A 279,751-nucleotide genomic window follows, 5' to 3' on the forward strand; every position below is an offset into this window, starting at 1 on the left:
TTTTCATCTTATATTTCGAGACCCGAAGTCTTCGGGCTCGCCGTTCCCAAATGTCCTCGGGTGTTTATACCCGCATACAGATAGTCCCCCACTTTTCAGAAGTTTTACGCTAAAGGATCCGGGAAGTGAAAGAGTCCACACCTTTCCCAAGAAACGACCCTTTACGCGAATCGAAGCGTTATGTCTGGTCACCATACGGATTTTTAGGCAGTTACTTCATCGCATATAGTCAACTTCTCCAAACAACGGCTGTGCTTTAAAGGCACCAATTGACGTTTCACTGACAAGTTACGCCCCACCGACTTCTAAGGGCAATGATTATTAGCGAGGCTATATATAAGCGTCTCGATTGCCTTCCTTCATTCACTCTAGCTCTTTCAACTTTTTTGCAATAACCACTCATCTCTTTACTCTACAACCAATGTCTTTTTCTTTATCCTCAACCTCAGCCTCTTCGCGGGGCCTTAATTTGTCCAACATAGCGGCCGGTTAAGTTCCTCTAGTCTCCAGCCGTCCACAAGTATCTCGCAAGTCATTGATTTAGGATCTGCAGCATCTGACATCATCCCTCAGAATTTTAACTTTAAGAGGGACTTTTGTGTTAATACCCGTCTTGATTCAGTGGAGGATATACTCTCTTTGGTAGACGAGGCCGCCATTCCCCAAGTCCGTCGAGACTGTGGTTGGGGCTTGGATGTTGACGTTCGTCCCCCCTTCGGATACCAGCATTACTCAGCATGTCCCGGGGATGTCGTTAGTGTACACTTACCCTTTTACTATCAACTTTGGGCTACCTATTCATGGGGTTCTTGAGGCCTTTTGCAGGAGATATGGCATCTGATTTGGGCAACTGTCCCCTTAGGCATGGAGGATAATGCGTTGTCTCCATCACTTTGCTGACATTGCTCGTCTGCCTTTTACTGAGGATCATCCGGTTCACCTTTATTCTCCCCGAGTTCACCGTGAGGGAATATTCAACTTTGCTTTCAGGGGCTCCAGGGCCTTAATATCGTACGTGGAAGATGATCATGATCGAGGATGGTATGATCGGTATATGATAATTCCTACCGACCAACTACGAAGCCCTGGCTCTGGCCCCTTTCCCGAGCAGTGGAACAACTCTCGTAAGTGATCACCCTTCTTTGTTCGTTGCCCTTAATTATTTTCCTTCAGCTCAAGTTATCTTCTTTTTTCCACAGTGGTCCCGGTCATCCCTGACCTGTTGCCTGATATTTTTGCGTGGGTAATGAGTTTGTTAAGGGCATCTTGGGGTGCCGAGAGGACCTGGAGGCCCTTTTTTGCTAATAATTGGAGAGGAAAGAGTCACGGTGAGTTGCGCGTCATCAAGGCACCTTATTCATTTCCACTCCCATATTTCTTTTTATTGATTGTTCTCTCTTATTTTCCTGCAAGATCTTCCTGCGAGGCGAATCTCGCTGAGGAGGATACCTACTCTTGAGGAGGCCCAGGCCCGAATTGCGGATGCTGCTGTGGAGGCCAGATCCAATAGAAAGTGGGAGCTCCCGGGTGATGGCGAGGCGTCCACCTCAGGGATCGGCCAAAGGGTTAGCACACACCGCCGGCTGAGCGGTCCTAGCTGGGGAGATGCCTCCAAAGCAATCTTAGTAGAAGACGACGAGGGGGAAAAAGCTGCAACTGGGAATGCCGAATCCCTACCAGGAGATGATGTAGGTCGCCCTCTGAGTGCGAGTCGTGAGGATGTGGGAGCTGGTCCTTCCGTCCCCCCGGCACCCGTAGCGGACTCATATCATTACTTGGAAGGCTCTCTGTCGTACTTTTCGGACCTCTTTCTTTAGGTAGGCTTACATATTTCCTATAATTTCTCTTCTCATGCTTATGCGTTTTCATGCCCCTCGTCCTCTAGTCTGATTACACCCCTTTTTCGTGTTTTCAGGGCCATGCCGCAGTAACCTGTGCTTTTGTTTCCTTCCCGGACGTAGAAAGGTTGTCAGAGGAAGTGCTAGGGTTTAAGGTGTGGTGGTGGTGGTTACTAGGCTCACTGTGTGTGTATGTGAAAACCAAACCTCGTAATGTCAACCAGGTGGATAGAAATGAGTGAACACAAAGAATGCCTAAGTATTTAAATATCTTTAATTCTATTAGTTGAATTGGCCTTTGTATATCGGCTTTATTTAGTTGGACCTTTGGAATAGGATCACCAATCTCATTCTTGGGCTTTTTTCTATTTGGGTTTGGTGGAGTAGGAAATTGGGTGATATACAAAAATGGCATTAGAGGTGGGGGTCTAACCCCGTTTGCCTCATGGAAAAAACTGAAGAAATTGCGGGGCTTTCCTTTCAAATGGGTTTGTTTTAATTTTTGCCCTTCAAAGGAGTTGGTCTTTAATTTTTTAACTGTGATCGAACTTATGCCTAGCGGGGCATAACTTCTTTAATGGCGTGCGTGGTGCATAAGTTGTGAGATATTATGATGCGAAAATATAAATTTTTGTCCCACGAAAAAGTTTTTGCATTGAGGGATAAAAATTAAGACCAGCACAACATAGGGACAAAAGGGAAAATCTTGTGCTTTTTTCTCTTTGGGTTTGGTGGGAAGCTTTGGCCAATTTACACAAATGTCCGTTGTTTAGGTTACCATTTAGATTTTGTCCCAAATTTTAAAAGTTGTACAATATAGTCCTTAGAAAATTACCCTTTCAGATAACATTAGACTCGGGTTTAATATTTGCTCATATGTTTATCAATCTTATAGACAAAATTTAGAGTGTAGTCTAGTGAATAACTTACAAAATGTAGACCATGATCTAATATTTTCTCATACAATTTTAGTTTGTTCAGAAATCTTTAGACTGTAATCTAAAAGGTCCATAAACTGTAAGAAAATAAAAAGATGATTAAATACTAAACAAGTGTCCAAAAAGGAATAGTTGGTGAATTTTTTTCCAGAAATACTAGAGACATTAAATAAGGATTATGAAATCCAACAATTTTAGTAGATCACCTGGCTTCATTAGCATAACTAGATACTCACACAATCTTTGCCGAGAAATAAGAGTATTCGGATAAAATTATAAACTATATCTACTTTTTGGATAGATGTGTGGGACATAAGGCCGATCACAAAACTATTACGCCCAGGGCGGACCCACGTTGACCCGAGGGGTGTCAAGCGACACCCTATATATATAAAGAAAATGACACCCTTAACATTGAGACTCGCTTGGAGCGTTGGTTCGGCGCATGATTTTCTTGTCTGAGGTTGTAGAGTTGAACCTCAACTGAAGCGTATTTTTGGCAAATATGACCAATGTGGCTAAAAATTGTGGTTATGTAATATTGAATTCATGACCTCTTGTAGCTTAAAGCATAACTTAACCATTGGGTCAAGGCTATCTCTTAGTTATGTGCAGGGGCGGACCTAGTAAGAGCCCAGGGGTTCATCTGAACCCCCTTCGGTGAAAAATTGCACTGTATATACAAGGTGAAAATTATTTTTTATGTATATATAGTAGACGTTGAACCCCCTTAGCTTCTTCATCTATGGCTTCTTTATATTTTTGAACCCCTTGGCATAAATCCTGGCTCCGCCACTGGTTATGTGATATTCATATTTTTGTTGTATCTTCTATGAATACCGACATCGCTTACGAAAACATCTTACGTACGCTACTGATTACACCATCTTTCAAGCAACTTCTAGTATATAGATTTTCTATGAACTAATAAGAACTTGTCGAGCCATATTTTTTACTTTCTAATCAATCCATCGTAATAGGAGACACGTAAGGAAAAAAAATTGAAAGGATATATAGCTGAAATAAAACTTTGGACTTCCATGTTAGGCAAGAACAAAGTGAAGTTTCCATTAATTTAGACCTCGATTATAAGTCAGGCCAATCTACCACGTAACACGAGGTTTAAAGTAATTAAGGATATATATATATATGTGTATTAATTAATCTCTAAAACTTACCACTTAATTTCATTTAAACATTATAAAATTACCTGGTTAAATGTCTAAATGAAAATTGATGATAATATTTATTAGGGGTCGTCTATGTATTTGACCTTTACTTCTCTTTGTGTGTTATTATTTTAACTGGACTATTTAACATCATTCGCTTCCTTCAGCTCACAAGACACAAAAAATAGACAAGAATTAAATAAAAAGATTTAAAAAAATGAAATAACCAAGAATTAACTTAGATGAGTACACTTAGGTCCATCACAATGAACATAGATCTAAGATTTGAAGTTTATGATTTCTTATAGTAATCTCAAGTTGATATAAAATAATAATAAGGTTCATAAGTTAAGTATTTAGTGAAATTTTTAATACATATAGTATACAAAGACTGAACAAAAATTAGTTCACGTGTACTCATAACATACACCGTAGATCCTCGCTTTGCCAGTGACTTGTTAGTAACAATATAAATACCAGTACCTTGTGTCATCACGTTATATAATTAATGCTGGAATAAATATCCGAGGGTGTTTTAGGAACGGTGAGTCCAAGGATTTCGGGTCTCGGAACATTGGGAGTAAGCAGGCTCGGAGGACTCAGAGCGTAGGCGAGAAGTTTCCGCAATCGCAAGAGTCTCAAACGGATCTATACAGTTGCCTCCCACTCCCATCACATCAGCCATCATCGAGCAGAGTGCCACTGTGCACAGAGTCCACGTTGCGTCACTCATTGACGTCACCTAGGGCAGTAACATACCAAGGGTTTGTCTATATAAACGAAGCTTAGGAGAGAAGAAAAGATCACTTTTGTATCCAAGTCCTCACTTCTTGTATTATCATTTTTGGGCTAAGAAATATACTCAGTCTCGAAGATCTGATCATTATTGTGATTTATGTACTTTTCATTTACATTATTAATTTAGATAAATATTATAGCTTGTATCCCTCATAAGAAAAACAACCAAACCCCGAGCTCATTCGAGAGAGTCTCCGGATTGAATACGACCTACTTGTCTTTAAACCCGTAAAAACACATCTATAACTTCGTTTTTTGGTAGCTAACGATTTTACCGGAAAACACTTATATTAATGACTAATTCACAAACTAAACATCCTCTTGCTTTCATTTTCAGTGAAGATTAAATGCTGAATTGTCTCAAATTTGAGATTCAGAAGCCGCTGTCCACGTGCGTCCTCACGTGCTACTTCAACATCTATAGCTCAGCTTTGTCCTTGTGTCATCAAATCCGCTTACAATATTAGCTAATCAAGGCTTCATTTTGTCTAATCAAGTTCATGCCTAATGAGACATTAAATTACTTCTCAACAACACGCTAAATTTAATTTATGATCATCAAGAGTTAAAGTTACACTCCCTCCGTCTCAAATTACACGTCGTAGTTATCAAAAATAGTTGTCTCAAATTATTTGTCGTTTTAGAAGTTCAAAGCACCATTAATGATTTTTTTCTCCATTTTATCTTTTGTAGAATTTTGTAATTAATGGAGATGAAAAATAAATAGAGTGGCATTTAATGGAGATAGATTATAACTTAGACATAAATAAGGGTAAAGTTAGCCAAATATCCCTCCTAATTAATATTTTTTAAGAGTTGTGTAAAACAAAAAAAAGACAGATAATTTGAGATAGAGGGAATATACACTAAGGGTAGTTGGTGTATAGGATGAGCGATACCAGTTCGGGGATAAAACACGATTAGTTATACCACAATTGTGGTATTGTTTTTATACCATCTTCGGTGCGGGACAATATTCCCGAGATAAAATATCAAAATGACCAAGATGTCATTTCCCAAAGTTCTTTAAAAAATCTAAAGTTAAAATTGAAAATAAAAGTTTATCCCAGCTTAATGTAAAACCAACCACATGTTCCGCGTAATACCCCAGATATCCCATTTTTAGTACAACAATTGATGAACCAAACATCTAAAAAAAAGGTATATTCACTAAATAATTTGATCGTTATTTAATGCTCGTATATAATCCCGCCATTATAATTCCTGTCGGTATTATTAAGGCTCTTAATTAGTTATAAGTTACTACAATATCATGCTTGAGATGTAGAATTATGTATTTGTGTAAATCAACTTAATTAGACATATAAATAGTATGTAAAAACTATTTATATTATTAGCGTATAAAACATAAATTATTTATCAAACATCATGCATGTAACTCCGAACCAAAATGGAAATGCTTGTCTAGTGCTTCAACAACACAAACTGACAACTGTGAAAAACAGACAAAGCACCAGAAATTCCAACAAGGAAGCAACAAATGATGAATTTGATACAACTCATAAGTCATGTGATACGGTGTTGACGGTTTGTATTTTATTTTGGATCTTTTAACCATCTGTGAAATCTTATTGACAAGTATTTGTAGACTTGAGGCCTGAGAAGTATTTGAAAATTAATTATTTTTATGGTCACTATTAAAAGAATCTAATTAAGAAAGAAAATGAAGGACCAGAAATCTCAGATTTGAGATCTTGGGCATGAAATTGGTTTTGGTAGGAAGCGCTTTACCTCCCGATGTAGAATTTTCTGATGAAAATTTAAATTAACCGGGTTTCAAAAAGGATATCAGACACGGAATGAAAAAAAGAAGAAGAATGAAAATGAAGGTTATACTTGAGGCCAAGAATAAGTTTTTGCAAAAGAAAAGTCATGCTTCAAAGAGTGCTTATACTCGGTTAGGAGATATTTGATTCCAATTCTAAGGGTGTGTTGGTTTGCAGAAAAATATTTTCCATGGGAAAATAAGTGATAAATATTCTCGCAGATTCCCTAATATTTAATGAGTAAGCAAAAAATATTATTCAAAATATAACGTGACAAATGAATATAACTAATTTTTGGGGATGAGACAAGGGTAGGGTGGAGTAGCGTTAGGTGGTGGGAGGGGAGGGGGTGGGATGGCGGAAATAATCAATTGGAAGTGCAGTGGGAGAGTTTCAGAAAATGACTTCCCTCCTTTTACTTAAGGAAATTATTTTTCAGAATTAGAGAAAAATATGTTTTTGAAAATATGCTATTAAAAACATATTTTTCAATACCTTTAAATCAACTAAACATGAAAAAAAGTTTTAAAAAAATGTTTTTACCTCCATGTCAAACCCACCCTAAGTGGCAAGATAATTATTTGTTGTTTTTGGTTTGATGTTATTTGCAAATAGACTATTTTTTTTCTATAGATTGGTGATGATGATCAAGTTGAATCTTATTTTCTTATGTGTATGCATAGACATATTTAATTATGCATGTTTTGCACATTATTTGTCTACTTCATGATTATTCTACCGACGTAAGTTGACGTGTTAACAAAAAGTTGTACATATTTTAATTTATATTAAGTGTAAATTTCAAAAGATTTAATATATGCATGTTGTGTACTTTAGTTGTCACTTTTTGATAATTAAAATGTGAAGTTGACATATTCCATCATGGGTAGTAGTCATTTATGATTTAGAATTATTTGATGGTTCTTGTATTTTAGCAATTGGTCAGACAAAAAAGTTGGATACCATCTTCTTCTATATATAAATTATGATTTAAATATTTCAAGTATATTATCAATAATTATAAAAATATCTTTAAATTTGTCAAATAAATTCACTAAAAGAAATAATATGAACAAAAAATTTATATCTATCAAAACAAAACAAAACAAATTTCGAGTTCAATCAACTAAACAAAAAATGGGTGATGGACCTGTTGGTCCAAAAAGAAGTTTCTCATTTATAAATTCATTAAAAAAGTTACGGTATTTATTCAGTTTCCAAAAAATAAAAATATCTGGGGTCTGTTTGGCCATACAAGTTTTTGTTTTTCAAATTTCTTTTGAAATAACTGTTTAGTTTCATATTGTACTCCAACTTGAAGTTAAGTTTTTTAAGTTTGAGAACAAATTTTTCAAGTCAAAAATCTTTTTCCTTCACATGACTTCAATATCTTTTTTTTTTGTTTCTCACCCGGTGTTCGGTACCCGTTGGAGCCCGACCATATCCGAATTTAAAGAATTTTTCCATACAAGGGCTCAAACTCGAGACCTCTGGTTCAGAGAGGAGTAGCACCATCCGCTACATCACATCCTTTGGTGGTACATGGCTTCAATATCATTCAAATATTTGCATGTCCAACCACACCTTTAATTTTCAAGTACTATCATTTTTCGATTCAATTCAAAATACTACTATTTTTTTTCTTTCAAATAACACCAATTCGGGTTCAAACACTTGCTAATAGCCAACAAATAATTTTTGATATTGAAAGACGAGACACAAAATATTTAATAATCATAGAAAATTTTGAAGCAATTATTACCAACATTTTTTTTATTAGAACAGAACAATTTTTTAAAAATATCATCAAATTGCAACGCCGAAATTAGAGAAAAGGAGGGTTATTGGAATGTGACTCTCATCCTTCTCATCTGTAAGCTCTATCCTCAGTCTCATAATTATAGACCAATCACACACCTATACCCCCGCCCTTCCCTACGCGCTTCTTTCCTACTTGCCCATCATATTCCTTCTTCCCTTCATCTTAATTTGCTTTTTTTTTTTTTTTTCTCCACAATCGCAATCAATCCTCGTTTTGAAGTTCGACTAAGTTAAATTCGCGAGAAATCCCATATTGAGGGTAATTCTCTTCCTATTAAAGATGTTATTCCCGTAATAATTTGAACTGAAATTTCTGATAAAGAATGGAGAGGTAAGTGGCGAAATCAAAATTTTCACTAAAGAAATTCAAAATATATAAAGAAAACACAAGAAAAGCTAAAGCGATTCGACATCTATTATATATATATGAAAAATAATTTTAACTTTATATATATATATATATATATATATATATATAATGTAAATTTTCGATGAATGAAGTTTGAATGAACCTCCTTACCCTCCTTAGTTTCACCCCTGAAAGGAGTACTTGCTGCTCAAACTACAATTTTTGACGATCATAACTTTCATTTTTGTTTAGTAGCTTTACTAGTTTTTTTAAATTCTCTTATTGAATTATCCGACTCCTGGAACTAGGTGTGTGTGGATTACTATCCAATTAACTATTTAACCCTATGATTACTTAGAGTTTATAAATTAAAAGGAAGAAAATATAATACAGTAAGGGGTCGTTTGGTACGAAAGATAAACATAAATAGTCCTGGAATAAGAATTTAGCAATTTTTTATCCCTTGTTTGGTCAGTAATCATGAGATAAGTTATCTCATGGGTAAAAATAGTGCTGGGATAACTTATATCTGCCATAGGGTGTTATCCTGGGATAAGGAAGAAACCTCTTCTTTTTAGAAATTATCCAATGTATAATATTTTTTAGTCCAACATACCAAACAGTGAATAAAAAATAACTCCAGAATAACTAATCCCAACATAACTTATCTCAGTGTAATTAATCCTAACATAACTTATCCTAGCGTAATTTATTTTTGAACCAAACGACCCCTTAGTGTTAGAGTATATTAAATTATTAATGCACTAAGCTTCACGAAGCACATTCAAAATCTGCGTGCTTGGATCACAGTATTACACGGATATTTATTTTCTTATTTGATGGAGTAGGTGAGTACAATATAAGGTCGTACGAAGATTCACGAATCACATTCGAGATTATGTTACATTTTCTCTTATATTGATTATTGACGATGCTCTTAATGTTAAATGAGCTCGATGTATCCAAATTATTCTATTATAATGATCCAAATTTATCCCTCAACTTTTAATTAAAATTTGAAATTACTCTCAAATCAGTGTTTTTCAAAGTCAATGGTAAAAGGAGAGACCCTTTTGTTTATGGCTTAATACATCAACAGTCTCTCAAACTTGTCAGCAAATTTCATTTAAACGCTCGAACTGTGGTAAATTCCAATTGAGCACCCGAACACATGATAAAGTGTTACAATTAGACACTTTCGGTTCAAATTTTAATTTTTTTCGCGAGTATTCTCAAATGTCCATTACGTAGATAAGCTAACCACTTAAAATATATCACCTCATTTAATTAGATGAATTATTCTCAATAAGCCATAAAACTTCAGGCATGTTCCAATTAATCTATGTAATGAACATTTGAGATACGCAAAGTTTTTTCAAATTTAAACTGAAAATATCTAATAAAAATATTTTATCATGTGTTCAGAATATTCATTTGAAACGAACCGTAATTTAAGTGTCTAAATGAAATTTCTTTACAAGTTTGAGGGGCTATGATGTATTGAGAGGATGATGTTTGGATTGGCTTGTTTTAAGTGCTTATTGACTTTTCTTGTATACTTTTTTGTGGTGTTTGAAAAAGATAAAAAATGCTATTAAACACTTACTTTTAGACAAAAAAAAAAAAAAAACTAAAAACCATAAGTTACTTTTAAAATGTCAATCCAAATACCCTCTAAGACCTCATTTGTCTTCATTAAGATTAAGACGTCTGAATATTAATGCACATCTGAATGATTAAGATGTTGTCTCTAGATTTGAATATTGAATGATTAAGACTGTTTGTTTTTCAACATCTGAATGTGCATAAAGTATTTATTTAAACATAATAAATATAAAATTCAAATAAAAATTTAACTACATATTAGAATATAAATACAAATTTAATAAAATAAAAATATTATTTGATAAAAAAATAAATTTTTTATGTTTGATAGTAATGGTGGAGATGCTTTGTAGTGGTAATGGGTAGGGTTTTGGGGGTGGAGGTGGTGGTGGGAATGGTGGTGGGGTGGACGGTAGTGGTGCGATGGGTCGAGGGGTAGGGTGAGGGGGTGGTTTGGGGTAAGGTAGGTGGGGAGTAGGGTGGAGGTAGTGGGTGGGTCGTGGGTTGTGAGGTGGGGGTAGGTGGGTAGATGGGGTGGGGGTTAGGGTGGTGTTGGTGGTGGTAGGGGGAGGGCTGGGTGGTAAGTGGTGGAGGATTGGGATGGGTGGGAGTGGGGTGGAGCCGATGGTAAAAATTATCCATATAAAATATCCTTTAATGATAGTAAGACTTTGTTCAATGATATTAAGACTTTATTCAAGATCTTAATGATTAAGACTAGGGGTGTTCATGGTTCGGTTTGGGTCGGTTATTGATTAAAACCATAACCAAACCAATTTAGTCGGTTTTTAAATGTCTAAAACCATAACCAAACCAAATAAAATAATAACCACCGGTTTGATTATTGTCGGTTTGGTTCGGTTTGATTCGATTTTTTGGTTTATGACTAGCAGCCTTGAGACTTATCAGTAAAACGTTAAAAAGTTGAAAAATACATGTTTTTTTTTTGTTCAAACAATAACTTTTATTTATAGTTTAAGGTGGAACATACATCATAGAAATATTTTCACTATTAGTGATAGTGTAGTACTAAGTTACCCAAAGTTTCTAAACTATTACATATAGAGCTAAAAACTAACTTAGTAGTGGCTGCACCATTTTTGTCATCTTAATACACATACCTGGAAATAAAGTAGAGCATAGGAGCTTTTAGTTATTGTTACAAACATACATATTAATTAAACATAAAGACTACCTAAATTAAAATGAAAATGTATGAAATAAAAAAACTTTGTGTAATGATCCCAAACTTTGGGGCAGTACTTGCATTTTGCCCTCAATTCTCCCATTTTATTAAAAAAAACTTTGTGTAATGATCCCAAACTTCAGATGTTTTTCTATCATTGTCCCCAAGGCTAGGGTCTCGACTACAAAGAGTTGTTCTTTTCTGCTTTTTAGGAGGATTGCCCACGGAAGAAGTATTAGGGCATTGTCATGTGCTTAAGTTGCAGCAAATGCTGATGTTACTGAAGTATCTTCTATAAGAACCTCCAAATCTACAACCTCTGTCCTTTTCATATGAAAAATTATAGAAGTTTAGGACCCATTTAGACAAGAAAAAAGAAAGGTATAAATTCGAAAAAGAAAAAGAAACAACCTAAAATTAAATGGCTGACAAAGAAATGCAAAAAATTTAAGTTAAAGATATTAGACTCTAACGTAAGTTTCTGTTAGTAGGTTTACACTTAACACTTAAAAGAGTTAAAAGACTAAAGACATAGGCTTGGCCATATTCTTAAAACATGGACCTTAAACAATTATGTGAAATAAGTAGACCAAAAATCAAATTAATGATTAAAATGTATAAAATATTTATAATTATTCATGAAAAATTAATATTATAAATATAAGTAATTATAAAATTTATGTATATAATTTATCGGTTTGGTTCAGTTATTTATTCGGTTATTTTTTAATAGAATCATAACCAAGCCAAATATTATCGATTTTTAAAAACCAAACCAAACCAAACCAAATGTCGTGTTTTTTTATTCTGTTTGGTTAAATTTTCGGTTTGATTTTGGTTTTAACCAAAACCGTGAACAGCCCTAATTAAGGCCTATTCACATCAAATAAGTGCTTAGATCTTAATGTAAACAAATGAGCTTAATGACTCCATTAAGTGCTAACAAATAAGGCCTAAGCCTTTTTTTTTGAAGAGTAGGAGTAATATAAAATAAAAAACGAAAAGGGGCCTAAAATGACCTTGAACCATGGGATTTGGTACAAAAATTCCCTCCATTTACCTATGAGCTGTAAAATGCCCTGCCGTCAACCTATTGGGTCTAAATTGCCTTTATTTTTAAAGGCAGGGGCATTTTTGGCCCAGCAGATAGACGGAGGGAAATATTGTACCAAACCTGAATTATGGGATTTGGTACAATATTGCCCTCCGTCCATTTATTGGGCCAAAATGCCCATGCCGTTAAAAAATAAGGAGATTTAGGCCTAATAGGTTGATGACAGAGGCATTTTAGAGCCCAAAAGTAAACGGAGAATATTTTTATACCAAATTCCATAGGGAAAAGGACATATATGGCCGCTCAGCCATAAATAATCCCATCCTCTAGCACAATTTTTCCCAAACCCACAATGTAGCAATTAAACAAATCCCACCCATTAGCCAAAACTTAAATAAGACAATTTTCAAATAAAAACCCAAACACAAAAATGTTTGAGGCAATTTTTGTATATAATATATGTCATCTGTGTATAAAATATGTATCAATACGTATCTGTAATGTATAAAAACTGTATAAAATATGAATCACTAAGGTATGTATCATTTTTGTATATAATATGTATCATTTGTATATATAATGTGTATCAGCACAATGCAATTGCCCTGTATAGAATAGAAAATTGTATCATTTTTGTATATAATATGTATCATTTTTGTATAGAAAGTGTATATATAATTCCAGCATGTGTATATAAACTGTACCAGTCTTGTAGAGAAAGTGTATCATACGTATAAAAAATGTATTATAGAAACCGTATCATTGTGGTATATAATATGTATCACTATTGTATATGTAAAAAAATATATCATATCATTATTGTATAATATGTGTATAGTAAATGTATAATTAACGTATAATTTATGTATAATAAATGTGTGATTAATTCCAACATATGTATATAACTGTATCATTCTTGTATATAAAGTGTATATGTAATTTCAACATATGTATATATGCTGTAGCAGCCCTTTAGTGGCGACTTAGTCGCCTCAAAATTTTTTTTTTTTTAAGCGCCTTAGCTGATGGGCCGATCAGTCTTGACATTATTTTGGACCGGCCGATCATTTTTTTACATTAATTTAGATAGATCAGACTCCTAATAGGATTAAACCCAAATAATAATTAAATATAAAATTAGTTTAATTGAGTTAACACACAATGTTCATACTTTTAAGGCATTTGAGGCCTTTTTCCGAATGAAAAATCTAAGGGACCACAAAGCTCGCTCAATTGGGGCGAGTAGGCAAGTTAGCACTTACACGCGCAAGTGGGTGTGTTACAAAAGATACCAACACTTATCACACTTCCATCTTAATATAAAAACCTCTCTTCAAAACCATCAACGACCAAAAACTGTCTCAACAAAAAAAAAAAAAAAATTCCTCTCAACAATGGCTATGCCTGAAAATTTAACGAGAGAACAATGTCTCTATTTAGCAAAACTAGCCGAACAAGCCGAACGTTACGAAGAAATGGTTAAATTCATGGAAAAACTCGTTATCGGGTCGGGTCAATCTGAGCTAACCGTTGAAGAACGAAATCTCTTATCCGTTGCGTATAAGAACGTAATCGGGTCGCTCCGAGCTGCTTGGAGGATAGTTTCGTCAATTGAACAAAAAGAAGAAGGTACCATTCTTAAACTCTTATGAATCTCTTAAGAAAAATATTTTATTCATAAGTGACTACAACACACATCAACGTACCACTTTTACCGTAGATGTAAGAATTTTATATCTAAACTATCACCGACTAGTTAGCAAAACGCACCTCAACTATTAATTATTTACTTTTTTTTACCTCAACTGTCAGGTAAAAAAAGTGAACAACTTAATTGTTGGGTTGTGTTTTGCTAATTTACTGATGATAATAGTTCGTATCTCATCTCACACGTGATAGTTATTGGGAAACAAAAAAAAAAGTGATACCGGTGATAGTTTAGGCAGAAAAGTCTAATGCCTGATAGTTCAGGTAGGAAACGAAAAAATAAGTGATACCTTATGTGTGTTTTTGATCCCGTATCTCTAAATTTTATAAATCTCTGAATGCTTTCTACAATTATCTCTGGTTATGAAAATAGCTAACAGGATCCCTAATTTATCGTATGAAACCTATTTCGACTATAAATTGAAAAATCTAGGCATGAATTGAAATATCAAATCCTGACTAATTTTGGTTTCCTACAACTTTGAATTATTATTTTCAAACAGGTAGGAAGAACGATGAACATGTGGTATTAGTGAAGGATTATAGATCTAAAGTTGAATCTGAACTAAGTGATGTTTGTGCTGGGATTTTGAAGATTTTGGATCAGCATTTGATACCTTCAGCTAAAGCTGGTGAATCGAAAGTGTTTTATTTGAAGATGAAAGGAGATTATTATCGTTATTTAGCTGAGTTTAAAGTTGGTAAGGAACGTAAGGATGCTGCTGAGGATACTATGCTTTCTTACAAAGCTGCTCAGGTATATTTTGTTATTTATTGATCTTGATTCGAAGTTTAATCTATAATTGTTTAAATTATTTACTGTTGACTTTGTGTATTAGTGAATGAAAACACTAAAAAAAAAAAAAAACTAGAATTAGCTATGAACGAACTTAGTGCTAGTTCGTCGCTAAATTGCTGTTAGATAATTTTATGATAACCTTTAGTGACAAATTTTGTTGTTTAGCTGTGGAATTAGTCTGTTGCTAATTCCTGTTTTTTTTTTTTTTTTTTTTAGTGAAAATTGAAAGTAAATTGTAATTCCAACTTCTAGTATTTTTTGAATAGTGATGGAAAATTGAGTTTGCGAGTAGCTTGAAGATTTGAGCTTTAAGCAGTTTGATTTTGACTTTTTCCAATGTGGATTTGCATGTATTGGTAGTTTGTGCTATTTATGGGGCACCTTTTTGGATTTCGAGAGTCAAAGGACTTTTTCTTTGACCACAATTATTTCATATGCCTTTTAAATATTTTAAATTGTTAAGTATTGTGACTTATACTACTCTTTGCATAGTTTCCTAATATGTAAATTTTATTTCAAAAAACTTGAAGAATTTATGTCCGAATTTGTGGTCAATATTAAAAAGTTGGACTCTCTAAATTCGAACTGTGCACAGAGGGAGTATTATTTATTGCTTGAATTTTTCAAGCAAGAAGATATTGTCATAGTTCTACTGCCATTATGAGGAAAAAAAACAACGCCATTGTGGTACTATATTTCCTTTTTTTTTTTTTTTTTGGAGAGCTCAACCTCTACTGTTGGGTCTGTAAGCCAGTAAAAGGGGTAATTTTGCTTGGGTAAGGAGATCATGGGCTTATCATTTAAATATCGCTTTTCTTTGGTTGCTTTGATTCATACCTCTTCATGTGTGTGGCCCAACTTGTATTCTCTGAAATCTGAAGTGAACTTTTTCCAGCCTTCCTTCCTGTGCTGCTCTTTTTGTTGAACAGACATGGGTACACATGCATGGATCTTTATCTCCCACATTAATGAATTGATATTTGGAATTTTTTTGATTTGTGTTATTATCTCGTACCAGCTCTGTTTCTTTCACCTGCATAATGTGAAAGTTAGCCGACTGTTGTGTTATTTACTTATTCATTTACTGTGATTGCGCTACAGGACATTGCTGTTACGGAGCTTGCCCCAACACATCCGATACGACTTGGGCTAGCTCTCAATTTCTCAGTGTTCTACTATGAGATTCTGAATGCATCAGAAAAAGCATGCAACATGGCTAAACAGGTAGTTCATTTCTCTTTCTCCTATTGCGTGTTCACCCTCTTCTCCCTCCCACAGCTGAGCAAGTAATGACAGTTTGTCATACTGTCCTTCAGTTTTAGTGTTAGCCATGCCTTATACACCAGATTTTCCTGTGCATTGCACGCATGCTCTCATATGTTTACATTTGATATTTTGCTAATATTCATTTAGAATCTTGGCTACAGATGTCATTCCTGTTATGTTGGTATCAGTTAAAACACTGAAGCTGAAGATGTTAACTCTGATATGCTAAAGTATTCATATATTTTTGTTTTCCGTCTATTTTCTGGGTTGGGTCTGATACTAAAAGTATACAATGCAGAAGTCTTTTGTTGGAAAAGAAAGAAACTAAAGCGTTTTGCCAGCCAGGAGGTAAATAAACCTTATCGAGGGAGAAAATGGCTTATCTTGGTCTCGCCGAGTTGATGTTGTTTTCCCACTTGGTTAATAGACTAAGCAGCCCCTTGATCTAATATTCTAAATCATAATAAGGATTTGTTTGATGACATTTCGCATGGCTATTTTGCTCTTCATCTGTTAACTCTGGAAGTTTCGGGCTTTAACAAGAGGAGCAAAATAGCTGTGAGAAATATGGTTAACAAGAGGAAGAGCAAAGTATTATCTGGTGCTATTGTGTGCAGATGTATGCGTGTGTAGAGTTAATTGGATTATGGAGTACCATTTGATCATTGATGTTAGAGTCATTCGGGTGAAAGTGTAGCAAATGTATAATGATCCCAAATATGTTGGAAGTATATAGTGCATAGAGTAGTAGATGCTCCATTCTCTAATGCAATTGGGGTGGCGGTGAATTTTCATGATGAGAGTGAAAGGACTTCCCACGTTTGTGTGGAATTGTAATGAGACGTTTTCAATGTGGATTCAAGCTATTAGCATGTTAAATGATGAGAGGTTGTGCTTCCTAGTCCTACCTAGGTCTCTTGAGTGGATGTTTTGAGATCACGTAGTATTATCAGAAAACGGAAACATAATTTTAGCTGGCACTTGGAAATGAAAGGTTGATAAATCTATGCTCATTATAAGGTGTTCTAGTAGTAAGCTGAGAATAAAAAGGAATTCTGTCTTCCGATTAGAAAAGCGATTTCTTTAATGATCAAAAACAAAAAAGGCACTTTTTGCGAGGTGTTTGTTTAATAATTTGGAAAAAAAAAGAAAAAAAAGAGAGTAAATCTTGTAATATGTTCATGCACACATTTGTTGCAACTATTCAGGCTTTTAAATTATTGGGAATGTAATGTATAGATCTTTGGCCATGTGATTGTGGTAAAGGAGTACTACATCAACAGGGGCGGATCTATGTGGGTGGCAGGGTGTTCACCCGAACAACCTCAGCAAAATATTACAGTGTATATATAGTGTAGATTTTCTGTGTTTATGTACATATATTAGCTTTTGAACACCCTAAACAAATGCAAAAGGTTAGCTCAAGTTGTCCACGGTGTTCAAAATTGTCTTTAGTGTCCTAGGTTCGATCCCCATCGACAACATTATTTTTAATATTTAGCTTTTGTTGTTTTTTTCGAACCCCCTGAATGAAAATCCGGATCCGCCACTGTACATCAACAATGAGTGCCCCACATATTCATTATTTTGCCTAAAGCACTATAATAGGCTACGAATATGGGTAAACTCAACCCTTTTCTCCAGTCCTGTGATGGTAAAACCAACCATGTGTTTAGATGAATAGCTTCTTAGTCAAGTCTAACATTACGGGGAAATAGACTTTGGGTGTCATAAACCTTTTTATTGTTCCCGGCAACTGCTTAAATACAAAAATGTCGATTCTACATGAACAATTTCTTTTACAGTTTGGCAAGAGGTTTCACTTTATTTGCTTTTAGTTCTTTTGCATATACAATGACTACTAAATTTGATTGTAGGAGTAGTCTTGACTCTTTAGCTGACTTGTGATTCATCTTTTGCTTTGTTACAGGCATTTGAGGAAGCTATTGCTGAACTGGACACTTTGGGTGAGGAATCCTACAAGGATAGCACCCTTATCATGCAATTACTAAGGGACAATCTCACTCTCTGGACTTCTGATATGCAGGTACCTCATTTTTTAAAATTAGTAAAATTCATTGAATTATTGCATGGTATGTGATATTTTCTCCCCTTTTGGGCCTGTTGTGGACGAGGAGTGACCAAACCCGCGAGACAGTGGTTCATAGCCACATGCTCTAATCCTCTGAGCTGCAGGTTTCACCTTGTTTTACTGGATTTGTTCCCTGGAGTACCCCAAAAAAGGAACTTTTCCTCTCCCCGACCACACTTTTCCCATTTGTCCATAAGAGTCAGATCCCCATATTCCAGGACCATGCAAGCTCGTTACATGAAATGCACAAACAAAAGCAAGCCAACCCTGAGAAAATGAATGAATTCCGAAGATCTTTTGCAAATCCAAAGAAGGGTTTTCCTGTACTTTCATCACAAAATATTTCACGATCCCAATACACCCAATATAATGTTGCATAACTGAATCCAGCAAACAGACTCCCACAAAATTCTACTTGGACTGCAATTTCAAATATATAGCTGTTCCATCTATATCCAATCCCAATGAGAATAGTACCATTCACTTCCTCCTTGTTTGGTTGTCGTAGACTCATAGTCATTTCGCTTAATAGAGAACTAAAACATTATTATATTATGGTTAATGCAGGATCAGATGGACGAGGCTTGATACGAAACTGCTCCTCCAGGAGGTGGGCTCAAATGTCACTCAGCAGTCTGTAATCTACATATGTGACTGATAGCTTTTGTATTTGATATATCCTGCCTACTTCGATAATTTTCTTGTTCAAACTTTTGTTTGATACTTTTGATGATTTTAATTTTATTTCTCTAGCTTCCCTTTGGTTTTTTTTTTTTTTTTCTGGATCTTTTTTCTTCTTTTCTTCCCTGGGGTTTCACCTTTGAGAGATCCTCTTTCTTTTGCCCCATTAGAGAAATAGAAAATTGTCTTAAGAGTAATTGGAAGAGTCACATTTTTTTTTAACACGAAAATACCTTAGCTAATCATAAACTAATACTCCCTTTCAATTCACACGCCTTAATTTGACTATTTACATGTCTTAGCTTGATTGAACATAAAGTTTAGATTTTAAGAATGTAAAGAATTTATTTTAAAGCGTGTGATCTTAGAGGACTTCTCCAGGTAGGAGTAAGGTTTGCGTTTGCGTACACTCTATGCTCTCCAGACCCCACTTGTAAAATTAAAGTGGGTATGTTATTGTCGTTGTTGTGTGATCTTAGAGGTGCGTATAATACTATGTCATTTTTAGAACCTTGTTATTATCTTTATGAAGAATCAGTGTTCTAATATAGGCGTGGATTTGGTAGTTCTCTCTTCCACTAAAACAAGTGAATTGCGTATATGGGATTAACTTCTAGTGCATAATAAAAGATAAGTTTTTAGTCAATTCAGTTCTATCTGTCCGACGTGGTTTCTTGTAATCATATACAAGAGTGCCACGAAGGGACTTATCTTTGGGAAAGACGAAGCCTTAGTTTGTTCTATTCTAGATCAATAAAAATCAGGGTACAAGAACGGTAAAAAACTCATTTGCTTTGAATATTTACATCGAATAATGCCAACTCACTACGGTTAAGTAATTATGTATGACAATATGAGATAATAATACATACTATTAGTTAATTTGGTGTAAACAATCAATAACTATTACTGGAGCAAGTTGCTTATGCAATATTCACCTTTTTTTAATTTTAATATTATGGTGGTGGTATGTACCTCTTCATCTTGAATCAGAGTTTTCGAGTTCAAGCCTTGAAAATAAAATCGCATTTGATAGGGAACATTTACCCTCCAAAACTGGGACTGTCCGACACAAATTTGAATCACTGGAGCCTCAAAACGGATACCGAACACTGAACACCATACGGAAAAAACATCACAATGTGTAATAAAATGTATGAATTATTCCTCATCTGAATGCAGAAGTAACCCGAAAATTAAGAAGGATTCATGGCATCAACAAGGTAATGAGATGGAACATAATAAATCTTTCCTATTAGTGCTCTTTGCTATATCAATATTAGTTTGCAAGACTTCAAACCACAAAAAGGGAAGAAGAAAAAGAAATTAAAAAAAGTCCAAGGAAAAATTTCTTGACAATTTTTAGACGTCGAGATGACGGAAATAAAAGGCTAGAGTAAAATGGCAGATGAAACGAATTTAATAGAGCAATCAATAATGGTAGGTTTATAAACTATTTGTAGAAGTGCTAATGACTCTACAAAATTGGACAAAGCTAATGACTCTTAATCTGTGAATAAACTTTACTCCCAATGTTTATGCAAAATCAATAAATACAAGATGTATGTCTTTGCTTATACATTTGATCACTACAAGTGATATGTATCCGTAGTTTAGTCTGTAACTCTTAAATTAAATTATTTGATTGGTACAAACATTAAATTAAATTATTTAATTTGGTACAAACACTATGTGTAAGTAAATATTTTGGTTTAAAAACATTTTGCAAAGGTTTTCCAGGAAAACCCAAATATTTTTCAGAATGCTAAACAATCCAAAGGGAGATGCTAACAAAAACCAAAAATGAATGTTGTTTTGAACATGTTTCATCAAAACTAATCCAAATGCATATATATATATATATATTTTTAAAAGGATAATAATCATAAAAAAGTTTCAATTAGTTTTCCAAAAACTGAATGCCATATTCAAAATGCCACCATAATCACTTCTCTCTTCCATTCCTTTAAAAAAAAGAAAAAAGAAAAAAAAAGAGAATTGATATCGGAAATGGCAATCTTATAAGCATAATGTTGTATTGGTAATAAATGTATCGGGATGAAGATTCATTGATCGGGCACGTGGCAAGCATGGAGGGAATTCATAGTCAATCCTGTCAATTGGTGTCAACTTGGCCAAAGACTGAAGAACTCTTACCCGTTCGAGAAACTGGATCTTGAGTCTGCTTCGCTTATAATGGATATCAGGGTTTGGAATGATCCACCCGGAAAGTCCAAGATACACTGAAAACCGTCATCGATCCCAATGCCGGCCAACTGTGAGATAATCGGGATTCCGTCTTATCACTTGCAACAATCACGATCTTATCCTTGAAACGTGAGGGCGAGGTGCTAAGAGCAAGTTAGGGTTAAAATTATCTTATAAATATTTACCTCTTTCCACCATTGTAATACACATGGATATACAAAAACTCTCGCAAAATCACCGTTCATTTATTGTTCATTACTACCGTTTGATATCAATCAGCCTGGCTCAATTAATAAAAGTTACTTCTTTTCTCTTTTTATTATTTCTGCTCGATTATTTACTTTGTTGTTATTATTATTACTAAATTATTTCTATTATCTTTACATTATCAAGGACCAACAATTTACAAATTTAACTGCTTGACATAATAATCGAATTTTAAGTTAAACAAGCGGGGCACTGAAACTTGAGAACAGAGAATGAATGAAAGCAAGATTGGCCCAGTTGCATAAATGTTGGTTGGCAAATGACCCAATTTCCAAGAAGCCATAAATGGTTCTACTAAAACCCACAAAGAAAGAAATAATTGAAGCCAATGTGAGAAAGGCTTCTGTTCCTTCAAGAAAGTTAAAGCAAAGAGACTGAAAACAGTACTATGATATGCCCATTATTCTGTTCTATATTTATATGGTCCAAATAGTCCAACATTTCCCCTTTCACCCAATCATGCTTTGACCTTTTATTTTCCCTCTTCATTCTTCTCTCAAGTAATTTCCTTTGTTTTTTTTCTTTCGGTATCTGTTTTGGGGATCGATTAATTTGAATTGACATTGGTAAAATCCACGTGAGGGTAAAAGGCTTCTTACAAAAGCAACTTCATAACTAAGGTTCGAACTCGAAATATTTAATTAAAGATGAAAGAATAATTACCACTTCACCACAAAATTTTGATGATTCTTCCTTGGAAAAGTTGCTAGTTAGCTTTGACCATATTAAAGGCCAATATGGTCCTCTTTTGCAAATTAAAGTTCTTAGCTTGGATTCCCTTCTATCCATTTATTGTGTTTTTAGGTCCTTTTCATATATTCTTCTTTTTCTTTATCCACCCCCCGCCCCCGCCCACCACAAAACCCTTTTTTTTTACAAAAAAATAATAAAAAATAATAATAATAATTCATGACACGAGGGATCGGAGAAGGGAAAAAGTTGGATGTTGTATTTTTTGATTGGTACAATTTTTTTATAATAATTAATTGTTTAGTTATAAGAGATGCTTAATATTTAGTTTGCTTGTAATATTAAGTCTCTTAGTTGTAGTAAGAATCTAAGATTTTTGTTGTATGTTATTAAAGCTCTATAAATAAAGAAATTTTAGATCCAAATTTTCATCCATATTATCAATGTGGTTACTTGCATCTCTCTAAGAAAGGGGGTTAGTTAAGAATGAAATTCACACTAATGATATTTCAATTTCTGGAGATATATACAAATCTACTTATCAAACGGAGGGGACAACTTTCAACTATCTTCACATGCCACGTTCACCATAAATGGTCGTCTTATTCAAAATTTCAATTGTGCAATTTCTTTTCTCTCACTTAATCCTTCTAAATGCACCCTTCTTATAAAAATAAATGCACTTTCACATTTTTTTAAATTAAAAATGACTGGAAAAAAGGTTCCTTTTCTACTGTATTCTAGAGAACATATCCAGTAGATGGAAGTAATAACCTTTTTAAGATCATTTCGATATCATATATTTGGCATGTGGCTCAATAAGATCGGTGGCTTAAAGTCAATTTTAATGGGAGACCCTATTTTTTTTTTTAAAAAAAAATTAACTTATAAATCTATTATAAGTAAAGATTAGGTATCATCCTCCCTTAACTAAAAGTTTTGAGTTCGAGTCTCAGAATAAAAGAAAATCTTGCTAGGGATCCCTTCCCTCTTTAATAGGCCTTGTGTGTCTCGGAATCGAATTAATCAGAAAATTCAATATAGATACCAAACAACGGATGAGAAAACATGGGGGCAATTTGCACGACTGCCCTTATTCGCAAGTGGTCTTTAATTTTTGTCCTTCGCCTAAATACCCCGAGGTTCTGGGTTCGAATCTCGAGTCATTAAAAAAAAAAATTGCAAGGCAGAATTTTGTAGCAAAATTAGGCCTATTCGGGCAAAAGTTAGGCTTTCAGCAGAGTAAAAAAAAAAAAAATTGCCTTGCAAAATCTAATCTCTCGGGGCAAATTTTGCCTTTTTCGCAAAGTCGTGCCTGTGTGAAATTGTTTTTATTTTATTTTTATTTTTATTGAGCGGGGTTCCAACCCATAATCTCGAGATATTTTCGACCACTTTTTTAAGCGAAGAGAAAAAATTAAAGACCAGCACCTCTGAAGGATAATCCGTGCAAAAAAAAATAAAATGAAAACATGGGTCCCCCAAAATTTTGGGACCTAAAGCCCCCGCTTTAGTGGCTTGGACCTCTGGTCGGCCCTGACTCTGTTCTAACTGTTCTCAATCATATATATATATATATATTTTTTTTTTTTTTTGAGCGGAACCCTTCAAAGGCAATGAGCTTTAATTTTTGCCCCTCAAATTGTTGGTCTTTAATTTTTGTCCTTCGCCTAAAAATTCATGGATTCTGGGTTCGAATCCTCGCTCAGTCAAAATTTTTTAAAAAAATTGTAAGACAGAGCTTTGGATTCAAACTCTTCCAGTTTGAACCTTATGAGGCAGAGTTTGGACAAAAGTGTGTCTTAAGGCAAACCTCTGCCTTAAAGGCCTAACTTTTGCATGAATAAGCCTAATTTTGGTACAAACCTTTGCCTTGTGAAACTCTTTTTTTTTACTGAGCGAAGATTCAAATCCAAAACTTCGAGGTATTAGGCGAAAGACAAAAATTAAAGACCAACAATTTGATTGACAAAAATTAAAAACCGGTGCCTTTGAGGGCCAATCGTGCAAATGACCCGTTCTTAATTGATCGTTCAAGCAATTTCCTTATAGCTTTATGTAATTTAGATTTAAACGTTGAATTTGTAGAGTCCTTGTTTTTCTTCCTTATTCTTGAAAAAGTCTCTTCATTGCAGATTTGGAAAGAACAGCGATTTTTATGAGAAAGAGATGATAATTAAGGAAAAAACACAATTGAAAGAATCAACTAAAAAAAGCATGGAATTCCTTTTTCCCTTTTTTTCCTTTTTTGTTTTCCCAAGATGTCATAAAAGATGCTACTACTTCCGTCGAGTTCCACTTGTCCACTATATTAAAAATAAATATCTGTTTTTACATGTCGAAAAACTATAATTATTTCCTATTGCAAAGCATTGAATTTATTACTACATTCAAAGATGATCTACTTATCATTTTAAGGAACGCGTCAAATTAAACATGGGCAAGTAAAAATGAACGAAGAGAGTAATTTAGATGCTCTGCAAAGAACTTCACGAGCACTTATAAAAATTGATGATTGAAGCTTCACTAAATTTCATTTGTGTATGAATGAAAATGTAGGTTTCACTAAATTCAATGACTATAAAATTTGCTAATGGACCAGCCTTAGCCCAGAGCATTTAATGAGTTAGTACTATTTTTCCAGGCTACGTTCATAAAAAAAGAATCCATATTATTTGTATTTTAAAGTACTTATAGAACCATTAAAAAAGATATTGAAACAATTTTAATCATAAAGATGTTTATCTAAACTATTATTAAACGCCTCATTTAATTGATATATAACAAGGACCAAAATCAGAATTTACCAATAAATTAGGGACCAAAAATATTATCGTATTGCTCTATTATTTATTTTTTGACCAATTAAAATGTGTACTTTTGGTCCATTTATGTGGAAAACATGTCATATATAGATTTTTTAGAAGTATATTATCTTCAAATAATCTTACGAGCGGAACAAATACATTGCTAATTGAATTGTGGAACATTTGATACTTCTGGAACTTTGTGAATATTCACAAGTAAAGGAGTCAAAGTGCATATTTCAAGGTTAAATGTGCTTAGTTGGATATTAAAAGAACTAAATATAAAATCTACCAAATATAATATTAACTCTATACAAAAAACTTTATGTTTGTCAACACGACTAATATTTAGAACCAACCAAATCAATATAATATTAACCTATTTTCCTCCAGTAATAATGGTTTGCTTGAGCATTAAATGATATAGCAAATCTGCAATGTTAGCTTGGTCTTAAAAAATAAAAAAGTCAATGACTCCTGAGTCCTGCCAATAAAAAAAGTAGATTTTTTCTTAATTAGTCTCTTTAGAAAGGAAAAAAATGATTTACTGCAAATTTATGTGAGGTACGGAATCATACAACAGTATAGTCGTCTTTATTTACTGCCAATTTGACCTAACTGAATTTATACTTTACGAATTTATGTTTGTTTATCTCTTTCACGCATCATAATCTTAGATCAGATCGTATCAATTAAAGCATTCAATAGAGGGTCTTAAAAAATAACTTGAAAAATACTACTAGCATTTAGGATCACGAGCTTCATTTATATTTTCAACTATATTGACTGAATTAATAGTTTGAACTTAGTTTTATTTTGTCATTATTTCATCATTCAAACTAGCGTAAGCATGCTTATGTACTAAAAGCAATAGAAGAAGTCAAAATTAAATAGAGCGAGACCAATGTATGTATGGTCAGATGTGGATTTATGACGAGTTCTCTAAGTTTAATTAAATTCATTAATTTCGGCTCAAACTATATGAAAAAGGGGAAAACTATACGTAAATCAAGGGTGTTTTTGTTATGGAGGAAAATATATTTGGAACATATTTTTCAATTTTTATATGTTTGATTATATATATATGAAAAAGGGACAAACTATACGTAAATCAAGGGTGTTTTTGTTATGGAGGAAAATATATTTGGAACATATTTTTCAATTTTTATATGTTTGATTGGTCAAATATTTTGGAAAATATTTTCTTTTCTAGCAAAATAAGTTTGGAAAATGACTTTCCTGATGGACGTAGAGAACACAAGTTGCATTGCATGCTGATAAATGTCTCCTCTCCAGCCCCAAACACTCCACCCATGACCCCTCCACCGCACCCCAAAATCCAAACCCCACCCGGACTACCATCCTTTACTCCCACCATATAGTGTTTGCTAAAATTATATATAAATGCTTTTAAGATTTTTTTTTCTGCTTACTTGCAAATATAAAAAATAATAAGAAGAAAGTTGCTTATTTTTTAGAAAAATATTTTTCGTAGAAAATATTTTACTTCGTACCAAACATACCCTAAGATGTCGCTCATTATAAATTCATTTGTCTCTAGGCCTTGAAGTTACTTCTAAATGTGTAGCGTAGGTTGTGGTCATTATAAGACACAAAGAAAAGACTAATACGTAAACGCAATGGATATTTATAACGAATTATATTAACTTATGATCATAATTAAGTAGAAGCAGTATGAGCAAACATATATAAAACTTCTATTAATATGAGGTAAACACGAACCTCATCCCATTAATTCCTTCTGCAGCATTTTACGGACTTATGTTCAACTTGTATGGACAAGTATGGAGGAATAACATAACGTGATAGTAAAAACTAAAAAATAAATAAATAATAATGTACCTGACCGTGCACATAAACAAATAATACCCCCTTTGATTTGATTCCCTTTAACAAAATAACTGACAAATCTTCCTAATTTAAAGATTTTAAGCATTTTTAGAACTGCTAAACAACTTGATCTTAGCAAAACAAAATGGAATACAGAAAATAAGCCAATGTAGATTTGCCACAGCACTTCCCTAATTACTGCAACAAAATTAATTTATATAGTACTACATAAAAGACTATATATATAAAGACACATGAAAAAAATTCTAATTATACAAAGACTAAAATAAAACATACATAAAAGGAAGGAAAAAGAAAAACAGAATCAGCTCTTATGGTGGAGTAGCAACATTTTGACACCCAACTATGGTTCGCATTTAGGAAGTCAAAAGAGCTTCTGTCTTTAAATATATTATAGCTTTTAGAAAAAAAAAATACTTTTGAGTAATAGTACGTGGAAGTTGTACAACTAAAAAAAAGGACATTTTCGACCAAAAAATTTCGACCACATTTTTGGTCGGAAAAAAATCGACCACGCGCGGTCGAAAAATCAAGATTTTTTTTTTCAGTAGGATTTTGACCACACGGGGTCGATTTTTTAAAATGAAAATAAAATTTGAAAGAAGTAGCTAGCATTTCCCTATAAGCACATTTTGAAACTTGGTCAAGCACAAATTATAGTTCTACATTCGCAAAAGTGTTTCAAATCGATTGATTAGCCAAACACGAACTACGATTCTCCAAAGAACTTTTTTTTATTTAAAATAAAAATATTTCTGACAAAAAACACTTTTCAAAATAAGCAGATTCTGCAAGTTTGACCAAAGATTCTATTGATGTTTTGGGGTTATGTATTGTCGGGCCTACACTCATGCCGGCAATCACCCATTGTGTTATATCCAAACACAATGGGTGTTTGGTCAAGCACTTAGAAAAAAAAAACGTATTTTTAAGTAGTAGCAAAAACATTTTTTCAGAAGCTGAAAATAATAGATTTTCTCCACAGGCGCTATATTATTTTTGTATTGGAAAGTTGTAGTGACATACAAATGTATTAACTTAGCACCTAATCTCGGCTGGTAACAATTCTATATTAAAGGCTTTGAACTCCCACGATTTAAAAATCTTGGATCCTCCATAGTATATATGTACAAAAAACAAGTATCGATTGGGTTAAATATACATTTCAGAACTCGCACTCTCAACATAGAACTCATAACGTTTAAATTTTGAATCTATAATTATATCCTACGGTGTTAATTAAGTGAGGTGGTAGGGGGAACATCGCGCACGGGGTGTGAGGGGGGTTTTGGAAGGGGGGGGGGGGGGGGCGTTGGTTCATCCATCTCCCTCCAAAAGCTAGCTCGAATCTCAGTACTATAGAGAGCACTATTTGTATATCAAAAGTAAAAGCAGAACAGAAAGTTAGGACCACTATTTGGTTAAATCTTTGGTCATGCATGGCGAGTCATGTTGCAAGATTTAACCATTTCCTTTCACGACTTCAAGTTGTGTGTGTTGAACATTAAAAGTTCAAATATAGTAAGCACGTTAAGAAATGGATAGCTTTTGAGCAGAAAAATTATGTAAATTTTGAGTTTATCATGTCGCTACTTGAAATCAGTCAATTTCCGACGAACGTTTTCATAGAAAGTCTGTCGGAAAAGCACTTGTTAGAGATATTCCGACAAATTTCTCATCGAAAGTCTTGATATATAGTAGTATGTTTTAGTTAAAAACAAAGAGGCTACATATATATAACTACACTACATGGTGCTAACCTTTTACTTCCACAAACAAAAGTGAAAGGCTGCAAAATAAATTTGATTGATGCACCACTACACGTGACATGCTATATAGCTTTGATATATTCTTGTACCAAAAAGTTATGGGGGCTAAAAAGTTAGTTTTACCAAATACAAAATAGTAAAAATTGGAATAGAGAAAAAGGAAGATACTGCAGAGAGTATCTATGCTTGGAGAAGAAAAAAAGGGTTACATTTTTTGTGTTTGAATAAAGCCTATAGGTGAAAAGAAATAAGCATGCCTGCTATATCTTATTTACTTTATTAGATCTATTTTGATCTATACGTTTGCAATAAAGCTTTATTCGTGTTCGAAGTAGTACCTTCATTTGATTCCATTTCCATTAAAATTTTCTTTTGTCTTTTTGACCTAGAGACATGTTGAAAGTATTGAGAATAGCTAAGATGATTAAACTAGCTAGCATACCATTCACAGGCGAATCCAAGATTTCAAGAGGATGGGTTCATCATAAGCTATGGGATTTTTTGATTTCTTTTGCCTTTGGTTCGTTGCAGCTTAGCGCCTATGTTTTTTTTTTTTAAAAAAAAAAACTTTTGCCTTTTGGGACTTGGGGTAATTAGAAGTAAAAGGAAAAAAAAAAGTCATTAGATGTAATATATATAAAAAAAAAAAAATGCATGAGCTTGGATTTGATCCAAAGACCATGAGGAAATAAACATAATCCCTAACCAATGCTCCACTCAGTCTAGTTTGACCATGTGTTCATTCAGTTAATATTAGATATATTTTCAGAATTATACACATAATATATTAAATTTAATTGAGTGACCATGTGTTCACGTGACCCAAATTTTAGGCATAAATTCGCCTCTGATACCATCCCCCAAAATAGAATAGAAATGAAGAAAACGATATATATAAGGATTTAACGGGGTTCGAGTTATATCCTTATAAGAGCTAGGTATATTATGCGCTGTTGATGTGAGGTCTTGATCAACATGCAAAATCTCTATTGGAAGTCTAAGAACCTGTTTAGATTAACTGATTAATAATTAGCTAGCTGATAAGTATTAAGGAGATTTTATTTGGATATAAACTTCATTGAAAAAAAAAAACAATATGTAAAAATTGAATATTCGATAAAAATTCCTTTGAACTATGCTATCAAACCCAAAGGCGGAGCCAGTAAGGACCGAACCCCTTCGGCGAAAAATTACACCGTATATACAAGGTAAAAAATATGTTTTATGTATGTATAGTAGACGTTGAACTGCCTTGGCTTATTCGTTTCTCTACTTCTTTATATTTTTGAACCTACTTAGTTAAAATCCTGGCTCCGCCACTGATTTTCAAACCATTATTTCAATATTTCACTTGGACGTAAAATATTTGCTTGAAACCCAGACTCGAGCGTTCCTATTTGCAGATAATTATTTAAGTATTTGATACTAAGAAAAATATTTTATGTTCAGCCCTAATAACTACCAGTATATCCTATAACTGCAAGTTTTGAAATTCACTCATTCTCTTCACTTTTCCCCTAAGAGTTAATTACATAAATGCTCATTCAATTGACATATCTATTGTAATAAAATTGTTAATTAACTTTATTTTTTTCGCAATAAATTCACTTATTTCGCTCCAAATTATTTATAATATCATTTTTTGGCCGGAAATATAGCACCGACCCTCACCGGTTTTCCTATATTTTGTAAGCCACAACTTTAAAATATCATTAAAACCATTTTCTTTTTTTTACATAAAATCACATGCACTTAAGATTTATCCTCTTTTCAGAATATCAATAAGAATGTAGATGTACAAATTTCAAAATGTTTTTTTCCACGTGAAATCACACGCCCTACAATTTGTGCCGTTGCTATATTTTCAATAAGAAATGTAGATGTAGAGTCTGGTATGCTTTTTCCCTGCAGATGTTTATACATATATTTTTTTACCTAAAAGTTAAATGAATTTAACAAAAATATATTTTAAATACAAGCTAAGGTCAAAAGCTGATATATATAGATAATCTTACTTTTATCGTAGGAAAATAATGAGTTTTTGTTGAGAGAATTTCATTAAAAATCATAGCCATTCTTTTCATAACCATTTTATTCCTAAATTAATTTATTACCTGCTTAAGAATAAAAAATTCGACATCATGGAAAAGTTTATATAAACTAATAATTGAAAAAAAATTATACATACTTTATACATTTTCTAGGTATATCAGATTATAGTCACGGAGTGTTGTTGATCCAACAATTATTCAGATTTATCATTAAGTGATTGAATTTCATTAGGAAAAAGCTGAAAGCATCAATTAAAGTCAATAAATTACGCCGGTTGATTTAAAGTAGATTTAGTTGTATTCAGTTAGATACTTTTAATCGTTCTAAATTTAATGCATATTAAATTCATTGAAATCTAGTTACATTCATGTGTGTGGATCTAATTAATCATAGGAACAATTATGAGTAGACTAGTAATCTTGAGTAGTACTACCAAGTAGGGGCATAATTGTAATGTAAAGTCTTTATTGTATTTTCATTTTCAAAGAAAAAAAGTGAAAAAGGAAAGGGTAAGACAATTTTTTTTACCAAACTATAAATGCAAGCCACGTGTTTTGCGTATGAGATTTTATGACTTTTAAGGTTAATTAATTATTTTAACATAAACATTGGATGCTGATACGTATGTCTGGAAGAAAATGACATACTCTAGAGAAGTTTTCCAGTATATCACTTTTAAGTTTTGCCTCTAAATTATAGGATGTAGGATGATATCTTCACCTTGATCATTATTATAGTGGTTACACACAAATATATAAAGGGAGTTAATACTGTTACACTTTCTTGTTTCGTTTTTTCTGAGTTATAATATCGTCGAATAGACTAGTAATTTTGAATAGTAACAAGTAGGGGCGAATTCAAAGTCTTTATTGTAGTTTCATTTCAAAGAAAAAAGTGAAAAAGAGAAGGGCAAGACAAATTTTTTTCACTAAACTTATAAATGCAAATTAGTCACGTGCATTTTTGTGCATGAGTTTTTATGACTTTCAGGGTTAATTAATTGATTTAACATAAACATTAGATGCTGATAAGTATGTTTCGAAGAAGACGATGCACTCTAGAAGACGATACACTCTAGAAAAGTTTCAATTTATATAACTTGTAAGTTTTGTCTCTAAATTCTAGGATCTAGGATAATGTCTTAACCTAGGTCATTATTATAGTGATTACACACAAATATATATAAAGGAAGTTAATACTATTATATTTTATCGTTTCTTTTTTCTAAGTTATAATATCGTCGAATAGACTACTAATCTTGAGTAGTAAAAAATAGGGGCATAATTGGAATGTAAAGTCTTTATTGTATTTTTATTTTTCAAAGAAAAAAAGTGAAAAAGAAAAAGGCAAAATATTTTTTTTACCAAACCTACAAATGCAAGTCACGTGCATGTTTTGTGTATGAGTTTTTATGACATTCAAGGTTAATTAATCGATTTAATGTGTCTGGAGGAAAATGATACACTCTAGAGAAGTTCCAATATATCACTTATCCGGGACAATATCTTCACCTAGATAGATCATTATCATAGTGATTAAACACAAATATATAAAGGGAGTTAATACTATTACATTTTCTTGTTTTTTTTCTAAGTTATAATATCGTCGAGTAAACTAGTAACCTTGGGTAATAACAAGTAGGGGCATAATTGGAATGTAGAGCCTTTATTGTATTTTCATTTTCAAAGAAAACAAGTGCCAAACAAAAGGGTAAGACAATTTTTTTCTCACCAAACATATATATGTAAGTCATGTGCATGTTTTGTGTTTAAGTTTTTATAATTGATTAACATAGAAATTGGATGCTGATAAGTTTGTTGGAGGAAGACGATATACTCTGGAGAAGTTCCAGTATATCACTTTTAAATTTTGCCTCTAAATTCTAGGATCTATAATAATATCTTCACCTAGCTCATTATTATAGCAATTACACACAAATATAAAGGGAGTTAATACTATTACACTTTTTTTTTTCTAAGTTATAATAGTAATTTGTCACACCTATAAAATTTGGGAAACCACAACCTTAATTCTACAAACTGGTTATTTGTATATATAAGTGAATTTTCGTAAAAAATAGTGTGTACTGTTCACTAAAATAATCCTTGCTCAGAGTACATGAATTCATTTCTTGTTCGTTCCGCCATCTCAACAAAAATTGTTGCTTAGAATACATGAATTCATTTCTTGTTCGTTTCGCCATTCCGTATCTTTGGAAACTAACCGTTGCTCAGAATATTGTACATGAATTCATTTCTTGTTCGTTCCGCCATCCCATATCTTTGAAATTAACTCAAACCTTACACAACTTTTTTGCTCAACTTTAAGCTATTAATTAATGTCCTAACGTGCTTACTATTTTTGAATTTTTCATATTATACGCACACAAACATTTGAAGTTGTTAAAGAAAGTGATTTAATCTTGTAACATGACTTGCTAGTTGCTATGCATGGCTAAGTACTTAACAAATATAGTGGTCCTAAGTCCTAACTCTGTTCTTCTGCCTTTACTTTTGATATACATATATTGCTCTCTATAGTACTGGAGTTTCGACCTAGCTCTCGGAGGTAGAGGTGGATTTGGGATTCGTAGACCCAGTGGCGGGTCCAGGATTTTCAATCAGGGTGTTCGAAAAAACAAATGAACCAATTTTTGCATTTGTTCAGGGTGTTCAAAAGTCAATATATGTACATGAACACATAAAATTAACCCTAAATATACACTGTAATTTTTTGCCGAGGGTGTTCGGGTGAACACCCCGGGCCTTGACTGCATCCGCCCCTGCGTAGACTGCGGGACACCATTTTCTTAACATAAACACTAGCGAAACTTTCAATTGCGACTAAGGAATAATGATGTGTCTGACTAGTCACTAGTAGTGCGAACAATGACAAAAATACAAATATATAGATCACATATATATATAAAATTTTCTGAAGTTAAACGGGTGCATGTGCACCCCCACCCTTACACGTGGGTCCGCCTACTTGGAGGGACATTGATGAAGCATCTTCTTCCTCCCCACCCCTTACTTAATTAAAATGCCTTCACAGAAAGCAACAAAAAAAGGAAGACAACGATGAGATTTTTCTCGCTTTTGGCATAGCGGGCCCCTTGTGTGAGGCTCGTTCGACTGTCAATTAGCTCAGTGCATGGTAGAGTGTGTCCCGACAAATTTAGAATTTAAACGTTATGTCACGACCCAACCCCGTGGGCCGCGACTGGTACCCTAGCTCGGTACCCGTACACACCTATCTGACCGAATTTCGTATCGTACAGATTATTATTATTTTTTTTTCAAACGGATATTACAGAAGTAGGCCGATACAGATACGACACGCGCGCAAACATATATATATATATACCTGAACATGCAGACATTTACAGATAAGCCGATAAGGCTAACATACAGACGAAACCCGTAACCCACACATCTATCTACAGGCCTCTACAGACATACAGAATCATATGACGGGACAGGGCCCCGCCGTACCCAAAATTTCCATACATACAGAACATACGGAAAACAGAAGATATATACCAAAAGTGTATGCTCCGGATCAAAGGAGCTCTTCAAAACAGCTGAATAAGAACCCTACGCTGGCGGCGTATCACCTGGTGCGTCTGTACCTGCGGGCATGTAGCGCAGCCCCCGAAGAACCGGGGGTCAGTACAAAAATGTACCGAGTATGTAAAGCAGAAATATATCAAACATAATCATGATCTGGACCGGAAGCGCAGAAATATAATAAACAGGCTCATAAGCCGGACAGACAGAGTCATAGTCCCGACAGACGGACAGAATCATGGTCCAGACAGACAAAATCAGAATCCCTACGGACATACAGAATCGGAATCCATACGGACATACAGAATCATAACCAGTCGGACAGATAATCCGGACGGACAGACAGAATCATAACCAGTCGGACAGATAATCCGGACGGACAGACAGAATCATAACCAGTCGGACAGATAATCCGGACGGACAGACAGAATCGTAACCAGTCGGACAGATAATCCGGACGGACAGACAGAATCATAACCAGTCGGACAGATAATCCGGACGGACAGACAGAATCATAACCAGTCGGACAGATAATCCGGACGGACAGACAGAATCGTATATAGGGTACAGGAACGTGGTCGCCACTCCTGCCATTGGCACCACAACACAACATATATCAGAAATTCTTCTCCGATCTCCGTCATACATCATAACAAAACCACGGTACTCGGGGGCGGACAGATAACACGGCACCCCGAGCCCGGATACATCATACTTCATAATATATCCTCGGTAACCGGGGACGGACATATACCACAGTACCCCGGAACCGGACACATCATACTTCGAATTTCACATATGGGGCTCGGCGGCCCATCCGCTCGATATACATACCGGCCCGGGACCCGGTGAAAGGAATCATAACACATGCACGAACTGATTAATGAAAAACCACATACGTACAAATCGTCGTACAGATTCAACGGAACAGAAATAGGCCAACTGGCAGATCGATTCAAAGTATTCAGATAGTTTTCAAACTACGCGCCTACACGTCACTTGGGGAGGTACGACAGATCATAACCCGAACTAGATTTTCAGATATCAAAACCATATTGTGAGATTTATATAAAAACAGTCATATTATGTTCAAAATGATAGTTCAGATGTTGCCTGTGAAAAACGGACGGAAATGAGGTAATTTAGATCATTCACGGGGTATCGGGGCTCCGTGGGCCCACCTCGGACCAACTCGAGGCAAGATACATAAATTACTGATAAAAGACCTTATGAGGTCATCCATAATCATTCGGAAGTATTCCGACTCCGTTTAGGAAGGTTTCGTACAAAAGCACCCTTTAAAGATATTTTATAAGGACATGGCTCCAATCTTACTGAAGGAATTGGAGCAGATTTCCATATCGAATTCCGAGGAACGGAGTCGTATTTAAGGCTCGCGGCCGAGCCTATTATGTTCAGAACATGCCTAAGAATGAAGGGAAAGACTTTACATACCTTAGCTGCGTCTTACGCTTGTCCAAATTCAATTCCCGTTTCGCTCAAAATCTACAAATGGTCACATTTACCAATTGTCAATAGTAAGACTTTTAGCATTCTTTAATTCACTATTTGTCTACAGAAATTTGGGCAGCATCTCCCCTGCTTATATGCCTAGCCCGAATTTTTAATTCAGCAGTCAACAACACAACAACAATACCAACATCAATAATATCCTTTTTTTCATATCAACATATTCCATAAAACAGCCCACACGCTGTTTTCCAACTTTCATAACTAATTAACTCAGTATACAATTATTTAATCGCGTCTTCTTCGTAAATAAACTAGTATTAACACAAATAGGAAGAGATTCATACCTTTCTCCTTTTAATATTGTTGTATCTTCCCTTTTTCACCTTATTTTTATGCCACAACACACCGCCATACGATTCTGCAGTGAAAATTATACGCTATCCGGACTGAAATTGGGAAATTATACCTGGTTTGGGCTAAAATTTGGTGGTGGAAAGTTGGAGAGTTTTCTGGGATTTTTGGGGTGGTGTTCGTGGTTTTAGACTGAAAATGAGAGGGTCTCCCCCTCTTTATAATTGTTTTGGAAGCTGCCAGAAGCAGCTGGAAAAGTGTTCATCGCAATCGCGCTGCCTTCTGGCGCGATCGCGTAGAGTAAATCATTTCCTTCTGCGCGTTCGCGCCCCATCTGGGCGCGTTCGCGCAGGGTGAAAATTTCTGACTGGATGTTCGTTCAGTAAAACGGTCATAACTTTTGATCCCGATATCGTATGAGGGCCCACGACCTATAGATGGAAAGATAATTCAATTATCTACAACTTTTATTTCTGGGCGTTTTCCCAAATTCCAAACTTATAATACCGTTTTTGCCCCTAGAAGTCAGATCATCCGAAAATGCTTCCTTAAATTGTCCTTTTGGAGGGCTTCCACTTTGATTTGGCCCAAGGGTCCTTCTTGAGTTGTGTTTAACTTCACATATGTGAGTCATATAATTTGTCACATGTCCCAAAAAAAAATCTTGACGTGTGGGCCCCACCTCAGCTTACAAATAATTCGACGTTCGAAAATGCAGGATATAACACGTTATGAGTTTTAAGTTTGAGAGAATGAATTCTGAAATAGGGACCATTGGCATATATACCAGTGGCCAGTTATATAAGTTTAAGGCCAAACCCATCGGTAGACATCTGTGGTCGTCCACTTCTTTCACTTGAGCACCTAAAGTGGACCTTGTTTCATTTAGACACCTCAGGTGGGCAATATCTGTTCCAGTTAGACAATTTTTGCACCGTTGGCATGTCGCGTGTTATCAGTCAAAAAAACGCACGTGTAACTTTTTTTTTTAATCCTATGTGGCAACCAACGGTATTATTACTTCCCCTTTTATATATATCATCTTCTCCACTTCAAAATAAAATCCAATTTAGCCCTAATTTTAGCCCCTTTTCACGATCAATTTTTTCCCTCAAATTCAAGCTAATATTTTCTGCTTCATCTCGTTCGTTCTTCCATCGCTGTTACTATTATGTCGAGCTTATCCGACTCTTTCATGGAGTTTTTTGATGAACATGCCCGATATTGTAGATGTGGTAATGAAGCATTATTGAAGACTTCTTGGACCCAATTAAACCCAGGTCACAGATTTTTATGTTGTAAAATACCAAAGGTAAACTTATATCTTCATTCATTCATTATTTAATTATTTATTAGATGATTAATTGTTGGGTTGAAAATTGGTTTTGTAGAAAATGGGTGGTTGTGATTATTTCTTTTGGATTGAAGATAGGCACCCTGCACAAGCAAATAAGGTGATGTGGGGTTTGTTGAAGAAAGTGAAGGCTTTTGAGGAGAAAAGAATTCGAGCAAGAAATATGTCACGCCCCGAACCATGGCTTGGGCGTAACACGACACTCGGTGCCTGACTGCATGTGACCGAGTGAACCACATGGCTTGCTGAATCATCATGAGACATACATGAGCGGAAATATAACGTGAAGTGCATGGTGAGCTTTTATAAAACATAGTAAGTAATAATATTAAACATAAGTACTTGATTAAGTCATGAATGCCGACAATATCATAAATGAGCCAAACCGGCTAACCAACTCTGGAAGTCTAACATGACACTTGTCTTGTCTATGAAACCTCTAACATGAGTCTGAAACACATAACATACTTGCTGGGACAAGGCCCCTAGCATACCTTTAGATGCAAAACTAAATAAGAAAGATAATGCCTAAACCCCGAATGAGATGGGGCTCACCAATAAACTGGTACGTGCAGATCCTAATGAGCAGAGGCGTCGTCCTGTAAATTCGTACCTGCATCGTGAAATGCAGGCCCCCGGGCAATAAAAGGGGACGTCAGCACATTGAATGTACTGGTATGTAAAGCAACTGAAAGAATTAACATGGGACATAAAAATAACATAACAGAGACTGAGCTGAAACATGATCATGAACATGAGTACATATACATATATAACATATGTAAAGTATCGTGAGTAGGGAGAGCAGTAAATATAACCGACAACATGGTCTGGTACTTGCGTCCCACCAGCAGAACACTCATACCTTGTCAGGGACATGAGATTCAATAATATTATGAAAGGATCCAGTCATTATGAGAGATCGTCCTAAGCATGGGTGGAGCAATCCTCATCCTACGATGGCTACGTAGTTTCAGGCTGTTTGAAGCCTTCTCGGTAATTAATGTCACTCCCAAAAACATGAACATGTAAAATAAGTGGCACTTGCTGCCCATGGTTTTCATGAATATAACTTGCTTATACATGGATATCATGAAATAACTTGTAAACGTGGTTTCATGAAATAACTTGTATTTAGCATTTATGTATCTTGTATCATAGCATGAAAGTAATTATATAATATAGTTGCATGAAAACTTGTAGACATGTAGGATATTCATGAAATAATCATTTTAGCTAAAATATGCATGCAAGAACCCATGGAATACAAGATATGGGTTTTCATGGATTACAGATTGATTCTCAATAATCATATGGAGTTATTAAGAACACTGTTGACACCCAATTTTGTCCCTCCTTTATCTCAATTTATTGCTTTGAGCTTCTAAATTTACTGCCGAGCTAAATACTTTTTTTTTTCTATGCTATTTTTTTTTCACTACTATTACTTTCGCTACTTTTATTTTCAACATTACGAGCATTACTTTATCACAAATTTTTTATGTTTCGTCATCGTTTCATTTTAGGATTTTGTACTCGTTAAATTAATTATACTTTATCAAGTCCTTTATTTTCTACATATTAAATTAGGAGCCCAAAATTAATTAAATAGAGGAGGAAGGACCAACAATTTTCAGCCAAATTAATGGCTTAAAATACAAATACAATGTTATTCCCCTACCCAAATAATCAGCCCACATTTTAAATACCCAGCCCATACTTTCGGACCACATCAACCCATTTGTCCTACCCGGTCCAACCAAAAAACTACCCGACCCGGCCCATTTTTCTCCCCTAAAACCTAATCCCTTTCTCTTTCTCTTTCTTTTTTCTCCGCCTCTCTCTCTTTCTCCTTTCATCTCCACGCCGCTGCTCCCTCTTCCCTTTCCTCTCTCCTCACGCTCCCTCCACTCACTGCTGTCTCCCACACCTCTGTCTCCTCCACCCCATGCCTGTTCCCCGCTTCGTCTCTCTCCCACGCTCCTCTCTTTATTTTAATACAAACAAAACCCTATAAATGGGATCCAAAGTTGAATCGTTGGGGGGAGGAAGAAAGAAAAGGAATCCCTACTATTTTTTTTTGTATCATTCATCAAACACATGGATTAAAAAAAAAAACGCGAGTTATTATTTTTGTTTTTCACAAGAATCTTGAGTTTCTTTTTCAAAATCTGGTCCGAACCCTACTTACATTTGAAGTTCTGGAGACAAACAAAATTTTCCTCCTTTTTTTTTAACGAGTATATTGTTTCCGTCGATATCGAGACTTTCGATTCGAAAGGTTTGTCGAATTTGAGTTCGTCGTGTTTGAACGTAGATTCGAGACTCGTACCCCAATTCACTGCACCAACAAAAGGTAAACAATCCTTTTTTAAGTAGTTTAATAAGTGTCTGTGCGTCCCAATATGTTCGTTGTCTTAGTGGGTTTGATTTTTGTTTAATAACTGAACAACATTATGTGTGCCCCTGTTAATCAGTTTTCAGTTTGGTAGTTGATAACAATTACAGGTTCATGTATGAGTCGACTTTCACTTAGTCTTGTCTTATCTGATTCTGTAGTCATTTAGCTTAAGTGCACTTGGAAGATTAGTCATGTAGAGTTTAAATTCGTTTGTATTCTTGATTAAGTTATGAGTTAGCTTTAGGTCGGCAACCTGTTAGTTACACAGATTTGTATTATATCAGTGTTTTGAATTGTCTTGTCAAGTTGTGACCTTCTCTGGTTTGAAATGTGACTTAAGTGATTAAAACTAATTAGTCCTGAGTTTATCAAATCTAAAACTTTAATTCAGTTGTGTCCGGTAAGATTGCGATCAATGATGTGCAATAAAGTTCAGAGTCTGTTCAATCATATCCTGTTTGCCTTCATCATGTTTTGGTTCAGTTTGAGACACGATTGAATGCTCTTAAGTAATATGCTTTACTTTGTTGTTCACTTTGTCCGTTGTCGTATGATCGAATGAGAAATGCTTTACTTTGATAAATGCTCTACTTTGCTTTACTTTGCTATTTACAAACGAACAAATGAGCATATTTCCAAAACATTTTTTCTTTAATCTCTACTTTGCTGTTTATTTGAATCTTTCCAGCCTTCATTTTTTAGTTAAGAGACTGCGATATTTTCATTCGTCGTTTTCTCTTTACCCTTCTGTTCAAGGAAATAAATGATAGTTCGTGTGATCTTTTAAGGTCATTAGATGTTTCTTTTTTTTTTATATTTGTGATTGGTTAGTTTAGAATAGAGTCTGATCCTTTTTTTTCCTACTTTATAGCCTAAATGTATTCTCAGATACACTCTTGCTGTATTTCCAATGAATCAAGCCTTATGCTATTGAATAAGATCAAGCATATAGTTTCAAATGCCTCTAAACACATCTCCCCTCTGTAATCCCTGGACCATGTGTACTGCATCCTTTATCTTGAGTTGTTAGTAGCCAGTTTGCGTATACCAAAGCATGAAATTTGTAAGTTTTCACATTCTGGATTGCCTTTAGGAACCTTGTATTATGAATTATGCCCAGATTGCTATTCTGTTTGCCTTCTGTGGTGATTCCTTAATTTGGTAAAAGTTGTTAAGTCTTACATAGGCATGAGAATAGGTTGTGTTCCTCTAAAATCTGGTGGCTATTGCCCCCTGTATTCACGATTGCAAAGAATGACTTGTGTCATGCCTGTTGGCTTTTGTAAACAAGTAAACTGAAGTACTGGTTTAGGTACTATCGACAGCTACGAAAACTGGCAATTGCTTACTACATGAATAGGAAACATCATGTATATATTAGGATGTATGTATGAGAATATATCTGGTATATGCATGAATCATTTATGTTGGAAGCTGAAACTGCTCTATTTTTATTCGTTGCTTTTGATTGCTTGGATACGATTTTGGATCTGTGCTTATTTCCCTCTAACTGTTTGTTGGTATGGAGTCTTACTGCCCACTCTGTTTATCTCTATATGTCTCCAGTTCGGCAGTGAGCTTTGTTTTGGGATGCCATTATTTGCGAGATGTTTTCCTTATTCTTTCTTTTCATCTAAATGCTGCCCTTATATAATTTGAACCCATATTAACATTCCTTCTTTCTGTATGCCATGTAATCCTTATTGTTATTCTTGGACCATGGATTCTCACCAACTAGAATAAGACTGTTTTCTCATTATTGTCACTATCTGTTTTCATATTCTACACTTTTATGCAACTTATACTGTGCTTTGTTGGCTGCCTATAGCTTTATAAAGCATGTTATATATCTGCATTTATTCATCTTTATATGCTAGGTATACTTGCATCGATTATGTATATGTACGTGCATGACTGGTATACTTTAGCCTATACATCCTTATGAATGTGTATACATGAGATATATCTAAATATACACAGTATATACATAATCTACTGATTTGTTTTGAATGTATATTTTACGTGTTTAATCTTATTCATCGATTATATACTAATCCTTCTATTTTCATTTTTTATGCATGACATCCCGCATACGAGTCCAAGCGACTCGTCGTCTCCTTTCGCACTTGGCGTTGGGCTAAAGGCCCAACACAATTTCTCTCGAATCAGCCCCCATATAGTAGCAGCCAATCCGCAGCCAAACAGGGAAATAAGAATCTGGGCCGAAGCCCAATAGGCGTGACAGCAGCGACAACATACATAAATTGTTACTGGGCCAAAGCCCAGCTGCAAACAGATCACAGCAGTCCGAATGGGCCAAGCCCATTTACATTATATCTACCCTTCCATTTTTATTGTTGTGTGCATTTAATGTGCATTGTATGACTAACATTTGTGCTTGTTAATTAAGATAAACCTTAGTGACATTAAGGTTTTTAGTTTAATAATGGGTAGTTAATTCCACAAATTACATTCACTTCCATTTTTAAAACTATTTATAGTATCTAACATTTATTTGAGTAATTGATTTTCGAATAGTATACCTACATATCTTCGGGTTAAAGGAATCATTTTACATTCTCACTAGCTTAGGAATTTCAAAACGTCACTAACATACAAAAATAAGAATCCGATTAGACTTTATAAACATTTTCAAGATTTATTCAATTACACATTTTTTTTAGTTGAATATGGTTAAGTAAGAATTAATAAAAAGAGAAAGAAATTCACTCCTTTTATTTTACATCCCATTTACAAAAAAACAAGTCTAGATTTTTTACATCACACTACTCATACAATATCATTTGCGTTTGTTGAATCTCCTCTACAAGTATTATTTTAAACAACACTATTATACTTTCGTTTAAAGCTTTAATAACATTGTATAAGTCATACTTTTAAATAGTATCGGAAATACTCTTTTATATAAATTTATTACCTTCTACAAATCATGTTTTCAAACAATATTCCTATATATATCTGTAACTTTAGTTATATTTGTAAAACTATTTTCTTTTTATAATACTATATTTACACTTAGCCTAATCAATTGTAAGTCCGGTCGGTTAACCATTGTTAATGGGTCTTAAAGGATTCCTAATACCTCCCCTTTAGACTAATTAAACCCTTACCTAGAATCTTAAGTTTCGCAGACTTTTAAAACAGAGTTAACTTTAAAATAATTTTAATAAATTTAGGTGTCCTAATTCACCATAAATAATTAGGTGGCGACTCCTTAAAATAAACAAAAAACAGGAATCTCCAATATGTCGTACTTCTAATTTAACCCGGTTAAAATGGGGTATGACAAACACAATGATAGAATAATAACAATTCATACATAATATAATCATGGACATGGGCCTAGGGTTATCATGAGCATGGTATAGAAACCCTAGTTTTAGTAGAGAATCATAATTTATGGATTTTGAGGCGTGGGGAAGAACAATGATGTTCCCACACGTATATAGTAACTTTACATACCTGGTAATGCTCCAAACTTGAATTAAAGATTTTAACTTTGAAGAAGATTTCCAAAATCTTGAATTCTTGAACCTTGAGATGGGTTTTCTTGAAAACCCTAGTTTATGAACAATGATTTCTTGCTTAGATTAGAGTATATGTTAGAATTGAGTTGGAAGGGTTTGGATTGACTTAGCTTGATGTTTTGGATTGTTGCTAGGGCTTGGAATTGTGAATAATGAAATAAAAGAACTCAAGGCTTGAATTTATACAAATGTGAGGCGGAAGTTATATGGACATATTATACGGTTTGTATAAAGTTATACGGTCCGTATAATATGACCATATTTTATCATGGCTGAAAATAGAACGTCGATTTGAAGCTTCATGAAGTACGGACGAGTTATACGGTCCGTATAAAATTATATTGGTCATATAACAATTTCGTATGACATGATCAGTGAACGGACTGCACTGTAATCCTTCAGTAAAATGGTCATAACTTTTTGTATAGATGTCCCCTTGACCCCATAATATACTGTTGGAAAGGTATTTCAAAAGGCTAAAACTTTCATTTAGGAAGTTTTCCCAAATTCCTAATTAATAAAGGGGTTATGGTCGTTGGAAATAAGACCTTCTACAAACTCACTTGCAAACATGCCCCGTAGAGTGGCTTCCAACTTTGCTTTGCCCAAAGACATTTCTTATGACTTGATTAGTTTTCAAAACACTTCCTATAACCCTCATATTGGTTTCATTATATTATCATCTTATGAGTCAAAACTTCGCCCAGAGCTACGAGATGTTACAAAATATGCTCATTGTTGCTGGTTTTGTGATGCTCGGGATATGAAAAATCAAGCCAAATTGTTAGATGGAGAAGTATAATATGTGCTCCTTAAGTACTTGCCTTTTGCTAAGTTGTGTAGTTGTAATGTTGTTAGGATTCTTGGAATGTAAATTGGTTACTGCATTGTTGTGACAATTTTGTATTTTGGCATGGCTGAACTTTGGCCAACAGTCACTCATGTAAACCAGCATTTTGAATGAAATGAAATGAATGTTGTTTTGTCTATACTGTATTTGCCAACAATGCTCTGTTTTGAGCTCACACAGTTGCATAAAAACCTGGCCTGTTTCCAATAATTTTGTGCTACATATTATTGCCAACAACAGGTAGGCCAATGTTATTTAACACCAACAGCAGCTATAATTACATTAGCAGAACTGTTTAAACACCAACAACAGGTATATAATGGGCACAAAGTAACCCCAAATAGTAGCTAATATATTAACATGCTCAAGAATGAGCTCAAAGTTAGCATACAAGTAGCCAAAAGCAAACATTAAAATACTGCAAATTGTTTACTGCTACATACAAGTATCAGATTGCCAAAATAACCATCCAAAAAGAGAAATTGTTTGGTGCCATAATACATTGCCAATTAAGTACTACATCCTATCCTAATACTGCCAGTTCTTCTTCTTCTTCTTCTTCTTCTTGTTTGCCATCTGCTTCAATTGGGGGCCAGTGACAGCTTCCTTGTTTTTCCATCTCAATCCTCTAGCTTTATAATCAGGTTCTATGCATGTTGGACTTGCATCCTTGTAAGCTGAACCAGTTTCTAGAATCCTTTGGCTTGATGTTCCTGGCTGCATTTTAGCAGAAAAATGAAGCATATTCAGTTTTGTTACATGTAGTTGTGTTTTAGAGACCAAAGTTAGAATTGACTTACATTTAGTATTTGAGTTCCACTTGTACTTGTGTATATGACAAACCCAACATCGGCTGCCCTCTTGTGTCCCCTACTTGCAGGTTCCTCTCCAGTTGCAACATTGGCTCTCTTCTGTCCAGCAACTTGTCTTCTTCTAGGAGGTAGTTGACTTGTTATTCCTCTTGTAATAGGAATACTTGTATCTGTAGGTGGGGCTGGCTGGCTTGAGCTTCTAACTCTTTTTGATTGATTCACCCTCCTAACTCTAGTTGTATCATCATAAATTGCTGCTGAAGGTGTAGGCTGGCTTAAGCTTGTAGGTGCAGTTTGGCTAGGTGCTTCTGCAGGGTCTTGTAAACTTTGGCTAGGTGCTTCTGCACCTGGCACAACCTGCATATTTAAAGGCAGTAATCAACTTAAAAACCCAAAATACATGATAAACAAGTTAACCAACTCAAAGAAAACTATTTTACCTTGCAATATTTCTTGTTATGTCTTTTTTGATGACACTTTGAACAAGTTATTCCCCCCCCCCCCCCCCCACCCCCTTTTCTGGACACCTTTCCATACCTCATCTTTTTTGGTTCATCTTTGCCTTTTGTTCTTTTCTTCTTCGACCTGCTAAGCATTGGTTTAGTTGCAGGAGGCTCAATCTTTGGATTGTTTGTTTCAAGCCACATCTTCATATTTGGAATTGGTTGGATGAAATGACTATATGCCTTTAAGAATGTATCCTTCATATACCAATGCTCCACAAAATGTTCAGGCTCTAGTTCTATATGGTAGTATGCACAAACAGCATGCTGGCATGGAATTCCTCTCAGTTGCCAAGTTCTACAGCTACAACTCTTAGTATTCATGTTAACTGTATGTCTATACTCACCTTCTTGATAAGTTGGTATTTTACCAACTTATTTCTTCTTCAATCTTAGATTGTTGCTATGTTTTGATTAAAAAAATAGTGCATTTAATGTTGTTTACTTCCATTTTATAGGTTTATGTGATTTAGAAGTGATCGGAAGAAACCAAGCGAAAATAAAGTTAAAAAGAGGCCAAATTGGACAAAAACTGCACAGTTTTGCAAAACTGTCAAAAGTGGACAATTTTGCAAAAACGGGACAGATTTGCAAAAAACGGGCAGAACTGCAAAAACGAAAATCTGGGGCATATTTTGTCATTTTTTGGACTTGGAAAAATGGGGGAAACATAAAAGGAAGACTTGGGGGAAAACATTATGATCTTTGGCAGCTTTCACAAGTTGGAGGCTAGGGTTATACAAAAATGTTCTCTCTTGTATTTAATCCTTGTTGATGGAAATCTCTTGGTAACAATAAAGATTGACACTCTTGTTGTGCTTATTTATTCATTTGCATTGTTCTTAATCAAGTAAGTTTTTGCTATTTTAATTATTCTTGTTCATGAATGTTTTCAAGGGATTAGCTAACCTTTGAACTCGCCCATTTACTTTGTTTGAAACTCGGAAGAGGAAGAACGGAGTTGGGATAAAATAATTAACATGGATTTGGGGCGTTAACACTCATCTAATGGAAGTTGACCTAGGAATAGGCAATACCACTTGTAGCCATATTCGGGTGTTCTTAATGCTCCTAATTGCTTGAGGGATTTTCAATTGGGTAGTCTAGTTAATCTTCGGAAGAAGTTAATTTAGAGTCATTATCCGAGGCTAAATAACATAAACTTGCTATTATTTATAATTCGTGGAATAGATTGGATCGTTACTTGAGAAGTAGTTTCCTTTATTCCATTCTTGTTGCCATTGATCAATTTACTTGCTTTCTAGATTAGAATTTATATTTTCGTATTTTATCAAAACCTTATCAAAAACCATCATTGATGCGTTCGGACATAGCTATTGTTAGTGATAATTCCTAATCTGCTTAAATCGCCTACATATTGTTCTCTATGGGATTCGACCCCAACCTTGTTGGGTTACTATATTTGACAACGTCCGCGTTATACCATTAATAGATGTAATTTGAGCGTATCACCTCTCCAATCTCAAATCCAACATCAGCATTCCAAAGAACCTTGCAGCCCCTAGCCATTTCCTTGTTATCCTCTAAGGTAAGTCTAGCCATAAGTGAAATCTCAGATATCCAAGTATTAGCAAACTTAATCATATCACATTGTCTAGTCATTATGTTTCTCCTAATTTCCTCCAACATGGTTATAATTGATTTGTGTCTACAAGACAAGATCCATGAATTGAAGGTCTCACACATGTTATTCTCAACAACATCACACTTAGAATGCTCTTTAAAGTATGCCCTCACCCATGATTTTTCTGGATAATGCAATAAATCAGCACAAATTTCATTACCAAGTTTGCTCATTTGATCAAGCTCTGGCCTGAATTTCACTTCAAAACTGGCCTTAGAACATCTCCAACATTGTTTTCTTCTCTCTTCACCCTTACATTCTTGATGCCAATTGGACCAGATATGTCTTGCACATATCCTATGCTCAGCATCGGGTAACAATTCTTCTACAGCAGCATGAAAACCCTTCAAAGAAAAGAAATTATTAAATAAACACTCAACAATAAGAAATTAAACAAGTTACTATGTACATTACCTTTTGCATGTCTGTCATCACAGTAAGACCGTCTCCAGTACTCAACTGCAGATCCTCTTTTAAGTAATTAATGAAAAAACTCCAACTATGCTTAGTCTCTGAGTCAACAACTGCCCAGGCTATAGAAAACATTTGATTGTTTCCATTCTTGCCAACTGCTACTAGCAGTTCACCTTTACAAGCACCCTTTAGAAAACACCCATCAAAACCTATTATTCTCCTACAACCTTCCATCCACCCCTTCTTCAATGCATCCAAGCAGACATAGAAGTACACAACCAAATTCTTCCCTGGACAACTTTCTCTGTCCATCCTCACCCAAACGGAACTACCAGGATTTTTCTATTTTATCATATCAGCATAGTCAGACAATCTTGCAAACTCTAAATTCCAATCACCCATAGACTCTCTTAGTATCTGCATTTTTGCTCTGTAGCAAATTATCCTACCAACATAAAGTCCTAACTTATCCCTGCACATGTCTTGTATTTCCCATATTCTCAAAGATGGTTGCTTGATTATTTCATCCTTAAATCTAGCAGCAAGTCATTTGGTGTTGCACATTTTGTTTTTGTTAGAAGTTGTACACTTGTGTACAGGATGGTAGCTCTTAGAAGTTGCACTGTTTGTTACCCTTACACTGAGCCCTTACTTTACCAGGTTGATTAGGCCTTAACTTAAGACTAACTTTGTATTCTATTGCATAATCAGCCAATGCTTTCCTAAATACTTTTTCATTTTCAAAAACCGTACCAAGTTCAAAAATAGCAACTACACAAGCTGGATCATACCTGACCTTTGTGCTCTTCCTTCTTGCTGGTAGATCAACACCCCTTACAGCATCAACATCTAACTCATCATCACTGTCATCACTACCACAATCTGAACTGTTAATATAATCCTCATCTCCACCTAATCTTCCCACATACCTAGCAGACTTATTTCTACCAATATCTTTAAAGCCTTTATCAACACCAGCTTCACCTAATGGTATTTCCTCTGTGTTATTTTTTTTTCTTTCTAGGATTGGGGTTCTTTTTACTCCTCTTTTCAGCTCAATTCTTCATCAACATCTGAATCATCAAGATCTGAAAAATATGATTCAGAACTACTAGCAACATCTGATTGATCCCCATTTGTTGCAGCCCCATTTAGAATTGTTTCACTATCATTCAGATCTGTTTCAGCACCATTCAGATCTGTTTCACCGCCATTCAAATTTGTTTCACCCCCATTTGGATCTGTTTCACCCACATTTGGAATTGGAAATGTTTTAGCCTCATTTGGAAGTGTTTCAGCCTCCTTTGGAAATGTTTCAGCCCCATCTGAATCATTTACATTAGTATTTATACCCCTCCCACCCACATGTGTTGCCCTAGCTTCATTAGTGCCATATGGGTCATTAATACAGTCATCACCCTCTGGCCCTACCAACAAACCAATTGGCTGTGGCAACTCCTCCACCTCATCAATGTCATGGACCACAAACACATCAAACTCATCACCATGTTTTAAATCATTCACAAGCCCTAGTAATTGTCTATCAGAAGTAAGCTGAACAAAGGCACTATCATCAACCTTTTTGCAGTAGAATCCAAGGACATTTGTGTACCCAAGATCTTTAGTGTATGCTTCCAACTCAACAAGACTAAAATGGCCTTTATCGATAGAAGCACCAAAGACCTCTAATTCCCCTTTGTGCATGGGACCCACTACAAGGTCTTCCACAACTGTACCCCCATGGTGAAAACAAGTAAGAATATAGTCGTCCATTATATTCCCCAACACCCCACAACACACAAGCAACAAGGAAATACCCAAAAAAAACCTGAACTTTAACACTGAAATTCCCAAATAAACCCTAGTAAACAAATAAAGTGATGACAACCAGTTTCGTACCAAAACATCCTAATTTAAACACAATATAGCATACAAACACGAGAAAAGTTCAGTAGAACCTTAAATTTCTCCAATGTCGCAAATGAAGTTGAAGCGAACAAAGTCCAAAGGGTCGATTTCTAGACTAAAACCTGCAAATAAATGAAAATAATACCTTATGAGTGATTATTAACTAAGAATTAACTGAAAATGGAGAAGATATTGAGCGAAATCGACGAAAATTTTACCTCGATTTTCGTGGCAAATCGCCTGATCGTTTGCACCTGAAGTGTGTATATGGAAATGGGTAATTTTGAGAGAAAATTACATCATAGGTCACTATACAAGAATTAAGAACATAAATAGCACAACTTTTCATATTCTACAAAAAGAACACTATTTATAACATTTAAAAATAAATATGTGACAATGGGAATGTCCCCTAAATTAGGGAGTGATATCTTGTTTTCTTTATTTTCATTTATCCATCATTTTATAGAAAAATCATCATTTATCTCTCTGATTTAAGGATAAACATCTACCAACTTAACCAATATATCCTCCATCTCCTATTAATCATTCCTCCATTCTTTCATTTTATTTATAAAAAACATATTTGAAAAATAATTATTATATGAGGTATTACTGCATACAGTATTATTTAGTTCACACAAAAAATTATACATCCGAAAAATAATTATTATATGAGGTATTACTGCATACAATATTATTTAGTTCACACAAAAAATTATACGAGATATATAAAATAATTATACAAGGTATATAAAATAATTATACAAGGTATAGCAAAACTTTACGAATATTATTCTATGTATAATAATGTATATTATTAATTATACTAGTAATATTATTGATTATATCAATAATATAATCAATAATATTATGAGTATAATTATAATAATGTATATTATAATTATACCAGTAATATTTATGATTATAATAATCTATATTACTAATTATACCACTAATATTATGAGTATAATAATAATGATTGAAAAAAAGATGAATATATATTAAAGAGAGAGAAGAAAGAAGGTAAAATTACAATTGTAAATAAAAATAATCATTTCTGTACAAGATTCTTTAGAAGAGAGAGAAAGATAATTCCATTGTGCACAAAATCTGGGACAAACGAGGAAATTGGAGCCATTGCAATTTGTTTACAATAAAACTCTTATTTAATGTGTCATAGACTGTTAATTACATTTTCCTGCTAACAATATGTAAATATTATCATATTTTTGTCTACTTAAGTTTTTTTCCCTAATTTTGAGCCCTAATTTGGTCTTTAGTTGATTTGTCCGCGTGTGCAATGATGTGGCCAATTAAAATGAGTTGGCACATCATTAATTGAGTTGGCAAATGAGTTGGCACATTATTAATTGAGTTGACAAAATTTAAATGAGCTGGTACAATGTAATTGGTCACTTAATCCACTTAGGAGACAACTGATATACACGCGCTTGGGATTTAAAAAATCTGGTGCAAAAATTGTCTAACTGGAACAGGTATTGCCCACCTGAGGTGTCTAAATGAAACAAGGTCCACTTTAGGTGCTCAAGTGAAAGAAGTGAACGACCACAGATGTCTACCGATGGGTTTGGCCAAGTTTAATGCCTAGTAACTTAATTGAAATCTTTGTAGTTGCATTCATGTGTGTCGATTTAATTAATAATAGGAACAATTATGAGTAGACTAGTAATCTTGAGTACTAACGGGGCATAATTGCAATGTTCTTTATTGTATTTTCATTTTCAAAGAAAAAAGTGAAAAGGGAAAGGGTAAGACAGAATTTTTCACCGAACTATAAATGCAAGTAATATATTCTGTACATGGATCTTTATCACCAACTAAAGTTAAGTGCATGTTTAGAGGAAGAGAATTTACTCTAGAGAAATTCGATTATATCACTTTTAAGTTTTTCCTCTAAATTCTAGCATCTAGAATAATATCTTTACCTAGGTCATTATTACAGTGATTACACACAAATATATAAAGGGAGTTAATAATTTGACATTTTCTTATTTTCTTTTTCTAAGTTATAATATCGTCCATCTTGAACAAAAATGATTTTAATATGAATTTCCAGTAAATAAAACGTTGTTGTTGTTGAAATAACTCTCTAAATCTTGGAATGAAAATTCAATAACTTCACTAAGGAAGAGAAAAGAAGAAATTCCCAAGTAATTTTCATCTTTCCTAGTCAATCTTTGTTCTTTCCTTTTGTTTCATTCTAACCTGTAATTACAAGGAAAAAAAATAAAATTAATGTTGGTACAAACAGCAAAATTTCTTTGCAATTATGGACAGAAGGATATAAGGTGCAACATTTAATTTCCACATATAAAAAGTTAGAAAATAAGTCACTATAACTAGAGGTGGGCGTTCGGTTTTTCGGTTCGGTTTTATCAAACTTCGGTTTGGCTATTTCGGGTTCGGTTTTTTGAAGGTGGACACCGAACACCGAACCAAACTAGTTCGGTTCGGTTCTTTCAGTTCGGATTTTTAAAGTTTGGTTCGGTTTCAGTTTTTTCAATTCGGTTTTTTTATATAATATTAGAACCGATTCCATTGACACTAATTCATAATCTCAAAAGCAATAAAACATAAAACTGATAAATTGAAATCAAAATCAAACAAACAGGATAAAAAAAACAGAAAACTATAATCATGATATAGGATTAAAGTGTTATATACATACCGTAAGAATAATTAAGAAAACACATAAATGACATACATTAATCCTAAAGACACATCCTAGTTACCTTTCTTTGTTAAGGATATTTGATTTTATCAATTGAAGTGGAAAATTAGGGATACAAATGCAAAAGAGGACTTATTACAATTGAGTTTTTTTATGCTTTAAACTTAATGGGTCTGGACTATTTTTTTTTGGGTAATGTATTAAATTTTGGTGCGCGTTCGGTTTTTCGGTTCGGTTTTATCAAACTTCGGTTCGGCTATTTCGGTTTCGGTTTTTTGACGGTGGACACCAAACACCGAACCAAACTAGTTCGGTTCGGTTCGGTTTTTCGGTTTTCGATATTTATGCCCAGGCCTAACTATAACTATTAGTAACTTGTTCAATGTTAGTAGGGATCTAATAACTCAGTTAGTTGGCTACCTGAACTTTTACCTTGTTGGAGGGTTCGAATCCCCATGTTGTAATCCCCTCTCCCATTTCCCTTCCCCCTACCCCTATGAAATAAAAAATTGAAAAAAAAAAAAAAAACTCCTTCAATGTTATCAATATTTTGAGATTTTTGCACATCATTTAAAAAATATGTAATAGTTTTAGTCTCTAATCATATTATTATTTGTATAAACTACCATTTATCTCTTCTTAAAATCTCATTAACAAACATTCCACCAATTGAAATTGAAGAATAGATTAGAAAGAAAAAAAACAACGATGAAAGACTTATTCTTTTTAAATGTGAAATATTTTAAATCAAACATTTGGAATAGAAAAAAGGCATCTAGTGGAGTGCTGGGTGCATATAAATATTACTTTACCTTAAACTGAAACAAGAAAACAAATCCAAAAGGAAATAGATCTATTCCATGTACAATCATTTATTTTGTTCTCTCAAAATGTAGAATCATTTATTACATCATCACTAGCTCGTTAGCTCTAGTCAATCCCCTGTGAATCACCATTTTGACTGCCCCACAAAAAAGACGAGTCCAAACAAAAATAAATTATTACTTAGGATTTAGGAGAGCCCTTATCAATTCTCTCATTAGTTCCTTTTTCAAAAAAAAAAAAAAAAAAAAGAAGCAAAATAGTAATTTGTCACTCCTATAAAATTTGGGAAACACAACCTTAATTCTACTAACTTGTTATTTGGTTGTATATACAAGTGATTAATGCTCGCCGATCATGTTTTGGAAAATCCGTTATTATGAAATATCAAATTCCATAGTTGAAACACCACGAATATAACATTTTATTTGTAAATTTTGAAATTCTAAGAAAGTGACTATAGTTCAATTACAGTCACTGAAAATGACTGTATTTGTGAATTTTCCTTGATTTTATATACTCTCTCCGTGCATAATGTGACACTTATCGCTTATTGAGATTCAAATTATGTGAACTTTGACAACATTTTAAATGTCTTTGTTCATTATTCTACTAACTTGTATATGTTTATACAAGTGATTTTATGTTAAATAATAATAATAATAGCATTCGCTGATCACGTGTTTGAAAAATAATCGTTACTAATATCAAATTTCATAATTGAAACATCATGAATATAATGTTTTTCTTGTAAAATTTGAAATTCTAAGAAAGTGACTATATTTCAATTAGTCACTGAAAATGACTATTTGTGAATTTTTCCTCATTTTATATACTTTGTCCGTGCAAGTAATGCTACTTTTCATTTATTAAGATTTAATATATATGAACTTTGACTAACATTTTAAATGTATTTATCATCATTCTACTAACTTGTTATTTGTTTGTATGATTTTAGGTGAAAAATAGTGTCGTTGATCACGTTTTGGTCATGTCTTTGAAAAATAACCATTACTATGAAATATCAAATTCCATAATAGAAACACCACTTATAAATTTTGAAATTGTAAGAAAGTTACCATATTTCAATTAGTCTCCGAAAATGACTATTCGTGGATTTTTCCTAATTTTATATATTCCGTGCAAGTCATGTGACACTTTCGCTTATCAAATTCAGATTATGTGAACTTTGACCAACATTTTAAATGTATTTGGTCATTGTAGCGACATGCCAAAAGTTGCAACTTATACTCGTATAATTTTTTATATTTAAAATTTTATTTTAAGACATTGATAGTCAAATTGACTCTAAAAAAAAAAACATACCGAGACGGAATAATTTTTTATTTTTTTTAACTTTTTTCTTTTGTTGTTGCTTATGTTAATTAATGGTGTAGAATCCACAATTCCCTCCTTTACCCTAAAAACAAATGTCCATTTCCTACATAAAGCTTTCTCTTCTCTTCTTTGAACAGTCTCCAAACCTCACATTACTCTCTCTATATACTCTCCTTCTCTATCTATCCTTCCCCTTTTTTCTCTGTTTTTTCCAATGAAACAAAAATGCTAATGGTTACATGCAAAAATCTCTAGAAATCTTTTTTTTTTCTTGAAAATGGTTGATGGGATATGATACAATCTTGTAAAGATTGGATTTTTATTAAAGGGTTTTAATAGCAGAGTCTTTTTTTGCTATTTTCTTGAAAATGAGATTTTGATTAAAGGGTTTTAATATAAGAGTTTTTTTTTTCAATGGCTGAAAAAAGCAATGAATGTGTAGCTTCAAATTTACTTCTTTGTAGAGAAACCAAGAATCTTTGCTTTGATGATCTTGATGATTCTTTGGTCAATAATGATGACCAAAAAAATCAAGAAAATAGTAAAGTTTTGAGCTTTAATGACTATGGTGGCAGATCAATGGCATTGATTGAAGAAAGCTTTTGTTTTATGGTTGAAAAGGAAAAAGATTTTTTACCTAAAGATGATTATCTTAAGAGATTAAGAACTGGAGACTTGGATTTGAATCTTAGAAGAGAGGCTCTTAATTGGATTTGGAAGGTTAATTATATGTTCTTTTTTTGTTGTTGCAAATCTTCCTTTTCTTGAAAATGTTGGCATTTCTTTTTTCTGTTCCATTTTAATCAACTTATGTTTGCATTAATCTCAATCTTAATCTTATACCCTTTTAGGGAAATGTTGGTTTTCTCATTGAGTTTCTAGGAGTCTTCATTTTCGTTGTCGCACCCGTGACGGATTCTCCAAAAATGCATTATTTTGGAGTGTCCGCCTTCGATATTTTCGAGGAGTCCGAACAACCTAGGTTTCTAGTTCTTTCCGGATTTTTTTTTTTTTTTTTTTATCTCTGATGTCCTTTTCTAGGATTTTACTTGAAAAATGCACATTGATTAGTGGGACATAAATAGGCATCCATTGATTGTTTTGTAAAGCACAAAATAGTAAAATGAGAACTTTTTGATGTTTATTTAATTTTAGTTAAGTTGGAAATGCACTAATGAAAATTCTGCTTAGTCATTGTTTTTTTTTTCTGATTTGGTTTTTTGTGTTTTGTGCCTTGCAGGCTCATGTGCACTATGGGTTTGGAGAGCTGAGTTTTTGTTTGTCAATAAATTACCTTGATAGGTTTCTGTCTTTGTATGAATTGCCAGTAAGTCACACTTTAAATAATTTATCTTACACTTTGTTTCATTGTGTTTGAACTTTTCACTGTTAGTTGAATTATTCTGCATTCTGCTAAATTACTGTTTTCTTGTTTTTACAGAGAGGTAAAACTTGGACAATTCAATTGTTAGCTGTAGCCTGTTTATCCCTTGCAGTCAAAATGGAAGAAATTGATGTTCCCTTGACTGTTGATTTACAGGTAAATGAAAGTATACATTCAAGAACTTGTTTTGTTAACAGTTATCTGATTAAAAACTTTCTTGAATTAGAGTATTTGTAGTAAATGTTGAGTTCTTTTTTCTGGGCAAGTTACACATTTGGCCAGTCGACAAAAAATAATTACATTCTCAAGCTAATGATACAAAATATATACACTGCTTCGTATCAAAAATGTATAATTTATGTTTATATTTTTGGTGGGCAGCTATTTATGTCAAATTGCTTTTTTGGAACAGGTAGGGGAACCTAAGTTTTTATTTGAAGGTAAAACAATACAAAGAATGGAACTTTTGGTATTGAGCACATTGAGGTGGAGAATGCAAGCTTATACACCTTGCACATTCATAGATTATTTTATGAAAAAGATGAATCTTGATGAAATCCCATCAAGGCAATTGGTCCCTAGACCAATTCAACTAATATTAAGAACCATAAAAGGTTAATACTCTCACCACACTTTGAGTCTTTTTGGATTAAAAATCTATGTTGCTCGGACTCTCTGAAAATGATGCCGCACCTGGTGGTATTTTTGAAGAGTCCGAGCTACATAGGTTGGAATTGAATTCAAGTTGTACAATTACTTGGTACTAAAAAATCATAAGGTGTTTGATCCAGTGCTTTGGTTGGAAAAATTGAATGCAGGTATTGACTTCTTGGAATTCAGGCCTTCTGAAATTGCAGCAGCAGTGGCGATTTCTGTTTCAGGGGAAAGGTCACAAGCAATTGACATTGATAAGGCAATGCCTTGCTTCTCCATACAAGTAGAAAAGGTGAAAGATTTTGAGTGGTGCCCCACTCATATAAAACTCTTGATAGTTGCCCCACTAAACTTTCTTTTAGTGGAAAGAGTGCAACTATAATATGTGGATTAGGCGCACATCACGAGTTCAAACTCTACTAATATATAGAAGTACAGGAGAATTAAAAGGCAGATCGTTATCCACTGAGTTTCAAACTGTTCGCCACTGGCCTATATTCTTGATTCTTGATTATCACAAAACCGTGATGTGTGGATTAAGGTTCACATCACGAGTTCGAATGCCAGTAATATTTAAGTAGCGAAGAATAAACAGGCATGTTGTTACCACCGAGTTTTGAACCGTGCGCCACTAATCAGGATTCTTGATTATCCCTCTTGATTCTTGATGCATTAAAAAATTCCAACTTGATTATATTTATTAGTTTATTTATGTGTTTTTTTCTTCTTGTGATAATGCAGGACAGAGTGATGAAGTGCCTTGAACTGATTCAAGATTTGACATTGGTTAGTGGGACTAGTGCTGCCACTGCTGCATCAGAACCTCATAGTCCCAATGGGGTGTTGGAAGCTGCTTGTTTGAGCTATAAAAGTGGTGAAGGAACAATTGGCTCATGTCCAAATTCATCAAACATTAGTAGTCCAGATGCTAAAAGGAGGAAACTTGATACAACACCAATCTCTTGAGGGGAATTGAGGAAAAGAAAAGTGATGAACTCTTAATTATGTTAATCTTTTTTTAGTTTTTAGAGCTTCACAACCCCTAAGTCCAATCAGTTTTGGCTAAATGGAAGATTTATCGTGGCTTTAAAAGTCACAAAAGCATTTAGAAAAAGAGGAGGGAGTTGGGGGGTGGAGGTTTTGGGGGGGTGGGGGGATGGGGTGAGGGGTCCTTACTTTTAGCATGAAAAGAATTGTCACCAGCTGTTAATAATAATCCTGAGTTGTCGACAACCATAGTAATAGGAGGGTTGAGGTGAAGGATGGAGTTTTTTTAATTTTATTTTTGGGTTATTTTTTATTCAAATGAAAAATATATAGAGTGAAAGGGGATCTGTTTGGGGATGGGGGTGGGAGTGGGGGTGGGACAGAAAAAAAGAAGAATAGAGGATTAAAGTAATATAGCTTGTGGAGGCTATTAGATGGTGGTATTGTTTTACTAGTTCTATATTTTGTCGTGAAACTGAGATGTATTTTCATGGTACTATGGAATAAAACATCCAAAAAGGCCCTGTGCTCTTCATTTTTGTTAATAAAGGTGTATTGTGTTGTGAAAAAATGGACCTCTGTTCATTATATGGGATGCGGAAAAAGTATACATGTATTATTAATGCAGAGGTTAATTATTTAAAGATAAAAATACTCTTTTAGACTGAGTAGTTCTTGTATAACAAATTTTTATTGTCAATCGCTCTATAACAACAACATATACAGTATAATCTCATAAGTGAGGGATGGAGAGGGGTAGAGTGTATGTTGACCTTTCCTTATCTTGAGAGGTAGAGAGTTTCTTTTCGATAGACACTCGGCTCAAGAAAAGCAACTCAAAACAGGTCAGAAAAAGAAATAACGAGAGTGAAAAAGTCATGTCAAAGCATTTGAAAAAACGAATAGTAGCTACAAGAAGTACAAGAAACAACAGATAATAACAAACATCGACGGACAAGAAACTATATGACTAATACTATGACTACTAGTATGAGAGGATAAGCGAGACAACACTCTATTACCTACTAGCCTTCTTTCCTAATTCGTGTCCTCCACAACCTCCTCTCTAAGGTCATTTCCTCGGTAAGATGGAACTATGCCATGTCTTGTCTAATCACCTCTTCCAATACTTCTTCGGCCTACCTCTACCTCTTCTAAATCCATCCATAGACAATCTCTCACACCTCCACATTGGGGCATCCACGCACCTCTTCTTCACATGTCCGAACCATCTCATCCTCGCTTCCCGCATCTTGTCCTCCACCAAAGCAACTCCTACCTTGTCGCGGATATCTTTAGTTCTAATCTTATCTCTTCTACTATGGCCACACATCCAATGCAAGATCCTCATCTTCTGAACGTGAGCCTTCTTGACTAGCCAACACTCTGCTTCATACAACATAATAGGTCTAACCACAACTCTGTAAAACTTGCCTTTAAATTTTGGTGGCACCTTCTTATCACACAAGACTCCGGACGCAAGCCTCCATGTTATTCACCCAACACCAACACTATGTGTGACATCATGAATCTTCCCATCTCTTTAAATACTAGACCCAAGATACTTGAAGCTTCCTGTCTTTGGAATGGCTGGAGCATTAAGCCGCACTTCTACTCCAGCCTCATGTGCCGTGTCATTGAACTTACTTTTTAAGTATTCTGTCTTGATCCTCCTCAACCTGAACCCTTTAGACTCTATGGTCTGTCTACAAACCTTCAGCTTAGCGTTGACTGCACCACGAGTCTCGTCAATCAAATTTCATCATCATATTACAGCTTTTGTTGTAATCACAACATAAACAATTCGCACATTTCAAGTTTCGCAAAACTAAAAAAAAAAACATGTAAACCAAACGACCATTTAGTGTAGATGAACCTATTGTGGTGGTGGTTGTTTTGGGGGGGGGGGGGGGGGTTGGGTGGGAAGTGGGGTTTTTTTTTAATAATTCACTCGATATTAGATACTTACTAGTAGAGGTGTCAAAATGGCCCAGCCCAACCCTTAAGGGCCAAAAAATTAAATGGGCTAGGGCGGGCTAGCCCTTTTAACCGAGGGGCCGAAAAAAAGGTAGCCCAAACCAGCCCTAAGCGGGCCGCGGGCTAGGACGGGCCAACCTTTAAATTTTTTTCGTCTTCCGAAATAACATTTTTTAAGTGATTTTTGGTACAAGTTGAGCATGAAACTTTTGCAATATGAAATAGAATCTTCTACCAACCATTCTTGCACAAAACCATATCATAGAAGAAAAAAATTCAAGAGAAAAAATATAAATTATTATTTTTTATCACTAGTTCAGATCACATTCAAAAGAAATTAAACATGATATAAATTCTGAGACTAAAAAGTATTACTCCAGTTTCTAATTACTACTTAGTAATAAGTACATTCTTTTTTCTCATTACTTTTTATATTTTTGTTTAATTTCCTTATATTTTTTTAAAAATTAATTAATTTATTATTCTTTTCTGGCCCCAAGGGCTGGCCTCAGCCCAACCCTTGAGGCCGGCGGGCCAAGAGAGGCTGGGCTTTTGAGCCTCACTTCTATATGGGCCAAAGAAATCTTAGCCCAACCCTACTTAAATAAAGGGTTGGGTTGGGCTGGCCTCGCGGGCCAAGCCCATATTGACAGCTCTACTTACTAGCCTGATTAGGCCAATTTCACGTCTGGTAGGTTCAATAAAGAGGTAAAGCACAATTTACCAAGAAATTCGTCATTTCTAGAGCTCGAAATTAAGATTAAAGGATCTCAACTATCCTATTGAAAAGATTCATCTTCCTATTTTCCCTTCCTTCCAATATTTTGGATTTTAGCTTCCCTTATTCCTTTTATTGAGCATAATGATGCGAATCGGGCTTATTGTATTTAGTATACAGCGTCAAGCAGTTCCGCTTTCCCCTACCGATGATGTGCCGAAGGAAAAACCAACCAAAGGTCTTTCATAGTCTCCCCAAGTATCACGGGGGTGGAGCCTCTTCTATGAGTACCTCGTGAGGGGGTCCGGTGCTCTCATCCGCCCCTTCTTTTCTGCAGGAAACCTATTTCATTTCTTTCTACCACCGGGAAATTGAAGGCAGTACGAGGTAGTGATGAGTTTCACGCGCTCTAAGCGCGGCCCGCGCGCAGTTAGGAAGATTGGCCGCAGAGCGGTACCACCCACTTGGGGCAAAGCGCATAATTAGCTGCTTAGTACCATGATTTAATAGATATTTGAAATTTACGAATTACTTAAAGTTTGATCGCCTTGGGAATGTGAAGTTTCAAACTTCATATCTTTAGGTCTGAACTTTAAACTATCAGAGCCTACTCTAGATCTCAAGTCTTAAATTTGAAAGTAGTTTAATTCATACTTGAAGGTGGAAATTAGGATCTGACAGTTCAAAACTCCATACCCGAAGGCCTGAAACAGAAGAAGTAGAGCGTTCAAGCTTCAGATCTCAAGACGGAAGTTTAATTTGCTAGTTCAAATAATTCAAACTCAAATGTCTGAAGTTTGGCCAATCCGGGTAAATTCTAAATATATTATTAAAACATTATACTGTACTGTAGTTTAAATGGCTTCTTGATGCTATTTCTGTCTACTCTTTGGTTGGTAATAATTTATCATGCTATTTTACTATCGTTATTTTTCCTTTTTATCTTCGATTGTTGTTTTGATTACACTTCTTTGAGTTGAGGATCTATCGAAAATAATTTTTCTATCCCATAAAGGTAGGGATAAGTCTGTCTACATCCTACCGTTCTTAGATCTCACTCGTAAAATTACACTAAAATGTTTTTGTCGTTGTGTGATATAAAACACTTAAATTGAGACGGAGGGAGTAGCTAATAAGACTGTTATCGCATGAAGTGTGATATAAAAATAATACAATAATTGTGATATAAGGATTTTAAAATTAAGCATATCATAATTAACAATTTCAACCAAATATAAAACAAATTCATCCTATATAACCCTCCTACAAAAATGATCTATTCGAAAAAAGAGAAATGCGACGTCGTTTGGCTGTTTTCTGGTAATGATTGCCTTTCTTGTACTTTTTTGGGGATCTGAATTGGCAATATTGGCCTATGAGCTAAGGCTCGTGTCAGTTTCAGTTTGACCATATAGCTACGTGTCTCAATTTTAACTTATACGAATAATATATATTTTCTCTTCTTTTTTTTTCGCCAATTACTCTTCAGTATATAATTTTCTTTCCACTTCTCAGTTGCTATAAAGACGAGGCATTTTTCAAAAACATTTCTTATATCCCTTGAGTTTAAATAACAGCAAAAAAATTCACCAAAGATTTTACGTTGTGTCTCACGTGATGAACAAAATTTATGAGTGCAACTTTTATTTGACACTTAAATTAGTTGAAAACATGCTCACATTCAATTTTTGCATCAAATTATATTAAGTTGTCGCGATTATACGATAAATTAAGATAATAATATCTAATATAATAATATATAATAATTAATTATGATTTAGTGATAACAAATATGTGTAAATGCAGTGTACTACATTTACTTGTCTCCAAATTGAGGATATGGTCCTAATTCACATTTTATCAGGACATTGTTAATTTTTCCCTTTGTGAAAGCATGATAATCTTGAAAAAAATTATGCATAATAATTTATTTTGCTATTGGTTAAGAATTAACATTACTAAAAAACAGGAATTAGCTATTGATTTGTAACCAAAGAGCAAAGTTCATCCCTAATGCTATTTAGTCACTGATTAGCGAGTTAAATAGTAAAATTCATCACTAAAGATATTTAACAACGGATTAGCGATGAATTGTCACAAATTTTTTTTATTGGTTACGATCAATTTAGTAACAGATTATCGACAAAGTTTTTAACTATTCCAAAAATTTTATAGCTAACATCAAATATTGTGCTATTGATTCTTCAAAATTTTGTTTTTTCTAAATAATGGTCACCACTTGAACAGTATTGTTTCATCTGGCCCCTATATCCCTTGACATTACAACTGATATCAATGTATTGTATTTTTGGTTTAAGGTTTAGATTGTTGATTGTGTCATAAACTAATAAGGGATTGAATATTTAAAAAATCCTTTAAAGAATTTCATAATTGCTCACGTTATGTGTTCTATGCACCGATAATATAAAAAAATTTGCGAGCTTGATATAATGATTTGAGAAATAACATGTCATGAGTTAAATTGCGCTGCTTATTGTATATAATATAAATTTATTTCTTATTTATACACTATTCAAAGGCTTAAGATAAGGTTTTTTTTTTTTTTTTTTTTTTTTATAGTAGATTTTTTTTTTTTTTTTTTTTGAAAAATAAATGGAAGATGGTGAGTAAGACTGGTCAACATCTTGGTTTGCTCATTTACAACACTGACTCACTGAGTTTTTATAAAATAAAGAAAGGGATATCTGAAGCATAAGAAACCTTGGGAATGTGTAAATCTGAATATTTTTATTTTAGGTGTCTATCTATGGGCAAGTGGCATTATAATGCTTTTGGATTGTTCCTTTCTTTCTGTTCATAATCTCAGATGAATGTACTCATTACATGTGTTATAAGTATTTACACAAACATTGAATTTTTTCTTAGATATTTGGCTAAAAAATTTATGTTTCAAACCTAATCCTTACTTGATTTTGCAGCCTTTTACCTAGGCTAAACAAACATAAATAATTTGGAAAAGAAAAATGATCAAGAATTTGTTTAATTTCTTTGACCAAGTCTTGAGTCTTGGTTCTCTCGTTATAATTTTTTCAAGAGAATGATGATACAAGCTACAAACTAATAATTCGATCCAAATCTAACTTTTGAATCGTAATAATGCTACCTTAAACACTATCAGTTAGCTTAGCTATGTCGTTTCCCTAGTTAACTGAGTCTGAACGATGGGTACTTAATTACGGGAGTTATATGTACGAGTTAATCTATATATACGTGTTATATATTCATTGACTGGATTAATTCGAATTCGTGCTGCCTATGCATCACTAAACGGGAAAATGCTCCCTATCAAGAATTGATCCATTCATAAAGCTCGAACTTGAGACATTTGATTAAGGGTGACAGATTTCATCGATATGCCACCATATTATCCCTTGGTGTATAGCATCCGTTAGCCATAAAGAGATAAATTTAGAAAGAGTACTGTGGATTCGATTAGATCGATTATTTTATATTCAAATTACACATATTATATATATATATATATATATATACATATATACTTATAATAAATAAAAACTTATAATAAATAAGATTATACTCATTCCTGAACTCACGGACTTTAAATTCTAAAATAAGAAAGTAAAAATTTCTAGTTGTTTATGAAAGTGGGGCAAGATCAGATTATAATGAAGTTCTCGTAAACGTGAAAGATTGACGATGTGTCTATCTGAAATGATTTAACAAAGTAGTACTTTTTATGATGTCTCTTAAAAAGAAATTTAATGATTTTTATCATATAAGGCAATAAACGACTTCTTCTCTTTAAATGATCGAACTTAGAAATAAATTCAATTTGTCACCTAATATTTCTTCGTCACAGTTGTTCAGTTAACCATCCAACTCCCACTGTTTTTACTATAAGAAAATGGATTTTGTTGTAATATTAGTCTTATTTAATATGTAGTGACATGTTATCTATTTTAATTTGAAATTAAATTAATACTTATAGTTATCACGTGATAACATGTTGTCCACTATTTCTACCACCGTCAAAATGAAGTGTTACCATTACTCTAACAAATTTTGGGTAAAAATAAATCATTAGAATTCCTAATGTACTACCGAAAGCATCCTATTGTCAGATTGATCACAAAGACCACAGGTGATAATGTTTTCTATATTACTATTACAGTATATAAACAAAACATAGGAATGCCTTTGCATAGATAAAGACAAAGGATAGTAAAATTTAATGGTAAATTGATGCCCTTAATAGAGTTTTGACTGACCAAAAACAGCTAAGCACAGTCAAGACACAAGAGCCTCCAGATGATTTTTTTTTTAAAATAAACTTTTGGGCCTTCGTGGCCGGCGGAGCTATTATATGATGTACCGGGTGAATGAATCTAGTAGTTTTTTTATAAATTCAACATTTATATTTAGAGGTACGGGGTGAATGAATCCAATAGTTTTTTCATAAATTCTACATTTATATTAAGAAATGCATTAAATATATAAAAAGAATAATTAATCGCCAGTCTAGTAATTACTACAGCGGACGTAAATTTGATAGCAAGTTCACAACCCATAAAATTCAAATCTTAATTCCGCCTTCGATGACAAATATTACTTATTAGCTACCAATGCAACTCGACATAGCACATTGATATATGTAAATATACGATAAGCTCAATGCATAAAAAATTTCCATGCCAGAACTTTAAATGAAATTCGTCAAATTTAAATTCTAAATTCGTCTCTTTTAGTAATCATGATTACTATGGAATTCTTTAAACATTATTATATCAAGTACTCTAAATATTTAAATGGAGATGTATCAGTTCCAAGGAAGAACCCAATGACAAGTGCATTGAAATTGCAAATACTTCTTGAGAATTGAATTGAGAAAAATAATTCTTGTTGAATGGTCAGTTTGAATGTCAAACTAACTTCAATCTTGTTATGATTGCGCTACAAGCTTAGGATTCTTCAATAACTCTTTTTGTATTTCTTGGAATTGGATACATTTAAATGGATATCTATGTTCATTAATGAAAAAGAAAGAAAAAGTTAAGAATAAACTACAAGAAATGCCATGTCAACTTCATAGATTTGTAATGAAGTTTCATTAATAAGAAAAATATAACATTGAATCTCGTTCATTTATGGTGGAGTAAAAAATGTGAGTAGAGGTTTCTAATTTGAATCATTGATAACGGATTGACCTTGGAGTTATAATAGTTTTAGAGAAAACACTGAAGTAGGATAAAATCAAAGTTATTGTGAAAATATGACAGATGATGCAGAATTGCAGATATAATGCGAGGAAATATACGTAAATTTAATGATTTTGGACAACTAGTATTCTATCTCTTTAATTTTATATGATATTCTTTTCTTTTTAATCTACTAAAATCGAATGACACTTTCTAAAAAAAAAAATTAACTTTTATTATCTTAATGATATACTCTTATAGTATTGTCATTTTTCTGCTTTATTTGAGCCGAGAGTCTATCGAAAACAGTCTCTCTACCTATCAAGATACAGGTAAGGTTTGCATACACTCTACCCTTCCCAAACCTCACTTGTGAGATTGTTGACACCCAATTTTGTCCCGCATCTCCTCCGAAATACCTATTTATACTTCTGGTATTTCGAGAAATTAAAAATATGCATTTAAGTTTTACTATAATTATTAGTCTTTTATTAACACCCACATTTTATTTATTCTTCTGCAGTTTATTATTATCATTATTATTATTATTGTTATTATTATTATTATTATTCTTAAATTATCATTTTTTGTCGTTAATTATTATTTCTTGTTATTTCCATTATCATTATCATTATCATTATTATTATTATTATCATTATTATTTTATTATTATCCCATTATTGTTATTATTATTAATTTATTATCATTTTGTTATAATCAATAATTGTTATTTATCGTTATTATTTTTATTTATTAGTTTCTATCATCTTTATTATTATTATTAATTATTATCATTTTTTAATTATCAATGTTTGTTATTTACCATTATTATTATATCTATTATCACCATTATCATCAACATTATCATTATTACCATTATCATTGCTATTTAGCAGTATTACTACCGCTATTTATTTGCTACTATTATTTAGTATTATTGAAACTTGCATTTCTCAACGTTCTACCAACTTCCGCATACACATCGCATTTATTTCGCACATTTAAATGATAGCGTTTTTTATTGCGCGGTCATTGCAACATGATATAACTTTATTATCCGGGTCTTTTACAATTACACATTTTTCGTACCAGGTGATATTCTGGCACCCTTAGTACATCGTTAATCAAAATGTGTCTCTTATTCAAATTTAGAAGCCAAACTATTTCTTGCACTCAGTCCGTATTTTGACTTACCGGACCCCAAATCAAAGTTCGATTAATTCCTAATACTTTTGGACTACACCATATTTTTATCTCAATTTTTTAGATCAGTCCATGTTTAATTTACTAGTCCATTCTTTTAAACACCCAGTCTAAAATTTGACCCGGTTCACAAATGGACCGGGTCCAATTCATTTTCAGCAAAATAAGGGAAACCCTTTTAGGGTTTCCCCTTCATTTTCCCCTCATTCCTCCTCCGCCGCTCATCTCCCTCTCCCCTTCTCCTCCTTTCCCGCTCCCTCGCCGCCGCTCCCACTCACCCCCCTTTCCCTCCTTCTTCTCCGCTCCCCACTCGCCCTTGTCCCCCACTTTTCTCTCCCTTTTCTTTCTCTCCTCCTTCATTCTCTCGTCCTGTTCACCTCCTCAACGTGGCCGCTCCCCTTCCCTTTCCTCTCTCTGCTCACGTTCTCTCCCACTCACCATTGTCCCCCACGCCTCTGTCCCGTCTGTCCCCCACGCTCCTCTCTCTCCTACCTTCAACATTCGAGTCAACATATATGGCCAAAGTTTTTCTGAAATTTGGGGAAAAAGGGAAAACAACTGTAAAGATTCGGATTCGATTTCAAACGGTTCTTGTTTTGGAGCCAAGAACCGGGAGTCCGAGAAACCCTAGTTACTTAGCCTATAAATACCCACGTTTTAATCCCACAAGGGGGGGGGGGGGGGTCAGTCACCAAAATCCCATTTGAAATACTCATACTTTCAATCACTATACCGGGATACCCATTTGAAAATTAAGTCGTTTTACTCTTTCGGCTTGTTACTTTAAGATCGAGAGTAGATTCGAGGCCTCGACGCCCCATTTCACTGTACCAACAAAAGGTCAGTACATTTCTCTTTTATTTCGAATTAGAAGTTTCTGATGTGTGCATGTTCTATTATGTGTTTGGGGCTATTAGGATGGATTGATTAATTGCTAATTGAATTAAAATATATACTGTATTTTGGGTGCTTAGGTTGAATTGTCGGAGTTAGAACCTATTTAAAATCGAATATACATAAGATATACCGTGTGTTATCAAGGTAAGAAAGATATATACAGTCGATATACATCTGATATACACACCGCGGTGTGTATATCTTAGGTATATTGGGTATGTGATTAAAACAGATCGGCCCTGAATCATCTCCATGATTGTCTTTCATCTGTAAGTTTAAGTTTCCTGTTTGGCTGGCTTAATATGATGTCTAGTGCAATTTCATCAATTTCTGGAGATTAGTTTATTAATGGCCCCTTTTATATTTGTTTGATGTGTTTTTCTGCTTAATCCATAATTTAGTCAATTCATGAGTTTTATTTAAGTCAAATTTAATCAACATTAGTTTTTTTCTTTCTGTGGCTTAGTTTAGAAATCATGCATGCTATATTGTATCTATTAGTTGGTTTAGCCTGGTTTAGTCACTGCTCCAACCTAACCTGAGTTAAGATAAATTTACCTAATCATTGGCCTTCCTATAAATTCTGTTTAAAAAAATGGAAATTGTCCAATTATGTACTCATTAGAAGCTGTTTAGTCCCTAGCTTGTTTGAACATGAGCCATGTCTAGCTTGGTCAGTCACATACCTTATAAATCTGTGATCGACTCATATTTGTATTTTAACCCGTTGATTCAAAATAAGATATTTACTTGGCTACTTTGATTATCTCTAATATGTATTTAATTATGAGAAGGTTCATGTGCTAGTGGTTTTGTATATGTTATTATTTAGCTTTAGCCTATGTTGAAATCCTGTTTGGTTGTGTCAGTTGTAGGTGTCACTCTTATCTAATATAGATAAGTGAAATCCTGTTTGGTTGTGTTAGTTTGAACTGCTTTATACTTGTTTTGACTTTTCAGTAACTTACTTGAGATTAAACATCTGAGTCTTATGAGTTAAGTGTTTGCCCTGTTTTAAGTCAGAAAATTGTAGTTCAGTCTGAGTATTGTTTAATCATATGCTTACAGATGCTGTCCATGTGTTTACGGTTTTGAGTCTCGCTCAACTGTTTCCATTTGATGCAATATGTTAATAAAAAATGATTATATATGGCTTAAATATCCTTCGCTCTGAAACCAGTATGCTGGTGACCCCCTTAGTTTTTCTTCATTTCTAATCTTTGTTGTCATATTTTGGACTGAAACTGCTGCTACTGCTTGTCTTGGCCCCTTCAAAGGAGTATGGGTCTGATTGATTATTGCTGTTTGGCATATTGATAATGTTATTCCTTAATTAAGTATGCATATTTGAATTCAGTCCTATCCAGGTTTTGGTTTATTGGTTGAAAGGTCCAAATTTGTTCGCAAAAGATTCTATAGAGTCAATATATGATCATTATGGCCTAAAACAATGTGGTTTTTATAACCAAACTAATCTTATATGTTTGAGAATTAAGATTGAAGGAGAGTTGTGAGTCATCAGTCGCTGTTAACAATATATCTATATCTTATGCTCATAGTGTGATTATCTGGGCTATTTGAGTGCATGCTACCTCTCTGGTAACCTTATCACCCATCCATCCACCTGAAACACTTCTCTTGAAGCATGTCATGACTTTGTTGCTCCTTCAATTTGACTCATATGGGATCATGTATGTACACAGTAGCACTGGACTTAGGCTTATGTGTTAACTAGTGCCTGGAGAGGTTGTTTGGTTACCTAGATTCTGTACTTAAGACCATTCATTTCTGCCTTCTTCACGGTTCTAAACAAAAGGTTTATCATGAATTAAAATGTCGACCTTGCACTGCTCGTATTACACTGCCCCTTAGCTCTGAAATCTGGAAATCTGGTTCATTTTAAGCTATCTCTGCCTGTGACCAAACTGAAAACTGCTCCATTTATGTTGGGACTGCTTTATTCATTTCTCCGTTACTTGGATATATTATTCGATGCTGCATATTTTTAGTAAATGTTCACTACCTTTGTCTGGTTTAGTTCTGCTATTTGGGTACCTGTTTCGAAGAGGGATTGCTGCTTATCTGGCTGAATCACTGCCGTATATCACTTTGGCTAAACATTGTTGACTAATGCTATTTGTTACTTACTGTTATGGGTTCCTGTTCAGTCACTCGTATGGCTGTTGAAACGTCTTTTGTGGACATCTAATTCGAATATGGACCCATTGCATTTATTTAGCTTCTCCTCTTATTACTTATCTAATATATCAATCACAGGCTGTTTAGTTGAAATCTATTGACTTATTTCAGATTTGCATTACATATATTAAGTTTTACAGATTACATACTAATCATTTTCTTTTATTTTTATGCATGAACATCGCATACGAGTCCAAGTGACTCGTCATCTCTTCCCGCACTCGGCGTTGGGAGAGAAGGCCCAACATAATCTCTATCGAGTCAGCCCAATAGACAGGATCAGAATTCAGCAGCAACATACATAAATTGTTATGGGGCCGAAGCCCAGTTGCAAACAGATTGCAACAGTTCAAAATGGGTTGAGCCCATTCTCATTTATATCTACTCCTCTATTTTTATTTTTGTGTGCATTTAACATGTATTGTATGACTAACATTTGTGCTTGTTAATTAAGATTAGTAATATTAAGGGTTTTAGTTTAGTAATGGGTAGTTAATTTCACAAATTACATTCATTTCTATTCTTAAAACTATTTGTAGTATCTATAACATTTATTTGAGTAATTGATTTTCAACATAGCATGACTACATCTTTTGGCTTAGGGAATAATAATCTATGCTTACTATTTTAGAAACTTAAAACGTCACAAATTTCACACTAACGTTAGCTTATTTTTGGGAAATAAAAGGGCAAACTAAATTAACGAACAACCCTTTCGCTTTAGTTCTTTTCCAACACTTAGAAATACATATTTATCTAGAACAACTTTTAAAACTTTATTAAATAACTCTTTTAAATTTTAGTCATTTCCTCCACATATAAACATTATATGTCCCGCTTTCTTTTAGTTTTATTTTCAACTAAACTCTTTTATGCAATTGCTATTTTCTACAGGTATTATTTTAAACAACGTTATTATTACTTTCGTCTCAAAACCTTAACAACATTTATAAGTATTTTAAAATAGCATTAAAAGTACCCTTTTATACAAATCATTACTTTCTACAAGTTCTATTTTTAGTAGCATTTTTACATATCTATCTATAACTTTAAGCATACTTACAAAGCTACTTTCTTTTTCTTCTATAATACTATATTTACACTTAGCCTAATTAATTATAAGTCCGGTCGGTTAACCATTGTTAATGGGTCTTAAAGGATGCCTAATACCTTCCCTTTAGACTAATTGAACCCTTACCTAGAATCTTAAGTTTCGCGGATCTTAAACAGAGTTAACTTTAAACATAACTTTAATAAACTTTAGGTGTCCTAATTCACCATAAATAATTAGGTGGCGACTCCTTAATAAAACAACAAAAAACAGGAATCACCAATATGTCGTACCTCTAACTTTTAACTCTCCGGAGTTAAAAAGGGGTGTGACAGAGATTACAGTGGTATGTTGTTGTTTGCTTGTTTTGCTGATATACTCTTATAGTCTTAAAAATGTCATTGTATGTTTAAGATCACCAATTATACGTATCATGGCGATCAAGGTGATTTATAGTGATTGAGAGACGCTGGTCTTTCAGAGGAGGAAAAAGGGTGTAGGAAAAGTGGCAAAAGTAAAAATGTGAGAGAGATCATCTTAATACGGATTATTTATGAGCATAATATAAACTCTATAGAACAAATTGTCAATCAACGAGATATTTCCTAGCAAATAATTAAAAGAGATCAAGGTGATTTATAGTGATTGAGAGGCGCTGGTCTTTGAGAGGAGGTAAAATGTTGTAGGAAAAGTGGCAAAAAGTAAAAATGTGAGAGAGATCGCCTGAATACGGATGATTTATGAGCATAATTTAAACTCTATAGAACAAATTCTCAATCGACGAGATCTTGTCTAGCAAATAATTAAAAGAAGTGGAGTATTTTTTTTTTTTTGATTTCCCACCCGGTGTCCAGTACCACATTGGAGTCCTACTATATCCGGATTCGCGCCGCGTAGGGCCTCATTCCTGGGGAAGCACTCGCTATCAAAGATTTTTTTTTTTACCCAAGACTCGAACACGAGACCTCTTGTTAAGGGAGGAGCAGCTCCATCTGCTGCACCACATCCTTTGATAGCATTGGTCCCTCACCTCTCATTTATTTGGATCACAAATCTCAACAACAAACACTACAATTGCAAAATTTTGGCTGGGTTGTTGGGAAATTTAACACTATACATACATATATAGATTGGACATTGTCCCTTAGTCCTTTTCCCCTCTGTAGCAGCAGCGCAAGCCATCACCTCAATTTTGTACTGTCAATATGATTCTTGATGACAATTATCACATTTTTTTAACACATTATCCAAGAACAAAGGACATTTCTATGAGATGGGTTAAAGGTTTTGTTCAGAAATTCAGAAGCTCTTTTAGTATTATAAGTTGGATTCATCTGTGCATTCGTATGGATTTGAGGACAGAATCTTAAAACGTAACAAGAATATAACTGCACAAGAATTTTAATTTTTAGTTAGTGGGGAATATGGCAGGATTTTGTCACCATTGAGGTACTTAACTTGGGCTTCATACATGTCGTGATAAGATGGACATGATTCTATATTCTTAATCAGAAGTCTCCGATTAGAATCCTGAACGAAGAAAATATAAAAATCATACTAGATAATGCTTTCCTCTTTAATGAGTTATACACGATATAAATTTAAATTAATCAAAAATTCAAAGCAGGTATCGAATATTGAGTGAGTACCAGAAAAACCTTGGGCTTTCTATTATGGAAAAAGTTTTAAGCTCCTTGTTGTAAGAAAAGTACAAATGAATCTAACAAATATTAATCACTTGTCAGGGTAACATATGCTGTTGTTTGACCAGTCTTATGTTTTTTTCTTTTTCTTTTACCTTGGCTTCTAGATGGGGGCGGCTAAGGACCAGTACAAAGCAACATCTTGGGACTTGATATTTTCCCATCCTCCATGGTAACTAACAATAACTTCACTTTTTTCTGGCTTAGGATAGGACCAGTACAAAGTAACATCTTGAAACCTTTGCTGTTTTTGATTTGGAGCACGTTATCTATTTTGTAATCTCGATTAATTTGAATTCGCAGTGTGTCAGGCATATTAAAGGAAGAAATGCTTCCTCTTGCAATTTCATTACCAAAATTAAAACTCGAAGCTTCTGATAAGAGTGAAGAAAATTTATCCGTCTCATCATAACTCTCGGTAAAATCTTGAGACTTAAACGTCTATCTTAGTTGTATGAGGGCAATTTGCCCGATATCCCTTATTTCGGGGTGGGCTTTAATTTTTGCCCTTCGCCTAACATACCCCGAGGTTCTGGGTTCGAACCCGGCTCAGTAAAAAAATAAAATAAAATCACAAGACAGAGTTTCGTAGCAAAATTAGGCCTATTCGGGCTAACTTTTGTAGAATTTCAGCAGGGTAAGATTTTTTTTTTTTTGCCTTGCATAATTTCGCAAGGCAGAAATTTAAGGCAAACTCTGCCTTATAAAGCAGACTGTACGAGAAGCCTTGCTTTTTTTTTTTTATTTGACTGAGCCCGGGTTCGAATCCAAAACCTTGACGTATTTTCGACTACCTTTTTAAACGAAGGGTAAAAATTAACGACTAGCAATTTGAGGGACAAAAATTAAATACCAGCACCTTTGAAGGACAATCCGTGCAAAAAAGTGGTCGCATGAACTTATACTCGTCTCTTGTCCAAAACTCGTCGATTTTTGGGGCAGTGGGCCGATATCGTGTATTGACCAAGGGTTCAACCGAATCCAATCTTTTCATAGAACCAGTGTTTTAAAAGGCGTTTTCGAGGCGAGCTCCGGGGCGAGACTGTCACGACCCAACCCCATAGGCCGTGACTAGTGCCCGATCTGGGCACCCAAACACATCTATCAAATGTTATCTCAAATTTTTATCAAACGCATTCAAGTATATAGCAGAAGCCGACAAGGCTATATTTCAAATTTAGATAATTTCCAGAAAAATTTCGGCAGAGTTTCCTTTGTTTTACAGACTATCCAAATTAACCCTGCGCACAGATAATACCAACAATGACCACCCAGGGCCAACAAAGCAACATTTAAACATATGCGGACCGGCCGCCGCGGTGAATGGGATCGCCCAAACACAACATATACACGCATCCGTACAGAAAGACCCCAACCCACAAACATGTCTACAGACCTCTAAACAGACCGACAGAATCATATGACGGGACAGGGCCCCGCCGTACCCATGAACGAGAATATATAAATACAGTAGTGACAGACTGTACCAAAAGATGGGCTCTGAATAAAAGAGCGCTCCAAATGGCAGAAAAATATCCTAGACGGACGGATCAGCAAACCTGTCGTCGGTACCTGCGCGGCATGAAAACGCAGCCCCCGAAGAAAGGGGGTCAGTACGAAATATGTACTGAATATGTAAAGCCTGAATTACAGAAACAAAATCATAACTGGTACAGAACGTACAGAAAAAGTGAGTAGAAAATCCAAAGTATCAAATACATATTTTCAAAACATGCGGAGTGTGTACAGAAACATATGTCATATCAAATCCGACCCCTGCCAAGGGACTCGGCAGACAGAACGTGGCCACCCTCCCGACGCTGGTGCCACAACACAGAAGAATCAGAATAGGGGCATAACCCCGTAACATAGTATATCATATCAGATGGCCATGGCAAATCATATCAGAACATGTGTACATGGCACAGCATACTCCACAAACCCATGTACACGTATACCTGCCCCCTCACATCGAGGCACGGCGAACAATGCAGAGGATTACGCTTGACAACATATCCTGGCCCGGGCTCAGTGTGGGAAACATTGGGGCATCCACGAGTGGAGTAGTGAGAAACTAAATGCAGTTAAAATATCATAAATATTTTCAGAGACTCGATGAGGCATATCAATGACAAACCAATTCAATGAAGTCAGACGGGATCATAATAAGTGAGTTTCGGATGTCATAATGAATTACAGAAGCATAACCTTTCTGAAGTCGTTCCGAGTGCCAAAACAATTTATAAGACTTAATGAATTATTTAAAACAATTTTTTTTGTTTAGTAGTTAAAAGAGTAGTCAGAACATTTCTTTCCAAAAACTGCTCGAAAACGAGCCTTAAGTACAATAAGGGTAAAATCGGGACTAGTGGGCCCACCTTGGGACAAGCAAGGCGGTGGGCTCAAATTACGCATTTTAGGCTTATGGGGTCACCTACGAAGGTTCTACGGACATTTTATTACTTTTCATAAAGTTTGGGGAAGGTTTGCATAATTTTCAAGAAAGCATACAAAAAAAGGTTCAATTCTATTGAATGAAAGAGGGATATTTTCAAATGCGGATTCCGATGAGCAGAATATTTTCCGAGGCTCGAATCCGATCCTAGTACACCTAGGACATGCCAAAAGAAGAAAAGGGATAGCTTTACATACCTGTCGACGATTATCCGTGAATCCCTTTTGCCTCGTTGCTCTTTTCGCCTATTTATATAAAAGTGACGTTATCGTTAGTAACTATATTTCCTAGTTCGCCACTCTGTAGTTCATTCTTCTATAGGACCTACATTCCCGTCTATATATATGTTCTCACTTAAGTATTCTATTAACTAGCATTTTGGCGAAAATTCGGCAGCACTTCCCCTTATAGGTTCACCTATCCAAATTTCCAATTGTGTTCCTGTAGACACAGAAATACCAGCAACAATACATGGGCACACTTATACTTTCAATTCCTTCAATCCAATAAAAAAAAGCGACAATATGATCGTATCAACACAATTCCAACTTTAACTTTCCAATCTTTTCGCCATATAGTTCGGGACAACAACAACTATAATTCTACTGAAAATTAACTATCATGCTTGATCAAAAATAACTCCTGCTCACGGCCCAAAACAGCAACATAACATTACCATTTACAATTTCTTGTGATCAACACTTATCTATCAAGTTTACAAAAATCGCAATAACTTGCAATTGTCCAACTCCAACCAAACAACAATAACATGTTTAGCAACATTGTCTATATAACCGCAAGAGACTATATTAATAGCATACTAACTCCTACAACAGCCCATAACGACTTCAACTCCACTTTTTAACCATCTATGTCTTCATTCTTATTTTAGAACCCATGACAACAACAATCAACATTCAAACTAAATTAGCCCATCCATTTACATAAAACAGTCCACGGTTGGACTGTTTTTCCCACTTCCATATATATCATTTCTCTTACATCTTAACTCACATATTTAAAATGCAAACAATACACCACAATGTCCATAACAATCAACAACTAAAGTATCACATAAAACAGTCCATTAACTCCTTAAATCAACTCCTACACGGCTTCAACACAACTACATACAAAATTCCATAATTTTCATTCCTTTCAAACACACTACATCATTCAAACCATCCTTAATACATGTACAAGAAATTCAAACATTACTTCACATAAGCCCTTCACACGGCTAACTTTAAATTTCAACAACAACATTCAATACCAACATGCACCATTTTATACATATTCACAATGCATCCAACTCATTCTAAATGTAAAAGAAAATAACCAATTCTTACCTTGGATACTTGGCTCCAATTTGTGTCTTAAATCTTTATACTTGTTCTTGCTTCTCCACCTCTATCTCCTTGTCTTCTCCTTAGAATTTTTACTAAGCAACAAAACTGTTTTTTTTTTTTTTTTTTTTTTAAGCCCCAATCTAGCCGTGAGCAGCCATGGGCATTTGTTTTTCTTGCTCTTGAGCTTTGTGTACCAACAAATGACTTGAAAATGGTCATTTGCACTACATCCCATTAAATATATATATATCCCATATTGCTACACGTATTCCCCCTTTTGATGACTCACTTTTGCACCTTGTTTTGTTAATTTCCAGATTTTGATTCCTTTTTTTTTTTTTTCGGGTGGGGCCCACATGGCCCCTTAAGCTTAATTAATTAATGAAGTGATTTAAATTTTAATCCCACTTAATAATCTAATCATAGTTAATTTACCCCTAATCTCCAATAATATCTTTATACCAATAAAATTCATACACAATTTATGTTTTAATTAAAATTGAAAATTAACGATTTCTATTTCGTATCCGAAAATAATTCCGCCTTTAACTTGAGTCGATTTTCTTGCGGATAATTCGTCATATAAATGTACGGGGTATAACATCCTCCCCCCCTTTAGAACATTCGTCCTCGAATGTCAAATTAATCTTATAGGGTCTTGTAAGCATTTTGGGGAAAATATATCACAAAGTAGAGGCTAGACCTGTCAATACACTTATATTTCGAAAAAAGACATTAGTATACCTGTATCCGCGTTTGGTAGCGCCTCCGGGTCCTGTCGACTAGTCAAGGCATAGATGCGGTTCGAAGGACCGCTTGAACTGGGAGCTCCGCCACGACCTCTGCTGCGGCCTGCTGATGTCGACGTACCCTGCCCCGCAGGGCGTATGGCTATCGAAGGAGACGATGACCCAGCGACTGACCCGGTAGGCTGCGCTGCACCTCCCAAATTACCCTTATACGGGCACTCTCTCACAGTATGGCCCTGGCGGCCACAAGAATAACAAGCACCTGTAGCACGGTAGCACTCTCCAGGGTGGTATCTCCCACAGTAAGAACACTGAGGCCTGGGTGGCCTCGTCTGACCGGAACTCCTGTCTACCCGCGAACCTGAAACCCCGGAGCTCTGGTCTGCTCCTAAATACCCTGGGCTATCAAATCTCCTGCCTGAGAACTGCGGAGGTGTGCTCTGTGCCGGCTGGGAAGAATGCCAGCTAGACTGCTGCTGCGGCTGAGGCTGTCTGCCTCGGGAATCTCCAGAATATCCTGCAGACCTGGCCCTCTTGGGCGGCCTCCTGTCCCGATCTCTGCTGGAATAATCGTCCCTGTGTCGGTCCTCCATACCCAGAGCATAGGCCTGTAGTCGGGCGATATCCATATCTGTCTGCAATGCCACCGCCATACAGCCATCAATCAAATAACGGTCTAACCCCATCACGTATCTGTGCATCCGATCGGCCATGTCTGCTACTATGGCAGGTGCATACCGGGCCAGAGAATCAAACTCCAAATTATACTCACGAACGCTCCGACCCCTCTGCTGCAGATGCAAAAATCGATCAACCTGCGCCCGCCGTAACTCTGGGGGCAAAAAGTGGCGGGTAAACGCAGCCACGAACTCGTCCCAAGTAGCTGGGGAAGCACCCTCACCCCTGGATAGCTCCCAGGACTCATACCAGTGAGCAGCAACATCCCGTAGTCTGTGCGAGGCCAACTCAACAGACTCAGTCTCTGAAGCCCTGACCAAGTCTAGTGAGCGTCGCATCCCCCGAATAAAGTCATGGGGGTCCTCGTCGGGCTTAGACCCAAAAAACTCTGGGGGGCCACATAATAGGAACTCTCGAACCCTCAGGCTGTCACGCCTGTCATCATCATCATCATCCCTCCGCCAGCGTCTGCGAGCCTGCCCCGCTACCAGTTGAGTCAATAGCTGAACTGCCTCTCGCAGGGTACCATCATCTGCCCCTGGCTGGGGAACTGGAGGCGCGGCCGTTGGAGCCTCTGGAGCTAATGGTGTAGCCGTCCCCCGACCCCTAGTGGCAGCGACTGGTGCTCCAGACTCCTCTGATGATGAAGACGTAGTAGAGTCTGCTGGCTGGGACGCAATATCACGCATCATCTGAGCAAGGGTCCGAGTACCCTTCTGAGCCCGACTGGTCTCTCCTACCACGCCCTTTTTCTTCTGGGCGGCCGTCGCCTTTTTCGGAGGCATCACTGAAAGAAAAGCAACAACGGATCAGAATAGAATCATCCTAATAGCATAGCTCTATCGCACGATCTAAGATTCAAAGGAAGGAAACACCCTAAATGTCCTGCAGCCTCCTGTTTATAGATGTGGTGCACAACACACCGATAAACAAGACTCTACGAGACACGGTCTGTAGACATTCCGAGGACAAACCGCTCTGATACCACTTCTGTCACGACCCAACCCCATAGGCCGTGACTAGTGCCCGATCTGGGCACCCAAACACATCTATCAAATGTTATCTCAAATTTTTATCAAACGCATTCAAGTATATAGCAGAAGCCGACAAGGCTATATTTCAAATTTAGATAATTTCCAGAAAAATTTCGGCAGAGTTTCCTTTGTTTTACAGACTATCCAAATTAACCCTGCGCACAGATAATACCAACAATGACCACCCAGGGCCAACAAAGCAACATTTAAACATATGCGGACCGGCCGCCGCGGTGAATGGGATCGCCCAAACACAACATATACACGCATCCGTACAGAAAGACCCCAACCCACAAACATGTCTACAGACCTCTAAACAGACCGACAGAATCATATGACGGGACAGGGCCCCGCCGTACCCATGAACGAGAATATATAAATACAGTAGTGACAGACTGTACCAAAAGATGGGCTCTGAATAAAAGAGCGCTCCAAATGGCAGAAAAATATCCTAGACGGACGGATCAGCAAACCTGTCGTCGGTACCTGCGCGGCATGAAAACGCAGCCCCCGAAGAAAGGGGGTCAGTACGAAATATGTACTGAATATGTAAAGCCTGAATTACAGAAACAAAATCATAACTGGTACAGAACGTACAGAAAAAGTGAGTAGAAAATCCAAAGTATCAAATACATATTTTCAAAACATGCGGAGTGTGTACAGAAACATATGTCATATCAAATCCGACCCCTGCCAAGGGACTCGGCAGACAGAACGTGGCCACCCTCCCGACGCTGGTGCCACAACACAGAAGAATCAGAATAGGGGCATAACCCCGTAACATAGTATATCATATCAGATGGCCATGGCAAATCATATCAGAACATGTGTACATGGCACAGCATACTCCACAAACCCATGTACACGTATACCTGCCCCCTCACATCGAGGCACGGCGAACAATGCAGAGGATTACGCTTGACAACATATCCTGGCCCGGGCTCAGTGTGGGAAACATTGGGGCATCCACGAGTGGAGTAGTGAGAAACTAAATGCAGTTAAAATATCATAAATATTTTCAGAGACTCGATGAGGCATATCAATGACAAACCAATTCAATGAAGTCAGACGGGATCATAATAAGTGAGTTTCGGATGTCATAATGAATTACAGAAGCATAACCTTTCTGAAGTCGTTCCGAGTGCCAAAACAATTTATAAGACTTAATGAATTATTTAAAACAATTTTTTTTGTTTAGTAGTTAAAAGAGTAGTCAGAACATTTCTTTCCAAAAACTGCTCGAAAACGAGCCTTAAGTACAATAAGGGTAAAATCGGGACTAGTGGGCCCACCTTGGGACAAGCAAGGCGGTGGGCTCAAATTACGCATTTTAGGCTTATGGGGTCACCTACGAAGGTTCTACGGACATTTTATTACTTTTCATAAAGTTTGGGGAAGGTTTGCATAATTTTCAAGAAAGCATACAAAAAAAGGTTCAATTCTATTGAATGAAAGAGGGATATTTTCAAATGCGGATTCCGATGAGCAGAATATTTTCCGAGGCTCGAATCCGATCCTAGTACACCTAGGACATGCCAAAAGAAGAAAAGGGATAGCTTTACATACCTGTCGACGATTATCCGTGAATCCCTTTTGCCTCGTTGCTCTTTTCGCCTATTTATATAAAAGTGACGTTATCGTTAGTAACTATATTTCCTAGTTCGCCACTCTGTAGTTCATTCTTCTATAGGACCTACATTCCCGTCTATATATATGTTCTCACTTAAGTATTCTATTAACTAGCATTTTGGCGAAAATTCGGCAGCACTTCCCCTTATAGGTTCACCTATCCAAATTTCCAATTGTGTTCCTGTAGACACAGAAATACCAGCAACAATACATGGGCACACTTATACTTTCAATTCCTTCAATCCAATAAAAAAAAGCGACAATATGATCGTATCAACACAATTCCAACTTTAACTTTCCAATCTTTTCGCCATATAGTTCGGGACAACAACAACTATAATTCTACTGAAAATTAACTATCATGCTTGATCAAAAATAACTCCTGCTCACGGCCCAAAACAGCAACATAACATTACCATTTACAATTTCTTGTGATCAACACTTATCTATCAAGTTTACAAAAATCGCAATAACTTGCAATTGTCCAACTCCAACCAAACAACAATAACATGTTTAGCAACATTGTCTATATAACCGCAAGAGACTATATTAATAGCATACTAACTCCTACAACAGCCCATAACGACTTCAACTCCACTTTTTAACCATCTATGTCTTCATTCTTATTTTAGAACCCATGACAACAACAATCAACATTCAAACTAAATTAGCCCATCCATTTACATAAAACAGTCCACGGTTGGACTGTTTTTCCCACTTCCATATATATCATTTCTCTTACATCTTAACTCACATATTTAAAATGCAAACAATACACCACAATGTCCATAACAATCAACAACTAAAGTATCACATAAAACAGTCCATTAACTCCTTAAATCAACTCCTACACGGCTTCAACACAACTACATACAAAATTCCATAATTTTCATTCCTTTCAAACACACTACATCATTCAAACCATCCTTAATACATGTACAAGAAATTCAAACATTACTTCACATAAGCCCTTCACACGGCTAACTTTAAATTTCAACAACAACATTCAATACCAACATGCACCATTTTATACATATTCACAATGCATCCAACTCATTCTAAATGTAAAAGAAAATAACCAATTCTTACCTTGGATACTTGGCTCCAATTTGTGTCTTAAATCTTTATACTTGTTCTTGCTTCTCCACCTCTATCTCCTTGTCTTCTCCTTAGAATTTTTACTAAGCAACAAAACTGTTTTTTTTTTTTTTTTTTTTTTAAGCCCCAATCTAGCCGTGAGCAGCCATGGGCATTTGTTTTTCTTGCTCTTGAGCTTTGTGTACCAACAAATGACTTGAAAATGGTCATTTGCACTACATCCCATTAAATATATATATATCCCATATTGCTACACGTATTCCCCCTTTTGATGACTCACTTTTGCACCTTGTTTTGTTAATTTCCAGATTTTGATTCCTTTTTTTTTTTTTTCGGGTGGGGCCCACATGGCCCCTTAAGCTTAATTAATTAATGAAGTGATTTAAATTTTAATCCCACTTAATAATCTAATCATAGTTAATTTACCCCTAATCTCCAATAATATCTTTATACCAATAAAATTCATACACAATTTATGTTTTAATTAAAATTGAAAATTAACGATTTCTATTTCGTATCCGAAAATAATTCCGCCTTTAACTTGAGTCGATTTTCTTGCGGATAATTCGTCATATAAATGTACGGGGTATAACATCCTCCCCCCCTTTAGAACATTCGTCCTCGAATGTCAAATTAATCTTATAGGGTCTTGTAAGCATTTTGGGGAAAATATATCACAAAGTAGAGGCTAGACCTGTCAATACACTTATATTTCGAAAAAAGACATTAGTATACCTGTATCCGCGTTTGGTAGCGCCTCCGGGTCCTGTCGACTAGTCAAGGCATAGATGCGGTTCGAAGGACCGCTTGAACTGGGAGCTCCGCCACGACCTCTGCTGCGGCCTGCTGATGTCGACGTACCCTGCCCCGCAGGGCGTATGGCTATCGAAGGAGACGATGACCCAGCGACTGACCCGGTAGGCTGCGCTGCACCTCCCAAATTACCCTTATACGGGCACTCTCTCACAGTATGGCCCTGGCGGCCACAAGAATAACAAGCACCTGTAGCACGGTAGCACTCTCCAGGGTGGTATCTCCCACAGTAAGAACACTGAGGCCTGGGTGGCCTCGTCTGACCGGAACTCCTGTCTACCCGCGAACCTGAAACCCCGGAGCTCTGGTCTGCTCCTAAATACCCTGGGCTATCAAATCTCCTGCCTGAGAACTGCGGAGGTGTGCTCTGTGCCGGCTGGGAAGAATGCCAGCTAGACTGCTGCTGCGGCTGAGGCTGTCTGCCTCGGGAATCTCCAGAATATCCTGCAGACCTGGCCCTCTTGGGCGGCCTCCTGTCCCGATCTCTGCTGGAATAATCGTCCCTGTGTCGGTCCTCCATACCCAGAGCATAGGCCTGTAGTCGGGCGATATCCATATCTGTCTGCAATGCCACCGCCATACAGCCATCAATCAAATAACGGTCTAACCCCATCACGTATCTGTGCATCCGATCGGCCATGTCTGCTACTATGGCAGGTGCATACCGGGCCAGAGAATCAAACTCCAAATTATACTCACGAACGCTCCGACCCCTCTGCTGCAGATGCAAAAATCGATCAACCTGCGCCCGCCGTAACTCTGGGGGCAAAAAGTGGCGGGTAAACGCAGCCACGAACTCGTCCCAAGTAGCTGGGGAAGCACCCTCACCCCTGGATAGCTCCCAGGACTCATACCAGTGAGCAGCAACATCCCGTAGTCTGTGCGAGGCCAACTCAACAGACTCAGTCTCTGAAGCCCTGACCAAGTCTAGTGAGCGTCGCATCCCCCGAATAAAGTCATGGGGGTCCTCGTCGGGCTTAGACCCAAAAAACTCTGGGGGGCCACATAATAGGAACTCTCGAACCCTCAGGCTGTCACGCCTGTCATCATCATCATCATCCCTCCGCCAGCGTCTGCGAGCCTGCCCCGCTACCAGTTGAGTCAATAGCTGAACTGCCTCTCGCAGGGTACCATCATCTGCCCCTGGCTGGGGAACTGGAGGCGCGGCCGTTGGAGCCTCTGGAGCTAATGGTGTAGCCGTCCCCCGACCCCTAGTGGCAGCGACTGGTGCTCCAGACTCCTCTGATGATGAAGACGTAGTAGAGTCTGCTGGCTGGGACGCAATATCACGCATCATCTGAGCAAGGGTCCGAGTACCCTTCTGAGCCCGACTGGTCTCTCCTACCACGCCCTTTTTCTTCTGGGCGGCCGTCGCCTTTTTCGGAGGCATCACTGAAAGAAAAGCAACAACGGATCAGAATAGAATCATCCTAATAGCATAGCTCTATCGCACGATCTAAGATTCAAAGGAAGGAAACACCCTAAATGTCCTGCAGCCTCCTGTTTATAGATGTGGTGCACAACACACCGATAAACAAGACTCTACGAGACACGGTCTGTAGACATTCCGAGGACAAACCGCTCTGATACCACTTCTGTCACGACCCAACCCCATAGGCCGTGACTAGTGCCCGATCTGGGCACCCAAACACATCTATCAAATGTTATCTCAAATTTTTATCAAACGCATTCAAGTATATAGCAGAAGCCGACAAGGCTATATTTCAAATTTAGATAATTTCCAGAAAAATTTCGGCAGAGTTTCCTTTGTTTTACAGACTATCCAAATTAACCCTGCGCACAGATAATACCAACAATGACCACCCAGGGCCAACAAAGCAACATTTAAACATATGCGGACCGGCCGCCGCGGTGAATGGGATCGCCCAAACACAACATATACACGCATCCGTACAGAAAGACCCCAACCCACAAACATGTCTACAGACCTCTAAACAGACCGACAGAATCATATGACGGGACAGGGCCCCGCCGTACCCATGAACGAGAATATATAAATACAGTAGTGACAGACTGTACCAAAAGATGGGCTCTGAATAAAAGAGCGCTCCAAATGGCAGAAAAATATCCTAGACGGACGGATCAGCAAACCTGTCGTCGGTACCTGCGCGGCATGAAAACGCAGCCCCCGAAGAAAGGGGGTCAGTACGAAATATGTACTGAATATGTAAAGCCTGAATTACAGAAACAAAATCATAACTGGTACAGAACGTACAGAAAAAGTGAGTAGAAAATCCAAAGTATCAAATACATATTTTCAAAACATGCGGAGTGTGTACAGAAACATATGTCATATCAAATCCGACCCCTGCCAAGGGACTCGGCAGACAGAACGTGGCCACCCTCCCGACGCTGGTGCCACAACACAGAAGAATCAGAATAGGGGCATAACCCCGTAACATAGTATATCATATCAGATGGCCATGGCAAATCATATCAGAACATGTGTACATGGCACAGCATACTCCACAAACCCATGTACACGTATACCTGCCCCCTCACATCGAGGCACGGCGAACAATGCAGAGGATTACGCTTGACAACATATCCTGGCCCGGGCTCAGTGTGGGAAACATTGGGGCATCCACGAGTGGAGTAGTGAGAAACTAAATGCAGTTAAAATATCATAAATATTTTCAGAGACTCGATGAGGCATATCAATGACAAACCAATTCAATGAAGTCAGACGGGATCATAATAAGTGAGTTTCGGATGTCATAATGAATTACAGAAGCATAACCTTTCTGAAGTCGTTCCGAGTGCCAAAACAATTTATAAGACTTAATGAATTATTTAAAACAATTTTTTTTGTTTAGTAGTTAAAAGAGTAGTCAGAACATTTCTTTCCAAAAACTGCTCGAAAACGAGCCTTAAGTACAATAAGGGTAAAATCGGGACTAGTGGGCCCACCTTGGGACAAGCAAGGCGGTGGGCTCAAATTACGCATTTTAGGCTTATGGGGTCACCTACGAAGGTTCTACGGACATTTTATTACTTTTCATAAAGTTTGGGGAAGGTTTGCATAATTTTCAAGAAAGCATACAAAAAAAGGTTCAATTCTATTGAATGAAAGAGGGATATTTTCAAATGCGGATTCCGATGAGCAGAATATTTTCCGAGGCTCGAATCCGATCCTAGTACACCTAGGACATGCCAAAAGAAGAAAAGGGATAGCTTTACATACCTGTCGACGATTATCCGTGAATCCCTTTTGCCTCGTTGCTCTTTTCGCCTATTTATATAAAAGTGACGTTATCGTTAGTAACTATATTTCCTAGTTCGCCACTCTGTAGTTCATTCTTCTATAGGACCTACATTCCCGTCTATATATATGTTCTCACTTAAGTATTCTATTAACTAGCATTTTGGCGAAAATTCGGCAGCACTTCCCCTTATAGGTTCACCTATCCAAATTTCCAATTGTGTTCCTGTAGACACAGAAATACCAGCAACAATACATGGGCACACTTATACTTTCAATTCCTTCAATCCAATAAAAAAAAGCGACAATATGATCGTATCAACACAATTCCAACTTTAACTTTCCAATCTTTTCGCCATATAGTTCGGGACAACAACAACTATAATTCTACTGAAAATTAACTATCATGCTTGATCAAAAATAACTCCTGCTCACGGCCCAAAACAGCAACATAACATTACCATTTACAATTTCTTGTGATCAACACTTATCTATCAAGTTTACAAAAATCGCAATAACTTGCAATTGTCCAACTCCAACCAAACAACAATAACATGTTTAGCAACATTGTCTATATAACCGCAAGAGACTATATTAATAGCATACTAACTCCTACAACAGCCCATAACGACTTCAACTCCACTTTTTAACCATCTATGTCTTCATTCTTATTTTAGAACCCATGACAACAACAATCAACATTCAAACTAAATTAGCCCATCCATTTACATAAAACAGTCCACGGTTGGACTGTTTTTCCCACTTCCATATATATCATTTCTCTTACATCTTAACTCACATATTTAAAATGCAAACAATACACCACAATGTCCATAACAATCAACAACTAAAGTATCACATAAAACAGTCCATTAACTCCTTAAATCAACTCCTACACGGCTTCAACACAACTACATACAAAATTCCATAATTTTCATTCCTTTCAAACACACTACATCATTCAAACCATCCTTAATACATGTACAAGAAATTCAAACATTACTTCACATAAGCCCTTCACACGGCTAACTTTAAATTTCAACAACAACATTCAATACCAACATGCACCATTTTATACATATTCACAATGCATCCAACTCATTCTAAATGTAAAAGAAAATAACCAATTCTTACCTTGGATACTTGGCTCCAATTTGTGTCTTAAATCTTTATACTTGTTCTTGCTTCTCCACCTCTATCTCCTTGTCTTCTCCTTAGAATTTTTACTAAGCAACAAAACTGTTTTTTTTTTTTTTTTTTTTTAAGCCCCAATCTAGCCGTGAGCAGCCATGGGCATTTGTTTTTCTTGCTCTTGAGCTTTGTGTACCAACAAATGACTTGAAAATGGTCATTTGCACTACATCCCATTAAATATATATATATCCCATATTGCTACACGTATTCCCCCTTTTGATGACTCACTTTTGCACCTTGTTTTGTTAATTTCCAGATTTTGATTCCTTTTTTTTTTTTTTCGGGTGGGGCCCACATGGCCCCTTAAGCTTAATTAATTAATGAAGTGATTTAAATTTTAATCCCACTTAATAATCTAATCATAGTTAATTTACCCCTAATCTCCAATAATATCTTTATACCAATAAAATTCATACACAATTTATGTTTTAATTAAAATTGAAAATTAACGATTTCTATTTCGTATCCGAAAATAATTCCGCCTTTAACTTGAGTCGATTTTCTTGCGGATAATTCGTCATATAAATGTACGGGGTATAACATCCTCCCCCCCTTTAGAACATTCGTCCTCGAATGTCAAATTAATCTTATAGGGTCTTGTAAGCATTTTGGGGAAAATATATCACAAAGTAGAGGCTAGACCTGTCAATACACTTATATTTCGAAAAAAGACATTAGTATACCTGTATCCGCGTTTGGTAGCGCCTCCGGGTCCTGTCGACTAGTCAAGGCATAGATGCGGTTCGAAGGACCGCTTGAACTGGGAGCTCCGCCACGACCTCTGCTGCGGCCTGCTGATGTCGACGTACCCTGCCCCGCAGGGCGTATGGCTATCGAAGGAGACGATGACCCAGCGACTGACCCGGTAGGCTGCGCTGCACCTCCCAAATTACCCTTATACGGGCACTCTCTCACAGTATGGCCCTGGCGGCCACAAGAATAACAAGCACCTGTAGCACGGTAGCACTCTCCAGGGTGGTATCTCCCACAGTAAGAACACTGAGGCCTGGGTGGCCTCGTCTGACCGGAACTCCTGTCTACCCGCGAACCTGAAACCCCGGAGCTCTGGTCTGCTCCTAAATACCCTGGGCTATCAAATCTCCTGCCTGAGAACTGCGGAGGTGTGCTCTGTGCCGGCTGGGAAGAATGCCAGCTAGACTGCTGCTGCGGCTGAGGCTGTCTGCCTCGGGAATCTCCAGAATATCCTGCAGACCTGGCCCTCTTGGGCGGCCTCCTGTCCCGATCTCTGCTGGAATAATCGTCCCTGTGTCGGTCCTCCATACCCAGAGCATAGGCCTGTAGTCGGGCGATATCCATATCTGTCTGCAATGCCACCGCCATACAGCCATCAATCAAATAACGGTCTAACCCCATCACGTATCTGTGCATCCGATCGGCCATGTCTGCTACTATGGCAGGTGCATACCGGGCCAGAGAATCAAACTCCAAATTATACTCACGAACGCTCCGACCCCTCTGCTGCAGATGCAAAAATCGATCAACCTGCGCCCGCCGTAACTCTGGGGGCAAAAAGTGGCGGGTAAACGCAGCCACGAACTCGTCCCAAGTAGCTGGGGAAGCACCCTCACCCCTGGATAGCTCCCAGGACTCATACCAGTGAGCAGCAACATCCCGTAGTCTGTGCGAGGCCAACTCAACAGACTCAGTCTCTGAAGCCCTGACCAAGTCTAGTGAGCGTCGCATCCCCCGAATAAAGTCATGGGGGTCCTCGTCGGGCTTAGACCCAAAAAACTCTGGGGGGCCACATAATAGGAACTCTCGAACCCTCAGGCTGTCACGCCTGTCATCATCATCATCATCCCTCCGCCAGCGTCTGCGAGCCTGCCCCGCTACCAGTTGAGTCAATAGCTGAACTGCCTCTCGCAGGGTACCATCATCTGCCCCTGGCTGGGGAACTGGAGGCGCGGCCGTTGGAGCCTCTGGAGCTAATGGTGTAGCCGTCCCCCGACCCCTAGTGGCAGCGACTGGTGCTCCAGACTCCTCTGATGATGAAGACGTAGTAGAGTCTGCTGGCTGGGACGCAATATCACGCATCATCTGAGCAAGGGTCCGAGTACCCTTCTGAGCCCGACTGGTCTCTCCTACCACGCCCTTTTTCTTCTGGGCGGCCGTCGCCTTTTTCGGAGGCATCACTGAAAGAAAAGCAACAACGGATCAGAATAGAATCATCCTAATAGCATAGCTCTATCGCACGATCTAAGATTCAAAGGAAGGAAACACCCTAAATGTCCTGCAGCCTCCTGTTTATAGATGTGGTGCACAACACACCGATAAACAAGACTCTACGAGACACGGTCTGTAGACATTCCGAGGACAAACCGCTCTGATACCACTTCTGTCACGACCCAACCCCATAGGCCGTGACTAGTGCCCGATCTGGGCACCCAAACACATCTATCAAATGTTATCTCAAATTTTTATCAAACGCATTCAAGTATATAGCAGAAGCCGACAAGGCTATATTTCAAATTTAGATAATTTCCAGAAAAATTTCGGCAGAGTTTCCTTTGTTTTACAGACTATCCAAATTAACCCTGCGCACAGATAATACCAACAATGACCACCCAGGGCCAACAAAGCAACATTTAAACATATGCGGACCGGCCGCCGCGGTGAATGGGATCGCCCAAACACAACATATACACGCATCCGTACAGAAAGACCCCAACCCACAAACATGTCTACAGACCTCTAAACAGACCGACAGAATCATATGACGGGACAGGGCCCCGCCGTACCCATGAACGAGAATATATAAATACAGTAGTGACAGACTGTACCAAAAGATGGGCTCTGAATAAAAGAGCGCTCCAAATGGCAGAAAAATATCCTAGACGGACGGATCAGCAAACCTGTCGTCGGTACCTGCGCGGCATGAAAACGCAGCCCCCGAAGAAAGGGGGTCAGTACGAAATATGTACTGAATATGTAAAGCCTGAATTACAGAAACAAAATCATAACTGGTACAGAACGTACAGAAAAAGTGAGTAGAAAATCCAAAGTATCAAATACATATTTTCAAAACATGCGGAGTGTGTACAGAAACATATGTCATATCAAATCCGACCCCTGCCAAGGGACTCGGCAGACAGAACGTGGCCACCCTCCCGACGCTGGTGCCACAACACAGAAGAATCAGAATAGGGGCATAACCCCGTAACATAGTATATCATATCAGATGGCCATGGCAAATCATATCAGAACATGTGTACATGGCACAGCATACTCCACAAACCCATGTACACGTATACCTGCCCCCTCACATCGAGGCACGGCGAACAATGCAGAGGATTACGCTTGACAACATATCCTGGCCCGGGCTCAGTGTGGGAAACATTGGGGCATCCACGAGTGGAGTAGTGAGAAACTAAATGCAGTTAAAATATCATAAATATTTTCAGAGACTCGATGAGGCATATCAATGACAAACCAATTCAATGAAGTCAGACGGGATCATAATAAGTGAGTTTCGGATGTCATAATGAATTACAGAAGCATAACCTTTCTGAAGTCGTTCCGAGTGCCAAAACAATTTATAAGACTTAATGAATTATTTAAAACAATTTTTTTTGTTTAGTAGTTAAAAGAGTAGTCAGAACATTTCTTTCCAAAAACTGCTCGAAAACGAGCCTTAAGTACAATAAGGGTAAAATCGGGACTAGTGGGCCCACCTTGGGACAAGCAAGGCGGTGGGCTCAAATTACGCATTTTAGGCTTATGGGGTCACCTACGAAGGTTCTACGGACATTTTATTACTTTTCATAAAGTTTGGGGAAGGTTTGCATAATTTTCAAGAAAGCATACAAAAAAAGGTTCAATTCTATTGAATGAAAGAGGGATATTTTCAAATGCGGATTCCGATGAGCAGAATATTTTCCGAGGCTCGAATCCGATCCTAGTACACCTAGGACATGCCAAAAGAAGAAAAGGGATAGCTTTACATACCTGTCGACGATTATCCGTGAATCCCTTTTGCCTCGTTGCTCTTTTCGCCTATTTATATAAAAGTGACGTTATCGTTAGTAACTATATTTCCTAGTTCGCCACTCTGTAGTTCATTCTTCTATAGGACCTACATTCCCGTCTATATATATGTTCTCACTTAAGTATTCTATTAACTAGCATTTTGGCGAAAATTCGGCAGCACTTCCCCTTATAGGTTCACCTATCCAAATTTCCAATTGTGTTCCTGTAGACACAGAAATACCAGCAACAATACATGGGCACACTTATACTTTCAATTCCTTCAATCCAATAAAAAAAAGCGACAATATGATCGTATCAACACAATTCCAACTTTAACTTTCCAATCTTTTCGCCATATAGTTCGGGACAACAACAACTATAATTCTACTGAAAATTAACTATCATGCTTGATCAAAAATAACTCCTGCTCACGGCCCAAAACAGCAACATAACATTACCATTTACAATTTCTTGTGATCAACACTTATCTATCAAGTTTACAAAAATCGCAATAACTTGCAATTGTCCAACTCCAACCAAACAACAATAACATGTTTAGCAACATTGTCTATATAACCGCAAGAGACTATATTAATAGCATACTAACTCCTACAACAGCCCATAACGACTTCAACTCCACTTTTTAACCATCTATGTCTTCATTCTTATTTTAGAACCCATGACAACAACAATCAACATTCAAACTAAATTAGCCCATCCATTTACATAAAACAGTCCACGGTTGGACTGTTTTTCCCACTTCCATATATATCATTTCTCTTACATCTTAACTCACATATTTAAAATGCAAACAATACACCACAATGTCCATAACAATCAACAACTAAAGTATCACATAAAACAGTCCATTAACTCCTTAAATCAACTCCTACACGGCTTCAACACAACTACATACAAAATTCCATAATTTTCATTCCTTTCAAACACACTACATCATTCAAACCATCCTTAATACATGTACAAGAAATTCAAACATTACTTCACATAAGCCCTTCACACGGCTAACTTTAAATTTCAACAACAACATTCAATACCAACATGCACCATTTTATACATATTCACAATGCATCCAACTCATTCTAAATGTAAAAGAAAATAACCAATTCTTACCTTGGATACTTGGCTCCAATTTGTGTCTTAAATCTTTATACTTGTTCTTGCTTCTCCACCTCTATCTCCTTGTCTTCTCCTTAGAATTTTTACTAAGCAACAAAACTGTTTTTTTTTTTTTTTTTTTTAAGCCCCAATCTAGCCGTGAGCAGCCATGGGCATTTGTTTTTCTTGCTCTTGAGCTTTGTGTACCAACAAATGACTTGAAAATGGTCATTTGCACTACATCCCATTAAATATATATATATCCCATATTGCTACACGTATTCCCCCTTTTGATGACTCACTTTTGCACCTTGTTTTGTTAATTTCCAGATTTTGATTCCTTTTTTTTTTTTTTCGGGTGGGGCCCACATGGCCCCTTAAGCTTAATTAATTAATGAAGTGATTTAAATTTTAATCCCACTTAATAATCTAATCATAGTTAATTTACCCCTAATCTCCAATAATATCTTTATACCAATAAAATTCATACACAATTTATGTTTTAATTAAAATTGAAAATTAACGATTTCTATTTCGTATCCGAAAATAATTCCGCCTTTAACTTGAGTCGATTTTCTTGCGGATAATTCGTCATATAAATGTACGGGGTATAACAGAGACGTATCAAAAATGCCCCAGGGCGATGGTTCGAGGTGAAAGTCTCAAAAGGTGTACGCCTAGCAATTCGGGGCGTACATCTGGGTGTTTGGGGCGAGTTTTTTTTTTTTTTTTTAATTGGGGCATAAGCCCAGAAAACTTCTTCAAATTAAAACAAAATTTGTTAAATAAGTCCTCAATATAACGCCCAAATTCTCAAAAGTCAACTAGTAATTACTCAAATATTTTAAAAAGAAACCGAAACATTAAATTTATAAGTCACAACCTTTTTTTATTGCTAGAATACCTAATATATATTCTTTTCCAATTATTTATCTTGTCTTCTACTATCTCAAAAAAGTAACGAGCAGTCACTTGTGCTTGTAAGTAGCGTATAATAGATTGTTCTGATTAGTTTTTTGTGAGGATGGAGCATATATTTATAGTTTTCTTCAAATTTTTACGCTATTTTACCTATTTAAAAGTATTTATTATAATTATATCCTTTTATGAAATACTAAAAATTAAAGTCCCATGAGGCTTACGCCCCGTGCCTCGGGGCTTACGCCTCACTGAGGCAGACGTAAAACGCCTCGCCTTACGCCCCCGCCTTTTAAAACACTGCATAGAACAAATATATATGTAAAAAATTGCTAAAACTTCAACAAATATCAAATTGTAGATCCATAATTTAAAAAGTACCATGAGTTTAGTATTAAGAATCTTAAGATTGAATAACCCGCAAGGGTGGCTCAGTTGGTTGAGCATGAGACTTTCATAATGGAGGTTTCAAGTTCGAAACCCCCTGCCTACGACAGCAGGGGATTTGCCTTCTGGGTCGAGCTCGTCGCACGGGGCTTGCCTAGTGCGAGTTACCTCTCCTGTGTGGTTTGCGAACTATTGCACAGGAGCTGGATTTACCCTCTGCGCACCCGAAGGATAGCGGCTGCGGGTTCCAATGTCATAAAAAAAAAGAATCTTAAAATTAAATTCATCAAGTTTTAATCGTAGATCCGCCTCTGATTAGGGAGAGGAAAAAGATGACGCGGCTGTAAAAACCTAATCAGACTCATAGGATACATCAATTTGTGTAAAACCCTGGATAGTATACATAAGTAACTATAATTAAGTGATAAAACTACATGTGTGAAAGATATATGTCATACACTTATTGATACGAGTAAACCTTTTTTGAGGCAAAACACTTGGATAATCTCTCAATGAGAAGCAAAGATTTCCCAAATTCAAAAGTATTGTGGTAACACATTCATTCTTTCGGAATTATTTGATCAGTACATATATATTTTTTAATTAGACATAAATTAGGTAGGAGGAACAATAGCTAAGAGCTGGTTTTATTCTTTCAACATTTTCCTGTGTAACTGATATATATATATATATATGAATGCTACCAACATGCACAATTAAAACAGTGCTGGCTCTTTCACTTGCTCAAAGGGTCAATCAGTGCCCGGAAGGACCACAACAATCGCGGTCCTGCCTGTTGCTCAGTTGATAATAAACATAGAGCCGATTTTCACCTACAAGAATCTAAATTTTGAATCATCTGCAAACACTAGATACAATAATCTGCAAATGCTACAGATACTTGACAAAATGTAAGACAAACTCAGGCATGTTGCATTGCAGGATAACCTGCTACTTTTCTTAAATGTACCTCATACATACTTCAATCAAAGTGCAGATGCTGATAAATTATTATAATACACCGATGTAACACTCATAGTAATGAATTATTTATTTCTCCATCAAATGGTTCAGAAGGACGTTCTTCAATCAGAAGAATGGCTTATCGCAATGTGAGGAGCAAGTGAAAATGATAACTCTAGTCTCTATGAAAGCTTTATTCTACATCTATGTTGCCACGACTTCTCAAAAATACTGTCAGTAAGTCCGACAAGGGTGCAACAACATTTTTCTGGAGGATCCAAGCCACATAGTTCTACATACCCTAGTTCTACATACCCTTCTGAGCAGGTATTCTGAGATTGTATACCTTACCAAAAATTTGAGGAATCTGTAGTGTTGCATTATTCCTTTAACAGTTGGAAAAGGCAATGCCATGAATTTTCTCAATCTAGCTACCTGCTCCTCTATTGTACATTATATGTAATAGACGTTCAGGTTTCTTGCAAAAAAATTGAGCTGCGTACTTAATTCAAAGAAAGTCTGGTTGGCCTGTGGATGTCAAGCAACGATGCCACATGCGGCTGTTTGGGTCCACAACCTTGCGTTGAGCAATGACTTCTGGAATTGGAAAGTATACATATTGAGTATTGCATATACCCAGTGTGATCCCGCTATATCCAGCAAATGCACCATGAACCTATCAACAACCGAGCATTGGTTAAATTGTCAAATATCATCTCAACAACAGAAATCAATTTGTCCTTTGTAAACCGACAAATATCAGGAATATTTTTTAATAATCATTAAGTGAGGTTGAGAGACTGACAGCATTTTGACCTAGTACAGTGCAGAGAATTCCATCTGATGCATTTGCACGGCAAGCACGAATCATGTATGTAGGATCAATGTATTTTACATCAGTTGTAATCCCAATCTCCTTGAAGTACTTTTTGATCTATAAGAAAGCAGGCATACCATCGTGAATTTTCTTGATTAAAAAAAGAAAAGAAAAGAAAGTGCACATGGGAACTTCTAGCTGCCCCAGACTGTATATTTTTGTATAGAGATGAATTGATGTTCAGATAAAAAAAGTGATCAAGACCAACTGTTCTACACAAGAAGACAAGCGTTAAAAAGTGACTAAAATGTATAATGCTAGAAGTGTGGACATCAATCAGAGCGGTTTAACAATGGGCCAAATAGTGCTCACTAGTTGTCTTGAACTCAGCCTGCATCTAGTCAACTTACTATACAAAGGCAAATAATCATTATACCTGAGGGAAAATGACTAAAACGAACCAGTATCATTGGCTAAGGAAATTCATTTTACTGAGGAACAAAAATGAACAAAAATGCATGAAAATAACTTTCAAGGACTCTCTAGGTAACGTGAACAGCGCATTTATATTTGCTTTCCCTCAAAAGCCAGAGGAGAAAGCATAAAGATGGGCATGGAAGAAGCAAACAACAAAAACTCTGGTTTGGAACAAATAAGCGGATAGACTTGACGAAGTTTAGGAAAAATGCAACAGTAATAAAGTTTTGCCGTTTTGTCTTTCGCATGGAAGTCTGTCCGTCTTCATTCCAATCATCATAAGATGACTGTGTAACACTCATATTGGACAAAAATACAAGGCACCCGTTACAAGTGATTAAATTAAGTTGCTTTAACTTTTTTTCTTCTTGTTTGACAAATAAGTTGCTCCAACTTCTTAAATATGATGATGAACAAAAAAATATGGGAACGTCAAAAATCAACGGTATACAATAGTACATACATTCAAACTAGTCGAGGAATATCTGGAAACAGTCCTATAAATTTATAGCTAGTCATCCACAAACCTGTTGATGTATATGAACACCAATATCTCCAAGTACAGCATTTCCAGATGCATCCTTAGCATTGGTTTTCTCTAGGAAATCCTACAAGAAGGTTGAGTAATATAGCAGTAAAGATCCAGAAGTAATTCTTCTGTTTTCATTGCTCCAATCAACTATAAATGATAAGACAGTGACAAACTTGGAAACATTTAAATGATTGTTTAAGACTTTAAGTTCTATTATTTTGACAAAATAAAATCTAGAGAAGAGTAAAAATTAAACAAAAATTTGTATACAGTGATTCTTCAGTAGATAATATTTCAAATGCTGATAGTCTGTAATGTTCAATCTTCCAATTACCAAAATTAAGACTTCATTCTCAGTATTAATAATTTTTCAAGTCTTTTTGAACTGTTAATTTGTAGAAAGAATTTAAATATGTCCTAATGGTTGGATTATCGTTAGAATATATTTATACTAAACATCTAATCAATACAACTACAAGAATTACTATTCATTGTTTAAGGCTCAGCTACATGATCTCGATATCCACTCTGCACCATTTGTACCCCTTTCATTCAAGTACACTATAATTAATCTGTTAAGATAAACAAGAGGTTCTCTAACACTATATATTCTTTTGATTTTTACTGACATACAAATCTTTTACACAAATCTCTAAACAGATTAAAAGACTCAGGAAAACACCAGACATAATGTGAGTTCACCAACATGACTAACCCTTAATATCAATCAAGAGATATCTCCTATATAAATTTTGCTTTCACTATGTTCTATCCTTCTCTAAATCCACATAGATTCCAACAATTAGTAAGTTTGAGACAACTTCCTTCTCATGTGATTTTAGGTCTACCTCGTCTCGTTTTAAACCTACAATGATCATAGCGGCACCACCTATGGATCGATGCATTTTGAAGTCCATGTAGGACATGATTAAACTTTTTGTCATTATCCTCTATGGGCTTGTATCTCGGTGAGATGTGATCATTTCTGCATCCTATTAACAATTACAGTATTTCTTAAAGATGTTAGTCTGCTGATAAATTTTATAATCAATAACAGAAATGAGAAAGAATAGGACATAATGTTACAGACAAGACTGAAAAATTTCGTTTGTCAAATACACACAAGTCTAGATATATATCAAACATTACTTAATTTATGTCCAAATGCAACAGAGACAAGAAAATGCAATACGACTAACCTGCCCAGCCCCCTCTGCTACACAAACTACAGCTGATCCCTTTGTCTCAAGCAGATATTGTTGGTGCTGCAACACACCATGAGGTCCATGCAGATTGAAAGGCACCTGAGATCAAATAGATGTGATCTTATTGAGAAGGCGCTTAAAAATTATTGATTACATAACAACCTATAGAGATTAGACTAACCTCTGGAATCAAGCAAATGTCTATCTGTCCACTAGCTAGTGATGCGTGCATAGCTATAAACCCACTGCTACGACCCATCAACTTCACAATTCCAGTACCATGATATGCACTATGTGCCTACAAAGATTGAAAAGAAAAAGTAACGCTTTAAGATATAAATAGATTGCAGGGGAAGAGTTATGATGCATGACTGCTTCAGTTGAGGGTAAAGTAAACGAACAATCTTCTTCTACAGATTAATCCATACCATGAGATACCTCTTGAGGAGTAAACTTTGAAACATTCAAGGGGAAAAAACTGGATGTCAGAACCAACGACGGATAAAAAAAGACGAGTATTACAAGGAATTCCAAAGAACAAAATCAGAGGGATCTGACAAGAAGAAGCTAGCAAGTTTTGCAATAAATTATAACTAAATAATTGGTCTTGAACTTCTATAGAGGTTTGAGAATTTAACTGCACTTGAAAACATTGAAGTGCAGTAGTAGATGAGATAGATTTAAGTCAGGAAATCCAGCAGATCTGACTGGGAGAAAAGCTGGAAGGGTGGAAGCTTAGGTGTAATAGAAGGCTTACAAAGGCCGGATATTTATAAGAAGTGTAAGGATTTCGGCGTATTTTGGAACCTTCTTGACATTTAAAATTTCTTTTAGTTATAAAAAAAATGTAAGGTTCTTGTTTATAGAAGAGACAGAAACAAGGGTATGCAAAACTCAAAGAAGACTGTAAAGTAGTACCTCAATATAAGCAGAATTAATGGCTCTCTGTGCTTCTTCAACCGCAGTATCAAAACCAAATGTTTTGTCCATAAGCATAATATCATTGTCTATAGTTTTTGGCATACCAACAACAGCTACCTTTATACGTCTTCTACGGCACTGCACAAAAACCAATTATACTTGCTAAGTAACATCATTACTTCAAAAGTTATACCATTGGAGACCACTGGGTTTATATTTCTTCACGGAGGAGACAAAAAACGAACATGATATAATTATCTGTTATGATGTTTTTCCTCTTTGCTAACCAAAACAAAACTTTAAATTTGATGTGATTGTGACCACATAATAGTTATAGGCACAAGGGATATCCATTATTCGTCTCATGAGAGGACTAGAGAAAATCATGTATTCAAGAAAAAGTCAGTTCTTCACATAATTTTTTTACTACATGCATATCCTAATTAAGATTAACAGAATCCAAACTTAACAATATTAACACATATATCTGCCACGATTGACAACCTCATCATGAATTGCATTTGCACCAGCATGTGTACCATTTTCACCCAGCACAAAGAGCATGTTTATTCCTCTTTCTGGACATTAAATCAAGAAGTAAATCTTAGATAAAGTCAGCACAATAATTCTGGTGTAAGTAAGCTAGCTATAGAGAGTCAGTCAAGCACCTGAATGCTATCCACAATGTCAGAAACTTTAGGTCCTCCATGTGATACACCTAGCAAGCTTCCACCAGAAAGATGAATGTTTTGAACCACTTTCCGGGATAACTGGTAACAAAACATACTATGACTTATCACTCAAATATTTATTTCTTTAGAGGATTGTATTCTTCCTCAGAAATCGAGACTTTATCCAGAATAATCATGAAATATCGACGCTTCTGCCTTAACTCTAACCTACAGCAATAACCAACACGAGGAGCATGTGGGTAAGGAGGAACTTACTGGCATTTCAGCTAAATCTTTGTTTGAAAACCCATGCTATCCAAATGGAATCCCCAAAATTTGCTTGACACCGTATATCTCAAGGGTGATAACTAGCTGCATTCATTGGAAAGATAGGAAGGAGGAGAATAAAAAAATGTTGTACAATGAACTAACATGACTGAATTTAAACAAAAATAAGAATGAGCAAAGAACAAAGTATATGTTAAGACCTGTCGTATAAAGTCATTAAGACCTGGGCATAGTCCACCACAGGTTTACAATTGCTGCTTTCACCTCTTCTGGTTTGAAAGATATTTTCTCTCGAGGACCAGCACGTTGAACCCTAAACAAAATCAATTACATAGTTACAACCTATAAGGTCAACGGGCTGCCACTTTCAAACTAAATTTCTTCATTAAAGTTATTTCATCTCGGGCCAGAGTTGTAATTCTTGGTAAGACTGTCAAGCCTCTATTAGTTGATGTTCAATACTCTAAAAACACAACAATCACTTTCGACAGGTAAACAGACTTTTTTGTGTAAGGCTTATTTTATATAAATAGACATTAGAAACTTTCAGGAGACAGTTATAAAGCCTAATATATTCATTTTCCTGAAAGGATTCTTAGTTCCTTAGTTCTGATAAAAGAAAAAAGGATTATTAAATCCTTAGTATCAGTATGACTGTATCAGAACAGTTGAAGCACAGGTGGTAGTTATAGAAATAATCACGTGGCATTATACATGTAATTGCAACTTTTCTTCTGCTGAAGATTCATACGACATCAGGTAACACATATACCCAGTAATAGTTAGAAACACATTTCTCCAGTAATAATATTATTAGAGCACTTATTAAAACAATTAGTTATTAGAGGTGGAACATCAATTCAAGTAGCCCTTTTCCTTTCTTTTCGGATAAATAATATGTGTAACCCTTTTAGCATCTTCCACTATCTATTTCCACTTCTATCTAGTGCAGCTTAGCATTGAGGCTGTGTAGTATAGGCCACATTTACATAAACCCTTGCCATTACTTGTTGCTACAGAACCTATAAAGAAGCTTACCATTGCTCTACCCATGTACAATCAGGATCAATGCACTCAGCACCAGCAGAAGTTGGTGAGGAATAATTAATAGTCTGAAAAAAACAGAACTTTGCATGAATGGATTGGCAGGAAATAATTAGAAAGGCAACAAAAAGAAAACCACATGTTTGTTTCTTCATTTGTATACAACAAAAACAAGCACCTTACTTTCTTAACTATCATCTTCTTTGTTCTATTCTAACAGTTGACATGATCTTCAACAAATTAATGGGGAAGGAAGGGGTATGCACGGCCCCACTTTAAGTCTTCATGAAAGGATTATGAACTTATGCAAAAGGCTTCTGAGTTCAATAGCCCACTCCTCTTGCATCTTCTCTCTGTACTGCTAAGATAGTGAAACAATTAAAAAGTAAAGGACAATAAACAATTTATTTCCTGCCTTTCCATAGAGGTTGATGCTCTTATTTTCAACAAAAATAAGTTTATAGGTTATTTACTGTATTATGTTCTCTCTTTTATGATAAAGAGTCCTCATGTCATCATAAGGTGCATTGACTCTCAAAGACAAGTATACAAACAAATTGTTGTTTCTTTAGCTTTTGTTTCGCCCCGTGTATACTCATCAAGGAATGTACACTGAGCACCAAATGGAAGAGAAACATATAAAAAATTCTTGCAACTTCAAAATTGAACTTTTGAGATTTCTTGTTTCAATCAAAACCCGTCCAATTGAGACATGGAACTCCATTCTGCCATGAAAGTTTGAAATTGTCATCCAACAAAGCTCTGATTTTAACAACAACTACTACGCGTCAATCTCAAGTTAGTTGGGGATTCCTGCTCCAAAACAATGCCTGAGTTATTTATCTAACTCAATGAAAAAAAAAAAAAGGTCACAATCCTAGAATCAAATTTCTTCGATATATCCAAGTTAGATGCTACATAAAATCTTCAGTCAATAAGGGGGCAGAGCTTTTCCACATATCTGACAAGAATCAAGCATGCAATATGCTTTTTAACATTCCTGAACAAATCCTTTACCCCGTAAATCATGTTAGAGTGCAAACTCAAGCAAGAATCTCATTATGTTTCCAAAAGGAGAGAAGCTTACTTTAAGAAGTACTTTGTCATTGTTATTGACGTATCCATGCCATTCTTCATCTGAGGGATAACCTTTTGCAAAATCCTCAGTGTCTGGAGTTCCGTAACACAATCGTAGCACTAAAGTTAGTAATATTGCTTCTTCTTTTTTTTTTTATAAGGTAAAGTTAGTTATATTGCTGTCAAACAAGTATTCATTTTACAAATATTGAACATTATCGAAGGTATCTCTTGGCAAAATTTAACTACCAAAATCCCTTGGCGACTACATTCCAACAAGTTGTACATGAAAAATGTTGCCCTATTAAGATTTCTCAATAATGCCAGACATACCAATTTGAGAAAGGAAACAGTTATAAATCAAGCAGAAAGTTAGCTGATGATTTAAGAGAGTTGAATAACTAAACTTTGAGAGTCAAATTCCTTAATTTTGACGCTGAATTCAGACGCAAAATCTTTATGTTTTCAAAAATAAAATCTATATATTTAAACTATATTAAAAAAATACTATAAGTCACGATAATTAAGAATTTAAAATATTTAAAAACATATAAAAAAATTATGGTAAAAAAATACTTGTTTGACTTTCAAAATCTGATACGTGACCCATAAATTAGAAATCGGGGAGGTACAAACTTTTTACTTTTTTTATTTGCTGACAATTGAAGCCATTCCCATGCATATGCCTATTTTCTCAAAAAGCACAACAGAATAAACAGCAAAATCAAAAGAAGAAAAAAAACAGTAGCGAAAAAAAAGAAGAGAAAACTAAAATTCAAACAGAGTGTTATTTAGAATATACCTCATTTTGAGACAGAAAGTGGAAGGATACGAAATAGCTGTGGGAAAGATATGAGTTTGTTAGTAGCCTTTCGAAAGTGGCTTTGAGTGGAGTATTTCCATTTGGAGTGAAGTATCGACTGTCGAGATTGTTTTGTTTAAAATTAGGTAAATTCCGTTTTCGATTAGATAATTTCATGATTATAGTATAAAATATAATTCTGAGTTTACTTTACATGACATATTTAATTCCAATTTTTATTGCCTCCAATTTAACGATCCTTTAATTCACTCCGACTAAAGTTTCTTAACTTTTCAAAAATGTGTGCGTTACAAGTTACAACCTTCCAATTTGTTTTGGACGTACTAAATCGCCCATTGGGATAATATTTAATTGAAGTTGAAATATTACATTGGGGATGGAAAACGAGAGAGGAAGGGGATAATCAGAATCAAACCCATTTATTGTGCCGGAAACTCACAGTAAAACTATATAATGGACGTTGATGGTGATCTTTTTACATGTATATCTATGTTCCCTATTGAAATATGGGTTTCAATTAAACCCATAAAAGAGGTTACTCTCTCCATCTCATATTACTCATCTACTTTCCTTTTTTAAAAGTCAAACTATATAAACTTTAACCAATATTTTGAGATATATTTTTTCACCATATTGATATGAGAAAAATTACAACTTGTAATACTTTTCATATGGTTTTTTAATATCTAAATTATAATTTTAAAACATTAAATTGATCTAATTCAATTTAGCTTCGAAGATCGATCCACTTAACTCTCGAAAAGCGGACAATGTGGGACAGAGGGAGTACCATTTACCTCTATTTCTACGAGGAAGAAAAACTAATGTTATATGTAAGAGAAGTTACTCTTCTCAACGTGGAATAACCAGGCTTCACGTTGCAAAGCAACCTTAAAATTCTGAATTTCGAGTACAGAAGTACTCAACATTTTATCTGACAAACAAAATGACAGAATTAAAGAGCATATGGGGAAATCCTTCATGATTTATACCCTGCTTTGCTAATTAAATGATTACACAATATACTATGAAGGAAGATGCAAAATTCGCAATAGAAGTACTCTATGCCTCAGATTGTTTATGCATCTTTAAACTGGAAGTTGAGTTCATCGATGCAAAACAATACCACCAGAAAGATAATCCGCTAGTGCCAAGAAATCTGAGTTTGTATAAATAAAACGTCAGAATCATCAATAGCAACCAGATGTATGAAGGTGAACTTTTTGGTATCGTGAGCACGCCCTCTCATATAACACAAATTAGGAGCAATAAGAGACTCACACGACTTGCAATGTGTGTGCTTGTAGAGCCTCTTGCAGGCACTTTACTGCACCAGTGTAATTTAGAAATCCGATAAACCAAAAATCATGGTTATCAACAGATATAACTTGGATGTATTTTTCTGATGGATTGGTTCTGCTCAATGAAGGGTTAATTGCTTTAAGCTGATGCAACGGGATAATTACCTGTTCGAATGAATGGTAAACAGAGGGAAATGTGAGTAAAATAAGGTTTCCTCAAATGAGTAATTCTAAGTTCTATAAAAAAGCAATTAAAGCTTGAGCCCGATGTGTGTCAACCTCTAGTGGCATATAGTCTCGTAATGAATATAGCATGGCATATAATGAATGATGCATAAATATCCCAAAGGAATAAGAAATTAGATTTCCCAGCAAGTAAAGCCAGGTAGGAAGGTATTGCCAAGAGAGGAAGTGAAGCGGCTCAGAACTTCCTCCGCGTAGAGGTAAAAATGCAAATGAGCAGATTATAGGGAATGATTTACATTTGAAGCAAACAATTGAGGATGTTTAGGAAGCTAAAGTAAATAACACGGGATAAAATTATACAAGTTACCCTTGAATTGCCTCTTCAAAATACAAATCAAGAGAAGAAGTATTTTCCCACAAAATGTACCAGCATATGCAAGAACTAATATGCCACATATTTACATCTCAGCCACCTTGCATGTATTTTTTGAACCAAAGTTTCAGATTCCATTGTTGTTTACATCTCAACTAGGTCTTGGTGATCTGTACTATATATGATAAAGCAAACAACTTGGGCACTTACCAGGGCTACCTAAGTATTTTTTATTGTTTCCATAATTACTATCTTGTTACTTTTAAAAGATTTCACCACTGTGGTAAGAACACACAATTTGGGCACTTTATGAGGACTATCTAGATGTTTCCATAGGTATTATCTTGTTACTTGTTAAAGCATTTCACAACTCCATACAGAGGACCGCACATGGAGCACAGAGGGGAAAGCCATTCCCCTCCTCGTCAGGGACAACCACTCACGGCTCATACTTTACCAAGTTCGAAACATGTGGCAGAGGCAGCACTGGGAACCATTCGCACCAGAAGACCCTTCTTGAGGAGATTACAAGGAGTCCTAGCATAAGCCTTCTTTCTCTAGATTTCTTGTGATGAACATCTTTTACTATTATTTGGTGTCTTTAACTATTAACAGTATCTAGAGTCTTCAGATTCAAATAAATTTACATGAATAACTTTACTAGTAATTTAATATTTTCTTCATCTATTTTTCATACAAAATAAATCAAACTAACACCTTGAACACTTAAACTTAGTGCCCAATGAAATAGTCACATCAAAAGGATAAAGGAGACTGACAAAGAAACAGATGGAGTAATTAACAATGAAAAAAGATTTCTTAGTACTTCAAGTACTATTTGATGCTTAGAGATGTACCTTGTAATAGCTCCATTCAGTCTTGTCTTCGGTTTTGTAGGGAAGGGGGTTATCACTACAAAATGCAAGCTTTGCGGTAGAAAGATATAACACTCCCATTACTGGACCAGCTGATGTCGATAAATAACATGCAAATGAATTTTGAAGTTTCTCCTCAGGATCTGCCTCAAATGTTTGGCGGAATATCTTGTCATAACCACCTTCAGCCAGAACCTTTGTTCCCTGAGCAATTCTTCCTAAGGCAGCATCAGCAATACTAGGGCTCGTTTTCACTATACAAGTCAATAAAGAAATCAAAGTTATTGCACACATCGATTTCCTTAGTTTTTTAATAGTTCGTGGTGGGAGTTAGCATCTCTGATACTCCTATCTCTTGAATACAATGGCCATTTACCAAAATGAGAAACCTTTGAAAAGCTCAAATAAAGGAAGCCCTCACTCCTCACCCCCAAAATCTTGAACATACATAAGCTCCCATCCAGGCCTCACCCTCACTCCTCACCCCCAAAATAGAAAAGGAAGAAAGAAATAAAGCTATCGCAGGCCTCATAAGGAAGCACCTCCAAGAAAAGGGATATTGCTTGTTTTAAATAGCATATAAACTGCACAAATACTGATAAACATCCACCCTGTGGTCCTTTATTATGCACAACAAATGATTCACAAGAAAGTACTCTTATTATATCAACACAAGCCACCAAAAAAAAACTTACTCCAAATTGGAAGCATACAATGTTACGCATCAAAGTATCGACATCATCCAACATATGACCTAGAAAGACCTTTACCGCCCAAATGTGCATATTGTATTTTTGGTATATTAAGTGAAACACACATTCTTTGTAAGTGATAATTGAAGTTATAGTCACACTATCGGCAGTAAACAACAACTATTTCTCAATCCCAAGCAAGTTGGAGTCGACTACATGAATCCTCATGCCACCCATGAAAAAGAATAAGACTCTCACACGAGAGAATGTGTTAGAGAATGGTCACACACAACTCAAAATGTAATCTTCCTGCCAGTCTACTGGTTTAACATTCGTTTTTGGATTAGACGTTTCCCAAATAGAGCAGAATTGATATAGAAGATCCATATTGCCAACACATTTAGTCTGGAATTGAAGAGAAAGCGATCTACACACTTGCGGAAGATTCTAGAAGAATGTACAGAGGGTTTCTTATAAACTTGTGTGGGCTTGTTGACTAAGGGTGGCTTTTAAATAAAAAATTACTAGAAGCATTATTTTCAGCATTTCCAATAGTCATGAAATTATTCCATGAAGCTAAAGTCCGTAAAAGCATCTCAGCTCGGCTCAACTATTCACAGCCCTCGCTATATACAACATATAATCAAAGTATATCTCAAACCTTACAATCTCGTACCTATTTATATCATTATACAGCAGGGATTTTCTAATCCAACAGCGACTACAGAACTCTATGGTATGACTTTTAGTTTTAGAAATTTCAGCCAGTATACGTTTATTCAAATGGAAAGTGGACGCAGAGGAAGGAGGGTTAAAGAGGAGCAGGAATTATCTAAATTAACTGATGAGAATTGAGAAGAAACAAATAAAGAAGGAGATGCAACTCTCGGACTCAAGTTTGGAATATTTGTGGTAACTTTACTAGAAAAGAGGAAAACTAATATGAAAATAAGGATATTTCTCCCTAGAAAAAATCCACGCCCTTTTTGAAACAATTGTAACATTTGGTTTAGTTTAGATCCGCAAGGGAAAGAAATTCAATTAGTCTCCGTCTCCAGCATGATACTTAGTAAGTAATTCATTAACGTTTTCATCCGCTACTCATATTAGACAGTTCATCATTTACACACATAAAAATAGGACCTTTAGACCTTTATGTCATCTATAAGTTCCTCCGAAGAGGTTTCTGTCAGACAACAAACTAAACTTTTTTATCATTTATCAATACTATATAAGTTGAACTATAACTCAAAGTATTCACAGATGGCTACCGAATGAAAGAATAAGAAGACTTACAGTGTTGCCATGTATTGCCAGCAATATCCTCAGCCTTCTTTGTTGCTTCACCAACCCTCTTTGCCCATCTACCAAGTACATCTTTGACACTCTCCATTTTATCTGACAATATTCACAGTTAGTGGTGGATGCAGCATGCAGGCACCGAGTTCATCTTAACCCAATACTTTTAACATGCAACATACATTTTTGTATAAAAGTCACTACCCAAGGGTGTGGCCTAGCGGTCAATAATGGGTTGGGAACCATAACATCTCAGGTTCACAGACAAAAAACACTAGGTGATTTCTTCTCATATGTCCTAACTTTGGTGGACAGAATTACCTGATATATGTCGTTGGTGGGAGGTGACAAGTATCATGTGAAATATGTGGAATAGTATGTATGAACCATCATTATAAAAGTACAATGGGTTCAATATATGCTAAGAACCTTAATGTTTGAACTCATAGAATTTAAATCCTTGGCTTCTCTTCACAATAAATATGCATATTTCATGTATGTATATAATATATGTGTGTGTATGGTCGCGCATACGTATGTATATATAGGCATGTGTATGTATATACGTATATAAAGAGAGAATAATACTGACTTTTAATATTGAAGGAATTAGCGGAATTGTTGAGCGGAGCCGGAGAATGAGCTAAGTAAGGATTATTCGATCCGGTTTTTCTGTGCTCCGTCACCAATTCCTCGCTCCAATGCACCGATTTCTTCGATTTATTCCCCGATTTCATACTACTCTCATTCTCTTCATTATTATTACCATTTTGATTATTCTCATTTACAATAGTAATATTATTATTATTATTATTGTCCTTTTGCACATGTTTCGGATCCGGATTATTCATACCCGAATTGATCTTATGTTCCGTCGCCGCACCGCCGTCTGGATGTTCCATCATAAGGCGGCGCGTGGATAACTTTGGTTGAATTTGGAAATTTCCGATTTGGAAAGAGACGGGTGTTTTAACGCGGGAAGATAGTATAAATACGAGGGTCCGTATTTCGGACCTCTGGTTTGTCTACCGCCTAATTTTACTCTTTTATAGTATTTGTATTTTTTATAAATAAAATCAAAAATAATTTTTTAATTTTGGATAATATAATTTCATGATTAATTATCCTTCTTTTTGCTAGCACACAAAATTAAAAAAAAAAATGCTACTTCCTCCGTCCTAATTTACGTGGCACCTTTCAAATTTCGAGAGTCAATTTTTTTTTTCTTTGACTACAATTTTTTTGTATGCCTTATAAATATTTTGATTTATCGATTATACTGGCTTATAGTACTTTTTACATAGTTTTAAATATGTAAATTTTATTTCAAGAAATTGGAAGATTTCGTGTTCAAATTCATAGTCAAAATTGAAAAGTTTGACTCTTGAAATTCGGACTATGGTATATAAATTGGGATAGAAGGAGCACTAATAATATGAATATCCATATAGAATGAAGGAGTTAATAGTACGAAAATCACAATATCTAATTGTTTTCGTGTATATAAATTTGAATATAGCACTCAAAGATGTTGTGATGTTCACATGATTCCAGTAGGCAATTTCGTCATCTCAAAATCTCTATCGCTTTTACAACTGTCCTTTACCTTTTTTTTTTTTTTTCTTTACATGTATTTTGATGGTTATAAAGTGCGAATGTATTATTTAATTAGACTTGCTGGAATTTATATGTATGTATGCTGAACGTTGAAGGTGATAATAATATGTTTGCGGCCGAATTTAGACTATTTGGGATGGTGTGAATGTTTGAAACATGGTGGTAAGTGTGGCAGGTAACACTCCCTTACGAAGAACCAAAACGAAAATACAAAATATGCTTTGGGTAAAAAATAATATTGTGATTGCAACCATCGTGTCATTAGTAATTCTAAAGTGTTTGTAATCGCTGCAGAGTATGGTTGAGAGAAAGTAACCTCAGACTAAAGAATTACAACTGCACCAAGGGACTAGAGTTTGAACTTTTGAGTTATTTTGGACCATTTGACCTATCCAACCAATGCAACCACTAGATAAGAATGTGACAAGTAAATCAAGAATCACATTAGATTTCTTGAAATATGGGAGGATGGCCTATGACCAAGTCCCAAATTGAATTAGCCTTCTCAGACCTCAAATGTCATGGCTAAGTTATTGAACTGATGAACTCGTAGCTTCGATTACTTATATTATGATGGAGGTAAGTCGAGATCTAACCACCTAAAATAGTTTTTTTCACTAAAAGCATATCTTATAAGTGTTTGACAAATTGCATGAAATATTGTCCATATTTTAAATTTTGAATTAATGCTTGTTAGGGCAAACATGTGCAAAGCTTTCCATACCAAATGATGTTAATTTTGCTCATGTTTTATTATGTCAAAGCTCATGATCATGTCCAAAATAGTGACATGATTTTGAACTATAATTATGATTTATCAGCGGAATTTTATGTTTAAGCATCATTATTAGAATGCAATCTAAGTAGGATTGACAAGATATTCATGTATGATATATTGTTCTCCATATAAGTCGTATTTATGATGATGATGATGATGATGATATATGTTAGAATGAATCATTAGATAACTGAGAAAGAATTCATCTCCAAATAGTTAACATCGTTAATTACCTAAAGACCACATTTGATGGTATGAGATAATAAGTTGAACCATGTTAATGGAAACTGATCGTGTCGTAATTGGCCAGAGCATGATCGATATATATTTTTTTAATTGCTCGCATATCTTATTCTATTTGTATGATATTATGATATTACTGATAAGTATGAATTTAGTACGCATTTAAAAATAAATACCAAGTGACAAAATCAAGTTCATTCAAAACGTTCTACACAAATACTACAAGTCAAAGGTAATAAAATGGATAGAAATCATTATTTCCCCTTCTTTAACATTTGCCACCAATTGTCAAAATCTTATCTTGTATTTTTCAATATAATAAACTTAAATTATCGTGTTTACTTGTGAACAATTCCATCACAACAAGCAGAAAATCAACAAAGAAAAATCCGAAAACAAGAAAATAATTCATACTATCGAAAATTCTCTTGACGGGACCAACAATGAGAGCAAGAATATACTACTCCTCGTGTTATCTCAAAGTTGTTGAATTTTGTCAATAAACTCAAGCACTATTTCAAGGCTGCTATCATCTGCAAAGATAACATGTTTTAGTTGATATCTTTTAAATTATTAGTCAAGTAAGAATTACATTCATATTCTAACCGAGAAATACACCATAAAATTTTCCAAAACAACACTACTCACCTAGTTTAGGTATGGTATGTCCATTAGGATGATGAATCACTTGGGGGTGAACGAAACACTCCAGTAAAACTTCTCCGTCTTTCCTTTGAAAATCCGTTTCTCCTTAAGAATGAAAAATTAAATAAAACATTTAACACCAATTGAAATAGAATTAATCGAACTTCAAAATGAATATCTAATACCGACAACAAAAAAATAAATTAAAGAAGATAATGTGAAAGTACCTAAGAAATGAAGGGATGGGCAGTTGATTGGAGATGTAAATGCATTGGCAGCCAAAGGTGGTACCCCATAAGTAGGCCCTCCAAATTTAGCCCCTGATATTATTATCAGAAACTTTATTTTTGGAACTTTTGTTAGAGCCTCAGCCACTCCTTCCCTTTGCATGCCTGGTATTGCTGCACCTAAAACAGCTCCCTATTTTCACACACACACACTCAAACAAAACAAAAAAGCAGATAAACTGTCAGAAGAAGGTAAGGGAAATTGAGATCGGTTTTATGGTCCATGAAAAATGATTTTTTACTTATACGTCCATTTTTTAAGAAATGGTGAAAAAAAAGAAGGTAAGGGAAAAGGCTCAAATATGTCATCGAACTATAAAAAATGGTTCACTTATGTCATTCGTCAATAGCTTGGCTCATTTATGCCATCGGACCATCGAAAATGGCTCACTTATGCCACTTGTCAATAGTTTGGCTCATTTATGCCATCGAACTATCGAAAATGGCTCATTTATGCTAATTTTTCATTAACACCGATTTTACAATACCAGAAATGACACGTGGCCTCCAACTAGATTATGGTTGTGGGTGGGTCGGGTGTATGACTCAGATTTTTTTATTAATTTGGGATTTAAAATTTGGCTGGTTTAATATTAGAGGTCTACGTCATTTATTTAAATCAGCCCAATTTTAAATCCCAAAGTAATAAAAAAATCCGAGTCATACACCCGACACACGCACAACCATAATCTCGTTGGAGGCTACGTGTCATATCTGGTATTGTAAAACTGGCGTTAATGAAAAATTGGCATGGATGAGTCATTTTGATAACGGTGATGGCATAAATGAACCAAACTATTGATGAGTGGCATAAATGAGTCATTTTCGATAGTTCAATGACATAAATGAGCCAAACTATTGACAACTGGCATAAATGAGTCATTTCCGATAGTTTGATGACATATTTGAGCCTTTTCCGAAAAAGAAAAAAAAAAAAGAGGAGAGTAGCACTTTTGGCTAGGCCTGTGCACTAATCGGTTCAATCCGAATTTCCGAACCGATTCGAATCAATTTGGATAATTTAATTTGGATAATACAATTCGATTTCGATTTACAAATGCAATTGTAAAATATTATGGTTTAACGGTTCGGATACGGTTTGCTTCAATTATCAACCGAACCGATCCGAACAAACCGAATTTGTATGCCACTAGTGACTAATATGACTAATTTGGTATATGTAATGTGGTGTTGGCGGATTTGTATGCTTGCACAAGTTGTCAAGCTCTTGTTTTGCTATTTATATGATATTATGCTTGCAAGTTTATGGTTTTTTCTTGGTTAATGTCTTGTTATAAGGCTGCAAGTTTAGGATCTCATTATTTTTTGTTATGTTTACTCTAAAACTGAAATGAAATAGTTGCTTGTTTAAATTTCGAATAAACCGAACAAATCGATTTGTGTAACCGAACCGAAACAATAAAAACCGAATCAAATTTTACCTAGAATGGATCGAGTTTGGTTGAGAATTTTAGAAAGCCGAAATTTGAAATTTCAATTCGGTGATAGCCAAAACCGAACCGAACCGATTCGTGCACAGGCCTACTTTTGGCCCCTCAAAACATCAGGCCATACTGATTAAGCACGTTGAATATTCATAGTTGAAATGGTGCAATTTCATCCTTTTGCTTGCGGCTCTTTTCAAATTTATCAAATTATCAATTGTTACACTATTTAATTGATTATGTGTGAGTTTAAGTATGTATTGTTACTCAAACTTTGAAGGTGCATGATACAGTTCAAAAATAATTTGGATATGACATATTCCTATATAAAGGGACCAAAGTACATATTTTTGTTAATGGAAGGTTAAATGCTTAGTTAGATATCGTAACATAACAATTTACTTAATAACTGAGAGACCAAAAGTGCATATTATCCCTAAAAAATAGCATGACTAATCTTTATAAGGTCATTTTTTCTTATTAAAATTGTAACCAATCATAGAAGATTATCTTCTCGTTAGTACAACTGAAAAGAAAAACAAAGAAAATGGTATCTAATCAAGCTTACTTGTGAGAAACCAAGAACACCATCAAAAGGTCCATGCTTTGACATAAAACCTTCTATATACTCTAGGCATTCTTCAAAATTCTAAAACTCTGTGAAATCCTACACGAAAATATACAAAAACTGAATAATTATGACCAGAAATAGTAGTGAATATAGGATGGGATGAACTATAAAATAGTATGCCGAGAGAAATAGGATCTCTCCATCCTTAATCAAATGTCTTAAGTCCGAGGAAAATTTCATGTGAGGGAGTGTTTTTCCCTTTTTGGGCCTAAGCAGCGTGAATTCGAATTAGTTGTATAAGTGAGATTCGAACATACAATAGTTAGCACTTAGCTGGAAAAGAAAAAGGGATGAAGCAAATGTTGATACCTTATTTGATTGAAACCATTCAAAGTAAGGAGGATCAATAAAACCTTCAAGGGAAGATTTTCCCTGAGCTGGAAAAGGTGCATCCAAGAAAACCAAATCTAATTTCCCGGTGATGGATTCCGGCCACTGGAGAACCAATTTCTTGAGATAATCAGCATTGCCTCTAAAGCCATGGAGACACAGAATTCTTGGTTTCTTCTTATCACATTCTTTTTCTATGTTTGGTACCCTTTGTTTTTTATTTTCTTTTTGGGAAAAAGTAACACCACTTAGCATATGGCTATTACGTGGTCTCTTATGTACTACTCCATAATTCAGCCAAAATTGACCAACAACTACCAAAGAGTTTGTGGACTCTGTTTTTTTTTCCCAAGCATACAAATCAACTATTAGGCATTCGGATATGAATTGATTGATATATTTCTTAAAAGTAATATTTGAAGCTAAGTGAAAAAAGTTATTTAAAAGTTAAAGGTAGATATTGACGTGAAAATACCGTTGAAATTTTAAAAGTGAAAATTCAAAAAATTTCTAAAACATGCTATTCAAACTTCTAATTCTGTATATCAAACTAAAGTTGAAATAATAAGCTAATTTGAGAAACAAATCAACAGAATATGTCACGATAATGAAAAAAAGGAGATTCCGGCTAAGCGTCCTCTTTCACACAACAGTTTTTTTTTTTTTTTTTTAGCAATTTTCAAGAATTTGTTATGACATACACTTTTTTATTTTCCGACAAAAGTATTAACTGTGACTTAGCATAACATAGTGTCATTTCAAACCAACTATCTGTTGCAATTTTAGTAAAATTTATCATATAAATTCATACTACGCGTTGAGTTGAAAGTACTGTTTGAATGTTGTATCTGCCCCTATGGCAGCAATCAGCATAGTGTGTCTGATAGGTACACTTGTGAACAAAGTCAGATGTTCATTCGGAATACCACTCGGTATAGGTGTCTAAATGAAAAATTCAAACAAATTTAAAGAGCCGCAAGATATAATAGAACGTAAATTATCCTGTTTACGTGTGAACAATTCCATCACAAGATGCCCATAATCAACTAAACAAAATCCGTAAACAGAAAAATCAATTGAGAGTAATTCATACTATCGAAACTTCTCCTTTCAAAGTTCTTTAATCTTTTCAATAAATCCAAGCATTATTTCAAGGCTGCTATCATCTGCAAAGATAAAATCAAGTTTAGTTCTAGTAAATTATTACAAATTTCATGTAAATAAGTAGTAAGTCAAAGCCTAAGAGACAACCAAATGATTCTTCCTACATTTTACTCTACTATTTATACTGATATTATCCAGCCTAAAGAAGAAGAAGAAAAAAAAAAAAAAAAAGACAAAGGTTTGGCATGTTGCAGGGAAACCCTCTTATTCTTGAAATTCAATATTTGCAAATACACGTTTTTTCACTAGTATTGGCAAATACTGAAATGAATGCCGGTGAAATATTGAACAATTGTTTTCATGTGAAATTTATAACACAAAGCTTTTAAATACGCCATTTTTATCTCAATGACAGTAAAATCAAGTCTACAAATTAATAACCAAGAGCAACTTCAAGAAAAATGTTTTAGCTGATTTTCTTATATATTACAATAAAGTAAGAATTACATTCATATTCTAAACTAAACAATAGACCATAAAATTCCAAAACAACACTACTCACCTAGTCTTGGTATGGTATGTCCTTTAGGATGGTGCATCACTTGTGGGTCCACAAAAGACTCCAGTAGAACTTCACCGTCTTTTTTTTGGAAATCCGTCTCTCCTTATAAAAGAAAAATAAATACATTTATACTAATTGTATTGGAAAAAACAATTATTCATTTTCATTTAATAATAATAAGAAGGTAAGCATCCACCTCTTGCTTCAGAATTACTGGTTCAAGAATTAATTGAGCCCAGTAAGTCTGGGTAAGATGTTAACTTTGATAGGGAAGATGAACTACTCCTTTATTAGCTGTCATAGTGGCCTTATTTGCCATATTTCGAGGAAATGAGATCTCTAAGAAAATGGTCTTTTCAGATCTCTTATGTGTAAAAAAATGAAGATCTCTTGTAAAAAGATCATAAAACTAAAAAAAAAAAAATGTAAAGGGCTACAAACCATTTCTCCTGTTAAAATTTGTAAAAAATAAAGATTAATTTTTGTCCTGCGCTTCATTAAAATACTAACCAGATAAAAGAAATTATATTATGAAAGTACCTAAGAAGTGAAGGGATGGGCACTTGATAGGAGATGAAAATGCATTTGCAGCCAACTTTGGTACCCCAAATGAAGGCCCTCCAAATTTAGCCCCAGATATTATGATCACAAACTTTATTTCTGGTACTTTTGTTAGAGCCACTCCTTCCCTTTGCATGCCTGGTATTGCAGCACCTAAAACTGATCCCTGTTTCCCCAACAATCAAAAAAATAGAAAAACAGATAAAATGTCAGAGGAAGGTTAAGATTTTGGTCCTCGAGATATCTGAATGAACATATTGGACCTTCAATTAGTTAAAGTAGTGCACTTTTCATACTTCTGCTTGCGACTCTTTCTAAATTTACCGAATTATCAGCCGTTACACTATTAGTCGACTATGTGTAGTGTTTAGTATCTATTGTTACTCAATCTTGGAAGGTAATATACAGTAGTTCCAAAGATATTCTAAATATGATGTATTTCTAATATAAAGGGACCAAACCCACACATCTGTTTTAATTAAAGGTTAAAATGCTTAGTCTGATATCATAAGGATCAAACAAGAATTTATTAATAACTGAGAGACTAATGTCATTTTCTACTCAAATTGTAACTGGTCATAAGAGATTATTTTTTCGTTTCTGCAGGAACAGGAAAAAAAAAAACAAAGAAAATGGGAGTACTTAATAAAGCTTACTTGTGAGAAACCAAGAACTCCATCAAAAGGTCCATGCTTTGACATAAAATCTTCTATGTACTCGAGGCATTCTTCAAAGTTGTAGAACTCTGTGAAATCCTACAATCAAAATACACTTAATTTAATTCTTCAACTTTGATTCTTCCATGATGTTGTAAACAAAAACTGATAGGCTTAATGCATATGCAGCCCCTGAATTTGTTCTTTTTTTTTTCCATTTTGGCATGTTAACTAAGTGTTGTTCCAATTGAACTCCTGAACTTGTCCTCATGTGTGTCTATCAAACACAATCTGACTTACATAAGATTCTATCTTCAATGTAGCAACATGCTAATATATATTCTAATTTAATTATCCATCTTATAACTAAAATTAGCAGCAATTGAAGGGGGGGGAGTAAACTCTTAATTAAGCTGGCAGTGGAAGAGCAGAAACCGACACATCCATGACCTAAAGAATAGCTTACCACACGTATAAAATATTACTTCACCTTCATTACCACAATTTGATTTTTGCTTCTATTAAAAATCAAATTTAGAGAGTTTGATAGACACACTTGAGGACGAGTTCAGGGATTCAATAAGAACAACACTTAGTTAAGGTGCCAAAATGAAAAAAAATGACAAGTTTAGGGGATTGCATATGCATTAAACCAAACTGATAACAGGGGTAGTAAATTTCAATCTTGATTTATTCTTCATTGTCAGTTTGATTATGAAAATATTCAATAAATATGAGCAGAAATAAAGTAAGTGAAGGATTGGATTGGATGAATCATCCTAAGGGGTGTAATCTGACAGTTGGGATCTTTCCACTCGTTATCAGAGATTTCGAGTTCAAGTCGGCTAAATTAAGAACCGCTCCCAAGGGGTGTAACGGAATGGTTGAGATCTTTTCATCCTAAATCAAAGATTTCAGGTTCGAATCATGTAAAGTTAAATAGGACCAATCGATAAGTGAGGTTTGGATACCAAATGATTAAAAAAAAAAAAAAGGTGGGGTGGGGGGATGGGATGAACCAAATGTTACCTTATTAGATTGAAACCATTCAAAGTAGGGAGGATCAAAGAAACCTTCAAGTGCAGATTTTCCCTGAGCTGGAAAAGGTGCATCCAAGAAAACCAAATCTAATTTTCCAGTGACGGATTCGGGCCAACGGAGAACCAATTTCTTGAGGATTTCAGCACTGCCTCTAAAGCCATGGAGACATAGGATTCTTGGTTTCTTCTGCTCTGATTCTTTTGTTTCCATGTTTGGTAAACTTTGTTAGATTTTTTTTTTTTTTTTTTGAACTTTGGAAAATGTAAGACCATTTAGCATAAACGGCTATAGTTGTCACGTGGTCCCTTAAAGTACATTCAGCCAAAATTGACCAACAACTACCATAGTCCATACTGTTGGTGGGCTTGAATGTTTTTAAAAACATACAAATGAAATTATTGGACGTTCGGATATGAATTGATTGATATTTGAAGGGAAAAAAATAGTATTTGAAGTTAAGTTGACGTTGGGTTTGGATATGAAAATACAGCTGAAGTTTTATGAGTAAAAACCTGAAAAGCTCGTATTCAAATTTGAAGTTGAAATAATAGGCCAAAAATTATGAAGAGAAACATACTTGAAATATCTCAAAATACTTTTCAAATGAATCCCTTTTGATTCAACGCCTCTCCTTTTCCAATGTTTTCGCTCAGTTGTATAATATTAGTTTGAGATTAAATTTAGCAATATGGTTAGCGAGGTTTATATAGTCTATACAAACTTGCTTGAGATTGAGGCTAGTTATTATCTTTGTCCTTCGTATATGTCCACTAACGAGAAGAGATAGGGAAAACTTGAGTTCAATTTCTATGATAATGAATATGAACGCAATTAAAATTTCTAGAGAATTATACATCTCTGTATTGATAAGATTGTTTGCTTGTATGTTGGATTTATTTTGCTTTAGGATTTCAAAAGTGATACAATTAATTTTGATTCGCACCAGATATGCCTATTATTGGGTAAAACACTTATTACCAGAATATTCTCCTTTTTCAAAGTTTGAACACAGGACTTTACTTGTGGACAGAAGAATCCACGCCCTTTGGTGGTAATTACACAATTAATTAATTCATATATTTACTTTATAAAAATAAATTTATCGAGGTAAGTTGAATTGATTTGGTATAAACATCCCGTGAGAATAAGTATCAACCCCATCTTTGTCGGTTTAACTTCAAAAACATTGAAATGCTTATATATAATTGACACATAAAGGGTTTTATTATATAGTACATCACAAGAATTTACATGAGCCAAGACTAGATACAACCTAAATGAGGGCTCTTCTTTGAGGTGCAACTTTGCTACAATTGACAAGGTAAATTAAGGTACAAAAACAAACCATACATAACATGTTTTTTGACAAATTACTCCAATTATGTGACCATAGTAGTATAGTACCACCCACCATACATATTTTACAACAATCTTTTTTTCTTCTTCACACATGAGCATGTAAATACAAGTAAAAGCTAAGGTTTGTTCCTAAAATGGTTGAGTGCAAGTTGAGCATCACATTTAGCCCCAGCAGAAAATGCTTTAAAGAATTCTGGATAAGTAAAGGCTCTGAACACCGGTTCATTGTGAACCAAAGCAGTGGCCGGTTTTATTAAAGACTCGGGTGATGGACCGAGAAACACACCAATTGTGGTTCGAGCCTCTTTCGGGTGTGTGACCACGCGATGAACCGGAGTTATGAACCTGTCATTGCTTATTACCTGCACAAAAATTAATGGTAAAATCTCCCCACTTTTCTATATTTTATTTCTGTTATTCATCATTTTTTATGTGAAGAAATTTTAAACTTTTAATGCATTACAATAGCCTTAAGGTCATTTTAAACGGAAGAAGAATTTTTTAACATTCTTTTTTTACCTAACACATTGTAGACGACTTATTATTGTTTAAATATGTCTATCCAAATTTATAGCTATTTTAAAAAAAAAAAAAAAACATATTAAACAAGAACAATATACTCTGTATAATTCCACAAGTGAGATCTGAAGAGGATAGGAGGTAAGCAGACATTACCCGTATCTTTGTGGGTAGGGTAAGAAGTATTATTCAACCCTTCACACTTATCGAGGCTGAGTAGTCAAACAGGCTCTTAAGGTGCATTTGGTATGGAGGAAAATATTTTTCAGGGAATATTTTTAATTTTCCTTTATATATTTGGTTGGTCAAATAGTTTGGAACATATTTTTACTAGGAAACAATTTTCTAAAAATAAAGAAAATGAATTCTCCGATGGAAGGAGAGGAAACAAGTTGCATATGCGGTATTCTATGTTAAACCCACCACTCCCAACCCCTCATCCCCTCACCCCCCCTTTCCTTCCGAAATCCACTCCTGAAGTCACCCCCCCCCCCCCCCAGCCCCCCTCGCAAGCAACTCCTCACCTCCCACCCCCTCTCCCGCTCCTCATCCCAACCCGCCACTCCCAACCCCTCATCCCCTCACCCCCACCCACCCACCCCACCTTTAGTCCCATAGTATTCGTATTTGTCTAAATTATGTATAATTAATGTTTTTAGGACAATATTTTTGTTCACTTAGTGACCACCAGAAGATAAGTAAGAAACTTATTCATATTTTTTTAAAATCATATTACTTTATACCAAACACACCCTTATTCCTCTTATATTTGATCATTGACAAATGTAACTAACCTCTAAAAAGATCCAACCTTTTGAAACCCAACAAAACATCAAATTTCGTACAATTATCACAGGAAAGTACCTTCAATTGTAGACCAGGAATAACAATTATAGCATGAGGATCAGGGTGAACACCTATCCACTGACCATCCTGAAGTATCTGAAGTCCAGGGACATCACATTGGTGAAGCAATGTTATGAGATTTGGATCAGAATGTACTGGCATTCCAAGTGTTAAACTTGGATCAGGGCATGGGATATGATGATTAACAGATAGCAAATGAGTTTTACTCAATTCCCCTTCAAAGTACCCTGAATTTAGTCCTAATCCTTTACATATCATATCCAAAATCTTGTAAAGTAGCTTCCTTGTTGCTATTGAATACTCACCCACCACTTCTCTGCCAAAAAAAAAAGAAGAATATATGCTTTAAGTAAATGTAAATGTATGTACGTAACATTAGTTGTGATGTGTTTCTCTTCACGTATTTGCATTTTTTAATAGAAAAAAAATCATTTTTAATGCTTAAAATTTCAAATGTAACATTTTTTTTATCAATTAGACAAGTGCAAGCAATTTTATTTTTAGCATATAAAAAGTGTGTAGTAAGATTTAACAACTTATGCTACAAAAAGGCAGTTCTAGAACGTTATATAAAAATTTATCATTTAATTTAGTTATGTTAAAGGAAATAAGGGAGGTGAACGTAATATTCTAAATCTCAAAGGAGATTTGTGTGATAAATACATACCTGGAGGGAGGTTTCTGAAATTATCCCTTAATAATAATTGGTTAAAAAATTATTATACAAAAGAAATTAAAATAAGAGAGGTAAACATAGCCACAAAGAAGGTAAGTTAAATAAGATCAAACTTGAGGGGAGGTTTATGTAATTTTTCATTTAGCTTTTTGTCTATAATGATTTTGTTGATATATTACTCTAACTTAAGTGACTTTATTGATATGAAACAAACATAAGTAACTTTGATAGTGAATTTGCTAAAGTTGAATGACCTTTTAAGTTATTCACTCTCTGATAAATGCTATGATATTTGTGTGCTTGTAAAACTTTTGAAACTTATGACTTTAAACATGCCATGATATTTGTGTTATTATGAAAAATATTTAATAAAAGGTTAATTGGCAAGTGTAAAATTAATTGTTTTCAAATTTAGAAGTGGATAATTCTTTTTACAACGAACTAAAAAAAATGTTGTCACACGAACTCAAACGGATGAAGTATTCTATATATATATATATAAGTGATATTCTTTACTAAACAAATTAAAAAGAACACATAAATTAAAGCAGAGAGACATATATATTACCGATATTTGGTGGGCTTATCAGGCCATGACTGAATGTACTCCTCTAAAGGATGGCAACGATGAGTAAGATTATCTCTCCAGTAGTGTAAATCTTCAGTGTCATATGCTAAAGTGCTAGAATAAATCCTGCAGCTTTTGTGGATGTCATTTGAGTAAAATTTTGTCTTGTATTCACCTGGCAATTTGAAGAACTCCTTGTACATATTCATTGTATCATCCATTAGATTTTCACATACTCCATGGTTTAACACCTGCACATAATAAGCAAAATAATAGAATTACTTGTTCATCCTTAATTAAAAGTCTCTAATTCGAGTCCTAGATATGAAATTGTCTTTGATAGAGAGCGTTTTACTTCCAATATTGGACTTCCTATCCACTAGAGGAGGATTTTCCTTGCCATAATTAGCAGACAGCAGTGTCACGAGACATCGTTTCGTCGAACTTTTTTTTAAAAAAAAAATATGCATATGTAGATAATTAGCAAAATGAAAATATTGAAGATAATTAAAGGGTGCAAGACTGAACGGCCAACCCCCTACAATATTAGGAGCAATAAAACCAATTAAACTAGAAGTCGTTCTTAGGCAACTTGGTCTATATAAATGGAATAATTACAGTCAAATACCATTCAGCCATCTAGTTTACAGAATATGTACACAATGTATAAGTAGTGTACAGTTTATACATATAATATACATATTTATACATATAATATACGTACATATACATACCTATACACAACATATATAGCCGAAGTGTATAGGTAGTGTATACTTCAGCTGTGTTTGGTAAACTAGTTGGCCGACAGGTATATTTACGTAATTTTTCAATATATAGATATCCTTAACCCTAGTACGCGAAGTTTATTTCTTCGTGTATTGTGTGTTTTATCGACTTTAGGTGTGTTTTTCTATCGAAATGTCATAGTCATAGTCAAAGAAACTGCTTATTTGAAAGTTAAAAGCGTTCTGAAAGAGAATTATTGAAGCAACCTTAAAACTCTAGGTTTGAAAAACTACTCATTTGTTAACGAAAAATCATGCATACACCGCCGCAGTCACAATTCATAGACACAAACAATGCTTGACTGAAAAAAAAATTAAGTAGAAAAAAAGAAATTAAATTGTACCTGAAAGAATCCAAATTCTTGGCATGCTCTAATAACTTGCTGGATTGTATCATCTGGATGATTGTGGGCCAAGTCTATGAGTGGTGTGTCATTGAAAATAGGAAATTCAAGCTTCCCTGGTCTACTTTCGGGTGGGAAAATATATGTTTTAGGCACAGATTCAACATTTGACCAATTTGAAATCAAGATTTCCATTTTCTTTGTTTTCAATTTTCTCTTCAAAAAGATACTTCGAATTCTGTTGTGTGTTTGATCTATTTGTAATTAGATGATATGTATATATAACACGAGCACTCAATTGCTGTTTTTAATTAAGGGATAGTACTATATATATATATATATATATATATATATATATATATATATATATATATATATATATATATATATATATTGAACAAATGATTTTATTGTTTTTAATTAAGGAATAGTACTATATATACAAATTTGTACTTAGATGACATGTATAAATAAAACCAGCAGTTTAGATTATAGTGCATCTATGTGTATGTAGTTGTCTTTGAATACTGATTATATATATATATTATGTTCAAAACACGATTAATATAACATTGTAGTTTGTGCTCCGTATCTAAAATTTTATTATATTAATGTTTGCTACGAATACAAAATTGGCAAATTTATTAATATTTTTTAAAAGAGAAGACTTGTTTAAAAGAAAACTATTTTTTTCTCTTTGAGATAAAACAATAGCAATATTTAAGCATCAGTTGATACTTTCAATTTTAATTCGATTAATTTAAAGGTGTAAAATACTTATTATTTTTTATCAAATTTTGATTTGGATAATTCTAATTCCAATTATTAAATTAATTTTACATGTTTAAAACGAAACAAAGTAGAAATTGATTTTCTATTTAAACGAAGAAATACTATTTTTTAATTTTTGGTAAATATTCTCGGTTTAGCTCATTTTACTTGTCATGTTGTCTTTTGGATGGTTTTTTAAGAAAACGTCGATTAGAATTATAATTTGACTAATTTACCTTATTCATTATTTGATCTCCATTTTATATATTTTTTTACGACATTAATCTCTTTTCACATTTATTAGAGTAAGAATAAAAATAAAAAAGTAATTAAGTTCTATCTTATTTTAAAATATAAATATTTTAAGTATATTTATTTTAGTGAACATAACAAATAAATGACATGGCGGAATAGCAAATATAACAGTTTAATATCTAGATTAGATCTCAGGCTAATATAAAAAAAGAAAGAAAATTGTATGGTTTGACTACTTAACTTTTTGAACGAAAGTAATTTCATTTGCTCCCACTAATGGATTGATACGCATGTGGCAATGAATCTATCATTATTGACTTAATGAGATACTTTGGAAATTACATGAATATTGTTTGATTTTTTAATATGAAGCGCACTTTTTTTTTTTACATTATTAATTTGCATTATTTTTATGCATATATATATATATATATATATATATATATATATATATATATATATATATATATATATATATATATACATACTATTTTCAAAACACGATTAATATAACATTGTAGTTTGTACTCCGTATTTAAAACTTTAGTATATTAGTGATTACTACGAATACAAAGTCTGCACTTTTTTTTTACATTAGTTTTTTTTTTAATATGGGGTTCACTTTTTTTTTTTTTTTTTAATATTGCTTGATGTTGTTTAGTGTGAGGTCCACCCTTTATGTGGTGCAGTTTTTTTTTTTTTTGACATTATTAGTTTGTACTATTTTTATGCATATAATATATATACATATACTATGTTCAAAACACGATTAATATAGCATTGTAGTTTGTGCTCCGTATCTAAAACTTTATTATATATATATATATATATTTACTATGGGGTGCACTTTTGTTTTTGATATTATTAATTTGCACTATTTTTATGCATATATATATATATATATTAGAATTATGGGGCCCACATTTTTTTTTTGCACTTTTTTTTATATTGTTTGTTTTTTTTTAATATGGGATTCATTTATATATATATATATATTGCTTGATGTTGTCAATATGAGATACTCTGTTCAAAACACGATTAATATAACATTGTAGTTTGTGCTCCGTATTTAAAACTTTAGTATATTAGTGTTTACTACGAATACAAAGTCTGCATTTTTTTTTTACATTAGTTTTTTTTTTTAATATGGGGTTCACTTTTTTTTATATATATATTGCTTGATTTTGTCGGGGGTCCACTTTTTTTTTTACAGTGAGTTTGGAGATGGTGGATTCCACTTTTTTTTTTTTTTTGTCTTTTACTTGATGTTGTTTAGTATGAGGTCCACCCTTTATGGGGTGTCGTTTTTTTTTTTTTTTTGACATTATTAGTTTGTACTATTTTTATGCATATAATATATATACATATACTATGTTCAAAACACGATTAATATAACATTGTATTTGTGCTCCGTATCTAAAACTTTATTATATATATATATATATATATATATATATATTAGAATTATAGGGCCCACAATATTTTTTTTGCACTATTGTTTTTGACATTGTTTGTTTTTTTAATATGTGATTCACTTTCTTTTTTTATATATATATATTGCTTGATGTTGTCAATATGAGATACTATGTTCAAAACACGATTAATATAACATTGTAGTTTGTGCTCCATATTTAAAACTTTATTATATTTCTACTATTAAGAAGAGCCGGTTGGGCTAAAAAAAATTTATTTTTTATATATCGCTTGATTTTGTCAATATGGGATACTATGTTCAAAACACGATTAATATAAGTTCCTAGTTTGTGCTCCGTATTTAAAACTTTATTATATTAGTGTTTGCTACGAATACACACGTGGCAATGAATCCATAATTATTGACTTAATGAGATACTTTGAAAATTACATGAATATTGTTTGATTTTTTAATACGGGGTGCACTTTTTTTTGACATTATTAATTTGCACTATTTTTATGCATATATATACACACACACACACACACACACACACATATATATATATATATTAGAATTATGGGGCCCACAAATTTTTTTGCACTTTTTTTTTACATGGTTTGTTTTTTTAATATGGGATTCATTTTTTTTTTTATATATATATTGCTTGATTTGTCAATATGGGATATTATGTTCAAACACAATTAATATAACATTGTAGTTTGTGCTCCGTATAAAATTTTATTATATTTCTACTATTAAGAAGAGCCGGTTGGGCTCACTTTTTTTTTTTTTTTATATATATCGCTTGATTTTGTCAATATGGGATACTATGTTCAAAACACGATTAATATAACATTGTAGTTTGTGCGCCGTATTTAAAACTTTATTATATTAGTGTTTGCTACGAATACGCACGTGGCAATGAATCCATCATTATTGACTTAATGAGATACTTTGAAAATTACATGAATATTGTTTGATTTTTTAATATTGAGATACTATGTTCAAAACACGATTAATATAATATTGTAATTTGTGCGCTGTATTTAAAACTTTATTATATTAGTGTTTGCTACGAATACGCACGTGGCAATGAATCCATCATTATTGACTTAATGAGATACTTTGAAAATTACATGAATATTGTTTGATTTTTTAATATGGGGTGCACTTTTTTTTTGACATTATTAATTTGCACTATTTTTTTAATATTAGTTGTTGTTTAATATATATGGGGCCCACAATTTTTTAAAAAAAAAAATGGAACGGATATATATATATATACCATAGAATTGTGGGGCCCACAATTTTTTTTTTATATTAGTTGCTGTTTAAGATATATGGGTGGGATTTTTTTTATATTATTTGTTGTTTAAGATATATGGGTGGGGCCCACAATTTTTTTTTAATTAAATTGGACGACGATTGGAAACGGACGACGAAAAGTGAGTTGGAACTCACTCTTCTATATAGTACTAAACTATTTTTTTAATATTAGTTGTTGTTTAATATATATGGGGTCCACAATTTTTTTTCACAATTTTTTTTTTATATTGGTTGTTGTTTAAGATATATGGGTGGGAATTTTTTTAATATTATTTATTGTTTAAGATATATGAGTGGGGCCCATAATTTTTTTTTTAATTAAATTGGATGACGATCGGAAACGGACGACGAAAAGTGAGTTGGAACTCACACTTCTATATAGTACTAATGAGAACTCAAATTATTGCGATTATTTTTATTAAGAGATAGTACTATATGTACAAATTAACAAATGATTTTGTTGTTTTTAATTATGTAATAGTACTATATATACAAACAAAAGAGATATCAATTTCAAGATGTGAGGACAAGGGCAATGTTAGAGATATATCGAGCTTTTAGATTCCATGAGCCTTGTTTGGAACAAGTAGGGGAGTTGCATTATTAGTAGCAGTGTTTTAAGAGGCGGGGGCGAGGTGAGGGGTTTTGGGCAGCACAGGCTTGGCGTAAGTCCCGAGACACGGGGGTGTAAGTCCCATAGATCTACAGGGTGTATGTTTCATATATCTTCAATTTATAATTTTATTACTAAAAAATAAGTAAATGTAAAGTTTTCGTTAAAATTCTGCAAATAAATCACTAATAATATAAAAAGGTTTATTATAATTATTATTTGATAAAGATAACAACACAAAAAATTATAATAGCCTAGATAATCTTTGAAATGAAATCTTCATCACTTTATCATCAATCTCCAGATCTATTAGTCTTTCCCACCCTCAACTAATATTTGCACTGACTTTTATTTATATATTCAAAGAAGGAGAATGGCAAAAAGTGTAAGAGCAATGACAAAAAATGGATGAAGTTGCTTCAGGAATATAATGCTACAAAATCTCTATCATATAAATTTCAGACATAATTATCTAAAAAAATTATTAATGACAATGCTATTTTCTATGGGAGTTGCTTTCTTTTTTTTATGTATTTTAAGAAAAATCACTATAACATGATAACATAAAGTATAAATATCATTACACCAATAATAAAAATCATAATCTAAAATTACTTTTAAAACAATAAACATTAAATTTAACGCCCCGGACATACACCTTTACGCCCGGGGCTTACGCTTTTGCTCCCGAGACTTACACCCCAATTTATAGGGCGTACGCCCTATAGATCTACACTTTTCATTTACGCCTCGGAGCGTTTTTGGTACGCCCCGCCTCGGAACTGGCCCCGAAAACGCCTCTGAAAACACTGATTAGAAGAGTAAATTTCAATTTATTTTAACGGTGGGGAAACAATATCCTCTCCATCTTTTGAATGAGACCAATTGCTGGAAAACATTTGAGATGATAATGCTAAAGAAAAAACATTATATATACAAACAAAAGAGATGTCAATTTGAAGATGTGAGGACAAGGGCATTGTCAGAGATATATCGAGCTTTTAGATTCCTTGAGCATTGTTTGGAACAAGTAGGGGAGTTGCATTATTAGAAGAGTAAATTTCAATTTATTTTAATTGTTGGAAACCAATATCCTCTCCATCTTTCGAATGAGACCAATTGTTGGAAAATATTTGAGATGATAATGCTAAAGAAAAACACTTAATCAACAATCAAGATTCAAGACACAACTATTAGTAATAAAAGAAGAGACGAAGTTTTTAAAAAGTAACAGTTTGAACCATTGGAAACTAGATTTGTAGGACTATAATTTGAATATAAAATTCATGCCCATATATCCTGAGACTTATATCTTTGAGGTTAGCTCTTATTTCACTTTGGACATATTTTTCAATTAGCACTTCCAAATCACTTATCCCTACTTTCAAATACACCCCTAATACGTCTCACTTATATTTTCAAGTTCGAATAATTTCTTTAAAGCTATTAACTTTCGTTTACATGAAAAACAAAATATTTATAGCACACTTTAGCGTTCATTGAGAACTTGGGATTTAGGAGCTTGTAACTTTACAAAATATTTACAAAGCCACCAATTGTAAGAAATTCACCAAAAACGATATATGTATATCCGAGTTATCAAAGGTCACCGGCACATGCTTTATGATATCTCAACATCTCCATTCATCTTTGTAGTTGTTTCACCGAAGAAATTAAGCTGGTAGTAAGTTTTCACCATGTTATTTAAATTATACCTTGTTTTTCAAAATTGTTTGAATTGTAATCGCAATTCGAAAACTTCAGACAAAAGGTTGATGTTAATCTTACAAGTTGTTCCATGGAAAGGCAGTTTCCACCCTCTTATTTAAGTTATATTCCGTTTTTCAAATTATTAAATTATAGCCGATATTTGAAAACTTCAAACAAAAATATTGATGCTCCTCATCCTTATTCAATTCCAATCATATAAGTCTGAAGTTTTTAGAAAGCAAAACTTCAACCGCGTATGTCTGAAGTTCTGATGAAAATATTTGAAGTTTGGCACAAGCAATATGTCAAACTTCAGACATTTTATAACTTCAGACCCGTATATGTCTGAATTTTGTAACTTTAGACGTGTATATTTTCAACTTCAGATAAGTTGATATTAGTTTTAAAGTGGCTTAACTTACAAAAATTTATATACTTCGGCTATGGCTTAAATAGCCGTCCTCAAATAGGCTATATGTTCACTTGCCCCAATTCCATGGCCAAACCACTCAAATCTAACCCATTATTTTGGGTGACTATTTCTCAGTTTATGGGATCTTATTGGGCCAGAGAAATTTAGGCTTCATCCATCAAGTAATAAGTGGCACAGTTTGTTGTATCCAACCAAACAAGTAGAAGTAGGCCACTTCTGCTATCCATTTTGAAGGTTTCCTTTCCTTTTAAGGACGGTTGCCGATGATTATCACCTGATCACGTATAAATTATCAATGTATAGAAGTTAAGCTCGTAAATGATTGGTTCTTAGTGATTAGAAAATCAACAATGATTTCCTAGCAGCATGATTTGAATTCTCAAACTTATAGATTGGAAGTGAAATTGATTTCTTGTAATATGATTTATGTGCCATTCTGCTTTGATATTATTGTTTGCTTCCCGCTTATTTAAGGTATTTTGATTTGCATTTAAGTGAGTTAGAAATTTTTTATTATGTGTCACACAATTGACGCTAGTTGTGTGAGGTTTTTTTTTTTTTTTTTCTCCAAAGTTCATGGACCCAAATTTTACACATTTGAGTCCATTTTTATGCAAGTAATTATACGGTTTGTTCTTGAAATGGACTGGTCTTTAATTTTTGTCCTTCAAATGGGCTGGTCTTTAATTTTTGTCCTTCAAAATCAAACTTATGCCTAGGAGACATAAGTTCTTTAAGGGAGCTAGCATAACTTGTGAATATTATGATACGTAACTTATGCCCCTCTAGGCGTAAGTTCGATTTTGAAGGGCTAAAATTAAAGATCAGCCGATTAGAAGGACAAAAATTAAAGACCAACACAAAATAGGGACAAAAGTGCAAAAGACACATTTTTTATGTGAAATTTAAAAAAGTCTCACACAATTACTGTCAGTAATATAAATCACAAAGTAGAAAAATTCAGCAAATTAAAGGAGTTTCGTCAGTAGCTTCAGATCATGACTACTAAGTACTAACTGAAATATCAAAATCAGAGAGAGGCTGAGATCATATCTAATAATAGTCTGATGTATGATGTATTGTTACATAAGCACCTTAACAGCTACAGCTTTAGGAATTTCATTTTCCAGGTAATTCCGTGCTTAACATGCATACTATTTCAGGCTTTTTGTTCGTGTCCTAAAGAGACGTTGCATATTGAGTAACACCTTTTTTTTTAATGACGGTGGTATCCACGTCAATTTGTGTGTACACTTCAACTATTTAACCGACATTTGATACCTACCACAAATATAAAAGTATCGAATAACTCTATTCATAAAAAATTAGAGTGATGAAAATAAATCAACAATATTCAATTTAATTACTTGTATGAAAGAATTACTCCTTAATAATAGTGTGTTTGTAATATTAACTTTTATTATCATCCGTATAAATAAATACTCAATATAAAATAAATCGCAAGCATCACAAATTGGTCTCACAGCAATTGGTGATAAAATACTTGGAAAATTTTAGTCAATGTTTTACAAAATTCCTGAATGGTGCTTGACAACTCTTTGCCAGTTACTTCAATGTCTTTTGACACATCACCTAACATGTGTTCATGATTTCAGTAGCCACATACATAAATTGATTAAACACTTATTAAGCCATATGATTGGTCAACAATTAAAATAAATTCCTCAAACTTGGTGCATAGAGAACCTTCTGTGACCCATGTCAAGCTATATATCTTCTTATTAAGAATCTTTTTTATTATTTACTCTTACTTTTTTGGATAATAATATTTTAGTATTTAAATTTTGTTTTTAATCCTCGTGATATATGACTCATCATATTTAATTATTTATTAATTAAAATAGGTATTTTTGATATCTTCATGTAGATAATACATTATTACTTGACCATTTTTAGAATTATATTACTGTCAAATATGAAATAACAATATAAATTTAACATAACAATGATAAATAAGTAGTGGAACGATAAATAAATGTAATAAAATTTGTGAATATTCACAAGCAAAAAGATAAAAAAAAAAATGCACAATGCAATTAATTGAAAATTCAATTTGCTTAGTAAGATATTATAGGAGTCAAATTAAAATTTATCAAACTTTAAAATTATTCAGGTTCAGAGCACCGACAGCAAGACTTTGTGAAATTAAAATGCATGTAGGTCGTTTACTCGTTCATATAAACTTTTTTTTGATTAATTTATGGAGCATTATTGCTTTAGATTAATTTACTAATTACCATCTCCAATGATCTACTTGTTACGGCTATATTACAGCAAAGCAAAACCACACCTTTTTTTTTTTTTTTTTTTAGGTAAAGCTAACACACCCATGTTGGTTGGTAAGCAAAACCACACTGAAGGGGAAGATATAATATAAAATCATCCTATATGTCCCAAAGTTAATCTATCTCCATCATCATTGCTCCCACATTAAAAAAATAATGCAGACATTAATCAACAATAACAATATACCCAGTGAAATTTAATAAAGTAGGGTCTGAAAAGAATAGAGTGTACGCAGACCTTATTTTTATCTTGAAAAGATAGAGAGACTGTGTTCGGTAGACCCACGGCATAAGAACAAACAATTCAAAGAATGATGAAAAAGAAATAACGAATAAACCATGGAAATAAAGTAATACAATAGTTAAAGGACAAAAACCAACAAATATTAACAAAAACGAATTGAAGGGCAAGAAACTACAAGAGTAATACTTACGACTACAAGTATGGAAGGAAATGCAGACATGAATTAAATTTTAGTTTAATTTAAAATGATCAAATAATTACTTACCACGTATTCTAACACTAAGATTAAGCATTGGATCCCACGTTAAAGAAAATAATGCAGAACTTAATTAAGCCGCAGGATATAATTAGCATTAATTAATTAGAATCTAAATTATTTTGGATTGTGGTATCAGTGTTGGATCATAGATGATGAGAATAGAAATATGCCGACCACGCTAATGTTGGTTGAACTGTCCTGGTGCAGTGGTGTGATATCAACTCTTATTTTTTATAATCATTATGTATTTGAAATTTACTGATCTAACTAATTCAAATTTATTTCGTCTAGATCCTCAAAAGGAGCAAAACACTATATATCAAGGAATTCTTTCGTCAATACTTAAACCTGCGACATATAATTAAAAGTATCGGTAACTATCATTTCGATTTCTCATCAATAGTGTTTCAAATGTGGTACATTCAGATAATATAAAATTTAATGATGGTATTAAAATGCTCCCTTTAATTCGTAAATTGAAAATTTTCTTCTACTTTTTCCATGTGGTCCTTTTTTCCCCTTGCTTTCCATCCAGTGTGCAATAGTTTTTTGAGATTCGATTAATTGACGCGTAGTTTTACTCTAAGAGGTAAAGTATTTCATTACAAAAGCAACTCAAAAACTAATCGAATACACAAATTTTCCCGTTTACTTTCAAAAATTTCTCATCCAAATTTTAGTCAAAGTTTAACCAAAACTACAATCCGACTCCCACATATCCTACATATTAATTCTCACCATCAAGAATTGTAGCGGGATAGATAGGATCCTTAATCATTAATCAAAAGTCTCTGATCCGAGTTATGGGAATAGAAAAGACCTTGGTAAGGACCAGGGAGCGTTTTTCAATTTAATGGGTTTTACATGGCGCAAATCCGAATTGATCAGAGGCCTAAAGCGAGTACTAGATACTAGGAAAAAAAATTAAAAAAGCATATCGATTCCCACTTTTCTTTCTTCTGTTTGATTTTTCCTCTTTTAGACATATTATAAGCTATCGATCAATATCATCTGTTTCTATATTTCGTTTGTTATTTGCTAATTAAAATTTAGTTTGGAAAAGGAAAGGATCAGTTTGATTTTGAAAGCTTAACGCGGATGTATAGAATAAATAAATACAAAAATAAGTTGGGCAAATGATTGAGAAAATTATACATACAAGTAATAAATCACAACTAAGTAGATAATGACATTTTACTTAACATGAGAAAATGACCCCCATATTGTTTCGTTTTTCTTTGGTGGCTTTTAGGTACATCATCACGGAAGAAAAACGCAATGGTCCCTTGCCATATTTTTCAAGAAAGTATTTGGTTGTATCCGTCGGGTGTGAACAACGTACTATTATATAGGAAGTAGGTTAAAAAAATAAAAAAAATAAAAAAAGGGAAGTTGCTTATAAGGTATTCTATACTTTTAAGAGTGTGAGATTTTTTCAAATTTTTGTGCGATTTGATTAAAGGTGGACAGTATTATCCGTCGGGTGTGAACAACATACTATTATATAGGAAGTAGGTTTAAAAAAAAAAAAAAAAAAGGGAAGTTGCTTATAAGGTATTCTATACTTTTAAGAGTGTGAGATTTTTTCAAATTTTTGTGCGATTTGATTAAGGGTGGACAGTATTATACCATGTTAAAAGAAAGGTGATTTTAAAAACAACATTGACTTTTGATTATGAAGGTTTATCCATAAGTCTTTTTTGTTTTTGTTTTTCATCCGTTGTCTTGTACTGCATTGGACTATTCCGAGTTCGCTTCGTGTAGGACCCATTCAGGGGAGTGCTCCCTACTAAGGATTTTTTTCATACCTAGTATTTGAACTCAAGACCTCTGATTAAGGGAGAAACGGCTCCATCCGCTGCACCGCATCCTTGATGGTTATCAAGTTAGGGTTAAAAGTTTAAAATCACCTGTTTCCAGTGCATTGGATATAGGTTCATTTAAATATCTTTGGACTGTTCTACTCAACAATATATTTTAGTCAATTTTTCATTCCAACTTGAGGTTGAGGTTTTTTAAGTTTGAAAACAGGTTCTAATCACTTTTAAATAAAACTTTTTTTCCTCCACGAAATTTCAACATTTTAAAAAAATGAAATGCATGTCGAGACGCAACTTTACTTTTTTCCAACTTAATTCTATTTTTTTTTTCCTTTTCAAATAGCCTCAAATGTTTATGCAAATGCCTGCGATATACTCCATACTAGACAATGGCAAGCATGGGCCGGCACGAAAAATGGATTATTTTAGTAATAGAGATAATTATAATTGAGTTAATATAAATAGCATTTGTTAGTCCCATACTTTCAAGTACAAACAAAGTAGTTGAGCACTAGCATAATTAGTGAGTTTCCTGCCTTTTATAGATAAAATAAGGTTTCAAATTCCGCTAGTAGTTGTTTTCTCTTATTCCCTACCTCTCTCCAAATATAATAAAAAGAAAACTTTTAAAATTTACGAACTCAGTCATAATGTTAATGAACTTATTATCATAAAATCCTAAACTATTTATAATTATCTCTTATCTTCTGTATTGTTAGGGAATTGGTCTATCACAAAATAAAAGCAAGCAAGTTACTAAAAATTAATATGGTTTAAGTCCAATAGAATTTTTCTTATTTGTTTGTACAGTTTTTAAAAAAGTCACATAGTTTAAATACGGTGGTAATTCACTAGACTCTTCATTTTAAAATATTTGTCATGTTTCACTTCTCAATATTTTATTAACTAAATCAAATTATATTAATTTAATATTTTAAAGTTAAAATTTAGATATTCAAACTACACAAAAAGTATTATAAGTCGCAACTCTTCCCATATCACTTCAATGATCCATCTTAAAATGTTAGTTAAAATTCCTTTTTAAATGTTTTAAACTATCAATTATTGTGACTTATAGTATCTATTACGTAGTTTTCATATATATGAATTTTATTTAGAAAAGAATTAAATATTTTATGTTCAAATATTTTAAAAATTTAACTCTTGAAATTCAAATTGTGCTACATAAATTTAAAGGGAGGCAGTATATATCCAGTATATAAAGACTTGTTTGTCAAAAAAGAGCCTAAATTTATTGGCACATAGTGGGAAGAATAAGAAAATTGAAGAAAGTAGAATAATGCGGTGAAGTCAGCAAAAAGAAACATTGGCATATGCTTGGAGGCCAGAACAACACGTGTAGACTGACTTAGGGAGTAAAAAGGTGACTGGTAAACCCAACGTATAAAACAATTTACAGCTGATCCAAATTACTAGAATGCCCTCAATCATAATGTAAATGAACTTAAGCAGTCATGTCGATCCAGCATCAAAACCCGCTATTCTATTTAGTAGAAAAATTTCACTTATGGATATATATATGTAACTTTACGTCTATTCGATCTTTAAAGAATATCAGAAGCACCATATTCCCCTGACAATCACATTTGCCATAAATATGCTAAGAGCCCGTTTGGATTGGCTTATAAGTAGCTTATAAGCTCTTTTCAGCTTTTTTGAGTATTTGACTGGCCAGCTTAAAGTCATTTTGTGCTTAAAATAAGCTCAAAAATATAATTGAGCCTATTTGACTTAGCTTATCTAGAGCCTGTTTGGATGAGCTTATGCCTATAAGCTGTTTGCAGCTTATAAGCTAAAAAAATAAGTTGGGGTAGTCTAACTTATTTTTTTTGGCTTATAAGCTGTTTTCAACTTATAAGCTGCTTTAGATAAGCTAAGTCAAATGGGCCCAATTATTTTTTTGAGCTTATACTTTAAGCTGGCCAGTCAAACACTCAAAAAGCTAAAAACAGCTTATAAGCAACTTATAAGCCAATCCAAACGGGCTCCTAAAGCAGCTTATAAGCTGAAAACAGCTTATAAGCTAAAAAAAAAAAAAGTTAGATTACCCAACTTATTTTTTTTAGCTTATAAACTATTTACAGCTTATAGGCATAAGCACATCCAAACAGGCTCTAAATCCTTTGTTGGGTTTTAATAAAAGTTTGTTAGAACAAGTTTCTGGAAAAGTGTTCTGGATACTGGAATTAGAAAGGTTAAGTATTAGATAGTTGTTAAGTTTTGTTCGGTTCTCAAAAATATCTTATTTCTAATTTTTAAATGAAAATGATTCAATTGTATTTTCAAAGACAGAATCTTTATTAAGTTTTGTTTTAAAATATCCACACAAACAGAGAGGTAGCTTTGTATAAAAGCTTACTAACTTTATAGAAAAACTAACGCATGTTCCGCCTATAACGCTTGGTTAAATTTTGATATCTTTAAAGAAAGATATTAACCAATATTTTAAGATATATACCCAGATATAGTATAGTGATTTTTCAGTACATTATCAATGTACTTTTAACATCCATGAATCCATAAACGAGTACTATTTTTGTTAGGTATTTTGTCACGAAAGTTTTCCTTTAATTGCTTATAAATAATCTAATTATATAAATATTTTTGCAATATTAGTAATATAAAATTTAAATTAACAAAAATGTTAACTCTAAGACCGCCCAGTAGAGTTGATAACAGCCATAGCGGAGCTAGAGTGTTAGCTACGTATCCGAATTTCGAACCCCACCTCAATAACTTTAGTTCACACAATATTTGTCTTAAAAAATTATTGAATATATACAAATTATCAATTTAAAACTCAATAACTTAAGACATAAGAATTCATAACTTATAACTTTCAAATTATGAATCCGCCTCTAATTAACAACACAACCAACTCATAAATTATGAAACTTTTTTTTTTCTACTCAATGCTCAATATTTTGTATTGGGACACTAAATTAATTTGAATTCACAATATGTAAAACTTAATAACTGGAAGCATATTCTATCAAACCGTTTTTTTTTAATTCCTAAAACTCGAAGAGACTTCTGACAGTGAATTATGAGTCATTTTTAGCTGTTCATGCACACCAATGCATGCATTATAGATTTAGGATTCGTTTGGTGTGAAGGATAAGTGAAAATAATTTCAAGATAAAATTTTAATGCCTTTTTATTTTATATTTGGTTGAAATAAAAATTTAAAATAACTAATTCTAAAATTATAATCTTATTTTATTCTATCTTAAGGGTGGAATAACTAAGCCCTTATATTGTATCAACAGACATTACACCCATAGTACATCTGTATTCATAATAAACAATAGATTATTAAATAATCACATTATTATACTAATACGAATTTCCTTGTAGGAACCTTCCTTTTCTCTTCTCCTCACTTATATATATGTATTTCCTCTTCAGTCTCTCTTCTATTCACTTTTTAGAGCCCAAAAAGAAAATCTCTCTTCTTCACAAAAAGAAAGAAAGAAAAAACAAAATGGCTTCTTATATCAGAGTTATGCTTTTCTTAGCCTTTTTTGTTGCTACATCCATAGCTCAATCTCCAGCTCCATCACCAAAGATCTCTCCAGCAGCAACACCAACTCCACCTCCGGCAGTATCCCCACCAACAGCAACTCCAACTCCAACTCCGGCACCATCTGCTTCTGCCACGTCGCCATCTCCGTCACCATCTGGTTCTGCCACGTCACCATCTCCATCACCAGCTACTTCTGCGACGTCACCTTCTCCGGCAGGTGGAGTTTCTACTCCGGCCGGATCTCCTGCCGGGGGACCAGGCTCTTCACCGACGGAACAGCCAGCTGACAACAGCCCTAACGCTGCCAACAGGGCGGTGATTGGCGGTGCTGCCGCATTTGCTGGCGTCATCATTGCTGCTGCTTTCATGTAGAGATGACACGTGTCCTTACACGTGTGTTTGTACTTTTGAGTAGTACTTATCCTAATCTTTTTTTTTTTTGGTTTATTTTTGTCAATTATTTGTTGGGTACATTATGTTGTGGTGTTTTTTTGTTTAGAGTGAATCATTCATATTTTGGGTGGTTGATGACTTATGTTTTTAACAGGTTTATTTGTTTGTGTGGAGTCGTCAACTCATCATCCTATGTACATTCAAGTAAAATAAATATATGAGTTTATATTCTTTTTTGTGATGTATGTGGTTGATGACTTATGTTTTACAACAGGTTTATTTTTGTTATAAGAGATTACCAAACGACCTTTTTAAAATTCACAACATTAGTAAAATTGTTCATGGTTAATTCAAGAAACGAAAATTCAATTTCTTACTCCCTCGAGCTTTTATTTACTAATAAAAAAACATGCTATATATTAATACTATGGAAGAGGGTTAAATATACCGTGTACTATTGGAAAAATTTAAATATACGTCTAGTTATATTTTGAGTTTAAATATATCTCTATCATTATATTTTGGGTATCAATATATTCTTTCACCGTTAAAGTTGATCTAGATGAACATTTAATCCTAACACGAACAGTTGATAAGGTATAAGGTAGATGTCATATCTAATCCTAACACGAATAGTTGATAAGATAGATGTCACGTGGCATGCCATCTCATCACCCTTAATCCATTTTATTCCTTTTTTTTTCACCACTAAAATTTTCTTTTCTCCACTACCATTGTCCCATTACCGCTACTAATGCTGGCGTTTTGTGAAAGAATAGGCTTGAAAGATCGGCGGACAAATTGAGGCTAAACTGTAATTTGTCCCATTTTGACCGTTTGATGAATCAACTTTGCCAAAACTGTAATGTGTCCCATTTTAACCGTTTGATGAATCAATTAAGGCAAAGTTGGACAAACCCGAAAGGATTTTACATCTAATGCTACACTGACAGCAAAAATAATTGAATAAAATCAACACACTACACCTACCCTTTGAATAAAGAATAACAGAAAAGCTTTATCTTTAGCGCGGCACAACCAATGTTGCAAATAATAAAAGACTGATTTTTTTCCATACCATTTTAGCAGCTGATGAACCAAATAAGGTAAAATTGGATAAGCCCAAGAAAGATTTAACACTACAATGTTATACAGACAAGAAAAAGAGTTGAATAAATGAACAAATTACTCTTCTCCTTTGAGAAAAAATTCAGAATCGCAGTAATTGAAGCAAGAACGTTTTTTTTAAGCAAACAAATTAAACCCATTGATTACAACAAGAATTATTCCTTTTAATATTTCTCAATTTTTCTCCGTGATTTAAGAATACTCTGTTATTTTCCTTTAATGCACAGCACGCCAACATTAGTGGCGGTAATGGTGACAATGGTGGTGGAGAGGAGGAAAATTTTAATGGTGGAAGAGGGGAGAAGTAAAATGAGTTAGGGATATATTTGTGCCCAAAGTATAACAATAGGATATATTTGGACCCAAAATATAACGAGGAATATATTTGACCCCTTTCCAACAGTACAGGGGTATATTTGGCCATGTTCCATTAATATTAAGTACTTAATCATGATTACTTCCTCTGTCCCAATTTGTTTGAAGGTTGATCAGTTTGGGGAGTCAAACAGTTCTTTCTTTAACTAGAATTTTCTCCAACTCTTTTCACATATTGTGAATTATTAATTACTTATAATACTTTTTATGTAGTTTTCAATTATGTAAAATTTATTATAAAATACTCGAAGAATCTATTTTTAAAATTAAATCAAAGAAAAAGTTGTTTGACTCTCTAAACTTGTCAACCTTCAAATAAATTGAGACGGAGAGAGTATTCTAATTTGACAATAACATTGATAAAGCTGAATCTCGTAATTTTAAAGTACAAAAGTTTGTTCAGTAAAAAAAAAAAAAAAATCGCTAAATGCTTAATCCGTCGTTAAAACAAACCGTATATAAATGTAAAAGATTATTCCGTGGATAAATTTACTTAAAGTCGCTAAATATACCCAAATCGCCTAGTCCCAAATAAGTTTGTATTTATTTAATTACTTAATTAGTGCGTAATTAGGATTAGGTGTAGCCTTGGTTGGTGGATGTCAGATGTCAGATGTCAGAAACCCTTGCACATGAATTGCCGATGATTGGTAAATAAATTAATGCAATTTGATGTTTTTAGTGGGATGACAATTGCAAAAGATAATTAAAAAAAGATATTATCGTGAATCTCAGAAGTCTATTTCTATTGATTTAGTAAATTATGAAAACAGAGTACTCGTTTTGCTTCGTTGTTTGTTTCCTTTTAAACAAAAAGTTAGTTACATTGAATTATCATACTGAAAGAAAAAAGGATACTACTTAGCTACCCAAAAACGTTTCCACGGAGACGTAATTAACCAGGCAAACAGCTTTGCTATATCGATAAAGATAGGTAAGTTCATGGAAAGTGTCAAGAAAATGAATATCGACCTAACTCGACCTGAAAAGGCCAACTCATAAAATGAGAATTGATCAATCCGCGCTCCGTCCATTTTTTACTTGTCACGTTTTATTTTTCGAGAGTTAAACTGCATAAATTATGACCAATATTTTAAAATGTATTTTTTCATCATATTAATATGAGAAGCAACTTATAGTATCTTTCGTATAATTTCCGAATATTTAAATTTTATTTTTAAAATATTGAATTAACTTAATTTAATTTAGCTTCGAAAATTAGTCAAATTGACTATCGAAAAGCGAAAAGTGACAAGTAAAAATGAACAGAGGAAGCATTGTATAATTAAATTTATTCTCAAAACCAGTGTGAGATATTTAATTAATACCTTTTTCCCTTCGTATATTTAGGATTGAACATCAAGTGCATAATAACTAATACTCCTATAACATTGAGGCTTAATGTTGCATAAATCAAGAATTCCGATGAGTTTGACTCTAATAGATTATTGATATGGTGTTCAGGAATACAAATATAACTCCACTTTGTTTGTAATGTAACAATTATGTCATTTGAATCTTGTAATGTTAAACATGAGATATAGAATGTTGGAATTAAAGAGTTACCTAACATAGAAAAAAACATTATTGCTCGTAACAGAACAAAATGTAAAGTAAGGCAATCAAATTAAAATGGACAGAATACATTATTTCTTCAACTAGTGTAAGGCATTGAATGGAGAGGGAAATAGACCAAGGGAAATGATGGCGAATCAAGAGTGCACTAAGAAATTCATTAAATATTTATAAACATTTAGTTACAAATCCAATTATTATTAATATATTAACTTAAAATTATTATAGAAACGAAATTCTCAATCTGCTTTTAATTCTGGATTCACCCATGTGAGGAACTTTATCTAGGCAACGAAATTAAACTGAACCAATCAGCAGAGAACAGGATGATTTCCTCACTGGATAAACACTGAGCAATATTGATTAAACAGAATAAGAATCTTTTAATGCTCGAACCACAATGCATGCATGTGTCTTTAAATTGCTATCTGTCTTCCATCTTGCCACCTAAGGAACCAAAGAACATGCCATCTTTTAAAATGTTGAAAGTGCTTCTAAATGTTATTGTTTGTAAAATTGTCATCCAAACGAGGCTACATCTACTAGAAAAAAAAAAATCACACGTTTTTTACATGAAGATTCTTAGGGGTTTTAAATTGTGGAAGTATGAAAAAATAAAAGTGGCAGAAACAATAGAATCTCAAAACACGGAAAATTTTCTGTATTGGAGTTCAAAATTTTTACACGTGAAATTCTAGCACACTATATAAGAGTTTGACAATTCTTTCTATGTGAACTTTCAGCACTGTGATAGATTTCCAAACAATATCCTGTACTGTATAGGAAACTCTAGTAAAGTGTCAGGGAGTTCAAATCTCTCCCTATATATATATATATATATATGAAAACTCGAGCACAATGAGCTGAAATTCCAACTTTTACCACTGAAATTCCAGTCTATTGTGTTGAAATTCTGCTATTAAAACCCAATGGAAAGAAATAGGGAAATAAAGGGGAAAGAAATTATCCCACGTAGCAATTAAGACAGTATCACTCTGGCATTGAAGAAATTGATTTTCCATTTTTGTAGCCTGTAGGCCTGTAGCAAGGATATGGTCCTGTTTGGACTGGAAATGGTACGAGGGAGGCGCATAGAGCACTGTATTTTTAGTTAGGGATGTTTTTTCCGAAAATTATTTTTGTGAAAACAACCTCTCTACCTTCCAAGGTTGGGGTAAGGTCTGTGTTCTTCGCAGACCGCATTTTGTAGGATTTCAATGGATATGTTATTGTTGAATTATCTTTGCATTTAATGGTTAGAATTTGATTAGTTTTAAAACGATAGCTAAATTTAATTAGTGATATAAAAGTGGCTATTTGTCAAAGTTTTCTCAGGATGTCCGTCACGTGAATGTGATTTCTTATGGAAAACGTAGCGGGCAATTGGCAGGATAGCCTTTCGCTGGGGGTTGTCTTTAATTTTTGTCCCTCAAAATAGTGGTCTTTAACTTTTATCCTTCAGGCAGAATTCTTGCCATGCAAATTCTGTCTTAAGGTCCAAATTCTGCCTTGTGATATATTTTTTTTTTTTTACTGAGCTGAGGTTCGAACCCACAATTTCGAGCTGTTAAGCGAAGGGCAAAACTTAAAGACCACTAATTTGAAGGACAAAAATTAAAGACCACCCCAAATGAAAGACTATCCGCGCAAAAAAAAAAAAAAAAAAAAAGAGAGACGTAGCTACTTGTGAAATGTGAGCCCGTTATTTCAAATTTGGCGTCTTGGAGAATAAGTGTTTAAGTTATAGCCATTTGTGCCAAAATGTCATTATTAGTTGAGTGGCCCAATTGACACTCAAGAGTTTGGGCCGATTGGGTTACATCGGTACTGGACCCAGCTCAACCCATACATTAACAATTGTTTATGGTCCATAATATTCGACGTCTTGGAGTATAGTTTGGCCTGGAGTCGTAGACATTTCTGCCGGGAGAAGTGCATGGGCATATAATTTTGACGTCGTCATTTAATTTGTACTTGTTTTTAATATTTTTTTTTCTTCATGTGTACGCCCACTGCGGACACCATGACAAAGTCTTACTTCAGACATAACATCTGAGATTTTATATGGCTAACATTCATCTATTTTTGTCTGAATTTCAAGCAGAAATATACAAACTTCACTCATATATAACTTTAGGCATTAATTTTGTCAAATTTAACTTCAAATACTGCAGGTCCGAAGTGAATATGTCAAAAACTCTTAAAAAGTAGTAACGGGTTAAATGACAATATCAAAACAGTAAGTCCTGTGAAATTTCTAAATTTTTGCCCATTACTGTTTAGTGGTTGAACAACCCATTGAGACTAAACTATTATTGGATTAAATTTCTTCTGGCCCGTATATTGTGCGGAAAAATACGGGTAATAAAGGGGAAATTTACGCGGAATGCAAGATTTAAAGAGTAACTTAAAAGTTAAAAGAATGACAATTATTTTCAAAAGAATTCATCAGGTACAAATTACTACTACAACTTTTTAAACGTTTACTATATACCACTGTCAATATATCTTAGATGTGTTATTTAAGATCGTGAAAATCAGAGGTGGATTCAGGATTTAAATTTTATGGGTTCAATCTTAAGATTTTTAGCATTGACCCCATTATATTTTCAAAGTTAGGGTTCATATACACTAATTATTGTAATTTTAATAATTGTTTACACTTAAATTTAGATTCGATGTTGAAAACTTGGGGTTCACCCCTACCTTGTAGGCTAGATACGCCTCCGGTGAAAACAGAGAGCTGGGTGGTGAGCTGCTGTATTTGGGCATGTGTGGCACTCTCTCTCACCTATTCATGTTGTGACGGTTTGCAATGCTTGGACTTGGTTTTTGAATTGACACAAGCCTTTCTCCTTCTCCCAACTAGGATGGACACGTTACGGTATTTGAAATTTCGGTATGGTAATTTCTGTTTTCGATTTTAAAAAAAATATTATATCATTACCATACCAAATTAGTTCAGTATAGTTTGGTATTTTTGAATTCGGTTTCGGCATTTTGCGGTACAGTAAATCGGTAACTATAGTTTATTCGACTTCAACTTACATATACTAATTTAATAGAGAATTATGTCTTCGGCAATTCAAGAAACGTCTCAATTATATCATACTAACACCTTACACGTGTAAAAATATTCAAAAGAAAGTATAAGCAATCCCCTCCGTAAAAGAATTACACAAAAAGTCCATTTCAATCAAAATAGATTAGTCAAAATTTCCACGTCTAAACAATTAGTTTTATACCAATGCTAGTTTATGTATTTATTAGTATTAAAATACAAATATATGAATTCTATATGTAACTTATATATTTTGGTATGATATTCGGTATTTCAGTATTTTCTTTATAAATATCGAATAACGTACGAAATATCAAACTTTTCCAAAGTGCATACCAAATAAAGTATCAAATACCATAATACCGAAACCGCGGTATAAAAAAATTCAATATCGATATGGCAATCGATATATACCCTACCATGCCCACCCCTACTCCCACTTGCTTTTCTTGGTGCGAATGTACACTCTTGTCTATGATGACTTCAATACTTGCATATGTCTGTGATTATTATAATAAGGATGGAACAGGCCCTCAAATTTGTCCGTGAAATCCATTTAGACCCCCCAATTGAGACTCCTACCATTTGAATCCTTCAAAACCACTTTTACTGTGCCACTTGGACACAATTGTTGAGCTGACAAAGTGTGTACATTACATTGCTCCAAAAGGGCGTGACATGCTAATTTTTTCCTTTAATTTTCTTCTACTCTCTTGTTCACAAGACCCTTTCTTCTCCTGCGAGCTCACCGGAGCTCCGACGGCCACCAATATTGATAAACAAACCCAAAAATCAGAAAACGGTGAAAATATTTCTAAAGAAGAGAATATAAAGAGATATTCACATTTTGAGAAGAGAAATTTTGAGTTGAAAGCTTTGGATAAAAATTGAATATTTTTTCTTTTTCCTTGAATGGTCAAGGAAGAAGAAAGGGTGGGGTTGGGTGGGATGCAATTGAGGTGGTGGATGTCAGGCCGGTGGCGATTATGTTAGGAAAAATCACCGCCGGCCATTGAAATGGTGGTGGCCTAGTGGGTCTAGGTGAAGTTGCCATTGGAAAAGAAGCTTGTTGACGAGTGAATTGAGGAGAGTTTTGGCTTTTCCGGTGAGAAGGTTTCAGCTGGCCATCCTTGGCCGGTGGGATGGGGTTGGGAGTGGGGGTGTAAAATAGGTTTTCACTTTTTTTTTTGACCTTTTCTGAAATAATCTTTCTATTAGTTAGATTAGTTTTATATTAGTTTTCTTTTTCTTAATTCAAAATTTATTAATTATTTCAGGCCCACATACCAAATGTCATTGTTCCATTCATCCTTCTGCCACATCATTCGTGTGTCACCTTCTTTTCAAATCAAAGAAAGAAGAGCCCTTCGATTCGGGCCCTTTCCCACCTCCAACGTATGACTTTTTTGATCCTTTTTCTTTGTTGCGTACTTAACCTGGTAAGAGTTTCAGTTGAGGTGTCTAAATGAATTTCACAAACAAATTCAAGGGTGATTTCAGCTTTATCACAAACATCGTTATGACACTCTCAACTAAAGTTTTCCGTATATTCATCATAAGGCTTGAGAAGACTAGTATAGAAATACCTTTAGACTTTACTTTCCTTACCCTCTTTATTGAGGGGAAAAAATGGAATCTGAGGGTTGGGCATTGACTATTTCAAAAACTTTGAAGTATGAAAAATTTCAATTTTTTTTAATATAACATAGGAAGCGTTTTGTTATATTTCTAAAGCATAATCTTGCACAGAGTTGCACTAATGACTAATGAGATTTGCATACACATGCATCACATTCAGTCAGACCCGAGTTAAGTGGATCGAGTCATGTTAGGTAAAACATTTAAACACGTCTCTTAAACAATAATATATTAGTTTTATCGTACAAGCCATTTTTCTTCACAAATACTTTAAGACACAGATTTCTTTGTGTAAATAACAGATCACAGATGTACATCTTTATGAAATGATATTCACTTCTTATGGACAATTAATGCAAAGGGACCACATGACTAGTCCAAGAATTTAAGCCCACATGTTACTTCTACATGCTACCTATCGAAAAAAGATGATTTGTTTTTTAGCCTTTAGGTCTCCCTCCACAAATATATTAACCTCATGTCTTCTAGCGTGGAACATGCAGAAAATCGATGACCTTACCTAATAAAGAGAAAAGATCCAAACAGAAAAATACTTTTCTCTTTGTATGTATCTATTTATTTATTTATTTATTTTGTGTCAATAAACGGATCTAGCATGTAACATACGTGTTCACGTAAATCTAATAATTTTTACCAATGCCTTGTATATGCATTAGTCTACTGAATATCTACAAGTCTTTGATTGTGAACTCAATTATTATTATATAGATTATTAACTTGAAGTTGTTACTACATAAATTTTAAAAAATTAAATTATGAATTAGCTTATGTATATCGCATTTGGCTTAGATATTTTTTGAAGAAGACAACAATGCTTGCGAATTTGCTTACGTGCGTGAGCCTATTTGAAGCCAAATAAATTCTTGGCCCCAAAGAAAGCTAAATTAAAATGATACTTTTAGGGGTTCACTTAAGTTGACTTGAATAGATTGATGTCTTCTCCAAGTAAATGTACACATACATTTTATCTGTTCAATGGGGTCCCTTTAAGTACTGGAAAAATAGTGCTTGATCAAATTGTTGACTATTATTTTTGAAAAATAATTACCATTATTGAGTTGTCATTTTGCGAAACAGAATTGGGTTAGTCAACTACTGAGGCTAATAAATAATTGGACCCCCCCCCAAAAAAAGGTAATAAATAATTGAACCAAGAAAAAAAGGGTAATAAATAAGTGGACCTAAAAATGAAGAAGATGCTAATAAATAATTGGACCAAAAAAGAAAGAAGCTAATATATAATTGGACCAAAAAGAAAAGAGACTAATAAAAAATTAATCTGCATATTACACAATTTACACATTAATATTGAAAAAGTTACTGTTTGGTATAGTTTGGCCAACTCCCTTGGGAAACAAGGAAATTTGTCGCCCCTTGGTCAATAATATGCAATTTGGAAAACAATTATGTAGTTCGGCAACTATTGAAGATATATATGATTGGAAAATTAATTACCTATTAGTATGTCGTCAACTAGGTTTTATTTTATGAGTTTAACTTTTATACACTATAAATCTGAAAAATATTATTGATGTTTAACATCAAGCTGGTAAAGAAGCCTGCCAGACATATCAATTCAGTAAAGGCAAAAAATATTTAGTGATTTATTCATCATCTCTTAAATATTGATAAATATAACAATTTGATACATATATGGGTGAGAGATAACAAATATTTAATGAAATAGTTTAGGTGCACAAGTTAGTTCGCACATTTAAATCCAATCATTAGATAACCAGGCTTATAGCTTACGATGATGATGACATCGTTCAATACAATGCGAGAACAATGAACCTCTATTGTTGTGAACCGTTTTGAACAATTAAGTTTTTTGGAAAAATTGGAGAAAAAAGTTTGTACAAATTACAGAAATTGTTTGAAGTACTTGTTGGTTTTTGCAGAATTACATTACCTTCAAATAGGCGAAATACATAGACAACCTCTTAAATTTGTCCTAATTTTTTATTTAGACACCTGAATTAAAGTTGTTACACTCTCCGTCCCATAATAAGTGTCATCTTAACTAAAAATACACATATTAAGAAAATAATAACACAATGTGAAGTTTACCAAATTGCTCTTATATAATAAAATAAATCACTTTTACCTTTTGATTAGAGCATGCACAAGAAATAAATCTTTTGACATTGAGAATCTAACAATACCAAATTACTATATGACTTTTTCAATCATCATTTAGATGTTACTTTATTGTTTAAAAGTAAAATTGAAAAAAACTGACCAATTTATGTTTTGATTTTCTAAAATTACACTTATTATGGAAGAAAATAATTTGACAAAGATAACCTTTATTATATCACCAAGGGGCAGGGGCGGACCTAGTAAGAAGCTAGGGGGTTCGTCCCGAACCCCTTCGGCGAAAAATTGCACTGTATATATAAGATGAAAATTATTTTTTATGTATATATAATAGACGTTGAACCCCCTTAGCTTCTTCATTTATGACTTCTTTATATTTTTGAACCCCCTTGACATAAATCCTGGCTCCGCCACTGCCCAATGGGAGTTCATATTAGACACTCAAAGTAGATGCGAAGTGTGTCTTGTCTATTGAACGCTTCGTTACCAACTAGCAAAATAAATGAAGTGCGTGAGATCTACTTTCTATGATGTGGCAATTATATCCAATAAAAAGAAGGCACGTGGTCTTTTCAGTCCAACTAACAAAAAAAGTTTTTTGAGCCTGAAAGAAAGAAACCCACCCACCCCCAATCTAATCATCTTCTTCACTGGAACTGGAACTCCTCTATTGTTATTGGAAGAAGCAAGAAGTAGAGGAAAGTAATGGACTTGAGAGTTGAGAGAAGAACTTGCCGGAAATCTTTCGCCGATTAAGTAAAAATAGTGCTGAATATGTACTCACGCGCTAAAAGAATGCGTCAAACATAATTTGTGCCATGTCATCATAACGTGTTTAAATAGACACACTTCACACGTATTTGTGCCATGTCAGCATAACGTGTTTAAATAGACACACTTCACACGTGCTTTCAGTATTTGTTATCTGTATTGGAGCTTGAATAAATTCATATTTACACCGATTTTTTTTTAATCTTGGTAGATGAAACACTCCCTAACAAATGCAGTTCTGTACTCAAGATGACTTAGAATCCGATATCTTTGGTTAAGCGTGGAGGAGCAGTAATAGATCAAAAGTGCTATTATTAACCACAAAACAAAACAAAACAAGCAAAACCTCGTAAGCAATTACATCATCAACGTGGGCCCCACTACATATGATAGGTCCATCTGAATTGGCAATGATTTGTCTTCTTGAACCAAGGAGATTGTAGCTTTTATGATTTATCCCTGCAAACTTATTCTTTCCAGTGGCTAAAAACTTTTTAAGTGATTCAGATGTGGGAACCGATTTAGCGGATTTTAGTAGCTTTGATTCAAATTCGAATTTATATTAAATACTATATTTAGTATGTATAAATAATTTCTCTAAAATCTCGTAAGAATTGTGATCCAAAATCGATAAATTTGATAAACAGCCTTTGAATTTCTTAAAAGGTATGGTTATGGTCAAATTTGAAGTGTTTAGGTGAGAATAGATGTCAGCTTTTAAGTTTGTCTCAAGGACATCGACTTTTTTATATAAAAAAATAAAATTGAAGAGTTAGGGCGTAAATAGTTGTAATATGCTACTTTGTGTCCTATCTTTAAAAAATAGACTGTTGTCATGGAATTTTCAATTTCACAAGTGAGATTTTATGACAATGTCTTAAAATTTCACCAATAGAATATGAAACTCCATGACATTTCAGGTATTTCTCATTCATCTTATTGTGTTTTGTTAATTTCTATTTTTAAAGAAGCAAGATGGGATGATTTATGTTGATGTTGATTTTTTTTTTTTTTGCCCGAATATGTACCACTAGACAGAATGTCTAGTGGCGTTTTATTGATAATAAAATATATAAAGAACCTCAATAAGAAAAAATATCAGCAAGGGAGCTAAACCTTATCTTACCAATCCTAGTGAGAAAACAAATGTGGGTGGTGATAATATGTATGGTGACAATGTTGGTTACCTTGGACGGTGACGGAAGAAGAAGGGTTAACTGTTGTGAGTTTTTATATTCAATGTAACTAATAAAATGGATGATGTTAATGGATGAAGGGCCAATTTGAGCAACTATGGCATCGAGGCCACATATGAATTGATAACATTACGAATGATATTATAAACCTTTTCCAATAATAGCGGGGCAAATATGACCATTTTCCCATTTTAAAAAGTTTTTGAAATATTAAAAGTACTTTATAACCTTTCTAGTTATTGAAAAAGAATATTTCTCCCTTCATACATAATTCCCTAGTTTATCTTCCTACTATTTTAAGGTAGAGTTCGATCCTTTTGGTCTTCTGTCGTGTGTCTTTCTAAAATCTGCTGAAAGACGTGGATAGGAAGAAACATCATCTAGTGAACTCACCACAAACGAAAATACCAAAAAAATTATAACCAAATGAATAAATTAAAAAAAAAAAAAAAAAGGGCTGAGCCGTACTCCACTTGTCAAATTTAGTATACTATCCTTCAAGAATCTGTGGACAACTTTCTTTGTTGATCCCAATCATGAACTCCACACTTACGTATAGCTTATGTCGACCTATGAAGCTGAATTCATTTAAATTTGATAAATTTAATATTTAAATTTTTTAATACTGAACTTATTGTACTTTTAAAATAGTGAGTCAAAATGTATATTTATGCTTTGTAATAGATCGTTATGAACAGTGACGGATCTAGAGCACAACTTATTAGTTAACGAGAATTCGATAATTTTGCCTATATATATATATAATATACTAAATAGTCATAAATATTTTCAATAAACAAAAATATTATTAGATTTTAATTTGAAGTCACTATGAAAACTTCATGAATCTGCATCGGAGTGGGGTACTCCATTGTGATATACTAGCAGGAAAAAAGAGGAAAAGGAACAAATGATTACTCCAAGAGTAGGTAATTAAGTAGAACATTCCAATTTTATTTTCTAATAAGTTGCTTTCTCTTTTGAGTTCTTCTACTGACTATAGACTACTATATATAAGCTTTATCAACACAAATGAATTCCTCTTGCTATCATTTCATCTCCTTATTATAAGGCTTCTCTCTCTCTCTCTCTCTTCTTTAGTTGAGCATAAAGATAGAGAAAGCCTTATAGGTAAGGAAAAATGTCTAGGAATGGGAAACTGGAGGAACATAAAGTGCCCTTATTAGATTATGTCTCCTCTAATAATATCCAAAGTAGTTATTTAGAACAAAATGATCAAAGTCTTGCAAGAAGATTTTGTATAGAATCAAAGAAGCTATGGCATATAGTTGGGCCAGCCATCTTTAGTAGAATTGCTTCCTACTCCATGTTTGTCATCACTCAAGCTTTTGCTGGCCATCTTGGTGATCTTGAACTTGCTGCTATGGCCATTGCTAGTAATGTTATTCTTGGCTTCGATTTTGGACTCATGGTACGCAATTTCCCTTTTTATAAATCGTTTTTACTGAGTCAATCAATCAACTACGTTTCAATGTCATATTTGAAACTAAAAACTATGGTGTATGAATTCTCCTTATGCATTTCTCTTCTTAATGAGTCTTTCCACCGTGATGGACTTAAATGGAATGGCGTATATTGTGAAAATTCGTATAATTGATGGAGTCAGGAATTCTAACAAGGAGATTTGAAAAAAGCATCATTTTCACCTTTCTGGGAATTGAACCTGCAACCTAAAACTGATTTATGAACCCCTTTTATACATTACACTCGAAGCTTTCCTTATATAAAGGAAATCCCAATATTTTGTATATTATGCTACACAAAAAATATTTGCGTTACAATATAACTTTCCAATGAATGATTCAAGTGAACCCCTTTCATTACTTACAGTTCCGTCCCTGGCTGACACTAATCTGCTTAGGATTGAAGAGCATTTATTATTGTTTGTTGCTACATAAGCTATATACTATTCTTTCAAGAATCATACTTACGAGGGATTCAATTGAACTCCTTTCATAATTACATGCATCTTGGCCCCCGGCAGAGGATCTAATTTGCTTAGGATTGAGACGTAGTTATTATTGTTCGTTGTTACACAGGAATTGTACTAACTTATAATGGTGAAAATTGTGCAGCTAGGAATGGCAAGTGCATTGGAAACACTATGTGGACAAGCATTTGGTGCCAAGAAATACTACATGTTAGGGGTATATTTGCAACGCTCTTGGATAGTACTCTTCTTGTGTAGCATTCTAATGATGCCAATATTTTTCCTTGCAACACCAATCTTGAAATTATTGGGGCAACCAGAGGATGTGGCAGAGCTCTCTGGGGTTGTGGTTTTGGCCTTTATCCCATTGCACTTTTGCTTTGCATTCCAATTCCCATTGCAAAGGTTCTTGCAAAGCCAATTGAAGAACAATGTGATTGCTTGGGCTAATTTTGTGGCTTTCATTATCCATGTGTTGATAAGTTGGCTAATTGTGAGCAAGTTTAATTTGGGCATTATTGGGACAACACTTACTTTGAATTTCTCTTGGTGGCTGGTATTTTCTGTGCTATTTTGTTATACTACTTGTGGTGGCTGTCCACTTTCTTGGACCGGTTTTAGCATGGAGGCTTTTTCTGGGCTTTGGGACTTCTTCAAGCTTTCTTTTTCTTCTGGAATCATGCTATGGTATAAACTCTAAACTTGTATTAGAGTTAAATTCGCGTAAAATTCACAAATAGTCACCTTTTAGCCTCCGTAATCGAAAAATAGTTACTATCATGGAGTTTCAAATTCCATGTGTGAGCACATGACATTGTCATGGAATTTCTCTTCTAAAGTTTGAAATTCTATAACAGTGGCTATTTTTTAAAGACGGGGTTATAAAGTGGCAAGTGCACTCTATTTCTATGTTGAACTTCTTCTGTACATAAACGGTTTAAGCGCATTTTCACATTATGAAGTTACCTACCAAAAAAATTTAATTATATGTCATCATTAGTAAAAATGAGATTAGTAAGCTGAAAAATGTACCATAAGTTAAATTGTTATTTTTTGTTTGGTTTGAAATGAGAACAGCTTTTTACTTGCTGAAATAAAATGTACTGCTTTTTCATCATCTTTTTATATGTATTCTAATTCTAGAAAACACCTAAGTGGCAGGAAACCAAAATTTGTCTATCTTGTCATGGTTTATCTATTTTTATATTTAATCATTTGAGAGTCGAAACCTATTGATTTAGTTAATTCAGATTTGGGTTGCATAAGGTCTATTAAGGGAAAAATTCTCTCTACTAAAAAAATTTCTATTTCCAAGCCTCAAATCCGAGACTTCAGAGAATTATCTATTTGCTTATGTACTTAATTCATTGATATATTTGCAATTGCTTAATGGTTTAATTTTCTTTTCTTATCTTTCATTTTGGTGCAAATGGAACAGCTTGGAGAACTGGTACTACAAGGTGCTAATTGTGATGACTGGTAATTTGGAGAATGCTAAAATTGCTTTGGATGCATTATCCATCTGGTAAGTAAACTTTTCTTCTTGATCACACGTTTAAAAAAATATAGACAAGTAGACCAACAAATTACGGCACTAATGATAATGATAATTATACTACGTCATTAATTAGCTGCATGATTAATTCGACCATTCCGTCTTTTACTTGTTCTTTAACACTTTAACTTGTTAATGACAACACAAACAAATTTAAATTAACAAGTTAAATGAGCCAAAAAAAGATTAACTTTTGTTAATGTTGTCATTGTCATTGTCATTATCATTACCACTGCCTTTGCCAATACTCTTGAATATTAAGACAAACTCATAATGTTGTCTCAGTGAAATTTAGTGACCAAGTACTTTCAACTTGCCAATACGACAAATAAGTTACGGCAAAGAAGACAATACTAAGTTATTTTTTAATTTGTCCAACACAAATATAACACTAAATTTAGGTTATTTTCTTATTTTTATTTTATTTAATTCTTGTAGCATGAATATCAATAGCTGGGAATTGATGATTCCTCTTGGATTCTTTGCTGGAACTGGGTATGTTCATTGTTTCTCCATTTACATAATTTAAACTTTTATAGTATTATAGGAGTACATTATTTTGAAAATAAGTGGCTGGTGTTGGTTCGATCTTACATTTGATACACTGAAAGACAACTAGGGTTTTTGTTTTTTTCTTCTTTTGTCACATAATTTTTGTTGTTGTTGTTTCTATATACAACAACTAGTGATAGGAACAAAAAATGCTACCTCTTATAATATACTGTCCAGAAATTGTTTGGAATTGGGAAATTTGTCTAAATACACTTTTTCCTGAAAATTATCTTAATAATATCCATTTACCGGAATCAAAATATTAAACGTTATTAATTTGGAGTTCTCTTAACGTTTATGAGCTTTTGGATATGTAATCATATGATGTCTCTTAGAGAATGAGGATAATTTAGTCATGACCTAATTCTTGAAACTTACATTCCATTATTAAAAAAATGGTCATAAACCTAGGACTTGCGTAATAAAATAAATGTAAATGGGTGTGAATTTGTTTGGGGCTAAAACTCATACCACCAATTGAAATGGATAAGATCGCTCCATCTCTAATCTCAGAAATCTCAAATTCAAGTTATGACATTGAAAAAAGCCTCATACAAAACCTTTTTTCTTTTAAGGAATCTTACATGGCGCCAATTAGTCAGGCCACCAAAACGGGTGCCTAATGTCGGGTAAGAAAACCCCAAGAAAAGTTCCATGAAAAAAATCCTATATATTCAAAGTACTCAAAATAGTCGACTGAAAATGACAAAACAAAGGGGTGTGATGAGATAAGTAAGATTGCTCCACCTTAATCACAGGTCTCAGTTCGAGTTCAAGAAATAAAAAAAATCTGCTAGAAAAACTTTTGCCTTTGATAGAGCCTACGAGACGTAAAATTCGATTTAGTAAGGCCATCAAAATGGATATCGAATAGCGAATTAAGAACCCAAACGAGATCCGTCACAAATTTTATACATTGAAAGTACTCAAAATAGTCGATTGAAAATGACAAAAGAAAAAAGTGTAAAAATATTATTCATTTTCCTTAAAGAGTTGCTGATAGGGTCAATCCTCGCCTGTTAGGCAATGGACGTACAGAGTCCAAAAAATAGTATGAATCCAAAAAGCTACCAGAAATTTGCCATCTGACAGATTCTCAGGGGTCGTTTGGTTGGATATAAGTTATCCCATGTAGATGAGATTGGGTGGAATAAGATGGGATTACTAATCTCACTCTTTATGTGGGATTACTAATCCCACCTTATCCCACCTTTTATCCCATCTACATGGGATTGGATGAGATATCAAAAATGTTGTCCCACCAACCAAACATAGGATTAATTCGAATCCCATTGAATTAATAATCCAGCCCATCATATCCCTCCTACCAAACGAACCCTAACAGTTTCAAAATGGGGAAAAGTAGAACAATGATTGAATCACATGTTATAACAAGGCTTAATACCCAGATGGACCCTTAAACTTGACATGTTTTGTAAGATAGGCATATAAACTTATAAGGTGACCAGATAGACACTTAAACTTACTCAAAGTGTATTTTTCAAGTTTTTCAGTTGTTTTGAAAACAAAAACTATATTTTTCAAACACTCACAATTTTCATGGCCAAACAAGCCCTAAATATATCACAAAATATTTTTTTAAAAATGCAAAAATAAGGCAAACGCATATACATGAGACTATAAATGTGCACTTAAACCAATAAATACTCGCTAATCGCAATTTTGCAGCTTTCAATTAACTCGGTTTTTTTTTACACTTGAATAATTAAAAAACAATAACTTTAACCAATAAAAATCCTTAAAAAAAGAAATTTCAAATTAAGAAATTTCTTTTTTTAAGGATTTTCTTCTCGGCTTTATAGTTTTCTTAATTTGAAATTTCTTTTACACTTGAAATACTGAACTTAGAAATTTCTTAATTTGAAATTTCTTTTTTTAAGGATTTTTATTGGTTAAAGTTATTGTTTTTTAATTATTCAAGTGTAAAAAAAAAACCGAGTTAATTGAAAGCTGCAAAATTGCGATTAGCGAGTATTTATTGGTTTAAGTGCACATTTATAGTCTCATATATATGCGTTTGCCTTATTTTTGCATTTTTAAAAAAATATTTTGTGATATATTTAGGGCTTGTTTGGCCATGAAAATTGTGAGTGTTTGAAAAATATAGTTTTTGTTTTCAAAACAACTGAAAAACTTGAAAAATACACTTTGAGTAAGTTTAAGTGTCTATCTGGTCACCTTATAAGTTTATATGCCTATCTTACAAAACATGTCAAGTTTAAGGGTCCATCTAGGTATTATTGAATCACATGTTATCAAGACAAGGTCCACAACATTTTATAGTTGAAAAAGATTTTGTCCAAACAACACATGATTCTGAGTGATATCCTAACTAAGAAAATACCATATAACAAGAAATTTAAGCTATCCGATTACTTAAAAGATAAATATAAGTAACTGTCATGATTTACTGAATTACAGTAAATTGTAAATAAAATAGATTACTTGCCTTACCCATGGCACTATTTTCGATCTTTTTAACGTCCAATTACCTTGCCAGTTGACCCTCTCCAAGAGTGAGATAATTAATCAAGTTTTAGATGTTGTTTTCACTATTCTCCATCGTTTGTTTAAATTTGTACGTGACACGCCGAGACGGTTTCAAAATTTAAATTTGATTTATCGTATAAAAATCATTTGGTTCAAAATTTAAATTTCTTTTTCTTTTTTTCAAAATATATGTATTTATATTATGTGTAAAATATTGAGTTCAATTGTATCCGTTGACGCAGAGTAAGGGTAGCAAATGAGTTGGGAGCTGGAAATGGCAAAGGGGCAAAGTTTGCAACAGCAGTAGCAGTGACACAATCAATAGTGATTGGTTTATTCTTCTGGATTTTGATCATATTTTTCCACAATGAACTTGCTCTAATTTTCTCCACTAGCCAACCTGTTCTTGAAGCTGTTCATAAACTCGCTATTCTCTTAGCCTTCACTGTTCTCCTCAACAGTGTTCAGCCCATTCTCTCAGGTAAATTCATAGTAAAAAATTTGCTACTATATATATTCTCTTTCTTATTTTTTGTACTAAAGTTAGGTTAGTTAGACCTTCTTTTGATCTGAGGCAGATTTAGAATATGTTGTGTGTGTTCAATTAAACTCATTACTTTCACTTCAAATTATGTATATGAAAGAAAAAAGTTGAAATGTATAGAACCCACTAACTCTAGATTCTAAATTCATCGGCTTTTCATGTAGTACCATTCACATGACATGCATGATAGGGGCAGATCTAGCGTGTAGGTTGTTTATTCGTGTAAAGTGTAAACTAGTAGCTTTTGTTTAGATCGTATATATAGTTGTGAATTTAGTTGTATTGTAATATTAATTTTAGCTCGCGATAGGAACCCATAAACTTTCAATTCTGCATCCGCCTCTGATATACGATATAAACGATGAGTTAAGAGTTTCTATGTTTATTTTCTTTATTTAATTTATTTTTTGGATATTTACAGGGGTTGCTGTTGGATCTGGATGGCAAGCATATGTTGCATACATAAACTTGGGCTGCTATTATGTACTTGGAATTCCTCTTGGCTTTATTATGGGATGGGGTTTCCACTATGGTGTCATGGTATGTCCCTCATATTTTACAAATTCTTTCTAAAAATGGTTTTTGTGCTGCATAAATTGGTATACAGGGAATTAAAAAATTTGACAGTGAAAATTTTGAATTTGAATATTTTTTTCAAATGGTAAATAAGGGTGAGATATGATGAAAGGGTTTCATATTTTAAGTAGAAATTAAATTTGAACATACGTACGCTAATGAAAATGTTTCTATAGGGAATATGGGCTGGAATGATCTTTGGTGGAACTGCAGTTCAGACTTTGATATTGGCTATAATCATAATTAGATGTGATTGGAATAAAGAGGTAACATATTTCATATTCAAAAAGTTTTATTTTCCTCTTATTTGCTCCCTCTGTTCCACTTTAGCTTGCTTAATTTGAATTTGATGTTCCATTCTTTAACCGATAGGAATAGTGTACGCTTTTTCTTTTTTGTTTCTCACCCGGTGTTTAGTATCTACTTTGGGGCTCTAACTAATCTGAATTCGCGTCCATAAATTTCACTTTGGAGGAGGGTAAATTACTCTTTACCAAAGAAAACTCAATTTTCATAATTTAAATGCAAGGCCTCTAATTAAGAATGAAAGAATACTTATGTATGTCACCTCAGGAAATTTGATAGCTTAAGTTTACATAGGATGGGGACAGATGAGAGTATGAGAAAAGATATATACATGGAGCTAACACGTAACGTGGACTAAGTAAATATTTTTTATATATATTTTTAGTGTATTTTAATATGTTGGAGTGGGTAACTTACTTATTATCATGTTACAAATCTCACCTTATTTTTCAGCAGTTACTTATAATTATTTTTTAAGTGATCTGATATTGAAAAATTCTTTTGTTCAAAATGCAGGCAGAGAAGGCAACAATGCATGTAAGGAAATGGGACGATGTTAGTCAATTGACTTCATAGAAATGGCCATGAATTTTTCCAAGTATTAATGATGACGAAAAAGACAATAACAAGAAAATTGGATATTGTCCTCGAAATTTTGTGCACTAATTTTTCAGTCTAAGGTAGTTGTAATTTTCTTTCGTATCCAAAAGTAAGAAGCAACATATGTATAAATTTTAAATGAAGTTGATTGATATGTATTTTTGTATCTTGAAAATGAATCAGTGAAATGTAAACATCAAAATTCTTAATCAGCTGATGATAAACACATTTCATGAAATAGTTGAAAGATTTTGGATTCGAGCCAAATATATAGCGTTAATTTTTTATTTTTTTTTGAGAAGTAAAAAAATACATTTATAGGGGGACGAAGCTATAATTTTAAGTACGTATTCGATAGCTTTTGCTTAGACCTTATATTTGTATTAAGAAATTTATTGACATACATATTTAATTACGAACTCAATAAATGTCAAATTTTAAAATACAAAAATTATAAACTTCAAATATTGATTTGGGCTTTATTTAAACCAAGTACACACTTAATACCATAAAGAATTAATAAGTGAAAGTGACCAATTGCATCATATATTGATTTGTTAAGCGAATTTCATTGGACAACTATTGGTCTTGTTTCGTTTATGACATTATAACCATCATGATCGGCCAATATTGTGAAATACCATATCATTCGTTTATATACAGAGGAAGTTAAATAAGATTACGAGAACTCGCGGAAACCACATGAAAAAAATAAAGAAAAAGATATTAGAGAACTTGTCCCTCATCGGTAGTGTAACATTTCTAAAGGAATTTTAGTGGTCTTGTTAAAGCCACTCCACCTATTGTCTTAAGATTTTCCGTTGAATGTTCAGATTCTTTCACATGATATCAAAACCAAGAAATCAAATCCACGTGTATTTCTTAGAACCAAATTAACAAGTAATTGCGCGGTTTCCCCTTCAAATGAACTAGTCTTTAATTTTTTCCCTTAAAAGGGGCTGGTTCTTAATTTTTGTCCTTCAAAAAAAAACTTATGCTTATAGGGGCATAAGTTCTTTAAGAGCGTTGGTATAACTTGTGGATATTATGATGTGTAACTTATGCCCTTATAGACATAAGTTCAACTTTTAAGGGAAAAAAGTTAAAGACCAGCCCATTTGAAGGTCAAAAATTAAAACCAGCAAAAAATAGGGTAAAAGTGAAAATGACCCACGAATTAAAGGGATTAAAATAAGTAAAACTTATACAAATAGCTACCTTTTAAAAGGTTCTAACAATTTATAGCTACAAGTTGCAAAATTACAATTCGTAACTGCTTTTGTTGTATTTCTGGTCATTTTCGCGTTTTCGAAATACAGCGAAATACAACAAAATACAAAACTGTTGTTGAGTCTGGTCATTTTCGCATTTTCGAAATACAGCGAAATAAAATGAAATACAAAAATCGTTGTTGAGTCTGGTCATGTTCGCGTTTTCGAAATACAACGAAATACAAAATCGTTGTTGAGTAAAACAGCTGTATACACTGAAAATAGGTGTAAAAACGGCTATATACACTGAAAATACACTTGGTGGGCATGAAGCTAAAATGGCAAAAACTTAGGGTTTATGGGGCAGCACATTTAATTAAAAAAGGTGGGGTAGCTATGAAATGTAAATTTTGAATAATACAGCTACTAAACTTAAATTTTAAAAAAGGTAGTTACTATCCATAATTAAGTCTTAGGAGTAGCTATGGCAAGTAAAAATTCCTTAAAATAATTTTGAGATTTTGCGTTGGATATACACATTCTTTTACAGAGGGAGGAGAGATCTTACCTTCCAGATTCAGGGCTAAAATGTCCAGGCTTTGGCCCAGCTCATGAATATGATCTTTTTCTGGACATTTAAAGATCATGAAGTCTTAGGAGTTCTGGACTTCAATATTAAGGCCCGATTATTGCCCACAGTATTTGGGCCTTCTCCATAATTGTTAGGGCAATTCGCACGATTGTCCCCATCTTGGGGTCATCTTTAATTTTTGTCCTTTGACACTTTAAGTAATAAAAAAGTGGTCAACAATACCCCTGGTATTCTGGGTTCGAACCCCAGCAGAGTAAAAAAATAAATAAAAAATTTCGCAATGCAAGGTTTTCATAGAAACTATGCCGGAAGGCATAGTTTTGTGGTATAATTTAATTTCTTCAAAACTATGCCAACATAGAAAATATGTCTTGTCTGGCATAGTTCTGTAGAAATTAAGTTATCCTACAAAACTATATCTTGTCCGGCATAGTTTTGAATACTACAGAACTATGCCTTAAGGTATTACTTTACGCGAATAGGCATAGTTTCTATGAAAACCTTGTCTTGCGAAATTGTTATTTTTTTTTACTCTGCTGGGATTCGGGTTCAGAATCTCTGATCTCATAGATCGGCAAATAAGGATACTTTGGCCTATGAATTTTCATTAAAGGGAAAATAATTAAAGACCAGCAATTTGAGGAGCAAAAATTAAAGACCATCTATTTGAGGGACAAAAATTAATGACTAATCCATATGAAGGGCAATCCAACTCTTTGTAGTAGTTAAGGATTACTTTACACAATAGTCAAAAAAGAGTACGCCACAGACTCACATCACTGTCTTATAGAAAGCAAAGGGACAAATACAGAAGTGGTCCTCTAAGGCAACTTCACGAACCTAGATCTAGTCAACTTGTTTTTACAATCTTAATTGGTAACGATCAAAAAATTATTTTGTTAATTCTTGTTTGGCAACTTCACAGATCTAGATTATCCTATCCCAATTAATAACTTTTATCGTTTTTTCTTAATGTTTTAACATGTGTCTGTGGCATTAATTTTTTCATGTGTTGCACTCAAGTGATAGTTTTTCCTTCTATTCGACTGTACACCTTATTTGGGAGTAAAGTGACAGATTGACAGTGGCGAATTAAAAAAATTCATTAAAAAAATTTAAAATATAAATAAATAGGCACATGAAGAAGTCAAATGATTGAATATATACGCATAAAAAACATGAGAAAATTAGTTTTCCTCTTTATCGAATACACCCTATAATCTTGAGAAGCTGAGAACTTATGGTCAAAGAGTTGCACTCTCTTAGTGAATCTATTCGACTGGATTTGTTGAGATCAGTGTGCTTCAAATAGGGGATAATTAAAGAAAAAAAGGAAGTTGAAAATTTTCCTTTTGTTATAAAATAAAAACTATGAAGTAAATACACAGAAGAAATATGTAGAGAGAATATGTAGAGAGATATCAGATTATATTACTTCTACCCTTTCAACATTGCATCTGTGCATCCTATTTATAGAAGCAACAGGACATGGGATATTTTGAGATATTTTGGGATATTTCTAACTTAATGGATATCCACTAATTTGGGATATTTATAACACTCCCCCTTGGATGTCCATTAATAGATGATGTACCTCGTTAAAACCTTATTAAAAAAAAACCCTGTGGGAAAAAGTCCTAATGAAGGAAAAAGAGTGCACATATCTAGAAATACGCTTTGAGAGCTGCCTCATTAAAAACCTTACCAAGAAAACCCAATGGGACAAAACTTGGTTAAGGAAAAAAGAGTACAACGCGTATTTCACTCCCCCTGACGAAAACCAAGATTCAGATGTCGGAGTCTTCGCATTCCAATCTTGAATATCATCTTCTCAAGAGTTGAAGTTGGCAAAGATTTAGTGAACAAATCTGCAGGATTGTCACTTGAACGGATTTGTTGCACATCAATATCACCATTCTTCTGGAGATCATGTGTGAAAAATAACTTTGGTGAAATGTGCTTTGTTCTATCTCCTTTTATGAAAGCTCCTTTTAATTGAGCTATGCATGCAGCATTATCTTCATATAATATATTTTTGTATCACACTTCAAGCCACATCTTTCTCTGATGAAATGTATCACTGATCTCAACCACACACATTCTCTACTTGCTTCATGAATAGCGATTATCTCAGCATGATTTGAAGAAGTAGCAACAATGGACTGCTTGGTCGATCGCCATGATATAGCAGTACCTCCACATGTAAACAGATAGCCCGTTTGAGATCGAGCTTTATGTGGATCAGATAAATAACCTGCATCTGCATAACCAACAAGATCTGTACTACCTTTGTTAGTATAAAACAGACCCATATCGCTAGTTCCCTTCAGATATCGCAATATATGCTTAATCCCGTTCCAATGCCTCCGTGTAGGAGAAGAGTTATATCTTGCTAGCAAATTAACAGAAAATACTATGTCAGGTCTTGTAGCATTAGCAAGACACATAAGTGCACCTATTGCACTAAGATATGGTACTTCAGGACCAAGTAGCTCTTCGTTTTCTTCCTGAGGTCGGAACGGATCTTTGCTCACTTCAAGTGAGCGAACAACCATAGGAGTACTTAAAGGATGCGCATTGTCCATGTAAAACCGATTTAAAACTTTCTCAGTATAGGCAGATTGATGTATAAAGATCCTTTTTTCGAAATGTTCAATTTGCAGACCAAGACAGAGTTTTGTCTTTCCGAGATCTTTCATCTCAAATTCTTTCTTCAAATATTCAATCGCCTTTTGGAGCTCTTCTGGAGTTCCAACGAGGTTTATGTCATCAACATAAACAGCAAGTATAATGAACCTTGATTTTGTTTTCTTAATAAAAACACATGGACAAATGGCATCATTTATATATCCTTCATTTATCAAGTACTCACTTAGGCGATTATACCACATACGCCCTGATTGTTTTAAACCATATAATGATCTGTGTAATCTGATTGAATACATTTCCCGAGACTTTAAACCAAATGCTTCAGGCATTTTATATCCTTCAGGAATTTTCATATAAATTTCATCAAGTAAGCCACATAGGCCGTGACAGCATCCATCAGTATAAATAATGTGACATCTTCTGTTGTTTGGACTGCTGGCCCAATAAACATTACGTTTACCAAGATGCATCATTTTACTTGGTAATTATTCTACGTCAACATGCTTTAAGAGACGTAGAAATCAAATCCTCACGACCTTATACAATATTGCGCGCTATATTGTATATTGTCGACAAGATATCATGTTGTATCGGTTCGCAATTAGACATAACTTATTGAGATTCATTATTTTCAGGTACCTGAACCTCCCATAAGGTTTATGAAGTGTTATGTCGTAGCTCTTCAAGAGCACATTGCCTCTTTATTATGATCATTCGCTCCTCCCTTTTTCAAGGATTATTATATTTGGAACCGATTGGTCTACCATGCTCCATGCACGCTATAGACTTTGTCCTTCAGGGACATTAAGAGCATTTTGCAGATGAAATATGAAATAGTTGGGTCAGCAAATGCTTCCAGCATTTGATTTGAATTATCTGAGGATCATACTGATGATAATTCACAACATATTTCTTAGCTGCTTATTATCTCCCCCTAATTTTAGTGACATATGTCCCCATTTTCTTTGGGAAAATCCATCTGTGTGCATCATGATATATCCATTAATCATGTACCGCACATCAAATGCTAAAAGATGGAAATATCTAGTTCCTAACCCTGAACCAAATATGAGGGGAGAATTTATCAAAATTTAATGATCTGAAGCATACAAGTGCTGTTGTATGCAATATATCATATCTCAGACCAACATCTGAAACTCTGTTCTCATAAGCAATTGTTTAGCTGTATTATGGAGGCATCCAATGCCAAACCAACTTAGATATAAACCAGCATTATCAAGATGATTGTCTTGATTACATATTCTGAAAATTGTGCTTCCAACTCAATTATTTTGAGCAAGCAACTTTGTAAATGTCAAACTGCCAGTTGACAATAAACATACATGTGAATGTCTTAAATAGATGCATCTATTTAAGACATCACATTGCAGGTGAAGGGGCCCACATTCACCTTTTATATTTTTCAAAATTTTGGGGATTCAGTCCCAACATTAGCTGGTGTAATCAACTTGTCATGAGAACAAGCAACACAAACAAATTCTTGAAGAATCTTCTAGTTCTTCAATATGTTTTTAATACTCAATTAGCACATCAGATTTAAATCAGGACGATCAAAATGGTCTTGTCAACTGATAAAATTATCTGTACCCGTAAACTTCAAGTTTACTATGACGAGTGCTATTTCTTTTAATATACTTCTGGTTTACTACTGCATGAAATTTTATGTCAAAACTTCTGGTTTATTGTGACATGCGATCTCATCATGCTCGGGTAACGCTTTACACACGTGACCCTACCCGTAATAAGTTGGAGATATTCAATCTTCCAATCATCTGTAGTCTCAATATGATGACCATTTTTCTCGCTAGTAAACTTCAGGTTTACTATAATTTATTTTCCGATCGAAATAATTATGATCTCTGATAAATGGTGCTATCACATATAGCCTCTTCGAGAGACTTCAATTTATCTATCATAATCAGATATTATTTGGACACTGCTAGTGTCATGATACTTGTAAATAAATAATTAGCTCTTCTGGAGCCTTTGATCATTAATTTCTATTACCAAATATTTCTTAAATACTTTTGGTACCATGAAAGCAAATTTCGACACTACTGGTGTCACGAAATAAACATTGAATTCTAAACTTCAATATTTCAAACATCTCCTTCAGGGAGATTCATCATTAACATCTGAGCATTTTGTATCAAAGAGGCAACCACATAGTTATTAATTCCTTCAGGGGAAAATACATTAATTGTTATTTCCTTCGAGGAAATCAATAACAACTAACCATAATGTATTAATGTGGTTATAGCAGAACCATTCCACTCTGCTCCCTTTTCCTTAGAATGATACTTTAATATGTTTCGACGTACGACAGGTACGTATAGCAATGTCTGAATTTCATACCACAAAAATATAACATCTACATTCCTTGTATTTTATCCCTCCAGGAGATAAGTTGTGGTATTTGTTCATTCACTTCGGGGAATGAAACCTGATTATTTAAATGTGCTTGAAATACGACGCTCATCAATAGCTCGTTATTTTGCTCAAACACAAGAAGACATTGCTTCAGAATATTTCTCAAATATTTTGGTAATTATTTCTGCTTCAGGAGTAAATTTTCAGAATTTTACTGCTTCGGGAGTAAAGTTTCAAGTTTTACCACTTCGGGAGTAAAGTTTAAAGGTTGACTAATTCAGGAGTAAATTTCTGAATTCTACTACTTCGGGAGTTGCTTTCAAAGTTGTACTATTTCAGGAGTAGAATTAAAAGCCTTACTACTTCAGGAGTAAAATACATAGGCTTACTACTTCTTGAGTAGAATTCAAAGTTTGCTACTCGTGGAGCAAAATTATGAGTTTAGTACTTCGAGAGAAAAGCATATAATATTCAGAATATTTCTTCTCAATTATTCTAGCTCTTCTGGAGATGAATCATGATATTTTCACAATCAAATGCACGTTTATATTTATAGGTGTTACGACATACTATCACATTCATTTCAGAGAATGGATCTGTACTTGCAACATTTATCAAAAGTTTTAATTCTTCAGGAATAAAACATAATTATCTGAACGTGCCTTAAGCATATCAAATCGTGATAGCTTACAGTCTCTTTTAAGATATTGCTACTTCAGGAGCAAATCGAGGCATACATATAATGTGGAGAATTTTTCTCTAACACATCTTCAACCATAAACACAATAAGCCCGTAAAATATTACCACTTCTGGTGTTCACGGATATAAACTCATTTAATCAATTCATATTTGCGAACTAACCTTGCAGTAGAATATTGGCATAAGGCCTTCAGCAACTTCGAGGCTTTCAAAGTATTTGCTCAAGATGGTTGAGACTCGTGCTGATAACGTGTTATAAAATAAAAACTATGAAGTAAATACACAGAAGAAATATGTAGAGAGAATATGTAGAGAGATATCAGATTATATTACTTCTACCCTTTCAACATTGCATCTGTGCATCGTATTTATAGAAGCAACAGGACATGGGATATTTTGAGATATTTTGGAATATTTCTAACTTAATGGATATCCACTAATTTGGGATATTTATAACACCTTTTGACTTTTGAGGTAGTACCTCCCCAATATCGACATTCAACTTAAAACAGAACTAAATTATGTTTTTTCTCTTAATTAAATTGGGTGTCCTTTGTTTTATTAAGAGAGAAAAACGAATATTGTTTGTTTGTAATAATTAAAAAACAAAAATTGCACTGGCATCATTTATTTGAAGTACAACTAGAGACATGAAGATGCTAGTAGTATTATTTATTTTATTATTTTATCACCACTTATGTAGTTATGTTTCTGTTTTAATTTCTTCTTTGGGTAAGAACCGGAGTAATATTTAATTTGCTTTGAAATCAAAATTTGATTAAATCATACACAAGTTGATAACCTGTTTTATATTTTAAGGCGCTCTGCAAAAAAAATTGAGCAATTGGACCATATTCATATGTACCACTATGGAACCACTAGGTTTTCAGAATATAATCTGACTTACTAATATATTATTTTATGGCCACTTTCTTTATAATAATAAAAACTCTCAGTCGTGAGAAATGAAGCTTCCTCTTTCACAGGTACTTTATACAATTATACTCTCAGTTTGGTTTGACTGAGTCATGCATTGTCGTATTTCGGAAATAGTCAAGTCATTAGAACACTTTGGACACAATATACACATTATGTGACTTAGATCTTAATGAATTTTTCAATACAAATACAAAATCTAAGTAAAATTACTGATAAGGTTTGTCTTGACTGTTATATTTTATCGTCGAGGAAATATTAACTTTGTACTCCGCTTCTCTCGCGCTTGCTCATGTAAAGATTTAGAGCCTTTTTACTAAATCTAAAACCCAAAAACTATGATTCAATAGAAGTATCGTATCGAGTGTTGCTAGCATGAGGCTACTACTAGTCAATTCTTTGATTCCACTTAAAGTATGAAGTATCTAGCACTTAATTTACAACTCAATTAATTCGAGTTTGCATAAAAGAGTTTCAATTTTAGATAAAGTTCTCCCTGCCAAAAAAAATAAAAAGTACTCTTTTGGGTGAAACAAAGTTCTTCAACGGTAAAAACGACAAGGGGGCCATGTTGTTCCAATAGTAGAAACAATTCCTATGCAATAATATACTAATATTCTGACAAACAAGCATTCTCTGTATAAAGTGGCATTACAACGGTCCATTTTGTTCAATCATTTCTCCATGCACATAACATAGGCAAATTTATCATTTGGTTACAGCAAATTCAGAATGAGTGTGAGGACATGTGTACTTTGACTTATTTCATAACAGCTCGAACCAGAAAGTGCACATATATGATTTTGGAATCGCTATTTAAGCCATATTTGAAGTGCAAAAGAATTTACAAGTTTACTCACTTCAAAACAGCTTTAAGGTGTTTGAAATTAGGTCTCAAACGTTATGTTTGAAATTTCATATGATTGAAGTTCAAACACATATGATTATCAGCAGAAATACATGAACTTCGAGCATATTATACTTCACACATTGCATATCTGAAATTGTTCCGAAATGGGATCACGTGCCAAAAATTATAAAATATTGAATATATATTAAATAACCATATTCAAATTTTTGACCTACTAACACAAAGCACTAACAAGCATTTGAAGAAAATTTATTCACAAATAGATGTAAACAAAATAATGTACAAGAGAGAAACATGGAATACAATCGAAATCCAAAATTGGGATGAATGTATTACAGTATATATGTACAAAAAAGTTGGTGGGAATAGATCAAATTCAACCAAAAAAAATAAAAATATAGCAGTTCTAGTATATTGTTACAAATATGCTAATACTTCCACAAAATTAAACTCAACCATATTAACAAATTCACTCTGAACCAAAAAGAGCAAAAAAAAAAAAAAAAAAAAAGGGACTCCAATTTTGAAAATTATAAAATATTGATTTTTTATTGGACTTTAATTTCTCCAATTTCTTCTTCCTTCTACAACCATAAGAGGTAAATTATTCATCTCATACCTTCCTGATGAAAACTGAACCGATTCACCAAATTTCATAACTCGGTTACCAAACCGAGCCGACTCACTTGATTTTCCAAACGTTAACAACTTTGGACCCGTTTTTTCAACCTTCAAATCCTCAATTTTCATTCTCAACTCATTAACCAAGCTCCATAATAACTCAGTTGATGGCTTTTGAACTGAAATTAAAACAGATAATCTCTCTTTACATCCTTCTAATCTCTTCAAAATACAACCCAACTCAACCGAGTCACCAAAACTCAAACAACTCAGTCTTTCCTTAAACTCACCTAGTCGTAATAACAACTCATTAACTGTCGATAAATAATCATTACACAATAATCCAACCACCTCGTACAACAATTTATTACCTTCTAAAAGGAGTGAATCTGGTACTTTGCATGTTTCTTCAATCAACTGAACTAAAGAATCAACGTCTCTGATTAAATCAGAATTCAAGAAACACGAAATTTTTTCTTCTCGATTATCTTTTTGTGCACTGCAAGATAAAGATGAAAGAAAATAACCCAAAGTTCTTGACTTAAAAAGTAGGGTTTCAATATATCTAGCGTAAAATCTTATCCATGCTGAAACTTGCCACGTGGCGGTGGTAGCACTGTCCTTGAAGTTGGAGAGTTTAAGGTAGTTATGTCCACCAGTTGTCGGAAAAACAGAAAGTTGGTCTTGTAATATAAAAGGTCCACGTTTAATTATTTGGTGAATAATTATAAGGCATTTTAGGGCAACGTTGGAGTCACCGGTACGTTGTAAACGTTCCATAATGATGACTATTAGGGTTGAAGCGGTGGCGCGTGAGCTGTCACCGAGGTTGAGAAGGGTTGAGACATGGTGGTCTTCAGGTGGTGATGACGGCGCGTGGGTGGTGGCGCGTAGGACAGAAAGGTGGAGAGATAGATTACTTGGTTTTGAAAGGATAGTAGCTTTGGATTGTGAAGCTTTGTCTTTAATGGCACCTATGAGATCTCTTAGAGTTGTTATTTTTTTCTTCCCCATTGATGGATGGAGAAAGAAGTTGAGTGCAGACAAAAGAGAGAGAAAATAATGGAGAAAATTGAAGAAGGAGAGAGAGAGAGTTTGTTTTTATGGTTTAAATAGATCTTTGATTAAAGTCTACCGTAAGATATTTATTATGTATTCTATATTACTATAAGGTTTTCTATAATAATATGAGATTTTTACACCCCTACGCCAAGCTTATTACCAAAAATAAGACCATAGTTTTGGGCTTTTACGCGGATTGCCATATTATATTATTTCCTTATCCCCCTATTAGTCGTCAGAATTTCCTTTTTGATGGTTAAAACTAAGTGATCTTTGATCAGTATTTTAATATATGATTTTTTATTATATTGATATGAGAAAAATTATAACTTATAATATTTTTGATGTCCCAATTTAATTCAAAAAATTAATCAAATCAACTCTGAAGAAGCGAAACATGACAACTAATATCAGACGCACTACAAGAAAAAAGATATTTGGCACCAATTTTTTTTTTGTTGTTACCATAGATTAATTATTGTTGCAAAAAGTAGTTTTGGCAACAAAAAAAAAATTGTTGCATAAACTTTTCCCAACGGCTGTTATTGCAACGACGTTCAACAACTTTTTTTGTTGTTATCAAAAGTACTTTTTGCAACAATAATCAATACTCTGACAACAAAATTAAATTGTTTGGCAACAAAAAAGTTCATTTGCCAACAATAAAACTAAGTTGTTGCCAAATATTAAATTTTTTGTTATCATTTCTATACTTTCTTGTAGTGACGGAGGGAATATAATTTAATAGATAGGTCACGTCCCAATTTCTCTTCTATAATCTAGCTGACTTTTGATTATTAGTTGACAGACTTGATTTTTGATTGTATTTGAAGTTCAAATCATATTCAGAGTACTAATTTTAAAGAAGGTAACTCGATATTGTTAAGCAAGTTTGAAGAAGTATGTATATTTGAATTTTATTTTGTAGATAAATTTGGACTATAGTGATATTTAAACTTGATGGAAATAATTTGAGGAGGTTGTCTAAAAATTTGAAGTCAATTGATAGAGATTTGAAATGGTTTTGAATGAGAATTGCAACTTAATTTCGCTGAGCAAAGGTTAATTATGCGTTATTATATATAAATTGATGACGGAGAAAGAGAGAGTTGTTTTTATGGTTTAAATGAGTCTTTGATTGAAGTCTAATTATTATGGTTTTTAAAAGTTTTTAGCGTAAGAAATTATTATATTGGGACCATATTATATGGTTTCCTATTATAATTTTGTCTACTTTTACTAATGGGAGAAGTTTATATGGAAATTATTAAATGGACAAAACGCGAAACAGTCCCTTTTGCTAATTCGGGAACACACGGAAGAGACTTTGGTTAAATAATACATTTAATCTGTCCTTTTTTTTTTGGGTTTATTCTGAACCATTTTTAACCTCGATACTAGTAATTAATGTAACGGATTAAACGTGAAACAATTAAAGTGCACGTTTTTTTCTTCTACTCCATCCGTTCGCTTTTATTTATCCACTTTTGATTTTTCACGCCCCTTAAGAATTAATAAATGAAGTATGTATTTTACTATAAAACTCATATTAATTGGTATGTAGTCTCATTGGACTTGTAGAACGATTTGGAAATGACTAATTAATGCTAAGGGTAAAACAAGAAAAAAAAAGTTTGTCTTTTCTTGGTATGCTAAAGTGGACAAGTAAAAGTGAAAATTTATTTTTAATATAATGAACAAGTAAAAATTAACGGAGGGAATATATTGTTAAAAATGGCAACTATTTAAGGTAATTCACTGCTTACTTTTTATGAATGGAAGCCAAGCGTAGCCAGAAATATTTAATTCATGAGTTTTGGACATAATTTTTGTGCATACTGGTTCTGGAAAGATTATTTCTAGATATTAGATTATATTTTACCACAAATACAGAGTTTGAATCAAAATTATTGGGTTGTGACAAACTCATACCTGTACTGATCCTGCGTGTAAGGACAACTCCATTGTCATGAGCGTAGAATTGAACTGTAATGTCACAAGTTTAAATGAATTTGGTGATTTTAATTTCTTTATACCTTCTTCTCAAATTAATTGTCCTAATTTAACTAGATAATAATTTTAAACCAAAATAATGTGTAATTTACTAAAATGCTTTTAAATGTTATAAACTAACTCGTAACACATGTTACAATGTTAGAATTAGAAAATTACTACATTCAGAAACAGATTTAAAAGGAAAGTTAAATACTTAAGAAGGAGGGAGTATTTACTTTCTACTTCGTGACATCAAAATTGCTGTGTTAAGTTCTCATATATGCTATTAACCGTAATTAGGAGGAGATTACCACCTTGCAACACTATAAAAGTATGAAAATCACATTGGTTTACGATTTAAAAAAAAAGTTTTAAGTTATATATAGTGTTGGTGTGTAATTTTTTTTTTTTTAATCACCCAAAGAATATCTACCTGTGAGATTTGTAATAAAGTAAGCCTCTTTGTGGAATAAAGAGGTTTTGGGATCTTGATTTCCATCCTATTTTGCAAATTGAATCGGTTAAAACGGTTATCAAATGAATTATATTGTAATTATTATTGAAACAATCAAAAATGGCTACTTAACAAGGGGATTCACCGCGACTATTGACTATTGCTCGAAAAAATAGCTATTAGATGGGTGATGAATCACCAAATTTGATTTTTTCTTTTATGAAGGCGAATTTCATTTTAAAACTGTTTATATTGTCGTCTCCATGACTTTTCCTTTTTTGGGCTGCTCCTCAAGCCTTCGATTGCTGATCTTCGCTTGCCAAAATATATATTTTTTCCGTTAATTTATGTAAATGTGTTTAACTAGACATAGAGTGTAAGAATGAATAAAGACTTTCAAATTTTGTGATCTATAATATGTCATAGATACTTGTGTAACTAAAAATCTTCTCATTAAGGGTAAATTGAAAGTTTCAATTTAAATTGTTACTAAATATAAAAAAGATGTCATTCTTTAAAAGAAAAGTATCACATAAATTGAGATAGGATTATAATTTTTGCATCATTCTTTCAACGAGTCAAGATATAATAGATTTTTTTTTCTTAATTGAAAATGTCATTTTCTTATGAAGATTGTTGGCGACGCAGGTTAATTATGCCGACCTACTTTCTTATATTCCTCTGGTGCTTCTATTTGTCTTTTTTGAATAATTGTGTAAGCAAAAGGATAAGAAACTCTGACTTTTCTGCTTTTTTAACTTAGAAAATAACCGTTCAAGATAATCATATAGACTTAACTTATTTTGTTGATCCATCCCAAAAAGATATGATTTTCTGCTTTTAACTTTAGAAAATAACCGTTCAAAATAATCATATAGATTAACAAGAAAATAACCGTTCAAAATAATCATATAGACTAACTTATTTTGTTGATCTGTCCCAAAAAAATAAACGAAAGAAATTCCTTTTACTTTTCTTTCTTCGAATATCTTTTTAACTTATTTTGTTGATCTATCCCAAAAAGATAAGACTTTTCTGCTTTTAACTTTAGAAAATAACCGTTCAAAATAATCATATAGACTAACAAGAAAATAACCGTTCAAAATAATCATATAGACTAACTTATTTTGTTGATCTGTCCCAAAAAGATGAAACGAAAGAAATTCCGTTTACTTTTCTTTCTTTGAATATCTTTTTTAATTATAACGGAAAAGGTCCAAAAATACCCCTAACGTATGGGAAATGGCTCACAAATACCCTCCATCTATCTATTGGTCCAAAAATACCCTCCATCCACCTATTTGGTCCAAAAATACCCCCAACCTATTTTTTTGGCTCAAGAATACCCCTCAAACTAACATCCTAATTTTGATAGTATTTTTTCAATTTTAAAATGCCACGTGGCTTGTTTTGATTGGACACATATATTATTTAATTTAAAAATTAAACCCCACCCATTTAATCTAACCCATTTTGTAACAAGTTGAAGCGAAATGCAACAATTTTTTTTTTTTTTTTTTTTTTTGCATTTCGTGAATTAATCAACGAAATATGTTTTTTTTTTGTTTTTTTTTTTTTTACATTTCGTGAATAAAAAAACGAAATAGGAAAGTATAATTTTTTTTTTTTTGCATTTCGTGTATTAAAAAACGAAATAGGATAATTTTTTTTTTAATTTCGTTCATATAAAAACGAAATTGGAATATATATATATATATATATATATATATATATATATTGCATTTCGTTGGTATATCTACGGAATAGTAATTTTTTTTTTGTATTTCGTTTATTAAAAAACTAAATATGAAAATATTTTTTTTTGTATTTTTGTATTTCGTTTATACAAAAAAAAATAGGAAAATAATTTTATTTTCATTTCGTTTATATAAAAACGAAATAGGAATACATACATACACACACACACACACACACACACACACACACACACACACAGATATATATATATATATATATATTTCATATACCAATGAAATAGGATAAATATATATATATTTTTTGTATTTCATTTATATAAAAACGAAATAGGAAAATAATTTTTTTTTTCGTTTGAGGGGTATTCTTGAACCAAAAAAATAGGTTGGGGGTATTTTTGGACCAAATAGGTGGATGGAAGGGTATTTTTGGACCAATAGATGGATGGGAGTATTTGTGAGCCATTTTCCATACGTTAGGGGTATTTTTGGACCTTTTCCGTAATTATAATAGTAGCTCTTCACTTTAAGATGAAGATATATTTGTTTATCACATAGTAGGCGGGCTCAAGAATTTCTATAGTTTTAAAGCGGGGGCGTTTTATTTAATACCGGGTGAGACATAAGCTTCAAGGCATGGGGCGTAAGCTCTATGGATCTTTAATTTTTAAAAAATTTTAATGTAGTAAAATAATAGAATAACACAAAATTATAAAAAATGGGTGAAAATCATTTACACCCCCCAACTTTGCTTTGAAAATGAAACCACCCTCTCAACTTTGAACAATAGACACTCTCCCCCTTTATCCTATGCAACGACTAATTCACCCTTATTTTTTTCAATCCTCCATTTATGTAATACTCCAAGTATATATACAGCCTCCACCTGAAATCTAGGTATTTATAGATTCTTATTTTAAGTTTATTAACATTATAAGTAGAATAATACTTTTATGAATTTATAACAAAAATATAATGCTATTTTTTATGATTGTTATTTCAACATTATATGCAGTAAGTATGTATATATGTATGTATATGCGTGTGTGTATATTTAAGTTTGACTTCTCTCTTATTCTCTATTGTTTATATAATTAAACAAGTTTTGGTTGTCTCGAATGGAATATTTCTTAAATTATAATAAAATTCATTTACAATATAAATAAATAAATTTTAAAAATTTACCTCTATTTTTTTAATTGTTTTTGCATTACCTACATAGAAATATATTTATAAAGTTATTATGACCTGTTATTTTTCACTTGTATAAATAAATATTAAAGTTTTGATTATTTTTAATAAAATTAATTTTTTGTTTATTCTGCTAATTTATTTTATTATAGAACATCATTAATTTACATACTCAATTAGTATTTCTCACTTTTTACTTTGCCTAGAAGATAATATTAATTTTTTATAAGAAATTTGTTACATAAATGAAAAAATGAAAAATACCATGATTTTGAAGAAGTAAAAAAAGAAAACATAAGTTAATAATGTAAGGATAAAATAGGCATTTCAAAAAGTCAATTAGGATAAAGGGGGGAGAATGTCTGTTGTTCAAAATTGAGGGGGGAGTTTAATTTTTAAAGCAATATAATTTGTGTAAGAACCCTACTTTTAACTAGGGAATTTAACATATAATTTGTGTAAGAACTCTTAGGCGAGCCCCGAGTGTTGGGTATTAGGTGTGTTTAAGGCGTACAGTTGGGCGCTTAGGGCGTAAGCCTCACAGAACTAAGCCCCACACGTAAGCTCTAAGGTGTTTTGCCAAGCCTCCGCCCCCGAATGATCCCCGAGGCGAGTCCCCAAAACTGCCTTTTAAAACACTTATCTAATGCTAATACTAATACCTATACAAAAAAAAAAAAAAAAAAAGATAATCTAATACTGGTTAAATTGTTAAATTATCGCTTGAGAAGCTTATGTACATGCTAATAAAATGAAGATTCAGTGTTCTTGCCTTTCAAAAATCTTGGAAGAGTAATATTCTAGATGATTAAATTGGAAAATTACAAAAAACTACTGAAGTATAATTTATTCAAGATGCTAATTTAATACTCGCTGTTTCAGAAATCTAAGATAATAGGTATGAAGTATCACTGCACCAATTAATTGATTTCACGATAGTTTGGATTTTTGTACACAATATTGTTTTAAAACAAAAGTTATATATAATGATATATGGATCGAACGGAAAGCATCAAATACATTCATACTACGATCTTATATACATGTATAATAAATAATGACGTATTGAGCAATGAGACAACGTTGGTGACATAAAATTAGAAATACATGGAAATATATCTAGCAAACCACAAACAAAGATAAAGTCATATTTGTTTACCCCGAAATTGCGAAACCAATTGAATTTGTACGCGAGTATAGGATATGTGCTTGGATCTTGATATATATATTTGATAGCGGAAAATAAGCGTGTGAGTATTTGGTAATAAAACGGCTAGTAACGGTGATTTGCTTAATTTGCTACGGACATGAACGTTTAGAAGCCATGTTGAATACTTAATGGAAGAAACACAACGTAAATGGAAACAAACGGCCTTGGCCGGATCAGATATTGAGAGAGAGATTGCATATATATTTTTCTATTACAAGTGTTCTTGGAAAATGAAGAAGCCAACCCCCTTAAAGGAAGGGGACATGCCCTATTTATAGTGGCACTCCCATGGTTCTCATACAATATGAGTTAACAAAATAATAATAAAAAGGACTGCTCTGCACGGATTTAGTGGGATTAGACTGACGGCGCCGTCTGACACACGCATGGTAGGTAGTTGACCATGACTGGACGTTACTGGCGCGTGACCCGTCTGCAACGGCCACACGGACAAACGGTCACTCGAGCTAACGGTCATGCGGACCAACGGCCATGAAAGCCCGAGTCCTCGGGCTTGGCCGTTTCAATGATGCAGAGGGCAGATCAGTCGGTGCCCTTGCTCAGCTTCGGCCCAGGCACTGTTTCGGTCAAGGGCGAGTAGCCTCGGGCGCATCATTGTTCCTTCCTCCGGTTCCCGTTCCACCGAGCTCACATCCGGTTTTTACCGTATACAATATTAAAGTTTGCTACATGCTGTATTTGCCACACAAAAAATATAAAAATAAGCGATATTGGTTAACTTTTACCGTTAAACAGTAAAACTCCATCACTAATTCATTTATGAAAAATTAACTATGAAATACTAAATCATGTCAGATATGTGCTATTTATTATAAATCAACAACGAATTTGATAACTATTTTTCTTTAGTGATTTACTTTTTGGGATATCTGAAGATGAAAACATTGGCATAATGGGAAGACAAAAAAGTAGGTTATTTCAACATTTGATGCTGGCACATATACCCTACTAATTTCCTGTCACTTTTAATTGCTTACATCCTCCATTCCCCGGTCCCTTTTGGACCACATCAAGTCATCAAGATAAAAGTGATGGAATTAAAGATAAGCCAACAAATTCAAACAAGTTCATGGTGGGGTTCTAGGATGTATTATATGCTCCCTCTAATTCAAACTTTTAATATATGCGCATGAGTTCGGAATAGGAGGGTCAAAGCGTGTAGCTAATTTTCGATATGAATTCAAGCATAGATTTTTGGATTTAAAAAAAAAAAAAAACTTATGCCGAAAGTTACACTAAAAGTATTATAAATCTATAGCGGCCTATGGCAATCTGTCAATCATGGGTCTCACAGATTTGCTCATTTGGGCTTTAACCCAAAAGGCACCTCAAGGTCCTCAACAGTTGAATTCTGAATTCATCATGGTATGAATCCTAATTAATTTTCTCCTCTCATTCCGAGGTGGAATTTGTCTAAGACATCTACATCCATCCAACCTCCTTTAGATATAGATGCCAGCACTCCTTGAGCAGTGACAATCGTCAACATAATTAGTAATTTAAAATGTTTAATAAAAGTTTGAGAAAACTGTTGTCAATTTTTTTTATTTGTTTAATTCCCCAAAAAGTGTAACACGTTCACATAAATGGGACAACGATAGTAAGAAAATAAATTGGCAAGCTGAAATTGGAATTAATAAGAAAATAAAACTGGGAATGCATTTAAAAAGAACTTTGATTAAACTTCTAGGAAAGTGCATTAAGAAGAAATTGAGGTCAATCGCATATACATAATAATTGGTTATATAATTCGTTGTGTACTCTCTATTAATTATTAGTAACATCATAATAACATCACAGCATCAGCGTGGCTGACGAAAATCATATTAATATATATCTAGAATTTTCTCTAATTTGTACAAATACTCTAGATAACCGAGGTCAATATGAGAAGGCGAATTTACGTACAAGTTACTTCTACCTAAAATATTATCTTATTAGATTTGTCAGTTAAACCTTAAACGATTGTCTTTTTAATATACAAGCTAAGTCACAAGCTAGCCATTAATTTTAGTCATCACTCTTTCAGGGTGCTGTATTCTGTCCATGTTTTCATAAATGTTTAGTTGGTTAATCAGCATCAGTTGTTCAATATTTCCACTGAAATTAAAGTAGATAAGAAATAAAAGGTACATACAAATTCTAATAGCACAAGGCCTTTGAAAAAATTAAATCGCGTGAGCTGGCTTAACGTAAAATAAAGAGTATCTTATTGTGCATGTTAAGGGTCGTCATCTCCGGATTGACTTAGTCCATCAACTGGTGTTAGAGTCGATGGCTCAATGAAGCAAATATGAAAATAATAGGAAATTACGTTCATTTTACAGCACGTTAAGAGCACACTAGAATGATGGCATGGGAAGGGTTTAATGCCTTGGATCGCAATTTAGAGACACACTCTAAGGAGTGGCATATGGGTTTTGGTGATCATAGAATACTCGACTGAGATGACAGTCACAAGACGAATTTCAAATAAGCTCGTGAATTTTTGTGCTGGAATGCAATAGGAGGGAGATAAATTCTTGGGCTAGAAATTGTACAGTAGATCTCTTCCTTCGGTCCGGTTAGTCCATAGTTTTGTCCAACCATATGATACTTAGAGGTGGAGATGTTTTACTAGTTTATGAGTTAAGCCTGAGCCAACCCCTCATGTCGATATTTTCAAGTCAAGCTGATTAATATTTACCATATTTTTGAAGTTTTAACTTAATTAACAAAAATAACGTAGGTAATTGTATTAATCAGGGTAGAGTAAATGGAACTTTCAAGTTAAGGAACATTCCTACTGTATCCTTTTGTAACATGTTTCATATTTTCTAATTATTTAAAATTTTCATTTTGGGCTGCTTAAGGCCCACCATATTTTCTTCGACGGTTCAGATTTGCATTTCTTAGAACGAAAGTGGTCAAAGTTGATTAAAGTCAACGAAAACAACAAAAGTAGTATCTTGCGATCACCAAAAAAACATCATTCGAGAGTATTATTATAATACATATAACCTTTAGAAATTAATAAACTGAAAAGTCTCCCATTATATGTTTCGTACATCACTTTATTTCTAGTGGTGTTATGAAATTGGACTTCCATTAATTTTTGCAGTCAATGGTCAGAACAAAGAAGTTAATTTATGATAAACTTCACCCTCCAAAATTTGAATGAAGTTTGATAAATTCTCATTCCTGCGAGTTACAGATATGTCACAGCCCGAGCCCATGACATGACATGTATTGATCGTTTTGGCCCAATAGACCTCATGAGTTTATATCTTGGGTTATGTAGTCATCGAGTTCAAAAACGTGTGTACTATGTGAATTTGTGTTGTCTTTTAAAATTTTCACTCTCTTCTTCATTCTGATGTGAAACTCGTTTAAGGTGTAATATGCACTTCTTCAAAAGCTTGTCAGCCAAAAACCTTACGAGTCCTTCTCTTTAAGGATAATTAAAGAAAAGAAAAACTGTACTGCATGGAAGCAGAATGGAAGACTAGCAAGGTCCTAAATTGATAGTACCTCACATTTCACACCAGATACGATAAACTAGTGTACTTGTCTGTGCTTCACGCGATCGTGAAAAAAAGAAAAGAATATGAACATATGTTGATGTTATAATTTTTATAAAAGAAACAATATTTATTAACCAGCCATCTTTTCATTACTCTACAATCTGCATGATTCTTTAAATGATTTATATATAATCTTTTGACTGAAAGAATATGTTAGAAACATCAAGACCTTATATAAAACTACTCATCTAAATCAATATATGGTAACTTGAATGGGAACAAAAAAAATAAAAATTAGCATAACTGAATTTGATAACATATTAGTGAATTTTTTAAAAGATTGTTAGTTTCCAACATTCTTTGGTGTTAATTCATTAGCTAATTCATACATTTGTGTTATTTAGAGCATATACTTTTATGTCATATAGTACTATTCATTAATACTAAAATTTCAGAGATCTCATCTTTTATCTAACTATTAACAATCATACAAAATTCAATTTTTAGTTGTACATTGAGAATAGGACTAAATTTTACGGACATAATCTGTTAAACCTAAATTAGACCTTCTAGCAACAACAACAACATGCCCAGTAGAATCCACAATGTGGGGTCTGGGGAGGGTAGAGTGTACGCAAACCTTACCCCCACCTTGAAAGGTAGGGAGGCTGTTTCTGAAAGACCCCCGGCTCAAGAGAGAAAACAAGACAAAAAGTCAGACAGGGACAAGCATATCAAAAACAATATGAAAACGAGGAATAACAAAATTAGACCTTCTAGCATGCTAAAATAATGGCGATTAAATAAATAATTAACTAATTTTTGTACTTATGTTTTTCAATGTTCCTATTCTTTGACAATTTATCACATCTCCAATAACTACCTATCAAAAAAAGGAAAAAGAATTAGTTACCTACCTAAAATATTGAACAAAGAGGAGATTAAGCAAAAAAAACAAAAAAAAAAAAAAAAAAAAACAAATTATAAACGGTCAGTGTAAAAAAAAATAAAAAATTAAGCCATTTAAATATCCTGATTATAAGAAATCAGATACCTTGCATGTGCTGAAAAGGAGATTATGAAATCATTTTTTTGTTGCAAAGTCAAATTTAAAAAAAAAATACAAATTTCAAATAATTTAAATGAAACAAAGAAAAAACGTTACCAAAAAAGGACATTCATAGCAAGTGGCCGATGATAATAATGCCTTTGTCCTTCTCCTCAAATAACCCCATGGTCATCTTCTAGTCTTCTTTAATTTGATCGTCCATCATTTGGTCTTCAACTTATCCCTGCAAGAAATTAAACATCACAAAAATTGATGCATAAAAATTAGAATTGTAAGAAAATAAATTAAAATTCGACATGTTACATTCTAACTTATAATAAGATATCAAAAACTAATTCACTGAATGAGAATCATAGAAAGTAAGATCATACACGATATATATGCGAGTAAATATTGTTTATTGCATTGTAAAAGATGCACAAGAACACAATACATGGAGAATAGCCTACCCAAAAAGAAAAAAGTGAGAAGACATATACAGGATATCAATTAGCAGAAGAATAGATATCAATTAGCATAGCAATGAATTGGGTAATTAGTAGTGATAAGTGTCAACAAAAATCGGTTTTAGGCCGATGTATCAGTAAATAAATATGCTACGTGGGATGAATCAAAGGTTAATTGAATTCATTGCAAAGTGTACGTGGTATCAGTAAATGCGGATTTTACGTGGGTTGAATCAAAGGTTTAATTGAGTTTTATTGCAAAGTGTACGTGGGTTACTTCTTGCGACAGAATATTTAATGTATAAAGTATTTTTTAATCCATTTAAATAGTAAAATATGTTGAAAAATAAAGGGAAACTATTCAAAAAGGGAGAAAAAGAAAAATGTGCCTCATCACCTTATCTATGCCTAAATTTAATATATATATATGTATGATTGTTTTTTCTTCTAATTGTTAGAGACGTTTCAAATTCGTTTTTCTCCATAAATAAGGAATTTGAGAGGTTAGAAGTTGGAACAATAATAGCTATTTCATTGTGAATTTAACTCAATAGCTAATTTAGAAAGGTATGCATAATGTAGTAAGTTGAAAGTAAACAATAAATTATTCCATGAATAAGAAGAGTAAAGTATTAATTATTGAGTCATTTATTATTGTTACAATAAAATACATAAAAAGATTGGATAAAAAACAAAAAAACATAGGAAAAAGCTCAAAAAAAGGAGAAAAAAGATAATTGTGTTTCTAGATCATAGAGAGGTGTCACATCACTTTGTCTATGCCTAGCTTTATATTATAGGAAAAATTACGTGTTATAGCTACTTTTAGTACATAATTAGTGATATTAACTATCTTTTGTTTTAATTACTAATAATAACTAAATACTTTTTGAATTTAACTAATATAGCTACACAGTAATTTTCAGTTACTGGTGCACAAATACACCTAAAATTTAGCACCCCCAATTCCATATCCCCCTTTTAATGGTAACAATATTAATCACTTAATATACATTACCATTCTATCTCTTTTTTCATAAATTTTTGACTTTCTCTATTCTCACTCACTACCCATTTCAGATTTTTCATTTTTCAAGTCCCTAAAAAGTTCTCTCTCTCCTTCTATCAATCACCACCACCACCACGGGTGGCGGCCCCCCTCTCTCAATTTTTTTTTGGTTTCCATGATTTCAAGCTTTGTGGACAAATTAAACATAAGAAGGCAATTAACCTTTCCATTTTCTTTTTTTATGTGAATGATGTTCCAACTAGAATGATCAATCATTATGGTTGTGGGCTTATCTCCCAATTGTGGGCAAGTTGTAGCTGTAAATTCCAAGACTTTTGGGCTATGGACCAGTGCCCATAAATTTGGACCGAGTTACATTTGATCTGTGGCTAAGGTTTTTTTGGTGGTCTAGGATTTTTTAGGGTTTTGAGAAGATAAAAAATATATGTATTTGTATATGTTCTATGAAATTTTTGTGGTTGGTGGTGTATTTATGTAAGTTTTTCTATATTTTTGTGTATTTTGTTCAAATTAATTCCATCAGTTTATCTAGTTTCAAATACATGATTGACGAAAATACATTGTAAGTTTTCTATATATTTGTGTATTTTGTTCAAATTAATCCATCAAATACATGTATGATGCAAATTGTTACTCACACAAATACATGAGATTTAATATAAAAATACATGGGGTTTGATTGGTAACTTCAAATACATTGGTTATGCTATCAAATACATGTGTAAATCAAAACGAAATCAATATTGAAAACTTCAAATACATTACCGCTATAATACATGGGTGATGCAAATTGTTACTCACATAAATACATGAGATTTAATATAAAATACATGGGGTTTGATTGAAAACTTCAAATACATTGGTTATGCTATCAAATACATGAGTAAATCAAGAACGAAATCAATATTGAAAACTTCAAATATATTGGCTATTGAATGTTTTCAAATTTTGAATTTTTGATTTTTTATGTTTGAATGTTGAAAATTGGATGGAGGAATAGAAAAAATGGTTATGGAAAGGTAATCTAAAATCTGATTTTGTGGAAGGGTATGGTAAAAAATACCAATTAATAGCTAATTAGTTGATCCCACCGTTATGGCCTTAAATCAAGGGATATGTTTTATTTTTTACCGTGTTATTATGTATTTATAAGCATCAAATACATCCGAAAAAATACCTTAATTTGGGAAAACATAGCTACAAATGATAATTATTAAAAGGTAGCTATAAATGATAGGAAACTACCAAAAGGTAGTCATTTTGTTAATTTTATCTATATATAATACTCCCTCCGTTTCAATTTATGTGAACCCATTTGACTGGGCACGACATTTAAGAAAGAGGGAAGACTTTTGAAACTTGTGGTTCAAAATAAGTCTTGAATATTTGTGTGACTGTAAATCATTCATAAAGTGAATTTGTTTCCAAATTATAAAGAAGTCATTCATTTTGACACGCACTAAAAAGGAAATAGATTCACATAAATTGAAACAGAGGGAGTATATAGATATAGATGGGCTTAGGTCCTAATCTAGTGACACTTCATATTTCAAAGGGTCAAATGGTTTCGGATTGAGTCATTTGCACTTTTGTACCTATTTTGTGCTGGTCTTTAGTTTTTGTGCTTCAAATGGGATGGTCTTTAATTAATGGCCTTCATATTCGAACTTATGCCTAAAGGGGAATAAGTTACGCATCATAATATTCACAAGTTATGTTAACGCACTTAAAGAACTTATACCCCAGTAGGCATAAGTTTAATTTTGAAGGCCCGTCAATTTGAAAGGAAACCGTGCAATTACTAGGATTGGGATTGGATAGAACAAGGAAAAATGACATAGGGTAGCAGTGATCAAGGGATTCTAACCCTTGACCAAAAAAAGCAAAGCCTTAAGAGTTTCTTTTTTGCCACTAAACCAACAACACACTTTGTTAATGTATACCCAAGTTTTGTTTCTTATATATTTACTGAATTTTTCAATACAAATATAAGATCAACACAAATACATGGGGGCTCCCGGGAACCACCATATAGTATGCTAAATCAGCCCGTGAGGGTACCTACTTAAGACTCTTTATTATAAAATATATAGATAGTTTCCTTATTTACAAAACATAACTATATTTTATGAAACATGACGTATTTTCATATTTTTTTCGTTTTCTTTTAATTTTCTTTAAAACATAATTTTATTATTTTTTAAAAATTAAATTTTATATTAATTTTAAAAAAATCACTTTGTACTTTTTTCAAAAAATTAATTTTACAATTTTTTTTAAAATATTTTTTTTTTAGTTTTTTTTTTTAGCTCGAGGCTTACAAAATTAATTCAAATTTTTGTGTATGAAAGCTGTATGAAATGTGTATATGTCAGCGAAAATTTAATAGAATTTTCATACACAAAATTGTGAGCGGAATTTTAAGCCTTTAATATTGTATGAAAGTAGTATACAATATTTTGTAGTTGTATTAATTTTCTAGAAACCTAACATGAACTTTATACACGAAAAATGTGAGCGAAATTCTAAGTCTTGAGCGAGATATACACATTTCATACATAAAAGTTTGTGCTAATGTTTAAGCCATGACGAGATATACACATTTCATATATTTTTCATGCTCAAAATTTGAGTGAACTTTTTAAGCCTTGAGCAAGATATACACATTTCATGCACAAAAATTTTGAGCGATTATTTGAAGTCATGAATGTTGTATAAAGTTGTATACAATGTTGTTGTAGTTGTATTAATTTTATGGAAACCTAACATGAAATTTATACATGAAAATGTGAGCGAAATTCTATGCCTTGAACGAAATACAAATTTCATACACAAAATTTTGAGCGATTTTTAAGTCTTGAGCGAGACATACACATTTCATACACAAAATTTTGAGTGAATTTTTTAAGCCTTACGCAAAAGAAATTAAAAATAAAAATTAGTTTTTTTCAAAAAAATAAATTTAAAAAAACATTAATTATTTTTCTTTTAAAAAAAAAATTATATGAAAGATGAAAATTCATTATGTTCTGTAAATTAAAAAATTTCGTCATATTCGGTAAATACTTTGTATTATGTATTTATGCGTCATTCTCCAATTTCAAATTTCTTGGGCTGGATTCGAGTGGCCCATACCCAAACATTACAGACCTTCTCATCTCCTTATCTCTTTTTGGGTAGAAGATAGTCTTTCATGGATTAACCCGAAATAGTTTGATAAATTAACTTACATAGTTATCCACCCAAAAAAATAGCCGGCAAAAGTATAATATATGTGTATTTATGTGTAATTCTTAAGATTGTATCTAAACTATCCTTCTGGGGATTGATCTATTATCATTTCCTTTTTATGATGATAAAATATTTTTGATGTAATAAGCGTGGAAAACCATTTCCGCAAGGTATTTTTCTATGTTGGAATACATAAAGTTTAGGAGCATGTGATAATTCTAAATTTCTAACATATGGGACGTGGGTTGCGGGTAAGGGGCGTGGGGGTGGGTTTATTGATCGGCTATTTAATTATTGTGGGCGCACTATTTTCCAAATTTACAAAGTTAAATGAGTTAAGTAGAATGTGCTTCAAAATTTACAAAATTTAAGAAATACCACATGGAATTAAATCCAAAAAATCAAACCAATATTTTTTGAAATCGACTAAAAAAGAAAGTGTATCAATTAAATTGAAATAGAAGGAGTACCTTTGTTAAACATGAATGAATGTATTTATTTTGTGAGGGGTAAAATATTCACTAAACAAAATTGAGCGGACTCTATATCCAGGACTCCAAGCCGAGACCTCTGAACTCCAATTAAAAATGAAAAAAAATACTTACCACTCCATCACAACGATGTTTGGTAGTTGAGAATGTGTATCTGCTAGCCATATTCTGGTTATAAAAGTTTATATTAAACACATATCATTCATCTAATGCTTTACTGCAACCACTAGCCACTAGATGCGAGTAATTTTCTTTAAAGATTTTTGTAAAACAACATTGTCAACCAAGAAATGGAGTGTGTGGTTACGAAAACACGAAGTTGCAAAACTAGAGAGCAGACATTGACATGGCACATCATGTTCTGTCTCGAGACCTCTTTATATATTCTGTCTGTACAATTAATTAGAAAAATTGAAACAGGTGATCAAATTTGGGTTCCGACATGATCGAAGAAGAAACCACAAAAAATTGAACCACAACATGTGCTACCTTTTCATTTATGTATACAGCATATAGTGCATTTCACTATTTTGTCTTGTTTCTCTTCTATCTACGTATGCAACTAATTCTCACCCTGTATTTCTGCCACTATTTGAGGGAGGACCTACTTTATGCTGTTTTTTAATTAGGAGATTGGTATTAGTTGTGGAACTTGACTAATTCAGATTTTAGGGCCTAATTAATTCAAATTTAGGTTGGGAACTTTTTATACCTAGTGTTCGATAATGTAACTTTCGTTGCTTGTCCCTTTCTCTGACAACTGTTTAAAAATTGACTATTTTTAATTAATTTCTTTCGCAATCTAAGGACCTTTTAGATCACAGTCTAGATATTTTTTGAGCAAATTGAAAATATTATGAGAATATATTAGATGACGGTCAAAAATTTTATAAGTTACTTCAAACGTTAGACGACAGTCTAATAATTCATCTATAAATTCAAGAAATATATGAACAAACATTAGACCGAGTATAATGTTGTCCGAAAGAGTAGTTTTCTTAGGACTTTATTTGCACAACCTTTACGAATAGGGACTAGATCTAAAGGGTATCCTAAAATGGATGATCACCTAAATTAGCTCACTTTGGAAGCTCTTTCTTAACTTAGATTCAATATTCACTTTTTGACTCAACTAATTCAGATTCACGATGACAAATCTCACTTTAGTTTTTTTTTTTTTTTTTTTTTTTTTTTGGCTTTTTGCTGCTTCGTTGTTATTCCTTAATAAATTTTTCATGGAAATACACAAAAACACTGCTTTTATGAATTGTGATCGATCCTCAATCAAATCAATAGTGTTTACGCTTATGGAGCTAACAAATTTGACGATTAGCATTGTTTACGCGATCTGATTTATCTCATATTATATACTACTTCCACCATTTCATTTTATGCCACCGTATTCAAAGTATATGATCATCAATTAAATAAAATCCATATAAAGTTTAATAACTACGTAAAAACCTATAAGTTACAATAGTTTATTAATAGTGTAAAATATCTAAAAATCATGACAAAAACTAAATATTCATTTTTACTCTCCAAATAGTAATAGTGGGAACATAAACTGGAACAAAAAGAGTACTGGTCACTTAGGGGAAAATGCACAGCGTAAGCTATGAGTTCGGCCAAATTCATTAATTTTGGCTTAAAAAATTCACTGAATAGTACAAAAATTTAAATTTGAACCCAATTATTAGCCTTTGAGAAATATTATGAAATTAAGAAAATAACCATTTTCTGCCTACTAGTAAAAACAAAGGAATTAGCGATCGATAAATTCTGTAATTAAACAATAAAAAATTGTCTCTAATCCTATTTATTTAGTGACATATATTAGTGATATATTATTAAAAAAATTCTGTTGATTATGTGCTATTTTACGACAAGTTAACAAAAAAAGTTAATAGCGAATTCCAATTTTTTAATATCCTTCTTTTACTTCTTTCATTTTGTTTAATTCTCCTATCTTGTCATCTCCTCAAGAAAGTAGAGATAAATCTTATTAGTAAAGAAAAGAGGAAGACATTAGTGGAGAAGCCAGGCTAGAAAGCAACTCATGAAATCAAATTTTGTTTTAGTTATTTGTTGCTTTCCCATTCAATATTTCAACATGCTCCTCTTTGTCCAAAAGATAAAGTAAATAAAACTAACAATGTATTTGGATCTATTTGCTAGTGGTTAACCAACTCAGGACCCATATATTCGACAAAAAGTTCACTCTGATGTGTTATAAATTAACAATTCATTTATATTATCTATAATAAGAAGAAATATGTTGAAGAGTAGCAGTTGAACAGTTGTAAATTGGAGTTCTCTTCAGCATAATATTTTTATATAAGGACTCAATCATTTAAAGATCCGGGAAATTTGGGTTGTTATGGCTGTACGGTATTCTCTATTTTCCCAAGATATTAAATATAATTGGTATTTATTCCAAGTGCGATCCAACGAAAAAGAGAATTTTAATTCATATGGAAAAGTTTGAGATTTAAACGTCAACAATCACAAAGGAAAAAGAGGAACTCTTTTTTGGAAAATCCTTTTCGCTCCGTTATGGTGTATTTTAGTGATCACAGGTTCAATAAGACCTGGATGATCTCATTTGGCCAAATAACCCCGACAAACTTCTATGTTCCTTTCACTTCGGTAAACTTGAACTTTATATTTATCTATGTGTGTCAATTTTTTTTTTAAATGTTCATTTAAGTGAAATATATATATATTTACACACACGTCCAAGGTACTCATTGCTAGTGTTAGCAATAATTGACTCATTATTTAAGGACTATAAACTTTGTGCATCATCAGTGTACACAACTTTTACACAGATAGGTCATTTCAGAGGTAACACAATGCTTAGTCCTAGTTTTACTATAACTTGTTTCTGTAGCCAAAATTATTTCCTTTTCCAACATTAAGGAAACATATCATGTATATGAAAGCTCTCCAATAAGCCCAGGAGGAATAATATTCTTGGACAACTTTTATTGGTTTTGGACATTTGCATGATTATAGCCTAGACAAAAACAAGACAAGAACTATTACACAATCCCTCTCCAACAAAAAGAAAAATAAAGTAAGATTATTAATAGCCACGTTACAACTTCTTAGATTCCATTGGCCCCTCCTGTTTTTTGCTTTAAAAAAAAAAATACTTTCACTTATCATTTTTTTTTTATAAATATTCTTTCTTTATAACAATATTCCTTCAAACTTCTCAACTTCTCTATATAAACTGCTACCACTCTCCAAACTAATTCGTTGAACCTCCGATTATTCTATAATCACCATAAAGATGATCAGCTCATACCCCACCGCCACCGCCACTATCACCACCGTCGATTGTGAGAAACAAGTCCGTTCGTGGCGGCTCCTTCGCTCTCTCGTGGAGTTACTCATCCCAAGTTGTTACTGCAGTTTCGTTGAACCCACAGAACCTGTCCTCAGTAAAAAACCCGTTTCATCCTTCAACTACCATAGGCCATCATTTTCCTCAAACACAACAAATATTACCGGTACCATTTTCGGGTATCGTAAGGGAAAAGTTAATTTTTGTATCCAAACAAATCCTAATTCCTCTACCCCGCTTCTTCTTCTTGAACTCGCGGTTTCTACTTCTACCCTCGCGCGTGAAATGCGTGGAGGGCTACTAAGAATCGCGCTCGAGAGTTCCAATGAGGGTGGTGGAAGTGAAAGTTCTTCCCTCCTGTCTATGCCAGTATGGACTATGTATTGTAATGGGAAAAAAGTAGGGTTTGCAGTGAAGAAAAAACCTACGAAATCCGATTTACAAGTGTTGAAGCAAATGGAAAGTGTAGTTGTGGGTGCTGGCACTGTTCATGGTAAAGAAATTAATCGCGACGATGATACAATGTATCTTAGAGGAAAATTCGAGAGGGTTCATGGATCTTATGACTCGGAATCTTTTCATTTGATCGATCCTGAAGGAAGTATGGGGCAACAACTGAGCATTTTCTTTCTCCGCTCTCGTTCTAGCTGAGCTGAATTAATTTTTCTTATAACGGTGGTGTCTGAGTCAGGTTACGCAGTATATGGATGATTTAGGATTGTCTAGAGTTTCTGTTTGCAAAGTGTAATTTTTTACATTTTTTTTTTTACCTCCTAGGTTATGAGTTTTCTTTGGTGTTGCCATGCAGCACTCCATGTGTTTTTCGAGCTGCGTTTTCTTGCATGGCTTTTTTCCCCTTATTGGGATATTTGTCATGGGGTGTGTGTGTTGCAATTACCAAAGATGAATATATTTGTAAAAATAGAACAAATGGGAGGACCCTTTTAAGTTTACTTTCCTTTTCATTTCTCTAATATCTATTGTGATTATTTTTTATTTTCTGTTCACTAATCAGCTGCAACCTTTTATTCATAACTCAAATTTGGTGGGAAATTGTCCAGTTGAATATTGAGGAATTTAAATTTTTCCACGGCCATCTCTTCCTTAATGCAATTACATTTTGGAAAAAAGAAGCCAAAATGACTTTCTGTCATCTTGGAAAGAATTAAGGAGGTTTGGGGGTTTTTTTTTGGGGTGGGTGGGGGGTTGGGGGATTATGAACTCTATACACTGCCTATGTAAACAAAAATTCCACCTAAAAGATAATTCTATACATGCAACTATCCATAATAAGTGAAATTAGTTAATTATCTGAAAATAATACAGATAATTTGCAACACAAAATAAAATTATATTGATATTATAACATTTTTTACATCGTTATTAGTGTATATATATATAAGATAAATCCAGTAAGAAAAATGTCGAATGGTTCTTGCAATAGTGAGTTCATGCATGTGGTGTAAAGCTTGTTAGTAAATTGTTGGCTAAGCTTTCGTGATGGATTCACATATATTTATAAAGAGTTCAAAAAGTTTGTGCAGTGACAGTGTGTAAATTTTTATATTATCATATTAATTAAATTGACCTACAATAACAATTAACTCAAGAAGCTTGATACAGTAACGTGACAACGGAATTAATAACCTGCTATATTACAGGTCAAACATCAAAGTGTAAAGTTTTTGTTACAGTGTCAACTAATATATAAATTTAATCCATTTATAAAGAGCACTAAGTACGAAATTTGTCTGATCTTTTATAGCCGACATCTTAATTTCTGATTATCAGAAGAGAATAAAATCTCATTATGCTGCGATTAATTAGTACATATTTGACATAGCAAAAATATGATCACCAACGACCAAATTATCCTCAGATCCTTTCATATCTACGGATCAAATATATTAGTGGTAGCTAATCCAATAGTAGAAATAATATACGATTCAGTGATTCACATAGGGTCATAAAAGAATATAGACATGTTATGAGACAAAATGAAGAATAAAGATCCAATTCGGATGGCTGTATATTTGAAACATTATTAATTCAACTAATCTTGGATAATTTCTCATATGCATGGAAAATGTGACGCTTATGACGGAGGGCTGGGAGACGAGGCCTGGTGAAAGAGAAGAACCGACAGACTTTTAGACTGACAAGCTTTTGAAGAAGGAATGCACATGACATTTGGGGCGAATTCTCACATCGGAATGCGAGAGGAAATTGAAGAAAATTTTATAAGTCATAGCACAAGTTTCACAACTTCACATGGTATGCGCACTTTGGGGCTCGATGATGACACAGCACTAAGAGACAAATTCATGAGGTTGTCCGCTTTAGGCTTGAGTTGTGACATAATGTTATGAACTTATATAATATTGTATAATCTTACCTTTATTTTTCAAATTACTAATTTTACTTGTTATGAATAACTACGTAATTATATCTTCTGAGTAACGTGATAGCGTAATTTTATGCCTGTTCCGCAATGGAAAAGAAGAGAGTGAATGATATGACATAATGTTTGGGATAGTGCTCCTCTGATTTGTTTTTTTTTTTCCATGAGCTGTTTTGATTCCTTGTGTCGGTAAAATAAAACTAAAAAGAAAAGAGAGAGTGAAAAAGCTAGATTTGTCATATAGGAAGAGGGACGCATATGCTCATATCAATCAGTTTTGTCAATAATTTTCTCTATTTCATTCTTTAATTTGTTTTCCCCCCATCCTTGAATTAGTTCTTTTAATAGTATATACTTTGTGAATTGCTTAATAGACATTACACGATCTTTTTCTATTTAATTAGGCGAATAGAAGAATATTAGTATATATTTGACCGAATAAATTTAAGGCCAGAAATTAAAGAAGGAAAAGGGAGTTGAAAAGAAGATATTGTATAGCTTAATTGGTAAAATATTGTTCTAGAATATATTTTGTTTTATCAACATTGAATTTAGTCCCCTTCTTTCCCTTCAAACTATCCTGTAAAAGTAATACTTTGTGCTAATCGATTTGTGATCACTTTACACCTTGATCTTTGGGTTTATTTAATTAGTCAGATAATTCTATTTAGATTTTTAAATTTCAATAATTCTATTTAGATTTTTAAATTTCACTATATATAATTCTCCCCAAAAAGCAAGTAATTATATTTGTCGTTACTCCACTCACCAATTAACCTAACGGCTTTAAAAATTTGACCTTCTGGTAATTTGTATACTTTCAGCAATTCACGCATAGTAAAATTACTTTAATATGACTGGATTTGAACACTACATGAGAGATTTTAATGGTCTAATCATTGTAGAATGAAACGGTAAAAATTGGGAAATCTTCCTCATACGAAAGGATAATAGTAATTAGTAAGAGTTTGGCTTAAAAGAGGGAAATAAATTGGCTTGTAATAATATGATTGTTATCTTTAAACTTCTCAAACACTAATTCACTTACTGTTCTTTAGAATTAAGTCAGTCATAAAACGGAGAATATGAGTTTGAAATCAAAGGATGAATGCTTTTAATACTAGTTGTTTAACATATGAATTGCACGTGGATATCTTCATATGTATACAGTAATTTTGCATTACTTATCAATTGTGGCTGGAAATTGGATCGTATTTAAAAGTAATCCATTTTTTTAACTTTCACGTGATTCCTAATTTGAGATGACAGAACTATGTTTTTCTCAAGCCTAGTCAAGAACATGTCCTGATTAGACGAGTCACAAATAATTTTTTGTTGTTGTAAAGAAATGGACTTAGGCTAACATGGGCTTGTTGAAAAAAGGCTACTAAAGCAATAAGGTAATGCAGTAAAGAATTAAGAAAGTGATTAAAGACGAGGAATAATAAGGGATGCTGAAACTAATAGCTTTTCAACATAAGTTATTTTAGGCTATAAACCTTGAAAAAGACTTTTGCTCTTTAACAATCAAGAAATTCCTGAAGGTCAGCTAGTGCACAATAGACTCGGTGGATAATGAATTCAACTCTCTACCCTTTTCCACTTAAATACCAGGTTTTTAGCTCTCGACATACTAGATTTGAACTCGTGATGTACGTCTAACAGAAACATTATGCGTTGTGCTCTTACATCTAAACCAAATCCTTGGGGGCAAACAAAGGCAAGATTGATGCAAAGTTATACTTATCAACATTTGATTGTAAGGAGAACATTTTTTTTAAAATAACCGTGGTGTCTCGGCCAGCTTACCTGCACCCCCGACTAATTCCACGAAGTACCTGCTACCTCACTAAAAAAACACTCAAAGGAAGCAATTGGTGAAGTATTACATTTATATCATTACCAATGACATTTTGGAGTTTTGGTTGTCCTCTTAATCAGGTTCTCTTCACTTGGGCAAATGATCAAGACCTACATTTTGGTGTTCAAGATATGGTTGTAGCCTGTATATATATGTCAAGTCATCTAGCTGTATGTAACACATGAAAGCTGAAAAGGTGAACAGTATATTTCTCATATTTTTGGCAAACGAATGAAAATTCGTATCGAGTCTGTAGAAGTCAAGTCCATAGAGGAGTAACACATGAACGCTGAAAGAATTCACGATATCATTTCTCATATTTTTGCAAATGAATGAAAATTCCTATTAAGGTTTACAATATCATAACGTGCTGTGCGTGTGCGCTCACCTGTATCTGCAAAATATTTGGAGCTGAAGGTAGACTACATTCACAAAGAATAGTTGTTTCTCAATCCCATCATTCATGCTTGGATTCAAAAATTCTTCTTGGCTCTTCTAATGTAGAAAGGTCCAAATGCTTACCAATCCAAGTAACAGTATAACTCTAGATATCCTCTTCCTTGATGAATTACCTACATACATACCTTCCCAAAAAGTAAGACCAATGAACATACGAAGATAGAGGCACTAATCTTCATAATAATCCGAAAACAACTCTTGAAATCCTAGTTGTACATGCTTATGCAGGGGCAGAGCTTTGGTTAAAATCCTGTATTTGTGATTAAAATCCATTTAGTATGAATAATAATTTATCTGGCAACCAGTAAGCTGCCTTTTCTAAAATCCAGAACTCATAAACTCAAAATCTAAGCTCCGCCTCTGTGCCTACACATTGAGAAGTAGATGTATTTTATTAGGCTGAGACAAGGAAGGTTTGTTCTGTACCTGGTTGCAGTTGAAGATAATTGTTCCGAACACTCCACTCGAAATCCCAGTGCTTCTTTTCGCATTTTATTGTCCAGTAAGACCATCCAAAAGAGGCAGAATCATATACATCTAACTGAACTCTTCCGAAATCCTGGTAATCCGCCAAGGAACCGTTAGTCACATTCCATTCGTTCACCCACTCACCTGCATTCCATTAAATACATTTCAGATGTCACAATTCCGAAATGTGGAATTTGAAAACCAAAGATGTTGCATAAGGAAAGAAAGGATTACCGACAAACACCAATGGTCCGTTGGCGCTGTTCAAAGCCTGTATTTGGGATTGTCTACTCTTGTATATAAATTGAACATTATCCACAGAGGTCAGTTTGTCAAAGTATCTGTCAAAGAGATTGTAGTAGTGCAAATCAACTACTGTGTTTAACGAGTCTATGTTAGCTTGATAAAGTTCAAATGGATCAGCATTGCCAATTCTTTGGCAAAATATCACGTAAGCTGTTGGTGAATATTTTCGAACAATTTGGTATCCCTTCTTATAAAAAGGCACCAGAATATCCAGTGGGACATCTGCAGCAGATGGCTCATTTAGAAGCTCGATTCCCAGCAAGGCAGGATGCATGGCAAACCTGCAAATGCCCATGAGTTTATACTCATTCATATACGTGATATACTTAAAGATCAGAAAAAAGCAGAGATGTGAACCTTCCAACACAAATAAATTTGAAGAAAATAATGAAAGAGAAAGTTCAGCTAAAGCTGAATCTAGAGCCGTCGGTATGGGTTTGGCCCACTGGGCTGACCCAACCTAGCCCGTGATTTGATAGAGCTGCGCTATGGTTTTTGGAGCCTATTTAAAAATGAGGCTTTTTAGCCCAGCCCAAGTAAACCCGCTGGCCCCTGAGGCTCGAGCGAGGCTAGGCTGGGCCAATCTGTGGGCCAAATAAAAAACTATAAGTAAAGTACTAAAAATAACAAAACGAGGAGTCAAGCTCAAAATCTACATAAGTAAAACACAGTTGATAGATTAGTAGTGAATTTGTTAAAAATCTACCTGGAAGCTAAAAACTCTATAGCATCCAATGTTTGTGAGACGTATTCGGGAGATGTCTTCCAGTTTACTGTGCCATCCCTACTAGCACTATGTTCCATCCCATTTTGGGAACCGGGGGCCGCGTGAAGGTCGATTATGCACTTTATGTTATAAGCTCTGCGAATAAAGAGAAATTAAATGGCTGAAAGAAGGGAAGCTGAAAATGTCTAGGAACAGAAAGCAAGACCTACTGCGCCCACGAGAATGCATTATCAAGAGCTTCTAAACTTCCACCAATAAAAGGAGCCGGAGGATTTGCATCAGAAGCTATCCACCAGCCAACAGGAATCCTAACAGTATTTATTCCGTGTCTGTACAAGAAATCGAGGTCATCTACACTGATAAAACTATTCCTATGCTTCTGCAGCATACAAAAAAGACGAGAAATACAATAGGTTAAAGATCCACTTATCATATTATCAGCAAACAAGTGAAGCCATAGAAATGCTTTTGTGTCTCACTTACATCCAATAAATAAGCGAATTAAAGAAATAAAATTTATCAATTTAAGCAGGTTGAGTGGACTGAAGCATAACAGATGATTCAAATTTCACCCTAAGTGTGCTAAGTTGGGGATAACACATTTGAGCTTTGTGGATGACTTATGTTATTTGCTAGAGGAGACACTGATTCAATTGCAGCTCTTAATGAGTGCTTTGTTAGCTTCCTTAAAGCTAATCTGGAAAAAAGCTGTGCTTATTTTGGAGGGGTGCAACACGAAGACAAAGAAAGTCCTAGTTGCATGGGAAAGAGTATGTTCTTCAAAATCTGCTGGTCCTTTAAACATCATCAACTTACAGATGTGGAATCTCACACATAAACAAGACAAGATGCGGACCAAATGGATGCACATGAACTACATCAAAGATCACCAAGTACAGACTATGCCTATACCAAAGCACGCCTGTTGAATGACAAGGAAGATTATGGAAGCTAGGCAGATTTGGCAACAGACTCAAAATGCTGTCTTAAACCAGAAGAGCATGATCAAACAATTGTACTTGAGAATGATTGGAAATAGAAGCGAAATGCCATGGAAATGTCTCATGTTTGGTAATGCAGCTAGACCTAAACTGCCAAAAAAAAAAAAAAAAAGAGGGCAGATTGGTCAGTTGGGGGCCTAGTGTTGAACCTCAATGTGTATTCTGTTACAATGAGAAGGAGTCCAGATATCACTTGTTTCAAGTACTTACATGGACGCAGCCGCTGACTGATGTCGGGGGCGCATGGGAGCAACATTTGCAGTGGTTCATCAAGAGTGCAGAAGGGAAGACACAGAAAGCATAAATTTATAGAATGGTATATGCAGAAACAGTGCCTTATGGCTTGAGAGAAATCAGAGAATATTTGAACAAGAAGCCACTACTGTGGATAGAACTAGTAGGAACATTGCTTATATTTGTAATGTAAGAGCTCCACCTGGTCTTAGATCTTTAGTGCAATCTTAGATGATGTAAATAACTATTAACATCTAGGTACATATGAGAGTAGTTCTGGCTTGCTAGCTTTTTTCTTCAGGATAGCTGTGGTTTTATTTCTTTGATTCAGCTGACTGTGGTAGTTGGCTTGCTTTGTAATTCTGGTTCTGTTGATTAATGGGATGTTAGTTACCTAAAAACATGATCAATTTACCTTAAGAACTTCTTTTGCCTTGTCATGCCCATATCCCAACCTGGTGTCCCCCGAAAGTCTGCTGTGAGAACATTGTCATTTGAGGCCTAAATGAATGAGATAGAACACTATTACAGTAGTTCTAGTAGAACTTCTGATAGACATGATGTCAGCATTGCAACAAAACGCTAAAGTTAGCGGCTAGTGCACAAGAATCCAAATACTGGATTAAAGAAAAATCAATCAGAATACCGAGATCACAACATTTTGATCATCATCCATAGGATTACACCTCTAAGGCTAGGAAATTTCTAAACGATTACAGCTTATTCAACAAAAGCATAAAGTAAATGTTGCTAGCACTTAAAGGAAGGGCTGAAGAAATCTGAAAGAATAATTGCAGCACACTGCAAATTTGATTTGTAACCAGTACAATGAATCATACACGGGTTCCTAGGGAAAGCTTGGCCAGGATGAATTTCATCAACACCTCAAAATAATTTACCACCTCATCAAGCTCGAAAAAATAATATCATAGCTCCTAAAACCTAGTGCCTAAACAGGATTTTTCATATTTGCAATCCTTCTATAAAAAAGGGCAGTCCAGTGCACTAAGCTCCCACTATGTGCGGGGTCCGGGGAAGGGCCGGACTACAAGGGTTTATTATAGGCAACTTTCTATGTGGGATAGAACTTACTTATATCAAATATGCTGATATATTCCATAACAGAGAGAGATAGAGAAATAAAGAAAAATGAATATGCGTTATCAGATGGACTCTATAGTTGCAAGAAATTACCTGTAAATAAGTTCCATTTTTCAGTTTGATGTGAACTCTATTATTGGAGTTCCTTTCAAGATAGAATGTTTCTGAATCAGAGTGAGACTCGGCTGTTGCAGTCACACTAGCTCCATCTCCACTGCATGTCAGGAATTGCCCTTCAGCAGTTCTAAACTGAAAGACTGACTCAGAAACTCTCCACAACTGCTAATAAAAAGCACATTAATCAGGTACTATCCTCAGAATCAACAAATTTCAAGCTTAAAGTCTATTTAATGCTAGGGATAATGACTAGAAGGACCTCAAGAAAGTCTCTTTTTTTCATATGAACTTTAAGGTGTATGAAGTTTCATATTTGATTTTAGTCAACTTCAATGGGAGTTTCTCTTAAAGTAATAATGCGTTGATCTAGCCATCACCGGAACCACAAAGGACTATCAAAAATGACTTGTTTATGCCGATAAACCCCAAATGCATCATAGGTGTTAGAAAAAAGGCTTATTTGAAGCCAGAATAATTCAACAGACAACAAATTCAGGACATAAAAAGGAATAGTATATAACAATAAGTCATTCAGTCACTCAGAAAAGACTGCTCGTTTGGTATGATGGATAAGCAAAAATAGTCCTGGGATAAAAATTTAGTGCCATCTTATCCCACGTTTGGTTGGAATAAAAACTCGGGATTAGTTATCCCGGGATTATAGTGTTTTTTTATCCCACATTGAGGGTGGAATAACAATCCCGGGATAACTTGTTTTCTAACCAAATGAGCCTTAAAAGATAGCAATAAGCAATTTGATAATGCATTTCACCTTGAAAGTTTCCCATTCTAATGGATTATCTCTATCCACAGAGACATTCAAGCCTCCACCATTCTGTGCAGAAATGTACTTTTGTAGTGTCATAGATTTGAATTGGACCTGTGTTCCATCCTGCATTAATGCCAAATTACAATCATCTCCCAAAAGTTTAAAACTTCTCAATCTAAGGAGCCATTTGTTCATAAAAATTGTTTTTCAAAATACTGTTTGGCTATACATTGGATTTGATGAAAAATACTTTCCAGTAACAAAATTTGAACATTTTTCAAGTTAAATGCTTGTCCAAACGCAAATTCAATTTTCAAATACATTTTTTCAACTTAACTTCACATTCTATTTTCTTTCAAATATCACATTTTTTATATCCAAAAGCATACTAAATAGGAATGTAACAAGATTCTGAAACATAGAGAGAACCAAACAGTTGAGAGAAAAAAGAAAAAGAACTTACAAGCATGTCTCCATTAGGTATATCATCAAAAAGAGAAGGCTTTATCCATCCCTCTACAACGAACCAACCACCCAAGTTCACTGCTCTTACTCTTGAATTTCCATGTAACCCCTCCACTACAAATTACAAAAAGAAAACCACATTATCTCGTGTAACAAAACACATTGTTTTAGAATCTTGAAAAAAGAAAAACAAGAAAAGAGAAAGTGAACCAAAACCTGAATGTCCAACTGAGAAGATAAGTACAAAGCATAGTAGAAAAGCAAAGACCAATTTAGAGAAAATAAGTTCCATGGATAAACAAGCAAAAATCACATCATAGAAGAAAAATCATTGAACCCCACAAAGAAAAAGAACCTTCTTGCAAAGAAGGAAGAGAAAAAATAGAAAGAGAAGAATCTAAGTAATACCTTCCTTTTCACTCAATTAATTCCAAAAAGGGAACACTTTAATTACATCGTTAATTAGATCAAAAAATTTGTATTCAGATAACGACAAAACCAAAAGTTATAAAAAGCACTGAAACAAATGTACAAAACCAAAAGTTATAAAAAGCACTGAAACAAATGTACTGCACAAGAAAAGAACTAGGTACTCCTTGGTCCTTCCGTCTCAAATTATATGTCGTGTTTGCTAAAAATAATTAACTCAAATTATTTATCATTTTAGACATTCAAGGTATATTTAATTGTTTCCTCATTTTATCGTAGAATTGTCATTAATGAAGACGACACATAAATACTGTAAACATTTAAAAGAAAGATCATATTCTAGACGTAAGTAAGGGTAAAGTCAAATACCCTTCCTAAGTACTGTATTTCTTAAGGGGTGAGTTAAACAGAAAAGAACTATAGATTATTTAAGACGGAAGGAGTAATTCTCTTTTATTATTATTACAATTGTAGTATTAGGGTTAATTTGCGCGCATTTCGATTAAGTTTACGCTTAAATGCTACCTCCCATTAGCACAAGTATCAGTCATTCTACCCATTGAAATTTGGACGAATAGAAATAAATCACCTAATTTTAACCTCTATTAAAAATTATCATAATTTTCAATCCATTTCATTAGCAAGAAAAAACTAATCTTGTCCAATTTAATTAGATAAAGGTCTTTAACAAGTGATGATATACCAAAGAGAAATGTTTTTTGGGCAGCCATGATAGCAACTGCCTATGAAAGAAGTGTTTTGTGTTGTAACCTATGTTGCTCGGACTCGGGTGCGGGTGTCGGATACGGGTATGGATCTAGAGGTCGGACTCGGTATGATCTAAATTTTAAGATTCGTGGGTACGGATCCGGGTACGGATACGGGTGCGGGGATTCGGTAAAAATAATTCAAAATTCTAATAATATAGCTACAAGAATATGCCTAGATTATGAGAGCTTTTTGTGGAAGCACCTACATGTAGTTTGTACCAGACATGTGATTCAATCTTCCATTCTACTAGGTGCTAGACTGCGTGCTCCGAGAAACTAGTTAAATTTTCTACATAATATTGAAGGTATGCCATCTCATGTCTTCAAATCTCTACTTTTTGTTATCTTGAGAAATCATAATCTCAAAAATTTTCTTTAATTTGGTCATGAATTTCGGTCAAAGTATCCGATCTCTATTGACCGGATCCGACACGAATTCCGTACCCAAACCCGTGTCGTGTCGTGTCGGACACGGGTACGGCGGCAAAAGTTAAGGGTCCGAGCAACATAGGTTGTAACACCCATGAGGGTGGTAATTCTGAACAACTTAATGGCTCCAATGCCAAAAACTCTGATGTAATTTTTGTAGATATATGCTAATATATCAGTAGTGTCTGTTTAACAAAAAGAAAATGTAGAGAAGGCCAAAAGGGAAGTAAAAAGTGTGATTTTGCCAGGAGATTTGGGGAAGTAAAACGTAAATGTGCATCATCCAAGAGAGAAATGTAAGGAAAAACGCAAACATTTTTAGTAATTATACTGTATTCTGGCTAGGAGTATAGGAAAGAGTAGCTACTGCAAGTAATAGGACATAAAATTTACGTACATACATTATTATTAGTACTAATTTAACCGCTTGTAGCATATTATCTACGTATTATTTTTCATGTTATTAATTCTACACTTATTAGTCTTTTAGACCGTCTCGAAACCTCAAATTAAAAATGAAGATACTTACCATCCCACAGAAACTTTCGATTGCTGGCATACAAAATTAGCAATATGAGTCAAAATGAAATAAAATTTAAAATGAATTTTTACATGATGTAGCTAACATGTAAGAGGCATTTACCTATTGTAACTATAATTTAAATTAACTATCTATCATAGTTACACTATGCATTTAATTACGTACCATAGCTGTACTATATATTTAAAGTAAAATGCTCTATTTTTATTCTTATACTGAAAACCTGCTCGGGCTTTGGGAGGAATACCTTTGACAACTACGCCATCTCCTTCTTCTCCAGTGAGAATCCGCCGTTAACTACGTCATGTCCTTCTTCTCCGGCGAGAAGAAGTCGTCATCTCCTTATTTTTTACTGAGAATTCGTCGTCATCTCCTTCTCCCTCCACAGGCGGCTAATACGTTTCCCTCTGGCGAGAATCCTATGTTATCACCATCATTCGTCAGTGTCACGCCCCGAACCATGGCCTGGGCGAAACACGACACTCGGTGCCTTACTGCATGTGACCGAGCGAACCACATGGCTTGCTGAATCATCATGAGGCATAACATGAGCGGAATATAACGTGAATGCATGATGAGCCTTTATAAAATGCAGTAAGTCATAATACTTAATAAAAATACTTGTTTAAATATGAGTGCGGAAATAACATGAATGAGCCAAAAATGGCTATACAACTCCGAAAGTCTGACATAACATAACTGACTTGTCTAGTCTATGAAACCTCTAACATAAGTCTGAACATGGAAGACATACTCGCTGGGACAAGGCCCCCAGCATACCTTAGATGCATAGCTAATCATTAAATAAAGAGTTGACTAAATCCCGAATGAGATGGGGCTCACCAATAAGCTGATACGAATGCTGTCCTACTGAGCAGATGTGTCGTCCTGTAAATCAGTACCTGCATCGTGAAATGCAGGCTCCCGGGCAATAAAAAAGGGACGTCAGCACATTGAATGTACTGGTGTGTAAAGCAACTGAAAGAAATAACATGGGACATGAAATAATAATGATAGGAACCGAAACCTGGTCATGAACATGAATACATGTATGTATATATATATAACATGGTAAAAATATCATAAGTAGGGAGAGCAATAACTTATAGCCGATCCATGGTCTGGTGCTTGCGTCCCGCCAGCAGAACACTCAGTCCTTGCTAGGGAACATGAGATTTAATAAAATATGAAAGGATCCAATCATTATGAGAGATCGTCCGGGACATGGGTGGAGCGATCCTCATCCTATGGTGGCTACGTAGTTTCAGGCTATCTGAAGCCTTCCTCGGTAATTAAAGCAACTCCCAAAATCATGAACATGTAAAATAAGTGGCACTTGCTGCCCATGGTTTTCATGAATATAACTTGCTTGTACATGGATATCATAAATTATAGCTTGCTTGCATGAACTTGTAAAACATGTATAGTATTTTCTTGAAAATAGCATAATATATCATAAACTAGCATGCATGAACCCATGGAATGAGATATATGGATTTGTCATAGATTACGGATAGATTCTTAATAATCATAAAGAAAGATCAAGAACTCAATGATGGAATTATAACAATTCATACATAATATAATCACGGGCATGGACCTAGGGTTATCATGAGCATGGTATAGAAACCCTAGTTTTCGTAAAGAATCATAATTTATGGATTATGAGGCGTGGGGAAGAACAATCATGTTCTCACACGTAGATAGTAACTCTACATACCTTAATCACTCCAAAACTTGAAGAAAAGTATGAATCTTTGAAGAAGAATTCCAAAATCTTGAATTCTTGAACCTTGAGATGGGTTTTCTTGAAAACCCTAGTTTATGAACAATGATTTCTTGCTTAGATTACAAGGATATATATATTAGAATTGACTTGGAATGATTAGAAGGATTTACTTGAGTTAGAAAGAGATTAGGGACTTGAATTCAACCTAGAATCATGATAAAACTTACCTTGTAGGGTTCTTGAGGCTTGGGACTTGTTCTTTCTGACTTTAGGGTAATTTTTCGTGACTAGGGGTGTTAGGGAAATAAACTCCAAGCTTAAATATAACTTAAAACGCGAAATCCTGACTTTTTGACCCGAACCCGACCTGTTACGCGATGGGTCCGCGATGCGGGGCCATCGCGCTACATTCTGCAGGTCGATACTCAGAGTTACACGATCGGCCCGCGATGCGGGGCCATCGCATGCGCCCTCACGCGCCCCGCGTGTCGGTTCTATGCAGTGTTCGGTAAAATGATCATAACTTCTTGTACAGAGCTCTGTTTGGGCTCCACAATATACCGTTGGAAAGATATTTCAAAGAGCTACAACTTTCATGTTTTAAGTTTTCTCAAATCCCCAACAGATTTTCACGAAATTTGACCATAAGGCAAACGTATCGAAAACTTAGCCGATTTTATCGAATTTTAAGTGCCTTACTATTAGCCATATTGAGACGATCATATCTCCTTGCTCCGATCTCTGATTGTCTTGGTCCTTATATCGTTAGAAAGGTATTTCTACATACTACAACTTTCATTAAGGGTACTTTCCCAAATTCCAACTAATCAAGGATTTACGGGTGCCCGAAGTAGGCTGGTCAACCACTTTCGTAATACGTACAAACTTTCAAAATTTTCTCTAAAACTCTAACGTTACGAGTCTAACATGAGTTCTAAGATACAAGGTGTTACAGTCAGATTCCAGCAACAATCTGGTTCCTTCTCGGCTGGAAAACTCAAGTTCAAGAACCGTCGCCATCTCCCTCCACCGCCGTCGTCATATCTAGACGCAAACCATGGCCAACTGATCGGATTCTCTCATATCTGAGTGTATTTTCTCATATTTAAGTGTATTTCTCATATCTGAATGTATTTTATTTCTTGTATTTCTATGATCTGGCCGGATTTGAGTGTGTTCGTTAGTTTTGGATATAATACAGTGTATGTTTTTGTATTTTCGCATGTATTCTGTATTTTGAAGGAGATCTTTTTTGTATTTCGCCTATATTTTTTGAATTTTTGTTGTTTGAATACAGTCGAATTGAATACAATGTAAAAGTAGCTACGAATTAATACTGTGAATTGAATACATCTGAATATTCATGTTTTTTTTTTTTTTTTAATTTTGTTGTTTGAATCCAGCCGAATAGAATACGGTGTGAACGTAGCCACAAATGAATACAACGGACTACAACTTAATTGAATACAACAAAATACATAACTACGAGCCGTAATTAGCTAAACTATAGCTATGACTTGTTAGAAGCTTCCAAACTATAATTGTTTCTATAAGTTACTCAATTTAAAAGGTATAGCTATAGTTTAGCCACAACCTTTATCAGCTTGTTTCTCATTAAATGGCTAAAAAACGTTATTGGTCTTATGACCAGAAAAAAAAAAAAAAGACTGGTGACGGGGGCCGGATCCTACACCTACCAAGAGTGGAATATTTGATTTCACGAATAAGTTTTCAAATGAAAACAAATTCATAGTTTCCATCTATGTTCATAAGCAACTAGAAAGTCCAAAACTACCGCGCACACACAAGCAAAGGGCAAAACATATACTCCTTTGTTAAAATAATGGGACATCAAATTTTAGGACAATAAACTATTACTATATAAACTCGGGAAAAACTTGATTATGACGAAAATCTAACATTCCAGCTTCTAGCGTCTCAACTGATTCATCTCTATCATCAATAGAGCTGTCAAATGGGCTAGCCCAACCCAAGCCTCACGAACTATAAACTTGACGGGCTAGGACGGGCCGACCTCACTTTCAAAAGAGCCTTAAAATAGCCAACTCAGTCCTAGCGGGTCGCTAGATAGCCCTTCACCTTTTTCAATCTAAATTATAACCTACAAGTTTTGTAAATTTTGTTACCATTTCTAATATGATGATGTTTAAGTAACTAAAAGTTGTAAAAACATAAAATTTTACAAGACAGTAAATCAACATTACATGAGACTTCATGATATTCAAGAAAGTCGACTTTATTTACAAACAGAATGGTTTAGTTGTTAAAAAACTTTGAAGTTGGCAGCTAAATTTCAAGAAATGACCAATCGATAATCGAAATGAAGGAAAAGGCACTTCACAAAAAGAAGCTTTATCCCAAATCATGGATAGATGCAATTCAAAATATACCCACGCAATACTCACCTACATATAGAATACTGTTAATAAGAAAACAAATTAACTGAAGGGTTACTAATAAACCAACATGAACTGTATTCTTCTATTTTGTTAAAATACATTTTGTACTCCAACAATATATATTGGGTAAAATCTGTCATAATTGGAATTATACTTTAATATAATTCGCGCATCATGCATGGTATCGTCTAGAGTTTCAGACCAACAGTCTAGCTCTCCCTGTTATTAGTCCAGTTGTTTGTTATAATCATAGTGTTCGCCGTTGGGGCCAGTTTGCGCGAATTTCGACTAAATTTATGGGTACATGTTACCTCCCACTAGCAGAAGTATCGAGTCATCAATTCGATCCACCGAAATTTGAACAAATGAAAAGAAATTACCTAATATGTTTATCTTCGTTAAAAATTAAACTTGAGATCTCATAATTCTCAATCCATTTCATTAGCCAGAAAAACTATTCTTGTCTAATTTAATTTGATAAAGGTCTTTAACAAGTGATGATTTACTGTAGACAAGGCCAAAAGGGAAGTAAAAAGTGTGGCTTACTACTAATTTACGTATAACGTAAAATGTGCATCAAAAGAGAAATGTAAGGAAAAATCCAAACTTTTTTAGTGATTATATTGTTTTCTGGCTAGGAGTATAGAAAAGAATAGCTTTTGCAGGTAAAAGTTACATAAAAAATTTACGTGTATACACTATTAGTAATACTAATTTAACAGCTTGTAACATATTATCTGTTATTTTCATGTTATTAATTCTACACTTATTAGTCTTTTAGAATGTAACGAAACCTCAAATTAAAAATGAAGATACTTACCACCCATCGTAACTTTCGATAGCTGGCATCCAAAATTAGCAATATGAGTCAAAATGAAATAAAATTTAAAAGTTGCAGAGACTATCGACTTGAAGTGGCACACTTTAGTAAGGCTCACAACCTTTATCAGCCTGTTTCTCATTACATGGGTACAAAGGAACGGTATTGGGCTCATGACCCAAACAAAAAAGGGCAATTCGCAGGATTCGCCTTCTTTTGGGTGGTCTTTAATTGTTGTCCCTCAAATTGCTGGTCTTTAATTTTTGTCCTTCACGTAGAAACCCTGAGGTTTGCGTAGAAATCCTGAGGTTCTGAGTTCTAACCCTCGCTCCGGCATAAAAATAAAAAATAATTTTGCTAAGCAAGGCTTGGGGAAAGTTATGCCGGAGCTGGCATACGCACGCTTAATGCACAACTAAAGTCTGCCAGAGGGGGCAAACTTTGGCTTCAGGTAGGGGTGTTCATGGTTCGGTTTGGGTCGGTTATTGATTAAAACCATAACCAAACCAATTTAGTCGGTTTTTAAATGTCTAAAACCATAACCAAACCAAATAAAATAATAACCACCGGTTTGATTATTGTCGGTTTGGTTCGATTTTTCGATTTATAACTAGTAGCCATGAGACTTATTAGTAAAACATTAAAAATTTGAAAAAGACATGTCCTTTTTTTTTTTTTTTTTTTTGTTCAAACGATAACTTTTATTTATAGTTTAAGGTGGAACATACATCATAGAAACACTTTCACTATTAGTGATAGTGTAGTACTCAAGTTACCCAAAGTTGCTAAACTATTACATATAGAGCTAAAAACTAACTTAGTAGTGGCTGCACTATTTTTGTCATCTTAATACATATACATGGAAATAAAGTAGAGCATAGGAGTTTTTAGTTGTTGTTACAAACATACATAATAATTAAACATAAAGACTACCTAAAATTAAAATGAAAATATATGAAATAAAAAAACCTTGTGTAATGATCACAAACTTTGGGGCAGTACTTTCATTTTGGCCCTCAATTCTCCCATTTTATTAAAAAAAACTTTGTGTAATGATGCAAACTTTATATGTTTTTCTACCATTATCCGCAAGGCTAGGGTCTCGATTACAAGGAGTTATTCTTTTCTGCTTTTTAGGAAGATTACCCACGGAAGAAGTATTAGGACATTACCATGTGCTTGAGTTGCAACAAATGCTAATGTTACTGAAGTATCTTCTATAATCTCCAAATCTACAACCTCTGTCATTTTCATAAGAAAAACATTAGAAGTTTAGGACCCATTCAGACAAAAAAAAAAGAAAGGTATAAATTCGAAAAAAGAAGAAGAAACAACCTAAAATCAAATTGTTGACAAAGAAAGGCTAAAAATTTAAGTTAAAGACATTAGACTCTAACGTGAGCTTCTGTTAGTAAGTTTACACTTAACACTTAAAAGAGTTAAAAGACTTTAAGACATGGGCTTGGACATATTCTTAAAACATGGGCCTTAAACAATCATGTGAAATAAGTAGATCAAAAATCAAATTAATGATTAAAAGGTATAAAATATTTATAATTATTTATGAAAAACTAATATTATACATAGAAATAATTATAAAATTTATGTATATAATTTATCGGTTTGGTTCGGTTATTTATTCGGTTATTTTTTAATAGAACCATAACCAAACCAAATATAATCGGTTTTTAAAATTTAAAACCAAACCAAACCAAATGTCGGTTTTTTTAATCGGTTTGGTTAAATTTTCGGTTTGGTTTTGGTTTTAACCAAAACTGTGAACAGCCCTAGCTTCAGGCATATATTTATTTTTTTAACTTTGCAAGGCAAACTTTTAGTTATGCCTTAAGGAAAAATTTCGCCTTATGGGGCATAATTTTAGTTATGCCTTAACTAAGAGTCTGCCCCATAAGGCATAACTAAACTATGCCTTAAGGAAAAGCCATAAGGCGGAACTTTTCCTTAAGGCAAAGTCTATGCCTTAAGGAAAGACTACGCCTTATGAGGCATACTTTAGTTATGGCTTAATTAAAATTCTGTCTCATAAGGCACAACTAAACTATGCAAAAAGTTCTGCTGGATCCGGCATAACTTTAGTCATGCTTTAAGCGCGCGTATGTCGGCTCTGGCATAACTTTCCCAAGACTTTCCTTGCGAAATTATTTTTTATTTTTATGTCTGAGCGGGAGTTCGAACCCAGAACCTCAGGGTTTCTACGCGAAGGTCAAAACTTAAAGACCATAAATATAAGAGACAAAATCTAAAGACCACCCCAAAAGAAGGATAATCCGCTCAAAAAAATGAACAAAAAAAGACTAGTGACCCGGCCTGGATCCTACTCCTACCAAGAGTGGAATTTTTTGATTTCACGAATATGTTTTCAAATGAAAACAAATTCATAGTTTCCATTTATGTTCATTAGCGCTAGAAAGACCTAAACTACCCCACACACACATAAGCAAAGGGAAAAACATATAGGAGTACTTCTTTGTTAAAAAAATGGGACATCAAAATTCAGGACAATAAACTATTACTATATAAACTGGGGGAAAACTTGATTCTATCGAAAATCTAATATTTTTTCTAGCGTCTCAACCGATTTCATCTATCATCAATAGAGCGGCAATTTGCAGGATTCCCCTTCGCTGTCAAATCAGTGGTCTTTAATTTTTATCCTTCGCTAAAAGCCCCTTGATTCCGAGTTTGAATCCCCGCTCAGTCAAAAATTTTAAAAAAAATCGCAAGACATAAGTTGGAATTCGCAGGGCATAAGTTGGGTTTCAAACTCTGCCTTAAGGCAAAAAAAAAAAATTGCTGAAATTTTGCAAACCTCTACCTTAAGATAGGCCTAACTTTGGTTTGGCCTTAAGGCATAAGTTGGACCAAATCCCAACTTCTGCCCCGCGAATCCCAACTTATGCCTTGCGAATTTTTTTTTTTTTTTACTGAGTCTGAGTTCGACTTTGGGTGTTAAGCGAAGGAAAAATATTAAAGACTACTAATTTGAGAGAGAAAAATTAAATATTTTCAAAAGGCCCTTAAAATAGTCAACCCATCCCTAGCGGGCCATGAGATAGCCCCTCACCTTTTTCAATTTTTTTTCCAATCTAAATTAGAACCTAAAAGTTTTGTAAATTTTGTTACCATTTCTAATATATGATGATGTGTAAGTAAAAACTGTATAAGCATAAAATTTTACTAGATAATATATCAATATTACATGGAACTTCATGGCATTCAAGAAAGTCGACTTTATTTACAAACAAAATGATTTAGGTGTTAATAAAACTTTGAAGGTGCCAGCTAAATTTCAAGAAATGACCAATCAATAATCGAAATAAAGGAAAAGGCACTTCACAAAAAGAAGCTTTAACCCAAATCATGATGCAATTCAAAATATACCTACCCAATACTTACTACCTATAGAATGCTGTTAATAAGAAAAGAAAAATCGAAGGGTTACTAATAAACCAACATGAACTGTATTCTTCTATTTTGTTAAAATATTTTGCGTCAACAAAATGTTGAGACTGTACAAAAACACAATAACTAATTCCAACTACGAAATAAAAAAAGTAAAATTCAAGAAGATTCATTTCAAGAAACCATATTTCAGTAACTCAACTCAAAAGACTCATTTGGTTAAGTGTTATCCGTATACTCATTTGGTAAAGTGTTATCCGTACACTTTTTTCCTTTAATTTAGCCAAAATGTCTTATTAGTTATAGTTTAGAAAGACGGAGATATTAAGCTGGTAGGGAAAATTAATAACAACTAGATACTTTTAAGGCCCTTAGTGTGTCTCTCACCCCCCCACCCCCCACCCCCGAGGGTTGAGAATTGAACCTAGGACCTTCCCTACTTTGATATCATGTTGAATTGTATAACCTATCGAGTATAAAAACTCAAGTTGTTAGGGAGAGAATATTTTTATTTACTTAATTATATTTTTACCAACTTGCACACTAAGTGAGTTACAAATTTTGGGCTACCCATGTCCAACTCTAGGAGAAACATTACATTGATCCTAAGCATAGTTTGTTGGACTAATAGAGATTTCTCATCAAGAAAGCATATTAGCATCTAGGACTAAAGAAGCATTTTCTGAGAAGCGGTAGGTACATGCTGCCAAGGGCTCGAAAGCCTCCCCTTTTATTTGGACAATCCATGCTCGGATCCGGCGAACTATAAATTTTATGATAAAATGTTGGGCGGACCAATCCAAATATTACTACTACTTAGAAGAGGGAGTTTGGTCGTCCCTCTTCGTCGTAATTGATGGGCCCCATAAAAAAAAAAACTTTTGGGTCCTATATTAAACAGGCCATAAAAAAATGTAAAAAAAATAATTTGTGGATTCCATATATATTAAACAATAACTAATATTTTTTTTTAAAAAGTGGGCCCCATATTAAACACCATGCGTATTCATAGCAAATACTAATATAATAAAGTTTTAAATACGGAGCACAAACTACAATGTTATATTAATCGTGTTTTGAACATAGTATCCCATATTGACAAAATCAAGTTGTTATGTTCACTAAATATACTTAAAATATTTATATTTTAAAATTAGATAGAATTTAATACAAAAGACAACATGACAAGTAAAATGAGCTAAACCGAGAATATTTACTAAAAAATTAAAAAATAGTATTTCTTCATTTAGATAGAAAATCAATTTCTACAACAAGTCTTCTCTTTTAAAAAATATTAATAAATTTGCCGATTTTGTATTCGTAGCAAAAATTAATATAATAAAATTTTAGATACGGAGCACAAACTACAATGTTATATTAATCATATTTTAAACATAACATATACTCTCTCTCTCTCTCTCTCTCTCTCTCTATATATATATATATATATATATATATATATATATATATATATATATATATAATAACTATTCAAAGACAACTACATACAAATAGATGCACTATAATCTAAAGTGTTGGGCCCGTGCGCAGCACGGGCATAAGTCGTCTAGTTTCTACTATATTAGAAGCACCGGATGGTGCACTTTTTCGTCGTCCGTTTGTGGGCCCAAAAACATTGTGGGCCCACATATTAAACACAAACCAATCAATATTAAAAAAAAAAAAAAAAAAAAAAAAGTGGAACCCACCATCTCCAAATTCACGGAGAAAAAAAAAGTGGACCCCATATTAACAAAATCAAGAAATATAAAAAAAAGTGAATCCCATATTAAAAAAACAAACAATGTCAAAATAAAAAAGTGCAGACTTTGTATTCATAGCAAACACTAATATAATAAAGTTTTAGATATGGAGCACAAACTATAATGTTATATTAATCGTGTTTTGAACATTAAAAAAAAAAAGTAAAAAAAGGTGGAACCCGCCATCTCTAAACTCACGGGGAAAAAAAAATAGGCCCCATATTAACAAAATCAAGCAATATAAAAAAAAAGTGAATCCCATATTAAAAAAACAAACAAGGTAAAAAAAAAACGTGCAGACTTTGTATTCGTAGCAAATACTAATATAATAAAGTTTTAGATACGGAACACAAACTACAATATTAATTGTGGGCTCACATAAAAAACACATAAACCAACCAATATTAAAAAAAAAAAAAAAAAAAAAGTAAAATAAGTGGAACCCACCATCTCCAAACTCAAGGGGAAAAAAAAAAGTGAACCCCATATTAACAAAATCAAGCAATATAAAAAAAAGTGAATCCCATATTAAAAAAACAAACAATGTCAAAAAAAAAAAAACGTGCAGACTTTGTATTCGTAGCAAACACTAATATAATAAAGTTTTATATACGGAGCACAAACTACAATGTTAGATATGGAGCACAAACTATAATGTTATATTAATCGTGTTTTGAACATAGTAAGACACCTTTTCGTAGTCCGTTTGTGGGCCCCAAAAAAATATTGTGGGCCCACATATTAAACACAAACCAACTAATATTAAAAAAAAAAAAGTAAAAAAAGTAGAACCCACCATCTCCAAACTCATAGAGAAAAAAAAATGGACCCCATATTAACAAAATCAAGCAATATAAAAAAAAAGTAAATCCCATATTAAAAAAAAAACAATGTCAAAAAAAAATGTGCAGACTTTGTATTCGTAGCAAACACTAATATAATAAAGTTTTAGATATGGAGCACAAATTACAATGTTATATTAATCGTTTTTTGAATATTAAAAAAAAAAAGTAAAAAAGGTGGAACCCACCATCTCCAAACTCACGGAAAAAAAATTGGGTCCCATATTAACAACATCAAGCAATATAAAAAAAAAGTAAATCCCATATTAAAAAAACAAACAATGTCAAAAAAAAAAACCTGCAGACTTTGTATTCGTAGCAAACACTAATAATAAAGTTTTAGATACGGAGCGCAAACTATAATGTTAATTGTGGGCCCACATATTAAACACAAACTAATCAATATTAAAAAAAAAATGTGGTCCTCATATTAAACACAAACCAGCCAATATTAAAAAAAAAGTAAAAAAAGTGGAACCAACCATCTCCAAACTCACGGAGAAAAAAAAGTGGACCCCATATTAATAAAATCAAGCAATATAAAAAAAAATGAATCGCATATTAAAAAAACAAACAATGTAAAAAAAAAAACGTGCAGACTTTGTATTCGTAGCAAACACTAATATAATAAAGTTTTAGATACGGAGCACAAACTACAATGTTATATTAATTGTGTTTTGAACATTAAAAAAAAAAAGTAAAAAAAGCGGAACCCACTATCTCCAAACTCATGGGGAAAAAAAAAGTGAACTCCATATTAACAAAATCAAGCAATATAAAAAAAGTTGAATCCCATATTAAAAAAATAAACAATGTCAAAAACAAAACGTGCAGACTTTGTATTCGTAGCAAACACTAATATAATAAAGTTTTAGATACGGAGCACAAACTACAATGTTATATTAATCGTGTTTTGAACATAATATATAGTGTATATATATATATATATATATATATATATATATATATATATATATAATTACTATTCAAAGACAACTACATACATATAGATGCACTATAATCTAAAGTGTTGGGCCTAGGCCATCTAGTTTCTATTTTATAGAAGCCCCGTAAGGGGACGAACACAGCAGCCCTGGGCTTTAAAAATTGTACCCGCATTAAATTCTTGTACCATGAGCTATATAATTTGTACACTTTATCCAACTATTTTTATATCCCATGTAGACACATGTCATAGTACTTAATATTATTTTCCTTCTCATGTATAGACGTATGCACTTTAAATTTAATTCTCCGGCATATTTATTTACTCCGTGCACTTTTACTTGTTCACTTTTAACTTTTCATGTTCTAGCTGAATATTTATTCTCTTCTCATGTATAGACATAAGCAGTTCAATTTTAATTCTCCTACACAAATTTATTTCCTCCATGCACTTTTACTTGTTCACTTTTGGCTTTTTACATTTCTATTATATTTCTATTATATATAAGCGGCTTGGGGGGACGAACACGACTCCCCAAGCTTGTACCAACAGCTTCACGAATTGTACCCGCATTAAATTCTTGTACCATGAGCTATATAATTTGTACACTTTGTTCAACTATTTTTATATCCCATGTAGACATGTGTCATAATACTTAATATTACCCTTCTCATGTATAGACGTATGCACTTTAAATTTAATTCTCCGACACATTTATTTCCTCTGTGCACTTTTACTTGTTCACTTTTGACTTTTCGTGTTCTAACTGAATATTTATTCCCTTCTCGTGTATAAACATATGCAGTTCAATTTTAATTCTCCTACACAAATTTATTTCCTCCATACACTTTAATTTGTTCACTTTTGACTTTTCACATTCTTTGAGAAGTAATAAATCTCACGTCGATATATGCCACAGTGCTGAATATTATTATCTTGAATATTATTATCTTCTCATGTACACACGTGTGCACTTCTATTTTAATTCTCCGACACATATTTATTTCCTCCGTGCACTTTTACTTGTTCATTTTGACTTTTCACGTTATTTAAGAATTAATAAATGAAGTACTCCTTCCGTTACATATTACTTAGCCACATTACTATACCTGACTTTTCATGTTCTTTAAGAATTAATAAATAAAATACTTCTTCCGTCCCATATTACTTGGTCACATTACTATACTTGACTTTTCACGTTCTTTAAAAATTAATAAAAATGAAGTACTCCCTTCATCCATAATACTTGGCCACATTATTAAAAATATATGTCTATTTTTCTATTTTATATTTATCTTCTTTTCTATTTCTATTATCTCCATTTTTGTTCTTTGTCAACACTTTAAATGTGAAGAGAGGACGAACAATAACAATGCAAATTTGTACCAAAAGTTATTTTAATGCTCCTGCACATAACTTGTTCACTTTTGACTTTTCACGTTCTTTGAAAATTAATAAATAAAGTATATATTTTATCATAATATCCATATTTATTGGTATATAGTCTCAATAGCCTCAGAAAATGATTTGAAATGAATAATTAATGTGAGAGGTGAAATAAGAAGAAGATTTTTTTTCCGTGATTTTTTTCCTTGATATGTTAATGTCGACAAGTAAAAGTAAAGGGAGGGAGTGACATTTATCCCCGGTTTCCTTCATTGTCAATACTTTACTTATTTACTCTTCTTTGCAGTCTCTGATTATTATTTCTTTACATTTATAAAATGTATTACTTTATATTTTCATTTCAGAATTAAATTTGGTGATTAATGATATAACATATATCTTTCTAATTTTCATTTATTTGTAATAGTTAATATTAATTTAATAAAAATATTTTAATCCAATATATACAACAAAATGGTTCTTATGTTTGGATCTGAACAGTTACTTAATTGAAATGGATATCAACTTGTCGGTATACATATAAAATATTGAAGAATTTAAAAGAAAAAATTTAGAACCAAAATATTTATTTTTTCTCATATTCTTACTAATTTTCTTTTACATCAATGAACAACTTTCATTGTCATGATAATGATAAAAAAGTCCGACTCTTTCCATCTCAAAGACTTTTAATTACAACTAAAGTGATAGTACATAAAATAAATTTTGTATATATAATAACAATTACAATGTTTTTAAAAGTTATTTTCTGTCACACCCCAAAACCCACCCTCGACGTGACCGGCATCCGACGTCCTGAATAACATCGGAAGAACCTATACAACACAATAATAATACTTGAACCCTCCAGGTTCAACATTCGCCTCCAACAATTTATAAATTAAATGTAACAAATCATGAAAACATGAATTAAATCAGCGGAAGACTTTATAATTTAAATGATTCACCCCAAAACATGATAGTGTGCCCGAAAGAGTTAAACGACAACTCTTCTTCTACCCACATTCGAATTTATACTAAGGAGCTTCTAAGAATAGGAGTAAATGTCTAACCCATCGGGACGCAACCCGGAAACTAAAATAAGTAAATGGAATTAAATAAATAGAGTGTCCCACGAACGAAGATGTGGGCTCACCAAATCAACAACAGCAGCAAGTTCTCCTAAGCGTCGGGAGTATCACGAACCCGCTCTTCTCCGTTTCCTAACATACCATCAAAAACAACAATGGTATGCCTGAGTACTTTCGTACTCAGTGAGTGCCTCGGGGACAACAAATATTATAAAAATAAAATATAATAATACATAAAGAAATCAGTTCTGAAAAGATGTCATAAAAACAGTCATTTCACTTTGTGATTCTTAATATCATTTGTTAAACAGTTTACAAAGCCATTAATCAATATAAAACAAGTATTCAGCATGTGTATCTCAATAAGAATTATCAAAACCGATTATAAAGTCTTTTGTCAAGTTACAACTTTCAATTATGCCTTTCAAATTGATCATGATTGTCAACAACAGTTCCATGAGAGATTACGAATATCACACATGCCGATATAGGCCCAAGAATCAATCACATCGATGGGATGACCGTAGGGTTCCCTTGTCACAATGCACCACACCGGATTATAAAATCCTCGGTGACCACTCATCCTCCCGAATGGCTAGGCATAAACACATCGGAATATGAAATCCTCGGTGACCACTCATCCTCCCGAATGGCTAGGCATAAACACACCGGAGTATGAAATCCTCGGTGACCACTCATCCTCCCGAATGGCTAGGCATAAACACACCGGAGTATGAAATCCTCGGTGACCACTCATCCTCCCGAATGGCTAGGCATGAGCACACCGGAATATGAGACCCTCGGTGACCACTCATCCTCCCGAATGGCTAGGCAAAATCACATCAACAGAGTTCATAACATAAAAGCCGAATTGCAATTCATCTCAAGGTAGTCACATCACCATTTACCATTAAGGTTCGTTATGCCATATCGTAAAGATAAATCATTTCAAAGAATGTCTTGAAAACGTTTCACTTCTTTAAACAAGTTTCAATTTCCACAATTCGTAATAACATACTTTTATGAGTCAACAACCTTTCAAGTAACTAGTTAAATCATCCATCAAGAGAATTCCAATATCATTACCAATCGTTATCCTTCATTATTAAGCATCTCTTATAGAGGAAAACATTCATAATATCATATACATATATAGGGTTTGTTACAATCTAGGTTTAATGTGGGTTTGTCCCCTCACACACATTAACCACCATTTAGACATGAATTGGAGTTCAAGAACTATGAAAAGAATTACTTTTCCTTTCATTCATTAAAGAATCTTCAACAAAATTAATACTTCCAACAATAGTTTCAAAAGTGATTTTAAAAGAGACATACAAATCACAACCAAAGAGTTTGTAAAAACCGATAGAAACAGTATGTTCAAAAGAGACATACAAATTACCTTTATATTAAAAAACAAGGATTTTAAAAGAGCCATACATTAGGGTTTTATATGAGAAGTTCACCCTTTTTATTCAATAAAGAACTTTCGAGAAACAGACATATATCCATAATAAGGTTTTTAAAATAGAGACATACCTTAATATGTTAAACAAGGTTTAACAAATCACTTTTCTAATGAAGAACACCCAAACCCTAGCTTGAATCACTTTGAGAAGAATTATGTTGCAAACCCTAGGTTTTGGTCACAAAATCATGTTAAGAATCATGGGTTTGATGTTAGAAAGGGATTAGGAACTTGAATTCAACCTAGAATCATGATAAAACTTACCTTGTAGGGTTCTTGAGGCTTGGGACTTGTTCTTCCTGACTTTAGGGTAATTTTTCGTGACTAGGGGTGTTAGGGAAATAAACCCCAAGCTTAAATATAACTAAAAACGCGTAAACCCGACTTTTTGACCCGAACCCGACCTGTTTCGCGATGGGTCCGCGATGTGGGGCCATCGCGCAACAGTCTGCAGGTCAATACTCAGACTTGCGCGATCGGCCCGCGATGCGGGGCCATCGCACGCGCCCCCACGCGCCTGAAAATCCGACGGGTGTTGGTTCTGCACAGTGTTCGGTAAAATGGACATAACTTCTTGTACGTAACTTTTCTTGGGGTGGGCGACTTACCGTTGGAAATCTATTTCAAAGATCTACAACTTTCATGAAGGAAGTTTTTCCAAATTCGCAACACATTTTCATGAAAATCCCCCAGAAGACAGGCCTACCAAAACTTAGGTGAATTTAAGAGGCCTTAAGAACTGCACTAGTTGGTTTGACTTCAAAACGACCACCTTCCACCTGAATTCATCAAGAATGGATTCATATAGATATAATATCATCTTAATACTAGATTTTTACACATTCACACCTAGTTCAAGTTTACGGGGAACACATTTTGAAAATACAAACCTTAAAGACTGGCTCATTAAAGCGAATAGACATGCTCGGCCCATGCATCGCACGGGCATGTGTTTCTAGTGTATATATCATTATCATACTCCAATTTCAATATTTATTATAATTTCTTTGTAGCAAAATTGCACAAAAAAAAAAAAAAAGATGATGTGGAGATGGTTGATGCGGAGATAAATTATGTGAAAATGGATCTGGGAGTCGAGGACTATGGAGAATATATGGACATAGATCTGGAAGTAGAGGACTCTGAACGATTTATTTCTTTTGAGGTAAGACTTTTGTAACTTTCAAATTTAAGTTTAAATGATACAAATGTACAGTGTTTTTCATTTGTCTTATAGGCTTTTAAATCCTGATTATGCAGTAGTAGGTTTATGACACCGGCGTGTAGTCTTTTTTTTTCTTCTTTTTTCCCCTTAAAGACTTTCCTCATAAATAATCAGATTAACGAGATTAATTCAATAACCTCATCATTGCACCATTCGACTTAGGTGAGTATCTAATTTCTCAATTTTGAGAAACTCCTTGGTTCCCATTTTTGTATTTAGTGTTGCATATCAAGCCGTGCACCTCTTTAAATCCTCTGAATTTTAGTAGTTGGAGTACTACAATCTATTTTATTCTCATGTCTTCTTTTATCAATCTTCATTAAAGGAGAAAAAAAATCTCATTTACATCATTGAAAATGAATTTCGAATTTCTTATCTTGTGTTGTTTTTTATGTAACAGACGATTGTGTATCGTTCACTCTTAGCACAACACTTGATGCTTTGGTAGGATTGGATCATGATACACATGAGATAATATGTGAGTGCGGAGAGGGCTTCGATAGTGCTCAGCGTTTGCCGCCCACCGAAGCTGGTGTGTCCACTATGGAAACCGTGCGGGAACTCGAATCCTTGAAAATGTAAGCAATGCAGTAGTAAAAAGTAACCTCATGAAAAATCTAGCCAGGTGCCTAAATGGTGAAATGGTGCCTGAGTTTTCCAGGCAGGAGATGGTTGATTGCCTTCCAATCGAACCTGGAGGGACCACTTCCACATCGGGTTATGACTACGTTCGTACAAATGGTTTGCATTTGGATGAAGATTATCCGCATCTGAACGACTATTTTACTTGCTAGTGTCTTGAGTTACAAGTAAGTTGCATATAGATTTATTCTTTTTAAAACAATAATTTGAAATTGTATTAATGTGACACTTTGTTGCATATTTTATGTCTTCTTCCTTGTTTGCTTTTGGGTGGGTTCCAAAATTTTGGTAAAAGTTTTCCATTGTTTCCTTTATCAACTGCGGATCCTTCCTTTTCTTTAACTTTTTCTTTCTATTATTTTTAGTTCACTAATTTGATTGAGACACCTGTTATACCCCATTTTAACTGGAATCAAAATGGTTTACAACATCCCGGTAATTTCGAGGTTAATTAAAGTTAAGGAGTCGTCACCTAATTATTTATGGTGAATTAGGACACCTAAAGTTCATTAAAGTTATTTTCTAAAGTTAACTCCGTTTTAAGGTCTACTAACTTAATATTCTAGGTAAGGATTCAATTAATCTAAAGGGAAGATATTAAGCACCCTTTAAGATCCATTAAAAATGGTTAACCGACCGGACTTACGTTGAGAAAATTGAGGCTGATTGTTATATACAAATGTGGAAGCATTTAAAAAAAAAAAATACAAATATCATATGAAAAGTAGTGAACTAAATAAAGTTTAGGTAAAACGTTTGTGTATTTCGAAAGTTGTGATTAGCTTAACCTGAAAGACTTATGAAAAGACTATTAGTTCAATATAAACTATGCAAATGTTGTTTTAACAAATACATGTTTCAAATGTTGAAAAGAGCTAAAGTGAAAAGTTATCCATAAAAAAAACTAGTTTGCTTTTTTTTTTATTTCTCAAAACAGGCTAACGTTAGTGTGTAAAATTTGTGATATTTTGAAAGCATATCTTTTTCTTTCTAACTAAAAAAAGGTACCAAACTCACAGGAGGAAAAATTAAACTCCACTTAATTTAAGACCTAAATTGCTGATTAAGACATCCTAAATGGTACTTGGTTAAAATAAAGCAGTTAAACATTTTAGAATAACCACACAACTAAGTAGAATGTTAGTCACACCAAACATGTAAACAAGCAGCATCAACGAATAAATAAATTAGCCAAAATAAACTCCCGACAGAAAGATTTGATTATTTTGTAATTCTCTTTGAGCGATGTAAAACTGGAAATGATCGAGGATGCACGGGCTCCGTGTGGTAGCGGCGTCGTTGAGTCTCAAAGTGAGACTCTTCGGCTCCGGTGTTCATGCAAACAAAGAAAAGTAACAGGAGATTAGAATAACGATATGGTTCTTTTTTTTATATATAAAAAAAAAAGTAAACGAAGTAAAGTAATACTATCATTCAATTCACGACCCATAAATTCAAGAAAAGCCACTACGAACATATACATGAATAAGGACCTTAAAGACATGAACAATTGATCAAATTTTTGCACTAAAATCTACATATGAATAATAAAGAAACACACTCAGTACCCTATGGAAGTCACTTTCTTAAACCATAATATGAGCAGCCAGCACTTGGAACAGATTTTAATATTTAGAAATATATCAAATCAAGCTCTTCAAACACCAACTAAGATTAAGTAACACCAATTGCAGCCCGTGAATTAAAACAGAACATGTTTACTAAAAATAAAGAACTTGAACAGAGAATGATACTTTATGTTTGAAATACAAATGATTTAACACTTTGCAAATATAGAAAAATACCTTCGAGTAGTAATCTATTCAAAGCAGAGAACGTCCATTTCCATTCGAACAAACTCAGAAATCAGGTTTCGACAAATTACAAGGAGAGATTAACCTTAAAATACTACTAAACATCATTTCCTGAATAGAAGACTAGTAAAGGAATCAATAACTTCAATTATTCTAAGCCAAACATCTACAAATTTCTTCTAGCCAAGCCTAAAAAAAAAGATTTGTCAAAAACTTAATCCTACTAGTAGCTAATAAAATTCTTGCTCCAGATTCATTCTAGGACTGCAAACACTAAAACTAATGTCTTCAACAACCTTAGCCCTTAGCTAGCCATCCAGATTAAGTAAACTAAGAACACAGTCCATTTTTTTAGGAATCATTGGCACTTTCTAATCTATACGCCCAAACAAAAATCTAATCTCCCAAAAATGAAGCTGGTATTTCCACAGGAAAGGTCAACATTGACGCGCATTTGAACTTATGCTGCTTATATTCGTTCCTTACAGTGACTAAAGAACCTCCTCTTCTACTTAATTTCAAGCCGCATAGGATAAGAACACATTCCTAATGTCATAATTCTAGGAATGTGAAAAGTTTAATAATACAGATGAGAGGAAACCTATCCAACACATGATTTTAATTCATCTATATATAGCAGAACATATATTCGCATAGCATGAATGATGGAACTGCAGGGGCCTGACTTCTCGATACTTCGACATAAGAAAGAACTTCACTTCTTAATAATTAGATCACTGGTTATGGGTTAATCTTAGACCAGCAAAGAAGAACAATGAATATTTGATTTTTATGATATCTAAATGAGCAAAATCAAAACAGCTAAAGTGATGACAGGGAACTTTGAAGCATCGCAAATCAACAAGATATATGCAGCTAACGATATCCTCGCAATGTACATAGAGCAGCACATATTTGGCTGACCATCTAATAGTAACAGTTTGACACTATATAACTAGAAACGAACTCGTCGCAACACATTATCCTTTTAAAGGGAACAGGACAGGGGTTACCAATACATTGATACATGATTTTTAAAAAAGGGATGAATTGAATCCAAACGACACAGGTATCGATAAGAGGCATGTTCGACGTCTATTCTCACGATACATCAATACAACAGGTGTCAAAAAACATCAACACTGGCATCAAATACACAACATTAACGTTCCGAAGGCATGATTTTACAAGAGAGAACTCTGATTCATGATTTTATCTCAAACGGGCAGATTCATTACTCTAACAGTGAAAGAAAAACAGAGAAAAGATTGAAGCTTAAGATTCACCGACCTTTTATGGGTGCAGTGAACGGGGTGTTGGCCTCGAATCTACACTCGCGTTATGGAACAGATTCAAGCCTCGAAACCAAATGAATTTTAAATCTCTACCACGACTAGAGTATACACTGAGACTGAAAGGGTAATTTTAGAAGATAAAAGGTTCTAAAAATATGCAACTATTGTATGGTGTGATGGTGCTCCCCTTCGTTAAAAAAAAAAACCTTCCTTTGCTGAAGGTATAAGGTAGATTTTATAGGAGACCAAGGCTAGAATTTTGGACATTTGAATTTCAAATTCGAAAATGTCAAAAGGGTGTCACGGGTTGGAGCAAGCCGAAAATGGCAGGGACGGGACAGCTTTGTCAATGTGGTAAGGGCTGTTATTTTCATTAAAATAGTGCAGCAAAGCTGCTACCATGAAAGATAGTGGGAAAACGATCGAAAAAGGGAAGTTCTTTTCATTTTTAGTCAAATCCCACGTGAGGGAGAGGGATGAGCGTATTACGTTTGAATCATTAGAAGATGACAAATTCAATAAAAGCTTTGCCCAAAATGGCCGAGCACAGTCTGAAGGGGTGGAGACGAGTTAAAATGTTGCCAAAATTGAAGGAAATAAGCTAGAAATTGTGAGGGTGTTGTTGAGGCGGCGTGGAAGATTTGAAGGGGATTAGGGCATCACTTTGCTGGTGTCTTTCAAAATGAAGACCAAGGGTCTGTTTTGTTGGGTTTAGAAAAGATAATCATAGGCTGGATTGTTAACTTATGGGCCGATTATGGTCAGATTTGGGCCATTTTGGTCGAATTTCATAGTCCTTTCCTTCCTTCGCTTTAATTCCTTTTGGGCTTCTTAGTAATTAACTTCTACAACTTCTAAGCGATTAACTTGTATAATATATATTATGCAACGTCAATTAATAATTAATATGTAGAAAATAAAGGACTTAATAAAGTATTGACTTATAATTAATTTAGCGAGTACAAATCCTAAAATGAAATGATGACGAACCATTAAAATTTATGATAAAGTAATGCTAGTAATGTTGATAGTAAAATAGTGAAGATGTAAGTAATAAGAGGGATAACGATATTAATAGTAGTAGCAATAAAAATAGTAGTGAAAATAAAGTATTTAGCTCGTTAATAAATTTAGAAGCCCAAGGAAATAAATTGGAATAAAGGAGGGACAAAATTGGGTGTCAACAACACCCTTGATAGCAATTGCAGTAGCGAAGTGGCATATACACACAAAAATTATTGTTGCTATTTTTTCATACTTGTTGCCTTTTACTTCACATAGTAACATTAATATATATAATAGTGAAGATTAATTCAAGTTAATAAGATGCTAGTTATGTGTTTTAAATACATTACCTTGGATGTTATTGTTAAAAAAATATTTAATAATATGAAGATTTGAGTAGTTTTGTTTAAAGTTCTAAACATTTCTTCTAAAAAGTCGATAGTTTTTCTTTCTTTTAATTATATAAATTTTGTAGTTCCTTTTACAATATCCAATATTATCTAAGAGAAAATAAAATCATAAATTCATTCTTAAAATTTTTTGGGCCTCAAAAATTTGGGGGCCTAAAGCAAAGGCTTTACTTGACACACCCTTGATTGCTATGATCTTGGAAGCATCTCCGGTTAGCCCTATTAAAAAAAAAAAAACTCAATTCCTTTGAAAAATCCCAGCTTGAAAGACAAAAAGAGAATAAAGGAAAATATTTTATTGATAGGCTCTATGAATCTCTACAATATCTCTTGTTTTCTCTTGTTATGAAAATAGCTAACAACACCCTATTTATAATAGTATGAAACCTACCTTAACTCAAAACAGGAAAACCTATTCCTATATTAATTTGACTATAAATCCTAACTAGACACGAATTAAAATAGCAAATCCTAATCAAATTTGGTTTCCTACAACTTTGGATTATTATTTCCAACATTCTCCCGTAATTCAAAGTTAAACACTGTCTGTTCAACTGTCAGTCACCACCTTCCAATTTGTTGAAGCACTTTCTCTTCAACCTTCACAATCCTTGGAGCACTTTCTCTCTAACATTCCAATTTTGTTGATGCACTTTCTCATCAACCTTCAATTGTTGAAGCACTTTCTCTCCAACATTTCAACTTTGTTGATGTACTTTCTCGTCACCTTTCAATTGTGGAAGCACTTTCTCTTCAACCTTCACAGTCGTTGGAGCACTTTCTGGTCACCTTCAATTGTTGAAGCACTCTCTCATCAACCTTGAATTGTTGAAGCACTTTCTCTTCAACCTTCAATTTGTTGGAGCATTTTCTCTTCAACCTTCAATTTGTTGGAGCATTTTCTCTTCAACCTTCAATTTGTTGGAGCATTTTCTCTCCATCCTTCCACTTTTTTTCCCCTTCACTTTAACTTTAGAGAAGATGTTCGTCCTCCTGTGTCATTTGCTTGTACCTCTTTAACCTACAATATTTTTCTCAATCATTCTCAACATGATTATTCTTCATGCATACATCATTGACTCGACATTCGCCAACATGAACATTGCCCAGACAAGCAGCATATATGGGTTATACCGCCCGCCAGCAATGGATGCTCTTTAATTCTTTACCAGGATCGTAGAATCTCTGATACCAATTTAAAGGAAAATATTTTATTGATAAACTCTATGAATCTTTACAATATCTTGTTTTCTCTTGTTATGAAAATAGCTAGCAGCGCCCCTATTTATAATAGTATGAAATCTACTTTAACTCAGAACAGGAAAATCTATTGCTATATTAATTTGACTATATGTCCTAACTAGACATGAATTAAAATACAAAATCTTAATCAAATTTGGTTTCCTACAACTTTGAATTATTATTTCCAACAGAGAATAATCTAAGTAATACCTTTCTTTTCACACAGTTAATCCAAAAAAAGGACCTTTTCTAAAATTATAGATTTACTTGTATTGCTAGTTACATTGTTAATTAGATCAGAAAAATCTGTATTCAGATAAGGACAAAATCAAAAAAACATTGAAAGGAAAAAATCCATAAGTAGCGAGACTATTGACCTTTTTTCTTTGCAAAAAATAGCGATAATTTTTTTTCAAAGTGTAGCAATATTTTGTTTTCAAAACATGACATATACTATAATGTATTCGCACACATACAATATTAATGTATATACACTGATACATGATATGTACAATTACACTGATACAATGTATATATAAATGTACATATATTGCTACATTGTATATACACTGTCAGTGGCAGATCCAGGATTTTACACAAGTGGGTTCAATCAGTAAATAAGGATGAGCAATTCTGATCGCCAATAGTGTAAGTAGCGTCGAGCACGACAAAAATTTGACCTCTTCTATTTGTTTAAGTATGTAACCTCAAAACAAGATTTTTTTTAAACCCGACACCTTTTTATTTAACAAAATTGAGCAAAATTTTAAAAATTTACAAAGAACCTATTTACATTTACTTGAAAAAATATTCTATCTAATTTAAAAAATTTACTTTAACAAGAGTTTAAATTTTTTTAATCCAACGTAGTTTCACAAATCATGTATAATTATCAAAGTTGTTATTTACGAACAAAAGACACTACAAAAAAGGGTTTTAAAGTTTAAACTACACAAAACTAATATAAATTAATTAATTAAAGCAAAATAACTAACAAAATAGATCGAATGTAGTTGCATGTTTTAGCAAAAAACTATGAAAGAGAGTACCGAAATTCAATTAATAAAAAGTTAAATGGTTTTTGAAGTAAAATAGATTTTAGATATATTTTTTACAATTTGAGTAAGAAACAAAATATACAAGGTAAAATAGAAAGAGTAATAAATTTGCTAGCTGGCATTTGACTAGCATGGGCCGCGTTTTTATCGTAACATTGTTAGCCAAATTGGCCTACTGGCCCTACCATATACATAATGAACTGAGCTAAAAAGCAGCATGCAAGGTAGAATTGATCCCGGGTATTCACCATGGCTTTGAACTCACTTGCCCACTGGACCAGAGCTTGACCTTGTATTGTGTGGGTTCAAGCAGAGGCGGATCTACATGGAAGGTTGGGAGTGCACATGCACTCCCACCCTTCGAAAAAAATTATGTACATATATGTGTATATATCTTTTGAAATTAGTACATATTTAATTGTGCACTTTAACAAACAAAAGTGTCTTTGGATCACGTTGGTTGCTACTACTGCTTCCCTTACATGTCACCCCGGATCGAACTCGAATGTCACTTTTAATTATTTTTTTGAGTCTATTTATAGGAAAACAATAAGCGTTAAATGAGCTCGCCCAGATTCGAACCTGCATTGTTACCACATGTTGCATAGCCTTAGCCACTGAGCTATCTCTTTCATTTGCTTCACTGTGTTAAATTTTATTACACATATTTGACCTATGTATTTGTATTTTCGCCATTGCTACGCTATTATTGACCAGTCGGACACAATATTATCTCTCAGTGGTCATTAAAATTTTTATTGGTGTTTATGTTAAGATATTAGTGCTCCCGCCGTCTTAAAATCCTGAGTCCGCCTCTGGTTCAAGTGATTTATATATAGACATTTCACAATAATTTTCCTAATATAAACAACAAATTTCGGACGAATTGGGTTTAGTTGAGCCTACTTGACACTACGTGGGTCCTCCCTTGTACAGTGGCAACATATACCAGCATGCATGCATACAAAAATTGTGCCTATAATTTAAGAATACGTGCCTACATATTTGTTATAAAATGTAAAATATAATTATGTTTTGTAAGTACACTATGAAGCGTAATTAACGATAATATGTTACATTAGGTAATTTTTCTTTTTCCAAAAAGCACTGAAACAAATATACAACAAAAGAAAAGAACTAATTGTCTGATTTTAAATTAAAAGGGAAGTAAAAAGTGTGACTTTGCCTGGACATTTGGTGAAGTGAAAGTAAGTGTGCGTCAAAGAGAGAAAGTAAGCAGAAGGCATATATTTTAAGGTATAGTATGTGGTTGAATTCAATCTTTTTATTTGAAATTCAGATATTTTTGTTCGAAGTTTATGTACGTGTGGTTGAAGTTTAGCTATTTTTGCTTAAACTTCAGGCATATTAAAAAAGTAGTTTTCAAATGAAATTTTTCCAGAATCTTTGTTTATGGGCACTAGAAGTCCTAAATTACCCAAAAAAAAAAAAGGTAAAACAAATTCTCCTTTGTTCCAAAATGGAACATCAAAATTTAGGACAAAACTATAATATATATAAGGAAAAATACATAGGGTACCTACTTAAGACTCTTTATTACAAAATATATAGATAGTTTTCCTTATTTACAAAACATAACGATATATTACGAAACATGACGGATTTTCATATATTTTTTATTTTTTTTTCCACAAAATATATATATATATTTTTTTAAAAATCTTTTATATATATATATATTTTTTTAAAAAAATTGTATATATTTTTTAATTTTTTTTCTTTTTTTTCCCTCAAAAGCTTAAAATATTGCCTAAATTTTTGTGTATGAAAAATGTATGGAATGTGTATGTGTGAGCGAAATTTTTAATATAATTTTCATACACAAAATTGTGAGCGAAAACTTTAAGCCTTGAATATTGTATGAAAGTTGTTACAATGTAGTTGTAGTTATATTAATTTTCCAGAAGCCTAATATGAACTTTATATACGAAAAATGTGAATGAAATTTTAAGTCTTGAACGAGATATACACATTTCATACATAAAATTTTGAGCGTAATGTTTAAGCCTTGATCGAGATATACACATTTCATACGTTCTTCATACATAAATCAGGTGATATCATCGTATTATAATGATGATTCCGACGTCAGAGCAGACTGGACTCTCTCTAAGTAAGAGCTCGTCCTGACTTATTAGTCTTATCGAAGTCGATAGGGAAAAGAGAAAAGTTTCACTGCTGTGGACCGGCTTTCATAAAACACCTTTGGGCAGCAGCTACTATTGGGATCCAATTTCGAGATCAATTCGATAATGAAACTCTTTAAGCAATGATCTTTTCCACAAATAATAGAAATTCCATTTCTTGATCTGTATCTTCCATTTTTGGAAACTTAGAAAGTTCTTCCGTCAAACCTTGATCAATGAACCTACAAAATCCTTCAAATTGTACTTTTTAAGCCTTGAGCAAGATATACACATTTCGTACACAAAAATTTGAGCGATTATTTTAAGTCTTGAATGTTGTATCAAAGTTGTATACAATGTTGTTGTAGTTGTATTAATTTTTACAGAAATCTAATATGAACTTTATACACGAAAATGTGAGCGAAATTTTAAGACTTGAGTGAGATACAAATTTCATATTGTTTTCATACACACAATTTTGAGCGATTTTTTTAAGCCTTGGACGAGATATACACATTTCATACACTAAATTTTGAGCGAACTTTTTAAGCCTGGAGCGAGATATACACATTTCATACATAAATTTTTGAGCGAAAAAAAAATATTTAAAAAAATAATAATTTTTTTTAAATAAAAAATTAAATTTTTTAAAAAAGCATGTTTTGTATAGGCATTGTAATGTTATGTTTTATAAATATAAAACTATCGTCACGTTTCGTAAATATTTCTCTTTAAGATGTATATATACATAGTTGTCCCTTTATATAAAGTTGGGGAAAGACTTGGTTCGATCGAATAACTAATATTCTTTCTAGCGTCTCTACGGATTTCATGTCATCATATCTCTTTGCTCAGTAAAAGGTGCTATTACAAGTTTGCGATTTTTAGTGGGCTTCAAAAGACATGGACCTGAATAGAAATGATATAGATCAGGCAGATACTTGGTGGCCCAAGTCCAGTAACAAAATATTTGGGCTCGAGTACACCATCCCTACCAAGTCATGTTAGTCCAATCGCAAAATCAGTCCAATAGTGAATAGTACTTTATACACATTCATGTATGAAATAAAACAAAAAAGTCACCGTTCAAATGAAAGAACCTCCAATTAGGGGTGTCAAATGGCCAGTAGGATTAAGTTTTGATGGGTCAAGATGGGCTAATTTGATAAATAAGGTCAACGAACTGAGATCGATTTCGTCAAAACGGGCTAAACATTGATCATAGCTCAATTCGCCCAAAGACTGGATATCTAATAAAAAAAGTTTAGATTGGTTGAATTAGATGGGTCAGATTGAATTAATAAATGTGCGGGTCATTAGGGCATATTTTCGTGGGCTAATTATTTTGTGCCCCTTACCTTCAATCCATATTATTGGAAGTATCTTGGGGGAAATATCACTTTTAGTCCCTATCTTATGGCATAATTCCGATCTTGGTCCCTGTGTTACTTAAGATGGCATAATATACCTTTAATTAAACATAAGAAGCGTTTTTCATCCCTAAGAAGAGCATAGACCCCATGAGGCTGCTCTGCTAAAGTGGCATTGGTCGTCATCGTTCGTCAACCATCTATACATACAATCATCTACACACAAAATACAAGTATTACAGCTCAAAATAATTGTTTGCCACATTACTAATAATATTCTGAATGGAGAACAAATAATTTGTTACATGGGTCACAATATAATACTTGCAACAACTATTTATAAAATCTGATCATTTAGAGGTAATTGCAGATATTTTTTTATAACATTGATCAGTAACCTGAAATAAATGGTAAGTGACCTAATATAACAAGCTCAATTATACTTATAATATAAGAAAAGTTATTATTGATAGTATAATATAACTTATATACCTTAGAACTATAATGTCATATTTAGTCAACCCACGTAATAAATGATTTCTTATTTTTTCTAAACCATCAAATATTTTGAAAGATAATTCAATTCATCAAAATGACAAATATTGAAACTGAAAGACTTAATATCTTGAGATAAATTCCAACTAATTTTTGGTTACGGCACTTAATTTAAGCTTTTCATACTCTCTTGTTAAATATGGAAAAGAACAAAAGGAAAAGGAGTTTTTTTTTTTTTTTTTTTTAGTTTTCCATTTGTTGTTAGATATCTATTTGGAGCTCGATTAATCCGGATTCACCCCAGAAAGTGCCACTTTAGGAGTTAAAGCGCCCGCTATCAAAGGCGATTCCGTACCCAAGACTCTAAACCGAGACCTCTGGTTAAGGATGAAGGAGTACTTACCATTCCACCAGAAGATAAAGAAAAATGAGTTGATCTAGTTGAATAGATAGATCTTGTAGACATAAGAAGAGGAGAATAAAAATCGCATTTTATTTTAATAATCATATGCTTTATTTCTCTATAAACTGACTCGCAAAATCTCCACTAGCAAGCTAGTTGATAAACATTACAACTTGTTTGAAAAATAATTAATTAGACCACTAAAAAATTAACTAGTCAATAATTTATCAAGTTTCCTAACATTAAAAATGAAGATACATTTCACCTCCTCTCTCCTTTCTTTTTCAGACTCTCTAAACAAAACATTAGTGTCAATTTCTCAGGTACATTCAGCAGATGCTAAAAATTTTCATTAAAAATATTATTTACACAGTATTCATAGATTTTAGTAATTCAAATTTATTTAATCAAAGTATAATGCGTATATCAGAGAAAATGATAAAAATGGTCCCTTATGTTTGGTGGTAGGTTCAAAATAAGTATCACCTGGCCAGTTTTGGTCCTATAAGTTCGCCAAAAGTGAGCACTTTTGGTCTCCAATAAATATTTATCAAACTTTGATTATTAAATTTAGCCGAAATTGTGAAAATAGAAGATATTTAATGGGAACTCCGATTTGGAATTATAGCTTTTGCAATTTATTTTCGTTTTGGTCTACATAAAAGTCTGGTGCAACTTTTTGAGGTTGCAATTTCTATTATTTTTGGTCTTTTTTTTTTTTTTTTTGTATATGATGTAGGTTTTTATGTTGCGTTTGTGTTTTTGAAAGGGTGACGCGACCAGACATATTAAGGAAGTTAGTTTTCCAGTTCGCCAGTCTTGATTGCATGTCGTCTATGATAAATCGATAATTAGGGGGCTGGGAGCCTGGGATTTATGCTGAATAATTGGGAAACCTAAGTATTCACCAAAAGACGTACCTACCTTGATACCAAACAGTTGGGAGGTGAAGTTACTAGTGATGGGGAACAGTTGTTTGAAAGAATTATCTTGGAATTTGACAGATTAATATTTTGCCCTGACATTCACAAAAAAGGTTAAGAGCCTGTTTGGATGGGCTTATGCCTATAAGCTGCAAACAGCTTATAAGTTAAAAAAATAAGGCGGGGTAATTTAACTTTTTTTTTTTTTTGGCTTATAAGCTGTTTTCAGCTTATAAGCTGCTTTAGATAAGCTAAGTCAAATGGGCCCAATTATTTTTTTGAGTTTATTTTAAGCACAAAATAACTTTAAGCCGACCAGTCAAACACTCAAAAAAGTTGAAAACAGCTTATAAGCAACTTATAAGCCAATCCAAACGGGCTCTAAGACATGAGAGGATAGTGAAGCAACTTTTAGTAAAAACCCTATAGAACAAAGAGTAAGGTCATCCACAAAAAATAAGAGTCCGGAACCAAAATGCCCCTAAAAAAATCACTTTGAACCAAAATATCCTAACAAAAAAAAAATGTTACAAAACTACCTTTAGCGAAGTAATTTACTGCGCTAAAGCAGTTCACGGAGACGGAGCCATAAACTGCTTTAGCGCAGTATTTTACTGCGTTATAGAAGCAGTTAATTTTTTTTTTCTATAACGCAGTAAAATACTGCATTATAGAAACAGTACCAAAAAAAAAATAGCCAACTTTATTTTTTCCAGCACTTAGTTTTATTTCCATACTTTGACCAACGATTAGTCGTGTGTCAAGACTCCGAAACGTCAATATTTTATATAGAACCTGATATTTTTTTCTGCGTACAATAATGTAGGCTCAATACATCAAGGATACGTAAATGTTCGGATCGTCATTTTAGGGTTGAAAAGGTGCCCGAAGTAAGTTTTATTTGTAAACTTTAGATTTAAGTGTTCTATATACATAGACGTCCATTTTTGTTTGAAGACTTGTCATTAGCTTAGGGTTTTTTTTTTTAGGGTTTAGATTTATTGAAAATAAAGCCGTTGCCAAAAGGTTTTTAACTGCTTTAGCGCAGTATTTTACTGCGCTAAAGAATATTTTTTTTTGTTTGTATAGCGCAGTAAAATAGCGAGCACTAAAAAAAAATTGGCAATTTTTTTTTTTTTTTTGCAACACTTAGTGTGTTTTTTCATACTTTGACCAATGATTAGTCGTGTGTCAAGACTCCGAAATGTCAATATTTTATATAGAACCTGATATTTTTTTCTGTGTACAATAATGTAGGCTCAATACATCAAGGATACGTATACGTTCGGATCGTCATTTTAGGGGTTGAAAAGGTGCCCAAAGTAAGTTTTGTTTGAAAAAACTTGGTGTTTGACTGTAAGGTTATTTTAGTCAACTTTATATATCGAGAAAATTAGTTAGCTTTATTTTCAAAAATTGAAACCGCAGAAGTGAAATTGACATTCACAGCTACATTACCCCGGGAATTTTACGTTGAAATCTATTGCGTATCATCATCTTATAAGTAAATAAAACTGAAAATTTCACGCCAATTTGGGGGAAAATGAAATTGAATGGGATAAAAGGTGTTTTTTTTTTAAAATCGGCTCGGCCAAACCACCTTGCGGCAGTTTGTCCGCATAGCTCTTGAAAAAATACGCAAGTTAAAAAAAAAATGCGTAAATCGGACGTCCGAGCGCAAAGTTATGACCATCTAAAGGTTGACCACTTTACAACTAGTTTTTCTCCCTATATTTTTTAGAATTATATTTATATTGAAAATAAAGTTATGTCGTGATTAAAAAATAACACGCTTAAATCAAAACCTTAAAAAATAAAACACTTAAACCTTAAACAAAACTTACTTCGGGTACCTTTTCAACCCTTAAAGCGACGATCCGAATGTTTACGTATCCTTGATGTATTGCGCCTACATTATAGTACGCAGAAAAAATATCAGGTTCTATATAAAATATTGACGTTTCGGAATCTTGACACACGACTAATCGTTGGTCAAAGTATGGAAAAAACACTAAGCGCTGCAAAGAAAAAATTTATTAAAATAAGATGTTGCGATCTTTTTATGGAAAAAAACACTAAGTTCCTTAAGTGTGTTATTTTTTAATGTGTAACTTTCTTTCGAATATGTTGCAAAAAAAAAAAAAATCACGTAAATCGATCGTCCGAGCGCAAAAAACACACTTAAATCTAAACCCTAAAAATAAAAAACTTTAAGCTAATGACAACAACAAAAATGAACGTCTATGCATATAGAACACTTAAACCTAAAGTTTACAAATAAAACTTACTTCGGGCACCTTTTAAACCCCTAAAATGACGATCCGAACGTTTACGTATCCTTGATGTATTGAGCCTACATTATTGTACGCAGAAAAAAATATCAGGTTCTATATAAAATATTGACGTATCGGAGTATTGACACACGACTAATCGTTGGTCAAAGTATGGAAAAAAAACTAAGTGCTGCAAAAAATAAAGTTGGCCAATTTTTTTTTTTTTTATACTGTTTCTATAACGCAATATTTTACTGCGTTATAGATTTTTTTTTTAACTGCTTCTATAACATAGTAAAATACTGCGCTAAAGCAGTTAACGGCTCCGTCTCCGTGAACTGCTTTAGGGCAGTAAATTACTGCTCTAAAAATAGTTTTGTAACATTTTTTTTTGTTGGAATATTTTGGTTCAAAGTGATTTTTTTGGAGGTTTGGTTCCGGACTCCAAAAAATAAATGCGAGAGTAGGGGGCCAGTGGGGCTAATCTTATTGGGGTCCCATGTCCTAATATCTACTTGATGTAGGATAACCCTAGACAACATCTCTAAACACAATATGAAATATAAGGAGATAGGGGGTCGCCTTGGCAGATTCCTCTGCTTGGGCAAAAGTAGTTGGTAAATCATGCCATTAACCTCAACTGCTATACTATACTTGTGGTTATGCAATTCATGATCAACCTAGAGATATTGTTGGGGGGGGGGGGGGGGGGGAGGGGGGAAATGAAAGTATCTCAAGGTTCTGTGAATAAATGACCACTCTAATTTGTCAAATGTTTTCTCCAAATCTAATTTTTAAATACCATATCAACCTGTTTTCCTTTTTTTTTTTTTTTTTTTTTTTTTTTTCTAAAGGTATTCATAAGCTCTTGAATTGCAATAGCATGATCACTAGCTCTCCTATTTGCAGTAAAGCTAGCCTGATGGGGACTAATAAGAGTAGGTAAGTAGGGTTTTATCCTATTCGCTATAATCTTAGTCACAGCTTTATAGATGGTATTACATAATCCTATGGGTTTGAAAAATACATTTGAATTTATAAGCAGAACACGTACATTTAGAAGAAAAAGACATCTATAAACATCCAAGTAGTTTAACAGTGCAATGATCGGTACTTGAATTGACAATCCCATTCACTTTAACCGTTTGATTTATTGTTGAACTAAATAATTTAAACAAGTAGCAAAATTAAAATAAAGAGGAAAAAAGAGTAAATTACATTGTTGTCCAAAGATCAACGAGGTAATTATACGTGTAGTTCTCTCTACTTTCTTATTGGCCGTATGATTTTCTTCTTTGCCCTCACTATGGTCTATGTTCCGCAATAATATTTTGGAGAAGCGGGGTTTTAATGTTTCCTATCAAAACGGATTTCATTTTGTATAATTTTTTTTCTTCATAGAATTAAGATTGAGGGAGCGTTAACTTTTTCATCACGCTCCACGGTTCAATTATCAAGGGAATTTTAAAATTTACTATTGGAGAGAATTTTATTTTCGATGTTCATCTCCAAATTTATAATTAAGATTATTGAAAATAAATTATCTTTTAATCATTATAACGTCTGATTCAATTATTGAGGAGGTTTAAGTTTTTCGTATCAAAGATGATTTCATTTGTGATGTTCAACCTTCAAGCCTATGATCAATAATGTTAACCTTTTATCACACGGTTCGATTTAATCATCCAAGGGCTAGGACTTCAAGTGAGGCCCCCTTTTCTTTATTGCTCGACTTACAAGGGACAATAATTTAAACAAATAGCGAAAGAAAGGGAATAACATCTTGATAAAAGAGAGCTTTCTTCTTTAATTGACTTTACACCATGCAAATTAAAATTTGTTAGGACTTTAAAGCGTGTGGCAAATATGAAGCAAAAGGAGAAAGATACATTTTTGGCCTAAGATACAGATCAAATCAACGGGGTAAATACACGTGTAGCTCTTTACCTTCTTTCTATGGCATGTCTGATAGGTAAATCTTGGCCATATGTATTTCCTTCTTTTTCCCTTTCTAGATGCTTTATCTCAGCACTACGCGTAATACTTTTTTTTTTTTTTTAAAAAAACTTTTAAATGCTCGAGCTACTCGTATTTAACACCATTTAACGATTTTATTTTATTTTATGCGATTTTCAAAATTTTAAAATGACTTAAATTAATTTAACTATTTAAGTTTTAATCTAGGTGTTAATAAGTTTCTACTAAACTATTTTTTCAAAACTCGATTTATTGTTTTTGTCACAACCTATGTCCATGATTGTATTGTCTACTTTCGCTTAGTAGACTTCACGAATCTTTTCCTTTACTAGAGAACAGGGAATTAGCGACGGACAAAATTTCGTGGCTAAGCAATAAAAATTCCATGCTAATTCTATTTAGTTACGGATTAGCGACAAATTATAAGAATATTCATTAGTTAGGAGCTATTTAGCGATAGATTAGCTGGAGATTACTGAAGAAAAATATTTTGTTGATAGACTTTATGAATCTCTACAATAACTCTTGTTTTCTCTTATTATGAAAATACCTAGCAGCATTCCTATTTATAACTATAAATCCTAGCTAGACAAGAATTAAAATATAAAATCCTAATCAAATTTGTTTTCCTACGACTTTGAATTATTATTTCCAACATTCTCCTGTAATTCAAAGTTGTATGTCCTAATTTTTTGATGCACTTGTCATCATCTTCTAACATGTTGAAGTACTCGTCTCTAACTCCTAATTTTTTGTTGTTGAAGCACGTGTCTCTAACCCCGTTGATACACTTTGTTACCAACACCCACTTGTGTTGAAGCACTTGTCTCCAACCCAGTTGATGCACTTGCCACCAACCTTCAGTTTTTGTTGAAGCACTTGTCTTCAACTCCTTTGATGCACTTGTCACCAACCCGTTGATGCACTTGTCACCAACCTTAAATTTTTGTTGAAGCACTTGTCTCCAATCCCATTAATACACTTTGTCACCAACACTCAATTTTGTTGAAACACTTGTCTCCAACCTCATTGAGGCACTTTGTCACCAACACCTAATTTTGTTGAAGCACTTATCTCCAATCCCGTTGATGCACTTTGTTACCAACACTCAATTTTTGTTTTTTTAACCACCTCTCCAACTTTTAGAGAAGATCCTTCTTTCCTCTTGTGCTATGTTTGATTGCTCCTTTAAACCTTCAAGTTTTTTTATCTAATTGTTCTCAGCATGATTATTTTTCATGCATATATCATTGGCCTGATGTTTGCCTACATAATTCTTGTCCAGACAGGCTGCATATATTAGCTAATTAATGCTGCCCGCCGTCAGCGGAGGCTATATGATTCTCTGGATCGTAGAAGCTCTGATACCAATTTGAAGGAAAATATTTTATTGATAGACTCTATGAATTTCTACAATAACTCTTGTTTTCTCTTATTATGAAAATAGCTAGCAACACCTCTATTTATATAGTATGAAACCTACTTTAACTCAAAACAGGAAAACATATTCCTATATTAATTTTACTATAAATCCTAACTATATGTAGACATGAATTAAAATATCAAATCATAATCAAATTTATTTTCCTACAACTTTGAATTATTATTTCCAACAATAACCGACAAATTCCGTAACTAATTTCATGTTTTCTAGCAGTGAGTTATGCTATCATCGAATCCCAAAAGCGAGCATACTAATATGAGCTTGTGTTATGTTTTTAAGATTTTCATTTTTCTCTCCTATTTCGAAGTGGGATTCGCATAAATGTCATCATGTGTACCTCTTATATATTCAGAAACTTGTCAACCTAAAAATCTGACGATCCTTCTCTAAAGCCCGCCTTCGTTGGCCGATTCTCAGTCATGAGCATCATAATTTATACAGTATTAATGTAATACAAAAGTTAGATAAGTAGGAGATAATATTTACAAATCCGAAAGTTTTTTTTTTCGAACAAATTCACAGATGAGTTCTTCATATTCAAAACGCGGAATTTGGAACTAATTGAATTGATTTCAGAATTTAGAGATGATGTATTATTAATTATTAGTACTTATGTCATTTGCTAAAGACAGTTTGGAAGTTTCTTGAAAAGGAATAATAATTAGAATGCTTAATGATTGTACGTAATTACTTACCAGTCGCTAACGTAAGAAAGTCTTGGGGAATAATCCTCCTTTAATTATAGAGATTTAATTGGTATCGAATCTCTTAAACTATGATTAATTTTGATACATTCAAAGTGTTGCCAGTTAAGCTTGTTTTATTTTTTTAACCTTCAAATTGTTTTCATTAATTTGTCCATGAATAGTACTATGTGGGCCGTTGGGGGCACAGCTCCAACGTTGAACTGGATTAGGCTTGTGACGAGGAAAAATCTCGTACGTTGTTTTGTTTTGTTTTGTTTAATTTATTAAGAGGGCTTGCTAAACCCCTAATTAATAATTAGTTAGCCACTCACTTTTGTTATTAAACCCCTATTAACTAATTAGTCTATCTTGTTCTGAAACCTGCTAAGTGTGTGTTATACAACTATTTACCTCATGACACAAAAGAGAGGTATATATTTTGATCCCTTTATCTACAGAAAATTTTAGGATTTTAAGTCAGTATCGAGTCATCAACAAGAATAAGATTAGAAAGCACAATAGATAGCTAAGTGATGTTTGTGTAATTTATCGCCTATCATGAATTTGACTTGTGCCATAAATTCCTAAACCTATATTTTTCTAGAAGATTTAAAAAGAAAAAAATTCGGTGACAATTAATAATATATGTGTTAATTACTTCAATCAGAGGCTAAAATCTCGTGATTATGGTTTACAATAAACATTAATATTTGTAATTAACAACTTATAATGAAATACAAAGGGGTCATGTAAAGTTTGCTTTCGCATCCAACTTCGGAATGAGAGTACTGAAAAGTTGGAAGCCATAATATGGCGAGTTCAAAATTTAACTGTTGAAGACTTAAAGTGCCTTTTGAGTTTAGTGTTAAAGCTCAAGCCTCAAGGGAACAAAATTGTAGGCCTCAAAAATTCGGCCAGAGTGGCTAATACCTTCGTGATGGAATAAACCTCATAGAAAACGTTGAATCCCAATGAGAGGAAAGTATAAAGTATGTCCCACGAGAATTCGAAAGGGGATTGATTCATTGTGAAACTTACATAACTAAAAAAATCTAACGTTAAAATGAGAGGAGAAGGTTAAGGGCCATAAAAAGACAAGTTCATGATTCAACGATTGAAACGTCTTTTGTGTTTACATAAGAAGATAATCCACGAGGCCCCTAAATTGTGCCCGGACGAATAATTAATACCTTGATGGTCGGGCTACACGGGTGCGACACAAGTTATGGCTGTATGAAATGACTTCCGTACATCTGCCACAATTAAGAAGCCGAGTTCATGGTTCAACTGTTGAAACGTTTTTGTGTTAATGCATACGGAAATAAAATCGTGAGGCCCCTAAATTGCGCTCGCGCGAACAGTACCTTGACGGTTGAGCTATGTGGCGCGACACAAGTTGTGGCCGTATCAAATGACTATTCCGTACATCTGCTACAATTGAGGACCGTTTGGTACATCCTCGTGATATTGATCAACAATCATCAAACAGATAAACGAGTTAAAAAACTCCAAATTTTTATCAATGTTCAATTATCAAAATTAATAAAAGATACTACATGGACTAGTGTTTTGGTTTATTCATTTAAGAAAAAGAAAATAATAACCAAACAATTATTTTCCCAATTGTTACTTGTGATAAGATTCTTTATCTCATATTCTAAGTTGCAAATCTATTCATTTGGTAGTATAAGCCAAACCAAAAATTATGATTAGTCCACAGTCCACGGTCTAATTTCTGACTAAGATATAGAGATACAAAATCTTTGAAAGAAGCTCTAAACTCCTAATATTCCTCTTAGTGTCTAATTTAAAAATGATATATATACACCAAATTTTCAATTTATTAATGTGTGGTCCTTCTCCCAATCAACAGGAATGGTCCTTTAATTTGGTCCCCACGTACACTGTTAATCATTTTAGTTTACTTTCAGATTCAATTAGTTTATTATCCTCTATAAGGTAATAAAATAAACAAATTAAAACATATAGTTGTCGATCTGGTTTTAAAATTAAGACATGGCAGAAACTGATGAGTGGGGAGAAAGTGGAGGTTTAATATTTTCTCCTTTGCTTTTATATTCTCTTAGCATCTCCGTGAGGGAAATTTTGAAGCAATAGTAAAATTATCTTATGTGTGGTCAATAAATCACAGCCGATTTGAATCAATCCACTAATGCTTGTGCCAGAAAAAACTGCTTATATTACACCCTTTTAGAGTGCGGCCTGCCCTTTTATGAAATCTGCGTGAATACAAAATTCTTCGCACACCAAACTGTCCCTTTTTAGCATCTCTTCTTACATTCTGTTAAAATCAACAATGATCTGAATTTGCGGAAGAAAATAACTAGGGTTCACTGACCACATTACAACGAAGAGGGAGAAGAAAAAAGGTTCTGGAAAGTTCCTCTCATTTTTCATTGACTGAACTGCAACACTTTACAACAAATGCCGCTTATATATTTGGGCCAGAATTTACATTGCTCAGTACATAAAATTGGGCCTAAACTAAAACTGATACACATAAATAAATAAAACAGACAACTGGACTCGGGCCCAATACCAAATTCATGTAATTCCAACATCCCCCTCAAGTTGGAGGGTGATAGCACATCCAACTTGCCAAGTAAGAAACGATGCTGGCCACCTGATAGACACTTGGTAAACACATCAGCCAATTGAGAACTAGTGGAAATATGGTGAAGAGAAATAAGACCATCAGCCAATTTAGTGCGGATAAAATGACAGTCAACCTCAATATGCTTCGTTCGCTCATGAAATACTGGGTTTTTGGCAATATGGAGAGCAGCCAAATTGTCACAAAATACAGGGACAGGGGAGGACAAACAAAGCCCAAAATATGCTAACAAACGAACTAACCAAACCAATTCAGCCACCACTTTACTCATAGCACGATATTCAGCTTCGGCCGAAGATAAGGATACAACTGACTGCTTTTTGGACTTCCAACTAATCAGGCTACCCCCCAAAGAAATGCAGAAACCAGAAACAGAACGACGAGAGTCGGGACAAGAGGCCCAATCACTGTCGCAGTAACTTCGGATAGAAAAATCAGGAGCATTATTCAGGAAAATACCAACGACAGAAGTACCACGTAAATATCTCAATATATGCAGTGCAGCATCCATGTGGGGAACCCGAGGACATTTAAGGAACTGGCTAAGGTGTTGAACAACAAAACACAAATCAGGCCGGGTGTGAGTGAGAAAGTTCAATTTACCAACTAAGCTCCGATAAGATTCAGGATTAGGCAACAAGTCTCCATGGTCTGATTTGAGCTTAACACACAACTCAAGAGGGGAGACCACGGGTGACACATCAGAGCACCCAAATTCAACCAGTAAATCTGAAACAAACTTCTTTTGATGTAACAAAACACCATGTGAAACATACAGGATCTCAATGCCCAGAAAATAATTAAGCAAACCTAAATCCTTAATCTTGAATTGGTCATCTAAAAACAGCTTAAGAGCATTAATTTCAGCAGGATCATCACCAGTGAGTATAATATCGTCCACATAGACCGCAAGAAATACAACAGAGGAGGCAGATTTCTTAATAAAGAGGGAATAATCATTCAATGAGTGAGTGTAACCCCTAGAGCAAAGAGCATGAGATAGTTTGGCATACCATTGTCTTGAAGCTTGTCGAAGCCCATAAAGAGACTTTTGTAGTTTACACACAAGGGAAGAAGTGGACTGTGAGGAAGTAGAAACCGAGAGCCCTTGAGGGAGTTTCATGTAAACCTCCTCATCCAAATCGCCATGGAGAAAAGCGTTATTAACATCTAGTTGGAATAAGGACCATCCCTGTTTTACAGCAAAAGCGACTAAACACCTAACAGTGCACATTTTAACAACAGGGGAGAAGGTCTCATGGAAATCAATGCCCTCAACTTGTGTATCACCCCTAACAACCAACCTAGCCTTATACCTTTCTACACTACCATCAGCTTTGTATTTAATTTTATAAACCCACTTACATCCAATGGGCTTTTTGCCTTTAGGTAATTCAACAATAGTCCAAGTCCGATTTAATTCTAATGCCTCAAATTCCTTCCTCATAGCCTCTTGCCAGGCAATGTTGGTAGCAGCCTGAGTATAAGAATGAGGCTCAGTTGCAGCTGACTGAGCAGCAGTCAGGGAAGTAGTAGTGGAGCTGGAAAGGGAAGGAGGCAGTTGGACAATAAAATCAGAGAGATGGGAAGGAAGGGTGTGTTTTCTATTGCTTCTCCTGGTATCTGTAACAAGTGGAATAGCAGAAGGAGGAGGAACAGAGGAAGAAGGACCACCAGAAGAGGAGGTAGCAGGAGGAGAAGGGGCAGAGACAGGGTCAACAGGAAAGGAGTCATCATTAAAAATATGAGTGGGTGAAGAAGAGGGTGTGGTGGAAAAATCAGGAAGATGAAAAGGAAAAATGGACTCTTGAAAAGTGACATCTCGAGAAGTGAAAACAGATTTGGCAGACAGATTATAAAGCTTGTAACCCTTCGTGCCAAAAGGGTAACCAATGAAAACACATGGAACAGATTTCGGATCAAACTTTGTTCTATCACATTTAGGGACAGTGGCATAGCATAAACAACCAAAAGGTTTTAAGTGAGAATAAGAGGGTAATGTGCCATAAAGGACCTGGAAAGGGGTTTTATTTTGTAGAACAGTGGAAGGGAACCTATTGATTAAGTAAGTGGCAGTCAAAATGCAATCCCCCCAAAACTTTGTAGGTAATTTAGACTGAAAAAGTAAAGATCTAGCAGTCTCAAGAAGGTGCTTGTGTTTTCTTTCAACAACACCATTTTGTTGTGGTGTGTGTGAACAAGTAGTTTGGTGTACAATGCCATTGTCTGAGAAAAATTGTAAGGCAGTGGTAGAAAGACCAATTTCTAATGCATTGTCACTCCTAATAGTTTTTACAGGGAGGTTAAAATGGGTCTGGATCATAGAAATGAAAGCTTTTAATAAAGGAAAAGCATTACTTTTGGAGTGCATCAAATGTGTCCAGGTTGCCCTACTATGATCATCTACAATGGTAAGAAAATATTTTGCCCCAGAATATGTTTGAGTGTGGTAAGGTCCCCAGGTATCTACATGGATGAGTTCAAATAAAGACTTAGAAATTGTGGTGCTATGAGCAAAAGGCAATATGCCCTGCCTAGCCAAAGGGCAAATAGGACACACAAAGGACTGTTTAGAAGACAAATCAGCAGATATAGAAGAAATTGTTTTCATTTTGGTAAAAGGAATGTGGCCTAGTCTATGGTGCCAAAGTACATCATTTTTATTAATATGGGGCCCATCTTTACAAGGAAGTAAGAGAACAGAATGTAAAGCAGACTTGTGTTGATCACTACCATGCATAGGAGTTAGAGTCTTATTAAAAACAGGAGGAGGAACAATGGGTTGGGGAGTGCATGATGGTTGTACATTCTTTTGAAAAACAGAAACAGGAAAAACAGACTTGGAGGAGCATTGTTTTTCATGAAGAAGTTTGTATAGCCCTTGGTCAAGTCTACCAAGATCCAGAAGCTTCCTCATGGAAGGGTCCTGTATCAGAAGACATGAACAAGAAGTAAACAAAACCATGCAATGATATTGATGTATCAACTTGTGCACAGAAATCAAGTTGTACTGAAAAGAAGGAATGTATAAAACATGATGGAGAGTCAAGGAGGAATGCACAGAAACAGACCCAATGGATGTAACTTTGGCTTTATAACCATTAGGCAAGGTTACCAAATAAGGGGTAGAGAGAGGGGTAAGGTTGAATAAAATATCCTTATTAGAGGTCATGTGGTCAGTAGCTCCACTATCTATAGTCCACACAACTCTACTAGTACCAGACAGCATAAAAGCATGAGAATCATTATTAATATAGACAGGTAAGGACAATACACTACCAGCAAAGTTAGCAGAGCCCATCAGGTTGGGTTGAGAATCAGGTTGGGCAGCAGGACTGATTTGAGCCTGTTGGAGCAGGTTCATGAGTTGAGAGAACTGATTCATAGACAGGCCAGGTATGGAAGAGCCCATCTCTCCTGAAGCACCAGTAGAACTAGCTGTAGCTTTAGGAGCAGTATCAGCATGAGGCAACCAACCCCATCTCTGAAGAGGATCTGGAGGCTCAACATCACCACTCACATTAGCAGCTACCTTTCTCCCTTTAAAAAACTTATGGTTTTGTGGATAACCATGGAGTTTATAACACCTATCAATTGTATGACCAGGTTTCTTGCAATACCGACAAGTGATATTGAAGTCGACCTTCTGATTATATTGCCTAGGTGGAATAGGTGGTTGATAGGGAGGCTGTGGTGATCTAGTGTTGAAGTTTGGTTTAGTATTAAGATTTGCATTAAAGGAGGCAGAATCAGGATTCAGCGTAGGGGTGAAGTGCACTTGTCTTTGGTTCTCATCTTGGAGAAGAATATTATAAGCATCATCAAGAGAAGGGAGAGGATGCATCATAAGCATATTACTTCTAACACCCACGTATACGTCATTCAAACCCATGAGAAATTGGTAAAATTTATCCTCCTCATCATCTTTTTCAATCCCAGATTTAGCAGCACAAGTGCATTCCTTTCCATGACTCTTACGCATTGCCCCCAGTTCATCCCAAGACTTTTTAAGTTTGTTAAAATAGGAAGCAATATCAAGAGAACCCTGCTGTATAGAAGCCAATTCCTTTTTTATTTCAAAGATTTTAGTTCCATTTACAGTTCCATATCGACGCTCCAATTGTTTCCATATACTCTCAGCAGTGTCTGAGTACTGGACACTCTCAGCAATGGTTGGTGAGATAGAACTTGTCAACCATGATATTACCATATTGTTGACTCTATCCCATTGACGAATCTTAGTCGGATTATCATTAGAAGATGGTCTAGGACATGAACCGTCCACAAGTCCAATCTTATTTTTAGCAGAGAGAGACACCGTCATACCTCTCTTCCAACCCCCATAACCAGACCCAGAAAATGGAGTACCAACAAGGCATGTACCAGGAATATCAGAAGAATGGATGAAAAGAGGACTTGTAGACTTAGGGACGTAAGTCGTAGCATTATTACCATCATTACTAGTGTGCACCATTTTTGTTCGATGAGAATGAAACAAGTATACAGAAACAATTACAAATCACTCAAATCAATACGGAAGTGGAATTTATAGGTGAAACCACGATTACCGCACCTCTGGAGTCACAAAATCACCAAAATCAACACAGAAAATTAGGGAAATTAGGGTTACCGCACTTCTTCTCTTAACTCGAAGAAGAAAAGCCTTGAATCAATGGTAAAATCTACGAAACGCGCCTCAAAATACCAGCAGAAATGCTTCGTCAACAAAAATCCATATCGCGAAAGAAGGACAGCAACAAAATCGTCGAACTGAAACACGATGGTAACATCGATCAAAAGGTCTTGCCCAGATCTATCAAATCCCTCGCTTTGATACCATGTTAAAATCAACAATGATCTGAATTTGCGGAAGAAAATAACTAGGGTTCACTGACCACATTACAACGAAGAGGGAGAAGAAAAAAGGTTCTGGAAAGTTCCTCTCATTTTTCATTGACTGAACTGCAACACTTTACAACAAATGCCGCTTATATATTTGGGCCAGAATTTACATTGCTCAGTACATAAAATTGGGCCTAAACTAAAACTGATACACATAAATAAATAAAACAGACAACTGGACTCGGGCCCAATACCAAATTCATGTAATCCCAACACATTCAAAATTCACAATTAACTCAGTAGCAGTTAAAAATTAAGATGCATTGACGATGGTCCGTAACTATATCCATTCAACAAACATGTTGCAATCCTCCCTTAATGCCAGTAAATTTTTTATATACTCCATTCGAATTATGATCTATTTCAATTGGACACCTGAAAATATAATAAAATATTCTTATTAGATACTTTCAGCTTAAATTTTGAAAAAACTTCTGCGCATGCTCTGAAGTGGCTTACTTACCTGCATATATAATTGAGCCTTGAGAACAATTAAGCCGAAAGTGTCTACTATATATGGAAAGCTTTATTATGTGTACCTCAAGTACTCAACTGGAACAATCCGTAGTTTAAGTATTTGAATGAATAAATTTACTGACAAATTTAACGATTTTTTTATCAATGTATTCCACCTTTATCTTTTGATGTGCTTATTTATTATAGGAGTTGCCTTTTCATCACTTGTCACATTGTCTTTGGAAATAGGGAAATGTTCGTCTTTTTGTTATTTTCTCATTTTTATACTCTAGGATTTACTTTTATGTATACGCTAGCAATTAAGAGCGGAGTCATAATTTTTTTTTAAAAATAAATCAAAGAATAAAATAAACACGCGAAGAAGTCTAAAAGTTACAATATATAAATATATATATATATATATATATATATATATATATATATATTTGCTAGCGGAGTCATAATTTTTTTTAAAAATAAATCAAAGTATAAAATAAACACGCGAAGAAATTAAAAAGTTTCAATATATATATATATATATATATATATATATATATATATAATTTTCGACAAAAGGTTCAGATGAACCCGTTATTCCGATCCCCCTAGCTCGACTTACTCAATTCGTTGCCACTCACTTTATTTTGCAGGCTATATAAATCTCACTATTATGTATACAGTCACCTATATTTATCTTTAAGTAACTTAATAATATTTAGAAAAATTATATTCTGTATATATAACTTAACTTTATGTACTATGTTGAATTTCTTGGTGATTTTGTTTTTTTCAAAGAGATACACTTTTTTTTTTTTTTTTAGTATGGGGAGTCAGATGAATTTATTCAATTGCTCAAACTAGACAGCATCCACTGACTCAATTCTATTCACTTTTCTAGTCAAAGATATAATAAAAAGATTCACCATGCATGTCATATACTCGTAAGAAATGTTATCACCAAATGAAGACAAAGCAATGCCGTATCAAATATACGTATAAATATTCTCCAGCATCTTTTCTCTTGTAATTAAGGAAGAAAGATGTGTTGAGTAAAGCTCATAAAAGAAGCAATGTGCATAACAATTTGTACATTATTATTTCACTATATACGTATCAAAATTTATTTGTCTCTACTTAATAGTTATATCATCAAAGCTTGTTCTTTCTCCGATTCAATTTATATGTCTTACTTTCATTTTTAATTTATTTAAAAAGGGTCAATTTTTATATTTGATAATGGGATTCCTTAATTAACTCCGAAATATCATGTGATATGTTTAATACTACAAGGTTTAAAGAGTCTCATTTATTAACTTAAATCACGTATTTTGTCAAACTAAGGCACATACAATAATACGCATATCATTTTATTATTGAATAGTTTTGATAATCAAAGTCCACAAACCCGATCTAAATTCACACTAAATAAGCTCACGCCGCTCGATCACTAAGCGGGTAAATTGTTTACTAGTAAGAAATTATATTTTCATCACTTATATACAGCCACTTTTTCTTGTTTAAGACATGCATAACGCCCCTCCCCCCCCCCCCCGGGGCCGAGACAACCCTCATCATGATCGACAAGATGGTATTATTTTATTAACGAACTAAACATTAATAGAATGTTTCTATCTCTCACACAAACCAACAAAAACATATAGCCTCTCACGAGTAGGAGTTTCTGTAGCTTACAAATTGATACTGCAATTTGATTGGTACAACTTGTCTTTTCTTACTTCGTTTCCTCCATCTTTTCAAGCCTTTATAAGTGAACCAAACCCCATGAACACTTCACACAAACTAGCCAAAATCTTTGAGAGAGAAAAAGAAAAAAGGAAAATCAATAGTACCCTTTTTAAGAAAGAAAAACAAAATGGCTCTTGAAACCGTTGTTTTTCAACAAGATCCTTTCACTTATAGCCACAAAGATAGTAATTTTTACAATCTTGAAAATTTTCACGACTATGGTTTTGGCTTTGAGGGATACTATAATAATTGGGATTCTTCTAATTCTTCAATAGCACAAAGTTATAACAACAACAATAATAATAATTCTTCGTCGGAAGTTTGCACTACCGGATTCTTGCCGGTAGGATGTTCTCCGGTAGAGAATACGGTTGTTTCGGGGCGGGGAAAAAGGCGAAGGACGAAATGCTCGAAGAATAAGGAAGAACTAGAGAACCAAAGGATGACTCACATTGCCGTAGAGAGAAATCGCCGTCGGCAAATGAACGATTACCTAGCCATTCTCCGGTCGTTAATGCCACCATCCTATGCTCAACGGGTACTTTTTTAATTTCTCACGTAACGACATGCATTAATAAACATGTTGGCAATTGGTAGTGGTTTTATTTTTTGAGTTTAAATTTTATGCACAGATGATTATTAAAAAATATTTTTATGCAATCAGGTCACTAATAAGGTAATTATAAATAATGTTTTAAATTAATATTAATTATTAACCTGATAAAATTAGTATGGTGTTATCATTGGTTAAAACTCGCTGTATAAAAAAATCTTTATGATTTTACTGTACATCACTAAATCCTTGAACCGTAAAGAGTTTTCATACAATTAGTGCAGCTAATTAAACCTATTACAATTGGTTATTATTTTATATTTTAGGCTATACTATTAGACTTATTATAATGAATTACTTGTCGTCGCATGTCCAACTGTAACTCACAGTGTAAAACTAGAACTCATGCACGGTTAATGAACATAATTGTAAACTCAGTTTTTGTTGTTGTTCTGTTATTGTCATTATTCTACAGAGGAAGGGTGAGATTTAGTTATTTTTAGCATTTTCGAGCACCCAGTTTTACTGGGTCTGATTCATATTGTTATTGTAACATTTTCGAGCATAATTAATTGATATATGTATATTTTCATGAATTTGTGAGTTTAATCTTTATACTTTACTTTGTGTATTCACCAGAACATTGGAGTACTCGCCTTTTCATGCGTGTATTTTTCTTTATGTATTTCTTAGATTAAGTGTATTATTTGGGTTGGTAATTACGTACTGATAGGTCGTGTTTATTAATTAAAAAAACAACGTTTAAATTGCCCTGTAAGAGTAGGAAACATCCAGCTCGGTAGTTAAAGTCAATAAACTAGTACTAGTTGTAAAACCTTATTGTAAATGATTGATACAATAATTTAACCTTTTTTTATATTTTCTCATAATAATGTTAACAGGGAGACCAAGCATCAATTGTTGGAGGCTCAATTAATTTTGTGAAAGAACTTGAACAACTCCTTCAATTCTTGGAAACACATAAACAAGTTACAAAAAATCAACCACCAAATTTTTCTCATACTAATCCGTTCTCTAAATTCTTCACTTTCCCTCAATATTCTACCGGAAACAACTCCTCGTTGGCGGCCACCACCAACGACGAGGGGTCAACGATGATGGAGGAGAGGCAGTCGGCGGTGGCCGACATCGAGGTGACCATGGTGGAAAGTCATGCTAATGTTAAGGTGTTATCAAGGAGAAGACCAAAACAATTGTTGAAGATTGTAAATTGGTTACAAGCTATGTGTCTTACTATTCTTCACCTTACTGTTACAACAGCTGATCATATGGTACTCTACACATTTAGTGTCAAGGTTTGTACATGCACAATTTTCTAAAATTATGTCATTTCTTTCGTTTTATATATGATGATATTTCAGTGTATACGAAATTTAAATATTAAAGAAAGACGGACTTTTGTCATGTACTAAAAATATCCTAATTAATACTTGTTGTCTCTGAATTTTTATGACTACAACAGTTGCCAGGGATAAAAATGGAAAGTCAAAACTTAACGAGTTGGAGATATAGAAATATGTTATTTTTTAACTGGAACAAACTAAAAAAGTAAGAGGGCCTTACAAAATGGAATAGAGAAAGTACGCAGAAGTAGAATCTATTAAAGCTTGGATTTTTTGAAATTTTTATATATATATATATATATATATATATATATATATATATATTTCTTGGGATATAAAGTCTTATATATAGAATTTTGATCGTGCAAAAAAATAGAAATGGAACTTACTCGAAAAGGAAATTTGTGCTACTTTGGTTTTAGTTATAGCTATCGCCTAATTCCATACTCGAAATAATCGCAATAAATCCTTTAATAACTCATATTTCTGCTTATCTCAATGATATTCCACGATCAATATAACTGACTCTCAGTTCAACCATTATATGAAATTCATAGTAGATATATTTTCCCTTTTTCTTGTTTCTTATATTAGACAGTATAAAGGGGGAAGAAGGTGGTCATTCTTTTTTGTAGATATGTGAATTTTTTATTTTATTGGCCAAAAAAGATTGAGTGGTAAAGGGATCTAACTATTTTGTATTTACATTGGACAGGTGGAAGATAATTGTCAGCTAAATACAGTGACTGAGATAGCAACTGCTGTTCATGAAATGGTGGGCATGATTAAGGAGGAGGCTATGTCTTGTTGATATGACCCGTCTCTTCTCTTCTTTGAAGTTAAAAAAAGAAAAAAAAAAAAGGTTGTTCTCAAGATTGTATAATTTCTTGTCATTATCAAATCATTGTTCTCTTTAGATTATTGATGATATTATTAATTTTACAGTTCTTACGTACAAATTAAACTCCAACAAAATCCTCCCCCTCCCCCACGCCCAGCAAACACATGCCACATGGGCGTGGTACTCGAATATTCATTAGTTTTGAGAATGTTTGTTCTCTTACCATTATTACTCCTTTCGTTTCAATTTATATGAACCCATTTGACTGGACATGATATTTAAAAAAGAGAGAAGACTTTTAAAACTTATGGTTCAAAATAAGTCTTAAAAATTTGTGTTGCTGTAAATCATTCATAAAGTGAATTTGTTTTCAAATTAGAAAAGAGGTCATTCATTTAGGCACAAACTAAAAAGGAAATAGGTTCAAACAAATTGAAACAGAGGAAGTATTATTTTCCATAGGGATGTTATATTCTACATGTCCCACGATGTGGTTTTATATATTTGTGGGAACTTTCCTTAGATTCTTTTGCTCGATTGTTAAAATAATGCGTCCATCAGTTCATTAGATTGAATGTTATAATCCTTCTGTCCCAAATTAGTTATCAGGTCGCTTTTCGAGAGTAAATTTATGTATTTAATAATATTCTTTCATCAAGCGAAACATGATAACTAATTTAGAATGAGGAGTATCTTTTACATACATTTACATTTATATCATGTTATCTAAAATTCAAATTATATTTAATGACCACAAAGAAATCAACATGATTGTTTTTTTTTTTTTTTTTTTTTTTAAAGAAAATTGCATAGTTACGATCCATTGCACCACAAATTACGTATGTAAGTAATATTTTTACGACCGTAGTATTAGCATCGGATTGTGCACATTTCGACTAAGGTAATTAAGTAATTTTATCCATCAAAAGTTAGACATACGAGAAGAGATTACCAACGTTGTTTTACGGATGGGCAGGTATAAAGAGATCACCTATTATATTTTAAGAGATAATATCACTGTTGATCCCACAATTATGAGTATATTTATTATTTTGGTCCTATTATATATATTATTTTGGTCCTATTATATTTATTATTTTGGTCCTTGTGATTTATGACTCGACACATTAACCTTCAATTATTTAAATGAATATGTGCTTTTGGTCCCTCTATGTAGGAAACATGTTATATTTAGACTATTTTTAAAAGTACGTTACCCTCAAACATGGAATAACAATACAAGTATAGCATAAAACATGAGTAATTATATTGTGGACTGGTTAACCCTTTAGAAAATTTATGATTAATCACAAGCAAGGGATCAAAAGTGTACATTTCAAATAATTAAAGTAGTCAGATATCATAAAGGACTGAAATCATAATTTACTAATAATAGAGGGGCCAAAGTGCTTTTTAACCCTTTTTTAACATTTGTTGAGGCTTAACCTGAGTTCAATTAGTTTCCACCAGTTCATCGATAATTAGATCACAATTTTAAATAGTGCGTATAATTTTTGTTAGCATATATAACTCAAATCCACCTGTTGAAAGTGACTCCTTTCTATATTACTTAATTAATGTGGACAATCTTAATCACGAGTTGGATGAAGGGGATTCAATTGAACCAGTTTTAATTCCGTCACTGCTTACGCGATTGCATAAATTTTGTTAAAGCTTTTGCTAAAGCAAGATAGGTAGAGTCATCTCACGTGATAAAAAATGGTATCCAAAGACGAGACCAAAAACCAACACAAGTTCGAGCCATTAAAGAAAACTATTACTGTACCAAAATTTGTTTTTGTTATCTAATAAGGTCTCAGTTTCACATAAATAAGGTATGTTAATTGGTCCTTACTTTTTCTGGTATCAGAGGCTAAGCCGGGATTTAAGGTTTGGGAGTTCGGAATTTTAAAAGACAGGACAACGACCTCAAGATAATGTATAACGACCGCCAAACTAACAAGTAAGTACCGGTATTTAATATATTTAAGAAAGCAATGAACTACTTAAAAGCTATATAAATACCAGTCACCAGCTGGAGTGATAGAACCTATGAGTTCACCCTTTTAGTGTTCACCACCTGAAAGTTCACCAAAACAGTCTAAGGGACCTGGTCCCTAAGATGTTTTCACAGATAATGGCGGAAAGTAAATAAGACAAGATATTTAAGTGGAAAACTCCTTGCTCAAAGGATTAAAAATCACGACTTACCCTAGTAGGATTTCCAACTTCACTAAACTGAGCAATGTTCAAATTATACTCTATTGTAACCTAAGAATTAAACTCTTAATTCCTCTCCCTTACGATACACCCTATTGTAACCTTCACACTTGACTACCTCTAACCAAGCAAACTAATACACCTTGTCTATACTTAGACAAGTGTACCACTGAAAGGTTAAGTGGGTGAACAACCCACAAACACCTTCTGAGAATTCAAATTAATACACCTAGACTAATTCTAGCCTAGTGTACCACTCAAAACTTGTAAAGATAAACTTCTTACAAGCAATCCCCTTAGAATTCAAGCACCTACAAATAACTTTTTAAAAGAGAAGAGTAGGTTTACAATTTATAGAACAAAGGAACAAAGACTCAACAACCTAAGGACTTGAAGCATCTTCAATTCAGGGATCTGGTCCTTTGGCTTGTTGAGGCTTTGTTCTTGAGAGCACCTTGAGAGGGGTGGCGGCTGCACTTAAGAGAAATATAATTTTCAGATTTGTAAGTGTTAGGTCAAACTAATCCCAACATGTTGTATATATATGAGACCAAGGTATGGAGCATGTGAGAAACATGTGACCATGGATGGTAGCTTTCCAAGGGCTACTAGCTCCTAGCACATATACAGATGTGCTGTTGCAGTTCTGCTAGAACCGTGCAGCATCTTTACCACCTGTCATGATTCGTATAGTGCTCAAGGGACCTGATCAAGGACCTGGTCCTTGGTGTGCTTGTCAAATCATCAAAACTATAACATATCATAACTCATCACGGAGGTCCTTCTCCAACGGACGAGGGCAATGAAGTGGTGATCTGCTACAAAATTTGGAATCCTAAATTTTTTCAAAATCTGACTTTGAATTTGCGTTTGAGGTTTGTGAAAGAAACTGATGAAAGAAATTGTAGCAGCAAAGTAACATCCTCTTTTCTTTTTCTACTTGTCAAATTTATATTTTGTTAAAAATAAAGTGTTAAAAAAAAATTTGTATAATAGCAAAAAGGAAAAAAGTTACCCAAAGGAAAAGAAGTCAAGGTGTATTTTATATTTTCTTCTAATTTTAGAAAGAGAATCTTGCTTGTTAGCAAAAAAGAAAAAAAAAATAGTAAATAGTGGGGTTTCGAACCCACATCTTGGGAAAAGACAGTTTTGCTAGCCTCTTTATTACCACTGAACCATCAGGTCATTTGTGTATGAAGGTTCGTCAAGCAAATATTATTCATCTTTACTGCATAATCCTAGTACAAATGCAGTGTATATACAAAAGCTTGGCCGAACCCTCTTTAACATTGTAGCTCCGCCCCTATTTGGTATAGAAATGTTCCAAAGGCTTTATCTTCTGAATAGTTCTTGAGATATGTTAGTCAAAAGTTAATTTACTTTTTGGCACAAATCATCTCTTCTTTTTCCCTGTCACCATCTGCTAAAAGCTGGAGAATTAACAACTTCACATGCATCATGTCTTTCTTAGCTCCAATAATAACAATTTGGACAAACCCATCCGCGGTCACTAGTGGTCGTCAAGTTTTTTCACTTAGACACCTCAAATAAGTTTTGTTCCAATTAGACACCTGAGGTGGACCGCAATTGTTTCATTTAGACACTTGTTACTCATTCAGCCAAATATGTGATGTGTGTGTAACCTACTTGTTAATGACATGGCAAATTGACAAATTAAAGTAGTACATGTGACGTATATATCCAAAATAATTATTAAAAAATAAAACATGATAAAACAATTATTTTTAAACTATTAGTTAATTAAAAATTAAAAAAAAATCCTATTTTCTAAACCCCATCCTCACACACTCTTTGACTAGCAGGCCACCATTAACGCAGGCCATTTTCTAACGCAACCCACCACCATTAACGCAGGCCATTTGATCAAAGCTTCCATTTTTCCAACTGGGTCTCTCTCAATTTGATCAAAGATTGCATTTTTCCAATTGAGTTTTGCCCAATTTGATTAAAGAATCCATTTCGTGCAAATGGGTGGTCAAAAATAGTGATGTTGAAGTTGGAGTCTTCAAATTTTCATCACAATTTGTTAATCCAAAGTGACGAAACAGTGACTTTGATGGTTCCTTAAGATGATTTTAATTTCTAAAAAGGTGCAATTACATGTTTTTTTAACTGGATTTCTTTATATTTTCTTGAATATATTGATGGGTTTTTTTCAATATTTTGAATCCTTAACCCAATTGGGTCTTTTGTATGCAAAAAATGCCATGCTTTTCTCTGCCACCCCTTGTTTTCGTTTTGCTTCTTTAAATCATGCTCAATCGGAAAAAATTAAGTTCCATCAAAAATTATTTTAGACCTAAATTTATTTTATATATTTGTTGTCACGTATGGTTTAGAAGGGTGGAGATTTGGTGGTTCTTGTGGTGGGTGAAGAGGGAAATGACGGAGAAGTGATAGATCCGGTGGTAGCAGCGAGAGAGTAGATGAAGAGAAGGGTGAAGAAAGTGATAGGAGGGAGGAAGAAGATGAAGGAGAAAGAAAAAATAAAAAAAATAAAAAAAATGTTCTGTTTCACGCTCCACAAAAGGGTGAAATACACGCACAATGCCACATCAACAAAAAGTGTTCAATAACATATTTTAACTCAAGTTTAGGTGTCTAAATGAAACAAGGGTTAGTTGAGATGTTCAAGTGAAAAATACGGACAACTATAGGTGGCTATCGATGGGTTTGGCCTAATAATTTAGAATGTTTTCTTTGCTTATGTTGTTAAATTTTATCCATTATATTAGTAAAACTTTAATATTATTGTTTGTACTATTAAAATAATTAAACTTATTGATTATACCAGTAAGGTTTTGACTAGAATTTACACATTATAACGACAAAATCGACACGTTATATCTAGATTGGTAATGTTACGTGACTTTGGTATTATACATAAAGTTAGTTACTTTAATATGATAAAAATAGTTATTTAACTTTTGTTGTTATCGGTGACACTACGTGAGATTAATCCATCGAAGTCGATTCCTTTATAGATTTGATGGTAATTTTGAAGCGAAGTTTTCATTCTTTATATTCTGGCACTTTAACTTGACACTTTACTTGACACTTTGACTCAGAAGTTGACATAAATAAAGGAGGATAACAACAATAATAACATGATATATAATTGCATCTTAATCTTAAACATATTTGAATCGGTTACATGAATTTGCACTAATTTTGTTAATCTATTGAATCCTTACGCCTCATGATCTAAAAGCTTAAATTTTTCATAAAATAGAGTAAATAAAACTCCAAAACTTTTGTCACTAAAAGGGTTAAGAAGGTATAGCATATAGAGAAGAAATTCTACGTCAAAATGTCAGATGCACATCCTATGATTAATAATTTCACAATTAATCTAGTAATTGCATTATTAAGATGATACATCCAACAGAGACAGCCAGACAGGTACCCGGTATCCCAACTAGATAATGTTTCTCTACTTGGACAAGCAATTTCTATAACTCAATAATTGGCAAACTCAACATCATTACGTTTATTGACTCCACTCAATTTAATTTATAGTGGCCCCATAAGAAAGTGGAACTTTCCCTTCTCTAAATCAAGAAAGATACAAAATTCATGAGCAATTATTAATTTTGCACCTTCTCATAAAAAATTTGCACTGGGGCATGCAATGTTGGGCACCGTGTTCATCTGAATTCAATATTTTTAATGTGGCGCATAAATTTAAATGTAAAATTCTACTAAAAGTGTAACAAATAGTAATTTTGAACCCATAGTTTTGAAAAATAAAATATGTTCAATGCTAATAACCTCAAATATTGAACCATTAAAATTAAAATCCTGGACTGCCTTTGAATTCATTTGTTGTTTGTTTCAATTTTGTCCAACAACGAACATTTTATCCAATTTCGAGGAAAGTTCAAAGAGATTACAAGGTTGTTACTATAGATATCATAGGAATACGAAAAGGAAAAGGAATCGTGGAGCAAATGATTGAATGTAAGAAATAAATTTCCAGAAGAATTTAAATTTTCTGGCAGATATCTGGGAAAATAATTTTTTATAGGCCCTACAAAATTGAGAAAAAGGAAATTAAAATCAGTTTTGTAATAAGCAGATGCTGGAAAATAAAAGCTGTCTTTGAATACTTGTTCTCCAGAATATGTACTTCGGATTTTCGAATTTATTCCTTGCCTAACTAAAAATATTGAAGGGAATTTTTGAATTAATTTCTCATCCACAAAATTTTCAGTTCGAGGAAAAGAGATCACCAAAGTATTCTCTTTCTAATCCTTTTATTTTATTTTAATCGGGGATCAAATTTGTGTTTTATCTTCTTTTTTCACTCTTCAACTCATTGGACAAGTCAAGCTAGGGCCCATTATTTAACTCAACATAACCTAACTTATTTTGACTTAAGCAAATAGGTTATGACCCACATGCATATTACCCCTTCAAATTTGACTGGACCACTCATTTACCACATCAACATGTGTCTATGATATGCTTAAAGAGTTTAATTAAGTTTCTGTTCTCCAATAGTGCAAAAGATATCCATGATTACGTAAACTACGCTGATAAATCTCTATGAATGATACTAAACTATATTGATAATACAAACAATAATAATTGATACTTATACGTGTACATAACTTTTACCTATGATTAAAAGTTACAAGTGATCAAATAACTATTGCGAGAGTTTGAAATTAACTGGACATCCAATACGATTGGTAAAGTAACGTACCATTGAGATTTATATGTCCGGAGCCTAAAGGGCACTGTTTAAAAGCCAGAAAATCAAAGGGGATTGGGGAAGTTGAGATAAGCCAAAGGGGGTTTATCGCACATCCCTCCACGATTTGTAACATCCCTAACGGTAAGCCCCTAACGTCGTTGGTCAGTTTTTTTGAAAAAAAAAAAAATTTAAATACAAGTCATGGAGTGGTACACGATTTAAGGCCGCATCCTTTTTTTTTTTTTTTTTTTTTTTTTTTAAATTTTGTTCACAACTTGTGAAGCAATCCACGATTTTTGAGTAAAAAATTTAGCCTCAAGCAGAAACATATTGGTGTTTTTTGCTTTTTTCTTTTTCCTAGAAACCACATGCTATTAGTAGGGTTCTTGTTTTTGGTCAGGATCATATTTGTACAAAAAATCTTGGGAAGTTTTTCCTTGAAATGTTACTTTTTTTGCACCAGTGAGAACAATGGATCTCTTTTAATCTATTTTCCATTTTCAACTACTACTTTGTTTGCGTTTTTACTGCCTCTTTATTTGGGAAAAGTCCAATTGAGCATATTGATATTGGTAAATGGTAACATTCATCTTTAATTGTAATCTACTAGCAGTGCATAGTTAGTACTTAGTAGCACCACTGACATTCTACGGCTCTACTAGATCTAAAGACATGATTCTAACAAATAAAATGTATCTCTCCCGTAAATCGCGGATTGCTCCACGAGTTGTGAACAAAATTAAAAGGCCAAACCCATCGGCGGCAATTCGTGGTCGTCAAGTTTTTTCACTTAGACACCTCAAATACTCTTTGCTCCAATTAGACAACTGAGGTGGACTGCAATTGTTTCATTTAGACCCTTTTACACATTCAGCCAAATATGTGATGTGCGTGTAACCTACTCGCTAATGATGTGGAAAATTGACAAATTAAAGTAGTACATGTGGCGTATATATCCAAAATAATTATTAAAAAATAAACCATGAGTAAAACAATTATTTTAAACTATTTAGTTAATTTTTTTTTTTAAAAAAAAAAACCTATTTTCTAAACCCCATCCTCACCCACTCTTTGACTAGCAGACCACCATTAACGTAGGCCATTTTCTAACGCAGACCACCACCATTAACGCAGGCCATTTGATCAAAGCTTCCATTTTTCCAATTGGGTCTCTCTCAATTTGATCAAAGATTGCGTTTTCCCAATTGGGTTTTCCCCAATTTGATTAAAGAATCCATTTCGTGCAAATGGGTCATCAAAAATAGTGATGTTGAAGTTAGAGTCTTCAGATTTTCATCACAATTTGTTAATCCAAAGTGACAAAACAATGGCTTTGATGGTTGCTTAAGATGATTTTAATTTCTAAAAAGGTGAAATTAAAGGTTTTTTCTAACTGGATTTCTTTATATTTTCTTGAATATATTGATGGGTTTTTTTCAATATTTTTGAATCCTTAACACAATTGGGTCTTTTGTATGCAAAAAACGCCATGCTTTTCTCTACCACACCCTTTGTTTTCATTTTGCTTCTTTAAATCATGCTCAATCGGAAAAAATGAAGTTCCATCAAAAATTATTTTAGACCTAAATTTATTTTATATATTTGTTGTTACAGATGGTTTAGAACGGTGGAGATTTGGTGGTTCTTGTGGTGGGTGAAGAGGGAAATGACGGAGAAGTGGTGGTTCCAGTGGTAGCAGAGAGAGAGTAGATGAAGAGAAAGGGTAAAGAAAGTGGTAGGAGAGAAGAAGAAGATGAAGGAGAAAGAAAAAATAGAAAAAATGTTCTGTTTCACGCTCCACAAAAGGGTGAAATACACGCATAGTGCCACATTAGCAAAAAGTGTTCAATAACATATTTTAACTCAAGTTCAGGTGTCTAAATGAAATAAGGTTTAATTGAGATGCTCAAGTGAAAAATACGGATGACCATAGGTGGCTATTGATGGGTTTGGACAAATTAAAATTAATAAAAAAAAGATGTGACCTAAAATAGTGTACCACTCCATGACTTGTATTTTTTTTTTTTTTAAAGAACTGGCCAACGACATTAGGGGCTTGCCGTTAGGAATGTTACAAATCGTGAAGGGGTGTGCGATAAACCTCTTTTGGTTTATCTCAAATTCCCCGACTTCCTTTGATTTTTTGGCTTTAAAATAATCCCGGAGTCAATATTAATATACCATATTGTTCTTGAAAGAGAAAGAAAAAGAAAAAAGAAGAGAAGATTTGCTATGGTCAAGCAGTACAATTGGAAACAAATCAACTAGATACGGGTAACTGAATAAAATAGACAAAAGTAAATCAGATGTACTTTTCTCTTCTTCTTCTTCTTTTTTTTTTTTTTTTTTTTTTTTTTTAAACTTTTCTTGTAAGGTCCATATATGTTGAATCTTTGTGCAACGACATTTGCTAAAAGACATGTTAAAAAAGAGGCTTGAGGTGAAATCTCTCTGGACAAAGCAATTATTGGTACACGAAAAAGTCCACTAAAAAAATTGAGTATTCAAGCTATGACATTTTGTCAGCCTTTTTTCACATCAAAGATGGGGTAATTTGTCTATCAAAAGCAAAATAGCACACTCAACTTAATTAGAATAAAGAATATTTACACTATCAGTGATATTAAATCGATTATAACAAGTTTTTAATCTAGTTTCCGTATTGTTATATCATTTTCGACACATGGGCAGAAGGGGGTTCATCTGAACCCTCTAGCTCCGAAAATCAGATTGCATATATATTTCTGTTGTAAATTGTCAACCCCCAACAGTAAGGAGTTGATGCCCATACTTGGATTCCATCCTTTCCACTATTTACCAATAGTAATTTTTACTTTTGATGCCTATAAATTTTATTGTTTCAGATGAGTAAAAACACAAAATTGAAAGAAAGAAAAGTAACATCTTTTCCTGCTATCATTCTCTTTCTCTTTATATTTTAAGTTCTTAATAATTATTGTGTCCTTGCTATATTGTCATTAATTTATAACACGCTATCAGCACGAGGCTCTAACCAAACACTTATCTTTACTAAGTTAAATCTTATTAAGGTATGTGCTACATCCATTTACTTTTAACAAATAAATAAAAATGATATTAGTCTGTTCGGTACTACTTGTGTGAATATGTTGATAAACCGTATTACTAGTTCAGGCCTTTATATATGTTGATAAAGAAAACAAGTATCCTGCTTGTTTGCATCAAAAGAAGAACAGTGAGAATATGATGTTGTTTTGACAATTTATATGTGCAAGTATTCAGTAGATACTATTCTTAATAATTAAAGTTTCTAGGACAATATAATTAACACCTATAAAAATATTTACTCAGCCTGTATACTATTTCTAATACTAAAAATATTGCAAATGAAGTTCTTTAGACTTTGAAAAAGCATGATACTGTAGGCTCTCTCTCTCTCTCTCTCTCTCTCTCTCTCTCTATATATATATATATATATATATATATATATATATATATATATGACATAGTTCATTTAGATCATTATTATCGGATATTATGGTTTCTTGTTTATTGAAATATCGCTATCTCTAACTTATTTATCTTCTATGATAGCTTTGCTATGTGGAATTTATCAAAACTTGAGTTTGTGGCACTAGACATCATTGGTCTGGATGAAGGTTTGAAGGCCGAATATTTGACAGTGAAAGATCCACTTGAATTTTGGACAGGTTTGAAGGAAAGGTATGACCACCTTAAGGCAACGGTATTGCCGAGGGCTCGTTATGAGTGGATTCACTTACAGTTACAAGATTTCAAAACTGTTTGTGATTATAACTCTGTTGTATGTAGAATTACTTCCCGATTAAAACTATGTGGGGAAAATGTAAAAAATAAGGATATGTTGGAAAAGACTCTTAAGACATTTCATGCCTCTAATATGGTATTTCAACATTCTGATTTGATCTCATGCCTCCTTGTGGCTGAGCAACATAACACCCTTCTGTTGAAAAATCATGAAGCTTGTCCCCCTGGAACTGCTCCATTCCCAGAAACGAATGTGGTAGCGGTAAATGGCTAGCCTAAAAGAAGGCAAAAAAATAATAATCGGGGCCATAATAATGTGCATGGGCGTAAAGGGCAAGGGACGATATAATAATTATGGGTTCTCAGAGCAATCCTGGTAGAGGCAACTGTCATCGTTGTGGTATGAAAGGCAACTGGAAAATGAATGTCGGGCGCCCGAGCATTTCGCTAGGCTTTATCAGAATTCCTTCAAAAGAAAGACAAATATAAGTGGTGCCTCTTCTGTTAATGCCCGGGTTGAGTCACACTTGACTTTCAACAATGATGCTGAGGCAAGGCCTTCACATAAATATGATGCTGCTGAAGCAAATATGGCTTTGAAGAATGATGATTTTGATGGCCTCAATGATATTACTCATTTGGAAGTTGAAGACTTCTTTGGGGATCAAAACTAAAGTTTGATTGTTTGGCTGGGGAATGAATAATGTTGTTGTTCTTATTTATATGTTTTTAATTATCATGTTCTTCCTTATGTTGTTTTTATTTTGAAGAAGTACTTAAGTTTTCTGTTCTGGGTTCTTATGATGTACTTTTATTTTTTATGAAGATAAATAAAATTCCTCAGTCTTCAATTGGATCCAAGATGAGTAACGGAGATATGTGCCTTCTGGATAATGCTACAACTCACATTATACTAAGAGAAAAGAAATATTTCTCTCATTTGGCTATGACAAAGGCCTATATCAATACAATATCTGGTAGTACAAAATTAATTGAGGGCTCTGGAAGAGCGACCTTATTACTACTTGGAGGAATAACATTGGCCACTAATAATGCACTGTATTGTAGTAAGTCTCAAACAAACTTGTTGAGTTTCAAGGTCATTCGCCAAAACGGCTATCATGTTGAGACTGCCAATGAAGGAAACGTGGAATACCTTTATATTACTACAATAAAAGCCGGGGAGAAGTTTGTGCAAGAAAGATTACCCGCACTCTCTTCTGGGTTGTACCATACAAGTATTAGTGTGGTTGAAATACATGCTCTAGTAAACAAAATGTTTACTGATTCTAATGATTTTATCATTTAACATGACCGCTTAGGCCATCCTGGTTCTAATATGATGCGCAAAATAATTGAGAATTCAAATGACAATACTTTGAAGAACCAAAAGATTCTTCAATCAAAGGAATTCTCTTGTGCTGTTTGTTCTTAAGGAAAATTGGTTATTAAACCAACAACAACTAAGGTTGAGATTGAATCCCCTGCATTTCTGGAACGTCTACAGGGCGATATATGTGGTCCAATTCACCCTCCATCTGGACCATGCAAATACTATATGGTTTGATAGATGCATCTACAAGATGGTCACATGTGTGCTTATTATCAACTCGCAATATGGCGTTTGCGAGATTGTTGGATCAAATAATAAGGTTAAGAGCACAATTTCTAGATTATGCAACAAAGACAATCCGTCTTGATAATGCTGGTGAGTTTACATCTCGGGCCTTTAATAATTATTGTATGGCCATTGGAATAACATTTGAACATCCAGTTGCTCATGTTCATACTCAAAATGGTCTAGCAGAATCATTGATTAAGCGCCTCCAATTGATAGCTAGACCATTGCTAATAAGGACGAGACTTCCTGTTTCTCCCAAAGGGGCATGCTATTTTACATGCAGCAGCACTTGTGCTCATAAGACTAACCAGTTATCATGAATTCTCCCTATTACAGTTGGCTTTTGGTCAGGAGCCAAGTATTTCCCATCTCAGAATCTTAGGATGTGCAATATATGTTCCAATTTCTCCACCACAACGCACAAAGATGGGCCCCCAAAGAAGGTTGGGGATATATGTTGGGTATGAATCTCCTTCTATTATAAAATATTTGAAACTTATGACTGGAGATTTATTTACTGCAGGATTTGCTAATTGTCATTTTGATGAATCAGTATACCCAACATTAGGGGGAGAAAATAAGCAGTTGGAAAAAGAGATATATTGGAATGCATTATCACTATCTCATTTAGATCCTCAAACAAATCAATGTGAACAAGAGGTTCAAAACATGATTTATTTGCAAAATGTTGCAAATCAACTGCCAAATGCATTTACTAACTTTCTGAGGATAACAAAAACGCATATTCCAGCTGTAAATGCTCCAGTTCAAGTTGATGTCCTGGTGGGACAAATGGTTAATGCAAATGAGTCTAGGCCACATCTCAAACGTGGTAGACCAATCAGTTCCAAGGATAAAAATTCTCGAAAAAGAAAGGGAGTGAATGATCATCATATAGAGGCAATTGCTCAAAAAGAGCCTCGAGATATAACAAATTATAAGACCACAGATGAGGTCCAGGTACCTGTAAACGTTGAGAATGATGAAATCTCAACAAGTTATATCTCGACGGGAAAAAGGTGGAACCGAAATGATATTGTGGTCGACAATACTTTTGCCTATAATGTTGCTGTTGAAATAATGCAACAAGGTGTGAGCCAAAATCTATTGATGAATGTAAACAAAGAAATGATTGGCCAAAATGGAAAGACGCAATTCAAGCTGCATTGACTTCACTTAAAAAACATGAAGTTTTTGGACCAGTAGTCCGAACACCTAAAGATGTCAAACCAGCGGGGTACAAATGGGTGTTTGTGTGAAAACGTAATAAAAAAGGTGAAGTCGTAAGACATAAAGCACGACTTGTGGCATAAGGGTTTTCACAAAATCCTGGCATTGATTATGTGGAAACATATTCTCTTGTGGTGGATGCAATTACCCTTATGTAACTAATAAATCTGGCAGTTCGTGAAAAGCTTGATATGCGGTTGATGGATGTTGTCACAGCCTATTTATATGGCTCATTAGACCACGACATTTTTATAAAAATCCCTGAAGGATTCCAAGTACCTGAAGCATAAAATAATTCATGAGAAACTTGTCCAATAAAGCTTTAGAAATCCTTATAAGGATTGAAAAAATCAGGGCGGATGTGGTACAGATGCCTTAGAATTTTTGCTAAAGAAAGGATATAAAAGTGATCCTATTTGTCCTTGTGTTTTTACGAAAAGGTCTGGATCTGAATTTGTCATAATTGTTATATATGTTGATGACTTGAATATTATTGGAACTCCTGAAGAGCTTCCAAAGGCGGTAGAATGCTTGAAAAAGGAATTTGAAATGAAAGATCTTGGAAAGACCAAAATTTATCTTGGTCTACAAATTGAGCATTTTACAAATGGAACATTTGTCCATTAATGAACATATACTGAAAATATTTTAAAGAGATTTTACATGGATAAATCACATCTATTGAGTACCTCGATGGTTGTGAGATCACTTGATATTAATAAAGATCCATTTCGACCTTATGAAAATGACGAAGAGCTTACCAGTGCTGAAATACCATATCTTAGTGCAATTGGGGCATTAATGTATCTTGCCAATAATTCTCGACTAGATATAGCTTTTTCTGTAAGCTTATTAGCAAGAATTAGTTCTTCCCCAACAAGAAGACACTGGAATGGTATTAAGCATATATTCAGATACCTTCGAGGAACCATTGACATGAGACTGTTATATTCAAATGAATCAGACTCACAACTAATTAGTTATGCAGATGCAGGATATTTGTCTGACCACATAAAGGTCGATCTTAGACGGGTTATTTATTTAAATGTGAAGGTACAACCATATCATGGCATTCAACCAAACAAACTATAGTTGCTACTTCTTCAAATCACGCAGAGATAATAGCCATTTATAAAGCAAGTCGAGAATGTGTTTGGTTGAGATCAATAACTCAACACATCCAGGAGACATATGGCATTGCTTTGGAAAGAGATATTCCAATAACATTATATGAAGACAATGTTGCATGCATAGCTCAAATAAGAGAATGATACATTAAAAGAGACAGAATAAAACACATTTTGCCAAAATTCTTCTTCACTCATGATCTTCAAAAGAAAGGTGAAATAGATGTTCAACAAGTTCGTTCAAGTGATAATTTGGCGGATATGTTCACTAAGGCAATGCTAACTTCAACATTTGAGAAGATGATATAGAAAATTGGAAGGCGTCATCTCCGAGACATTAAGTAATGTTTTCATCAAGGGGAGTAAATACGCACTGCACTCTTTTTTCCTTAACCAAGATTTTGTCCCACTGGGTTTTCCTAGTTAGGTTTTTAACGAAGTAGTAAACAATGAGTATCACAAATAACTATGTAGACATTTTTCTTTCACTGGAATTCATTTTTACATGGACATCTGAGGGGGAGTGTTGTAAATTTTCAACCCCAACAGTAAGGAGTGGATGCCCATACTTGGATCCCATCCTTTCCACTATTTACCAATAGTAACTTTTAACTTTGATGCCTATAAATTGTATCGTTTTGTAGGGGTGTCAAAAAAAATATGAAAACCGACCGAGCCTAACCATACCGAACCGATTTGTAGGGCTTTTTCAATAAAACCGTGGATTTTTATTTAAGCTTATAACCGTCCCGAACAATTAGGGTGGTCTTTTTAATTTATACAAAAAATAAAAAAATTCCCGAACCGAACCGAACCGAATCTCTTTACATGTATGAAATATATTTTATATATTACAAATATGTTAAATTGAATATATAAAATATATTTTATAAGTTCTGTTTCACATATAAAAAAGAATTTTGGCCACTAAATTTTGGGCCTTTAGTTGATTGGATTTAGTTTCAAAAGGATACCTCGTATACATAGTCATACGATCATAGATTTAGATGATTTAAGTAGGCATTTTTGGTTATAGTTAGCACTAACAGAAGTTTAACTCCATCGTGGTCTCCTTTACTATGTTGCTTGATGTATATGTATCAAATTCAAGTTGTGGTTTCTGTGGCCTACAAGCTAATGTTTCTTTTGGCTCAATTCAACGTTGCTATTTTTGGCAAGTTATTCTTCTCCCTGGTCAATCAGTGAGGATTCATGTCGCGATGATGCCATCGTTGCTGTCTTGCTACTTGATATAACACATTTCATTTAATTACTGTATAGTTTTTTGAATACCTTTTACATTAAATATTTCATAAGAAACAAATAGAACCTTTATTTAATGGTGTACTACAAATAGGTTTGTGGAGGTTAATGTCGTTACATTTTAACGATTGTGTATTCTTAGGTGAGACTTTAAAACTAAAATAACCGAAATTGACCGAACCGTACCGATGCCGAAGAAAAACCGAGATGATGGGAAAGTCTTGAAAAGTATAATTTTGGTTATAAAAAATAAAATAACCGATGAATTGGGATGGTATAATTTTTTTAAAATAACCGACCGAACCATCCCATTGACACCCCTATCGTTTTGGATGAGTAAAAACACACAATTGAAAGAAAGAAAAGTAACATCTTCTCCTGCTATCATTCTCTTTCTCTTTATATTTAAGTTCTTAATAATTATTGTGTCCTTGCTATACTGCCATTAATTTATAACATTTTTCTGTATATATACGGAAAAGGGACAGATTGGCCTTGTACTCTCACAAACAAGCTCTATTTGCCCTTCATTATACCTATTCAACATATTTTCCCTTGACATCTTACTTTAGTGTCATATTTGCCCTTGTATTCTTAAAAATGACAAATATAACTTATTTGTGAGAATAGAAGGGCGAATCTGGCAAATATAGCTCTTGGTTTCTTCAAGTGTTTAGCTCTTCATATTTAGACCCCTTAATGAAAATCGTGACTCCGACACTAAGTCGAGACAACTTGTTTTTTTTTACCAACTTAGTTTCACCAAGGAAAAAGCAAATAGTATGATTAACCATTTACAAGAATTCGAGCTTTTATTTTACTATTGCTTCTTGAAAAGAATAAATGGGGCAATCGTATAAAACTAGTAATCTAACCCTGAGATTGACTTCTTGTCAAAATAATCATTGACTGTACTGTTTTATTAACTTGTGCCTGAAATTAACACTCCAAAACTCACTTGATAGTAGAGTTTGAATCAATAGTTTTTTAGAAGTCACTACTAAAGAACTGCTGACCGACCTCAGAAAACCAACCTTAACAGAAGTCGAAAAAATGAGATCGGTTTTGTTCTTCATATATATTTTTTTTTAAAAAACAACCTCCTGAAGTCAGTTAACTAGTAAAAATATTATGGGAAAATACAATACCAACCCCAGGAGGTCGGAAAATAAATACGAGATTTTTTTACGTCGGTTTATTTATTTTATAAACAAATTATTCTAATTTACCCACCTCCAGAGGTCGGTAAAGTTAATTAAGAAAATAAAATTATATTTTAGTGAATGATCCGTACCTTTTCACTCTTGATTTTGATATATGAGTGAAAACTCAGTGAGATTTATAAGAGAGGAGATGGGGAATCGGGTCGACCCGTTCAGGACCCCAATTTCCTCTCTCTTTTGTCATCTACCTCTTCCCATGGTTGATTTTTTTGTGGAAAGACGATGCCAAGGTTTTCATCTAATGTGATGTGAGAAAGAGTTGAAGAATGAACAAGGGAGAAGACTAAACATGAAAAGGGAAACAAAGGAAAAATATGTGTACAATTCCATTTAAAACATAAATTTATGGTTCTGATTTCCTTGCTTAGTGAATCTTATTGATTGAATTAGGGTTTCTCCAAAATGGAAAAAAAGAGTAAAAGCTCTGCGTTCACTTTCACCAAAATGGAAAGGGCATTTCTCCCTTATCTAAATTTTGATGATGGATTTCTCTACTTTACTTCAGCGCATAATAAATACATAATTTTATCCCTTTCTTAGAATCCATTATCAGTATATATCGGTCAGCCCCTAAATCAACCTTACTGTAACATGTAATGGAGTGGTGTCATTAACACTTCCATTCTGATTTTATTAACGTCATTTTTCATTTTCTGAAATTTAAATTTTACTTGCTCTAATGACAAATTTTTCTCTCATTTGGTTAAGCTTTTTCATGGAAGGGAACATTCTTTTTAATTTTATCTTTGCTGCCCAAATAGCAAGACATAATCCTACAAAGAAGCAAACTACTAACACAGAAGTGTTAAACACAACAACTGGGAAGGAAATTGCAAATTATGAAAGAATATCCCTCCTCTAGTATACGAGAGTAGAAAGTTAATCTGATTTCTTAGTGAAGTTATAATATACTACTTTGTTTTTTGCTCTAGATCCTCTCTAGTTCATTATCATGTTAGTCAATCTGTTTTGTTTTTGTCTAAGACTTTCATAGATCTAACATTATCATTTAAAATTTCTGTAGAAGCCGAAATACAAGTTGGAAAAGCACCAACTAACAAATTAAAATAATCAGTCAAAAAATTATACTACACATTAAATACAATAAATTTCAGTAGTTGAAAAGCAATCAAAAGTTACATATATAATTGTTGTTTAAAAATAATCTGTATAAGTCTAAATAAAGTTTCTGAATCTATAAAACACTTAGTAAAAGCAGATTACACAATCTGTAAAAAAACTAAAAACCAGTAAATTACAGAAAATGGACAAATGAACAGAAATAGTGTTAAAAAAAATATATATTCAGAACATAATCGAGCCCACTTAGTTCAAAGTGTGTCTTTAAGGAAATTATTCCCCTCACTGGTAGCGGCTTTATAGCCATTAACGCACTGGTTGGGAAAAGGTTTGCACCTTTTCAGAAAGGTTTGCAACCTTTCAGAAAATGTACGTTTTAAAAAAACGGAGGGAAATTTAAATTAATCCGGGGAGAAACGGGTCGCGGACACGCGGATCCGGGTCACTAACGGGTCAGAATCTGGAAATAATTAATTAATTAATAAATAATTAAATTAAAATTTAAAAGAATTTTGGTCCAAAACGATTATCAATCAATCAGATCATTTGACCAAATCCAAAGCCAAAGCCAAAGCCGAAGTCAAGCCGAGCGAGCGACGACGACGGCGCGTGGGGTCCTTTCCCCCTCAACCCTTTTAGCAACTAGAGAAGGTGTAATGTAATATGTACACCTCTCTTTTTCTCTCTTTTTCCTATGTGGGACAGATGCTTTAACCAAAGCACAAGGAACCTTTTACATTTCCCAAAGCAAAAAGGGACCTTTTATATTCCCTTCACTTTTCATCCCATCATTTCCCATTCACCAATATCAAAAAAAACCAACAATAAATCCAAACGGATTAGGATTAAGAGAGATGTAATCAAACCAAGAAATCTTAGGAACACGTGGCATCAATCAAATTGTGTATTGACAAGTATGGAGCATGAAGCACCGGAGCTATCCATTTTGTCTTGTACTAGCTCCAACAGAATAACATGGAGATTGCTGAGGTCGAAACAAAAATTAATGTCGTAATTCAAAAATGGCAGCTCAAATGGTTGTTGACTTAAATGCCTAAAAAGCAAGCAAAAATTCAATTCCTCCTCCTGATGATGAAGCAATTCCCTAACACTCTTTAGAATCAACATTGTGGCTTTGTTAACTTTCAAAAAGACCCCATTAAAGATCTAGTGGCTGCAAAATCTGTTTCCTCTGTGGGAGCATAGCGTTAATCCTGATGATAAACAATAACTTTGCCTCAGGATCTATATAAAAAACCAGCTATATTCCTTGTCTCTCCTTCATCCTTGTCTACCATAAACCTAAAAAAAAAAACTGTAAAATAGCTTATCTTCATCCTTGTCTCTCCTTCATCTTCAATTCTCTTTCATCTTCTCAGCATAAGAAACAGGCGGCTGCACATAATATATTTGAATTTCATATCGCAAAATGAAAAAAAAAACAGAATAGGAAAAAAACACTTACCATTTCACCTTTGTTCATCCTCTGATGATTTTTCAAGAGCTTTTTCTTTTTCTTGTTACGATTTTTCTTCTTATTGTTACTGGATGTATCATCAAGGATCCTAACTCCACCTTTACCGAGGTCAAACACCAATTGAGGTGTGCCGCCAATTGTTTTTCACTACTATAACACTGCCCACACTTACAACAGTTTGTAAGTTCCGGGTGTTTTTCTATGTAGTGTGTTTTGAGTTTCGGCAAGATATGTAGGTTGGCGAGACAACAATGACACTAATACACATTTTGAATCAACTTCGAGGCCAGTGAAGGTATTTTTTGTTTTTTCATTCTTCTTTCTGGCAGAAACAATAACTATTCTTTTTTTTTTTTGGGTAAAGAATGAGACACTAGTTGTTCTTATTTTAGGAGAAGAGAGGGACATACCGAATAATTTTTTAGAGAGATTTAGACTGACATTGGGAGGGGAGAGAGAGAACATTGTTGTGGGAGGTGGAGTATGTGTGTGTGAGAGAAAAGTTGTTTGCATAGGAAAGGTGCAATTGCAATGACAGAGTTGTGGTACGCCTGTCGGGCCATAGTTAGTAGGCTGGGTTGGAAGAGGGAAAGGGGTGTCTGGCCTAGCCTCCTACCCGGGTAGGAGTAAATAGTGGGCTAAGTGGGCGGATCAGGCAATATAAATGCAGGTCACATGGGGCCGGGCCATAGTTAGTGGGCTGGGTTGGAGGAGGGAAAGGGGTGTCCGGCCTAGCCCCCTACGCCGGTAGGGGTACATAGTAGGCTAAGTGGGCCGGGACGATTTTTAGTCAGTGGGCTGGGCTGGATTTTAATTATTTAAAAAAAAAATTCTAATACTAAAATTTATTAAGTTTGATACTTTAAAATCTAGTTGTTGTCAACTTTATTTTAACCATTAAGTTTCTTAAATTATACTTTGGTCCTATTTTCAATCTATAAATACCATTCATTCTTCTCCATATTGTCTCACAATTTCCTACTCTCCTCTTTCCCTAAATTTCCTACTCATCTAAATCTCTCTCTCTCTCTCTCTCTCTTACAACTTCCAAGTTCAAATTTTAAAATTTAAATTTAATGGATAATGATAATCCTCCACCTCCTCCCCCAGTCTGAAGATAAATTTCAAGTCCTGTGTGGTTGTATTTTGAGCGAGTAGACGAGGAACAGGTTAAATGTCAACATTGTGGTCAAATATATATCCATAGGTACGAACCGGTTTTTAGGGGTACCGGTCCGTTAAGCAGGCACTTGGACAAAAGGCACAAAATTGAACTTTGAAGTTTATCTCTTCTTTAAATTTCTCCATCGATGCTAGTGTTTTGAACTTTTCATTTGTAATAAGTTAACCGTTCAAGTTTGTATGTTTTGAATTTGCAGTGTTATCAATTTAAGTTTGAAGTTTTATTTTAAATTACTTATGTAGTCTTGTATCACATTATCAACTTTATATAATTTTTAGCACTTAAATAGTCGTTGGGAGTCTTCATTCCAACAACATATTCAAGATATACACAAATACCATTAACATATACAAGATATACACAAGTATACCACGTAAATATTTCTTTTTAAAAAAATTTAATTCGAAGTGGGCCGGGCCAGGCCCCCGGTGGGCAAGAACCCGGGCTGTTGGTGGGCCGAGCTACTGGGCTCAATGATATGTCCGGCCCAGCCCCCTAATTTTTTCCACTAGCCCAGCCTACCACCATCTTACCGGGTTGGGAGGCCGAGTTGGTTATGGGCCGGATTAGATGGGCCAGACCCGGGCCAACCCGACCCAATTGACAGGCTTATTGTGGGAGGTAAGGTATGACAGAGTGAGGGTTATATAAAAACTCTTGCCTTATTACAATGATACTTTTGTTTCGTTAAGGGCCTGGCCTGTTTGGAAAGCCACCTGGTATTGAATTTGTTCGTTTTTACCATTAAATTTGTAAAACTAAAATAAATAGGAATTCTTAGTGGTGGGAAAATAAAATTAAATTACATTTTTAAATCTAACTATTGGGGTGCAGGTAGGGTGATAATTTTTCTCTTCTTCAAGTCAAATCTCATATTTTCGTTTATCAAAAAGATTTTTTCATCTAAAAAATGAAATTAAATTCCCTGATCTATGTTCACACCATTTTGCAACTTTATTTAATTCGGGTTCCCTAACCCTTCTACTTTTTCATCTCAAAAAGTTCTTTCAACGGTATTCCTCTTCTTCTTTTTCATCTCAAAAGTTCTTTACTCTTGTTTTTCTCTCTAATTGAAAGAAAAAAAGAGTAAGTATGAATTATTACCTTCAAAAAGTTGCTATCCACCACTTCAGTACTTTTAACTTTCTACCAATTTTCTTCTCTTCTCTTGTATTATTGCATATATAATCTCTACTTCAGTAATACTCTTTAGGTTCTACCCAAACTTTTTATCATTTTCTCTTTCCTTTTCCACTATGATTTATCTTATTTCAAAGAATTACAAAAGTGAATGGGAAATCATTTTTATTTTTAAGCCATATATATATGATTTGCAGCTCATCACACTTTCAGTTTTCTCATATCCCTCGATACAAAAGATATTGTACTTTTCCGAAATTTATCGAACTTGCTTTTCTTCCAAACTAACCCTAACCATGTCTAATTCATTTTCTCCTCCTCTTCAACCATGTGCGATCATTTCAGAAACCAATAAATGTAATGGTTGGATTTTCTCTGAAACTTTTGAAGACATTGCTGAGTTTGAATGTTATATGTCTCATTTTAGTTTGGACAATATTAGGGCGAAGTATGGAATTCTGCTCTGAAGTTTTGGTTAAAAAAAATTTACATGCAAACTAATTAGTCTATTGAAGAATTCATAATTTCAGTGGGAAAAAAAATTACCTTCCAAATCTCGAGATGGAGGGTTTAATGTTGGTAGAAGCAGTGGAATACCCTTCAGATAGTTTAAATCATGAGTCATAAATGAAAAAATAAAAAACAAACTCAATTTCTGCTCTATTTAAGTATTACCACAAATCAACGCATCCAAAATGTAAAGGTGTAATTCTCTAATGACATCAAATGTTACTTAGACCTAAACAAATTTTCTTTTAAAATACAAATCCAAACTCTATAAAAGACCAAACAGAAATCACAAAGCACCAACTAATAGCCACATCCCTGCATTCCATGTTCCTGCTGAACCTACTACCACGTTCCTGTTGAACCTGCAGTGCACCGAATTGCTAAAATGCTCCCCCCATAGTTCCAAGACTACCAACTGGCGTAGCAAGTTTACCAACTCCTAAACCAGATGTTGATGTAGAAGTGCAGTTTTTGGAGTTTGATGAGTTGGAAGAGAGAATTCTCCAAGTTCGCCGCTGGTGTCAAAACGCACTTTGTGGCGTAGGGAATGCTTACTTGATTGTTCGACGTCGGTTCACTGCAGAGCAGCAGGATCCAACAGTTGAGACTAAGTTGTTCTACAATCTCAGACTCCTAAATAATGTCAAGGAAGTTGTTGATCTGCGCCTCTACAAAGTAAATCGTGCCCTCAAGTTCATCTGTGATCCTTTTTATGTTTAAATTTCAAGTGTCAAGTGTCAATATCAAACTTATCGAAACCATTGGATTCAAATAAATTATTGAAAATAAAGGTTAAAAGTGGAGAAAAAATAAACCACATGATCATTTTTTATCCTAACAAATTAAAGTTCACGAATTTTAGAAGGACTACAGGTTTTGGATTCTGCTTTAACTTTAGTGTTCGTTCTAAATTAAACCTAAACAAATTTTAAATTTAATATAAAACCCATACAAATTACTAAAACAAATCAAACTTATACAAACAATTACAAAAAAATTATTTGTGATGACAATTTAATCTGAGATTTTAACTTTAGTTATTTGGCTAAAAAAGTAATTCTTTTGATTGAAGTAGAAGAATGACTTAGTTTGTGATATAACTCCAAGAGTCACTCAAGTCAGAAAATAATATATCTTTTGTATCTGGTCGACCGATCCCGTAGGAATCGTGGAAAAGGTTTTAGGATTTGGGTTTTGCTAAATCCTAGAGAGCGTTTTTTGTTCTAAGGCACGATGTAATTTAGAACCAAGAAAAAGGGAAAAGAAGATCAAAATTTTAAAGAAAAGGAAAACGAGAAATATATCAAAACAAAAACAATTACTCCCACCAATTACAAACTTTACCTTTTACGCTTAACTTTAAACAATTATTTTTTAATCTTGTGGTCTAAAATAAGCCAAAGATATTTTTATGGTTGTGGATCATCTCGTTAAGCATAAAATGTAAAGTTTAAAATTAATGACTTGCTTGTAAAATGTGTTTTTATTTCTTTTTAATATTTTCTTTTATTTGGTTAATACGAATAGACCTCGTCAAGATGAACTCTGTGCAGAATAGGTTAACCGTGACTGGGATAATACGTCTAGAGCTACTTCTAGATAAAGTTTAAAAGGTTGGCGAGGCCGCATCTATTGTGAAAGTTATAGATGCAACACCGGCTAAAAATGCGGAATCACAACTGCTAGTAATATGCAACCAGTGCCACAATCGGGCAGGTAAATGTACACACACACATACATATAAAATATGAAGTGCCTTCTATGAATAAGGTGTATGTTAAGAATAAACCTTCTGACTTGTTGACATCTCTTTTTATCTATTTGTTGTTTGAATAAAAACATGAGGCTCTAAATTAAAATATAAAGCTTAAACGCGAGTTTTACAATACGTCCAGATAAAAGAGCAGTTGAAGTGGAATCAAAGGTTAAAGACCTTCAGGAAACTGTTATTGATTATTTTAGGGGGTTTGAGAAGCTAAAAAAGATCCTGAAGTGTGTTAAGGAAGAAGAAAGATTTGATGTTCTCTTGAAAGCCTATGACAAGGTTGCTGGTGGTAAAACGGTATCTTGTAATACTTTACTATCCAAGACGAAGCCTCCAAATTTGGCTCTTGAGACAACTGATGTCTCCAAGAAACCCAAAATGACTTTTAAAATTAGAATACGCCCGCCTACATCTCTTCAGATTGCTGAGGTGACGAGACTAATGTGCATAGGTATTTTCTGCTCGTGCTCTATCAAATTATAGTAAAGTTTAAGATATCGTCCCATAGAGATTGGAACCACCTAGGCTACAGATTTGTATTATTTTTGTTACCATTTAGGAAGATCAAAATGATGAAAAGAGAGTTGCACAAAAGTCTTGAAAATTATGATAACAAAATAAGAAATATTTTTGAATTTTTCTAATAAAAGATAGAGGTTGGGATATTTTGAATCGGCAAGATAAAATTATTATAATAAAATAAAAAATTTATTATTTATTTATCTGTTTAAAGAATGAGTGCTTATTTATAATACAATCACTCCACATAACGACAATATGTTAATAGCACCACTCTCGCTTATACTATTAATTTATTGACAAGTAATTAGTGACATTAAACAATAATTAATTAATAACACCTCTTTCGATTAGTGTAGTTAACCAATTAAAGTAATGGCTTCAAACAAGAATTATTTTAGTTGAGTGCACCAAGTGAATAAAAGTCTCTTTCGATTAGCTTTTGCTAAATCGATAATTTTATTTGAGTCAATCCCTCCGTGAGAATTAGGACTGAAAGGAATTAGACAAAGATCCCTTAAATCAATAAACTTATTTGAGTCAATCCCTCCGTGAGAATTAGGACTAAAAGAAATAAGATAAAGATCATTTAAATCAATAAACTTATTTGAATTAATCCCTCCGTGAGAATTAGGACTAAAAGAAATAAGATAAAGATCATTTAAATCAATAAACTTATTTGAATTAATCAGTGTTTTAAAAGGCGGGGGCGTAAGGCGGGGCGTTTTACATACGCCTCGACGAGGCGTAAGCCTCGAGGCACGGGGCGTAAGCCCCATGGGTATTTAATTTTTAGTATTTCTTAAAATAATATAATTACAATAAATATTTTTAAATAGGTAAAATTACATAAAAAAATAAAAGAAAACTGTAAATAAATAAACTATATATATATATATATATATATATATATATATATATATATATATATATATATATATATATATATGTATGTATGTATGTATGTATGTATGTATGTATGTATGTGTGTGTGTGTGTGTGTGTGTGAGCGCGCGCTCGCGCGCTTGATCCTCACAAAAAAATGATCAAAGCAATCCATTATACACTGCTTATAACTTGTAATTATATATAACATAATTTTACAAGTATAAACAATACAATGAAATAAAAGCTATTATGAAATGCAAAACAATTCTAACATTTTAACTTTCAAACACTGAAAAAAATACAGTTTCTTAAAACACTATTACTATCATACTATTCATTTTATCTCTCTATAAGCAAATAATCAATAAAATTTATCAATATTACAATTAAAACATAACTTCTTCATGAACAAAAAATAAAATTATATGATAATTCTGATACATAGGACTTATGATCAATGACAAGTGAAAATGTACAATTCCGCTATGTGTTTTTTTTTAAAAATTAAGTGATATTCACCCTCACGACGTTCTCAAATAGTAAATATCTAATACTACAACTTGTTATATGAGTTACACCCAATCTTCTATTTCTTTAGATGAAAAACTATTAAGTAGCATTATTTTGTTAAACAATTATGACGGTGAATGATTTTAATTAAGGAATTTAAAATATAATTTATGTTAGAACTGTTAGGCGAGCCCTGGGCGTTAGGCGTGTTTAGGGCGTACGGTTGGGCGCTTAGGGCGTAAGCCTTATAGGAACTAAGCCCCGCACGTTAGCCCTAAGGCGTTTTGCCACTGCCCTGCCCCGAGGCGAGCCTCGGGGCGAGTCCTGACGCTGCCTTTTAAAACAATGGAATTAATCCCTCCGTGAGAATTAGGACTAAAAGAAATAAGATAAAGATCATTTAAATCAATAAACTTGTTTAAGTCATTGTCTTCTCCCGAATAAGAAATAAAATAACAAGATAACGATTTTTGCAAAGAGATATAATTGGATATAATTAATATCAAATACCTTGGTTTATAGAGATGATAAAGAGAAAATCGCAACATAAGAAGATAATAAAATAAAGATGTTTATTATAATAGCTTCATCAAGCTTCATCTAGTATCCCAACCAAGGAAATTTACTCCATTATGGAGTAGAAAACTAAATACAAATAAAGACTAAGAGAATATTTTTTTACTACAAGAAAGAGCCAAGAGAGACACCAAGACTAGTTCTTGTGTCCTCTTCACTCTTGGATGCAAATAGGATGAAAGATTGGGTTTTTTTTTTCTTCTTAAAACATATGCCTATTTATAGAAAAATTCCTAGAAGTCTTGGAGAGACATTGCAAGAGAAATTCAATATAATAATATTTTCTTGATGAGAAATTGGCATGGCAAATTATCATGCAATCTTGAGAAATTGGCATGGCAATTTATCATGAAATTTTGGTGAGAATTTGTTATAACTTTGTTTCTCTTCACTTTGTGTGGTCTTTGGTGAAGTTGTCATGGATGCATCCTCCTTTCTTGGCTTTTAGTTCATGCTTCTTCTCTTTTTTTCATGTATTCTTTTCCTGCAAGATTTGTTAGAAAAGTACGAGAATATGATATAAATTATTCATGTTTTATTTTTAAAATATTATATTTTTATATTGAAATTACATGAATAATTTATACCTATCATGAGGCATTTGTTGAGAAAATGAACAAGGAGTTGAGGGAGAGAGATGTCAAAGTTAAGAAAAGACGGGCTCGTCTTCGTAAGGCAAAAAAGAAGTATAACGCTGCTGAGTCACGACTTCAGAAGGAGGAAATCTGTCTCAAAATTTTCGAAGAATTTGTCAAAAGCGAAACCCTGAAAGCTTTGAAGTCGTCTTCATCTTCAAATTCTCTTCATTAGGGCTATTTCATCTTTATTCCTTGCAACTGTTTGATTTATTCTTGCTACTGTCTTTTTGGAATTTGGTTTACTATAATATTCTCATGTATGTAGCTGTTCACTATCTTGAATCTCTATTTTACCTTTATTCTGATTTACTCTTGCTACTATCCTTTTGGAATTTGGTTTACTATAATATTCTCATGTATGTAGCTGTTCACTAAAAAACATAAAAAATAGGGATCTAGTAGCTCAGTTGATTGATTACCTGAACTCTCACCTTGTTGGTAAGGGTTTGAATCCCCACATTGTAATCCCCCCCCCCCCCCCCCCCCTTTTTTTTTGTTTAAAAAAAAAAACAATACGTGCAGATTTAATTCTAGAGAAAGTTCAAAAGGTTGGCGAGGTCACATCGATTGTGAAAGTTAGAGATGCAACACCAGTTGAAAATGCGGAATCACAACTACCAGTAATATGCAACCAGTGCCACAATCAAGTGAGTAAATGTGTGTGTATATATATATATATATATATGAAGTGCCTTCTATGAATAAGTTGTATGATAAGAATAGACCATCTAACTTGTTGACATCTCTTTTTATTTATTTTGTTGTTCGAATAAACAAATGAGGCTCTAAATGAAAATATAAAGCTTAAACGCGAGTTGGTGCGCAACAAAAATGTCTTTAAAGACATCTTAGAAGCAGCGGCGAAGCCAGAAATTTTGATAAGATTGTTCAAATGTTAACGAGTATATAATTGTTTCCCGATGAATGACTGCAACAAATTATTTTTAACATCATCATTGCACACCCGCCTAAAAATTTACGGTCCATTTGATTTCGCAAGTTATTCTTGATATATTTTATTGCTAGAAAATTCTTACGGTTATTATAATATCAAATGACAACAACAACAACAACAACAACAAACAACAACATACCCAGTTTACGTAATCCCACAAGTGGGGAACAACAAGGGGCATTCCGAGAATGTTACAAAGCGAGAGATAACGACTAATTGATTTTCTTTGAAAATTAAAAGAAAGAAAGAGAATAAAGTTGGATAATTAAAATGTTCACAGAAGCAATTAAAAAAGAAAAGAGAATAAAATAAGTGGTTGTTAACTAGCTATTGGATCTCGTTGTCTTCTTTTTAATAGTACTTCTTCTTCTTTTCTAGGAAATAGGAAGGAAAGAAGAAAGACTAAAGGAGCTTCAACAAATGAGTCCAACGTAACTCCAAACCAACATAAGAATAAACCAAATGCAAATCATAACTCAAAGACAAATAAGTTTAGATGGAACATGGAAGAGATTAAGTTCAGTTGGAACATGGAAGAAAATAAGTTCGAATACAAATAAGCTTCAGACATTGTTTGTATGTTTCTTTCAAAGAAAGAAGATGACCAACATTTGACGCCAGCTTTAAACCGTGACTTTTAGGTAAAATTGAACACCCTTTACCTCTAAGATATCTACCTCAATTATTTTAAGGGTGTTCAAAATTTAATTTATATCCAATTAACTATAATATCTAACCTATATACTAGTATCATTTTCCAGTCAAGGGTGTGCAGGTGACCACCCTGGCCATGACTGGCTTCCCCGCTGCTTAAAAGTAGATGATCGAGTTGTTAAGTTGTTAGTGGCGGTTCACGAGTGAGTTGAAAATGGTTCTAGGGTCTACTGTTTAGGATTTAACAAAGGATCCGCCTCTGGACAGTAGGCAGACAAGTGAGGGGATATCCATAGAGGCAACATATATTATTTCATCTGATTTAATCAGTAATTGTTTTATTAATTAGTTTTGCTTCACACCTTTGCATTGGAATTGCTATATAGTAAAACAACCATTTTGCACTAAAGCCTTGTATTAAAAACAAGGAAACTGATTTAATGTCAAGTCAACTATGTAGTAGTAGTTTGAAAAAAATGAAATATTTTTAGCTTGAGTGTTAAGAGTTTGAAGTTCCCTTTCCAAAAAAAGAAAAAAAATATGTGAGTATTCATACACACAAAAAAAAAAAAAAAAAAAAAAATGCGTGTGATCCACAAACTATATCTTTTTCTTTTATCAAGGTTCGGCCAATTCATATGTTTTCACAAATAATTGAAATTTAGTATCAGATATGTATCATCAATTTTCGATAACTTATAAAGTTCTAAAGCAATCAATCAATAATATAGAAAAGTTTGAAAGGGCAAATATGAATTTATCTTCCAAATCTAGAGATAGAGGGTTATCTAGGATATCAAAGATGGAATCGCCACCATATAATTGAAATCTTGAGTACAAATGAAAAAAGAAAATTATAAATTCTACTACACAAATTGTTTAGGAACCCAATTTTTTTTAGTATGAGTGTCAAAGGGGAATGGAAACTAATTTTGATTCAAGGGGTTGGGTTAGGGGGGCTTGTCGGGTGGGCTGAATCGGCCCCTAGCCAGGTCTTAGTGGGATACTCATTAGGGGGTCGAGTTAGAAGCTTCGATGGCCAGTTTATTTTTCTTTTTTTTTATTAGATATTTAAATATTTAAACACATACAACTTGATGAATTCGAATACTGAAAGTCTTTAATTTTATTAAATATAACTTTGAGTCGTTTTGGCCAACAGTCAAATTTTAATTACTAATGTTCATTTAAAATAAAGTAAACGATTCTAGTAGGCATAGTTTCAAAGTAAATCAACTCAAATTGTACTTAAGATATCAAGATTTAAACTTTATTCCTTATTACTATTTAGTAACATATTTTGGGCAAATCATAAATAAAGGGAACAAACTCATGTTAGTTTTATGTAGAAAAATAAGATACAAAGTTTTAAAACACTTTTAGTCCCATGGAATTGGAATTATCCCATGTTTGGTTGGTGGGATGGACAAGATGAGATGGAATTATTAGTCTCATGGGATTGGAATTATCCCATGTTTGGTTGGTGGGATAACTGCATTGGTATCCTACCCAATCCCATTTATATGGGATAAAAAGTGGAATGAGTTATCCGATGTAGAAGGTGGAATAAGTTATCTCACTCAATCTCATCTACATGGAATAACTTAACCCTCCCACCAAACGACCCTACATTTACCAAGAAAAGTGAGAAAAATTCAATCAAATTAAACATGCCCCTACAAATGTTACTGCCATCTTCATAAAAAACAAATGAATCCTTTAGTCATATCACAAATAAATAAATTAGAACTTTCTATTGATTGCTTATGACATATTTCACGTGGTATTGATAGCTATTTCTCTTATTTTATTAAATCATTTAAATTGATACTAATTTTTTGGTTCTGGAAAATTAGATTTGGCTAAATGACAAAGGATTCAGGTTTATAGATTATTTTATTAGACAATTTGAAGGATCTTGCTTAGGGTGGGAG

At 33.8% G+C, this 279,751-nt stretch overlaps 13 protein-coding genes and 1 pseudogene across 27 annotated transcripts; 5 read left to right on the forward strand and 9 right to left on the reverse strand.

Moving 5' to 3' along the window:
• Nucleotides 1-13,880: 13,880 nt before the first annotated feature.
• On the forward strand, nucleotides 13,881-19,171 carry LOC132613895 (14-3-3 protein 1). The gene is made up of 5 exons (XM_060328184.1): nucleotides 13,881-14,174; nucleotides 14,756-15,009; nucleotides 16,153-16,275; nucleotides 18,248-18,364; nucleotides 18,977-19,171. Exons 1-5 carry the CDS (start codon nucleotides 13,940-13,942, stop codon nucleotides 18,995-18,997), a joined length of 750 nt encoding a protein of 249 aa, XP_060184167.1. The 5' UTR covers nucleotides 13,881-13,939; the 3' UTR covers nucleotides 18,998-19,171.
• A 35,340-nt stretch (nucleotides 19,172-54,511) lies between these two features.
• On the forward strand, nucleotides 54,512-57,621 carry LOC132615928 (cyclin-D4-1-like). The gene is made up of 6 exons (XM_060330524.1): nucleotides 54,512-55,158; nucleotides 55,679-55,765; nucleotides 55,880-55,978; nucleotides 56,235-56,436; nucleotides 56,641-56,768; nucleotides 57,218-57,621. The coding sequence occupies exons 1-6, from the start codon at nucleotides 54,853-54,855 to the stop codon at nucleotides 57,440-57,442; spliced, it is 1,047 nt and encodes a 348-aa protein (XP_060186507.1). The 5' UTR covers nucleotides 54,512-54,852; the 3' UTR covers nucleotides 57,443-57,621.
• Nucleotides 57,622-73,490: 15,869 nt separating this feature from the next.
• On the reverse strand, nucleotides 73,491-87,287 carry LOC132614695 (uncharacterized). 5 transcript variants are annotated; one of them, XM_060329219.1, is made up of 6 exons: nucleotides 81,372-82,109; nucleotides 80,220-80,267; nucleotides 79,055-79,139; nucleotides 76,937-78,406; nucleotides 75,041-75,088; nucleotides 73,491-73,960 (listed from the first exon to the last, which is right to left on the reverse strand). In XM_060329219.1, exons 4-5 carry the CDS (start codon nucleotides 78,402-78,404, stop codon nucleotides 75,051-75,053), a joined length of 1,506 nt encoding a protein of 501 aa, XP_060185202.1. In that variant the 5' UTR covers nucleotides 78,405-78,406; nucleotides 79,055-79,139; nucleotides 80,220-80,267; nucleotides 81,372-82,109; the 3' UTR covers nucleotides 73,491-73,960; nucleotides 75,041-75,050. The 5 variants fall into 5 exon arrangements, with proteins under 5 accessions (XP_060185202.1, XP_060185203.1, XP_060185205.1 ...); XM_060329220.1 differs by lacking the exon at nucleotides 80,220-80,267; XM_060329222.1 differs by lacking the exon at nucleotides 75,041-75,088 and having other exon boundaries at nucleotides 79,055-82,109.
• Nucleotides 83,626-92,928, reverse strand: LOC132614694 (uncharacterized). Of its 5 annotated transcripts, XM_060329214.1 has the most exons (6): nucleotides 91,729-92,928; nucleotides 90,577-90,624; nucleotides 89,412-89,496; nucleotides 87,294-88,763; nucleotides 85,399-85,446; nucleotides 83,626-84,318 (listed from the first exon to the last, which is right to left on the reverse strand). In XM_060329214.1, exons 4-5 carry the CDS (start codon nucleotides 88,759-88,761, stop codon nucleotides 85,409-85,411), a joined length of 1,506 nt encoding a protein of 501 aa, XP_060185197.1. In that variant the 5' UTR covers nucleotides 88,762-88,763; nucleotides 89,412-89,496; nucleotides 90,577-90,624; nucleotides 91,729-92,928; the 3' UTR covers nucleotides 83,626-84,318; nucleotides 85,399-85,408. The 5 variants fall into 5 exon arrangements, with proteins under 5 accessions (XP_060185197.1, XP_060185199.1, XP_060185198.1 ...); XM_060329216.1 differs by lacking the exon at nucleotides 90,577-90,624; XM_060329215.1 differs by having other exon boundaries at nucleotides 89,412-90,624.
• A 1,013-nt stretch (nucleotides 92,929-93,941) lies between these two features.
• LOC132612642 (ATP-dependent 6-phosphofructokinase 5, chloroplastic-like) lies at nucleotides 93,942-102,765 on the reverse strand (annotated as a pseudogene).
• LOC132614508 (GLABRA2 expression modulator-like) lies at nucleotides 102,709-107,562 on the reverse strand. Of its 2 annotated transcripts, none has more exons than XM_060328972.1 (4): nucleotides 107,416-107,562; nucleotides 106,560-106,661; nucleotides 104,554-104,825; nucleotides 102,709-103,302 (listed from the first exon to the last, which is right to left on the reverse strand). In XM_060328972.1, exons 1-4 carry the CDS (start codon nucleotides 107,465-107,467, stop codon nucleotides 103,114-103,116), a joined length of 615 nt encoding a protein of 204 aa, XP_060184955.1. In that variant the 5' UTR covers nucleotides 107,468-107,562; the 3' UTR covers nucleotides 102,709-103,113. The 2 variants fall into 2 exon arrangements, with proteins under 2 accessions (XP_060184955.1, XP_060184954.1); XM_060328971.1 differs by having other exon boundaries at nucleotides 107,155-107,562.
• Nucleotides 107,563-109,485: 1,923 nt separating this feature from the next.
• Nucleotides 109,486-113,365, reverse strand: LOC132614292 (uncharacterized). The gene is made up of 5 exons (XM_060328705.1): nucleotides 112,518-113,365; nucleotides 112,146-112,244; nucleotides 110,073-110,265; nucleotides 109,849-109,950; nucleotides 109,486-109,733 (listed from the first exon to the last, which is right to left on the reverse strand). The coding sequence occupies exons 2-5, from the start codon at nucleotides 112,188-112,190 to the stop codon at nucleotides 109,678-109,680; spliced, it is 396 nt and encodes a 131-aa protein (XP_060184688.1). The 5' UTR covers nucleotides 112,191-112,244; nucleotides 112,518-113,365; the 3' UTR covers nucleotides 109,486-109,677.
• A 135-nt stretch (nucleotides 113,366-113,500) lies between these two features.
• Nucleotides 113,501-116,750, reverse strand: LOC132614291 (uncharacterized). Its single transcript, XM_060328704.1, has 5 exons — nucleotides 116,451-116,750; nucleotides 115,422-115,520; nucleotides 114,745-114,931; nucleotides 114,205-114,306; nucleotides 113,501-113,704 (listed from the first exon to the last, which is right to left on the reverse strand). Exons 1-5 carry the CDS (start codon nucleotides 116,670-116,672, stop codon nucleotides 113,649-113,651), a joined length of 666 nt encoding a protein of 221 aa, XP_060184687.1. The 5' UTR covers nucleotides 116,673-116,750; the 3' UTR covers nucleotides 113,501-113,648.
• Nucleotides 116,751-117,680: 930 nt separating this feature from the next.
• On the reverse strand, nucleotides 117,681-121,809 carry LOC132615312 (hyoscyamine 6-dioxygenase-like). Its single transcript, XM_060329892.1, has 4 exons — nucleotides 121,584-121,809; nucleotides 120,452-120,702; nucleotides 119,205-119,523; nucleotides 117,681-118,183 (listed from the first exon to the last, which is right to left on the reverse strand). Exons 1-4 carry the CDS (start codon nucleotides 121,776-121,778, stop codon nucleotides 117,938-117,940), a joined length of 1,011 nt encoding a protein of 336 aa, XP_060185875.1. The 5' UTR covers nucleotides 121,779-121,809; the 3' UTR covers nucleotides 117,681-117,937.
• Nucleotides 121,810-149,535: 27,726 nt separating this feature from the next.
• On the forward strand, nucleotides 149,536-157,404 carry LOC132613751 (protein DETOXIFICATION 27). 2 transcript variants are annotated; one of them, XM_060327958.1, is made up of 8 exons: nucleotides 149,548-149,974; nucleotides 150,639-151,180; nucleotides 151,932-152,018; nucleotides 152,487-152,543; nucleotides 155,354-155,592; nucleotides 156,077-156,195; nucleotides 156,408-156,497; nucleotides 157,054-157,404. In XM_060327958.1, exons 1-8 carry the CDS (start codon nucleotides 149,684-149,686, stop codon nucleotides 157,111-157,113), a joined length of 1,485 nt encoding a protein of 494 aa, XP_060183941.1. In that variant the 5' UTR covers nucleotides 149,548-149,683; the 3' UTR covers nucleotides 157,114-157,404. The 2 variants fall into 2 exon arrangements, with proteins under 2 accessions (XP_060183940.1, XP_060183941.1); XM_060327957.1 differs by lacking the exon at nucleotides 157,054-157,404 and having other exon boundaries at nucleotides 149,536-149,974; nucleotides 156,408-156,801.
• A 9,380-nt stretch (nucleotides 157,405-166,784) lies between these two features.
• Nucleotides 166,785-168,215, reverse strand: LOC132615569 (putative clathrin assembly protein At4g40080). Its single transcript, XM_060330177.1, has one exon. The coding sequence runs from the start codon at nucleotides 168,120-168,122 to the stop codon at nucleotides 167,046-167,048; it is 1,077 nt and encodes a 358-aa protein (XP_060186160.1). The 5' UTR covers nucleotides 168,123-168,215; the 3' UTR covers nucleotides 166,785-167,045.
• Nucleotides 168,216-187,751: 19,536 nt separating this feature from the next.
• LOC132614405 (protein MIZU-KUSSEI 1-like) lies at nucleotides 187,752-188,917 on the forward strand. Its single transcript, XM_060328854.1, has one exon. The coding sequence runs from the start codon at nucleotides 187,825-187,827 to the stop codon at nucleotides 188,527-188,529; it is 705 nt and encodes a 234-aa protein (XP_060184837.1). The 5' UTR covers nucleotides 187,752-187,824; the 3' UTR covers nucleotides 188,530-188,917.
• A 3,412-nt stretch (nucleotides 188,918-192,329) lies between these two features.
• LOC132615819 (probable glucan 1,3-beta-glucosidase A) lies at nucleotides 192,330-200,398 on the reverse strand. 5 transcript variants are annotated; one of them, XM_060330408.1, is made up of 10 exons: nucleotides 200,204-200,398; nucleotides 197,786-197,901; nucleotides 197,326-197,445; nucleotides 196,530-196,715; nucleotides 195,751-195,836; nucleotides 194,310-194,429; nucleotides 194,080-194,235; nucleotides 193,302-193,654; nucleotides 193,026-193,211; nucleotides 192,330-192,724 (listed from the first exon to the last, which is right to left on the reverse strand). In XM_060330408.1, the coding sequence occupies exons 2-10, from the start codon at nucleotides 197,789-197,791 to the stop codon at nucleotides 192,636-192,638; spliced, it is 1,302 nt and encodes a 433-aa protein (XP_060186391.1). In that variant the 5' UTR covers nucleotides 197,792-197,901; nucleotides 200,204-200,398; the 3' UTR covers nucleotides 192,330-192,635. The 5 variants fall into 5 exon arrangements, with proteins under 5 accessions (XP_060186391.1, XP_060186392.1, XP_060186387.1 ...); XM_060330409.1 differs by lacking the exon at nucleotides 200,204-200,398 and adding an exon at nucleotides 198,196-198,300; XM_060330404.1 differs by lacking the exon at nucleotides 200,204-200,398 and adding an exon at nucleotides 198,004-198,181.
• Nucleotides 200,399-245,905: 45,507 nt separating this feature from the next.
• Nucleotides 245,906-248,917, forward strand: LOC132614335 (transcription factor bHLH96-like). Its single transcript, XM_060328758.1, has 3 exons — nucleotides 245,906-246,533; nucleotides 247,451-247,864; nucleotides 248,628-248,917. The coding sequence occupies exons 1-3, from the start codon at nucleotides 246,123-246,125 to the stop codon at nucleotides 248,721-248,723; spliced, it is 921 nt and encodes a 306-aa protein (XP_060184741.1). The 5' UTR covers nucleotides 245,906-246,122; the 3' UTR covers nucleotides 248,724-248,917.
• Nucleotides 248,918-279,751: the final 30,834 nt, after the last annotated feature.

This window comes from Lycium barbarum, chromosome 10 (assembly GCF_019175385.1).
Source record: "Lycium barbarum isolate Lr01 chromosome 10, ASM1917538v2, whole genome shotgun sequence".
Classification (NCBI taxonomy): domain Eukaryota; kingdom Viridiplantae; phylum Streptophyta; class Magnoliopsida; order Solanales; family Solanaceae; genus Lycium; species Lycium barbarum.

Excerpts from the sequence above, each read along its gene's own strand:
- LOC132613895 (XM_060328184.1), top strand. The coding sequence starts at position 13,940 with ATGGCTATGCCTGAAAATTTAACGAGAGAACAATGTCTCTATTTAGCA. Across the intron at positions 15,010-16,152 it reads TTTCTTACAAAGCTGCTCAG|GACATTGCTGTTACGGAGCT; the intron begins GTATATTTTGTT and ends ATTGCGCTACAG. Across the intron at positions 16,276-18,247 it reads CATGCAACATGGCTAAACAG|GCATTTGAGGAAGCTATTGC; the intron begins GTAGTTCATTTC and ends GCTTTGTTACAG.
- LOC132615928 (XM_060330524.1), top strand. The coding sequence starts at position 54,853 with ATGGCTGAAAAAAGCAATGAATGTGTAGCTTCAAATTTACTTCTTTGT. Across the intron at positions 55,766-55,879 it reads TGTCTTTGTATGAATTGCCA|AGAGGTAAAACTTGGACAAT; the intron begins GTAAGTCACACT and ends TTGTTTTTACAG. Across the intron at positions 56,769-57,217 it reads TCTCCATACAAGTAGAAAAG|GACAGAGTGATGAAGTGCCT; the intron begins GTGAAAGATTTT and ends GTGATAATGCAG.
- LOC132614695 (XM_060329220.1), bottom strand. The coding sequence starts at position 78,404 with ATGCCTCCGAAAAAGGCGACGGCCGCCCAGAAGAAAAAGGGCGTGGTA. Across the intron at positions 75,089-76,936 it reads GCTACCAAACGCGGATACAG|GCGAAAAGAGCAACGAGGCA; the intron begins GTATACTAATGT and ends TTATATAAATAG.
- LOC132614694 (XM_060329216.1), bottom strand. The coding sequence starts at position 88,761 with ATGCCTCCGAAAAAGGCGACGGCCGCCCAGAAGAAAAAGGGCGTGGTA. Across the intron at positions 85,447-87,293 it reads GCTACCAAACGCGGATACAG|GCGAAAAGAGCAACGAGGCA; the intron begins GTATACTAATGT and ends TTATATAAATAG.
- LOC132614508 (XM_060328971.1), bottom strand. The coding sequence starts at position 107,467 with ATGATGGAACATCCAGACGGCGGTGCGGCGACGGAACATAAGATCAAT. Across the intron at positions 106,662-107,154 it reads TAATTCCTTCAATATTAAAA|ATAAAATGGAGAGTGTCAAA; the intron begins GTCAGTATTATT and ends GAATATTGTCAG. Across the intron at positions 103,303-104,553 it reads CTGAATGGAGCTATTACAAG|GTAATTATCCCGTTGCATCA; the intron begins GTACATCTCTAA and ends TCATTCGAACAG.
- LOC132614292 (XM_060328705.1), bottom strand. The coding sequence starts at position 112,190 with ATGTCAAAGCATGGACCTTTTGATGGTGTTCTTGGTTTCTCACAA. Across the intron at positions 109,951-110,072 it reads CCCATCCCTTCATTTCTTAG|GAGAAACGGATTTTCAAAGG; the intron begins GTACTTTCACAT and ends TTCATTCTTAAG. Across the intron at positions 109,734-109,848 it reads ACATACCATACCTAAACTAG|ATGATAGCAGCCTTGAAATA; the intron begins GTGAGTAGTGTT and ends TTATCTTTGCAG.
- LOC132614291 (XM_060328704.1), bottom strand. The coding sequence starts at position 116,672 with ATGGAAACAAAAGAATCAGAGCAGAAGAAACCAAGAATCCTATGTCTC. Across the intron at positions 114,932-115,421 it reads GAGTTCTTGGTTTCTCACAA|GGATCAGTTTTAGGTGCTGC; the intron begins GTAAGCTTTATT and ends TTGGGGAAACAG. Across the intron at positions 113,705-114,204 it reads ACATACCATACCAAGACTAG|ATGATAGCAGCCTTGAAATA; the intron begins GTGAGTAGTGTT and ends TTATCTTTGCAG.
- LOC132615312 (XM_060329892.1), bottom strand. The coding sequence starts at position 121,778 with ATGGAAATCTTGATTTCAAATTGGTCAAATGTTGAATCTGTGCCTAAA. Across the intron at positions 120,703-121,583 it reads AAGAATTTGGATTCTTTCAG|GTGTTAAACCATGGAGTATG; the intron begins GTACAATTTAAT and ends TATTATGTGCAG. Across the intron at positions 118,184-119,204 it reads TTCCTGGTCTACAATTGAAG|GTAATAAGCAATGACAGGTT; the intron begins GTACTTTCCTGT and ends ATTTTTGTGCAG.
- LOC132613751 (XM_060327957.1), top strand. The coding sequence starts at position 149,684 with ATGTCTAGGAATGGGAAACTGGAGGAACATAAAGTGCCCTTATTAGAT. Across the intron at positions 151,181-151,931 it reads TCTTCTGGAATCATGCTATG|CTTGGAGAACTGGTACTACA; the intron begins GTATAAACTCTA and ends CAAATGGAACAG. Across the intron at positions 156,196-156,407 it reads GTTTCCACTATGGTGTCATG|GGAATATGGGCTGGAATGAT; the intron begins GTATGTCCCTCA and ends ATGTTTCTATAG.
- LOC132615569 (XM_060330177.1), bottom strand. The coding sequence starts at position 168,122 with ATGGGGAAGAAAAAAATAACAACTCTAAGAGATCTCATAGGTGCCATT.
- LOC132614405 (XM_060328854.1), top strand. The coding sequence starts at position 187,825 with ATGATCAGCTCATACCCCACCGCCACCGCCACTATCACCACCGTCGAT.
- LOC132615819 (XM_060330404.1), bottom strand. The coding sequence starts at position 198,079 with ATGGAACTTATTTTCTCTAAATTGGTCTTTGCTTTTCTACTATGCTTT. Across the intron at positions 193,655-194,079 it reads ATAGAGTTTTTAGCTTCCAG|GTTTGCCATGCATCCTGCCT; the intron begins GTAGATTTTTAA and ends GGGCATTTGCAG. Across the intron at positions 192,725-193,025 it reads TTATCTTCAACTGCAACCAG|GTATGTATGTAGGTAATTCA; the intron begins GTACAGAACAAA and ends CTTTTTGGGAAG.
- LOC132614335 (XM_060328758.1), top strand. The coding sequence starts at position 246,123 with ATGGCTCTTGAAACCGTTGTTTTTCAACAAGATCCTTTCACTTATAGC. Across the intron at positions 246,534-247,450 it reads CACCATCCTATGCTCAACGG|GGAGACCAAGCATCAATTGT; the intron begins GTACTTTTTTAA and ends TAATGTTAACAG. Across the intron at positions 247,865-248,627 it reads TCTACACATTTAGTGTCAAG|GTGGAAGATAATTGTCAGCT; the intron begins GTTTGTACATGC and ends TACATTGGACAG.